The 267,224-nt window shown below is 43.6% G+C and overlaps 20 protein-coding genes and 3 long non-coding RNA genes across 71 annotated transcripts in view; 14 read left to right on the top strand and 9 right to left on the bottom strand.

Moving 5' to 3' along the window:
* ptprnb (protein tyrosine phosphatase receptor type Nb) overlaps nucleotides 1-14,714 on the bottom strand; it is a 23,285-nt gene extending 8,571 nt beyond the window's left edge. The window contains 9 exon segments of the mRNA XM_034613288.1: nucleotides 351-538; nucleotides 829-860; nucleotides 1,326-1,469; nucleotides 2,002-2,461; nucleotides 3,455-3,617; nucleotides 3,755-3,860; nucleotides 4,001-4,111; nucleotides 7,358-7,408; nucleotides 14,442-14,714. Coding sequence (XP_034469179.1) covers nucleotides 351-538; nucleotides 829-860; nucleotides 1,326-1,469; nucleotides 2,002-2,461; nucleotides 3,455-3,617; nucleotides 3,755-3,860; nucleotides 4,001-4,111; nucleotides 7,358-7,408; nucleotides 14,442-14,520 — 1,334 coding nt within the window. The 5' untranslated portion in view covers nucleotides 14,521-14,714.
* Nucleotides 14,715-16,760: 2,046 nt separating this feature from the next.
* Nucleotides 16,761-23,589, bottom strand: dnpep (aspartyl aminopeptidase). 2 transcript variants are annotated; one of them, XM_034613340.1, is made up of 15 exons: nucleotides 23,446-23,589; nucleotides 22,930-23,021; nucleotides 21,691-21,779; nucleotides 21,490-21,603; nucleotides 21,242-21,367; nucleotides 20,967-21,091; nucleotides 20,526-20,610; nucleotides 20,086-20,193; nucleotides 19,494-19,571; nucleotides 19,164-19,244; nucleotides 18,690-18,850; nucleotides 18,469-18,508; nucleotides 18,268-18,369; nucleotides 17,448-17,615; nucleotides 16,761-16,840 (listed from the first exon to the last, which is right to left on the bottom strand). In XM_034613340.1, the coding sequence occupies exons 2-15, from the start codon at nucleotides 23,009-23,011 to the stop codon at nucleotides 16,790-16,792; spliced, it is 1,410 nt and encodes a 469-aa protein (XP_034469231.1). In that variant the 5' UTR covers nucleotides 23,012-23,021; nucleotides 23,446-23,589; the 3' UTR covers nucleotides 16,761-16,789. The 2 variants fall into 2 exon arrangements, with proteins under 2 accessions (XP_034469231.1, XP_034469238.1); XM_034613347.1 differs by lacking the exon at nucleotides 23,446-23,589 and adding an exon at nucleotides 23,299-23,433.
* Nucleotides 23,590-25,865: 2,276 nt separating this feature from the next.
* LOC117778074 (desmin-like) lies at nucleotides 25,866-35,617 on the top strand. The gene is made up of 9 exons (XM_034613328.1): nucleotides 25,866-27,210; nucleotides 30,442-30,502; nucleotides 30,635-30,730; nucleotides 31,030-31,191; nucleotides 31,369-31,494; nucleotides 31,599-31,819; nucleotides 31,943-31,986; nucleotides 32,353-32,441; nucleotides 33,912-35,617. The coding sequence occupies exons 1-9, from the start codon at nucleotides 26,636-26,638 to the stop codon at nucleotides 33,951-33,953; spliced, it is 1,416 nt and encodes a 471-aa protein (XP_034469219.1). The 5' UTR covers nucleotides 25,866-26,635; the 3' UTR covers nucleotides 33,954-35,617.
* On the bottom strand, nucleotides 26,976-33,896 carry LOC117778119. 4 transcript variants are annotated; one of them, XR_004616739.1, is made up of 4 exons: nucleotides 33,689-33,896; nucleotides 31,578-31,799; nucleotides 30,627-30,745; nucleotides 26,976-27,091 (listed from the first exon to the last, which is right to left on the bottom strand). It is a non-coding gene; the product is annotated as an uncharacterized LOC117778119 (long non-coding RNA). The 4 variants fall into 4 exon arrangements; XR_004616731.1 differs by having other exon boundaries at nucleotides 31,578-31,796; XR_004616735.1 differs by having other exon boundaries at nucleotides 31,588-31,796.
* A 1,073-nt stretch (nucleotides 35,618-36,690) lies between the features above and the next one.
* On the bottom strand, nucleotides 36,691-51,382 carry tmem198b (transmembrane protein 198b). 2 transcript variants are annotated; one of them, XM_034613361.1, is made up of 5 exons: nucleotides 51,154-51,382; nucleotides 38,813-39,096; nucleotides 38,141-38,722; nucleotides 37,800-37,999; nucleotides 36,691-37,706 (listed from the first exon to the last, which is right to left on the bottom strand). In XM_034613361.1, the coding sequence occupies exons 2-5, from the start codon at nucleotides 38,967-38,969 to the stop codon at nucleotides 37,554-37,556; spliced, it is 1,092 nt and encodes a 363-aa protein (XP_034469252.1). In that variant the 5' UTR covers nucleotides 38,970-39,096; nucleotides 51,154-51,382; the 3' UTR covers nucleotides 36,691-37,553. The 2 variants fall into 2 exon arrangements, with proteins under 2 accessions (XP_034469252.1, XP_034469260.1); XM_034613369.1 differs by lacking the exon at nucleotides 51,154-51,382 and adding an exon at nucleotides 45,393-45,649.
* A 2,278-nt stretch (nucleotides 51,383-53,660) lies between these two features.
* si:ch211-113j14.1 (sterol 26-hydroxylase, mitochondrial) lies at nucleotides 53,661-58,516 on the bottom strand. Its single transcript, XM_034613315.1, has 9 exons — nucleotides 58,196-58,516; nucleotides 57,407-57,597; nucleotides 57,074-57,273; nucleotides 56,784-56,981; nucleotides 56,529-56,692; nucleotides 54,918-55,084; nucleotides 54,409-54,490; nucleotides 54,085-54,309; nucleotides 53,661-53,964 (listed from the first exon to the last, which is right to left on the bottom strand). The coding sequence occupies exons 1-9, from the start codon at nucleotides 58,460-58,462 to the stop codon at nucleotides 53,839-53,841; spliced, it is 1,620 nt and encodes a 539-aa protein (XP_034469206.1). The 5' UTR covers nucleotides 58,463-58,516; the 3' UTR covers nucleotides 53,661-53,838.
* Nucleotides 58,517-59,197: 681 nt separating this feature from the next.
* LOC117778116 lies at nucleotides 59,198-61,934 on the top strand. Its single transcript, XR_004616727.1, has 2 exons — nucleotides 59,198-60,964; nucleotides 61,000-61,934. It is a non-coding gene; the product is annotated as an uncharacterized LOC117778116 (long non-coding RNA).
* map3k2 (mitogen-activated protein kinase kinase kinase 2) lies at nucleotides 60,995-69,915 on the bottom strand. Its single transcript, XM_034613304.1, has 17 exons — nucleotides 69,542-69,915; nucleotides 67,682-67,754; nucleotides 67,196-67,314; nucleotides 66,880-66,920; nucleotides 66,682-66,781; nucleotides 66,480-66,593; nucleotides 65,651-65,747; nucleotides 65,320-65,450; nucleotides 65,116-65,195; nucleotides 64,786-64,850; nucleotides 64,587-64,679; nucleotides 64,262-64,501; nucleotides 64,007-64,155; nucleotides 63,725-63,856; nucleotides 63,480-63,609; nucleotides 63,202-63,379; nucleotides 60,995-62,919 (listed from the first exon to the last, which is right to left on the bottom strand). The coding sequence occupies exons 2-17, from the start codon at nucleotides 67,734-67,736 to the stop codon at nucleotides 62,700-62,702; spliced, it is 1,944 nt and encodes a 647-aa protein (XP_034469195.1). The 5' UTR covers nucleotides 67,737-67,754; nucleotides 69,542-69,915; the 3' UTR covers nucleotides 60,995-62,699.
* Nucleotides 69,916-70,877: 962 nt separating this feature from the next.
* sumo1 (small ubiquitin like modifier 1) lies at nucleotides 70,878-75,104 on the top strand. 2 transcript variants are annotated; one of them, XM_034613380.1, is made up of 5 exons: nucleotides 70,878-71,020; nucleotides 71,417-71,491; nucleotides 72,356-72,433; nucleotides 72,557-72,628; nucleotides 73,044-75,104. In XM_034613380.1, exons 1-5 carry the CDS (start codon nucleotides 71,009-71,011, stop codon nucleotides 73,110-73,112), a joined length of 306 nt encoding a protein of 101 aa, XP_034469271.1. In that variant the 5' UTR covers nucleotides 70,878-71,008; the 3' UTR covers nucleotides 73,113-75,104. The 2 variants fall into 2 exon arrangements, with proteins under 2 accessions (XP_034469271.1, XP_034469280.1); XM_034613389.1 differs by lacking the exons at nucleotides 70,878-71,020; nucleotides 71,417-71,491 and adding an exon at nucleotides 71,689-72,249 and having other exon boundaries at nucleotides 72,286-72,433; nucleotides 73,044-73,263.
* A 566-nt stretch (nucleotides 75,105-75,670) lies between these two features.
* LOC117776486 (claudin-34-like) lies at nucleotides 75,671-79,181 on the bottom strand. Its single transcript, XM_034610449.1, has 2 exons — nucleotides 79,170-79,181; nucleotides 75,671-76,806 (listed from the first exon to the last, which is right to left on the bottom strand). Exon 2 carries the CDS (start codon nucleotides 76,677-76,679, stop codon nucleotides 75,930-75,932), a length of 750 nt encoding a protein of 249 aa, XP_034466340.1. The 5' UTR covers nucleotides 76,680-76,806; nucleotides 79,170-79,181; the 3' UTR covers nucleotides 75,671-75,929.
* A 1,549-nt stretch (nucleotides 79,182-80,730) lies between these two features.
* On the top strand, nucleotides 80,731-95,498 carry als2b (alsin Rho guanine nucleotide exchange factor ALS2 b). 4 transcript variants are annotated; one of them, XM_034611620.1, is made up of 35 exons: nucleotides 80,731-80,875; nucleotides 81,229-81,322; nucleotides 81,748-81,893; nucleotides 81,990-82,960; nucleotides 83,073-83,421; nucleotides 84,872-85,046; nucleotides 85,245-85,341; nucleotides 85,457-85,534; nucleotides 85,621-85,851; nucleotides 85,962-86,133; nucleotides 86,232-86,421; nucleotides 86,515-86,580; nucleotides 86,703-86,865; nucleotides 87,266-87,397; nucleotides 87,507-87,635; nucleotides 87,774-87,797; nucleotides 89,144-89,214; nucleotides 89,581-89,647; nucleotides 89,763-89,965; nucleotides 90,147-90,212; nucleotides 90,335-90,433; nucleotides 90,568-90,732; nucleotides 90,924-91,035; nucleotides 91,278-91,355; nucleotides 91,517-91,650; nucleotides 91,752-91,916; nucleotides 92,060-92,177; nucleotides 92,257-92,414; nucleotides 92,954-93,070; nucleotides 93,165-93,341; nucleotides 93,431-93,488; nucleotides 93,671-93,732; nucleotides 94,020-94,169; nucleotides 94,270-94,366; nucleotides 94,561-95,498. In XM_034611620.1, the coding sequence occupies exons 2-35, from the start codon at nucleotides 81,303-81,305 to the stop codon at nucleotides 94,597-94,599; spliced, it is 5,079 nt and encodes a 1,692-aa protein (XP_034467511.1). In that variant the 5' UTR covers nucleotides 80,731-80,875; nucleotides 81,229-81,302; the 3' UTR covers nucleotides 94,600-95,498. The 4 variants fall into 4 exon arrangements, with proteins under 4 accessions (XP_034467511.1, XP_034467534.1, XP_034467527.1 ...); XM_034611643.1 differs by lacking the exon at nucleotides 87,774-87,797 and having other exon boundaries at nucleotides 83,073-83,376; XM_034611636.1 differs by lacking the exon at nucleotides 87,774-87,797.
* Nucleotides 95,499-98,150: 2,652 nt separating this feature from the next.
* Nucleotides 98,151-108,043, top strand: LOC117778172 (MAGUK p55 subfamily member 4-like). 3 transcript variants are annotated; one of them, XM_034613524.1, is made up of 22 exons: nucleotides 98,158-98,467; nucleotides 99,170-99,272; nucleotides 99,368-99,489; nucleotides 99,573-99,650; nucleotides 99,747-99,830; nucleotides 100,255-100,386; nucleotides 102,993-103,074; nucleotides 103,426-103,511; nucleotides 103,618-103,692; nucleotides 103,815-104,020; nucleotides 104,295-104,353; nucleotides 104,491-104,508; nucleotides 104,602-104,643; nucleotides 104,754-104,774; nucleotides 104,925-104,939; nucleotides 105,193-105,234; nucleotides 105,349-105,522; nucleotides 105,664-105,744; nucleotides 105,858-105,951; nucleotides 106,157-106,265; nucleotides 106,497-106,631; nucleotides 106,906-108,043. In XM_034613524.1, exons 2-22 carry the CDS (start codon nucleotides 99,209-99,211, stop codon nucleotides 107,095-107,097), a joined length of 1,911 nt encoding a protein of 636 aa, XP_034469415.1. In that variant the 5' UTR covers nucleotides 98,158-98,467; nucleotides 99,170-99,208; the 3' UTR covers nucleotides 107,098-108,043. The 3 variants fall into 3 exon arrangements, 2 of the variants coding, with proteins under 2 accessions (XP_034469426.1, XP_034469415.1); XR_004616752.1 differs by lacking the exons at nucleotides 103,618-103,692; nucleotides 103,815-104,020; nucleotides 104,295-104,353; ... (9 more) ...; nucleotides 106,497-106,631; nucleotides 106,906-108,043 and adding exons at nucleotides 101,222-101,633; nucleotides 101,750-102,702 and having other exon boundaries at nucleotides 98,151-98,467; nucleotides 103,426-103,476; XM_034613535.1 differs by lacking the exons at nucleotides 102,993-103,074; nucleotides 103,426-103,511; nucleotides 103,618-103,692; ... (11 more) ...; nucleotides 106,497-106,631; nucleotides 106,906-108,043 and adding exons at nucleotides 101,222-101,633; nucleotides 101,750-102,960 and having other exon boundaries at nucleotides 98,151-98,467.
* A 112-nt stretch (nucleotides 108,044-108,155) lies between these two features.
* LOC117778261 (transmembrane protein 237B-like) lies at nucleotides 108,156-113,415 on the top strand. Of its 2 annotated transcripts, none has more exons than XM_034613724.1 (14): nucleotides 108,156-108,333; nucleotides 108,519-108,551; nucleotides 110,114-110,145; nucleotides 110,264-110,277; nucleotides 110,475-110,546; nucleotides 110,682-110,810; nucleotides 110,997-111,096; nucleotides 111,478-111,635; nucleotides 111,723-111,855; nucleotides 111,935-112,126; nucleotides 112,566-112,639; nucleotides 112,761-112,848; nucleotides 112,941-113,062; nucleotides 113,146-113,414. In XM_034613724.1, exons 2-14 carry the CDS (start codon nucleotides 108,519-108,521, stop codon nucleotides 113,208-113,210), a joined length of 1,212 nt encoding a protein of 403 aa, XP_034469615.1. In that variant the 5' UTR covers nucleotides 108,156-108,333; the 3' UTR covers nucleotides 113,211-113,414. The 2 variants fall into 2 exon arrangements, with proteins under 2 accessions (XP_034469615.1, XP_034469621.1); XM_034613730.1 differs by having other exon boundaries at nucleotides 108,192-108,333; nucleotides 108,516-108,551; nucleotides 113,146-113,415.
* Nucleotides 113,416-113,702: 287 nt separating this feature from the next.
* LOC117778257 (cytochrome P450 20A1) lies at nucleotides 113,703-118,334 on the top strand. Its single transcript, XM_034613711.1, has 13 exons — nucleotides 113,703-113,899; nucleotides 114,491-114,540; nucleotides 114,690-114,856; nucleotides 114,945-115,090; nucleotides 115,176-115,343; nucleotides 115,676-115,754; nucleotides 116,273-116,385; nucleotides 116,503-116,557; nucleotides 116,660-116,780; nucleotides 116,880-116,991; nucleotides 117,303-117,367; nucleotides 117,492-117,581; nucleotides 117,729-118,334. The coding sequence occupies exons 1-13, from the start codon at nucleotides 113,828-113,830 to the stop codon at nucleotides 117,877-117,879; spliced, it is 1,389 nt and encodes a 462-aa protein (XP_034469602.1). The 5' UTR covers nucleotides 113,703-113,827; the 3' UTR covers nucleotides 117,880-118,334.
* A 977-nt stretch (nucleotides 118,335-119,311) lies between these two features.
* Nucleotides 119,312-135,676, top strand: abi2b (abl-interactor 2b). Of its 18 annotated transcripts, none has more exons than XM_034613555.1 (12): nucleotides 119,312-119,478; nucleotides 123,145-123,312; nucleotides 123,431-123,607; nucleotides 124,526-124,543; nucleotides 124,773-124,876; nucleotides 127,183-127,329; nucleotides 129,122-129,243; nucleotides 129,524-129,745; nucleotides 130,785-130,949; nucleotides 132,132-132,218; nucleotides 132,674-132,859; nucleotides 133,116-135,676. In XM_034613555.1, the coding sequence occupies exons 1-12, from the start codon at nucleotides 119,362-119,364 to the stop codon at nucleotides 133,289-133,291; spliced, it is 1,689 nt and encodes a 562-aa protein (XP_034469446.1). In that variant the 5' UTR covers nucleotides 119,312-119,361; the 3' UTR covers nucleotides 133,292-135,676. The 18 variants fall into 18 exon arrangements, with proteins under 18 accessions (XP_034469446.1, XP_034469438.1, XP_034469491.1 ...); XM_034613547.1 differs by having other exon boundaries at nucleotides 129,119-129,243; XM_034613600.1 differs by lacking the exon at nucleotides 127,183-127,329.
* Nucleotides 135,677-139,005: 3,329 nt separating this feature from the next.
* On the top strand, nucleotides 139,006-174,813 carry LOC117778144 (collagen alpha-1(XVIII) chain-like). 7 transcript variants are annotated; one of them, XM_034613510.1, is made up of 42 exons: nucleotides 139,006-139,292; nucleotides 160,556-161,097; nucleotides 161,927-162,007; nucleotides 162,091-162,150; nucleotides 162,481-162,556; nucleotides 164,911-165,053; nucleotides 165,147-165,164; nucleotides 165,255-165,461; nucleotides 165,550-165,576; nucleotides 165,673-165,735; nucleotides 165,826-165,909; nucleotides 165,994-166,044; nucleotides 166,135-166,266; nucleotides 166,420-166,473; nucleotides 166,662-166,706; nucleotides 166,814-166,876; nucleotides 167,240-167,371; nucleotides 167,625-167,690; nucleotides 167,781-167,807; nucleotides 168,024-168,122; nucleotides 168,262-168,297; nucleotides 168,449-168,535; nucleotides 168,735-168,767; nucleotides 168,890-168,925; nucleotides 169,028-169,087; nucleotides 169,541-169,618; nucleotides 169,755-169,790; nucleotides 169,882-169,935; nucleotides 170,058-170,129; nucleotides 170,241-170,306; nucleotides 170,505-170,535; nucleotides 170,765-170,818; nucleotides 170,910-170,944; nucleotides 171,060-171,185; nucleotides 171,435-171,582; nucleotides 171,678-171,742; nucleotides 172,210-172,338; nucleotides 172,426-172,458; nucleotides 172,541-172,942; nucleotides 173,025-173,222; nucleotides 173,324-173,433; nucleotides 173,514-174,813. In XM_034613510.1, the coding sequence occupies exons 1-42, from the start codon at nucleotides 139,211-139,213 to the stop codon at nucleotides 173,719-173,721; spliced, it is 4,149 nt and encodes a 1,382-aa protein (XP_034469401.1). In that variant the 5' UTR covers nucleotides 139,006-139,210; the 3' UTR covers nucleotides 173,722-174,813. The 7 variants fall into 7 exon arrangements, with proteins under 7 accessions (XP_034469401.1, XP_034469353.1, XP_034469362.1 ...); XM_034613462.1 differs by lacking the exon at nucleotides 139,006-139,292 and adding an exon at nucleotides 152,279-152,838 and having other exon boundaries at nucleotides 165,994-166,028; nucleotides 166,131-166,266; XM_034613471.1 differs by lacking the exon at nucleotides 139,006-139,292 and adding an exon at nucleotides 152,279-152,838 and having other exon boundaries at nucleotides 166,826-166,876.
* A 4,206-nt stretch (nucleotides 174,814-179,019) lies between these two features.
* LOC117773335 (NACHT, LRR and PYD domains-containing protein 12-like) lies at nucleotides 179,020-191,900 on the top strand. Of its 2 annotated transcripts, none has more exons than XM_034605158.1 (16): nucleotides 179,020-179,530; nucleotides 183,474-183,573; nucleotides 184,193-184,306; nucleotides 184,868-184,940; nucleotides 185,030-185,240; nucleotides 185,569-187,363; nucleotides 187,744-187,917; nucleotides 188,010-188,177; nucleotides 188,257-188,424; nucleotides 188,514-188,687; nucleotides 188,922-189,095; nucleotides 189,509-189,682; nucleotides 190,015-190,176; nucleotides 190,738-190,911; nucleotides 190,995-191,041; nucleotides 191,130-191,900. In XM_034605158.1, the coding sequence occupies exons 2-16, from the start codon at nucleotides 183,488-183,490 to the stop codon at nucleotides 191,657-191,659; spliced, it is 4,224 nt and encodes a 1,407-aa protein (XP_034461049.1). In that variant the 5' UTR covers nucleotides 179,020-179,530; nucleotides 183,474-183,487; the 3' UTR covers nucleotides 191,660-191,900. The 2 variants fall into 2 exon arrangements, with proteins under 2 accessions (XP_034461049.1, XP_034461057.1); XM_034605166.1 differs by lacking the exon at nucleotides 179,020-179,530 and adding an exon at nucleotides 184,411-184,521 and having other exon boundaries at nucleotides 183,546-183,573; nucleotides 184,863-184,940.
* Nucleotides 191,901-192,029: 129 nt separating this feature from the next.
* On the bottom strand, nucleotides 192,030-197,607 carry LOC117773348 (PI-PLC X domain-containing protein 1-like). 5 transcript variants are annotated; one of them, XM_034605188.1, is made up of 8 exons: nucleotides 195,718-195,946; nucleotides 195,435-195,571; nucleotides 194,587-194,712; nucleotides 194,351-194,506; nucleotides 193,786-193,898; nucleotides 193,461-193,531; nucleotides 192,786-193,064; nucleotides 192,585-192,701 (listed from the first exon to the last, which is right to left on the bottom strand). In XM_034605188.1, exons 1-7 carry the CDS (start codon nucleotides 195,833-195,835, stop codon nucleotides 192,793-192,795), a joined length of 993 nt encoding a protein of 330 aa, XP_034461079.1. In that variant the 5' UTR covers nucleotides 195,836-195,946; the 3' UTR covers nucleotides 192,585-192,701; nucleotides 192,786-192,792. The 5 variants fall into 5 exon arrangements, with proteins under 5 accessions (XP_034461105.1, XP_034461070.1, XP_034461088.1 ...); XM_034605214.1 differs by lacking the exon at nucleotides 195,718-195,946 and adding an exon at nucleotides 197,493-197,607 and having other exon boundaries at nucleotides 192,030-193,064; nucleotides 195,435-195,614; XM_034605179.1 differs by having other exon boundaries at nucleotides 192,030-193,064.
* Nucleotides 197,531-205,400, top strand: LOC117773369 (four and a half LIM domains protein 2-like). 3 transcript variants are annotated; one of them, XM_034605237.1, is made up of 6 exons: nucleotides 197,531-197,665; nucleotides 202,455-202,643; nucleotides 202,895-203,069; nucleotides 203,172-203,341; nucleotides 203,894-204,080; nucleotides 204,800-205,400. In XM_034605237.1, the coding sequence occupies exons 1-6, from the start codon at nucleotides 197,654-197,656 to the stop codon at nucleotides 204,949-204,951; spliced, it is 885 nt and encodes a 294-aa protein (XP_034461128.1). In that variant the 5' UTR covers nucleotides 197,531-197,653; the 3' UTR covers nucleotides 204,952-205,400. The 3 variants fall into 3 exon arrangements, with proteins under 3 accessions (XP_034461128.1, XP_034461136.1, XP_034461118.1); XM_034605245.1 differs by lacking the exon at nucleotides 197,531-197,665 and adding an exon at nucleotides 200,548-201,109; XM_034605227.1 differs by lacking the exon at nucleotides 197,531-197,665 and having other exon boundaries at nucleotides 202,273-202,643.
* A 1,204-nt stretch (nucleotides 205,401-206,604) lies between these two features.
* On the top strand, nucleotides 206,605-213,017 carry c2h7orf57 (chromosome 2 C7orf57 homolog). The gene is made up of 8 exons (XM_034605258.1): nucleotides 206,605-206,741; nucleotides 207,535-207,582; nucleotides 207,864-208,037; nucleotides 208,172-208,262; nucleotides 208,536-208,665; nucleotides 209,532-209,596; nucleotides 209,767-209,867; nucleotides 210,234-213,017. The coding sequence occupies exons 2-8, from the start codon at nucleotides 207,540-207,542 to the stop codon at nucleotides 210,296-210,298; spliced, it is 669 nt and encodes a 222-aa protein (XP_034461149.1). The 5' UTR covers nucleotides 206,605-206,741; nucleotides 207,535-207,539; the 3' UTR covers nucleotides 210,299-213,017.
* Nucleotides 213,018-214,881: 1,864 nt separating this feature from the next.
* On the top strand, nucleotides 214,882-245,597 carry LOC117776056 (plakophilin-4-like). Of its 6 annotated transcripts, none has more exons than XM_034609768.1 (22): nucleotides 214,882-215,105; nucleotides 216,107-216,309; nucleotides 225,761-225,873; nucleotides 226,410-226,444; nucleotides 227,048-227,149; nucleotides 229,408-229,562; nucleotides 231,357-231,828; nucleotides 236,110-236,274; nucleotides 236,805-237,006; nucleotides 237,117-237,249; nucleotides 238,855-239,068; nucleotides 240,187-240,370; nucleotides 241,661-241,778; nucleotides 242,209-242,403; nucleotides 242,519-242,692; nucleotides 242,987-243,137; nucleotides 243,792-243,984; nucleotides 244,091-244,175; nucleotides 244,347-244,464; nucleotides 244,599-244,730; nucleotides 244,829-244,902; nucleotides 245,085-245,597. In XM_034609768.1, the coding sequence occupies exons 1-22, from the start codon at nucleotides 215,024-215,026 to the stop codon at nucleotides 245,340-245,342; spliced, it is 3,558 nt and encodes a 1,185-aa protein (XP_034465659.1). In that variant the 5' UTR covers nucleotides 214,882-215,023; the 3' UTR covers nucleotides 245,343-245,597. The 6 variants fall into 6 exon arrangements, with proteins under 6 accessions (XP_034465659.1, XP_034465657.1, XP_034465688.1 ...); XM_034609766.1 differs by having other exon boundaries at nucleotides 227,048-227,155; XM_034609797.1 differs by having other exon boundaries at nucleotides 214,957-215,105; nucleotides 216,118-216,309; nucleotides 227,048-227,155.
* A 2,379-nt stretch (nucleotides 245,598-247,976) lies between these two features.
* On the top strand, nucleotides 247,977-248,428 carry LOC117776183. Its single transcript, XR_004616406.1, has 2 exons — nucleotides 247,977-248,132; nucleotides 248,169-248,428. It is a non-coding gene; the product is annotated as an uncharacterized LOC117776183 (long non-coding RNA).
* A 418-nt stretch (nucleotides 248,429-248,846) lies between these two features.
* On the bottom strand, nucleotides 248,847-262,618 carry LOC117776092 (kinesin heavy chain-like). Of its 2 annotated transcripts, none has more exons than XM_034609810.1 (26): nucleotides 261,965-262,618; nucleotides 260,236-260,323; nucleotides 259,643-259,716; nucleotides 259,082-259,186; nucleotides 258,938-258,986; nucleotides 258,790-258,845; nucleotides 258,593-258,680; nucleotides 258,235-258,359; nucleotides 258,035-258,139; nucleotides 257,782-257,930; nucleotides 255,334-255,482; nucleotides 253,409-253,587; nucleotides 253,137-253,205; nucleotides 252,854-253,060; nucleotides 252,197-252,340; nucleotides 251,883-252,080; nucleotides 251,587-251,704; nucleotides 251,342-251,412; nucleotides 250,874-250,971; nucleotides 250,490-250,591; nucleotides 250,326-250,386; nucleotides 250,154-250,225; nucleotides 249,973-250,077; nucleotides 249,490-249,700; nucleotides 249,262-249,368; nucleotides 248,847-249,126 (listed from the first exon to the last, which is right to left on the bottom strand). In XM_034609810.1, the coding sequence occupies exons 1-25, from the start codon at nucleotides 262,088-262,090 to the stop codon at nucleotides 249,286-249,288; spliced, it is 2,832 nt and encodes a 943-aa protein (XP_034465701.1). In that variant the 5' UTR covers nucleotides 262,091-262,618; the 3' UTR covers nucleotides 248,847-249,126; nucleotides 249,262-249,285. The 2 variants fall into 2 exon arrangements, with proteins under 2 accessions (XP_034465701.1, XP_034465702.1); XM_034609811.1 differs by having other exon boundaries at nucleotides 248,937-249,126; nucleotides 249,270-249,368; nucleotides 261,965-262,090.
* Nucleotides 262,619-267,224: the final 4,606 nt, after the last annotated feature.

Here is a 267,224-nt window from a genome sequence, read left to right as displayed (position 1 = left end):
CTCTTTCCTCATGTCTCCCCTATCCCCCCCTTCATTCAGCTCTTCAAACTTCTTTCCTTTTCCCTTTTCATGTCAGTCTGGGTCAGTTTCTCTCCGGAAATAGAAAGCAGCACTTTCCTTTCTTTCATTTCATTGCTCCGTTTATTTTGTTTTCCTTTTTGTCTTGTCTTATTCGTTACTTCCTATCGACCGCCTCCCCTGTTCCCCACTTGTCTGCCTTTTTTTTTATCTCGTCTTGACCTATTTTTTCTCATTTCATCATGAAAACGACAGCCACCCCCATCAGTCATTCATCCATTCATTCACAGACAGGACGTCATCATAACACATTAGAGCCACAGACACCGCACCTCTGGTTGGTGACGATGTAGCCGTACTCCTCCGCCTTGGCCGCCAGTTCCTTCTTCCCCACTTCGTCCTGGCTGGATGCCGCGGCGGGGGTCATCTCTTTCTGGGGCCCCTCTGCTTTGGGGGACTTGGCGGTGGAGGGAGGAGCCTCTGGAGCGACCATCTTTTGGCCCACTGAACCCTCTGTGATCTGAATAAAGACATGAAATTAGAAATGGAAAGTGAGTACTTGTATTATCCTTTCCTGCTTCTTTATAATTCTGTAAACGCTGTACACATTACATTCATTTGACAGTTACTAGTTGGGTGATCCAGCCTTCGACTTTATCTTATTTCCTCATTTCAGAGCCACATTCAAGATACATTAATTGATTTGTGATCAGCAATAAAGTTCTTTTAATCTGAATTCCTGCATAAGATAATTGAAAATCTCGACTTGAAGAAATTGTGATTAAAAAAAACAACATAAGTAACTCTCACCTTGCTTCCTGTACCATCGTTTCCAAATTTATCTGAATAGAAAACACAAAAACACAATATAATGAAGACAATTTGTATTCGTATATTGTAAGGTCTAAATCTGAGTATGTGAAGGGCCTTGAAAAAAATGTATGTCTTGTTTTAGCGCTATACAAATGTAACTGAATAAATTTGTAAATATACTTTTTTTAAAAGATATTATTGGGCATTTCACCTTTATTGAGTGAAAAGACATGCATGTGACAACAGGAACGCAGAGAGACAGAAACCCTGACTCTGTGGTACAATTCTCTTTAATTCTGTTATCATATTTCATTAATTTGTACATTTGAAATACATTCATTTGTACGGTTTAAATGCAGATTAGCAGAAAGATCAGTCTATGAAACCTGAGTGTAAAGAGCAGGATCCTGTGGTCTCCTCTCTGAAGCGTTAACAGCAGCAGTGAAGAGCAAACTGATGAGCGGGTGACGTTTTGTGGCTGGAGTGACACAGACCTTTGGTTTGTTTGTGAGCGTAGGAGGTGTCCAGCTGCAGCTGCTTCAGAGCGGCGGGCACGTTGTCTTTCTGCTCGGGGGACAGATCCTTCATGTCAAGGCCGTAGTGGTCGAGCAGCAGAGCCAGTCTCTGCAGAGAGTGCTCTGTAGGACACAGAAGAGAGAAAACACAGGAGATGGAGGCCTTTGCATCTACTGGTATTAGTTTAAAGGTCCAGTGTGTAGGATTTAGGTGAAAGGGATCTATTGGCGGATATTGAATATAAAAAGAATAATCCTAGTGATGTTTTCACTAGTGTGTTTCACCTAAATGTACAAATTGTTGTTTTCTTTACCCTAGAACGAGCCCTTTATATTTAAATACTTTACATTTACATCGGGTTAGGTCGTCTCTACGGGGGCCGCCATGTTTTTTACAGTAGCCCAGAATGGACAAACTAAACACCTTTTGAGTTTTTATTACAACTGAAGGTTTCCACAGGTTTTCTTTCATGTTTGGAAGGGGAGGGTGAGGTGAGGGGTATTCAGCTGCAACATGCAACTCCACCACTAGATGTGACTAAATTCTACACACTGAACCTTTAAGTGACTTTCCACTTGTCCATTTGACAGTTGTGTTTTGTGATGAACGTCTTCTCTTTCTATCACCACATCTTTATTTTCTCTGCTCTCTCACCATCCAGTCCTGACAGGGCGTTGTAGTCCTTCTGCGTCTTCTTCTCTGCCTGCTCCTGCTGCTGCTGTTTGCTGAGCTGGGACATCTGGGAAACGTAGTCTTCGCCGTAGTCCAGAGGGAAGTCTAGCTCCGGGAAGAAGGAGGACGACGAGGAGGAGGATGAGGATGAGGAGGAGATCGGAGAGGGGAAACCTGACGCTGCTGCTGCTGCTGCTGCTGCTGCCACTGCTCCCCTGTTACGGGAGAGGGACTGCACGGGAGAGGACGAAGAGGAGGAGGATGAGGAAGAGGAGGAGGAAGGGGAGGTAAGGTAAAAGGACAGCAGGTTTTGGAGAAGCTGACGGTCTTGGTCCAGGAGGTTTCCCCTGGATCTTGGGCGAGAGGCGAGGAGCGGGAAGGCTGGATTATCGTCCAGGGAGTTGAGGGAGCGTTCCTCCTCCTCTTGGTAACCATACTGCTGCTGCAACAACAAATGACAAGTGTTGGTTTTTTGGACACTGGGAGGCAGAATAAAAAAAAACTAAAAAACATCTCTGACATGTTAACATCCCGCAGTCACAGAGCGATGTGATCATCTGTGAGTGGTGTTCACCTGATGGCTCCGAAGATTATATCCTGGTTTGAGCTCCACTAGCTCCTGAGGGAAATAAACAGCCCTGTAGCTGATAAACGATCTGCTGTGTTCATCATCTGGTCTCTAACTGTGTCTGCCTCCTGTTTGCTGCTGGTTTTTTGGGTCCGTTGCTGCTGGAAACACTGTGACTCAACCATTAAATAAAACCAAAACAATCACCTCCAAAGTTTTGTAAAGCTCTGTGGTTTTGTCTCTGCAGATTTCATAGTAAATCATATTGTTGAATTGAGCTAGTTTTGTTTTCTCTATAATCCTGATACGTATCAGGAGGTGTATTTTATTCCTGATGTCATTTCCGAGTAATTTAAAGATAGAAACATGTCATTTGGGATTATTGATGGGGGGAAATCGAAAATTAATTTGCTAACTTAATTTACAAACAAGTACATATTGATTCACCGTCTATTTACAGCTAACTCTTGTCGAGATTTAAGGACAGAGGATGTCGCATCTTGTTGAGCCCCATGAGACAAATTGTAACTTGTGAATATGGGCTATGAACTTGTAGATTATCCTTCTGCACAGTGGTCCAGCAGCTGTTGCCTGTGTAGTTTAATAATTTGGATGTTCAGCCTAAATTTAACCATCGTTTATTTTTTGTCAAAATCGTAGTTCGACAAAATGTGTCAAAACATCTGGGACGCGACGCTGATATTTGCAAACATCAGCCAAGACATAACATGTAAAGATCTGATCAATTTTCACCAGATGTAAGATAATAGTAAAGTTTTGATAACGGTATCCAGCGATTAATCCTCCATCTTTAAAGAACCGGTGCAGTTTTGTACCTGTACGCTCTTTAAACCATCTTTTGCCCACCTGGTGGTAGGTGTACGGGTCCAGCAGGGGCGTCTGCATGTGCACCGAGGAGCGGGAGGGATCCAGGATCATGTAGTCCACAAACTGTTGCATCATCTCAGGGTCGGCTGGTTCCTCGGGCCCCTGAACCCTCTGCTGAGCGGAGCCCGGCAGTCTGGAGGCCCTGGGAAATAAGACAAAGGCAGTCGCCTAAAGAGCCCCTTAAATCTTACAAGCACGATTTTATGAGCTTTTTTATGTACTTTTTTATGCCCGACTCTCTAGTGGACTAACGGTGGGACACGCTGCACGTTTTCTTACTGTTTGGACACCTGCTCTGGGACTTTAGAGGAGGAGCCGATGGTGGGAACACGACTCAGCTCTCGGTTAATAATTGCCTGCGTGATGTCATCCCTCCACGTCAGACCTAAGCAGTCAGAAGGTGACAAAAAAAGCCATTCAATCAAACATTTTTACCCACGTATGTCCCCTTAAAGGAATGATTGTTCTCTTGTAACAGCGGTGAGCGGTTGGTGAAGCTTCACATCTTGCCGTAAAAGAACTCACCTTGCACCATCAGGTCTTTGAGGACTTCCTGGAGTTTGTGCAGGACTGGAACAGACACCTGGTACTGCACGGGCTCCTGGTGAGGAGCCTGGCACTGTCCGAACAAACCATCTGCACAGGAAGAGACCGACAAGCCGTGAAATGAAGAGATTTGTGGAAAAACAGTGGCAGCTGCAGTTTAAAACGATCCTTCATTGGACGAAGGTTGTGTTTGGACTGAAAATAGCACCACCAAGACATTAGTTAACTTTCAGTTTACTCCTGTGTCTCTATGCTTGCATGGTAAACAGCAGATACAGTCCAAATCTGCCCGGGACAGAGGTTGTGATATTTTATCTGGAACGAAGGTCACATCAAATATGCCGCATCACCGATTCTATTTAACTCTGTCACCTCTCGCTGGTGTCAGTTATCTCAGGTTTGAGACACCGGTCCCTGACATTTATGCCTTTACAATGCTGCTGAATGTTATTCAATCTGAGACGCTCACAGTGTTGAGCCATGACATTTGCAGCGGCAGAAAAAACTCAAGCTATAAATATCAGCCGATATTAGTTTTGAGTTCATTTAGGAAACCCGAAACTTTAACTTTAAAAGAGACATATTTTGCTCATAGTTTAAATAGATAGAAATAGAATATTAATATTCAGCTTCATTATTTAAATTTGTGTTATTGCTTGAAAAGGTTAAGAAAACACATCAACTTCCTCAGACTGTCCATTGCTACAGCTCCTCTTTTCAGCCTCTGTCTGAAATACTTGGTTTTAGCTCCTGTCTCTTTAAGGCCCGCCCCCTGTGAAGCCCAGTCTACTTTGATTGGCCAGCTCGCTCAATCTGTAGCGATTGGTCAACCACTTCCAGCACATGTAGGAGATGTCGGCCTCTACACTCACATCACCTGGCTTTGTTTGTCTCTATCAAGCTTTTAAACATAAGCTCTGAGCACCAAAGGCTTTTCAACTGCAGGTGGCGCTGTGAGGTTGAGGAGAAGGGGAGCAGGGGCGAGGCCATATTAACATATTCATGGCTCCCAGTAACTAAATGAGGTGTAGTGTTTCAGGAGCTCCCTTTAACGAGAACTTAGACCTTTTTAAATTTACAGGCCTTTAAAAAACAAACTATATAACCCACTAAAGGAAAGAATCACTGAAAAAACACCAAATGTCTCCTTTAAAATATCCGACTCAGTGTTGATCATGATTAAAAAATAATAGTCTCCTCCAGAGCCACTTAAAGGAGGGAAAAATACCAAGGAAGCAAAAAATAAACACAGAAATTCACACATACACACACACACAAACGAGAGTATGTGAACACGAAGAGGAACATAATGTATGTACTGATACCCACAAACAAGTGGACACACCACATACACAACCATGGAGGCAAACGCTCTATAATCACGAGACACACATTTACATACAATATCAAACACATCAGAAGTACACAAATGATATATATGCAGCAACAAGTACACACACAAGTACATTTCTACAAAAACACACTCATCAGCACCCAAGTGTCCACATACACACGCACAATGAAGCACAGAGTGTGTGTGTATGTGTTTGGCGGTGTGTGTATTTGTGGGCTGTGGTGAGTCATCACCTCTGTCTCCATCCAGCACTCATCAAACACACACACACACCGATACACATGCACACACACGAGGGAGACACACGGTCGTCAGGCAAGTGATGTCACTGTTGTCATAGAGACGGCCGGGGACGGGCCGTGATTGGCCGAGAGCAACTGACGGAGGGAGACCTTGTTTACGTTCCACTCTCGCACTTTTTCTCCCTGCTCTCTCGTTGTCGCTCACCCCATCCTCTCCTCCTCGCCAGTTAATCAATGCCTCTTTCTTTCCACCTTCCTGCCGGTATCGTGCATCTCACACACACACGTCACCTTCGCTCACACTTCAATACTGGAATGACGACTCTGAGGTGTGTAGTAGTTACGTGGGCTGAGTTTAAATTTCTGTGTGATCAAATAGAGTATGGATAACAGGTGTTTAAAGGCGTAAAAAATGGCTGTTTTGCCAATGGTGTCGTTTTAATAAAACCTTCTCAATATTCATCACAGATTACAAATGTCTTACTGTACAAACTAGATTTTTTTCGATGCAATATTAGACACATTAGATGTTTATTTAACAAGGTCTGTAATATATTTAATGTTATAACATTTATTTTACATAAACACTCCACAGATGGAATACAGATTAGGGATGTCTAGGGCATTTTTTTCTTTATTTCAGGCTGGAGTTATATTTATTTCTATGCATATTGAATTACATTTGCTATCTGTCAGAGATTTCACACAGATTACAGATCTTCCAGGCTACAAAATTGATTGTTTATGTATTGCAGTCCGGAATATAACCTGTTGCTCTGCCTTGAGATAATGTATATTATGATTTGGCGCTATACAAATAGAATTCTTGCATTGCAGTGCATTCACGTCCTCAGAGCATCATCAAACCGTCGCTATAAATTCCTCTTATGTTCCTGTCTTTGGAAACAGGGAACATTACATCCTCGGGGCGGACACAGACACATACAGCCATCAATAATGCAGCATGAAACACAGTCGCACACCCATTGCACGTGCACGCTCTTGCAATGACATCCTCGTCGTGTTTGAACAGGCAGGCAGGAAGTAAGGAACCCACTGAGGGATTATAGACAGCCCGTTAACGGCAGGCTGAGCCGTGACGGCTAACCAGCTCCTGCCTGTTTGATGGACAGAAGACACGTCAAGGCCTCCTGAAGCATGCTGCTGCATCTGTGGCCTGCTGGGATCGCGCGCTATTGGTGGATTTTTAAATTCTCCCCACGTTGCATTCGAGGCCCCCGTAAATATGAGCTGCTGGGGCGAGAAAGTGTCCATGTCAGCCTCCCCGAGCAAGATCAGTTTGACGTTTCAGCTCGAACTTCGGCTTCAGGAAGGTGTGAAAAGAAAGTGGCGTATAGCTTCTAGTACAAATATTAGATTTATTCATTTTCCAAAGGAAATAATCTCATCTTACTTTTTATTGCTTACTTGAGGTCATCATAGCAGAATCCATATACATTTACAGTGTCGATTAAAATGCAACATCAGACCTCTACGCTTACGTGGAAGTAATGAAAAACCCTCCAGGCGATCAGACTGGAATGGACATGGCATAGTAATTATTATCCTGTGTGAGACTGCTCCAATGAATCCACAGTATAGTCTCTCAGGAGCCATTTTGAGTCTGTGTTTTGCAGGTCCTGAAGATTCTAAAAGCGGTGTCATTGTTTTTCACTCGGTCGAAAGCTGTGGACAAAGATGTTGTGTGACGTGCGTGTGTGTGTGAGGTCAAAGACTCACCGTCGTTGCACAGCTGATCCCTGGGACAGAGCCTCTTCTCAAACAAGCAGCCTGCAGACAACAGCAAAAAACAGGAAACTGAGCTCAGACTGAGAAACACAGAATTTTTTGTGCAGCTGCAAAACTTACTTCAGGGAGTTAAATGGAGCTGAAAGGATAAAGGGTACAGATCATGGATGAATGGGTGGATTTTCTTCTTTTTTACGTCTCATAATGTTAATGGGTGTGGATCACATCACGGCTAGTGAAAAGCGAAGCCAAATCATCTTGATCGCCACCTGATGGCCGATTGCAGTACAGGTCATAAATCCCACATCCTCCATGTTAGAGGACCAAACAAAAAGTCAAACCAAATTTACTCAAAGATGGTTTCCGTCATTTAAAGTATTCACGTTTCTGATAAGTGACCTCGAAGCCATTGCTCGATCGCTACCGTGCAAACTCTGGCTCCAAATGCGCAAGAGTGATGTCTTTTTTAATTCTCTTCTGCCATAAAACATCGAACCCACACTTAAAGAAACTTTCAAAAATCCTTGCATGTTCAGTTTAATACAATGAGTTAGGGGAGGCCCCACAAGAACGCATAGCTGTGCTTGATGCCAATCTTGTGTCGCTGTCTCTGAATGGGAAAGTGTGCGTGTATGCATATGTCTGTGTGTGTTACCGTTGACCTTTTCCCAGCTCCTAATCTGTTGCGAGGCAGTAAAAAGCAACAGATGCGAGGACCGCTCGCTCCGCGCTGTGTATTTACGCCTGTTTGCTTAAGGTTTTCATTAAGGATTTATATACTCCTGTGTATTATTCACACGTCCTGCGATAATGTAAGAATATATACTCTGTCCTGCAGTATGCACGACCTATGAAAACACATTGTGCTTTCTTCCTGCAGTGATTTCACTTCCGGTATTTGTGCTGCTTCACTGTTTCTTCTCTCTGAGGCTGTTTCGATTTCATTACCTCTGACACATGTCAGTCGAAAGAACGACTCAGTCACAGACGGATAAGACGAGAAGATTTTTGTCGTCCAAAAAGCAAGAGCAACCTGCAAAAGCAAAAGTTTGAGTAGATGGGATTCTCTTCTCTACACCGGCCCTGATTGACTGAGTTTATTTATTCCCTCTACCTGAAATCTATAAAAAAAAAACAGACCGAGTATCGACTACGTGACGACACAAACAAACTGCCTGGGCAGCAGCTATCAGAGAGGGGAATCTCCATTAAACCAGAAAGCCGAGACGCGGCTAAACATAGAATGGAGAGATTCTCCATGCATCCGTCCATCGACCCCCCCCCCCCCCCCCCCCCCCCCCCGCCCAAACTCCACATGATGACTAATCTCTGCTCTGTCCTCTCTCCTGCGCCCACGCATCCCTCCCTCACTCCCTCCCTCCCTCCCCATCGTCTTATCTCTCCGTCCCCCATCCTCGCTTCTCCTCTCTCGCACTCTCTCTCTTCGACCGTCTGCTTCTCGGGGAGATCTGGATCAGCTCGTCATGCAGCCTGTCCGTCACTGTCATCAGCCGCGCCACACTCCATCACCTCTTCTAATACACGACATTACCCGCTCGTTTGTGTGTAATTGGGTCGCTAATCAGCAATGCCAGATTGATAAATGCACCGCGAATGAAAACACTCATCCTGTGGAGGAGTTAGTTCAGTCTCATATGAACCTCGTCCCACCGGGCTGTTGTGAAAAGGGATTGGGTGTCATGTGATGATGTGTGGAGTCAACAGGGCTATGTAGACGTCTGTAAACCACATTGGCCTCAGGAGGGAATCCTAGACAGCAGTGCATTCAAATTCCTTTCACTTCCTTTACTTACTGCGTGTCAGTTTCTATGAAGACGTCGGCATTGGATCAACTGACAAACGGAAAATGCTGTTTAATAGAACGCACGGACAGAGCAGCTATGAAGTCAGCCAACTGGAACAGAAGTGTCAGTTGCTCTGCAGTATATTTCTCAAGTGAACTAATATTAGCCCCGATTATCTATGTGTTGAATTGAGGAAGGTTGAATTTTATAATTTAGGACAAAAATGAATATTGCATCATTTCTTTCTTTTAAGTCTCAACTGTGCAATATTCATCTGCCTGTGCAATATAAACGGCTCATGTGCAATTCACTGTAAATTCCTCCCACACTGGAGGAGGTGTTTAAAAGCACAACCTTCACTTGGGAGCAAAAATCATAAAATAAATAATAATGTGACATTTATTGTTATAGTTATTGATAACGACAATATACGTTTCGGCCATTTTGCCCAGACTTAGTGCATCCAGATAAAGAAGTAGAATATAAAACGGTGTCGCATCACTTTTGAATAGTTGAATTTGCTAATTCACAACCACGACTTGGTCCATCAAGAAATCTAGTTGGAAAAGTGAAAACAAGTTGATTTCCATTGCAAAGATGTTAAAACAAGCTTCCTGCAAAAGCTTTATGTATAAAGCCTTGTTTAAAAAGACCAAATTGACTCTGTAAGAGGGAGATTTGTGCTGTTTAGTTGGATTTCAACTCAAGGTGCCATAGAAACAGATGTAGTAAGTAACAAACATTCTCTCCTGTTGGATTCAGTTTCACCAGAAAAAAACCAACTGACGCAATTTAAAGTCAGCCGGCGGCTTCAGTCTTTACATTTCTCTGGGGAAACTTCTCCGGCTTCTCTCCCCCTTCTCACAAACACAACTTCATTCTCCAGATAAAACCAATTAGAGCGAGTAGGCACTGTGGAAAGTCTCCGTCTGGCTCGCTGCGTCCTCCATCAGCACCATCAGCTCCATTTTGTTTTTCTGAGATGTGGTCGTGTCTGTGTAGAAAAAAAAACGGTGTTGAGTGGCGTCTATAATTACAAAGGCGGGGTTTCTGTCTCATCTTAGATTAGATCAGTCTGTCACACATCACTCGTCACAAATCTGTTCTTTTCTCTTTGCTTTTCAAATTAAAACACACGGGGAACTGTGGAGAATCGTGCACGGCTGCCCATGAGGCTCAGGAGCTGCATTTGTGTGCACTACTCAAAAAGGTGTGCAAATGTGATCCCTGCATTTATCTTATTTTGCTTCTGCCTGGGAAATTGTTCTGTATCCAGGCTGCAAAAAGTCAAAATTCAGCAGCAGGAAATCAAAAAGACCCAATTTATAACTTCAGATTCTCTTCTCAGATGAACTTTTACCCACAACACTTTAGGAACACTTACTAATATCCTGGAGCTTTTAAAAATCATGTCGTGGTTTTATTGTCCTCACGAGACCTTCTTCCGTCACATAAGGCTATTTGTTCTCTCCTCATTGACCTCCACTCAACGCCGCTCGCTGACCTCTGACAGGTTTATATCCTAAGGTGTGACATTCGGGTCATGTGCGGACACCAGAGACAGAGACACCAGAGACGATTCCCGTCACGGAAAGAAGACGAGGGACGATGACAGCGAGATGCAGCTGAAGGGTCCGAAAAAGCTTGGGTGAGTGACATTTCCCAATAAACGTGCGCGCTTCAAATTGAGTGTTTCGCACAGGACAATTCATTTGTTATCTTGTCAAGGTAAGAAGGCGAGCAACGGTGCCGCATTTAGGCCGTTATAAATAATCCTGTCTCCCGGAAATTGCATTAGGCATTAGTGTGGAAATAGGAAACGAAAGCATGACTGATGGTTTTGATTCTGCTGAGACAAGTCAACACACAAGGCAGGGAAAGACGGTGGTCTTGGATAAATATGTCAAAAGCCAACATTGAATTAAAGCTCGATACAGATCAGGTTCTTGCCTAAACTTAGGTGTTTTGAAATGAATCTACAAATTACCTATTCGTCTTTTGGGTGTGAGAATTTGTCGAGACTGTATATTAACAAAAATCAGGGGGCCTATCGTTAACATTAACAGGACGATTGAATTTACGAGTCACTAGCACAGCAAAATGAGGAATAGATTTGGAATTTGAATGCAGAAGCAGCTTCCAAAAGACTGCACAACTAAGCAATTCAAGTTTGGACAGAATATCAGTTTCATTTGCGGTTTTCTTTTTTTTCCAGACTCATGATACACTCAGAGGCCAAACTCCAGCCCGCCATCATTACCAGCAGGGTCGCCGTGCTTTCCTTTTATCGCCCATTAACTGCCTGTCAGACTGAGTTCAGAGTAGTTCTCATAATGGTGCTTCTGGCATTTGCGGCCACTGATGCCGTGAGTGTGAGCTCGCCCTCTGGTCCGCCGCCTGCCAGAGGATATTTAAGGTGGAGTGAGTCAGTCTGGATGGAACAGAACAAAACCTGCGTCTTTTCTACCTCGGTGCCGACGCTAATAATCCCTCCGGCTACAAAAACAGCAATGAATGTCTCCTACAACCTACAAGTGCAGCATGTGTATCGCAGCCTGATGGCTCTTATTCCTTGTGTGCCACTGTCTCCACAAACTATCAAACACACATCGGTGAGTCACACTATCGCTGGCAAGTACCTTCATTACCATAGCCACACACACTGTGATTTATTATTTTTATTTTATTCATGACTCACCCCTTAAATTCTCACTAACGCACCGAATGTGTCTTCATCCGCTGCTGAAAATAGTCCCCAACTTATGCACTATTAAAGATTGAAAATATATATTTGTGAGGTGTTTTTCGAAAGGTTTTTATCGTCAGTGGGAGCCAATGGGTTTGGGGCTGAGAGCCACAGAGTGAGGAAGTTATAAAGTGTTGAGGGATGGACGAAAACATGTTCAGTTTTGGTCTTTTCATTAGATTTGTTGACAGTAAAATAAAGAGCAATGGCAGCCTTGGCCTTTAACAAAGACATGGAATCAATTTTTATTCCAATAAGGGGGCGGATCCATGTAATCTTTCTCACCATATATATCACATTGCAAAATAGAGCTTTTTTCAACATTTTCAGTGATTTCTCAAGGGAAATTCGTGAATCTTGTTAAAAAAAAGGTCGGCCAATATCTATGAGTGTGTGAAATTTGGTGCAGCTTGATTGACTTGTATTGTATGCGCACGACTGAGTGACATTTTACTTTGAGATCTTATTTCTCTCAGTGCTACAGCCATGAATTCTTTACTTTTATTCACTTTTTACAGTTGACACAACTTTAATTATACAGTTGTGCTATTAGTGAGGCTGTAATGGGCCATTAACTATAATCCTTGGGCAATTTCACCATCACTGTGAATGTAATTATTGATTTTTCTCTACAAAAAGCTTTATACCCCTGTGAAAATATCAAAGCATGACACTAAAACATACCATAAAACTGTTGAGACAATCTCCATATAGACGAACATCATGAGTCTCTTTAGGAGGCATTAAAAGAACATTATCCTATGTTGGCTGTGAGAAAATTAAATCTTCAGGATTCCCTGTGGAACGTTATAATAAATAATGAATCCACGTTATTCTGCTGCAGGTGGAATCACGGCTGCTTCGCTCTCCGTGGTGCTGAAATATTCCGGCCGCTCGCTGTCCGTGGTGCTGAAACACTGCACCGTGTTAGGTACATCAAGGAAGCAGGAGGCCGTTGTAATTGCTGCGAGCAGACGACGCTGGGAGGTCAGAAATGAGTCATGACTGTGAGCATGATGTCCGCTAATGCTGCTTTAATATTCACATCCGTTAGAAAGTCGATGGAGGATTTGAAACATAAACGCTGGACAGGTTTTTAATGAGGCTTTTGGTTTTAATTTGGAGCGAACAGTGGCTCTCTACAGTTTCACGGCCAACATTATTATCATCTGCTTTGATTTGGAGTTTAGAGTGCCATATAGTTTCCATTTCAACATTCACACATAATAAACGTGTGGGATCTCAATCACCCAGATCGATATTTGATGCACAACACCCCTCAAAACACAGCTGGTTGCTAAGATTTCAAAGCAATCTTATAAATCGATCGCTGGCTTAATGGTTTAATAATGCTCTATAATATCTATAATCTCTTTCTCTGTGGTGCAGTGAAATTATATTGCGTTTTAAACCACAGACATATTACTGAGCAGGCAAAGGCACAAGGGGTCGGGAGGGCACAAAGTCTGAGTCTGAATAAATTCCCTCTGCTGAGGAAAATTGAAATAGGTTTACACTCTTAGAAGGATATTCTGGCATAGTTTTCAACACAGTAGCATTTGAGAGTAAAGGGCAAAATACCCCCTTTAGTAATTAATATTCCTATTGGAATGCAGACTTTTAACAGTGAACTTGTCTTTATTATAATATACATCCAGTTTTCTTTTCTAAGGTTTTAAGATTATTTGCAGTTACGCCCATCGTCTGCACGTGTCCCCAGGGGTTCGGTTATTATTACTTTTACTAATATCATAACACTAGTTGCACAACATATATTCTTGCAGGACCACTAGTGTTACTGTTGGGATTTTCCTGTTGTCATTACTGAGCTTCACGGTGCACTATTCTACATTTGCATCACCCCCGAGGAAGTGTTCTTGTTGACGATGATGTTGCCGTGAAATCTGAGCACATTTCTCCACCAGGCCACTGTGGGTGATGCTCGGAGGGAAATTAGTGTACAGTAAGCACTTGTAGGTTAATACAGATGATGGCTATTGGATATTGGCTTCACGCAGACACTGATGAAGACTCAGCCAAAACAAACAAAACCATCCCTCCCTCTTCTCCTCCGTTTGCTCTCCTGCTGTTTGTTGCGGACCCAACAACAACATGATTCATTCAGGCAGATACAGAAACATCCCTCTGTAAACAGTTATAAAGCAGATGCACATATAAGATGGAGGACGACAGGTGATAAATCAATTTCACTGAGATGGCACAACAACAGAAAACAACTTATAGGTGTATTGTCTAAATATTATAGGAAAATGATAAATATCATGCAGGGTGTTTTAGTGAAAGATGCATAAAGAAAAACTGTTATTTCTTTTAAATCCTTGTAAAATGTTATAAACTGTGCCATAAACTCGCAGCCAAGTGTAAAAGAACGCAGCAACAGGGAGTCTTCGCCGGGTGAGTCGTGATTTACGCACCGCCTCCCCGCGTCTGGATGCACCGAGGTGGGTTAAAAATGACAAGTGCGTCTGTCTCCATGTGTTTGGGATCATGTGGGAAGTCTTACCGTGTCGGGCGGCCGCGCACAGCCGGCAGGAGGCGGTGAGGAGGAGGCACAGAGCCGCCCAGAGCCGCGGAGACCTCATGGTACATCCAGCATCCACCGGAGCGAGAAAGAGGTGGAGGAGGAAGAGGAGGAGAAGGAGGGGAGAGCCGCCTCCACTGCGAGTGCTGCCGCTGCTCCTGCACTTTCAGCAGCTCTCCATCTCCGAGGAGAGGCGTCTTCTTCTTCTGCTGCTGCTGCTGAGGAGGAGGAGGAGGAGGAGGAGGATGCACACCACTGATGGAGTGTGGACGAGTGTGTGCGAGAGAAAGGGAGGCAGAGAGAAAGAGAGAGAGAGAGGGAGTGGTTGGTTGGGAAACGCGAGGAAGAGGAGGCGCCACACTGCAAGAAATGAAATAAAACCACAGCCCCGTTAACTAGTTAAATGACAACAGCATTGACAACCATGTGAAATATTCATTTAAACCAATGAATAATAGCTCAAATTGAACAAATGGTTGATAAATATGATGTAAATGTTGAATGCATTAGTTTTTGTATTTGTGTAATTGTTTTACAGTCTTCAAATGTACATTTGAATACTTCAGTTACTGTATACCTGACCAATAGAATGCAAAAACCTTAAATTGTTATAAATACAAAACACAACCGTGAATAATAATGGGTTAGGCAGCGTAGACACTCTCATACTGTTAGAAAATTAAATCTAAGCAGTTTGAAAACTTATTGAAGAAATGAGACTTGTTTAAACACGTTGTTACAGACTCAGAAATGTGTACAACATCTACAGTACATTGAAAACAAGCTTTGTCATTGACACACATGCATATATAAAAAACATTTATATTCATGGTGTTAGCAATGCTCCATCTGTTGCAGTTTTTAAAACTCTCACTAAGCTATTTTACAAGGTCATACCATCATTTTATTTTACTATTTTACACAGCTCTACCTATTTTAGTTATTATTCTCTTTTAACTTACTTTAAAATGTTTAACACAGATTTATCCGTTTATATTTTCTTTACCTCTTTTATTCTAGTCTTTTTTAATCTCCTTTATTCAATTTTTTTATTGTTTTGAACTTGGCTTTCTGATTTAAAAATAAATTGGTGAATAAAACATGCTTTATACATAAAACCGCCTTGCCAGAGAGCAAATGTTTCACATTGCATGTCTCTTTACACCAATATGCATTTTTCCCAATATGCACCAATAGCAACAGGTGTCCATGCTGCAGCTGGAAAAACCATTAAAACCATGATTCTTTCATTCCAAGATGGATAAGTGCCTGTTTGTGGCTTTAATGTCCCCGACTCTCATGCTCTGAGGACTTTTAGGCAGATTATGATGATGAGTAAATCGCTCAAAGGGCCTGAACTAACTGAGACAACACAAAACATCTGAAACCAAAGTGTGTTTTTAATCCTTGTGGATTTGAAGTGTGATGATAGCATTCCTCTATTTTAGTTTTTTCTCACTTACTAACAGATATGGACCTATGAGTTGGAAATAAGGCTAAACTAACCAATCAGCAACACCCACAGCCTGCAGCGAAGGAAGTGATTTGCATATTTATTAGTATTTTTTTTATATCCGTCGCTGATACACTATATGAACAGAGACGAAGGCCTTTATCACCCCATTGTGAGCCTCTGTAATCAGTTTAGAGGACTTCATTTTCATTCAGCTGCTTTCATGTTGCATACTCCTATGTTACCCGACTGCAGACATGGGGGATATTACATGAGTCAAATATTAATAATGTAAACGTGAGGAGGCAAAGGGATAGTAAATGAACACAGACACAAACCGGACAGAAAAGACTACATGACTGTGATATTGTTTTGCAGCGCAGTTGTTTTTGTCTTTATCCTCCTCGCTCGCTGCATCACGATGTGGCTCACGTGCATTCGAGGTCCGTCTCTTTCTGCCAAAAACCTGTCCTGACACTTGGCAGAGCGGCACATCTGGCTCCTCTCAGTGCTTTAATAAACCTGAGGAGGTGAAATTTAATTAGAGCAGCCGTCTCCTTGCAGGACGGAGGCTTCTACATTCCCCATCAGTTGTGTATTTGTCTTTGCTTGGTTTTGTCCGTAAAGGAAAGAAAGAACAGACAACACGAGGAAAGACACCGCAGTATTGTTTTCTTAACAACTTTATTCCATAAGAAAGATCGATAAGTGCTTTGCTTTGTAATTTTCATTTCAGAATTACAGCTAGTTGGGTTTTTGACGTGGAGGTGGATTTGCCATTTTCACCAAAAAAACAGCACCATTTTAATTTCAACATCTGTTGAAAAATGACATGTGATTACTTTTTGTCCTCATTCAATTATGATCCTCCCCGGTTCTAATCGACGACCAGTTTGCTCCTCACTCTGGGGAAATGCTGGAAGAAACCCTGCAGGGGGAAGCAGACAGGAAGTGGGGTCATTAAAAGATTTCAAAGTACAAATAATGGTAAATATGATAAATATCTGCAGAGGGTAAAAAAAAATGAGTCAGTGAGTCATAAGCTGAATATTTTATGTCTTCGGTTACACAAAGCTAAGAGACCTGAGAGAAGATGGGAGAAAAATCTCCATCTGCAGAAAAACGTGTGATGAACAAGTGTCAGGAAGCACCAGCGACTGAGAAAACGGTAGAGGGAGTAAATCTGAGTAAAATCTGCGTTGGCTGCTGTTTATGTTCATCTCATTATTTTATATTGCAATTCTAAACCCGCAGAATGGGTTAACATATGTTCTGCTTAACATCCATCATGAATCTCTGTGCTTCCGGGTCCCTGATCAATCTTAGAAGCTCACTGCGTTTGTGAGCATTTCTACCACCGCTCTCACGTTTATACTCAGGTTTCCCGAAGGAGACGTTAAAGGTGCAGTGTGCAGTTTCAAAAAGGGTTTCGTTTCCTTTCCCATGTTTCAAATCCTTGAGGTTCATTCAGCGGAATTTAAAAAAAACCACGGCTCTATTGGGCTGGTATTGGTATAAAAGGTGCGTTTGTTTACCTCAAAGAGGACGATGCTCTGCAGGACACTGGAGGTGCAGCACATCTCCCTGATGGAGTGCATGGAGAGCTGCGGACCTCCGATGTCCACCACGGGGATGCCGAGGCGGGCGGCCAGGATGGGTCCGATGGTGGTTCCACACGGGCTGTCGTTACGGACCATCACGTCCTGCAGAGGAACAGGGGGTCATATCTCAAACGGTTTGCGAAGGATAAGAAACACAGGTAGCATCTGTTCCCCCGAGTGGCCTCTAGGGGGCAACACTGTGACGATTTCTTAATGCATCACTGCTGCCGTTTTCATGTTCACGTTAGTTCTCGTCTCCATCTTAGAGGTAATTTAGAGGCTTTGATTGTAGGATTTAATGTTTGTGTCACTGAGCTTTTGTCTTGTCTCTATTTCCATCCTTTCCCTTTTGTCCCCAATGTCACCGCTTTGCTAATGAATTATCTGTATTTTCTATGATTAGATATTTTGAATTGATTACAAATTTGTGTTCTTTTCAATCAATTAAATTCCACATCTCAAAATGAATCGGTTCTATAATTATATTATATGAGTTTGTAACCCTATAAATTAAATATGATCTTCCATCATCTGTGCAGTCCCATTATTTTCTTATAATTCATGTCAGTAAGCTGCCATGGCTTTTGTCCCCGAGTCTTCATTTCACACATCGTTCTTTTCCTCTCTGTGTCGTCCTGGAGCCGTCCGACACGTTGCTAGGAGATTTGCTGTCGAGTGTCTTGAGACACACAAAGAAATGAAAAGCTGCTTGGCCTCCATCTACGAACAATGCATCGACACAAACACACGGTACCTGCAGAGGCACATCCACGCAGCTGGCGATCTCTCGAATGACGGAGGCGGTCACAGCCGTGCTGGCGTAGCGCTGATTGCTGTTAAACTTGATCACTGGGCCCTGAAAGAAAAATCATATATACTATACAATTTTTTTATATCATGTGGTCATTAAGCACAATTTCAGGATTTAAAAGCACTCATTCATAAATCTATTCACCTTGTGGAAAGCTGGTCGGTGGTTCTCTTCATGCTTCTCCCTGAGAGGAAATTGCTTTAATTAAAACCAACCAAGTGAGATTGACTGCACTCTCCCTACAGCTGATGAGACCTTATGTACAATGATGTATGGAAATTCATCTTTTCAAAAATGTTTTCGCCAAAGTACGATGTGCGATTGTGATCTGGTTTCAACAGCTCTGTTGTCATGCGGATACTGACGGGTAGTTGGGGTGCACGGCGTGTGCCATGTCCGCGCTGATCATGAAAGAGAGCGGCGCCGCCTGCTGGAAAGCGGTGAGGTTGGAGGGGGAGGAGGCGAGGCGGCTGAGGACGAGCTCCGTCAGGTTGGACTGAGCACCCTGAGCGCTCTCTGACCCCACCTACAGGGAACACACAATACGACATCGCTGAAACTAAAGTTTTGTGAAGCGCTCCCACGCTCATTATTGATTCATCTATTGATCCTTTTACTGTTTAAGCCACAAAATGCCTTAAAGTGTAAAAACACGTCTGTGAGATATTCTGCACTTTTGCCTGCTGAGTATGTGAGAAAAACCAAAGGCAACAGCTGTTTGGCAGACACTGAACACAACACGCTAAGCACCAGCTGTCACGATTCTTGTCAAATAAATTAAGCAGATCTCCCACATTGGTTCAGTTTCCCATCTTTGATAGGCCTCTGTCAGCACTCACCTCCTCGTTGTCATATAGAGTGATCATGCGGATGTTGGTCTCTTTGGACAGAGAGTCAACAGAGCAGGACTGCATCAGCCCCTGAGAGAGAAAACAGACAGAATTGCAGTGTGAAAAGAGGAGAAATATTAATAAGGTGCCACTCTGTGATTAAGTTCTTTAAAAAAAAAAAATCTGTTAAACGATGGCAAATAAACTGGAAAGTAGAAATAAATGTGTTAGAAAGCATCATAAGAGTAAAGACACTAAATATAATATTTTTTAAAAGATGCAAATATTTCTGATATCTGGCTGCAGATGATTTGTGGACGTGTGGGAGTGGAGTGTGACCTGCAGGGCGCAGTAGCAGCTGTGAAGGTTGTCCAGACGAGGAGAGTAAATGAACTCCTCGTACACGCCTCCCAGAGCCTAGACAAGAGAAAAAGAAAAGAAAACACAAAAGAACATATAAGTAGTTTGATTGGCTGAAAACATGGGACCACAACATAATTGGTAATAACGCAGTAAAATCAGCAAGTTACTTTTGTTTTGTGTTTATTTTCTGCTATTTGTGCAGCTGAACCTCTTAATTTCTCTCTATGATCATCAATGATGGTCGTATTCCACTTAGGAATAAGTAAAAAATGTGTTAAATACTTTAACTCGGTAATTTAACAGCGGACTAAAATAAAAACAGCTTTCATAGATGGTACAGCATAATAAAATGTGTTTTTTTAAATCTTTATTGCTGAAAGAAAAACAAAATACACTACTTGGCAACCAGGTTAATAAAATATTAACATATAATTTTCCTTGATTCTGTGCCAGCGTTTTAAAAAAATCATGAGTTTCTGCTGATTGCCCGAGAGCCCTGTTGCTTTAGGGTGAAAAACAGGATTATTAGAAGTGACAGGAGTCAATGGTTCACTTGCTGGAGACTCACCCCAGGCTGAGTGTCTGCCAGACAGAGCTCAAAGTCCAGGAGGGCGTCGGGCTGGACACCCAGCTCCGAGCACAGCACCTTCACCAGCACCGGGTGATGCTTCTCTGCCTGAGGAGGGACGGGGATACAACATTTTGTCTTTCATTTTCATTTGCTTCTTCCATTTATTCACTTCATATGACGATTGTTCTCGTTCATTTTCAAAAATGTGTTTATATCTTTTGAATGGGCAACTCTAAAGCTACGAACACTAAAGCAAATCTGACATAAAACACCCGTAATTTCATTTGAAATATCCTGGACTTACAAGGCCAATGTTCTTATGGGAAGACATTTAAAAAAAAGCGACAATATTCTTGGCTTGACTCCTGACAAGCGATTTAATGTTTCTCTGTATTTAAATGCCGCGATATCAGATGTGTGTGACCTGCTGGTTTTACCGTGGTGACAGCAGAGGAAGCGTCTCCAGAGGAGGCAGAACCCGTCTCCAGCTCCTCCTGGACAGCAGTGGCGATGATGGGCACACTAGGACAGAAACGCATTAAAGCACACATTATCATTTTGGCCCCAAACACCGCAGTCAAACGGAGCTATAAAACTAGTTTTACTTGAAGTGAACAAAATAACAAATAGATTCTGTGTCAAATGTGAGGAAAAACATCAGATACAACCACAATAGAGAAAACATATATTCTAAATTCATTATTTTTTGATGGAAAGATCAGTTTTCCCTTCTTAAAGCTCATTTGAAACTCAACCTCACGGTTTTAATAACCAGTTTGGTCGTCATGTTTTTATTCTTGTCATTTCCCTCATGGTTCTCAATCCATCAAATGTAATATTCTTGAATAAAGCCCCTAGTACTGTGTGTTGCTACTGACAGGTGGTTCTCTTTGTTGGGGCCAAAGGAGTCGTTGATGTCCCGCTGCAGGTGGATGGCCAGGTGAGGGATCCTGAGCAGAGGCTTGGAGACGTGGACCAGCCGGCTGACCAGCTTGTCTCCGCTCTGCAAGAGGAGGAGAGGACGAGGGGGGTGGAATCCATCAGCTCTGATCGCTAAATAACACCTAATATCTGTCGTTTCTTATAATAACGTATTAAAGGAGTCTCATACAGAAATAGTCGTAACAATAATAAAATATGATGATACTGGTACCTTGACCATGACGCGGCCGGCGACGGTCAGGTCACGGTCAAACCAGGTGTTCCAGATGCCGCCGCCGTAACACTCCACCCCGACCTGCAGGCAGCCATTCTTCGTCTTCTTAGACCTCGTCTTCACCTGAGGCAAAAGAAAAGTAGAAACTCAAATAACACCCAATTCACTCAACTGCTGAGTGCTTTCTAGGGATGTTAAAAGAAAGGTTAAAAGGCTAAAAGGCATGTGTGTGTGTGGGCTCTCACCCTGAGACAGGGGCTGTCTGTGTGGGCTCCGATCATAGAGAAGCCATTTCCTGGCAGGTAGAGTCCGCCCACAGCGAAGGCGATGAGGCTGGAGAAGTTCCTGGTCAAAAAATACTGCAGAGGCAAAAAATATTGAAGGTCAAAAATGGCTCAAACTGACCAGCTCATGACTCTTGTTGAACATGATGAACTCTGACTCACCTTGCTGGCCGGTTTGATGTCCCACTGCTCCGACTCCTTCAGCTCGATGAATCCCGCTGCCAACAAACGTCGCTTGCATTCTTCTACCACTGCAGGGAGGGAGCGGAAAAGGAAAAATAATGCTCCATCTTCCTATTGGTGACTGTTCACTACTGCACTGAAGTTGATTGGGTTTCATAAGCGTTTAGAATTTGTTTTACCAGTCTGGCTATGTGGCATTAAAAAGCTATTTAACCCTGTTGATATTTTTTCATAACTTTTCAGCTTTTCTACTGACGAGATCTGGAGCCTGCTTGAGACCATTTATAAATGACTTATGTATCAAGTCAATTTGTATTGCTCTTATTGTCTGGATGCCAAAAGGTCAGAGTGCAAGGTGAGAAGTAAGATATTATGAAACATCTGCAGAAGCTTTATCTTATCAGGAACTCAAAGACGTCTGTTGAACCGAACAGCGTCTCGACTTGGACCCTTTTTAACGCTGACGCATGCACATCTCGTCGTTTTCACATTAGCTGTAGTAGTAGTTTAGGTTTAAAAACTTTGATGTGTCACATATTCTGAGGTCTAAAGTAAATTACACTATTTACTCAAATACTGCACGAAGGTATTATTTAAACTGAACCTTTAACTTTGTATTAACTATTTCTATTATGGAAATACTTCATAACTCTACTCTGCTTTGGAGAACATAATACTTTTGACACATGACTCATACATTTCATAGTCATGGTTACGTTTTAGATTTAAATTTGATGTGTAAACACTTTCTGAAAAAATGATGTCGACATTATCATGACATTTGACACTTGAATGACACACCATGAATAAGTAATGGTACAATAATGTATTATATTATTAGGTGTCTTAGGAAAACACACTATTAACAGTAGTAATATTTTTGATACTTTAAGTACATTGTTACTAGTACCTTCATTTAAGTAAGATTTTGAATGCATGACAGTTATGAGTAATGGCGTATATATATATATATATATTTACACTGTGGAGTTTGACATCGCTACTTGTATTTAATTCAAGAATCTCAATTCTATAATGATATACGTCAACACTGGAATATTAAATTAGAGTACATAGTGTAATCGGGGGTTTTTCTGTTCAAGGAATAAAACGTACTAGTTCAAATGCATTGAAATCAGGACAAAAAATGTCATGTGAGGTTTCTTGAGAAGAATCCTGCAAAATCGAAGGCTAAATCCTCAATTTTCCGGATTTTACCATGATATGGAGACGGCCCCTTGTTGACAAACTGCAGGAACTCTTTGGCAGCGGTCTGCACGGCTTCCTTTGAGAGCTTCATGGTCCACAAACTGAGAGAAAGTCGAGAAATAAAACACAAAAAGGTGAGAAGATGATCAAGAATGAGACAGCAACACTAGCAGCTTCCGGCCACTAGTTCCAACGTCGGACACTGAGCATAATCTGAAGCTTCCTTTGCACTTTCAGAGGATACAGACACGTGTACAAATCGAGGTATTGAGAATATAATAAATATCACACAAATTGTAATATTAAAAAAACTTTTAAACTCTATTTTAAACACTTCATTGCCACCCGGGGTGTCCACATGTCTGATAAAGGAAGCACCCGTCTGTTAGCTTTGCTAGCTTCTTGCCTCTTCTTCGCTCCCGCTTCTGTGCTGGCCAGAGTCAATGCAGATCTCAGTGAGGGAGCAACACCTCCATATACCACAGCTACAATAGCAATAAAAAAATCGATTTTTATGGCACTTACCTGCAAATGTTAATAATAGTTCCAAAGTCTGACTCCGCCACAGAGCAACAAAACGGTGCGGATCAGCTGAAGGCAGCTGACACACTGTTTTTCCACAAGCACGGCCACAGGGACATCTAGCGGCCAGGAGGTGCACTACAGCATTATAATTATTTCACATGCCATTACAAAATTATTGACTTAAACAACTTTATACAATTTTCCCCTGTTACATTATAAGTTCACACGTCATTGTTCTAATGATATTTAAGGAAAGATGTAAAAAAAAAAAGGGGGGTATTTGAAATATATTCAATATTCACTGGAGGGAGCAAAAAAAATAGAATCTTAAAGCAAAAATTTGCATTTATCAATGAAGTTCACACTGTTCTCTTTCTCACTAGCTCGTGGTAGTTTACTGTCAACCCCACCTTGTCACCATTTATCATCGTATCGCTATACAGGAACTGACCTTATATAGTCCTGAGCCGCGAGGGAGGAGGGTGGGAGGAAGAAGCAGGGGGCGAAAAAGAGAGGGTGGGAGAGAACAAGGAGGAGTGTCAGGAAATGATGAAGAGGGGTTTACTTCAGCTGTCAGCTCGTGTCGTCTCCCATGCTGTTGAGGAAGCCCAGGGGGATAAACACACACACACACACACACACACACTGACACATGGATTCAGACTATTAATAGACATGACAGCAACAGGCTGCAGCGGAGGAGCAGCAGCAGTGGGAGTGTTAAAGATATTTAGATCACACTGTATTTCTCTAAAATACTCAAATCTTCATCCTGGATGTTGAGTTTGATGACCAGCTATTCTTCTTCTCTGGCCGTGTTGCGTCTTTGTCCCGGTCGCTTTGCCCCACATAGAATAAGACAGTGGACTCAGTACGTCACTCAGCTCATGGTGCAGGCCTACGTGGTCCAGAAGGTAGCAGCACGTCTGGTTTTCCATCCCCCTAAAGGGCACATGTCACTCCGCTGCTCATCAACCTCCAGTGGTCTGCCACAATCAAATTGAAGTTACTAAAACACGCGCCTGTCTGCAGCCATCTACTTGAACTCAATCATACAGGCTTACTCTCTTCTGTAGCCACTCAAAACCACAACCCAGAATATTCTCAATTTTTGGTTCCCCACTGGTGGAACGACCACGTCTACCGAACATTGTCAGAGCAGGGGCGTTACTCCGAATCTTCAAGAAGGTCTTATGAGAGCACTTCCTCTTCCAACACCTCTAACACAACTTATTACCCTCTTATTTCTGTGCACATGTGACACAGTGTGCATGGAGTCAAATCACAACCAAAATGTTACTGGGTTAAGTTTTAAGGACCAAAAAGATGCAGGACAAATGCAGGTAGGTGCAGTGATAAGTATTTAATAATACAGGCTTACTGATTCTCTGGGGCAGAAAAATCACAAGAATGGGAAAACAGAAAGACAGGAAACACAAAAGAAAGGTGAGAGACACCAGGCAGAGGTTGTGGGACTGGAGGATGGGACTGAGAATCATGACAATCATCACAACTGGGGCCAAACAGGGACATTAGGGCCGACAGTCCAAGTGCAGGACGGGGACTGAGCAGGACATCTCAGGAGGATGACCCAGAGGCAGTGCAGCCTGGCTGAGACATTCTGGAGGAGGCCTGGGTGTCTCCTGATGCTGAGGTCCGGGCTTGATGCTGGGAACAAGGGGCTTAACCTGGGACGAGTAGCTAGGAAGCAGGGGCTCAGGATCGGCAGCTGGGAGGGTCAACGTCTCTGTCCCTCCAGGTCTGAATCTGAAGGACCGTCAGCCAATGTGCAAGCAGACCTGAAAACTGTGAATCCAACGGTGGCTGTCTGGAAAACTGACTGGAGATTAACAGAGGCTGGTCCTAGACTAAGAAACAGGCTTAAAGAGGCTGGTGGTTTCCTGGATGAAGAACTGGCAATTAAAAGACTCAGACACAGACTAGAGGCTAATGATCAATTAAGCAGAAGAAAAAAAGTGTACATATTTTTTTAATCAATCAAATTTTTTACATAATTTCATTTTAAAATAAACCCAAGAATGAAGGTGACCCCACCAGTAGATGTTATCAAACCAGTGTTAAATTGTTTGTTCCCCCCTTTTTAACATATTGTCAACATATTTGACCCCAGTGTGACATCACCGGAGGGAACCCTCCCATTCACAGTGACACCTCCTAATGAGCTCATCATTAATGGCACATATTGTTTGGGAATGTGGGTTCTGTGGGAAGGAGCGTCTGCAGGCACATGCTGTCCCCTTCCATTTCTCAGGAGGGGATAGATTTCCTTTTTAAGGCAGGTTTGTCTTCGTCCCCCTCTCGGGCGCCGTCATTAACAACCTGCACTGCCTCACCATGTGAGGACGACGCAGAGAATTGAAAGCCACCGTCCTCGCTTCCACACATTGTTATGTCGTGAGATCACAAGAGGAGGGAGAAGATGATTTTTCTCATGGACGTGTGCGTACAGGGTGATATAACTAGTCCTCGGAACTCAAGGTTTAGAGAAGAGGTTTGGCATCGTCTTCAGAGATGAGTCATCAGAGTGGTTTCTGACGTTTTCACCTCTATGACTGAGGTTTGGCCAAAGTCCAGGAAAATATAAAGTTTGACTGTCACTGTCAAAGAGTTTTCATTCACTTGAACCTCTTCGTCAAGCCAAAATTCAAATAAAACAAAACCTGGTTCGGCCTTTTTTGGGTTCCACACAGATGTTGTAAGTGTGGATTTTATGACCTTTGCCAAGGAGGTTTTTTAAATTTTACTCGATTTGAGAATGGCTCATGATTAAAAACATCTGGATCCAGTTAATTTGAATGCGGTTTCATTGAGAGCCTTGACGGAGGTATGCATTCTCTTACTGCCATTCTAGTTGGGATAGGACGTAGAAAAAAACAAACATTGAATGTAATCTAGGGTATGGTAGAATTGTCCAAAAGGGAAAATGAAGAGAGTGCAACGAAAAGAGGGGGGGGAAAGGGTGCAGGAAGTATAGAGAAAAGAAAGGTGACGGATAGAAAAAGTTAGGTAATAAAAAATGAGAGAGAGAAACAAAGACCTGACAGACAAAGAGAAGGAGGAGGGGGTGAAAAGTGAGGGAGGGGGTAACTACAAATAGCTGGGGGCAGCTGCTTCTTCTTCAGTGCTCTTCTCTGCTGCAGCCCTCACCAGGCCCAACGCGTCCTCCAACATGGCCTCCTACAGTTCCTCTGCCCAAACCGCCTCCTCCTACCGCCGCACCTTCGGCCAAGGCACCTACGCCTCACCCTCCCTCAACCGCTCATTTCTGGGCCACAGCGGTGGTGCCGGGGGCCATGCCACCTCAAGGGTCTACGAGGTGACCCGGAACAAGTCGGTGCCCGCTTACCGCGTCTCCTCCAGCTACTATGGCGGGCCGGTGTCAGCATCAAGGGCCTCCATGGCACGCTCCCACGCAGGCATGGGCGAGACGCTGGACTTCAGCCTGGCCGACGCCCTTAACCAGGAGTTCCTGACCACGCGGACCAACGAGAAGGTCGAGCTGCAGCACCTGAACGACCGCTTCGCCAGCTACATCGAGAAGGTGCGCTTCCTGGAGCAGCAGAACCAGGCGCTGGCGGTGGAGGTGGAGCGCCTGCGTGGTCGCGAGCCAACGCGCATCGCCGACCTGTACGAGGAGGAGATGAGCGAGCTGAGGAGGCAGGTGGAGATGATGACCAATCAGAGGTCTCGCGTGGAGGTGGAGCGGGACAACCTGGTCGATGACCTGGACAAGCTCAAACTCAGGTGGGAGGGGCAAGTAGGGGGGTGTGTGTTTCTTTAAGAAGAGTTGTGTACTCATTTTTGTTACCAGTAGACCCCATGGGGACAGAGCTCAGTTCTAATGAGGCAAAACAAAGGCATGAATTGGTCAGGGTGAGGGTTTTGGTTAGGCTGTCAATGAATGGAAGTCAATGGATGATGCATGTGTTGCAAGGTCACCAGTGTGTGCAAGAAAGTGTGTGGATGCTGTTGTGTCAATGCAACTTCTGCAGCCATATGCATGTGTGTTTGGTCCAGGTATTACTCATGTTGTGGGGACCTAAATCTGTTTACAGAGTCACACTATGGGGACTTGTCTTCCTTATGGGGACAAAAAGGAAGTCCCCATAAGGGAAATCATGAAACTCTCAGGGGAAGACATGTTTTAAGGTTAGTTTTAGGTTTAGATGTAGGTTAGGTGTAAGTTTAGGGTAAGGGTTGGGATTGGGCAAGTTACAGTTAGAGGTTAGAGTAAGTCTCCAGTTCTCCAGTAAATCAATGCAAGTCAATGGAATGTGCGTGTGTTAAAAGGGGAGAGAACGTGAAACAGTTCAAAACAAATCCTGAACAAGCAAACCTGGAAATATCCCTCTGCATCTCTGCTGATTCACACTTACCACATGAGGGTGAAGACGTACGGAGGGGTGGGTGGATGAATGTGGTGACACACAAACGTGTGTGTAATATCATGTCTGCTCCTTGTGGGAGATGAGTGAGTCTCAGCTGGAGGTGTTGCCTCCTGTTTGTAGTGGTTACGCAAAGTATTTTAAAACCCTGATGACAGATTTCATTTTTTAAAGGAGGCATGACAGGGGTGTTTGCAGGGTTTTGTGCATTTTACAAATAAAATGCAGAAAAGGGTTGTTTTCCAGAGGGATTATTGTGGCGATTATTGATATGTAGCAGGTCTATGAACTTTAATATGAACTTCAGAGGCTGTTGGCTGATTCAGTATTCATGGGAGGGCATTGGAGGTAGACACATTTATAGTCCTTTAAACTTAAAAACTTACTTTTTAGCTTATGAAGTTCTTCTTCTACACACAGCGTGCTACTGTGGGTCCTACATTTGAGTTTGAATTGAGTTGTTATTTTCAGGAAAAAGACATAAAAATGATTCCTACATCATAAGAAAATTGTGGATGACTCATTGTTGTGCAATGCATGGGAGGTGAAATTAAACAAGCTGAGGTTTAACTCGCCCACTGTGGGTGATAAAAATAACTAGACATAATATAAACGACAGCGTTCAATTTTAATTTGAGAGAGACGCATTTAAAAAAAAAGAAAATAGATTACACTGACTTGTTTTGGAGCGTGACAGCAGAAGCAAAGAGGCGTCGGGACTGTTTTGTAATGAGCGTTTCTGAGTTTGTGAGGCAGCTGGATTTAAAATCGTGGGTAGAAAACAACTCAGGAGTTAATTAATTAAGACCATCAAAAATATACATTATCCTATATGCAACACTGCACATATATGCACATAATGAAAATGTCTGCGATGAAATGAGGAATAAGACATAAATGAATAAATGTGTTTAAAACACAATAGTGGAAAATAAGTAAGTGCATTCACTCTAGTACTGGGCTTTGCATTTATTTAAGAGATTATTGCACTGTAATATAGTTTTCCATTTATATTACATTGCATTATAATATAAATTAGATTTTTTTGTCTCTTATTGTCTTGTACTCTACTTTACAGTGAGATTTATAAAGCTGTTATAATTTCCCCCCATTTTGATTAGTTGTTACATGTTTCATGTAAATAAACTAGCAGTACTACTACTACTACTATAAATAATACACTGGTAATATACCTCTCTGCATATTTACTGAGTTTTTCTACTTGCTGCAAGTTTTTTTTCCGGCAATACTTTAACCATATGGAGGCCCTGAATCCTCTTTTCATGTTTAATTTGCAGTAACACAATTCCTATACAACATGTATGCATATATCAAGTTGAGGTGTGTTGCTCCTACAAATCTTTTTACAGGAATATTGTATGTTTTTTTAAATGTGTTGCAGGATGTGAATTCTTTAGAAATTCTGCATCTATAAATATATCAGTGTTTAATAGCTTAAATTTAGACCTGACAAGGAACTTGAATTTGAAGCAGGTCTAAGATGATGCTGAGCGAGAAACAAGGTCGGATCTGTTCAGTCCAAAGACACAAAAGTAAACGTGCGATTTGTTATCTGAAATATTACTAGTGTGTGTGTGTGTGTGTGTGTGTGTTACTGCACGAGTCTGACCAAAGTTAGACCTCATTACACTCACTCACACACACACACACACACACACACACACATGTTTACACTGTCCTCTTCTATAAAAGGAGAGGAAAGTCCTCAGACATATCTGAGGGATCTCTAATCATCTGTCTTTTCTCTTTCTCTCTCTGTGGTTTACATTTGAAAGTGTCACTTTTATAAGGATGCGGAGGGAAGACAGAGCTACTGCGATTCCAATAAAATCTAAAACATTCACTGGCAGTTCCCTCATGTGGGATTAACACAGTTTTCACTTAAATAAATAAAAAATAAAACGTAGCTGCTGCTTTATCTTCTTTTACTGCTGTCGGGATTTTGTGCAGAGGTTGTTTTATTCTCTCACGTTAAATGCAGTGGCTGCACTTCTGATTTAAAGATGCTTTTTGTGGTGTAACAAAATGAAATGAGCACTTAAGAGGATTACAATAGCATCTGGTTTTGCTTGGGAGCTTTTGTTACATGAATAAAAAGCGCTGTTGGCTTTTGTCTGTTGCATTTCTGTCCAGATGTTTTACAGGAAAATTCCAAATATATCTGAAGAAGCATTGGTAATGAACTGTAAATGGGAATCTGGACTGTAGCTACAACTGGTCACAGCGAGGTCATCTTACTAAACATGGTGGTGTTTTTCAGGATAATTCCAGTATGTTAATGACATATGTGTCAAGATGTATATTAGGATATGATTTAGGCCCCAAAAACGATTCCAAATTTAAAATATCCCGTAAAGGACAAGGTCATTTCAGAGGAATTTCCCTGAAAGAGCTGCTCCATGGAAATGGATGCTATAGGAAAATGTTTCTAAACATCTAACTTAAATAAATTATGAAAAATACATGCATCTTGGGAGGAGACGGAGGCACTTTCCCTCAGCCAGTGGTGGTGATCAGTGAATTATTGATCTAATCTTGCTCTCTCACCCGTCTCCATCACCTCCTCCAGACTCCAGGAGGAGATGCTCCAGAAAGAGGACGCAGAAAACAACCTGGCTGCTTTCAGAGCGGTGAGTCCTGAGAAGAAGTCCTAAACAAGGCTCTTCACTCTTCATTTTTTCTATCAATTCTACATGTAAAGTAGTATTTGGATTGTTCAGTGACAACTGCAAACATGACTATGATTTACCAAACCTGCGCAGGATGTGGACGCTGCCACTCTGGCTCGTCTGGATCTGGAGAGACGCATCGAGACGCTGCAGGAGGAGATCGCCTTCCTCAAGAAGATCCACGAAGAGGTTCCCTTTTATTTTCTGTCATCATTTAGAGGCACAGATTATTATTTGATGGAACTAATTAAATATGTATCAGTGACCTTGAGACGTTTGTTAGCATCTGTTGTTACATCTGACTCTGTGTGTGTGTGTGTGTGTGTGTGTGTGTGTGTGTGATAGGAAAGTGATGGCTACATGATGCCAAAGTGGAGTTGGGGGGTTGCTCGCTACCATTCTCCCAATGTAGTCACACACTCTGACCCCATAACCCCCTCTTGACCTCCCCTTCCCTCCTCTTCCTCCTCCTCCTCCTCCTCCTGCAGGAGATCCGCGAGCTGCAGACCCAGATGCAGGAAACCCAGGTCCAAATCCAGATGGACATGTCCAAACCAGACCTGACGGCGGCACTGAGGGACATCAGAGCACAGTACGAAGGCATCGCCGCCAAGAACATCTCAGAGGCCGAGGACTGGTATAAGTCCAAGGTGAGAGAGGGAGACAGATGTTTTATTGTGGTTTGCCCCAGATGTTTCAATTTCTCTTTATCGATTCAGTTTTGTGCCTGATTGCAAACCCCGTCTTTGCTTTTTGACATTGAACAACTCGGCTCTGAGCTGGGAACACTGGTCATGAACTTTGACCTTTGACCTTTGGCCCTGCAGGTGTCTGACCTGAACCAGGCGGTGAGTAAGAACAACGATGCACTGAAGACGGCCCGTCAGGAGACCATGGAGTTCAGACACCAGATCCAATCCTACACCTGTGAGATCGACTCACTCAAAGGCACCGTACGTCCCCCATCTCTCTCTCACACACACATACACACACACACACACACACATAAACACACACACACCAAGTAAAGATCGACCTCTTCTCACCACCAATCCAGAACGAGTCCCTGATGAGGCAGATGAGGGACATGGAGGAGCGTCACGAACGCGATGCCGGCGGCTTCCAGGACAACATCGCCCGGCTGGAGGCGGAGATCGCCAACATGAAGGACGAGATGGCGCGCCACCTCCGCGAGTACCAGGACCTGCTCAACATCAAGATGGCGCTGGATGTGGAGATCGCCACCTACAGGAAGCTGCTGGAAGGAGAGGAGAGCAGGTGATGCAGGTTTTTTACAGAAAATTCAAATTTTTATTGGTTGGAGAATAATTAAAAGGTGAGTCTAAAATTTACGTCACATTTTCAACATTCATGACAATGCCTGTTTTTCCATCCCCGCAGAATTGCCTTGCCTGTGCAGAGCTACTCCACCCTGAGCTTCCGAGGTACGATCCCATCCACTGTTACCTGAACGCACCACTGTCTGACCAACATTTGAATAGATAGTAAAAACATCACGAGTGCATCAGAGGTAGAATTTGATTGATGTGAAAAATGCAAATTAAAAAGAAAAAACTTTGAATACGATTATTTACATAGAGTTCAAATATAGTCTCATAACCAGGCTGCTTATAATACATCAAAATAACTTTTGCGATTTTAACTTGAGTTTTTTGATACTTATATATTAGAGGATTTCTCTGAAGTAACTTTGTGTAGTGTTCTTTTTGTAAAAAATAAGGATCTGGTAAATTTTTATATAAATAATAGAACTGATGATATTAACAATTACTTTTTTTCGGATTGTACAGAGACCAGCCCTGAACACCAGCCGCGGTCCACTGAGATGCATTCAAAGAAAACTGTTCTCATTAAGACCATCGAGACCCGAGATGGAGAGGTGGAGCATGCGCAGGCACACACACACACACACACACACACACACACACACACACACACACACACACACACACACACACACACACACACACACACGCCTCATATTGACTTGTTTTATCAATTTGTTCTGATCCTAATGAACCGATGGGTTTACATCTACATTGATCTGTACTCAGACGGGGTCACTGCCCTCCAAATCGTCACCTCTTTTCCATTTGTCCTCATTAGGTACATTTGTTTTATAGTAAAGGTTGACATTATCTCAGAAAGTGGAAGATTGAAGAGCAGTTTCTAGACATTTTCAAGCAAATTCTAACATTTGGATTGAATCATCGGCTTTTAAAACGTATCTTTAAGGACTCAGCTTAGTGACACTGCGTCCTTTTTTTTATCATTTCATCCAGGAGGCATTTTGCAAGTGAACACACCGTTGAGCCAAAGTCTCGTGCAAATATCCCCGTCCCACCCGAGTGGAAAAACACTGCACCCACAGTTCCCTGGGAAAAAACACATTCCGGGCATGTTGTGACGAGCTGAGACTGCTATTTTATCAGCAAAAAAAAATGGACACTGTTTTGCTTTGCCAACGTGCAGCTCTGCTGACTGTGCTGAATGATGGCATGCTGTTATTTTTAAATCTCACCTCTTGCAAATGAAGAAAGAAAAAACACAGAAGTTTCCATCCACATTTGAGTCCCAAACACCTTATTTTATTAGGACAAGAAACACACTGACATAAATCAACTTCATTTAATTTCTTTCTAAAAATGTGTGCCTCTTGTTCAGATAAGTGCTATCAAAAATCAGTTTTATTCTTTGTTTCTTCTTATCATTATCATTATTCAGACAAAAAATAAAGGAGGTTATGGGACTACAATAATAAATTACTAAAGATATTGGATAAAGCACAGGTATGACACATCCTCCGTAGTGAATAAGCCATATCAACAGGATCTTGACACCAAAGTCACAAATATAGTAAATTAAAAGAGACAAAATAGAGAAAAGACTACAGGGAAAAGACCAAAAGTCTAATATATATATCACATAAAATGAATAACATTAACAATCTCTAGATTCCTCTGAAGTGCGTCACTGAACTACAGCACACAACAAAACTACCTACAAACAAGTCTTTGGTTGTAAAAGATTTGTACAGTTCCTTTGAGATACACATAGTTGGTACTACATGCAACTGTAATATTATACTGTTTTTGCAGCTAGGATAAGAAAAAAAGATCCACATACCTGAAATGTTCCTGGAGCTGTTTCACCACCATCAACATTTAGTTTGAATTTGTTCCACCTGTGAGCAGCAGGCGGCTCGCCGGGTTTCTTTGTGCAAGTGAACGCACCACACACTCAAGACCTGCTCAGACTTGGCGCATAATATGGATTATAAGGGATTTGCACTTCCCAATAAATCTGCTATTAAGATTGTCACTCTGACTGCTGTGTTTCCGCCCCGCAGGTCGTCAGCGAGTCGACGCAGCACCAGAAGGACATCATGTAACCATCTGCAGAACCGAAGAAGAGTGGAAACAAAAACAAAAAAATTCCGTCCCTCACTGAGATGGACAGATGAAGATAACAAAAAAAAAAAGATGTGCAAATAAAACTATATGGAACAAGACTCTACCAAGTCATCAGAATGACATGTACTGTTGTTGTCTGAGAGTTAATTTAATATGTGAATTTAAACAGGTTGGTGGTATCATTAAGTTTATCAGGGGCTATTTATCTGTGCTTACTGGTATCGTTCAGCTGCATACATACATGTGTGGAGCTATACGGCTGCAAAGGCTGTGTGTTAACTGATACCTTTAATTTAGTAATAATCCACAATATATTAGACCTGTTGTTGACCTTGAAAGAAGAAAAACGTTCAAAGTTTGCTGCAGTAAAATCTGAAAAAAGGATTTTCACTTCATGTTTAATGTCACAGAAAATGTTTAATTTCACTGCAGACGAGTAAATCTTCTACTGCAGCATCTCAGTTTAACACCACTTTGGTCGTAAAAGTGTGCAGATAGATCGCCGTCCACTTTAAAAAAACGCAGTTAAATTCACCGATTCCTCTCTCTGCACACGATTCACCCTCTGGTTTCCTGTTTGTCAAGGTCAGAGTCACCGGTTTCGTCCAATCAGGAGCGTGATGAGAACGAGGTGGGCCGCATGTGCCTGTGTTCATCAAGGGGATGCAGGGAGGACAGATGAAAAAAAAAAAGAGGAGGAGATGGAGGAGGAGATTAAAAGATGTCTGGAGATGGAGAGATAGAAAGGGGTGGTTGTGCGAGGTAGAAAAGAGTCAGATAAAGAGAGAGAGAGAGAGAGAGTGGGTGGAGGGGGGGGGGTGGCTGTTAGCACGAGCCAGCGTCCTCTTGTGACTTTCAAGTAATATTCGCTAATAAAGAAAAGTGGATTCCTGCTACAGCCGAGTGTGTGTCCTTGTGTCAAAAGACGATTCTCACACAGCGATGGTATACAGGCCCATAGGAACACATGCTTTAATAATCATAGTCATAATAGTCAATTTAAAAAAAGCATGGCGTTACTGGCCTACAGTGATGACATTGCACGCTCCTTTACAGAAATAAATAAATCAGCAAATAAATACATCCCACTGGAAATGTCTCCATTAAATTAGACGCCTAAGAGAAGAAATAAAACTGTTGAGAATGATAAAAGGGTAAAAAAAAACATTATTAAGTGCTGTACATGTTTCACATCGATGCACATGAAGGGGTGGAGGGTGGGAGGAGCCAAAACGAAGCCACGCGCGGCGGAACGGGGGGGCCGGGATGGATCGGTTCGAGATCATGCATTTCCGACAGTCGAATAAGAATACACCGTCCATTCACCCCCCCACCCCCCCGCCATTCCCCGCACATTAGTTTGCATTTCCTTCCACAAAAAAAATAAAAGGTAAAAGGCGCTGACAAAGTATTCACATTTTTCACAAAAAAAGTTGCATCAAGAAACAAGAAAAGAAGAAAATCAATGCACGTGATGGGAGGAGTCGGTCCAAGAAAAAGTCGGTATGGCCACTAGTCCACTTTTTTTTGTTTCAGACGCTTGGAGCCTTGATTACACTGACACCTCAGCGTGGGCTGGTTTTATTAAAGGTGCGTTTAAAGTTTTGACCACGATTTAAAAATCACGCAAATCTGACAATTGCAATAAAAATGAAGAGACAAAAATGGTCACATTTTGTCGGGAAATTTTGCAAGTTCTGTTTTATCAAATGTGGATATATTCATATGGTGGCAGGTGATGGAAAGAGTGAAACACATCTACAGTTACAACAATATTGTGGAATAAAACATAATATGACCCAATTCCAATGTTTTTTTGACCTACGTTTTGTGGATCTTTTTATTACAAGTTTCTCGCAATGACGAAGAAAAATCGACTTCAATACATCTTTGAGAGTTTTGTAAGTTTGGCCCGATCCCATCCACTAACACTGATCAACCGAGGGGCGATCGAGACTCTTAGGCGTCGCTTTTGGGGAGCCGTCACGTCGTCCATCTTTATTAACAGTCTGTGATCTTAACATTACCCTTTGATTTGATTCATGACACAGAGATGGGATGATGAAGTGGCTAATAGCCCCTTTTGTTTTTGCCCACACAGACAATAAACCAATCAAATTGGATCACTGATCAGTTACACAGGGGGCGCTATCATTATGGAAAAATGTATTAAACTTACATTTCTTATTTCTGTCAAGCAAAAACATATATACCGTATATATATATATATCTATTATGATTTCAACGAAAGAGCTTGGAAACCCACGTTTGAAACTTTTACACAACGACAGATGGTGGAAAGACTAAAACTTATCTTCCATCTATTCTTATGGGATAAAAACACTACTACTAATCTCTTGGAGAGCCAAAAGTTGGCACTGCAGTGATAAAATTCAAAATGTAAACTAATCACAGAAATATGTTCTTTTCTGCACTCGAAATTCTTCATGATCTTTTTTCCGTATGTGTGAATCTCACGAGGTGTCAGTGTAAATATGGCTTTTTGTCTGTCAGCTGGAAGCAAATCCTCCTCGTATGTCCAGGCATCTGTGAAGACGGCAAGCAACAACTCCCCTTCATTATTGTCTACCCTGCTTGTTGTAACTCCGTGGCTACTACCCCCCCACCCTCTTAAAAAAATCATTCTGTGATCACATTTAATGCAAAAACAAACCATCGATGGGAGATCTGCCAGTAACCCCCCTCCTACTGATGGGTACAGTCCAAGGAGGGGCAAGGCACCCGTTTAAACAGAATCCCCCGCCTCCGGGGAGAAGTGTGACGCTTGAAGTAGTGTATCGTCCAGCACCAATGGGGATGAAGGGTTTCCCTCCTTTGAAAACGACAGGGAAGACGTCTCTTCCCATTTGAAAGAGGATTTTCTTTTAGTCCAGATGGCACAGAAAGCAAGGGCCCTTACTTCCCTTTTATAGATAATCTTCATTGGGCGTTTAAGGTGCCTACAGGCTGAGGAACGTGCTGCTTCTGCAGCATCAGCTGAAAAATGACGACAGCAGTTAAGAAACAGCACGCTGAATGAGGGCAAAGTTGTGTTTGAATCTTTCGTACGATGCCCGATGTTTGAACCTGAGGCGGGTTTGCACTCAAACTCTGATCCCTGATCTGGTTTGACTTGAGATGGTGACAGACAGGTCGGGGTCTGGTTACTGCGGGTTTCAGCTTCAACCCCTCAAGAGTGTATCCGCGGTGTGTATTTGTGTGTAAGTGCATGCATGCATTTGTGCATTTGAATCTACTGAGAGACAGCTATAAGAGGTCGGATTAAACCTCTGCACCACACTGACGGCTCCAGCAGGTATACACAAGGGGAGCGGAGCTTTAGAACCTAACATCTAATCAATAAAGAGTAAAATATGTTCACATTTGGGGGGAAATCCAGCCCTAAACATATCTTCATCCGCTTAAGAGTGAGGCTAAACCCAGATTGTATTTAGCCCAGAATATTTGCATTTAAACCTAGTGGTGGTTTGTGATTACCCCCAGGTGGGTGGTGATTTTAGAGTCATACGTCTCCCTGGTTTGTGGTGTGTTCAGGCCTCTGTGAGTTGGAGAAGTGGTCAGACCCTTAGCGAAGGTCCCGCTGCTCCACTGAGGGGTGTCGTGGAGCTGCAGTCGTAGCCCACATCCACCACAGCATGGGGTCCAATAACCAGCCGTCCCGGGAAGGGCTGCGCCTGCACCTGCCGGTCTCGGAAACTCTGGATGTAGCTCTGCAAAATGACAGTTTTGTTTAAAACTAAAAAGTGATGGAAATAAAACACGCAATTCGTCGGTCGAGACAACAAACAGAGAAAGCTCCTCACCGGCGAGAGGACGTCCGTGTCGTAGCGGCGGATGGGGTTTGGTTTGCGACGGTAGGCGGGCTCAGAGTGGACTTGCTTGGCCGGGTTTTGATGGGAGGAGGCGCCGTGCTGCTGCTTCTTCTTCTTCTTGCTGCGGTAGCGGTCGTCGCGCTGACGAATCCGCATCACCTGCATCCTCCTCTGCTGCCGGCTGATGATTACTGTGGAGGAAAGGGGAAAAGGGCGGTGAGGAGACACTAAAGGCTTTTGTCATGCTTTGCTTTACCTGTAGTGAAGAAGTAAATGGAGGCAGCCCGGAAAAACAACTAGTTTAAGAGATATGAACTACCGGTTTTCCTCACCCTTGGTATGGGAGTATCCCTCAGCGGTCACCTTCCACTGGACCATGACACCCAGCAGGGTGAGGGCAGGCCACACCCCAAGCACCACCCACGTCAGCCAACACACAGGTTTGCCAGGTGCTGCTTTTATCCGCTCGTACATGTACAACACCAGGGCGAAGAGCTCTACGAAGTAGTCCAACGCCACCGTGATCACTGCTGCACCGAACATGGCTGTTGACAGCGTGGTAAAGAGACGCTGCCACTGCAGGGTGAGCACGGCGAACAGCATGCCCAGGCCAAGCAGCACGCCAAGGGGCACCCAGACGGAACGCGGCGGGCTGTTGGACAGCTCCTCCAGGCCTACCAGGGTGGCCACGGCTACCAGCAAGCCCAGCAGCAGGCCCACCATAAAGAGGCCCACGCTGCGAACCAGCATGGTGACCAGGCCGCAGAGCGTGCCAATGCCCAGGCCGATGCCCACCGAGGCCTCCACGCTCAGCTGGGTGTCCAGCACGCGCTCCTTGTAGCAGAGCATGAAGATGACGACAGAGCCGAACATCAGGCCTGTCAGGAACATCACTGCTTTGAAGCAGCGATAGCCTGAAAGAAGAGGAGGAAACATATGACACAACATTTCTGAGGCAGGGGGTCAAACTTTCAGGAATGTTCCAGTTAAACTTTCCAACTTACCAAAGAAGCAGTAAATGATGCCGAAAAGACAGCACATTGAGCAGACAACACAGGGGACCACCTTGTAGCGGCCGGCAGTGTCCTCGCAGCCATCAAGCCGCTCGGGGCTCAGCTTCTGGTAGGGCTGGTCCAGCAGCGTATCCAGGGTGGTCGACATGGCGAGGAGGAGGAGAGGGAGGTGAGGAAGATGGAGGTAAAGAGGAGAGATGGAGGAGAAGAGGTGATCAGGTGGGAGGCGAGGGGCAGGGGAGGCTATGGAACACTGCCCAGGTGCATGGTTTTACCTGTGGATAGAAAAGAGAAGAGATGACGACAAAAGTTAGACAATTAAAGGGCCAAAATCTTATGTCATGTTCAATGTAACTGATTATTGCATGTTGATTTCCAGAAATCCAACCGAAAACTCGTAGGTTTTTACCATATGATTTGTAAAAATGCAGACCAAGTCTAATCGATTTCAATATGATGCGATAAACCATGCAAAACCACCGGCATGATCCAAAAGGATCAACATCAGCACCAGCCACAAAAAAAACCCTTTTTATCCCTTTAATAAAGTGGCTTTCAAATTTGCAGCAGTATTAAAACCTGATTTTTGCTTTGTGTCCACATACACACAAACACATGCACACAGTTTGGCTTCCCCCCGCCGGCAGTATCAGTGGATAATAATAGCTCAGATGACAGTGGGTGTTTGAGCTGGGTGGACGAGGGCAATCAGATCCGTGTGCTCTCCCTGGAAGGGGAGGACGTTGATAGCTACGATGCATGTAAAGCTTCTTTTAGACTAGTAGGATGACAACATATTTTATAATGTTAAAGTAAAAAAAAGTTATCTGATCTGTGCCAAAATTGAATGGGTTCTTTCTTGGGTCGTGGCCCACCCCTTCACAGAATTTCATGGAAATCTGTTGTGTAGTGAAAACACAACCTCCTCGATTAAAACGATGCCACGTTCGGTCAGGTACCCTCAAATATCCGGCAATTTGATTTCAAACATTTTCTTTAACCTATAAAACAAATATTAATATAAAAAGAAACCTGACTTGATTCCCAAACCTTTCCAGGATTTCCATGAGCTCTAGAAACACGGATGAGGACAGTGGAGAAAATGTAGGAGAGTTACGGCTAGTGCAATTAAAAGGGAGAAGAATTGATCATTTGCAGAACTGAAGCAGGAAAAAACGTTGTCCCCTCATTCCCACACCTCCTCCCCCTGCGGTTGCTTTTGTTCTCTCCATCTCGGGGTGAGTTCAGGCCAACTGTGGAACATTTCTGGGTCAGAGGTTCTTACGCAACTTCTGTCTGGAGTCTCCGATATTCATGAGATCCCCTGACCCTTCCTACTTTCCTTTGTCCTCCTTTTGCGTCCTAAATCCTTCCTACCTCCCTTCAGCACCTCTTCACTTTCATCACTCACTCCCCCCCCTCTCAGCCTCTAGTTAATTACCCCCCTCGAGGGTTGGGTCAGTAAGGAGTACATCAATATTTGTTTGTGTCACGCAGGAGGTTGAAACTGGTCTGAAAGAACAAGCATGTCTTTTAAAAAAGGCTGGACAGATGCAGCTGTGAGCCAGAGTCGACCCGACGTGACCTCGAGCCGGGACAAAGTCTGCTGCACTCTGACGGTGAAAGATCTACAACAAAAAGGTCGATGAAAGCGTATAAATTGGCCTTAATTACGACTAAAGCAAATGTGTGTGTGTGTGTGTGACATAGAGGTGCTGCTGCATTTGAAAGGAGCGATAATAGAAACAGTCAGGGATGAATGATAAAGCCCAAAATGTCCTTAACCCAGACACACACACACACACACACACACATTCTAAAATAGCCTGCATATAGAAACACAATCACAATCACCACACCCACACACACTCCATCAACATTTTAATCCCCATATTCATCCAAACATGTCATATTAATAATCATCTTTCTGTGGAGGATTAGTAGGTTACAACTGGGTGACCCTGTTTGTGTGCGTGCACGTGTGCGTACGCGCGAGCGTGTGTCCCGCAGAATTAAGCTGTTTCCTACTCCTGCAGATCAAAATGTGCAGTTCTTATGTTTGCAGACGGATCATCCTCTGTTAGAAAAAAAAACAAAACACACACACACACAGACAAAATAAACAAGAGAGGAGCTTCTTCCTCGGCATTCCGAATGCAGCAACAACAACAACACTCTCCTCCTGTTACCCTGCTTCCTGTCTGTTGCCATGACAACCTTGGCATACTGACAGACAGCCGGTAGTCGGGCCTGGTCCAGGACTCGGCCAATGGAAGAGGAGCTTAAACTCCCATAGCAACAGTGTAAGAGCCAATCAATGACCTTGCCTGTTCCGTGTATGAATGTATTCATATAAATGTGTTTTTTATAAAAGCAGGTTCTCCTACTATAGCAGCCCTCCTCTCAAATCTATATCAAATCACAGTGTTAATGACACACACACACAGTCATCATCATCATGACACATCAGGACAAATGCTGATCAAATTCAGGCTGATGTCTTCAGAATGTTTAATCAAAACAGTGAAGTTATGAAAATGCTAAAATTAAGAAAATCTTTTGGATAAATGGAAAATTAGTTGAGCTAAAAATGTAGTTAAAAACAAGTTTTTAAAAAGTTTGCACAAATGATCTACAGCTGCCAGTTATAATAATAATAATAATAATAACTTTATTTGTATAGCACTTATCTAAACGAGGTTACAAAGTGCTTCAGACAAAAGTCCATGGTAAAATGAAGAATCGATTGGAATAAAAGTTATTCTGGTAAGCAAGTGGTTTGCAAGTGTGCATGAGACAGATGCGGCTCGGTTACAGAAATAATAACTGATAAATCAACACGTTTCCTTGTTGATATGATAAATGTTGACTCCACAGCTTCTGGATCATTGGGAAAAGATGGCGACTGAATGCATCCGTCTCTGCTACCGTGTGGTTGGAGAAACTGATCCCTCCCAGGGGCAAAATGAAACGCCAGATTTACTCTGTGTGCATCAGATCATCTGAATTTGGTGCAAAGAGCCTCCTTGTCTCTGTGTAATAAAAGTATTTTACGTCGCAAACTTGGATCGATCCCACTCCCCTTATTGGCTCAGCGATGAAAACCTCTCCAAACAATCAGTTCCTAGTCAGGACAAAAACAAAACGGAAGGAAAAGGCAGTTTAAAAAGGGTTCAAACTGTTTGTGGCTCACTCGATAAGACCCAGACACACTGACACAGATGTGCAGCCATTTTCAGCTCTGACATCATCAGCGGCGGCGGTGACGGGAAGACAGCAAAGCTTTTTCATGAATAAAGGAAACTGTGTCTATTAATACCCAGAGTACACCGCGTGGCTGAGGAGCAACATGCTGCATCAGGTCTGACCTGCACGCTGGAGTCGAGACAACAGCTCAGCTCCTTTTTACTTCCCTAAAGTTTTCGCCATTAATTCCAACAGAGTATATCTGGCATAAAAGTAACTGCTGACTGGTTTTAAGAGCATAATAAATTCCACATTGGCACATTGAGAGAATCGTGTTACTTGGTGAAGGAGCTGACAGCAAAGTGTTTTGTCTTAAAGGATGATGTGTTCAAACGCCTGCAGGACACTGCGCCGTCCAGCACTTGTGAGGCGTTTTCAGATGCTGTGTTTTGTCACAGAAGATCCAGCAGATGACGGGAAATAAAGAGGAAGTTCCCACCGAAACTGACAAACACAAGAAAAGGACAAGACAAAGGCGTCAACTTCTGTTACATCCAATGCAAAACAACACAAAGGCCATGTCTAGATCCTCAACCATCCTACACCTCAGTGCTGATCACCTCCTGGTGGCCGGCTGCAGGCATTAACCCAGACTCCTCCATGTTAGTGGATGGGACATGGACCACATAAAAAGTCAAACAAGTCAAATACATTTTTCTTAAAATATAGTTTCTGTCAATTTAGGCAGTTCTTATCACACGGATGTACGTTCAAGTGTTTGTTTTGAATGAGTTACTTAACTACACGACAGCTAAGAGTGAGTCATGATTGGTCGAGCGTGTGTAGCGGCAGGACCTCAATACTCCACATCCAAGCGGTGTCAAAGGCAGAAGATGGCGCCACAAGAATCAGATGTATTTTGGCAGGAGGAAGCAGAGACACGTCGTCCAGCTTTATTTACAGACCATCTCATACTCAGCTTGCATGTTTTTTTTTAATTTTTTTAAAAAATTCATTCAATCATCTGCACCTCCCTTATAGGAGTAAAAAGAAGGAATTCTGTTTTTGCTGCACAACATAGGCGGGCGACATGATTCACTTTGCATCCTAATGAGGTACGATCGACAGAGACGTCTGGGTCTGATCATTTCTTCAAACATGTTGAAACGTTAAAAGAATTATTTCCTCCTTCGCTTTAACCTTGACTGTAGATTAAGACTTCATCTGAGATGTGTCACTTTCTGTCTCACTTTGAGGATCTCTCTCGTCTCATTTTTTAACACCACAGTATTTTCTGTGTAGGTTTCATAACCCTGTGACTCATGAAATCTGCTTCACGATGTGTTTATTCAACAGAATATATTTTTGTTCCAATCTCTCCTCCTCTGCTTCTGTTTCAAGCTTCTCTACAGAGACACAAAGAGCAAGAAACATATTCGCCAACTTCACAGGTTTTGTGCTGCCATACTTTCAAGTGATACACCGTTTATTTTTCAATAATTCTTCTCACAAATTGCCCGTATTTATTTATAAAGCTACAAAACATCCTTGAGCAATATGAAAAGATATTAGATTAGACACAATTTGTGCAGTGTGGTGTTTCAGTAGTGTTTGTCTGTGTCCGACACCCAGCTGTGTTAATCCCCGGAGTCGGAGGGTCAGATGGTTTTTGGCGTGGCGACTCTCTGACTGAACTCATCTGTCGTACAGCTTCAGCCAATGGGAGCATGGGACACAAACCCCAGAGACCTCATCAGCGACTGTCTGGCCAGACATATGTTTGCTATGTTCACTACTAACGTTTGGCCAACAATGTCAGAAAGAGTCTTCGCCTGGAACACTGCAACCATGATCTTTATTTCCCTGCTCAGGAAATAACACAATCAATCCGAAAAGGTTGAGAATAATTGATCGTTTCTTGTTACTTATTTTTCACTTAAGGCCTGGATGTCTGCATGCCACAGGAAGTCTAGAACTACAGGGTAACTCAATGGAGCTGCGGTTTATGATATTGAAGAAATTCCCTGAAGCCAGACTTGAAAAACTTTTCACATATGAGCACATTTGGAAAACGCAAGGAATTATATCCGTCCATGGGTCACGCTACAGGTTGCAACCGCAGGAAAACGCCAACGACGGTGAACGTAACTGCGTGTGCGAGCCAAAGTTTAGGCGATAGTCGTGTAAACGTGGAACGACGGCTCCTGGTCTGTTCCTGCCGCTTGTGTGAGGCTCAAAAGGACGCTGAATGTGAACTAGACACATTTACATTATACCTTAAATGTCCAGTAGTTTAAGACAACGATGCAAATGTCCCTGAACGAAGCTGGACAGTAGAGAACAACAGAGACTAAGCAGAACAAGGAATAATGGATTAGATGAAATTAGATGGTGGAGAGAAAAAAAGGCAGAAGGATGACAGGAAGGGATTAGAATAAAAGAATAAAAGAAGAGAGGAGGGAGGGAAGAAAGGAAGACACTCCTAACCTTTAACACCAGCCAACACTAACTCTAAATAAACTGACACTTCGATAAATAACTTGAAAAGTAAACTGACAACAGCTCAGCTCTTGTGCTCTTGGGCGAGAGGGTAAAACTGAAAAAGGGGAGATAAAAATGAAAGAGAAGGGGAAAGAAAAGAAAAGAAAAGATACCGGGTTACGCAACGGCGTCGTAATGCACTGCTCACTGCGCTTCAGCTGCTTTCCAGATCACTTTGCATTGGCAACGATTCCCCGTGATTCAAAACCATTAAATCACAGGCACAAAGCTCCGTGTGTTTACAAACAGGTGCAACATGGGGAAAAAAAAAAATGCAGGTGCACGGATGAATGAAAATAAACTCTGCTCATGTTCGTAGAATAAAGGACGGCTTCTTTAGAGTTTAAAAAGCAGGTTGTTGCTGATACCGGTTTATAACAATTTTCCTCAGGTTACATATGTGAGAGTATATTCAACTTCTGCTTTTTAAAACACTCTTAAAGTAACAATTACACCTAAAACAGATGAACACATTCAAATGAACCAGTGTGATGCCTCCAGGTGACTTGGAAACGGAATAAATCATTTATAGCCCTGTTTTGATGTTGTACAGACCTAAAACAATATATGAGAATCTTATCAGCAGATTGAACAATATGTAAAATCGTCTCACTCAAAATATGACTCATTTCATTTATGAGCACATACATAAAAGTTGGATATCCAAGTGCAAAATCACATTAATATAACTAACACACAAGCTAATTTAAATGATATTTAGAGCATTAAGTTAAATTATTTCCCAGCCCTACATCCAGAGTACTCTATCTTAAAGACTTGGTCGCAAAAGTACACTGTGATGTTAAGTCATTAAGTTCAACCACCTCCTCGCTCCATCACTGACCTGAGAAATCTGCCCGTCTGACCGAGGCAGTGGCATGTGCTCATCCGGAGCCTCTACCCTCGTTTTGCAGTGTGTGTGCGCGACCGGCGGCGGTTTAATGAGAAAATGAGCCGGAGCACATGACGCAGAGCGACAGACCTCTCTCTGTCTCTCAGCGTCATGCATGAGCCGTCCAAAGGTAACAGGCTGGTGGGCGAGCTGCCAAAAACAAGGGGGACGTTTCGCGATGAGCTCAGAGCGAGCTGCCGATGTCCTGTCGCTCGCAGCGGAAGGAGGACCAAATGTGTTGCCGGTGTACATGTCTTCTTCCGGGGGAAGAGAGAGAGAGAGGAGGGGGGGCTGCTGTCGTCAATCGCCCCTGCCGATAACCTGGCACGCCAACCGCCATCCCTCTGCACATGTCAATCAATACTGGATGGGGTTGCTGTGGAAACGGGACTGTGTGGGAAGAGGATGTGGCGGATGGCAGCAGGATCATGACATGTGCTTTGAGCGTGTGTGTGTGTGTGTGTGTGTGTGTGATGTGTCTCAGTCAGACAGAAACAAAAGGCAGGTCAGATGGGTCAGGACATGACAGGACAGAAGAGGACAGCTCTCGACAATGTTGACGTTGTGTGAGGAGTGTTAGAAAATAAAAATAAAAACAAGCATCAGTCACATATTTTTCTTTCATCCTCACCTCAAAGAAAGACTTATAGTAAATTCTACTACTAAAGATTTAAGGTTTCCCGTGCTGCAACACAATTTAGTCGTGTGATAAAAGATAATAGCAGCAAGAAATAAATGCAAATCCTTCTCCTTCTCGCTTGTTCGTTCCACAACGAGGTTGCCCCAGTTATTTTCAGAACTGAAAAAAGCCCCTGGTTTCAAAATTCAAACAACTTCCCGATCTGAATGACCATCAGATCATTATTCTTTAACACTGTAGAACAGGGACAACACTCCCAGATGAAGACTATTTGCAGCGCTCGTTGGCTCTCACCCACGAACACCGGCACGACTCTGCGAGGATTAGGCACGACCGCAGGACGCCAAGAGGCCGAGGCGTCCTCACACCTCCTCAGCCGCTCGCTGAGCAGGTTACATAAGGCTGCGAATGGGAATGGGATGCTCCACTTTTTGAAGCCACGTGTGGCTGCTGTCACTTCCTCTGATTGGGCGGAATGTGAGGAATCTGCTGATGGAGGAATCCTAGGAGGAGGAGGAGGAAGACACTGAGGCCTTTGTCTGTGTCAGACGCTGTTTTCACCCTGATCTGATGAGTCTCGGGTCCTTTTCAACCATCGTGTTTCACCCGCAGGTTCCTCTCAAGTACCATCAGACCTGCATCAGCACGTTCGCCCTCTAAGAACTAAATGCATTTGTTTGTCTGCTTTTCGGTGACGAGTCCCTCTTACATAACTGCCACCCTCTTACAATACCGTCGCCTTCTTCATCCAGCTGCTCAGTATGACTGCACATTCCCCAAACAGATCACTTTTTATCTCCCTGTCCGCAGCACCGCCGGCCTGAGGGAGCCGCTCGGGAATATCAATGAAGTCTGTTCCCAAGGAGGAGAAGCTAAACACACAGCGAGAGAAGCATCAAATCTGTGGAGCCTGACACCGAAGGCTCAACACATAAAGAAAGATGATGCTCGTGAACATGACTGCTGCACTTTCCGAGAAAGGCAGAAACCATAAGTGCCCAACAAAGAGCTGGAGAGGAAGTGCAAAGCACGGACAACCAATCCATCATCAACCTCAAACCACCAATTTACCACCAGGACTTCACTGTTATTGAAGCTCATTTAATCAGCTGTTTCAAATGTGAATGAATTATTCACGTTATTCACATATTGTGTCACAAACAAATCAGAAACAACCTTCTGCTGATGTTTGGCTCTGAAACACCAAATGAAGCCGATCAATTAAAGTTAATTACACAGACACATGATCCCATGATCCTCTCTGTTGTGCCGCTCCGGGGGTTGATGGCACTCACTCAACCCGAGAACAGAGCAACAGCTAATCACATCAGCAAATAGGATTTCTTTACCGAGCGAATAGCTGATATTTAAACGAAATGTGCGTTGAGCTGTAATACTGAGAGTCAAGATCAACAAAGCAGTGGAACATCTGATCAATGCTGATGATAAATGTTGCAATTTATGGGTATTGACGCCCGAGAGTCGAGGCCCTGGAAGGACGAGGCGAAGGTGACATTAGGTGCACTTCAGTCCAATTGTTTTTATGTACAGTTTCATTTAGCATATAATGAATTTAAATAACAATACCAAATATTGTGATGTTAATGTGACAAAGTGCAATGACACTCGAGGGCTGCGTCGGGAAACTTTAAATAATCTCCTTTCCTAACCACTATTCCTTAACAAAAAAATTATAGGTTAATTAACCAAATTATGACCTGAACAATTACATTTTCTGTCAACTGGCAAATCGGTTAATCTACAAATTATTTCAGATCTACTCTGATACCACGGACATAGACCATATTTATAAATGAAACCAATCTACTAAAACAGGTTTCAAACCTATTTTCTTTCCTGAAAAGAGCAGCAACGAGCCACAGCCTCTTCTCTGCCTCTCTGCACCTGTCAGCTCCATCAACAGGCTCTGAATCGCTGAACAAACATCTGGCCCTCAGCAGCCCGCAGGTCCCGGCTCACTGTTTGACACCGTGCAGTAATTAGCCGGAGCCGGTGAGATCTGTCATCACCGCTGGACCCTGAACGCCTCAGAGGGATCTCTGACCTGAGAGTTCCCGCAGCTTCTCACAATTCTGCCTGTGCTGCTAGGAAACGCAACACGGAAACTAAATGCAACATGAGAGTACGACCTCATGTCAAAAAACTACAGTTGCAATAAGTTGTAGTTTACTTAATGTCTTTACAGACCTTAGACTGTATATACAGATGAACGACATGACAGATTGTGGGATCGTACGTCTTTGGTTTAGACTTACAGTATATAATATGCAATATCAGGTATTGGTAAGAGTCATGTGTCACAACAAATAAGCTGTTTTGAGGTCAACGTGACCTTGACCTTTGGCCACAAAGTCAAATCAAATCATTTCATTTCATATCATCGTCATGTTCGTCACATTTTTCAAGAGTGGGACAGACAGCAGGAAACAACCAGAAAACAGAGTGCAGCACAGCATCGTTATCGCCAGCATGTAGGCAGCTCTGTCTCATACAAAGGTAATTCTGTGTAAAAGCGTGACAAACCATTCCAGAGTACCTGAAAACATATATTTTCATTTCTCCATTTCAGACGTCTGCTACAGAGAGGCTGGAAAACAAAGAGCTGAAGCTGCTGTTTATCAGATCGTGGTGAAGCTGCTGCAGACAGAGGCTAAACTCTGCCTCCTCCACGTCAGCTCAGGGTGAGGAGGGGGAGTCGGGGTGAGGGAGCATGCGAGCAGCACCGGGCCAGAGACGTTGACCCACTGGCGGATCCGAAGCGACGTGTTGTGGCATTTTCATTCCACCGGCGGGCTGCAGAGCTCGATCTGTGCCGCCTGACTGCACTGATAAGACAGCGGCCTGACACACAGCGAATGCACAAAGAGCACGCTCAGAGTCTGCAGGGGTTTTTTATAAGGCGCCGGCTCCGAGCAGAAAATTCCCCCTCGTGTCCCCTCACTGTTTCTCAGTCTGCCAAGTTCAAAACAAATCCAGGGTTGTTTTTCGTGATGAAACACCATCTTCCACTTTTCCTGTAATCTGCCTCGCATGCTCCACTTTGGCGACGTCCCGCCATTACCCAGAATGCCGCTCCGAGTGCTCTCAACAAGAGCAGGTTAGACAACAGAAGTCTCTTTTGTAAACATGGAAAAAACAACTCGCTTGAATGCACCACAAGAACAAAACCCAGTGATGTTTGAGTTCACTGACATCTGCATTTTTTCACGTTTGTTCATTGAGCACTTTATTAGGAACACTCCATTATTGATGCAAATAATGGAGTCAGCCGATCATGCGGCAGGAGCCTGGGGCATGGAAATCCTGCAGATGCTGTTCAGGAGCTTCAGTTCACGTCAAACCTCACAAAATGTGACCTCAGACTGGCACATCACCCCCACCCGGCTCCATCTTCACAGGCTTCCGCTCAAGTCATGCATGAAGTACAAAGTCCTCCTCCTCACCTATAAATCGCTTCACGTCCGGGCCCTCAGGTACCTATCTGACCTCCTCCACCCCTATAATCCATCACGGAACTTACGATCCTCGAACACGAGTGCGGGAACCTACGACAAGGTGTTCAGTGTGTATGGCAGCAACCACCCATCGCATTTCTTTATACTATAGCAGCATTAATGCATGGATGCAACCTTCCTGGTGGGGGTATGGGGGTATGCAGATTGTTTTCTTGACACACTTTAGGCCCATCAATACCAAGGGATTTCTTCCTGCAGGAAAATGGCCACCGTCACATAGTAAAAGTCTCAAACTGGTTACATGACAGGGACCTCCACAGCCGGGGTCACAAGTCAAAGACCACTTTCGAAGACCAGTTACCACAACATTCCCTCACTGCTCGCTCTTCGTATGAATAAAATAAAGATCGGATTAAACTCATCACGCTGCCACAACCCTTTGGGAGGCTCCAACCTCTAAAGCGTCTCACACATTCCCCACGCAGCGAAAATAGAAACACATTAAAAACCTCAGGGTCCACGTTCATCCAGCTGCCTTGTCAGGTCACCCAGGTTACTCGAGTTCAACCAAAAAACAGGTCCCTAATGACTTATCGATTTTACATGTTTGTAATCATGTAGACTTTAAGCACCCACAGTGCCTTGTGCAAATGACCTATTTTATCCAACAGATATTCCTAACCCCAAATTTATTCCATTTATAACCATATGACAGAGCAGAAAAAACAGCAAATCTTCAAATTTGATATGATGGAACCATTAGCATTTTTCTTTGGTTGATTCCTGTTTCTTGACTTACCGGTTGCTGGTATTGTCTAATTAATAACAGAACAACATGGCTTCCATTCCCAACTAAATGAAAGAAGTATGTTGCAAAACAGTGCACAATAAAATAATAAAATCACGATTTATGGATATTGATAATTGCTAATTCTGTGAGACTGAATAAGAAACAATTAAACACACTAGTTTAATTGTTACAGAAGATTAGTTCGCCACACAAACCAACTACTCAATTATAGTTATTTTGCCAATTTATTATTGTATTCAGGCAATCATCATGACATCATGTCCTTTGTTTTGATGCCCTTCAGTTTCTACCATTGTCCATGTTTTTAAGCTATTTAATATGAGTAAGTAAGTATTTAAAAAACCTTTTAATACCACATTTAATCAGGGTTGAATTATCCGGATAATGGCCTGTAATTGAAACTGAGCTTAACCCTGATTGGGTTTGTTTGAGACCCCTTCAGGGACCCCTGGGAGAGCTCAAACTCCACCACTGGTCTAGACATACCAGACAAACACTCGACACTCTTGTCAACATCATCCATCCATCCATCCATCCAATGCAACTGAGTGAATGATCGACCCTGATGCGGCCATCTGGGTCAGACCTCCGCCTCCATCACACGCAGCTCGCTGACCTCAATTAAAACCACAGCCCTCCTGGTTTGTTGCCTTAAATAAACCAGTTGAATTCCCATTAAAACGCACAGGTTTCACGGGGTTTGACAGCAGGTGTGTGTGTGTGTGTGTTTGCGTGAGACTGAAACAAAAGAGACGCATGCACCGTGCGCAACGGTCCACCACTCACCATCATCCCCGGCGGCTTTACGCGCCTCGTCCGCGCTCACATGATGGCAACTGCAGCCGCCTCCTGATCCACAAACACCGACCATTTTGCAGACGCGTCCTCCTTCTTCCTTCTCCCGGCCTGGGTGCTACCCCGTCGGTGTGGAGAGCTCCGTCTCTCCCCGGCTGCAGCCCGGCACAGGCAGGGCGGTGGATCCCGACCTCACTGCTCCTCCATGGATGGAGAAAGAGGCACCGAGCTATGAAACGAAAAAAAAAATCGAAATTATAAAGCAGGAATGCGTGTGTGTGCGCGCGCAAATGTGCAATAAGCTCATGCACCATCCAGGATGGAGGGATGGATGGAGGGATGGAGGAAACTGAGCCTCTCACATGAACGTGGCGCGTCCCGGTGCGTCGGGTGAGGAAGGTGGCCTCCCTCCTCTGCAAAAGATGACGCGTCCGCACTTGTTCAAGCCTGCATCACATTTACTCATCGTACTGAGAGGAGAAAAATAAAGTCAGGAGAGCCACCAGCAGCGCCTCCTGGAGGCTGAGGTTTTAAATGCACCCTCAAAAAAAAAAACCTGGGGCATTATCAATATTAATATTGGAATAATTATTAATTAAATTAGCTTTGAAATATCTTCAAAAAAAATTATAAATTCATTTTTATCCTTTCACATGAAGGCACATTTCATAATATTTTATTCTTACAGTTGTGCTACTGTTATTATAATTATAATTAAATGACGTGGTGGCTTGTAACCAAGGGTTTTGAAGGGTTCGGAATTATTTATTTTAGTCATTTTAACAGTAATTTGATGAACAATCCTGCATCTGCATTCCTACTGCCAACTTGATTGTACTTAAAAGTAAAATTACTTAATTATTTATTTATTTAAATCCATCTGGAGGGGTTAGTGACCCTAACACAACATTTGATTGTTGTGGTATGCAACATAACATGTTAATTTCACCTCAAAATTGTACGCATGTGTAGTATTTGAGTAAATGGAGTTGCATTCCCCTACATTGCAGATGTTAAGGACAAAACCTACCTCATAATAAAGTACAATAAAATAGTACTTTAAATTAAGTAAACAATCAGGCACATTGATTTGCTATAGACTGTTTATCAGTCAGTGTGCATTACATGCATCGCACCACTGTCACATAGATCTTGATATAACTGCAATAATTTGTACCAATGCTCTGGCCACAGGAAGTTGGTTTGTTTGAAGTATTGAATAATAAATAACTTCTTTGGCTCATAGGCACAGTGTCTGTTTCTGACTGTGCAGGTTCGACAAATACAAAAATCCCAGAAAATTAGAGGTAGAGCCTGATGGAGCTGGAGGAGCCACTTCATTTAAAAATTTTAAATAAAATATGTAGATTTATTAAGGTGAATGTTGTCGCTGTAGAAGACAAAAACAAACATTCACACATTTTTACTGAAGCTCACACAAACATTTTAAGGTAATTTGTGTGTTCAATTTGACATCATCGTGAATGTGTTTTGAGAAAAATGCTCAATAAACACGTTGAATCCCATCATCAACTCGATGAACATTCACGCAGATCAAAATAAACAAAAAGCTATGGCCACAAATAAAAAAACACTGCACGCGTTCCTCTTGCACAGTTGAATTACCACAACAAGACCATTTAAAATCATCTTTTATTTCCACATTGAGATTTTGTTTCTCCAGCACGGGGAGGAGGCTCAACAGTATACATTTAAATTAGTAACAACATTTCAAACAGTTAAACACATGAATAACTGAATTACATATTAATATACATATTAGAAAAAGTACTTTGGTTGTTGGCTATTCTATACAAGTATTCTTGTACTTAAGGTGCATGTTCTTGTTTGTAACTTATAGATGCAAAACCTTAAAGTTAAATCAACATTTTGTGCAACAATTCTTGAATAAAAGCAAGATGTTTGCAGCTTTCCCACAGGAAACTTAAAAAAGTGCAACAACTTTTCCCTTTATGCAATCCTCCTTCCTTTCCATGCCGTCCTGTTTCCTTCCTTCTGCATCCTGTAACTTTGTTTCATAAATCCTCCTTTCCTTGCCTCCACCATAAAAAGCTTTTCTTTGTTTAATGCTTAACCTTGTGTTAAATGTGAAATAACTTTCAACGTGGCGAATAAAAGGCTGATTCAAAAGGATACAAAAGCACAAGAAGTCCTCCTGAAAGAAATGGGTGCAAGGTTATGTAAAGGCTGCATTTCCACTTATTGTCAAACAGGGGCAGTGTTCACCCTACTGCTTCTAAACACACACACACACACACACACACACACACACACATTTTTAACAGCAAGTGTTTGTGTTTGAGTGTGTATGTGTTGTGGAGACAGCCAATGAGCCAATTTCATGAGTCTGCAGAACCACAAAGCAAAAAAGCCTTCAGGTCCTCGTCTCTCCTTCCAGAAACTCTGAGAAGGAAAGAAGGAAAACATTCAGTTACCTCCATGCAGCTGGAAAAGAAAATATATTTTGCAGTAGCTGACTCTGTAGAAAGACCTGGACTAATACAATCTATGCAGTCCGACCACGAGAGCCTAATAATTCTTCAAATATTTTGGGAAAGGGAAATGTTTCTGACAAAGTATTCAACCTTTGACCTTCGATTTGATCATACATACAGACGTTTGCAGTCAAAACACTTGATTCCAAACATTCAGGAGTCACTGACCTCCGCTCCTGGGCAGGAAGCGCAGGTTGATGGGCTTCTCGGGGACCATCAGGACTCGGGTTTTAGGGTGCACAACCGTGGCGCCTTTCTCGGGCTTGAGCTTGTAGTGCTGCATCAGCTGCAGACAGATATGTGCAACATTGGTGGATAGAAAACTCACAAGACTTAAGTGACATTTTGCTGAAAACACTTTGTGCACAGCAGTTATTATGCTTTAAGACAACAAATCGTCACAGACCCTCAACAGGGCAAAATGCATCTCCATCTCTGCCACCCTCTTCCCCAAGCACGCTCGCACCCCGACACCAAACGGGATATAGCTGTACGGTTGGTGCTTGTAGAAGCCGCGTGCCGGCCAGCCGGGCATCTGAGAGCGGAGCCAGCGCTCCGGGACGAATTGCTCGGGATTCGGAAACACTGCCTCATCGTGACAGACGGCAAAATGACACAGATGGAACTGAGTCTTTAAAGAGAGAATAACGATAGTATTAAAGACAAGATGAGTCAAATAAGCACTTAAGAGGCGTCACAGCATCGCGTCCTTTGGGTTCTGCCTCCCTACCTTCTTTGGGAACCAGTAGTCGCCCACAATCACCTCATTCTCAGTAACATAGCGTCCATTTCCAGGTACGACGGGATAAAGGCTAAAAGCACAGAACAGGTTTTTCACGTTCACAGATCAGGATGCTCAGCTGATGTAAGTAAAACAGTGATACCACGATGTAAAGTAAAAGTCCTGCCTTCAAACTCTTATCGGGTTTTGAAGTATAACTCTTTTCAGAGTATTTAGAATGATATTATCACCAATGCATTTTAACTATATAACTAATCTATATAACACTGCATCTCACACTGGTGAAAAGTATATGGACGCCTGCTTTTCATCCTGTGGTCAATGCCTTCTTGGTACCAGTGAATGAAACTCTAATACTTCAAGATACAGTGACGTTTTAGACAAAAGTGCACTTTGTATTAATGGTTTGGGGAAAGCTGCAGGCGTCCACTTACTTTTGGCCATGCAGTGTACAGACAGTTTCTACCCGAGACGGACCCACAGAGCCGACAGCTCACCGTAACGTCTCCTTTATGACGGCCCTCAGGTAGGGCATGCTTTTCAGGTCGTCCGTGGTCGGCTCCCGTTTGTTGGGACACACGGAGTTCACCTCCCCGTACAGCAGCTCCTGGGCCCTCTCGTCCCGCGCTAAGTGGTACAACGTCCAAGTCAAGGTGTTGGACGTCTGAGGTCAGGTGGGAGGAAATGAGAGGGGAGGAAGGGGAAGGAAAAAGGAGTCACACTGTGCACAAAGAATCAAAATATACACAGTTTAAGACCCATTCACAGAATGACCCTTATCTATGCTTCCAGACAGATTTTTTTGCATGTGTCCAAAAATACACCCCAAATAATATGCTGTCTAAAGAACAATTGATTTGTGAGTGGGCTGTGGGTGCACACAACTCTCCCACAATAAAATGCACAAAGGAAATACACAAATTGTGAGAGGTGGTGGCACAGCTCCAGGAAAACCTTTAGAAAAGAAAAAAAGAAAAATACATTCAGGAATAATTGGGGAAAATACCTGCTATTGCTTTGTGAAGGTTAAAAAATACACAGTTCATATGTAGCTTAGGTATGAATTTCAAAGGATAAAACATAAAAAATAAAAAAAAAGATAAAATGATAATGTTTACTTGATTATATTAAGATTTTACAAATGACAACTGTTTGTTTTTAGTTTTTCAAACTAAACGACTGAGGTCAGACGGGTTTCATAGGTTATACAAACTGGCAGAACAAAACCTACAAGTCTCAACCTCCCCTTGGAATGTAGCCAGACCGGCTTTGCAACCCCAATGTTGTACGTGTTGGTTTTTGTTGTCGATGGCAACAGGCCACTGTTCCACAGAGAGCAGCGAATTTAGAGGAATTTTACTTTTTCAGACTGTTCCCTGGACTGGACAGACATCTCATATTTCTTAAAGCCAGCAGCTACATAACAGACAGTCTGAGAGATTCTGATTTGGTTTGAATACTGGTATAGAAATGCTTGTACTGTGCCGGAATCGGGTAGGTAACATTATCAACTTCTACTCTGATCTCTATTCTTATTTACCCTGAATTACAAATTAGGTGTAATAAATCCTACCAAAGTTCCTTTATGTGATACTCAATCACTGTTAGTCTCTCTGGGTGTGTTATCTTTGGAGAGGTGGGTGAAGTGTTTGAGTCCACAACAACACTTTCGTAATTTGCTCTGCCTGGAGCCAAGTTCACGTTCGCACTAAAGCTCTGGCCCAAGGGTGTGCGAGACTGCTAAGTATCGCTGATGGCGTCACGTGCCCCTTGGACGAGAGCATAGAGGCGCAAGCTTGTGCAGTGTGTGGAGGCATTTAATGTTTTTCTTCTGGGGTTTTTTTTACGTTTGAAGAAGTGGTCACCATTTACTTCAATTGTGTTGGATTTGCCTGCAACACTGTTCACCCCTGAGACTCCAAAAGTGTTTTTTGGACTCAAACACTTCACCCACCCCCTCCCTCTGCACAGTGGTGAGTAGATAATGAGGGGATTTTCCCTTTTAGGTCAACTATCCCTTTTAAAGGTCACATTGAAACTAATAGTCCGAGAATTGCAACTGTGCCATCTGAGTGTACAGGCAGCCCCCCCCCCCCCCCCCCCCTCACCGTGTCAACTCCTCCAAGCAGCAGCTCTGTGATAGTGATGTAGATCTGGGATCTGCTCATCTTTTCACTGGACAGCAGATAACTCAGGTACAGACCGTCTGCCTGCTCACCGCTGCGCACCTGAGCCTCGATTTCAGCCATCCTCTTGTCGATTAGTTTCTGGCCTTCCATACAAACACACGAGCCAGAAGATATGTATGCAGATATTCATGCTTGAAACAAAATCCAAACTACATGCATTCTTTTACCGCCCACCTACGCTACAGAGGACGTCCCAAGCTTGAACAAAGCGTTTCCAGATGGGGAGAATGCTGCGGCTCCAGCGTGGGGTAAAAAGCACTGCATCAGACAACTTGAACATGGTGTTGACAGCGGCGATGAATCTCAGTGTGTCTTTGGGAATATCCTCCTGCAGGCAGCCCAGCCTGGTTTCAAACAGGATTGAAGAGACAGCTGTGTGGGGTAAAATTGAGGTAAAGGTTCACGAGAATCAAAAACGTCCATCTCTGCCATCAACTAACCAGTGTTACTACAGAACCTCTTACCTTCAAAGCCAAACTTGTATAGCTCAGCCGCCATGTCCGGAACCGTGGCCTGGTCCTGACTGCGACAGCGCAGCACCTCAATGCGTTGCACCATATCTCCGACCACCTGTTGGATGGTGGAGGCATACGCCGACACTTCCCCCAGCTTCAGCATTTTGGGGTTCAAATGCTTGCGGATCTGGTACCAATCTGGTCCTGGGCTAAAAAGTGAAAGAGCTGCAGATTACTAATTTAAGGTGAACCACGAAGGAGCCCTGAGGAACTCCTTCACAAATTCTTACCCTTACGATCGTTAAGTTAGTACGACTCCAAACATCGCCTGTCTCCACTCACCTCACATGCAGACCATAGTCGTGTCCTCTCAGGTCCATGTAATCCTTCCAGTGAGACATCTCAACTCGGACCGGGTAGCGACCCTCTTGCCGGATCACTTGAGCTATGAATTCCGAACTCGCCACATTGACCATTTCAAACGAACCATACTTGGAGCGCCAAATGGGCCCGTGCAGATTCTTCTGTAAAACCTTGAAAACAACACAGTGTGTCAAGTTAAACGCCTGAGTCAGACTTCTGAAGTTCAACTTTTAATTTACACGTGTTTTTGAGGTTGCCTACTAGCAGGAGATGCAGTGCTTGAAAACAATGTTATCAAAAAATATATATAATCCAATTAATAATTTGTAATATAATATGTAATATTTTACTGTTTAACAGTAGAGTCAAATTAGCATAATCTAACCCAGCCACAGAATTGACATACTGTGTAAAAGAATGCAATAATCTCATATTTTGAAATAGTGAGTAGTTTCACTCAAAGGTAAGATAAGATAATAAAAGGGAATATTACCGTGTTACAGCAGTAAAGGGGTAAAACAGTAAGACAAGAATATAATAATTATAACAAATATATTGGCTTTCAATTCTGCTGCTAAAACAAACACTTACAATACTACTACTTGCACTACACTACTATAATTGCATTTATAGGTTGTTTTGCCTATTGTTGTGTATTTTTGGGCTTTGTAAAGTTCTTCTCAAAAACACGTTTGAATATTAATTGTAAGGAATTAAATCAAAAACAAAAACTAAATCCTCTGCAGCCTGTAGCGAACTTATTCGTACCTGCATTAGGTGCATCTTTTCCGAATATCCTTTGAATAACATCCAGTACAGGTTGGTGGAGACGCTGGGCCCCGGCAGGTCATCGATGGTCTTCAGCCTCCCTGTGTCCGTCGTCTTCTGGACGTCCACGTTCCTCCTGACGGAAGAGGCTCCGGGCCGGAGCTCCGCGCCTCTGCGAGCCGCATGGAGAGTCCGGAGACACTCCATGCGGCTCTGGAGAGCTCTGGAGAGCCGCACGGACCCGACCGCAGCCGCCGGGACGTTCATGCTTACAACCGAGTGTCTAGATCTGATCTGGGAAGCTCGTCTTCACATGTTTGTTCAGACACTTTGCGATAGGGAGAACTTCCCTCTGTAGGGGGCGCCAGAGAGACGGTCCTGAATGAATGAGGGGGGCCTGTGGAGCTGAGGCCTCAACATGTGACAGTTATTCTTTTAAATCAGCCAATTTCCAAAGGGGAGAGACATTAGATCTAATTCAATTAGTTTGGATTTATTTTATAGTGTAACAGCTTTATGTTACAATTAGAAAAATCTTACACATTGCATTGTAAAAATAGCTTAAAGGTTCGGTGTGTAGGATTTAGGTGAAAGGGATCTATTAGTAGAAATTGAATATAAAATAATCCTGGTAATGTTTTCACTTGTGTGATCACCTAAATCGTACAAATTGTTGTTTTCGCTACCCTAGAATGGGCCCTTTGTATTTAAATACTTTATATACTCTCTATGGAGGCCGCCACATTTTTATACGTGGGTTTTCTCCTAGTTCTGATCTTATCGTCTATTTAAATCATTTAGTTCTTATTTGATCTTGTTCTTACACTTGCAGCTTGTAACTGTGTTTTGAAAGGTGCTATATAAATAAAGATATTATTATTACTAACATTATATTCAGGATATCAGACCTTGTCTTTGAGAATTCTGAAAACACACTTCAAACAGAGGCCCAGGCAGGCTGGGCTTTCACGGAGTAAAAATGCAACCAGCCAGATGTGAAATAAATATTTTTTTTTATTGTTTTCATCATCATAATTGTTATAATTATGAACACAGAGCTGTGGCAATACTCCAGAATTTTGCCAAAATACAGCAACCATTTAACGGCACCGCTGCGTCTCTCAGGACCCAACCATGCATAAAATCTCCCATTTAAAAAAAAGGTAAAATAAAAAATATATATTAAAAAATTATGCGTACCACTGATATACAGATCTGATATAAACAGGCGTATTGGTCACAAACCAATTAGAATTATAAACATGGCTTCTTTTACAATACACAGAGACCAAACATGTGGGATATAAGTGTACTTTTCTTAAAAAAAAAAGAAAAAGAAAAGGGTACATTTTATTTTACACCTTTGTACATTATTTTTTATTTCATTTTCAATATTATTTCAATGATCTCACCCCCCTACAGTTAGAATGCTCGAGGCATTTCGGGCGCAGTGTCCAATGAGCACAAATTGCAGTAAATGCACGTTAACAAACTCACGCTCGCACACACAAATCGCACACACACAAATCGCACTCATACATACACACACACACACACAGAGGAGTGGCAGCAGTGGCTTTAGACACTAAAGAGAGAACTACAGGTTTATCTTGGTGTTTGCAGGTGACAAATACTGATACCAAAGAGTTAATTCACTGTGGTGAACGAGGCCATCTGACGGTAAGAGGAGACATTACATTCATGTACAAGTCATCGCAAACGGAACCATTGACACGCAGACACACACGCTCACACTCGCACTCGTGTAAAAATTAAAAAAATAGTCTTTAAAATGTGCAAAAGAAAAAAAGGTCGCTGAACCGAGCTGCACGAGCAACAGCCGATGAGGAATCGTGTAAAAGCATCAGTGAATAATCGATAAGTGCATAATGGTAGTGCGTCTCCAGGTTTACCAGTGCTGGCGGCAATTAAAAATCTCCCCCTGTACCTGACAGTTTTAACTGTACGTTGCCTCAAACTCGGGCGGATTCGCAAATCTTGGAAACATGAGTTTTTCTTTTTTCTGGGGCTTTATTTTGGTACCGTTTTTGAAAATGCATATGAGTGAAAGAGGCGTCTGTTTCAGTTTCTTGGGCATGAAAAAAAAAATCAATCGGCTGGTCATAGACGCACAACTGTAGCAGAAAATGTACCACAGACCAACAAAAAGAGTATAAGCGTCTTCAGGGGAAAATCATTGAGTGTTTGCCTTCAAGACTTGATGAGCAAACACAAGCAAAAGCACCTGGTTCCTATCTGCCTTTAAAAAGGTGTTATCAGTAAAAATATGGCTCCTTAGTTATTACTAGTGGACACTGCAGGAAAACACAACATCTGCAAATGCACAGGGCCACGCTGACTCTTGTGGAAATGGACAGGAATGTCAGAATGCTTCGTGTTCTTAGGTCTCCAAAGATTTTGGAGAAATAAGCAGGTTGCAGAGTGCAAGCTGGGAGGTTAAGGAAGCTTGTCATGTTACCAGCTTCAATTTTTTTACAGGAATAAAGGAAGTCAATGATAAATCCTCTTAAACTGAGTCTTTCGGTTGCAGACAGAGCTGCCTGCAAGTTACTGGTTGTAGAAAACGGATTTAATCCCGGGGACACCGTGTGGACAGTGACTTTACAGTTTACTGGTGCATAGTTGTGTCCTTCACAACTCAGCCCGAGAGGAAACTGAGCAGGACGCACGTTGAACGGAGTGTTTGCGGTTTGGCTACAGTGAAGAGTCAACTTTGACACGTTTGATTCGGCGACAACATAAGAGCGCGTCGCTGACTGTTTTCGCACAGGAAACGCTGCGAGTGGGAATCTCTTCTATGGGAGTGCATGTTTAAGGCCCAAAAATGTAAAATACAAAACACAACACAATGACGATGCTCTGATATGGCACAGGGATGCCTTGGCTGCAGAGTGTTAAAAGGTACCGATTGCAGCAGTGGAGCGTGAAGAGACATTTTAACTGTGAATGTACCGGTTGGTGAAATGTCAAGCAGCTTGTAAGACAGCGAGAAATGTCCGCGCTTCACGTCGTACACTTAATTTCTCTTGAGAGATAAAAACCGGCAACAGCGAGACAGCGTCATGCAGCCAGACCCTCTGGCTAATCAACTGCGAGCTTCTTGCCTTGTAAAACTACATCAACACTCTTCAAATGCTCCTCGTGTTGCAGTACTAAGCAAGTGGTCTGTCGGAGCACGACCACAGATATCCCACAATAAGTACCGCTTGACTCGTGTCCATTTCAAAACTACATTTTCTCCCCCAAAAGGTCACACTTTTGGGGTTAGTTGCTTCCTTTTTTCGCAGATATGCTAGAGATGAAACTGGAAATCATTTTCAATTAATCCGACTGTTACCTTCTCGAATGATTGACTACTTGATAAGCCTAACACACTTTCCTAGAGCCCAGATTTACTTAAATAAATGTCTAGGTTGTCCAAAATTCTAATTCTGCCCTGAGTTCAACCAATGAATTCTTTGAGAAGCAGAGGAGAAAACATTTGAGGAGAATAATCTGGATACTGTTCCTGTCTTTTAACAACTGAAGCAGAAGTACCGATCCTTGTCTGAGCACAAGTTGGTTTGGGAATTTGGTTAGTTGGCAAAATAAATCCCCACTTATTACCAGGAATCTGTGACAGAAAAGGCAAAAACGGATATTACGGCTGAACTGAGATCAGCTAGATTTGTGCTAACCGTGCGAAGGCAGTTTATCCAAGGGGGCAAAAAAAACAAAAAACACAGAACTATAGCGCCTAAAAACAAATGAGATTATCCAAAATCTCCAAAAGACTCATTCCTACACTGCGTTTAAAAACAGAAAAGGCACACGGCAAAGAACGAAGACGGGGGAAAGGGTCGAGGGAAGGTAGTTTGCAGACAATAAAGCAGAGACAAAACATTTCATCTGAGAGCGCGGACCAGACCGGAAAGTGAGTGGAAACCGTTAAGGGGAGTGTTCTCCGCAATCGGGGGGGTTTTGTTTCGTCTATAGCAGCGGGCCCAGGTCAACACCATCGCTCCGGGTTTTGGCAGGAGACTACATTCTGGGGTCAGGTCAGCAACATGGGGCAGCAGAGCCTCTCGAGAGTCAGGCGCCGCCTCCTGTAGGTCCACAACACTGACACTATCCCACTCCAAAAGAGAGTTACCGTAAAAACATAAAAAAGAAGACATTTTTTTTCAAATATTTGTTTTTCATCTCTTCAGGAGGAAGTGCTCAAAGCCTCCACTTTTGACAAATTAAGGTGCAACTTGCAGAGAAAAATAAAATAAAAATTCATGTCCTCAATGGCAGTCTCATACAAACAGAGACAGGAGGATCAGGTAGGTACCACCCTCCGCCTGCGCACCCCACCTTCTTCCAGCCGGTTCTTCCTGGTCCAATGTGGTTTCAGCTTGGAGATGGAGGGAATGGGGTCAGAGGTAGGGACACCCCATCAGGTAAGGCCGTATCTGGCAGTTCGGCAGGTGGGCGGGGGATTAAAGGTTCAGGGGTTGGGTTAATGTACAAAGATGTGCCTCAATAGCTCATCAGCAGACGGGCGCTGCTTGGTCTCTACAAAGATCCGTTTGAGAAACTCCCGGCAGTGGTCCGACACGTGGGCGGGGAGAACTGGGTTTGTCGGCTGGGTGGCAATCTTAAAGATGGCGGCCATGGCCTCAAACTCTGCCCACGGGGGTCGTTGGGTCAGCATCTCCACGACGGTGCAGCCAACACTCCTGAGGGCAAAATAAGTGTTCAAATCAAGACGCAGTTCGAGATTTTCTTTTCTTAATGGGGTGAAAGGTATCTTATTTTGAGTATAACAACATATTACAGCTGGGAAAAAGTGGATTTCTTATGCAAATGTTATATTTGGCAAGGCAGTTCTGAATTTGGGTTCTGAAATCGTTTCACACAGCAAAACGCTACTATATTCATCATGGCTATTGCAAATTGTTGAGAACGGTTTTGAATAAACCTGGAAATGCATTTAAGCATCAATGTGTGTGTGGTCTCACCAGATGTCGGCCTTCCTGCCGTAGCCCTCTCCACTGATCACTTCCGGGCTCATCCAGTAGGGGGTGCCTGTCACTGACTTGATGCCTGTTCCTGACAGACAGATAGTCTGTAGCCGCCGGCTGGCACCGAAGTCTCCCAGCTTCACGTTACCCACAGAGTCACGAAGGATATTTGCTCCTGAACAAAGAGAAGTCAAACATATCAGCCTGCTTTTGTAGCTGTGGCCAGAACAACACCTCTGCCTTTAAAACCCCTCAAATAAAATAGTCCACCTCACCTTTGATGTCCCTGTGGACGATCATGTTGCTGTGCAGGTAAGAAACGCCTTCCAGGATCTGCCGGGTGTAGCGGCGTGTCACATTTTCCGTCAGTGCTCCGTACGACTTCAACTGGTCCTTAATGGAGCCCTGACAACCGCAGAAATGAAAAATGTAAGCCAGTAAATATCGTGCTTTTCTTGTTTGTGCCATTTTCTTTTAGCGTTTACACAAGTGCAATGTAAATGTGTAACTGAGCACTCACGCCAGGCATGTACTCCATGAAAATGGAGAGCGTTCGCTCCATCGTGTCTCGCAGACAGCCGTAGTACTGGACAATCCGCTCATGGCACAAGTTCTTCAGAAGCTGGATTTCACACTCCAGCGCGCTCACCTCCTATAGGAGGGAGGGAAAAAACACAATCATCTCTTCATGCCATGCTGTCGTTATTCCCCAACTACAATACCATATAAACGTATCGGGTGTTATATATGGATACAGTGTAAATTGAACCAATAATCAACACACGCGTTTCTGGATTCTTACCTTGCTGGTCTCCGGACTCTCCGGGTCAAACTGGACTTGTTTGACTGCCAATTCCCGTCCGGTATCCGCATCATAACAGAGGAAAACCCGTCCGAAGGCACCCTGACCAAGAAGCTTTCCCAGCCTCCAGTTGGTTGGAGCACGTGGAGCTGAGGGCAAATATCAGATATGCTTAAATCACATGAAAAAAAGAAATAGACGAGATCCCTTGTGCACCTCTTTGCTTTGGCAGATGAAAACAGCGTGGGGACTCACAGCGGCTGGGTGGACTGATGTCCATGACGGAGAGGGTGGGAGCGGTCGTCAGATTGGGGTTGGACTCAATGTCGCTGCCCCTCCGTGGCCTTCTGGTGGGTCCCGGGACCTCTTCCAGGTCGGGTGTGAAGACGCTGCTGCCGCTGCTGGTGCTGGGCGACTGCTCGGTTGGACTAAAGCTGACAGGCGAGCGGAAGCCGTGAACCTGTGTTCGCCGAGCCCGGGGGAAGGTCTTCCTCCCTGCCAAGCAGAGGAAGGGGTTATGAATGTTCTCTAAATAATTAAGAATCAATATCTTTTAGGGTCAAAGAGAAAACTTGCCCACCATCACTGTAGTCTTGCAGGCCAAAGGGAATGCCATATCGCCGAGGATACGTTCCCCCTTTCCCCACCTTCTCAAACACTGGGATGTCGTACTCTGCAGACAAAGAAGAGGGTGGCGATGAGGAGAAGTGACATCCAACCTACAACAACAGTCGCACTATTCTTGACTGTTCTGCAAACACACCCATGCACACATGTACCTGGATAGTCCTGGTGGTTGTCTGGGTAGCTCTGCGCTCTGGGCATCCTGGACTTTGGGTAGTCGCTGCATGAAGACACAACGACACACAAAACTCGAACCTTTAATTATTTACAGTGTGAAATTACAAACATTTTAACGTGAGTGTGATTTACTTGAGTGCATTTCAGGGCTTTATTATGTGGGAAGATATAGGTCGTGAGTATCTCCAGATATTTAATATTAAAAGACTCTGATCCTTAATTATTAAAGAGGATTTATAAACAACAGTAGTCCTGGTATCTGATTCCTTAAGTGCATTGTTCTATAATTAAAACACCGAGTTCCTGACCTGTCCAGTGGGCTGTCTAAAGAAGGACAACTCCCAGAGGCCGAGTTCTCTGGACTGCTCATGGACAGTGGGTCCAACATCTGGAGACAACAAAGAACAAGACACTTGCATCAGTCAGTACATCCTCTTCAGTGCACTGTACTTAAGAATCAGTTTAGCAGACCGACTGATGACCCGTAAGTTCAAATTTCTGAGTGGAGGTACCTGGTCCATGCTCTCAGGAATGAACTCTCCCTCGCTGTTGATGCTGGTGAAGGAGCCGTTTCTCGCCACCTGCTGGAGAGCGTCGGGAATGTATCCTGGAGGAGGAGAGCTGCGATCCGTCGAATGGGAGCCTGAGGTTGTTTGGGGGAGTGGGAACCATATTAATAAATATTTGTGCTGCATACTTGCATACTGCTTGTGTGAATCACACTGGTAGCAAACAGGAAAACTAAAAACCTGCATTTTTTGTTGGATATTTAGTTTTTGAATATATTTGAGTATGTTTATTGTCTCTTCATCTCCATTTAAAAAGAATTCTGGATAGTTTCACCTATTAACGCCAGCATACTCTTCTTGTCGACCGCCCTGATTCCTGTGTTGTCCAGCTCCTCGTGTGACGGCAAGAGGTCCATGTTAGAGGAAGAGTTCTAGCGAAACAGTGACACAAAAAAGGCTTTTAACAAAACAGAACAGGACAACAAAAACAGCTTTTACGACACTGCAAGAAGAGTCAGGGGACAACTCAAATTCTTCCCATGCCGAGACATTTTCTCATAGATCTATTTAAAAATAAAGAAGAAGGGGGGAATAGTGCAAAAAAAGGTTTTAAATGACTTGCTCTATTTACTTTATTTGTACTATTCTTTGATACACAGAAAAAATAAAGCAGCTGTGACGTTGTTAAATAAATCAAATTTGAATGGCACTAGAAAAACACTTATCTCCACCAAGGCCAAACAATCCTACACACACATGTCCAGCTCTTATGAGAGAGAAATAAAAACTCTTATAATCTGCAACAACCTGCAACAACTCATAGATCTCAATAGCATAAATATTTCCTGAAATTACTTTCCTAAAAGACAGACAAAAATGCAGAAAGATGCAGTTTTCCTGAAAAATTCTGAATCTGCACAATAACTTTGACACTTTACTAAGGCTACATATAATCTAACATCAGCTAGCTATATTTTGTAGTGGTTGATCAGACTAAAAATGCCCTTGAAAATCATTAAATTCTGCCTTGTACGGTTACTCTAGCAGAATAAAACCATTCAACCAGAAAACAAACCTTTTCTTATCACCAGTACTTCTGTGCAAGAGTAAATTGTGCCCAATAATAAAACTTGGGCTATTCCTTGGATGTGAGAGCTGCTGACCTGAGAGGACATCTGCAGCACCAGGAGGATCTTCAGGCTCTTCATGTGAACGCTGCGATCCAGCAGCTCCACGGCCTTGTCCAGGTCATCCTGAGTCGTCAGTGGAATCACCAGCTGCAAAAAGAGAGAGAAACACAAATTTGGTGTACATATCTTGTACATTTTATTCAATATCAATAATTTTAAATGTGCAGCTTTGTACCTCATTATTGGTGTAGTGAAGGTCCATCATCTGACCGAAAGCCACTTTGGCTTTAGACCTCAGGTCGTCCAGCTGGACAGGGCGAGGAAACTGCAAAATCCTACGGACAAGAAAAGATCAGGAGGTCAGAGGTCGGGAGGGCACGGCTACAGATCTCCACTGCTGATTTCAGAGACTTGAGCAACATCAAAGTCTCACCTCTTCTCCCCTTTGAACTCGAACTTCACTCTGACATCGTTCTGCCACAGACAGTTCAGCAAAAGACGACGAGCGTGTCAAGAGATGAAAACAGAGCATTACACACAGCAGGGGGACAAATTAATCCTTTCACTGATATCATATCAAGTAATTATTAAAACCCATCACCGATTACAAAATAGTGGCAATCAACGCAACTAAGATCCAGTGCACATTGGTTTCTTTACTGGTCTCTTTCATTGTATTGCTTTGCTGTTGCAACATTATACCCATTTCATATTACGATTTTTGCCCGACATTGTGCTTTTGAGGCTACCTGGTTCTTGGGCGAGGAGGCTTTGGGTTTGCCCAGGTCCGACAGGAACATGGCAGGACGGCTAGAGCGGTGCAGTTCGGCCAAGTCCTGCATGATTGAGTTCAGCGCCTCCTGCTCATCTGAGTGACGGCAAGGCGACAAACATTACTGTGAATCAACTATGTTTTGCAATGCATCAGTTGAAGTGCACAATACTTTCCACAGCTCTTTTTTTCACATTTTCAAATCCTAAAATACACTTACTATACACACTGTACACATACTTTTTATCTGTGTTTCCAGACCTGCAGTTTTAACATGTCATACCACTTGCAGAGGAGCACATCACACAAAGGTTTATTGTAATATAAAGGTGTCAAAGAGACATTGTTCAGAGAGAGAGAGAAAAAAAAAAAAAACATTCCTTTGGTTGTGAGTTTGACAAAAGACAAAATCCTGGCCTCCTGCCAGACAGTAACACAATCTTGAAAACACGCACACACATACCCATCATCATGGCACAGCGATTAACCCAGGAGGCCAGGAAAGAGGATTCTCCCATCAAAGGGATTCCTTTCTCCTGAAACAGCAAAAGAACAACATAAATCTTGACGTGCAGATGAGTGGGACACAAGTTAGAGCCTGAAGCTGCTGACGGACCCATCTGTAAACAGTGAGCGGAGCCAGAAAACCTCTCGACTGCATGGGTAAGATGTGTCTGAGGGCTGAGAACCACAATAACTGAGGATATTAATGTTTGTGTAAAAGTATAAGGCATTTCTGAATTTATTTGGGAGACAATACTTCATCGTATGGTTTGAGAATTTGTTTTGCTTAGTACTGTAAAGTGTTGCTTCTATGTTTTCTATACAAATGACATTAGACAATTAGTTCCAGCTTTATGGGGCTAGTAAACAGAGAGTGTATTGCAAAAAAGCAACGGTGTATATAAATTGGTTATTATTATTGATGCAGTCATGCACGAGCAGCGTGATGATGTAGCTGGCCACTGCAGAACAGAACAAATTTAAAACCCATAAACTGTAGGGAAATATGATTTTTAAATATATATCACATTTCAGACATGGATCTGGAAATCAAAAATGTAATATGCTAAGTAAGGAGCAATCAAAACACCCAGATGGATGTGGGGGAAAAAGTCGGGCTGCGGGTCCCTATATTCATTATTCACTAATTTGCTGATTATCTTTATGAACGATTTGTTGATCATTTGGTTGATGAAACATGAAAAAGTGCCTGTCACTACAACTTTGGATGAATGTAGCGTCTTCAAATGACATCTTGGATTGTTTGCACATTAACAGGAAATGTTGTCAGGATGAAATCTAAGAATATCGGCTATTTTTGCTTGAAATATGAAAAGAGGGAATAATCTATCGTCCAAATAGTTGCACGTTGTATTTCAATTGACCAAGTGATCCCCTTGAAACTGGAGTAAAAAGTACAATAACTTCCTCTGAGGTGAAGGGGGGCAGACAGACTACCACACACATGGATAAAGACAATCCATTCTTATGTGATGATTAAATGATCCTTAGTTGCAGCCATTAGCATAACATTGTGTGGGATATCATAAGAATTAGGCATAAATATACCCCCCAGCATTTCTCCTGCACAATCACCACCACTAGCTGTCATTGTTAAATGTTGGTTGTTGCTGTGAGGTGGTGCAGATACCATTCAACACTACTGACAGTGCGGTGGGTCTGGATATTTAAGTCTGGACGGTCAAGATGGCCTCTGCTGATGAGGACCTGATTGGATATTGCTGATCGATCACTGTCTGCAGCCGACGTCAAATCGGACTATTCCACCACGCTGGTGAGAGCAGGCTGCAACATCAACATTAGCTTAGCACTTTCCCTGTCGTGCGGCTAATGGTGCATCCTCTGCAAAACACCGTTTTGGGGCCGATCGCTGCAAAGTTGACACCAACAACACTGCCACTGTTATGGCCTGCTTTGGTAGATAATTAGCTTTAAATGAACTTGCTAGCGTTAGCTGAGCAGCCCCTGGAAGCTAAGATTGACTTAACAACTGTTGTTAGCGAATTCAGTCTTGCGTGTCACGATACAATGATGTCAACAGATGATTTTGCACGTTAGGAAATGACCCAAACACAGTCAGCTGCTAAGCTAGAGCTGAGAGAGGAAGCTAAGTGGCTAGTCGAGAGTTCCGTACACAGCTAGCTGTCAGGGCCAGGGAAGTTGACAAGCTAAGCTAATGCTAATTCGGAGCTCTCCCTCTGTCTCTCTCTCTCGCTCTCTCGCAGTGCACGGCCGCGCAGAAAGCGAGAATCAAACGCGGACACATGTCAAGTGTGGGCCGACCGGTGTGCGGCCTCACCTGGGCGCGATGCGGTCCGTGCTCACTCCCTCATCCACAGGGCCGGCGACGGGAGCCCCGGGCCCTGCGGTGAGAGATGGCTGCAGGAAGCAGAAGTTTGTCAGTCCGCTCACAACTTCACTCGAGTCCTGCTGGGCCGCGGCGACGAGGCCCGGCGGCTGTCAGGCCGAACCCCGGCGGATCTCTTCCGGCAGCAGCGCGGACGAGATGGCGGCGTGTCCGAAGCAACCCTCCCGGTGTCTGCGCCGCGATGAGAGGGCAAAGTTAACGCGCAGCTTCCATTTAGTTTTACTCCACACGCTGCTTTGACGGTAGCTTCGCTCGCTGTTTCCCCCACAATCGCGTCAAGTTGGCGGATGACACACAAAAGCCCACCGGAAGATTTTGATATTTTGCTGACAAAATAAAAGCAGGAAATGTCTTGTGGTCGTTTTTCCCCACCCGATGTAGAATTGGGGGGCTTTACGTTGACAGGTATCAACCGGAAATGATCCATTTCAGTTTGGAGCGCTTGACAGCCTCTTTGGAGGAGTCCAACAAAAACACAACTTCTGATGTGAATGAAATGTATTAATTTCCTGCATCACTCGTCAAATCCTGTCAGATAAACGTGTGAGATAGATTTTTGCATGAGCTGGTCCATAACTACAACCTTTAATAATACAATGAACGCCATCTGATTTCACTAATACTGACTAAATGCTCATTTAACACGCAGACAAACTCTAAATTCAAGTATAAAGTAAAACAACATTAGCTCAATTACCTTCGCAAAGACTGGAATAAAACAGCCCTATATTTTCAATGATTGTTTAGCTATATTCAAAAAGATATAATTAATTTGAAGAAGATTTATTGTCATTCCAAAACATGATGTAAATGAGATTGAATGAAACTAAGCACGGGGCAAGCAGCAATGAAATAGAATACTAGAAGCAGCAAATGCACACTATGAAGTAAAAACAATAAAACAATAGAATCTCAAACTCGACAAGGATAATTGCCATTCTAATAAATGTGTTCATTTAAATGATTTATAATCATATTGTCATTATGGATTCATAGATCATATTTCCTACACTTTGAAATAGTGATATTTCGACCATCCAATTGGATTTGATTTTAATTACCGTCTTTACAAGGACAAAGTATGTAGTAATAAACCAACGCTGCATCAAACCACACTAACTGTGATGCCACTTACTAAGGTGTACACATTTGCCTGCATGCAAGATTAATTAACTGCTTCATTTAAAAAAAAAATAATTTGTGAGATTTAACGTTGCTGTTGCAAATACAACTTTCTTGTCAATAGAAAGTTGCGACTCTTATTCTGAAAGGAATCCTTCTTCCGGCGTCACCTCCGGTCGATGTCGCCTTCTCACAACATCGGGCTAGAGCCGCGGCTGGGAGCTAACGTGAACGCAGTTGTAACAACACACAGGGGCGAACAGAAACAGGCAAAACATGTCAGACTCGGTGAGATGAACACTTTGAACTGTATTTTACTATTCGCCGTCCTCGTGAAATGAAAGAAATTGACGTTGTCGTGATTTTTTCGCGGCGGGCTGCCTCCTGTGCGGTGGTTTTCGAACGCGCTTAGCCGTTAGCTCCGTGTAGCTTCAGGGCCCACAGGGCTCAGCTGAACAGCTAGCATGGCTTTCTCTGTTCGCGTTCAAAGTTCCGTCCTCGGGAACAACAAGCCTCGCTCGCATGTGGAAACCCGAGATGTAAACGTGCCCGAGTCTCGGCGTGTCGGCACAATCCGCTAAAAAACCAGCCCCTGTGGGTCTGCCCCGAAGCGTGCGTGTGGCGTTTTGAATGCTTCGTGCTTTATTTGTTGTTGTTTTTTTTTTGTCTTCTTTTCTTCCCAAGGAGACAAAACCATCCAGCCAAGACGGTGGGGACAAGAAGGACGGGGAGTACATCAAGTTAAAAGTGATCGGGCAGGTGGGTAACGGTGCGGGGAGGATGGATGGGACCCGTCGAGCTCAACCTAGCGATGTGTAGCATTGGACGTTAGCTGTTGGTGCAGAGTCCCTCCATCCACAAATAACACTTGAGTAAAAAAAAACATGTTATAATCCTTTTTTTAATGAGAGAATATGTTTCCCTTTGTCATACGTGTCATGTGTTGGCTGTTGTTACTGTTGTTATAAGGGTTATACAATGTAATTACAAAATATGTATGTAGTACTATGGTAATATATGGGATAGTTGCTTACTTGTGCATTAAAAACACTAGAGGTGCATGGATAAGGAATGTCAAAGCCTCTTGAAAGTAACCAACAATAATCTGTTTGTTGTTCCATCCTCAATCAACTAAGTTTTATTTGTATAGCCCATATTCATAAATCACAATTTGTCTCATAGGGCTTTAACAAGGTGCATCGCCCTTAACCCTCAACAAGAGTAAGGAAAAACTACCCCAAAAAAAACATATTACCAGTGGGGAAAAAACGTAGAAACCTCAGAGAGAGCCACATGTGAGGGATCCCTCTCCCAGGACGGACAGAAGTGCTATAGATGTCGCGTGTAACTGAGATCAACTACAAAATAACAGTATTTACAACATTGATTAGAAGAAGCAATGCTTCAGACAATCATGCCATATAATTAGATACAGATCATTTTATTATGTGTTTCTATATTTAACCTTTTTCTTGACTACTTATATTGACCTAGCAGCACATTGCTTCCTTCTTTCTCACAGTACTGATATGTATTGGTAGTAAACAAAGAAAGCTTGGGCCTCGTTGCTTCATGCCGGCACTTCCGCCACTTCTAATCATTGTTTTCTCTCACCGCCCACAGGACAGCAGTGAAATCCACTTTAAGGTGAAAATGACGACACATTTAAAAAAGCTGAAGGAGTCTTACAGCCAGAGACAGGTACGAGGGAAGAGGGAAATCAGTGCCTGTTACCGAATGATAAAAGTTAGATCTTCTGTGTCAAACGATGTCAGAAAAGCATTGGAATTATAGATCACAAACAAGTTTGTCTGTCTCTTTCAGGGCGTCCCAGCAAGCACGCTACGGTTTCTGTTTGAAGGACAGAGAATCGCAGATAACCAAACTCCAAAAGAGGTAAAACTTGTTTCTCTTGACATGAGCATCTGATTATTGTTCAGCTGAGTAAAATGGCACATATATACAGTATCGACACACAGGCAGCAGGAGTAAATCAGTGGACAATTGGTTGTTGCAATATTTGATAATAAAACCATGATATGAACAATGAAACAATAATATAATGTCTGAATGTTTAGTTGGCTGGTATTGTCACTGATAAAAGCTGTTTTTTTTTCCCAAAGCTTGGACACTGCTAAAATTCTATTACTGTTATGCTTTAATTTGGTGGGAAATTATTAATAAAGGGTTTTTGTCATTATGAAAAATTAATACGGAGAAGAAGAACTTCAAAGAAGAGTGTCGTGAGAATCTAATTCATGTGTTGTTGATTCTGTTACTAAAAATGTCTCTCCTCTGCTGTTCCGGTCAGCTGGGGATGGAGGACGAGGACGTCATCGAGGTTTATCAAGAACAGACCGGTGGACTTTGGAATGATTAAACCCCCAGCATTTCTAAATCTTTATTTTTTTTTTTCTTCTTTTCTTTTCTTTTTTCTTCTGATTTTGTATTTTATTTTGTATGTATGTACGTATTTTTTGTTCAGTTTCAAACCATCTGGATCAAAACCGACTCTATCAGGGCTTCCATGCGTGACAGGAAGGTGAATGAACTGAGGTAAGCGGACGAGGAAAAGGACATCGGGTCTCTTATTCTGAAGTGCAGGGATGCTCGTGCTGTTGACCCGAGCAATAGCATTCAGTAGCATAGTATCTTGTTTGTGGTGTGTTTTTGTTTCCTTTATCGTGTCTTGTTGGTGGTGTCGGCAGAAGCAAGTAATCCTATCAAGGACCAGACTGCGTTTAAAGGAACAGTTCAGCCAAAAGTGATCTTCATATAGTTGTAAGACGAGTAGTGTTGTTGTCATATGATACTACACAGCAAGTGCACTTGTACAGCTGGGCTTTAACTTAAAGGAAAATAAAGTGGCCGTGATCACGTTTGCTCAGAATTAAAAAAAATCAGAAGACTCGAGGTCAAGTTTAAGTTATATGTTATACTGAGGATGAACAAATGTGATGGTGTTGGTTTGTTTGAATTTTTAGGTCCCAAACATGATTTCTTGAAATTCTAAGAGTCTCTCTCTGAAAACTTGGTGATCGTGTTCCAAATATCAGACTATCAAAGCCGCTGCTGGGGGTTTGATAGCTTGAGGGAACTGGAACAAACTGAGCAAACATCGTCACAAAAGCAATTTCTGGATTAAGTATTCCTTTATGGCTAGTTGTGGTTTTAAAAAACATCATCTTGCATTTCATTTGTACAGAGGAATTCGAAGCACCCAGTTAGATGTTAGAAGATGCGGTTATTTGTACAAAAGGCAGTCCATTCCACACGTTTACATTCAGGGCATTTAGCAGATTGAGGGTTTGTCGACACACGTGCTCATAAACAGCTGGACTCCTCATCCTCAAATCCACAACGTTTGTTATTTGCTTTTACAGCCTCTGTCTATCATGTATGAAGAACTGCACCATGGAGAAATTGTAAAATTCTGATTATAATTGACATTTGAGAATTTTTTTTAAACGACAATTGTGCTTGACTTGTATATGTTGTGTTCAGTATTAGTGTGTTTGAATGACATGCCACATGTATCTCCAGTGTCGTCTTTTTATTTATATTGGAGGGTTCCATTCTGTGAAGATATATAGAAATATATATATATATAAACCTGTTCTGGATATATCTTGCTCCCTGACATTCACAGTGTTTTAAACTCTGTTCTCCAGCAGTTTGTGCAAGAAGAAAATCTTGCCAATATTCACACAAGTCATCTACGCACAGTGAACTGCGGTGTCAGCGCTTGTTTTTAAAGTTTTTCTTTCTCTTTTTGGGATGAAACTCTGAAATCTGTGTACTGTATGAAGTTCCTCAAGAGGGTTAAGATCATCAGCAGCCCCCCAAAACTTATGTCAACTGAAATTAGCGAGAAGGGTGAATGGGGAAACAAAGATAGTGGCAAGATGGAGATGCTCAACTCCTGAAGGAGGAAATAACCACAAAAATGTCTTTCTTGTTTTTTTCTCAGTCTGGTTATTTCACTCTTCACAAACACTCAAAATGTCAGGTTAAAGATGCACCTCCGGGATTCTACAAGGAAATAATTATCCTTCCCTTGCCATCATCTCCCGGAGGTGTATGTGTGTGGCACAAAGAAAACCTGTCTTTTCAAAGTAAAACATTGCCTCAATTGGGTTTTCGCAGCCTAACAGACCTTTCGTACTCTTACCTTGTGCATCAGTGAGCAGCTCAGGTGAAGCAGACCCCACCCAAACCCTTCTTGAGTAAGGGTGGACTGTGATCTGAGCCATAGCACTGATCTCCGTGAGGTGAAGGGACCGTTCATCATTAGAGGAACATTGATACAGATGGTTTGAAATTCTGGAAATGAGCTTTTTGCTTTTTTTGAATAAAATATTTAAAGAAATAACTGCAGTGTGTCGTATGTTTTATTATTATACAATATTCGGAAGTCCTGCTTTACCTCATGTTCTAAAGTGCAATTTGTGATTGGTGACTAAACAGCGACAGGGTCAAAGTCTTCTAGACACAACAAAAGCATTAAAATGTCCATTTATGGAAGATTTATATCCCTTTGTTTTGTTTTCAGAGGCCCAAAGAAAATGAAACTCACTTTACATTAAAGACAATCATTTATTTGAGTCCAAATATGGAACAAAATCAATACAGTAAAAAAAGTTTAACTTAATAATGCAAAAAGCTTCGTAATCTGAGGAGGAAGTGAAGGACATTGACACAATAAAATCATTATTTACAGCCTAAGTTGTGATGTGCATTTGATATCGCTCACCGACTTTACTGTCATTAATATTTAATGCATCACTGAAGCTTTAAAGCAGCTTAGACAACATATAACTGCAGCGAAAGATTAATATCGTAAGAGCATCCCTGATGAATCTTTCATGGCTGTAATATTAACACATCACGGCATGTTTTCCTGGCCACATTAGGCCGGTATTTCAGTTGATGTTTTCCGCATCCAACCAAAGTGCTTTTGGTTTTTGTCACAGTTTGAGGCATCAAGTTAATTTGCAAGGCACGAGGTGAATCATTCAATTCAATCCTCCTGTGGGGCGTGAAAGAAGATGAGTCACTGGAATCAAAGAGCTGCAGTGTTGCTGAAACACAAACTCAGCTTATGGCGCAAGAGACACACAACTTGTCCATTGGAGACACAATGTAAACCACCTTTTAAACTGTGAATATCTCAATATGTGCTTCCTCTGTGGTCTGATCACAAGTGTTCGTGGGACTCAAACGCTGGATTGTTTCCCCCCCCCTGACTGTCAGACACAGGTTGTGCACGTGATGACCTGTCCACGTGCACCTGTTCTGTTAGAGATGGCTGGATCCCGCGCTGAGGCCTCGCTGGTATTTTGTACATACAGAAAATAATCCCAGAGACAATCATCAGGATTGTTCCCATCATCCCGACCCCTATGCCGCACCCCACATGCTGGGAATGCGGCGCCTGGGGCATTTTGAACTCAGGGGGGAACTTGATGGTCTGATTGGTCACCACTGAGGTCAGATTCCACACCAGAGGGATGAGAGACATCACAGCAGCCAACAAGCACAGAGCTCCAGTGGCGAAGAAGGATAAGCGCAATGGCGTGTCCTTCCCCATCCCAAAGTAGATGTTCCTCAGGGCGTAAACTCCGCCGGCGTTCCCACAAAGCCCCGCCAGCAGGGACAGCACCATGAGAACCTGACCCGCCTGAATCTCCGGTGGTGTGAAGGCCTCAGTCAGGCTGATGTACTTGCAGTGCATGACCTTGAATCCGGGCGACACCATGGTGTGGCTGTTGAAGCAGGTCCTCCAGATGCCCACCCAGGCCAGACCGGAGCTGATGAACTCCCTGTCAGACACCTGCCATACCCTCCACTGGATGAGTCCGAGTGCCACGGCCGTGAGAGTCCAGCCCACGCAGCTCAGCCAGAGGGCGCCGAGCTGGGCGTGGGCCGTGTGAGCCAGGTAGACCATGGGGCCACGACAGATCCTGAGGAAGTCCTGGTCCAAGGTGTGGTGTTGTGATCACACTTTACGCCCCTTGGTCTCTCGTACTCCAGCTCGTTCAGCCTCTTCCTCTTGTTTACGCTCTTCTCCACCTCTTTTCCTGATGCTCTTTTGTCACCAGGGAAACCTGGCAAACAATCACCGGCAGCTTCCTCTGAGAAAACAGAAACACAGACACAGATGTAACTTCTCTTCAGTGTGTCGGCACAGTCAGAAGGTGGCCGTTTTCTTATGTTTCAGTAATTTATTTATTAGTAATTTTCACTTATAAAGATTAGATTATGAACAGCTGTTTTGTATTTATGTTCTTTTGTGTATTAATACATACACACTGACATGTATTTATAGGGATAAAGTAAACTAATAAAGTCACTGTGGGAAGTTTTAGACAGAAACTTATGCCCTGCTGAAGAAAGACTGTTTCAAATTGGAAGTTCTTTACTGCATGTTAGCAAATAATATAATAATAATATAATGTAGCCTAAAATTTATCAATTTTGATTAGTAACTTAGTAGAAATAAGCAAACGAACAACTTATAATTTAGTTAGTTGGTATCATAAGATGTTTACTTCATGTCACTCACCGTCACTCCCACTGTAAAACTGAACGTATGTTATCGTTTCATCATGGGACCTTCTCCCCATAAATAGATTTGTCGGATATTCACAAATTAAAAAATATATTTATAAGCATGTGATTGTGGTGGGAAAATCAAGTCTTGTGAGCCTCATCAGGGGAAAAGGCGCCGCAGTCATGTGTGAGATTTACGATGGTGTGTGTCAGTGATGTTAATCAAATACGCTTGTTTGGCTACACACTGACCATGTTTGTTCTTCATCTTCTGTTGTTCCATTATGATGAGGAGCTGTTAAGCAGCCGCACACATGTACAACACAACATCATCCGTTGTCTCGTCTCTTGTCTTTCTGTTTGTTGGTGGAGATGTTTGTTGTGCATGTAATAGGATTGAAATGTTGCATTAATTCTACAATATGTGAACTATTGAAAGCCATGATAGCATAAAAGGAGGCTTGATCAAAACCTGAATATATGGAATCAATAATGATAAATGACGCTTTTATATCATTTTTCCACAATCCATGACTACACATTCTGAGAAAACACCCAAAAACTAATACCTGCATTAATTTCTTATCAGTTTCATCACTTGAAATATAAAAAAGTAAGTCATATCATTAACTATATCATTAATCACATACAAAGTATTTTTTTGACGTACCTGAGTGTGGCTCCTGAGTCGTCTTCAAACTCAGACGCTACGAAGCAGATGCAGTATAACACTTCCTCATGTTGCTGCTAAAAAAACCTAGATACAGTTTCCCAGAACATCTGTGAACTGTGAATGATTGACAGTATAAAGGTGGGGCGCACGGTTTATTGTTACAGGAATTGAGTCTTTCACCTCGCTTTGAACTCTTTCATATCTTGTGTGAACCATGTGCTTCATCACATTTCAATCTGCAGTTTTAACAATTCCCCCGTATGTATTTACAATTTCTTGGCTCACTTAGATCCTAAAATATATATTTTTTCCCCTTATTTTCTAGAAACATTCCTTAATTTGCAGGGTTATATTCAATTTTCCTGAAATTAAGGATTATCGTTAGAAAAAAAATGACCAAAATTGATTAGTTCTAGATGGATAAAATATTGTTTGGTATTTATTACCTGTTCTATCATTTTATAAACACAGAAATACTGCTCAAAAGATTAAATACCTTTGTCCTTTGGGCTGTGTACGGTGAACAAATACTCATATAATTGAATATTTATGTTTGTAATTTAAAAAACAAATATAGAAACACTTATTTGCACTCAATTGAAGCAGAATTTGAGTTTATTCTTGCCGTTGCATTGTAAAACAGGTAAGGAAGCCTAAGTAGGCCTCTGTCTCCACCTCGGATAGATAAGTCATGGCTCAGTAAGAAGGAGGAACGCATGATAACATCGTACAGTCTCTTGAAACCTCCTGTGAGATGTTGGACAGGGAAGTCGGTGTCACATTTCTCCCCTGAGAAGAGAAAGGAAAAAACATGATACGCAAAACAAAACTCCAACTCCAACTCACAACAGGTGCAGTAAAGGTGTAAAATGTCCCAGCATGAGGCCATAAAAGTATGTCATCACTGAGTGTCAACAACAGGAAACCAAAGGGTGTGAGTGTTCCACTGGATTATGAACGACCTGCAGTTGAAGCCAATTTCACCAATTCCAAGCAATGAAAGTGTGATGAGCGCTTGATAAATATTTAAATATCATTAGAAAAAAAGCAAATAGGCAATAAAATAAAATTCTAATTAATTAATTATGGCAATCAGATGTATTTGATTGATTTTATGGGGCAAAATTTAATTTTAAAAGCTAATTGTAGAGAGAATTGTGTATAGATCGACAGTTTTGCATCTCGATTGATTCAATTCTTTCCCACACTGACACAGATTTGTTTCTAAAGTGTTTCTATACATATCATGTTGTGTAACAGTGCAAAGTGTCCCGTTCAATTACTTGAATGTTGCATAATAGCATTATCTTGCGTATTTTTTCACCTTTGCGCTTTATCTATTCTGAGACTTCTCGGGTTCCGTCGATCTGTCACAACAACAGAGCGGTAGAAAAGACAGAGGTCCCACTTTGACGTGGTTTTGCTGTACCATATTGAGGCAGAAGGTAAGGCCTCGAGTATGGAGGACGAAAAATGGTTCCTTGAGTATAAATAAATAAATGTATAAATAAATACACACATACATAAATAAAAGAATAAATAAATAAATAAAAGGTGAAATAAATGCTGAAATAAATAAATACATTTGAAAATACATTTAAGACATTTAATTATTTATGTCCTGTTTAATCAAAACCTTTTATGTGTATGTATGTATTTATTTATGTATTTATTTATACTTAAGGAACCAAAATGTGGATGATTAACATTTTTGATATAAGTGTTAAAGTTTCTGTTTCCCCAACATACATAATCTTATCCCTCATTCAAACAACAAAAACATCATGAAAGGATACACCCAAAAAGGTTTTATAATTAGATTTTGCATATTCTTTCCATTCAGTTAAATGATCGACTGAGGAAGTGGGTGAGAGGAGGATGTTGGCTGTAAGCTGAATTCCATCATGGGTGACCCCTCTCACCCCCTATGTGACACTGTGGAGGCCCTAAGCGGCTCTTTCAGCAGCAGACTGCTCCCCCCACAGTGCAAAGAACGCTTCTGCAGGCATTCCCACAACTGTCAGACTCTACAACACCATCTGAAATATAAAATACTGCACTCTACTCATACTAATTGCTCTATTTCTAACTGAAAAAAATAACCTTTTGCACATTTGTGTCACGATGTCCTTATATTTATGTAGAAATGTTTTTACTTTATAACATTTCTATACAAACCAATACAGTGAAAGGTGTATGTTATGCACTTTTTATTACATTTTTATTCTATTGCCTTTTTTTATATATACTTTTAAAATTCTCTTGTCTTTACCTCATTCTGACCTGCCTGCTGTTGTAACAACTGAATTTCCCGAGTATGTGGCACAATAAAGTTTTAACTTATCTTATCTTATGTTATCTTATCGTATCTTTAATGCCTTTCCAGTATGTGCATATATACATATATTTAAATGTTTCTCGTTTTCTTTAGATGTTTCTCGCTTTTTTATTGATATTTTAGTTTTAATAACTGACGGCACCAGGCAGAGACAAGAGAGCTAAGAAGTGATTTGCATTGATAACTTGTTTATTTATGCATATGACAATAAAGCCATTGAACCTTTGAACCTTTTAAAAACACTATGTTAATCACATTTCTTGTTTATGTTTGACCTGAAATAAATATACATTATGACTTATAATCTCTAGTATGAATAATGAATGATGATTTTGAGTTATTATTATAGTATATTTGGAGTTAATATCAGTATTTTATGACTGGTATCGCTTTAAGGAACCACACTCGCTGGTGCGTGGCTGAGGAGTCGGACCTCCCCGCCCCGCAGACGATCTTTGCAGCTAGCAGCGCCTCTCCGTGTCAACACCAGGAGATGAGCGGCGTAACCAGCGGTCGTTAGCAGCTGCTGAAAGCCGACGGACGTGCGTGTTTCGCGGGGAGCGGAGCTAAGAACCAGCTGGTAAGGAAGAACCACCTTGAATTAGCTTGTTTCCAATACAACCGAGGGGTGACACATGTGGGTTTGAGCTAGCTCGGTTAGCTGGACGGGACTAGCTGCTGATAGCTAGCCAGGGATTAACGTTTATTTATGGCTTTTTGTAAGAGGTCGCGTGGAGTCAAGCTAATTTCTGACAAGTGTCATTCCGCGTGTCAGGTGGTTGACAAGCGGAGAAATGAAACCACAACTGCTTTTGTTCTGACTGTTTCCCTCCTGGCTGCCAGTTTATAAGCCGCAAGGGGTCTCCCCCCCCCCCTGTAACTCAAAGCCCACATGCTTTATTTGCACTGACGAGATGTGTCATTGTGTTGCAGGTCTGCATCCAGGAGTGACAGCAGCCCCTGAAGTGTGTGTGTGTGACATGCACATGGAGTGACCAGCCCCACTCATGGAAACCCAGAGGAAGAGGTCGGTCCCTGCAGAGGGAGGGAGGGGGGGGGGTTGTTTAACTCCTCTGGCTGGATGTGATCACCATGTGACACCGCCTACAGATGGACTTGTGCTCGCTTCTGCTTTCCCCCCACAGAACCTCTGTTGTTCGGAGGCAAATCTTATCAGAGAGGGAGGAAGAAGGAGGAGGGGTGGGGGGGTGTAAAACAGTGGCTCAGGCCACATCCTGAGATGCTGCAGGAAGTTTGTCAGCTTCTTTTCGGCTCTGTCAGCCGCCCACACCTCGGTGTCTTTAATCTGCATCGCCCTCACAACTGTTATGATTAGGTCTTTTTCTCGAACGGATTGTGCTAACAAGTGTTATTACTCTTCTATCCAAATCCGGACACATCTTTGTGCTCTCAGTCACTCATTATGGTTCCAAATGGTTCTGTTCCTTCCAGCTCTGGGGATGATGAGGGAGGAGAGCGAGGCCTGCTCCACACCTGGAAGGGCTACTCCTGCAGCGTCACCCCAGACAGGCTGCTTCTACCCCGGCCCGTCCTTCAGGTCGCCCTGGGCATACGACACGGAGTTCTGTTGGTGGAAGGTAAAACTATTGCAAAGAGTGGCGTCATTGTTTTCATTTCAAAACTTGAGTAATCCCTCTTTGATTTCGTTGTTGTTGTTGTTACTTCCAATTCAGGAGGACAGGTGTACAGTTTTGGGGAGCTGCCATGGAAGCAGAGTCATGTCCCCGGTGGACCCACCCAGGAATGTGCTCTCAGCGGGCAGCGTGTGGTCGCCATTGCAGCTGGCAGTTTCCACAGCGGGGCGGTGACGGAGGATGGCGGCGTCCACATGTGGGGGGACAATGGGGCAGGACAGTGTGGCCTGTCGGGCCTCAGTGCCGTCCCCAACCCGACTCCGGTGGCTCTGGTGGACTCGAACTCCAGTCCCCCGCAGACGGTGCCTGTGCTGGAGCTGGCCTGTGGGGAACAGCACACCCTGGCGCTGACGGTCCAGCGGGAGGTGTGGGCATGGGGCAGCGGTTGCCAGCTGGGCCTCAATGCTGCCACCTTTCCCGTGTGTAAGCCCCAAAAGGTTGAACACTTAGCAGGGAGGTATGTACTTCAGGTGGCCTGCGGGGCTTTACACAGCCTGGCTCTGGTGCGCTGCCTGGGATCCCAGGACGTCCAACGGCCCCCCGTGGACAAATGCAGACATTGTAACCAGCTGCTGTTCACCATGACGGACAAAGAGGACCACGTCATCATCTCTGACGGTCACTACTGCCCCCTTGGCGCGGAGCAAACTAAGGATGAGAGGAAGCTGGAGACGCCTGGCGCAGCCCACGGACTCAAGACATCTCCATCTGAGCCCGTGCTCTCCTCTCATACATCCACCTCAAATTCTGATTCCCCAGCACCTCAGACAAGTGCGGACCCCTCCTCTGACTCTGCCCCCGTCCAGGACCTGGACAAAGAGGAAACAAACTTGGCTAACGGAGTGCTGCCTTGCTCAGACTCTGACCCCAGTGCTCAGTCAGAAGGCGGCGCTGTATCAGTGGTCAAGAGTTCACTCTATCCAGACGAGCAGGCGGTCAAAGACTACCTGAAGAAACTGACAGACAGCACGCAGACAGAAGTGAAGACAGGAGGACTGCACAGTCTGCTTGTGAGTTCGCCAGTTTTACTGCATAATAATCACTGCATACATATAGATGTTGTGGTCCTTTCCGACTCTGTTCACAGAAACTCTGTCCCTGATTCTTGTGTTTCTCTTCCAGCCTTCAGCCACACTCAACAACCTAGTGGCCTCTTGCGCCTCTGCTGTGGGCGAGCGGGTCGCCTCCACCTACGAGGCCTTGTCCCTCAAAAAGATGATGAACTACCTGCCCTCTGGGGTGTCTCGGTCCGGCGGGCCCACTGGGCTTACCGGTACCGTCCCAGGAGTAGGCGACAACACCACAGAGCGTGTCCGCCAGGAGGACTCCATGCAGGGCAAGAAGAGCTCCAGCACGGGAGACATCCGCGAGGAGGAGGCAGAGAGTGTGCGGCGCCGCCTCTCGCTCCCGGGACTCCTCTCACAGGGTAGATACGCAGTTCACCTCTTATCATCCTCCTATGCCCTGCTGCGTAAGTACGCCTTGCGCGTGTGCAGGTCTATGTCAGTGTCTCTGTTCATGCTTGTGAGCACTGCAAAGTCTTTCCCTTGTGTTGCATGCTTTGTGCACAGTAGTGTCGTTGTGTGTTATATCCAGAGCAACGTCACACACATGGTTTGCGAAAGCAAAAGGAAACAAGCTAATAATGTCAATAGTCACATTCAGGATTTTTCATGGATTATACAATTTAGTTTTGCTTATAAAATTACATGGATTAAAGACTTTTTCTCATTTGTAACGTTTCAAAGCGGATCGAACTCTGGGATATTGTGCCTACATTGTGAAAACAAACTGTGCCATTGTGTCCGTGTGAATGCCATTCGTTAGTAGGTGCAGTTTGAGCCAACTTAGCTTACTTGAATGGTCGATTTTGAGCGAGGAATGCAGATCTTTCTTTGAGCCTCCATCATTGTTAATCTGGCAGCAGGATTATTCTGATGATGAAGAGTGGAGGACACGTTAGTCCGATTTAACAGAGCAGAAAAAGGGTAGAGAGATCGATGCGCCTCTGTGTGACCCCGGACAGAAATAGGCATGTGTAGATAATAATCTAACATCCTTTCTGTCATGGACGGCCTCGGATCATTTACTCTGGATTTCATTATCTGGTTTTAAAGTCCGGTTTCAAGGTTGGAAACTCGGGTCTGATAGAAATATCATGACGATGCATTTGGCCATAACTCAAAAATGAATGCGGGGAGGACATTTTATTTTCATAAAGTCAGAGGTCAGCTTCACTGTGAAATCATAATGTTCTGTCCATCCCCATAAATCCTGAAACTTGAGGAGTCGGCGGAGGCGTACAGCAGTTAGGTGGTAATTCTAGATCTGCTGAGAATCTTTTTGTATGTACTAAAAGGATTATCAACTCTAATGGGATCTTAAAATGGTTATAGATAATAAATTCAAAATACGGCACTAAAATATTATGTTATGATGAATTAATTTACTTGAAACACTCTGCTTTAACACTTTGCAGTAACATCTGCTTAGAATACATCAGTTCATTAGGTTAAGGAGCAAAAAGAAGAAGAAAACAAGTCAATTTCTCTCCTTTCTCCTTTGCATTATCGGTGTTTGCTCTGTCTGCTGCCTGCAGGCTTCTTCCTGTTGTTTGCTATGTGACAGCATGTACTTTTACACGAGCTGGCTGATGTGATCTAGTCCGAACGTCACTTCTGTGTTTGTATAACATCCATTGATTTGTGCCGGACTTTGCACCAGACATTCATTCACAAGTTTAGATACTTTGTTTTAGGCTTGTCATCAAAACATGTCCACATGTCGTCAACTCTGTCTCACCTTCTACGTTATCTGTATTTTTTTTTTGTAGTATTGGCCAATATCAGACATTATTTAAAGAGACAAGTGCAGATTTGCAAACTCAGTCTTAAGGAAAACATTTTAATTTATGCCTTCAGTGTCCCCGCGGCTGCTGAGGAAAGCCATTCGCCCCAGGATGCGCGCCGTCGCCCTCACCCCGCTGGGAGCTGCGGTCCCCGAGGCCCCGGACGTGCTGCCCACCCTGCAGACAGAAGTGTGGAGCTGGGGCCACGGCGAGCACGGACAGCTGGGACACGGGGACAACCAGGCCAGGTAGGATGCAGCGTGTTAGAAAATGCGTTACGGCTGGATGTTAAAAGCTGTTGTGGGCTTTTAAAATGTGCTGACAGGAGTGGTGTGTGTGTGTGTGTGTGTGTGTGTGTGTGTGTGTGTGTGTGTGTGTGTGTGTGTGTGTGTGTGTGTGTGTGTGTGTGTGTGTGTGTGTGTGTGTGTGTGTGTGTGTGCTTGCAGATTACAGCCACTGTGCATCAAGAGTCTGAACAGTAAGGAGGTGGTGCGGGTGGCGGCAGGCGCTGGTCATTCCCTCGCTCTGACCGCTCAGTCTCAGGTCAGTCTACGGCTTCAGTTACAGCTCCATTACATTACCTGTTGAACTGATTTCTTTTTCCCAATAACCATTAAGAGCTAGTGTATATGCCTGCATCAATGTGTTTCTCTTCCAGGTATTTTCATGGGGAAACAACAGCGCTGGTCAGCTTGGACACATGGAGTCACCCAGCACCGTCCCGCGTCTCGCAAAGGTGAGGGAACCACCACGCTCGCACACATTATGCCTCGAGGTTTGTGTTTGTTTTTTCACATCCAAACTTTTTGCCTCCTCGTCCAGCTGTCGGAGGGCATCCGGGTGTGGGATGTGAGCGCAGGGGATACACACACCCTCCTACTGGCAGACGGCGACTGCATCCAGCCCATCATTTATTACAGCGGACAGCAGGTGAAAGAGGCGGAGGAGGAGAGTGAGGCCAAGGAGCCAGGTCATCAGGAAGAAGGAGAGGAGGAGCAGGAGCGGAAGGGGGGCTACACCCCGCAGCCTGTACTGCTGCCTTTCTGCATGCATGTAAGGACAAATTCACAGATTGGGTTATTTATGTTTGCAAATTCCTTGTAATACCCACTGCTGAAATTCAACAAATGTATTTTCTTTATGCTGTTTCATGTGTTTTCCAGCTGGGTTATGTCAGCAGTGTGTTTGCTGGGGGCAAACGATGCGTGGCGCTCTCGGACAGAAACGTGATGGGCTTCATCGCCAGCCTCCACGAGCTGGCCGCAGCCGAGAGGAAGTTCTACTGCAAGCTGTGCAGCATCAAGACACAGATAATACGCCCCCTGCTGGAGCTGGGTGAGAGTGACACAAAGGGAAATATCGAGGTCCCAAAAGTTTAATCTCACTTTAACCTCAGCTGAATTTGTTCTGTTCGTGTCCCTGCCCTTCTCCAGAATCCCTGAGCTCCGCCCTTGGCCAGGTGACCTTCGGCCTCCTGCAGATTCTTGCAGGTCAGTTCAGCCTCCTGTGTCATGTGACCGGGCAGCACGCCGCCAGCCTCACGGCCAACCTGCGCCGTGGACGTGATGTCAAAAGTCTGCTCATCCTCGACCATGCCAGCATCTTCCTCGACTCCTATAATGAGTATGTCTTCGCCACTGAGATCAACACAAATAGTTTCATACAATAGATGAATATACAAAATACTAATTAGACTTCTCTCTTATCCCTGTTAAGGTACTCCAGCACCCTGGGCAGCTTCCAGGTGATGGGAGGTGTTCAGGCCCTGACCAAGCCCTCGCTGTGAGTACACAAAATCCACAAGAACAATATTTTACTTGGACATGATGAGGTGCTGCAAGATCCAGACTCTGATAGGAAACAGAACAGAACCAACAGTTAAAGAAGATCATTTTATTTTAAAGAGATTTCTTTGGGAAGAGTCCTGGGCTGCTCCAGCGGCTGTCGGAGTGCAGCGAGGAGAACCCCCCCGTGGCAGAACTCCTGTCCGCGCTCTTCTACCTCCCGACTAACCACCTTCGCGAATACGGCCGGCTGCTGCTCAAACTGGCCACCTGCTTCGAAGTGGTAAGGGAAACACACATAGCATTGATTTTTACAGAGATATTTAGTTTACAGGCTCCATAATTTCTTAATAATTAAAAAAAAAGAAACAATCAATTGGAACACATTTAACTGAACACTGTCTCCATTTTCTCTGTCATTAGTACCAGATAGGATAGGGAACTTAACAATTACATCCCTCTGTCTTTTTAGGAAATTATTAGGAAGCTTAAAACCTTTGAAACAAACTGTCACCTAATGTAATGCATCAAAAATTGTTAACAAATGCCTCTAATAGCCTTGACAAGTTTGCATTGGGAGCTTTCCTCCCTGTATAAACATTCCTTGTGGTAAAAACGGAATATGACCCTATTTGTAAAACCACATAATTTGTTTCATGGTAAATATCGTTGTGTGTTGTCAGAGCTCCAATGACTACCAGAAGCTGCAGGACAGCTGCTCCAAGTTTGAAGCGTTGGCCCTCCAGCTGAAGAGAAGAAGGAAAGACGCCGAGTACACGTTTCACTTCTGGAAGAGCTTCCCTGGCAAAATGACGGTAAACTCACTCAGAGTATGTGTTCCTCGCTTACCACCGTGAAGCATCCACATTGAGACCTCGAGGCGTCATGTGATTTTGCTGAATGGTGTCACTGTGTGTCCGTCAGGACTCTCTGAGGAAGCCTCACCGTCGGCTGATCTGCGAGAGCAGCAACAAGGCTCTGACCCTGCAGAACGCCGGGAGGTTCTCCGTCAACTGGTTCATCCTTTTCAACGACGCTGTGGTCCACGCACAGGTGAGCCCCGCACGCACCTCCTCACTTCTGTTGGCTCTGTCACTGTTTTTCTTGCTTTTTAATCAAAGCCGCCATATTTGAGGCACTCTAACCTGGTGTGTTTCAAGCGTTTGTGTGTGCTTGCCTTTGTGCTGTCAGGGCGTGGCGCCTTGTAAAAATCTTGTAAGTATGCAGTCAGAAGCAAATGTCAACACAGCGACCCCGACTCTCCCCCTGTCCCACTATTCGTCCTCGTCTCCTCCTTTGTGTGTGTGTTTGTGTGTATGTGTATGCAAGTGTGTGTGTGAAGGGCTCAGGGCTGTGTGTCATTGGATTCAGCCCTGTTGTAGGGGATTCAAATTAAAACACATGAAAAATGTACTTCAACACACACACACAAACACACACACACACACACACACACACACACACACACACACACACACACACACACACACACACACACACACACACACACACGTCCCTGTAAATACTTTGACATACACAGCCCTGTCTCTGCTTCCACGCTCTGCCTGCTCTGCTGTAGGAGACTGCATGGGAGGCTGAACTGGCTAAAACCAAGAAACAGGGCTTTTAAAAGAAACATATTTTATTCCTTTTTTTCACCACATTTCAAGCCTTGGTTCATGTGAGGTTTGACCATTCGGTTTGAAAGGATAGAATATCCGCTGTTGCTGAAATATATGTCCTTTCAAATCACAAAACAGTTTCTGGCTCATTTCTCCGAAGCAGTTTCCTTCCCCTCTCTCCCTGTTGGTCCTCCTTTTTCTCTCCGCTTTTCCTCCCTCTTTCTTCTGGTCTGCATCCCATGGTTGTCTTGCATATCTCAGTTGCCCTCTCTCTCCTGTAGTGACTGCGTGACTCCTGTCCTGATCCTCTCCTGTTCTATCAATGTTTATTTGTCATCGTCAGGGCTCTTCAAATATGTATTACTCTGATGGTTAAAAATCTAAATATCAGGTTTGTCTATTTAAATTCCTCCAGGAGCTGGTAAACCCTCTGTGTCTTGTGATGTGAACCTGTTTAACTGTATGAAAGAGATTCAGGGTGTTGGTGAATAAGAGCATGCACATAGTTTTCAGCTTCCTGAAAAATCATGTGAAACAATATACGTAATCAATGTTTTTAAACCTGGTAATTACATTTTTTACTATATTTTACTGCGTCTCTTCCCTAGAGAAACAAATTGGTTTTCCTCCCACTTAGTGTTAGAAATTATAGACTTATGTTCTGTTTAATAGTTAATTACAGTCGTGTTATTTGTGTAAGATTTGCTTCATGTAGTTATAGAGAAGGAACGTACTTCCCCTCCTCTTTCTGTTCACACACATTAATGCTTATTCACAGCGATTAAGCTTTTATGTGTGGTGTGAGAATAATGTCCCCTTCTCTCTCAACACTATCACCCTTCTTTTTACTCTCTTCTCTGGTATTCCCTCTGTCCTCCTCCCTCCTTCTCTTCCCCTTTCCATGCTTTCTTTTTTATTTATTTATCCTTCCTCCTCCAGTTCTCTACCCATCACGTCTTCCCTCTGGCCACGCTGTGGGTGGAGCCCATCCCAGAGGAGAACACTGGCACGTGAGTCGAAACTGTCCCCTTCTGTCAAAAACCTAAAACAGGCAAAAAAAATACACACTCTAAATATACGTCATACTAAATGAAACATGTAAATAATATCAGAGCAAAACAACAAGATAATAAATCCTACCACAAATATTAAAAGATCTAAAACTTCAACACATAAAATATTAGCTTTTTGACTATTAAATCACTCCTGTAGATTTTGTATTTAGCATGATACCAATGCAACTGTAATTATATACAATATATTACATTTTGAGTCAGCATTTGTTACCAGGTTAAAACCGTATGCTGTATGTGTGGGTTTTCGTGTGTGTGTGTGTGTGTGTGTGTGTGTGTGTGTGTGTGTGTGTGTGTGTGTAGATACGGTTTGAAGGTGATCACACCAGAGGAGACGTTCACCCTGCTGGCCTCCTCTGCCATGGAGAAGGTAGACCATTTTTTAATGCCACTGACTGACAAAACAGACATTCTACAATTGCATTCAGGGGGAACTCAACTGGCCTGAATTACATCTTTAAAAGTATGTGTGAATTTGCTCCCAGGCCAAGTGGCTTCGCTCCATCAACCAGACGGTGGACCAGGCGCTGAGCGGAGCCATGTACGACACGGCATCAGTCAGCCCGGGGTCGGGGCCAAAGCTGGAGCCTCCTGTCTCCAGGACGGCATCCTACACTTTTTATAAGGATGGGCGTCTGAAAGAGGCCACATACGAAGGCCGCTGGCTCGCTGGCAAACCCAACGGCAGGTAAGACACACACACACACACACACACACACACACACACACACACACACACACACACACACACACACACACACACACACACACACACACACACACACACACACACACACACACACCGACTGAGCTTTTATTGAAAATAAATAGTGATGTAAATTTTAACTGAGCTTATTAATCTGTTTCAGGGGAGTGTTAAAATGGCCTGATGGGCGAATATACACAGGGGAGTTCAAGAACGGACTGGAAGATGGGTGAGCGCTGGTCGTCGAAGCCACTCTGTTATCTCTCATCATGTGCACTCACTGTTTATGAGCCTTAATATCCGAGTTCGTGATTTTTACCAATGGCCTCTTCATGCTTCGTGCTTGTCTAGGTTTGGGGAATTTGTCGCTCCCTTCAAAACGCTCAACAAGAACGATCAGTATCAAGGTCACTGGAAAGATGGGAAGATGCACGGCCTCGGGACGTACAAGTGAGTGTGTATGACAATAGCTTTGTTCATATAGGAACAATAAGGCATGTATCTAAATACAGTGAAGAAAAATTATTGTTGGATATGCATTCAGCTTCCTAAGCTCAGAATACACACCGTCTTACTGCCTGCAGGTATGCCAGTGGTGAGGTTTACGATGGATCCTTCCAGGATGGGATGCGACACGGCCATGGCATGCTGCGCAGCGGCAAACTCAACACGTCCTCCCCCAGCGTCTTCATAGGCCAGTGGCTGCAGGACAAGAAGACCGGCTACGGAGTCTTTGACGATATCACAAAGTACGTTCACTCCATGCACCATTCTAACTTCAGCACGTGTCTGGTTTTGCACAATGTAAATATCCAATTTATTTTCCATTTATTTTCCATGAGAAGAGCTGATCTTGCACAACATACCATAAAATGCTGTGAGCTTATTTAGTTTTTCTTGATTTGTGTGTTAATGAGCTGTTGGTTTGTTTGCTTGTCAGGGGAGAGAAGTACATGGGCATGTGGCAGGACCACCTGCGGCAGGGCACCGGGGTGGTCGTCACCCAGTTTGGCCTGTACTACGAAGGAACCTTCAAAGATAATAAAATGATGGTGAGCACTTCTGTCTTTGAATTTACACATTTTAGTGTTTTATGTTATTCATACAAGAAGACATATTAATGGGGGGAAATTTATAATATTTCTGCGAAGATTTCTTATTTAAGCTGTTTTATACTCTATACTTTATACTTATACTTTACAATATACTTATACTTTACAATATTAGAAAGGCTTTTGATGGAAAAGCAGTAGAGAAAATTTTAAAAGAATGGATTGAATGTTGTCGTTTTTAGGGCGCTGGGATCCTTCTTTCAGAGGACGACACAACGTATGAGGGTGAATTCTCTGACGACTGGACCCTGAATGGGAAGGTGACTCATAAACACCACAACTCATGTTCCTTCGGATGTGTGATTCATTTTGGCGAGCTGCCTAAATGTTACACATGGCTGTTCTACCGAGAAATTATTCAATTATTAGCAGTGAAACGTATTTCAGTGTTGTTGAATGTATTGATTTGGCCATTTCCCAGGGTGTGCTGACCATGGCGAACGGTGACTACCTGGAGGGCTCCTTTGGTGGTGAATGGGGCTCCAGCCTCAAGGTGACGGGCTCCTACTTCAAACCACACCTATTCGACACCGACAAAGAAAAGACTCATGTTGTGTAAGCTCACAGTGTCTGAAATCACCAGAGTGGACATCTAATTCACCTTACTACATTCTTCATATAATGTCCTTTGTGTGTTCTTGTGTGGGATCTTGCAGGAAGCTCGGCCGTCTGTGTGTGTGCTCGGAGGACAAGTGGCAGGCGGCGTTTGTGGAGTGCTGGAGTCAGCTGGGCTGCGAGACGCCGGGGCAAGGAGAAAACGGGAAGGCGTGGGAGAATATCGCCGTGGCCCTCACCACCAACCGGTGGCAGCTCCAGGACAGGTACACGCAACATGATGCGATTTGTGAAACGCTCTCTCTGTCATTTATATGTTTTTGGATCAGTTAAACATGAAGGTTATATTTTTTTTTTGCAGTTATATTTTTTTTTATTGAAACATATTACAATTTTCCATTTGTCTCAGGCCGGAGATTCTCTCTCGGAGCCACAGTCGAACCCTGGAGAGTCTGGAGCTCATCCCGCAGCATGAAGGACCCATCACTATGGACAGATATCACACCATCCGCCTCTACCTCATCAAGGTGAATCCACCCACCTCTCCTCACTCCCACTGAAAACACGATAATTATTCAGGGTTGTTAAAATGTCTCCCACTCTCAGGCGTGCGACACCCCACTCCACCCACTGGGACGGCTGGTGGAGACCCTGGTGGCGGTCTACAGGATGACCTACGTGGGCGTGGGCGCCAACCGGCGACTCCTGCCTCAGGCTGTCAATGAAATCCAGTCTTACCTCAACCGCATCTTCCAGATTGTCAGGTACTTTACATACAATACAGCTACTGCCTGTGGGTTTGATTTATATAATATATAATATAATAAATGTGTTTTTCTTAGCTGCATTAACAGGATATGAAAGTAGAAGAAAAACTAAATTCTAATGCATCAAATTGCAAAAGCCCGGTTTTATACAATTTACACTAACCTGAGACAAAGAAGAGCAGAAAACCAAATAACGAATAATTAGTAAAACAGTTGCTGATTAATTTTCTGTGCATCATCTAATCAATTGATCAGCTGTTTGTTGAAATGAAATGAAACAGGGTAAAATATGTTTTGGGTGAGCTGATTGATTTAATATAAGGGGTCGCAAGTTAGGAAACGATCAAGTTAAGTTAATCAGTCAAGTAAATTGCTTAAAGCTTATCAGCTAATCAATAAAATGGTAACAGAGGGAAGTCAACATGTTTTGCACTTATTGACACAGGGATATAAACAACCTCATATCCAGTCTCCATCATTATTTTAGCACATATTCTTCTTGATGTATTCTTAATGGGTTCTTGAATCCTCTGCAGGTTTCTGTTCCCAGACCTGCCAGAGGAGGGCGGACAGATTCCAGAGCCGAGCACCAACCTCCAGGACAAGAAGGAGCCGGGCTCGACTGATGCCCCACTGCAGTCCCCCAAACCTGTGTAAATGAACAGTGTCTCTTTTTAAAGTTTTTTTTGTGATGCTGCAGACATCAGCTGCTCTTATTAAACTCTCCTGTGTGTCCTCTGCACTCAGCCGTGTGGTGAGCTGCTCGGCTCTGCTGCTTCCCGTCCTACTGCCTCGTCTCTACCCGCCACTCTTCACCCTCTACGCTCTCGACAAAGAGAAGGAAGACGGCGTCTACTGGGATTGCGTCCTGCGCCTCAACAAGCAGGCCGACCTCGCCCTCCTTGCCTTCCTGGGCGTCCAGCAGTACGTGCCACACTGGGAAAGAGATTAATACCCTGTTTTTCCGTCTGAATCCTCAACAAATACTTTCTCTGCTTTCTTTCCTACCTCAGAAAGTTCTGGCCTGTTTCCATTTCTGTCTCCCTGCCTGCACTGGGGGAGAAGCAGCAGGTACATTTTGATTGTTCCACAACAAAAAGCCAGGTACTTCATTTACAATCACACAATTAATTTAGGAAGTCTCAAAGAGAAGTTGGCATTCAGATCAAGCTTTATAAGTTTCTATGTCCAGCTCCTCAAATGTAAATATTTGTCGGTTTTCTAAGTATTAACTGCCCATGTGTCTCCGACAGGTTCTCTCCAGCACCAAAGACGCCTGCTTTGCTTCTGCAGTGGAAACTCTGCAGCAGATTAGGTAACACTCTTTACCAACTGTAAAACAAGTTACATATTTACACAAGCCTAAAGAGCTAATGTGGTTTTTCATCTTAAATAAACTGCACCGTGTTTGACTGACACCAGAGGAACCTGTTTATTTAGTTGTAGAAACAAAGGAACTGTGCAGATTTATTATTATAATTCCGAAGACAGCACCGTGAAATGCAGATATAGTTTCATGTTCATGTTGCACGAATAAATTGTATTAGTAGATTGACAAACACTTCACAGTTCAATTACAATTTGTTTGTTGTGTGTTTGCAGCACGACGTTCACCCCGTCTGACAAGCTGCAGGTGATCCAGCTCACCTTCGAGGAGATCACGCAGGAGGTCCAGTCACTGCTGAAGCAAGACTTCCTGTGGTCCATGGACGACCTCTTCCCCGTCTTCCTCTACGTTGTGCTGCGAGCTCGGTCAGCCCCCGACCAAATTCTATCACACACTACACATACACGTACAAATAATAATGTTTGCAGCTCGGCTATCAGATTCAGTGTTGTTTTTAATCTTCAGTATCAGGAACCTGGGGTCAGAGGTCAGCCTGATCGAAGACCTGATGGACCCCAGCGTCCAGCACGGAGAGCATGGAATCATGTTCACCACGCTCAAGGTAACGCAGACTTTCCTGTCATTTCGTATAACAGACAGCTCGTTTAGATTTAACTCTACAAAAGAAAGAGAAAGAAAAATGGATTTTGTTATTGACTACAAACAAGGATGAAAATTGAAAGAGTTCAGTTACGCTACCAGTTAATCACCTCCTGGTTTTAAAGGGATTTATGTGCTTGTACTATCCACCTACAGGCGTGTTACTACCAGATCCAGCATGAGAAGATCACTTAGCGTGGCGTTACTCCCTCTGTGATCCGCACGCTGCTGCCCCACCCCCCCGCTGCTGCCCCACCCCCCCTGCTTCGACACACACTGAGGCGATCGCAGGGCCAGGACCAACCGGGCTTTGGATTTGATGGATTTGTGCAGCGGCCAATGGGAGGCGGAGGATCATACGAACTGGTTGCAGGCAGGCTCCATCTGCTGCTGTCATGGAGACGGGGGAGACTGTCTCTGACACACACGCATACAAACACACTGCGGAGGTGTTCACCCTCTCAATGACCTTTACCAGCCTCTTATATACGGATCGTGAAGTTACACACGTGACCAGTGCCACTTTGTACCGTCCAGTGTGAAATGATGAGGCTCACATCTGAAAGACTGTGGGAGACCCTGACGTGGGTGCTGTTGGATACTACATCGTGAATAGCTTTTTCACTGGTTCATTTTTTTTTAGTTAGTGCTAATGAGACTGCTTTTTTTTTCTGCATCCTGTGAAAAACCGGACCTCATTTTCTACCTTCTCCCACATTTTCGGCTTGAAAATCAACTTTTTATGGCAGATTTATTGCTGAAACTTTGTTTTCCTGACTCATTTCAATCCCTCTCTGGACTCTTTTATGAAGAAATGGGACGGGACAAAAAGAAGAGCACGATCTCCCTAAAGCATGTGACTTTCTGAATGTGACCTGAATGTTGTTTTTTAATTTAATCCGAACCAACAGTATTCTTACAGCTCGTTCAGCGCAGTGTTTTTTTACCACTGCAGGGGAGCGTCTGCTCCTTTAGTGTTATTGGGGAAGTTAACCAGACGTGCATTTGCAAAACAAACCAGTTAGGAGTTTTAGAAGAGAGAAGACTGATGGGTTCGTTTTGAGAATGTGGTTCTTGTTAACCTTCCCACCTTCCATTGAGGGGCGACACGCCGTCGCTTCCTTGGGCTTTTCTCAACTGACACTCTGTAGAGCCGTCTATCATGGATTGGACTGGACAGCACGCCACGTTTGATACTGTACATGTACAGTTGGTGAATATACACCGACTTGACTTTAACTCTAAATGACTAATGAATACGGTTCAGAGCAGTTGGCAGCCGAGCAGCTACTCCAACTTCCCATTCCAATTAGTACGTGGGAGAAGAGCGCTGGCGGTTTTCTATGCGCCTGATCATCCCAGTGACTTGATTCTGTAGCTGCAGCACAAGCTTCAACTGGATTTATTCACTTGAAGGCACACTTGAACTTTTATGGTTTGTTTCCTACTGCAAAACCAGCTTAAGAGCTACATCTAAATACAGTGAAAAGAAATGTTCTCTCCCAGACAATCTGAACACCTCTAGTGTTGGTTTCTGAGCCCAGATCTCAGTATTATAATAATAACTAATCTTTACGGTCTTTTTACATATCGTTCCTGCTGTGTAAAAATCCAACTGCTCCAAATCCAGATCATCCTGAATTCTCCAGATAAACTTAAAGGATTGAATGTTCCTTTGCATACAAAATGTTGCAGAAATTCTCCATCTAAAAGATAAATAGTCTATTTAAATACCCAGCGGCTTTTCTGAAAAACCCCATATAGCGTGCCAAGTTTTGGAGAAGCATGTTTTACAGAACAGTGACGACATATGTCCGCGTGCTGTGAACGGCAATCATCAGTGCAAATCTTTTTATTTCGTAAAGATCAGCTCTTTCCCTACTGACCATAAGTATGAATTAGGTTTTGGATAAAGCTTTGGATCAGAAAACTGAAAATAGCCCCAAGAGTTCTTGATCTTTGAAATAATGAATACAAACGTTTATCTTTTCCTGATGCAAGTGAAGCGTCTACAGAGAGGCGGGCAGTGGGCATAATGCAAACACTGTTATTTTAGATTCAAAGCCGGTTCTCTGCCCTTGTTTCTGTTAATACTGATTGTTCTTTTTTAAAAACCATACACAGCACTAACTGTCAGACATTGTTGCTTATTTGCGTCACACATGCCAGTTTATAAAAAGGGCTTAAGAGAGGATTCAGAGGATGATCGAGCCCTTTTTTTTAATGTCATGGCTTTTGTTTTCTCAGACGGTTTAACAATAGAAAAGCCTCTGGCCCACATTTTGTGGGAATTTTGGTGAAGCTGCAGGATTTTTTTGGAAGGAAGTTAGTGCCAAATGGGTCGGATTCAAATCTAGAATTTTAATTGTGCTCCTGTGCACTATTAAATCGAAACTGATATGAGGATGATGGATTTGGTGTGGTCAAACATCACAATAAGTCCTCCAGGCACTTTGTAATGTAAGAATTTCAAGAGCTATCATCCAAAGTAAACATCTCAGAGCAGAACCATTTAAAATCAGGCCTCTCTCATTCTTTTGTGACTGAAAAACAACCGTGACAACATTCTTCTGTCATCGATTATAACCTCCTGTCACTCTCGGGACCGTACGTGCCTGACTCTCAAATCAGTGAAGCAATATTGTCTCTGTAACGGAGAAAATCTCCCCCCCTAAATAAACTATGGATGCACTGTAGTTAAAACATTTTAATTGAAATGTTGCTGCTGCCATTTAAATGGAAGGACACACAACTGACGACCCATTCAGATCGTGATATTTATTTTAACCACTGTACCGTGACTGACTCTGACATGAAGCGCTACTTTATGTTGTCAATGTAAACTGAAGATAATTGTTCATAAGCGCGATTCAAACCCCGTGACAACTGACCGCTTGATGTACTGACCTCAACCGCAACAGTTCACCATGGAAATACGAGTTTTGTGTAAAAGTAACTGTAAAGAGTTTGCTGTTATTGTTTGTTTCAGCTGGCTGACATGACGCCGAACCTGTGTGTCTTTTACATGACGTCACGTGTGTTGTACCTTTTTAAATGACAACGAAGGGCAATAAACGTATTTAATGGACATCGCGAACAAATCTGCCTTTTTTAAATTTCATTGTTTTGATCGCAGCTCCTCATATAAGAGATTTGGCTGCTTTATATTTTTGTAAAGTGAACATGCTTTAGTTTTCAATGCAAGTTCAAAGATTTTGCTGGAAATAACTGGCATGTTAATCAAAGATGGTTGTTTTTTTTTCTCTGTAGGTTAGAATAAGCCAGAGGTGGCTGGTGTTGTTGTGGCAGAGGCATCGATAGATCTTAAGACTTGAGTGAGGTGAGAATTATCCAACAACCACAAGCCCCTTAAGAGCTTTTTGTCAAGTGCAGAAGGATAATCTCAGTGTTTTGATCACAAAACGACATCTTTGTTTTTTAAGATTTCCTCGAGAATTGGATTAGCGATGTGGAGATTATTACCCCAGGCCCTGAGGAAAGATTTCCTGTCTGAGCATCATCGCTCTTCATAAACTGCTGATTTGGCAGATTAGCCGATCATTAATTATCAATTTAAGGAATTTTCCCACCTTTTTAAACTCCTGCCTCCCTTCAGAACTGAAATCATAAAGCCCTTTTCTAATTTGTTGATGAATGTGATCCTAAAGTCACCTTCATTTCCTCAGTCCGTTTCCTCCTCTCCCTGCAGCTCCTCCTGCGTGCCGCTAAAGGCTGAAAGAGTTAAGAAGATTTGGCTGCACGGTGACAGCCAGCCAGCCGGTGAGAGGGGAACTGGCTTCCGGTGGCCAGAGGGAGGCAGCTCACTTGCCCGGGATTAAGTGGGATCGGGAGAGATTACAGCCCTCCTCTCTTTCTCTCTCTCTCTCTCCCTCTCTCTCTCTCTCTCGTTCCCTTGTAGTTCGATGAAAGCGTAGTGCTCCGTCCAGTCTCCAGGGAATATTTACCCGTCGTATTTTCGGTTTCCTGCACCCATAACGGTGCTAAAACCTGCAGGAGCTGCAGGACAGAGGTTCGCAGCATCCCTGAGGACTTGGTCATACAGGTAAGAGTCGTGCACCTGCTTAATTTGAAAGAAAAAGAAGGGCTGGGAGGAAGGCCAGATGGGTCATCCTCTTCCTTAACTACAGACATTTGCCAGATGGGTGTTTACCTCATAAGTAGCTTTTTTTTAGTTCTTACTACCACTTTACTTACACTCAACTGTTTGTGTTGCATGACCAGGGATAAAAAGATGGTTAGAAAAACCTGCTTAAAGGCTTTTTGTCCCATTTTTTTTATTTGGGGGGGTCGATCACATTGCTCTACTTAATGTCAAATTTAAATAACGGCTATATGAATACTGTCACAGCACAATTATTAAACTGTTTATTAATCTGAGTTTTTGCTGCATGTCCTGCGATACTTCGTCAGCCAGAGATTACGTTGTCCACATCGCTGTATTTTCACTCAAGCTGCCGTGAAGTGTTCCATTAACCCCCGACCCCGTTCACACACGCTAATGACTGCACCTCCTGACCTCTTCCCACTAGATATGTATTTAATAAATGTACTCAACCTTGTACTTTCCTCCCCTCCCCCCCCCCCCCCCCCCCCCCCCCCCCCCCCCCCCCCCCCCCCCCCCCCCCCCCCCCCCCCCCCCCCACCCCCCCCCCCCCCCCCCCCCCTCCCACCCCCCCCCCCCCCCTCCTCCCATGTTGTGTTACCTTCTTTTTTTTTTTTCCAGGTCATTGCCAGTACTGGTAAGCTGTCAGCGGGGAAGTCGGGGTCAGAGGTCGGGAGTCCGATGACCATGAGGCAGGCGGTGGAGGCTCAGGTGTTAAACCCCCACTGTGAACTTGGAGAACACGGTCAGTGGGGCCCTTTTAGTTTATTCATGGGTTTTACTTTTCACACTCCTAAATAACAATCCCGGTGTGTGGGTCGATGCGTTTGTGTGTCGCAGGCCTGCGTCAGATCCTGACAGATGTGATCGAGGAGGTGAGGCAGTCGGTAAATCAGGACATCGATGGAGCGGAGATTCTCCACAGTTTGTTGAACGCCCCCTGGCTGCAGTCGCTGCTCAAGGTCTGGAAAATGAACTGCTGTAAATAATGTAACTTCTTTTATTATTAAATTCTTAGTGATTTATTCAGGTGATTTGTTTTCAGGTTTACGAGTGTCTTCAGAGGCACCTGAGAGATTCCCCAGCTCCGGTTCTGGACTACGCTTCAGGACTCTCACTTCAGGTTCGATTTTCTTTATTTTTTTTAACAACGCCTTTCTCACAGTCATTTTGTGGACATGTTTTTATTAAATATGCGTCATGATCCCTGTGTGTGCAGTTGCTGATCGACATCAGGGCGTTACAGGGCGGCTCTGAAGAGGCCAAAGAGCTCTACCGTCTCCTGCGGCAGCCTCACCTGCAGGTAGGAAACCGTGTCGGGGATTCTGTGCTGATTTATTTTTCAGGGAAACCAGTTGATCGTGCTGATGTGGACTTTTTTTTGGCTTTAAAACTTTAAATCGGTTACAAATACGGCAAACATTCTGTGAACTGTCAGTGACAAAGGCACAAAAACAAGAGATAGAAATATACTTGATAATATATTTTTTCTTACATTTTCTGCATAAATATTGAAATGATATTCCCTGTAGACTTCTTCTACAAATATATTTTTGAGTGAATATCATTAAAGAATGCAGATTTTCATGGGCGACAGCTTTATGCTTTAATTTACCCAGACCTCTAACGTTGACCTGATATTTACCTCAATTTCAGTAACGTACTTGTGTTGTATCTTGACAACCATTGTAGCAGTTTGTATTGTGCCCGATCTGCGTTGTGTGCAGGCTCTTCTGTCTGCTCATGATTCGGTGGCCCAGCGGGACTATGAGCCAATGCTGCCACCGATGCCCGAGGACCTGCCGGACGACGAGGAGGCCACCAGGATCGTCTGCCTGGTCAAAAACAAACAACCCTTGGTGAGCTACATGCCTAATCCCTCTGCATTACTCACTCTAAATTTAGGCATTGTTAAATCATAAAACTGCAAATTCAATGTGGTTAGTACAATTTTTTGGGAACAGCTTCTTGAGGCCCTATTTAGGCTCTAAAATAAGGCCACGCTTTGATGTGATCATTATATTTTTTTAATCCCTACTCAACAAAACAGGTTTGTTGGGTATTAGGGAAACCCATCAGATAAACCTCACCTTCTGGAGCCACATATATAAATGGCTCCAGAACATAAAGTCACACTGTCGCTGGGATAGAACATCGTTCTAATGCAAATTGTTTTCATGTAGTGTTTTCAGAGATTCCACTTATATCCCTGAATCAGGATTTTAAAAAATCTGGATTTATTCACTCCCCTGGTCACCGGCATGTTACCAAAAGTATCTGGACAGTAAATTGGACCATTGATTTTTACTGTCTGTGTAAGCAGATGCACATGGATATTTTAATATGTAGGTTTTTTTTTTTTGCCCAATATAAATCGGACAGCTGATGTATCCAACAGAGACCAGATGTTAGAATTGTATAATCTCTCATTTGTGTAATTGTCTGTTGATGCTACAGATGATTTCCAAACGTTCGAAGCTCCTGGAAGAGACGGATTTCTAAGAAAAACATTTGGTGTCAATCTCTGCGAAATACTTGATGCATGTGTCTCCCGTTAGTTACTGCTTTGTCTTTCTGGTGTTTTCTTTTTGTTGACTAACGCAGACTCAATCTCACTTTTCCTAGCAGATATTCCATAATTCCATATTCTTCAGTCCCTGTGTTGAATATTTGAGTGACTGTCTTGTCTCACAGTCTTGCAACCACCAGAGGCTTGGGCTGCCGCTGCCCAGTGCCTCCCCTCCCCGTGCAAAAAGCCCCAGAGCGGGGATGAGCAGTCACTGGGAAACCGTGAGACGCCTGGCCTGGCAAAGGCTCCACAGAGGCGGCGCGTTCGGGTTCCAGAGGCCCGCCGCCAAGAGCCAGCGCCTCGATGGCAGGGATTCATCGTGGGGTAGCGTTCGGCGAGGCAGCTTCCCTCAAACTGAAGCGCTGTGTCACCCAGTAGGGGCTCGGCCGTACACCCCACCTCAATATAAGCCAACGAGTAACTGTCGGGGGTGCTGTAGCAAACCGGTGAGCCAGTGTAGAGTTTGTTACGCCAACCTGCTCTGGGAGCCAAGTCTGAACCGCTCGGCGCCTTCGGTCTACAGCTCAGTTCTGATTGGTAAGAAAAGAAGACCCCCGTGCATTTTTTCATCATTCATCATTGCACCTTCATCTTCCATCACCTCTACTTCCTGCTTTTTCATGGATTAATCATTTCTATTTTCTCATTTGGAGACAACATCATAGAAGAGCTCGACAGCGAGAATGAGGATGAGACGGGAGAGTCTGCCGGCGCCCCATCCCCGCTTCCCACATCCCGACGTTGGACCACTTCTCCCCCATGCCTCACTGCCCCTTACTGTGCCAACATAGACGACTACCTCCCGCCAGGCTTGCCTCGTCGGCTCAGAAACCAAAGCCCTCGCATCCGCACGGCTCCCCCGAGCCCCATGCGCCCTCACCGCGTGATGGCGATGCCCCAGGTGCCTCCTGTCGAGCTCGCCAAGCAGGAGAGTCTGGATGAGCTGAGGACGTCCGTGCAGCTGGCCGCCAGCTCCATGGAGAACAGCACCAAGGACATCAAGCTCCTGGGGGAGAAGATGGCAGCCGCCACCGAACGCATGTCGGACACGGTGCAGGACAACTCGCACGCCTTAGTCCTCCTCTCTCAGGTGGTGGACCGGCTGCAGACGCTCCTCTCCGCCTCCAAGTCTGACATCAACTCCCCGAAGCATGTAGTCGCTGAGCCGGTCAGCACACCCAAGAAAAGCCCAAGTCCGAAGCCTCGAGGGCATCGCCCGTCTCTGACACACCAATCCAGATGTTCCTTCCCATCACTTCCTTCCTGCACCTCCTCCTCCAGCTCCCTCAGCAGCTCGCTCGACGCTCCCTCCACCTCCCAGGGCACCAGCGGTCTGTCTGTGTCTTGCGGCGGGTCACCTCGAACCACCGTAAAATCCAAAAATGTCCCTTTGCCTCAGAAGCAGCACACCTTTGCTGATCTCCAAACGTCCAAGCATCCGCTGATCAACGGGCAGGAGAAAGGAGGACACTCAAACAAGCGGAAGAAGAAGAAGAAGAAAAAGAAGGCGACGTGAGACGCCTAGACGAAAGTGTCCAGAAAATGGACTTCATGGGTCCTTTCGAGCTGTCTCTGCAGAGTGGCTGACTTCTAAACGTGCACAGTGGTAGTTGAAATTTTCTTGTGGTTTTCTACATCGTCTTGTATACTGTTTTTTCATTCCTTCATATTTCCATCATCTCCTTCTTCCTCATCACCAACGATGTCTGACATGTGGAGCCTTCATTTCAACGACTTCACCGCTGTTCACGTGGAGCTCTGGTTCACTTTCATTCTGAGCGTTTGGTTTTCATCCTGTCGTTGCGTCCCACAGACTCCATCAGTGTCTCTCTGTCCTGGTTTGTGTGATTCAACAGGTTTATTTTATTTCTGCATTTTCATCTTTTTCTGTTCTAGGGAGCGACTATAAAGAGGAACGAGGTCACGGGGGAGATTTTCATCGCCCGGGTGATTCACGGAGGACTGGCTGATCGAAGTGGTGAGCCGAATGTTAATTAAGAAGCTAAGATAACTTTATTTTAGTCATGACATGTTGGTGATTGTAAAAAAGCTACAAAAACCTGAACAAAATAACTTGAGCTCAATTTTCAGAGCTTTCAATTGCCCCTCGACAAAAGTAACTGGCCCTTTGACGCAATTTCACTTTATAGCATCGTCAAAGATCAGCACTTGGGTCAGCTCCAGTCAATAAAGAAAACCACGAAAAGAATCTCTGAAAGCCATATGAATATGAATATCTCTGTTTCTCACCAAAATAAAGCACTTTAGAGTCAATTACAGAAGGGGATTCATTTAAATTCAATTTGTATTTGTGTGTGTGCGCCTGCAGGTCTGCTCCATGCAGGCGACCGGATCATAGAGGTGAACGGTTTCCCCGTGGCCGGGATGGAGCCTGAGCAAGTCATCCAAGTCGTGGTAGGTCAAGTGCGTCACGGCGGCTTTTGCGTTCCACCGTGAACTACTCAAATAAAACTGCTGTGAGTCCTGCGTGTCATTTAATCAATCCATGTGGTTTCTTCAGCAAGTGAGGTCGCAGGGCACCATCATGTTCAAGGTGGTTCCCATCACAGAAAGGCCGGTCCACAACCAGACAATGGTAAATCACTGTCATCTATACCTACCTCACAGTCACACATATGAATCTATTGAAGATTTGTTATTTTAAATCAAATCATTAACATACATATCATCTCTATGAACTGTTTTGTCTGGTGCTAGCTCTACGTGCGGTCCATGGCCGACTACAGCCCCCAACAGGACCCGTCCATCCCCTGCGCCGACGCTGGTATGAGCTTCCGAAAGGGCGACGTGCTGGAGATCGTGGACCAGACCGACGCCCTCTGGTGGCAGGCCAAGAAACTTCCCAGCAACACGGACTGCGCCGGCCTCATCCCCTCCACCAACCTGCTCAGACGGTCAGAAGGGTTTGATTTTGTTTAGCCTGTCAGTTTTTAATTATCCTCTCCACTTTGGCGGAATATTTACACGATGCACGAACCCCAGAGGACATTCGCTTGTGTGTGTTTTGTTTTCTCTGCTGATCTTTAAAGGGGAAAAAAAATAGATGTCATCTTAACACAAGCAGTCGTGGATTACTGTCGCTTTAAAAAGTCAGAAATTAATAATTAGCTTTTTGGACTGTTGGTTGGACCTTTTGGAAATGGATTCATTGAAACCTGGATGTGTGTGTTGTAACAGGAAGCAGAGGGATTTCTGGTGGGCTCAGCCTTATCAGCCACATGCCTGCGTTCAGACCTGTGAGTCCGCCCACATCTTCTTTAACTCACCTCAGACTTTGAATTAACAGTCCACCACAGTTTCTGGTGTGACGCTCCCTGTACGACCTGATGTCACAGTAGAGTTTTCCTTGTGTTTTGCTCCACGCTTACTGAAGTGAGCACTGTAGACGAAGGTAAGCGGAGATTACACTTCAGGTTTGGGGCCAAAAAACGACATGTATTTCTATGTTCTCCCTCAGATATAACTTTTTACTTTCCACCCACAGAGGAAGACATGATGGCAATTGATGAGAAATGTCTCGAAGCAGGTAAAGCCTCAGCTGCCACTTGGTTTTTCATCTCACAAACTTCTTATGTGTCTTTGCTGCTTTGTGATTAACATCCTGTGCGCGTGTGTGTGTGTTTTCCTTTCTGACAGATGAGGAGGCATTTGAATCTGGTAGGTAAGTCTTTGTGGATCTAATCCGTCTTTGATTCTGAACTCGGTGTTCAAGTTACAAAGCTCTGTTACCTGTCCTTCATCTAAAGCTTTGGTTTTTTGTTTTATCTTTTCCGAATTTTCCTGCTGTCTCACGGGGGGAAATGTCAGAGGAGCTCAGAGAAGGTGAGAATAATTTTAAATATAGGGAGGACTTTAAATATAGGGGGGGAGAAAAAAACTACCAAATAAAAAGGAAATGAATAAATAAATTGACGGCCAAATAGATAAACAAATGATGAATAGTTTTTTATTGATGCTCCTACACAAAATATATATAGTTTCCTCAGTATCTTTATTTCTTCCTTTTAAATTTTTCACCATCCCTTCTTCCACTCTCCCTCCATGTCTCACTGTGCTTCTCCTCATATCCAACCAGAGGAGGATGACTTCACCAGCAACATTGAGGGGATTTACTTAAGTAAGTCTCCAAACATAAAGATGCTCATTTATACTATACATCATAATCTATCCCTTTGTGTAAGTTTCTATCAGGATCAGTACACTCATGGCTTTTATCTTCATTTGACCTCAGCGGGCTTCAGGCGCAGCATGCGTCTGTGCAGGCGGCACTTTCACAGCACCACGCAGCCGTCCTGCCACACTCGCTGTCCCAGCAGCTGCCACAGCGCCCTCAACAGCCCGTACGAGGAGGTGGTTCGCTACCAGCGCCAACCACAGGACCCACACCGCCTTATCGCCCTCTTAGGTACACCCAGCATTTTTTATTTTAGTGCATCAATAAATTAATAACATGTATAAACGTTCCAAAATGAAATGTCGATGGATCAGGGTGATGAAATGTACGATTAGGATCAAGTTGTAGATGTTTTTTTCCTGATGTTCGCAGGTCCGTCGAGTGTGGGTGTGAATGAACTTCGGAGGCGCTTGATCGAAATGAACCCCAACGTCTTCCAGGGAGCTTTAGCTTGTATGTATCCGACACTTTGATCCAGTACATTTACACTGAGATAAATACGCAAAAGAATATATATATAAAAGCACATCTCACATCCAGAGATTCTTTTTCTTTTCCTTGACCAGACACCACGAGAGCACGCAAAGCCTACGAGGAGTCGGGAAGAGAATATTTCTTCACCAGCAGAGAAGTCTTCGACAACATGGTTTATAACAACAGGTACGACGGCCTCCGCTGACATTATATTTCTGCTTCATCCTCAGATCAGAGTGTGGAAGAGACTTTGTAATGCTTGTCTGAGATTTTAGTTTGAAATAAAGGTCAAAGTTTCACATTTTGTTCCTGATTTGTGTAAGAAATATAACGATCCTGTGTCTGCACATAACACAACTCGTATTAAAATGACGGTGATGATGTCCCACAGGTTTCTGGAGTACGGCGAGTACAAAGGGAATCTGTACGGCACCAGCATCGAGTCTGTGAGGGAGGTTTTAAACCGGGGAAAGATCTGCGTCATCGACATCGAGCCCAACGTAAACCCAACATGAACTGTGGCAGGGATTCAAGTTTTAAGTTTCGGAGTCAAGGAACAAATTTGTGTTTTCCATATATGACATTATCATCATTCGTTGTCTAAATTCAAATAATTCTGTTAACAAACGGATTAAATTAGAACCATTTGAGTTTCCATCACTTTTATACCTTTTTATTAAAAACAGCTTTGATTAGAATTCATTTAATTCTAATCTATCTTCTCCATTCAGGCCATTCAGGCAGTGAGGACCCACGAACTGAAGGCCTACATCATCTATGTGAAGCCTCCGCCTCTGGAGCACCTCAGGGAGACCAGACAGGATTCGTGCATCACCACCAACTACTTTGTCAACAGACCCTTCAAAGTAAGATCACTTTTATGATTCTGTTTTTTCTTACTTCAGTTCTTTTACGTATTTCAGTTCAGATTTAAAAACTCATTAGAAAAAGTCACATATTTATATTCCAAATATCTACGTGTTTATTCAAAGAGTACATCAACGTGTGTAGTGGAGTACTACATCCTGCATTTCATCGTTTATATACTCAAGAGCACCACATCATGATATGTGTCATTTCAAACCTATTTAATTTGTATTTTTTGAACATTTTCATCTAAAATTCTCTGTCCTCCAACAGAGCGAAGACTTCCAGGAGATGGAGGAGGCCGCCCGCAAGATGGAGTCGCACTTCTGTCAGTTTTTCGACCACGTGATCGTCAACGATGAGCTGCAGGACTCCTGCGTCCAGCTGCTGACCGCGGTGAGGAAGGCTCAGGACGAGCCGCAGTGGGTCCCTGCCAGCTGGATACGGCCCACCACCGAGTCCTGAGGGAGGATGGAGGAGAAGACGAGGGGCGAAGAGAGATGTGGACCCCCCCCCCCCCCCCCCCCCCGCCCCTCGCCCTTTTTTTGTTTTGAATTATTATGGCAGCAAATTTTGGAAACCGAAAGTCTGGAATATCATCTGGAAAAGCTTAACTTTGAAATCAATTTGTTTTTGTGTCCAACACTGCATTTTCAAGGGGAGTAGGGCATGGAAAGAAAAAAATCTGAATATTTTGATCCGGGTGTTTCTGACGTGCTTGATCTGGTTCTTAAGTCGTCGTCAAATCCCCAAAGACGAGATGAAGCTGGACTCGTGCCCAAAGAAATCCCTGAAACTCTGTCAGTTTAATCAGCTTTTTGTTTGTCTTTTAAAAGTAGGAAGACAACTGTATTTAGACACGTATAATAACACTACGGTCTTGGAGTTATTACAGTGAGAGAGTGCTTAGAAAAAGGTAGATTTGTACTTTGCACGTAGCTTTTCAATTCCTTGCCCTGCTCCCCTCTGTTGTAACACAGATCTGCAAAAAAGGTTTGTCCAACTGATGTTTACAAGTAGAAATCAAAATGTAGTTGTTGTTTTTTTATCTCGTAGGATGGATACTTTACAATAATCTGAAAGAATGATCCAGGTGAGCGGACTCCCTGTGTAGATTCTGTGTGGTGGAGCCACAGAACAGGATGAAGTTCTCCACATGTCACGTCTAATCATTTCTTTATGTTTTTCTATAGCTTAGCGTTTGTCATTGCATGCCAAAAATTTACCCAAGGTTTACAAAAAAGCGAAATTAACCAAATGCTGTGTTTGGCAAACTTGCAAAAATAATACTTAGTGACCTTAAACCATGTTTTTCATAGTAAAATGCTACCAAAGTGCATGCAAAGCGATGACAATTTAAAACGTGTACCTGTTTGTGACGTTATTAAAGCAACTCTGATAGTAATTTATCACTGCATTCACTTATTTTGTCTTTTTTTTCACCTGTTCTCCCTTGACATGGGACTTTTATTGTGAAGACGCAGGAAAGGAGTGTTGTGTTCGTCTCTTAAATGAGTCCGGGTGGCAACATCGCCTCTTGCAGAATGTAAATAAAGCGAACAACGGGAGAAGTCGCTGTTTGTTCACTTTCAAACTGATGTCGTCTTTGATAAACACCAAGAAAGTGGAGTTCATTCCACTGGAGGAGCTTTGAGAGGTTCAGCTCAGAACAGTCGGATTGGAAAAACGGAAAACTCGACGGTAGCTAACGCGTTTGTTTTCCTAAATAACGGTATAAGTGGCTTTTAAGGGTTAGCATTCTCAGAGCTAGCGGTTTTGAGTTGTTTGTCTAGCTAACGGTTGTGTTCTAACTCTGTGTGTTTTTAGACATTCGCATTGTAAAGTTATGTTTACATCTCTAATATTCTGTGTTTCTACAACAGAAGATGCGGCCCAGGGAGCTTCCGCCTCTTCCACAGGTTAGTGAGTGAAGTATCCGGGTTTTAAACCCCATCACTGTGCTGTGCCATCGTCATTAATGTTATTTATTATAGTCGTTTAAAGATGCACTGTCCTCAAAAGGAACATTTGCAGAAACAGAAATACTAAAGCAGTGAATGTAACACGTGTGGAATTATAATCTGTGTTTTGTAGTTTTTAATTATGTTGATACTTGTCAGGATTAAGTTCCTTATTTAGATTTTAGGATTGTGGATTATATTCACTGTTCCGGACACGATTGGGATCAGAACATTTTTTTTGTTGGCCAATCGAATATGTAACTATGGTATTGGCTGATTCATAGATTTCCTTCAGAGGATCAGAATGTGATGTAATGATTCTCTGAACAGGAAAATGTCGTTTGGTCATTTCAACACGAACAGAGTTGCAGACCGATTTTATATAGTTTATTTATTGATGAAGTTATTTATCAAGGGAATATAAAATTCAGCAGCTTTAATTTCTTATATATGAGGATTCATTGCGTTTCTCTGTTTTGATTTCTGAGTCAAAAATAAAAGCTTTAACTCCTCGATTGTCACCAAACAAACCTAGAAGAAATAGACTAAGCTTTGTTGTCGCAGAGATTAAAACCAGATTCCACAGACGCGCACTTCCTCAAAAATAAACACACAGCCACTGCTTCAGGAGTTTGAAAAAAAAAGAAAAAGAAAAGGTTCTGACCTCTTACCCTGAGTAATCCTCCGTCGTGGCAGATGTATGAACACAGATTTAGCCGAGGATTTAACAGCCAGGATGTCACTTGTGGCTTCACTCCGCTCTTACTCGATTCTCGGGGGGAAATGGCCAGAAAGACAATGGTAAGATCTTTATTTCTGATGCCTTATCCTTAACATTTTAAAACTCTATTAAACTCCAAACCAGTTCAGGTGTTATGTAAGTGTCCAAGACTTAAATAGCCTCAAAGCGACTGGTTTTATAAGAGCAGGTGTATCGTGTTTCTATTGGTTTGTCAAAGTGAAACTCTTTCTCTGTGCCTGAGCTCACTGTTTTCAACGAGAGATCATTTGTTAATGTGTTTACGCTGCGTTTGATGGGTCCGAGTGTTTCACTAATCCAATTTCACCACCTGCAGTGTTTGATTTGTTGTTTCTCAGCACTGTCGTTAATGGTAGACGGGTAGATTTTGTACTGGATTCAGTTTATTCCTGTGTTTATCAAAGTTTTAAGAAACCGGGGCTGGAATCGACCAGAAAGAGAAGAAAATCCTTAATTTAATTCATTTTAAAAGTAGTGATATCAGTTTCCTCAAAAATAAGTTATAAAAATCTTGACATCTCATTTACAAGGGTCTTAATTAAGCTTTCTATCTCTCTGTAGGTGTTCTCGACCTGTTGTGACCTCATGTGAAATCTTCATTTCTTATTTTTTGATCAGTTAATCAGTTTGTACTAATTATTTCAGCAAAGGCCATAATTAATGGTTAGGATTAATGATGGTTGTTAGATGATGCTGGGAAAGAACCTTTAACAACAACATGAAGAAGAGAACTGACTTGTGTTTTTCCTTTTTTTTTAAGCGAGGACAGCGGTCACTCCCCCCGATGACGAGGTTCGTGAATGTGTTCCTTTCTGACTGTGACCATATAATCATCATTTTGTTTTCACTTACAGTTTTTGTACTGACCCATATTTTTGTCGTCTCTTTCTCTGTTGTGTGAAACGTGAAGTCAAGACACTGCTGGTGAGTCAGAATCTATAGAATATATCTTAATATAATAATTATAACAGCAAACATATTTAATATCTTGTATGTGCATCTTGTTGAGGCTATGTACATTCTATTAACATTCTTATTTCATTTTATATAATCATGAATCCCTCTTTATTTTTGTACTGGAGCTTTTCTAATTTGGATTCCCTTTTTTTGTTCTCACGCAGGGGAAGCGGCAGCACCGAGACAAAAGAAGAAGAGGGTGAGGAAGGAGACGAATGGAGTTGATGATGTGGACGGTACGAAACACAAAGGGTCTCCCACTGTGTCCCACAAACTGGGAAATGCCGCGAGGGAGAAATTGTTGGACCCATCAACACAACTTAACCTTTCAGAGTAAAATGTCAATACTCACGCACCGCTTCGTTTCTTAGATCAGGGGCTGGAGATGGGAGGCCTGGACAGTAGGAGGACATCTGAGGTGGGAGAGCAGCTTTCCCTGGAACCCACAAATGGAGCGCCTCCCCCGAGGAGGAGGAAGAAAAAGAAAACTGCCACTATCGGTAAAAAAATCCGACTGCGTGTACAGACGGCACACGTAGGCTTTTTCAACATGACAAGAAAACGATTTAACTGTAGAACCAACAGAAACTGAGGCAGATCTGTGCCTTGTTCAGGAGTAACTACAGTCTGACCAGCTCAGTTTGGATAGAGGAGTATATTCACATGTATTCACGCTTGTGCCGCAGTTTCAGATGTTGAAGACGACCAGGCCGACCTGGTGAACGGAGATGCAGCTGATCAGTACACAGACGGAGAAGAAGTGGTCAAAAAGACCAAAAGGAAAAAGTACGATTTCAAAGCACTACATGTTATATCTGCAAGGACTGACTGTAACAGCTATTTTCCATATCAATTCATCTTTTCTCAGTTAATCCAGGACTTGATTCGTCCAAAAAAAAGTTGGAAACATATTAAAAACAGCTGCTTTAATTTGCCAAAGTCCAAAGTGACGTCTTCATATGTCAAAATCTGTGAAAACTTATTTTTTACAATCATGTCTGTGTTGTATTTGTAATAATTGTTGAAAAATAGAACATCATAAAAAGCATTCAAATAAGAAAAGTGATCAAATACGGAATCAACAAAAAAAAGACGAGATTTAATGAAGCAACAACACGATTATGAATTATGATGTAATGGATATAGCCTTTATTGTTGTCGCTTTAGGAAGTTAAAAGTCGTTGAGTCGCAGCTTCCCGATGAGTTGGACGTAGAAGAGGATGACATCATCACCGACACCCCCCCTCCTATCTCCCAGCATTCTCTGTTCTCGGCCCCACAGGGTCAGAGCCAGCCAGTCGGGAAGGTGTTTGTCGAGAGGAACAGTGAGTAACAAAGGAAGAAGAAGAAGATGTGATCGAGGCTGTTAAATGGTGAAACACTAACTTAACCGTGTGTGCGTTCCCGTGCAGAGCGTTTCCAGGCGTCGGAGCGCTCCGACTGGAGGAAGACCAGCGACCAGATGGATAACATGACGGACTTCCAGCACATTCAGCCGCTCTGGACGACCAGAGACGTTTCTATCAGAGTGCACAAAGGCTACAGGTGAAGGAAACATGACACACATGAACGCGTGGTCCGTTCCCCCTTTTCTAAAATATCATCTCTTCTGCATCTGCTTTAGGAGGTTCGGCCTGTACTGTCACGGCTTCCTGGCGGGCTGCGCCGTGTGGAACGTTGTGGTGGTGTACATGTTGGCCGGGCAGCACCTCACCGCTCTGTCCAACCTGCTGGAGCAGTACCACAGCCTGGCGTACCCCTGCCAGTCTCTGCTCTACATGCTGCTGGCCATCAACACTGTGGCCGCCTTCGACAGGTGAGGATCAACGCTCCCTCCACTCACGCATGCACTGAAGCGTGGATATCTTCCTGAACATTCAGAGTCAGTTGCTTTGGGCATTTTTGGGAACTTTTCCTGTCAGCCCCCTTTTAAAAAAGTCCCAGTGACCCCATGTGAGAACCGAGCAGGAAAATGTGGAATATTCCCAGTGATAAAAAAGCATTAAATAAAGGAAAATCTCACTTTTGGCTGCTGCTATTACCCAGATCAAGATACCACCTAATAAAAACACAGCGTGAAAGGACACAGAATACTTTGCTCATATGCTGACATTTTAATTTCAAGTAAAAAATTATCTGATTGCAGTGTTAATGGTTGTTTATTTAAAATCTGTCCAAATGTGCATGTTTTTATCTCCGAGTATGAAGCTGAGAAAGCTCGTGTCAGTATCGTAAAAACCTTCTCTTCTTCTCAGAGTCAATCTGGCCAAAGGCTCCATGGCTCTGCGAGAGTTCATCACCCTGGATCCCGTCGCTCTCGCCTCATTCTGTGAGTCCGCCCTGTGTTTGTTTCTTCAAACTTCGATGGTTGAGTGTCAACAGGTCCCCTTTTTTTACCTGAAGTAGCTGGTGTGTGTTTGGTTTCAGTTTTATTTCTCCCTCTCGTGTAGTGGATTTCTCGGCGTTGGTCCTGTGCCTGAGCCAGCAGATGACCAGTGATCGAATCAACCTGTACCCGTCCTTCAACACAACGTTATGGTGAGATCAGTGGAACCGGGCTATGTTAGGTTGTTACCTCTCAACACGAAGCCTGGATATGAAACCTAAGGCTCTCCCTTTATCTTCTCCAGGCCACCAGGGTCCGAGCACGATATCCTCCACCCATGGGTGACAATCAACCTGGTGGTGGCGCTGTTTGTCGGCCTGGCCTGGATCTTAATAGCGTCCCAACCTGAGACCGACTACACTGAGGGTGAGAGAGAAGAATCTGTGTTTGTGTTTGGGGGTTTGCTTTAAAGCCAGATCCCTGTTTGATTTAAATGTCTTGCCCTTCAGGTTATCTCATGGCCATGGAGCTGGAGCCGCCCAAACCGGAGGACAAATCCGAAATGATCGCCTGAGGAACATGTGTACAGCTTTGTTGTCATTTTGCACATATTTTTGCACTGTGTTTTGGCATTAAACTTGTGTTGTAATGTGTTTATTAAATGTCAATATGTTATTTGTAAATACAGGGTTTTACCCAACAAATTTCACAATGTGTTTATATTTTATTTTGCTGGATTTCCCACGGTGTGACCAAAAACTCAGTCATAATAGTATTATTAGCTTTATTTGTATGACACAACTCTTAAGTTACAAAGGACTTCACAAGAGGATAAAACAATAAAAATTTGAATTAAAAAAAGAAATACAGTGAATGAGAGGATGATGAATGAATGAATTAGTAATAAAATGAATACATAGTAAATACAAATATATTATAATAATAAAACGTGTATAAAAAATGAAAACGCACACGTACACAAAAAAACGTGTGAGTGTTGCTATAGTTTCAGTATCGATGTCACCCTTTTCGCTTGCTTCTCCCTGTCCAGACCGTGTAAGTCGAGCCCGGACCCCTCCTCTAGCTGCAGTGTGTGTTGACGTGGTGACGCTAACAGAGTTTAGGTGGAAAAACATCCAGATGTTCACGAGTCAAAGTCACTAAAAACTGTTCTGCTGAACGTGAGCAGTCATGCTGGACTTCGCCATCTTCGCCGTCACGTTCGTCATCATGTTAGTCGGCGCGGTTCTCTACTTGTACCCGGTACGTCCCTGCAAGTTTCAAGTTAGCTTCTCAGCTAGTCGTTATCTCGCCAGGCTCCGCCTTAAAATGGGGAATTTAACACTGCATCTCTGCCCTGGGGAGCGGGAGCATCCCTTTCAAGCCCATTCAAGATTCACACACCAACATTGTGATCTGTTTATAAGTTCGGCTTTAGTGTAATACACCAAACAGAAAACTGCTTCAAGAAAATACAACTTTACCAAGTCAAAAGTGGGCGGAACCCAGTGTTGATCGACTCGCCAAAACGAGCTAGAAAAGTAAAAAATATAGAAATCGAACTCTATAAAGTTCGCCACTTACAAGCCGATTTTATCTTAAGGTTAAAATTAATGATCAAAGTACAAAACGTGGTGTGTTAGCATGTGTGGAAGCAAAGACGCCTTAAATCAGCATTTTATCCAATGGGATTCCATATCGTTGAATGGATGTTAGCTGGATTTGTTTATTGGCGAAGGAAATGTGTGTATTAGCCCCTGTGTAGAAAGTGCACTTATGTATACATGCTAATTTAAATCGTATAAACAATGAATTACTGTAACAGCTCAAATCTGTTTGTGACTTTATTTGCAGTCATCCAGGAAAGCATCTGGCATCCCAGGTCTTAACCCTACAGACGAAAAGTAAGTATCTATATGTCTTTGCAGCTTCTACAAACTTCAATTTAGTCAAAGGAAATGAATGTCTGGTGGCATCACACGTATTTATTCATCAAATGTGTATAACCGGCTGTTAACATCAGATTCACATCCATTGTTTTCTGCCTCGTCAGGGATGGCAACCTGCAGGACATCGTGAACAGAGGCAGTCTGCACGAGTTCCTCATGAGTCTGCATCAGGTGCACGGGTCTGTGGCGTCGTTCTGGTTCGGTGGTCGGCCGGTGGTCAGCCTGGGCTCCGTGAACCAGCTGCAGCAGCACATCAACCCCAACCACACCAGTGAGTCCACCAGCAGGGAGGAAATAAAACCACAGTCGTTGCTTTGTAAACGAAAATAACCTCGACACTTTCCTTTTGCTCCTCTCAGCCGACTCCTTTGAGACGATGCTGAAGTCGTTGCTGGGTTACCAGTCAGGGATGGGAGGCGGGGCCAGTGAGGCCATGATGAGGAAAAAGGTGTACGAGAGCGCCATCAACAACACACTGGAGAACAACTTTCCTCTCGTGCTCCAGGTTTGTCCTGCTGACGCATAGAATGGTTTAGAAGTATTGAGCATTTTTCAAAACATCCCCTCTGGGATCGTCTTGTGTTTCCCAGCTGGTGGAGGAGCTGGTCGGAAAGTGGAAGTCGTTCCCGGAGGACCAGCACACCCCACTGTGCGCCCACCTGCTGGGCCTGGCCATGAAGACGGTCACTCAGCTGGCTCTGGGCGAGCGCTTCAAAGACGACGCAGAGGTCATCTCCTTCCGCAAGAACCATGACGCGGTGAGGCAGATTGCTTTAAACATCTTAAGTCACCAAATATCACCTGTGCGTATCAAAATGTGCTCTTTTGCATTTTGCACAATCAATTTCTTGCATGTTTTAAAAGGTACTTCTTGTACTGTATTTAAAACTGGAAAGAATGGGTGACCTCATCTATATATAGTTAAATTGCTAAATTAAAGGCATCAACATCACAGTAGGTAGCAGTTCCTTGAATTTTAATATTTTCACTTCCTTGACTTTTTCTGCAGGGTGTAATCCAGGAAGTTCTGTTGAAATACATATCTTAATTAAATTTTTTCACGTCTTCTAACTCACTTCGACGCCACCAGATCTGGTCAGTAATCGGAAAAGGCTACTTGGACGGCTCCCTGGAGAAGAGCACCAGCAGAAAAGGACACTATGAGAAAGGTGAGTGAGGTTATTGAAGGATGTGTGGGAGCATGAAACTGCTGTCTGTCTTGATTTTTGAGTCTAGCAAGTCACATTTTTTGTCTTGGTCTTCGGTTTTTACCATTTTTGCCCCCTCACACCTGCTGTGTGTTGAAATGTGGGATGCTGCTCTCGTTCTTGTTGCTTTAGAGATACAGGGCTTTGCAGTGGCTCAGCCATGATCTGTGTGTAAAGCTGTGTTTCAGACCGATAGAAATAGAGTGGGAGAACAGCCATACCCAACCCATTCAGGGCTATCACCTTAATCAGTGAACCGCCACTGTTCTTGGGGACCTTTATTGATTTGCTGCCAAGGGCAGTTGTTTCAGACACTTGGCATCTGGCTGGAGTTAATCTTGGATGCCGTCTGAGGGACTGGAAGCAAAAACCCAGACTTTTTAACCTTTATCCTCAGGTGTCAGGCCTGTAATATGTTAAAGGAACTGGAGTCTAATGAGTCTAATAATGTTTTTGTTTTTTTTATATAATTTCTTCAGCTCAGTCAGAGATGGAGTCTGTGCTGCTGTCAGTGGCGAAGGAGAGAAAAGCCCAGAAGAAGCAGACAGCGTTTGTTGACGCTCTCCTTCAGTCCAGCCTCACAGAGCGACAGGTGAATACTGATGAAGTCTCCCACTCTGGTTTGAAACCTGAGCGGTAATTGACAAATCTTCACAGTTACCGCGAAGGTCTGAAAATGTACTGAAATGCCTTTTGTTGTTTGTTTCAGATCATGGAGGACTGCATGGTTTTCACTTTGGCTGGATGCGTCATCACTGCCAACTGTAAGTGACCACTGTGAAGACGGCTGGAGATGAAATCTCACCATCAAACATATTTCATGATGGATCTCCTCAGCGTCACTGTTAAATGTTGTGATTTTGCAGTGTGCATCTGGGCACTTCACTTCCTGTCCACCTCAGAGGAAGTCCAGGACAAGTTGAACCAGGAGCTGACAGAAGTTTTGGGTTCAGCTCCAATTTCTCTGGACAAGATCCCTCAGCTAAGGTAACATCTTTAAACCTGGCATAAATCTACAGCTGGATGCCTGACAGTGAAACAAACGTTCGCTGAACTCAGTCTTATTTAATTTCTGTCCTTGACCAGATACTGCCAGCAGGTCCTCAATGAGACGGTGAGGACCGCGAAGCTGACCCCGGTCGCGGCTCGGCTTCAGGAAGTCGAGGGGAAGGTTGATCAACACGTCATCCCCAAAGAGGTATCTGGTTTCCATCTGTGTGCGGCTCTTTGTCCGTCGATTTCTTCCCGGCTGTTTGTCACAGTATTACAGACAATCAGTGAAGTTTGTGTTAGGTTTGTTGTCGAGATGCCTTGAGAAAAGAACTAATAATCAGACAGGGGATAAGGAAACCGTTAAAGGCTCGTGGAATTATTAAATAACGAATAAATGTACTCCGTTTTGTATTTAAACTTTGGGAAGATAAGAAACACTAATATTATAGTGAAAAACATCATAATAACTGTATTAACTATTTTAGAAGATCATGTTTTGATTTTGTCATCTTTCAGACTTTGGTGATTTATGCTTTGGGAGTAGTCCTGCAAGATCCTGACACATGGAGCACCCCCTACAGGTTGGCTTCATATTGACGAATATTGATGGTTAAAAGGATGTAACAGCATCACAGGCAGTTTTTTCCAGGTACGAATATTTATTTGTCCAGTGTCTGATTTGGTGATGACTCTGAAATCTTTCAGGTTCGATCCAGATCGTTTTGAGGAGGATTCAGTCAGGAAGAGCTTCTCTCTGCTCGGCTTCTCGGGGAATCAAACGTGCCCAGAGCTCAGGTACAGAATCACATTAAAACACAGAGATCTCATTAGTCAAACCTGGAAGAAATCTAATAAAAGACTTTAAATGATCAGGACCAACTCCGTGGTTGGATACTTCAGGGGACGCTTTCCACAGTCAATTGTGTTTGGTGTCTCCGACAGGTTCGCCTACACTGTGGCCACCGTCCTGCTCAGCACGATGGCGCGGCAGCTGAAGCTTCAGAAGTTGAAGGGACAAGTCATGGAGGTCAGATCTGAGCTGGTGTCCACACCTAAAGACGAGACCTGGGTCACCGTCAGCAGGAGGAGCTAGAACTCGTCTTTAAACACCGCCGGTGGGCAGAGGAGCTGAAGAGTCCAATTATTATTTTACGTGACAGTAATTAATACTAAAATTAGCATCAATCTTGAGGGACTTTTCCTAATTTGAGGGATTTTTTTGCACCCAAGTTGCACCACCACTGTTTTCCTGGTTGTATTCTTTTTTCAGCCGAAGCCTGAAGCACATTATTACCTTCTCTCCCCACAGATCAACTCTGCACTTGTTGAAAGACTGTTGAAATATCAGTATTTTAAATATTCAAAAAATACACTTTATGCCACCAGATGTTTGTTTTTTATAAATCCAAGAACAACTGCCTTGAATCAGAATTTCTAATGACATGGGACGTGTTTGTCTATTTAAATGAGCCACATTGTCCTTAGACATTTCATTTCTTTTTTGTAAAGACATCTGACATAAAGTTAAATACATATGAAGATTTTGTGTTTGTGATGTATTGCATATCACCGCTTCCCTAAGTGTGCCTTAAAGAATTCAGCTTTCTAGTGGTGTCATGTTTCATTACTACATTAATATTTTTAATTCAATGACTTTAGAAAAGAGATAATAACAAGCCCATCACAATTTAGCCAAGTTTAACCACAAAAGCCAAAACCTGAATTTTTTAATTTACTATAAGACACAAAAAGCATCAAATCCTCACATTTGAAAAAGCAGGAATCGCTTGAATAGGGACCTTAACTGTTAATTGATTATTGATAGATTGTATTTATTATTTGATTAATCATTACAGCGCTATATTAAATGTTACTTATTATCTGTGAGTTATTATTTTAAATCCAGACAAGAGTCCTCCTCTGCCACATTGTTAATTGCTTGATAAAATACAAAGCTTACAATAAATCAGATTATCACATATAGTAACGTGACAGTGCAATGTATTTATAGTACATGTCCATCATGGTTGTTGCCAAGAGGTCAGAGGCCTTATGGCTGTGGGGGGGACAACTGTGAGTGGAAGTGGACTAAATCAATTTAGAACGAACTGATAAAATGCATGTTTCAAAACACAGAGACAACAAAGGGCCTGTCACGCCTGACGTTCTACTTCAGCGGTGCAAATTTCTAACAAATTTGTGGTTAACCACATTGTGTATAGCCAAATGCAATAGAGATAATCTTGGAAGTCCATCGGCCCCTGGGAGCCTCTCATGCTGTTCTGCAATAGAATAAAAGAGGAATCCCTGACAGGATGGTTTTGTTGCAAGTATTTCATAATGAGTAGAATAAGCCTGGAGCATTTTTGCAAACCACATAACTTGAGAAACATTGTTTTATCCAGTGGGGAGTTTGGTTTTTCTGCGTTCCTGTTCCCAACATGATCAGTTTTGGGAACCCCTGCTGGGGAGAGCCCCTGCAGTACCGCCCACGGCCGCGGCGGCGCCAGCGAGAGCCCCCTCCAACCACCACCAGCACCACACATACACACACTGCTCCGCTAAAGATGTGAAAATGGCGGAGCTGCAAATGCTACTGGAAGAGGAGATTCCAGCAGGACGAAGCGCGCTACTGGACAGTTTCACCAATTTGGAACGAGTCGCGGAGTACTGCGAGAGCAACTATGTCCAGGTAGGCTGTCACCTGCGCGGGGGGGGAAAACACGGTGTGTGTGGGGAGGAGGGGGGAGGGTTTCTTTAATTTTTTCACGGCGGGGCGACCACTGATGCTCGGCTAGCTGCTGCTAACGCTGCCGACGTGGTTAGCTAGCCATGGGCTAACGCAAACACACAACCTGCAGTCTGGGCGTTTTCTCCCACAGACGAACACACTGGGTGTCGTCACCCGCGTCGCGTTCACACCCGGAGGGGTCAGCTTTGCTTTTTTTTGGGCGCACAACCCACACTCCCCCCGACTCCCCCCACCCCCTCGTAATAACGGCGTGTGTGACTTGTACATCCCACGGTGGGGGGCTAGCTCTGTTAGCCTGCTAGCTGCTCGGCATCAGCCGCGGTCCAAATGACCAAACGGGGCGCCGTGAAAAATCAATTTCTGCGCGATCGGCCACCGCTGCTCCCCGCGGGCCAGCTGATCGGGCACCGGCCCCGGGGGGATGCAGGAGCAGATCCCAGGCCAGATTAATCTCCATTGAGCTCCTCCTGACAGGAGATAAACCACTGATTTATGATGTTGGGACCTTTTTAATGCTGCAGTCGCACACACACTGAAATTAAGCATCTTAACGCGTTCAAACATCCCCCCCCCCCCCCCCCCCCCCCCCCCCCAAAAAAGGCTTTTAAAGTTCCTGATTACTGTTCCTGGATTGAGCTTCAGGTTTAAAAGAAAACCGGGTGTTTTTGCATGCATGTGTCGTGAAGTGATCATCTGTACTGTCTGTGGGCATGCTGCAGGTGGGCTGCCACTTCCCCAGCCCCATTCAGATCACCCCGTGCTTTCTCTAATCACGGCCCTGCTTTGATGGATGGAAATGTGGCTCCGCGAGGTTTTGACAAAGGTGTGATGCTAAAAAACCTGACGTCCTTGATGAACAGGGCTGATCAGGTCTGACAGGTTCTCCTGAGGAGGCGGCGGCTCTTGGATGCTGGCAACTTGCTGTCTGGCAGGCTGCCCTGGATTCCTCTTCCCCCCCTGCAAGGTTTACCCAGCTGCTCTCCAATGGGTATTACCACTAATAGAATAGACAGACAGTAGTATTCATCAGAGGGTTATTTAGTGGGATACTTGATCTCTCAATTTCGAGCTGCAATTCACGCCGTTGCCCTGCCCTGTCTGCCTCCGAGTCTTTACACATTAGTCACGTAGGGATGGACACTTGTTGAACTTGGGCTTGGAGAGTGTTTTGGCCTACTGATTGTTGTTCTTTCAGTTTGTTCACACTTGTAATCCACATGCTACAGATGCTCTAAAAATGCATTAGTCAAATCAATGGACGGATAAATGGGCTTTACATTCAGCACAGTGTCGTCTGTCCTTAGACTCTTGATTTGGATAAGTAGTCTACTTAGTATTTCATTTTTTATTTTCTAATTGATAGTATAGGTCCCATATTTGACATCACATTTCCTGGAACCTTGTCTCATGTTTTCTTATTTAGCGGGTAATTAGTAGAACATTTCCTAGAAAGGCTGTTGGATGAATTATAAGTTGCTAAACTTGTTAGATACCTGTTTGTTACCTGCGGTTACGTTTTTGTCTGTGCTTGTTTGTTAAGCAAAAACTATTGGACGGATCACGGTGGAAGGATGCAGCATGGATCAGGGAAGGAGCCCATTAAATGTTGGGGCAGATCCAGGATATTTTACTTTCTTATAATTGCAAGACAGTGTTTTTAAACGTTTTCATGGATTTCTCAGAGAATTAAGTGTGAATCCTGATGAAGAAATTCAGACATATATTGAGGCTTTCATATCCAAATACAAATCTGGATCTAGTGGATTTAAATGTGGCTTCATAGTGGAAGATGCTTTTCAGCTGCGTTAATTTAACAAGTAGGCCTAGAAACCTGTAATTGGCACGAATGAGTAGCTGAGAAAGACAAAATGTTCAAATGCAGATGTCTATATCCATCAGTGTTTCCTATAAAGACAAACAACAATACACAGATCAAAAAATGTCTCCCTTCTGCTCTGCATGTAGCCAGTTTGTCCCGATCCTTGGGCAAAGCTGCACCCCCCCACACTCCTGCGTTTGCAGACTGTCCGATGATGTGTATGATTGGATGCCACTTTGCGACTCCTCAGAAGTTTTTTTTTTTCTTGCATCCCAAGCGCAGTTGGTTTCTCATTACAGGGGAATAGACATGTTACCACTGAGGATGTGGCTGCTGTGACGAGTGTGGACACCTCTGCTTGTTCGCTGTTTGGTGCTGCTTCTATTATGAGTCTGTTTAAATCTTTGTGGTAAAATCAGCACCACACAGACTGATGTTGGAAAAATGCATAGATATTCAGTTTATTAAAATGCAGGACAAGGACATGCAGCGAATCCTCACATTCGAGAAGATAAAATGTCAGACAATAGTGAAATATGTCTCCTAAATCTTAAAGTGACCTTTTATTAGACAAATAAAAGCTGTAAGTCCACACATTCTAGAAGCAACAACAAAGAAGTTGGTGTCTTTTCTGCTTGAAAAATGGCTTCGACAATAAATTAATGATCAAAATAGTTGCTTTCATTCCCAAAATTAAGTATGATATGCTGTTGCAGCCCAGCCCTGCATGCAGTGTCAGTGAGGAGCAGTTTCCCAGCAGCAACATTAGCTGATCCATCTGCACTTTGATGTTCCAGTTGATGTGCCCACGCTGTGCCCACGGCCCGACCAGCTGCCTTACAAGACTCCCTTTACTCTGGCTGCAGCCGTATTACCTGCTTCTCACTTCCTGCTCGTTAAGTTTAAAAAATATATATTGTTACCTCCGCCAAGGAGGGTATTCATCAGATATCGTTTGTCTGTCAGATGGTTGTTTAGCAGCATTCCATAGAAATTACGTTTCGTTATGGTTTCATGAATGAAAGAAGGGACCGCTGTGTGTCATGTTAACCTGTGACATCTGATCTCTCACCGTTTTTCTCTCACGCAATGATGAATTTAAATTAAGCAATTACGAATACAACTTAAAGGGCTGATACACACGCTCTTGAGCTGTGTGATGGCTTTTAATGAAATGTAAATGCTTTAAATACCCAATCAGAAACAGTTGTATTATTCAGCCGACTGTTGAAAGCACAAACTCTTTCTCTACTATCACTGTTGGTGTCACTCTTATTGCTTTGATTATAGCCCCTGATTTCACAATGGAAGGAAAGAATGTTGGCAGTGTAGATGCAGGGATTCCATTTAACTGCAGTGTTAATGGGGAGCATGTGTTTTTAATAGGCGACCTCCTCACAGTGAGGTAATCTGTCACAGGGAATGTTTAAACTCTTCTAACGTGACATTTCTCGTCTTTATTTCATTATGCAACACATGGTTGATTAATGACGAGACGGAAATAATCTACTAATATTTCAATAACTGATTTATATCAGTATTTTATATATCAACTTGTCATTTGTCTTTTGTGGGTCTGACAATAGAGGAGATTGACTGAAAGTGGTTTTTGATGACATCATCTTGGATAAAACTTCATTTTAAAATTGGTTTAATGCGAAACTGTATTTTAATGGCACAATGTGCCAGTGTGGATTGCTCCTGACAAACCGCTCCATCTCCACGAAATCCAATCCAAATATGTGCAGAAGTTCAGATGTCACTATTCTCTCTTCCCTCTCGTTCAGTCTCCAGACAAACAGAGGGCGCTGGAAGAGACTAAGAACTACACCACCCAGTCTCTGGCCAGCGTAGCCTACCTGATCAACACACTGGCCAACAATGTCCTGCAGATGCTGGACATCCAGGCCTCGCAGCTCCGCCGCATGGAGTCCTCCATCAACCACATCTCACAGGTCGGGAACTGACACACAAAGAATTCATGCAAAGACTAATGATTACTTCTTTTTTGATATTCCTGCTAAATGTCAGTGTTAATATTGCTTTGTCTGTCTCTGTACTTCATGTCCCCAGACGGTGGACATCCACAAAGAGAAAGTAGCACGGCGGGAGATCGGCATCCTCACCACCAACAAGAACACATCCCGCACACACAAGATCATCGCCCCAGCCAATCCCGAGAGGCCTGTGCGCTACATCCGCAAGTCCATCGACTACAGCCTGTTAGACGACATGGGTCATGGAGTCAAGGTGGGGAATTTCTTCCTTTTTGCCTTAGTTTCACTTGTTAGACCTAATTTATATGCACGATTCACTGCTTCTGAAACAAATGTTTATACTAGGGTGGGTAGGAAAACATAAAACTCTGAATTATGTTTGTTTTTCTACCATCCATCTTTTTAAAATGTATTTTATGTGAAGCACTGTGCAGCTTTACATCTTTAGGTGTTGAAAAATTATTCCAATGAATAATCCAAGAAGCAGAAATCAATAATACTCCATGTGACAACAACTTCATATTCAGGGTTCACATGCAGCAGCGCCTGGGAACCACTGCTGCAAGAGGACTAATGTAATTTTTTACATTTTAATGAGACCTTAAAAAACAGTCTGAAAGAATGTGTGGAATTCAGAAACCGGATTGTATTCTTGTTATGGGATTAATCTGGGCTGTTCACTGCAGAAAACCTAAAGGAAAGGACTTTCAGAGGTCAAATGATCACTCCTGGGTTTCAGTGACAAGTAATGTTAGAAGAAATCAATGACCCGGGCCTTTCACTAGGATGGGAAATGTCACCCAAGACATTCAGCTAAATATAGCTGCTGTTTTTGTTAGTCTGTCACCTGCTGCTGCTCCTGCACAGTAATGATTTTATCTAATAAAAAAGGTAAATGTGGCTGATATTTTTGGAAATCTTGTTTCACACTGTCTTTGCAAACAAAGACGAGCTTGTTCCGCTGAAGGTCTCAACGAATAAATTCCTCCAATATCATCACTGAGCCATTGTTGCCTGAATCTTACCGGCTTGGCTCTTTGTAGCACATGCATGAATAATTGTTGTTTTTCTCTCCCCCCTTTTTTCTCTCCTCCTTCACACACTAATCCTCTGCTTTCTTCTCTCCCCCCTCTTTCTGCTTGCCTAATTGTATCTTTATAATCAACCATAGTGGTTGCAAAGGTTTAAGGTAAGACTATCAAAGTAAGCGCCTCAAACGAGGGAGGTGATATGTGTTTGTTGAATTAATTTGTATTTGGTTTGGTTTGCTGTGGGAGTATTCTTTTTCTTTTGAGTTTGTTCACCGTTTAAAGAAATAGTTTGACAAGACCGATAACTGTTGTACATGTTTTTACTCGTCTTAATTATCAGATTTACTGTATAAACTAACAAACAACCTCGCACATGTCCTGCTATAGGCCAGCGCCCAGAACATGAAGGCCGGAGGAGGCGCACTCCCTCGCACCAACCCCCCCACACAGAAGCCCCCCAGCCCGCCCATGTCAGGCAAAGGGACCCTTGGGTATGTAAACTGTGCCAGCGCCTCGGTGCGAGTTCAGACGGACGTAAGGAGGCAGACCGGTGTCTGTCAGAGACTGGGTGTGTGTTTTGTGGCTTTGGTAAAGAAACCACGAGTCCTTCAGATGAGCCTGGTTGCTCCCAGTTTCATCATCTCCCCTTTACCTCTGTTTAATTAGTGTCCTCGGGGTGATTTAGAATGGACGTCAGTGGTAGTTCTCATCACAGCGGTAATCTGTGTTGTGGTTTTTCATCTGCACAGGGGAGACTGGGTTTAGAGTCTCTCTTTTTTATTTTGGAAATGCCTTCCACCAAATTTGTTCCTTCATCCCTTTGTCTCTATATGCAGGAGAGATTTTTACGTGAAACTTTCAAATGCCTACATATCGCACACACCTCGTGAAGCATAATAAAGGACTTTTTCTGACTGATAAGTTTGTGCCATTGTGGATCTTGCACTCTGCCCCAAATATGGCAAGCCACTGGTGGTATTTTTATGCACATGGTCATCACTTCTTGAATTATGAAACTGGAAGAAACAGATTTTAGAGAAGAGAAAACGCTAATAATACACTAACAAGCAAAGTCCTTCTTGTGAGAATACCAACCATTTAGCCACCATTCTGCTCTGGGCTGTTTAACCACAAAAGTAAAGTTTGGATGAAACTGTCAAGTTTGCGTTTGCAGTGTCAAATATATAAAAAAGTCATGTAATTGGGCCTGGGCTCAGCAGAATGTTGTGCACGTGGTGAGCGCTCAGATCTCCCAGTCTAAAAGCTTTTCACTGGGATTTGTCTAATGCCAGGGGCACAGGAGGAACACGATTATAAAGGTCACTGTAAATGTTCTTATGGTCTTAAAGCTGAAGGTTTTTTTTTTTTTTAATGTTACTGCTGTTCTGTGTCTTGACTGTTGGAGGTATCTCTTATCCCACAGGGACTCGGCTAGCGCAGCACATTAATGTTGTGTTGTTGTCACCCGTGGGACCTTCCTGGGCATCAAATGCAGTTTGTTCTCTGTGTATGTGGGAAACGTATGTCTGTGTGTGTGTGTGTGTGTGTTCATAATCTCCACAATTGTCTGTCTCTGAATTTGTGATTGTGTCCACCCCCTTCATATTGACCCTCCGAGGTGTGTGTGTTTGTGTGTCTGTCCCTTCAAGACGCATGCTGATCAACCACAGCTCCAGCTCTCCATGGCGCACCTTCCGCCGCAGCCTGTGGCTACGAGCGGACATCTTATTCGTGATTTTAATTTATCGTCTCTCTTTTGTTATTCAACTTCCTCTTCGTTTGTTTTTTCCAAATTTACTTTCAGTTTTGTGTCTTTTCGACCCAGCCCGCCCACTCCTGGCTGCCCCATATTCCTCATAGCAACGTTTTTGCCATAGCAACAGTGCTCAGAGATGGGTCACCCCACTGTGTCAGCTGGGAAATTAACATTCCAATGCATCTTCTCAGGCCCAGATCAATAAATATCAGGGTTCTGTTTTTCTTTTCCTCATTTTAAAAACCGAAGACGCCACCAGCATAGCGCTGCTGTCGGGTTAAAAATCACTTTCCATGTTTCTTTTTTAATGAATGTGCAAGTTTCTAGTTCAGAATATGGAGGCAGTGATTCAAAGTCATGATCAGGGACACATTGGCAGAACTAATTGGAAATATTTCAGCCAATCTGAAGCCACTTTTTCTACATTTCAGGATCACTTGAGTACAATTTTCATTGTCTTGTTGCTGTCAGTGCAAAGCACACACATTTACCTTATCCAGAAAACTGTCTTTTCTATTTCTGTTCAACAAAGGGCTCACTGTTATCTAGATTATGTGGCATATCTGCAAGCAGAGAGTTCACTGTCATCAAAACAGCTTATTTCTCTTCAAATTCAACACTACAAAAATCCGTAAAAGTCGTGTGCGTGATTGCACGATCCAAACTTTTCGTCCAGACTTTCAGTTTGTAGGTTACTAGCTCTGAGGAAGTGGATCCCATAGTGGATGGGAATTTGAAAACTCAGGAAGTGGAAGGGGAGAAGATTGCTCCATTCTTTTATTCTTCCCGACCGTGGAGACAGTGCACATCTTATGGAAGTGTGGTTTTTAGGCGATAGCAGCGTTCCGCCCTGACGTCTGCTGTTTGCCCCTCAACACATGTGGACCCCAGCCACCCCTCCCCCCCTCCCCCCGATGTTCACCACCTGACATACCCCTTTTTTAAGTTTGCACTTGTTTGTTTCTTGCTCTCCTCCTCCCCCCTCCCCTTCCCCTACACTTCTCTGTGGATGCCCCCTCCCCCCTCCTGACCCTCTCGCAGGCGCCACTCCCCCTATAGGACACTCGAGCCGGTACGTCCGCCCGTTGTCCCTAACGACTACGTCTCAAGCCCGACGCGCAACATGCCGCAGCCCCAGCAGAGCCCTGCACGCACTGCATCCGTTAATCAGAGGAACCGCACGTACAGGTACCCCCCTCCCCTGTTCCCAGCATGCCTCTCAACACTTCTTAAACAAGCCACTTTTTTCCTCCACCTACTACCCCTTTCTTCTTCTCCTCTCCCACACTTTAAAAGTGCGAGCCAGCATCTGAGCATCTTTTCCCCTCTTCTTCCTCTCTGAAGTAACTTATTATGGAAAGTGTAATCACTCCCGTCTCTTTTTTTCCACCTCAACTCACAAGTATGACCTTATTTAACAGTTCCAACTTGAAAGGAAAGCCCAGATTAACACTTGATTTGGAAACCCCTCACCTACGCGCTTGCTCAAATGAGGACGAGGTAGAGATTGCACGGCGAGACACAGGTTCCTGGAGTGATCGAAATGAAATAGGCAACATCGCCCTCACAGCCCTGTCAACCCAAGATGACTATTTCATCCAAAACAGACAAATATTCATAGATCTCCTCTCTACTGTGCCCGATCTGTTGCCCCAAAAATCTTTAACATTCCTGGTCCGGAAATAGACAAGACAACTTTCCCCGACTCTCCTCTCAGCAGTCTTTATCCGCATCACTCCATCCATAGCTCATTCTCTTCATCTCCCAGCCATGCGCTCTCCTCTGTCCAACCAAAAGTCTGCCCCATGTGTCTTGATGCTTCCTGCTTTTTATATCTTTGTCTTCGTCCTGCGTCACCTTTGTCATTTGTCGTTGGTGAGGCTTCTCGCTGCTGTGGCACATAGTCATTTCTAAAGCATAACCGCTCACGCTAACACATGAATGCTCATGAGGGTGCCACGTTATTAACCTGAGTTATTGAGAAGCCAGGGAAGGGGATGCGACACACACCTTTACGTGAACACCCATTCTAGGCTGGTAGCAACTGGAATATAAAGATGAATGACACTCATATTGTGTCAAATACAATTAATCAGCATTAATCTCACTTGGATAAATGATGTTTCCCGGCCCTGGAACTATCGCTAGTTTGCAATCTTTGACGTCACTGATTCATCAAACACAAACGTTTGACTACAGCTTTATTCGCACTGTGGCTGCCACAAATATCAGTGTTAGGATTAAGGTGTTTTTTCCAGCTTGTGCAAATGAGCTGAAAGCACCAGCAAATAAGGGGATGACAGAGCATTGCTTGAGAAAACAAAGCAATTGCATCCAAATGAACAAGGAGCAGTTTTCAGTCTCTTTCGCACCATTCAAATATCAGAGTTGGACCACAGTCTGTAAGTGAGAAACAACAAGGTCGTGGCTACTTTCTTATCATTTTATTTAATCAGTTATCTGATAAAGAAACCTAGTATTCATGGTAATAGAATTGCGAAAGCTGCAAGCAGCCAGTGCTTGTCGGATGGTCAAACTGCATCCAGAGGCCGCACCCAATTTCTTCAACCTTACAAAACCTACAGTTTGATACTCGAGCCCACTTCTCTTTCAATCTGTTTTTCATTCTGTACACAACTTATGTGTAACACTATTCATTTGCACAATTATATTGTTTACTACGACTGTAAGTAAAGTTTCTGGCCCCTTCTATTATGGCTGACTTTTACCTGCAGTTTAAAACAGCTGTAAACACACTTGCTTTTCTACATGGTTGCATGACGGGTCATAAGAACTTCTCCCCCCCGAGTATACCCGGCCTTTAAGTGAAGTACCCTGGGGTTACCTTTTAAATGTAGGCCTCAACATTTATGTGTTAAGATGAGTTGCGCAACAAAGGCAGTTTCTCCCAGAGGTCTGAATGTGCGCGTGTGCCTGAGTGTAAGTGGCCTGATTTCTTTTGCCACCCTCCCACCAGCAGTGGGAGCAGCGGAGGCAGCCACCCCAGCAGCAGTCGCAGCAGCAGCCGGGAGAACAGCGGCAGTGGCAGCGTGGGCATACCCATCGCTGTGCCGACCCCGGCCCCACCCAACGCCTTCCCAGGTAACGCCTGCTTCTACTTCCCTCTCCAAGAAGCTGACTGCATGATGATTTAGTGCTTGAAACCAACTAACTTGACTAATCTTTTTTCAATATTAAAGAGGCTATACTCTGGGTTTCAAATTGTTTTAAATTCAAATCACAATGTGTGACACCCTGGATCTACTGCAATCCTGTCTTCCCTTCTCACTCTTATCTTGACCTCCTTCACCTATCTTTTCTCTCCTTCCGGATTGTTTTTAATACCTCTTCAACTCCCTGACCTTCGGCCCCTCGGGTTCAGTCCCTGTCCCATCCAACCCCGCCAATCCCGCCAAACCTCCCTCCAACACCTCCACCTCTGCCACAACCCCTGGTCCCCCGGGGCCCTCTGCCCTAGACAGCCCCCCACAGGCCCCCAACCCACCTGTAGAGATCCCGCCTGTACCACCACCCCCTCCCCAGCTCCCCACCTCTGCGGCCCCCACTGGCACAGGCCCCGCCACTTTCGGCAACCATGCACAAGGTGAGTGTGAGAAACGGTGGGAGAAGCTCACCCGCTCCCTCTCTACATCCTCCATCCTGCCTCCCCCCTGACATGCATCCTCCCGCCTTGAGACACAGATGTGTTCATCCACTGATGTGTCATCAACCAGCATATTCAATGGTATTGTCTGACAGCTTGTAACTATCGATCAGTCATTGATCAAGTCAGGTCTTCAGTGATAAGGTTGACCAAACGCTAGTAATCGTAAACAAAATCAGGACTTAACAAATAGTATCAGTTTTATGTATGAAATAAAATGATAAATTCACATTTTAATTTCTCAAACCCAGAGCTGTTGAGTCTTTGAGTGTATGAAATTAAAGCAGATATGACGTATAATAATTTAAAAGCTATAACCACAGATAATTCCAGTCTATTATCGCAGTCTTGGAAAATCTTCAGCAGCAAGTCTCATGTTGACACCTGTTCTACCTTTTTAAGCAAACAGCTGAGAAGAGAAATTCCACTTTTTAAGGTCACTGTAGGGCACTTGAAAATATTGATCAAAACTGTCCCGAATATCAAAAAGTCTGGATCACACAGCCTGGTTTCATGTGCCGCCGCTGGATTCTCCGCTCTTCATCCTTCACAGCATCTCATCAGCTGCCTGCGTCTGTGTTGATGCCGATGTTCTGATCTATAATGCATGAGCCGTGTGGTGAGAAGCTTTCGCAGTGAATTCTTCATTTCGTTTGTATTTATTTCGCCTTTTCTTTGTAAGTTGTGTGGCTGCTGGATATTGTCATTTCCACTCAATGTGCTGTGCTACTGTTCATGGTATAATGTGGCTTCTGTGTAAAATGTAAAACACAAAACAAATGCAAAGATTTGCATATCAAATTTGAATCAAATTGTTCAAGTAGCTGCTTGAGAAATGTATCCCGAAACTAATTACCAGGTTTCTTAACTATCATTAACTAATATGCCTTTATAAGACCCACTGAAGGATTATTAAAAATCCAGCTCCCCACCCTCACTGAATGACTCTCTGCTTCCCCCTGGTGTCGTCTCTCCGCAGGTGTGGTGCAGTTCTACAGCATGAACCGCCCGGCGCAGCCTCAGCAGCAGCAGAACCCGCAGGTGGGAGGCTCCCTGCCGTACCGCCGGCCTTCGTCTGTCACCGGTCAGCCCAGCATGGCCCAGAGCCAGCTCAACGGTGGACCACACTTCGCCCAGAACCAAGGTTTGTTTAAGGGGTTCTATTAAACAATTTCCCCAAAATAACTCCAAATTAGATAGTTATTACCTTTATAACTGTCAAACAAACCTAATCATGTCCTTTGTATTGAAGCAGGAAATAATATCTACTACGTTTATTACTGCTAACAGCTGTTTAAAGTTGAACCAGACACTTAAACAATTCTTGTTGTTATCTGGGTTCCTTCAGTTCTATTCGTTTTTTTTTCCTCTTTTCATTTCAGTCTTAAATCTCATCGTCTGTTTATTTTTAAATCAGCTCTCTCGGACTCCAGCTTCTCTCCAAACTTTTAGATTTCAGAGGGAGCAGATCACCAAAGTCTTACTCTGCCGTTTTGTATCTCTTCAGAAAAAGATCCGTCTGTTTTTGTGGTCTGTCATTTTCCCACTCGATTAACTGCCTCCACTCGACTTCTGCTTTGTATCAGCTCCTTGTCTTTACAGCTCTTTGTAATGTTTTACCCCCCCATTTGTCTCTAGCACTGTCTGATTGAGTGCTACGCTTTTATTTCTATCCAAGCTCAAATGTCAATTGGCATCAGAATGATTTGTGCAGTATGTTCTTAAGAGTAATTTATGGCTTCAACTCAAGTATTTTTTTCATAACTTAACGATAAATTAATAATTTAGTCTATAAAATGTCCTGTTTTGTCCAACGTTCAGTCCAATTCAATTTACTGTCATAGAAGAATAGAAGAAAACCAGCAAGTATTCATAAAATATACAAAGCATAGCCTAGTACTCGAAAACATTTTTGAAAAATTGTGCAATTTTAGTTTGTGTGTAGTTGAATTAATTTAATGCTTAATTTATAGGTTGATCAACTCGATCGTCTTTTTAAAGAAAGTGTATGATGACATAGTTTTTGCTTCCCAAATATGAGGACTGGCTACTTTTTTCTATTGGTTATGAAAAGAGTTGTAAATTCCATCTGTACAGCCACAAATGGAAAGAATAATTAATAACTGGATGTGGGACGTCCCAGGTTTGTGCTTTGCTAAAAATCGTTGTCTACATATTGTCTGTCCTTTACATGTTTATTCTAATCTCATTTTCTTGTGTCTTTGCTGTTCTCATGTCTGTCCCACTGCGACGCACCCTCTCTGGCCCTGTCCTCCTCCATCTCCGTGTGTTGATTTTATTTTGACTTATTTGTTCTCGGTGATAGCCGGCCCGCTCGCGCCCCCTCCCCCCTCCATGCAGATCACCCCTCAACTGCCTCTGATGGGCTTTGTGGCCCGAGTTCAGGAGACTAGTAAGTGGTTTTTTAGCTCCTCGCTCCCTCTGCATGACCTCCGTTTGTTCTCGAAATCCTCTCCCCCAGCAGTTAGTGAGCATCAGTGATCCGTCCCCTCTAGGTGACCAAACCACCTAAAGCATGATATGAATAATGAGGCCTGTTGGTGTTTGTTCATGAGCATGATGATGTTTCTATATATCTGTGTCCTCTTTCATTTCTCTCAGCGATCCCAACCATCCAGTTCCTTCTTAAATTTCTCTAAATGCAAGTTGAATCAGTATGTGCACCCTTTGTACCCGTCGTATCGAACCCTTCTGAGTTTGACGTATAAAGTTTATTTTCATCCAGCATGGTCTGTTTCTGTTCCTTCCTTCAATGCATGTGAATTTCAATATGTCCTCTGTGTCCCTGTACTTCTTTCCTCTCCTCTAACTGCTTCTTCTTCTTGCCTCCCTGAAAACTACTTCTAGTCTCAGACGTGCCGCCCCCACCTCCGCCTTCCGACGAGCCGGTGTTTGAGGAGCCTACGCTTCAGTCACCGCTGCCAGATGACTACGAGGATGAAGAGGACGAAGAGGAGTCGGCGGTGGTGGAGTACAGCGACCCGTATGCCGAGGAGGACCCGCCCTGGGCCCCACGCAGCTACCTGGAGAAAGGTGTGACATCATCGCTCCCTCATGAGGCACATTTATAAAGGAAAAGTCCTCCCTGAAATACTAGACCAGACACCCTGGTGTGACTCACTCGTACCTTTCCTCAGTTGGGACATAGTGTTTTGTTTGCAAAGTTTGAAATTACAAAATAATTCTTTGTCCTTCAAGTTTAACATGTAGGAAAACGCCTGCATCTTCTTCTGTTTCGATGTCCATGTGATTATTGTTTCGTTGACGTCAAACTGCCGTTTTCCCTCAGTGGTGGCCATCTACGACTACAGCCGCGACAAAGAGGACGAGCTTTCGTTCATGGAGGGCGCCATCATCTACGTGATCAAGAAGAACGACGACGGCTGGTACGAGGGCGTGATGAACAGCACCACGGGCCTCTTCCCCGGCAACTACGTCGAGTCCATCATGCACTACGCCGACTGAACTATCCCCCGTCTGAGAGGAAGAGGAGCGGGAGGAGCTCTTGATGAGGAAGGGAAGGGGTTTAAGGTCAAAGACTGTGATCAGGTAGAGTATGATCACCTCCGTGCGCGGAGAGAAGAGAGAAGCAGGTGGGAAGACGAAGCAGTTTTTAAAGAAGTTGCAACATGACAAACTGAAGCCCTGTCATTCTCTCGACATAGTCGCCATTGTAAAACAACCACTACTCTAGATATATCCTTCCCTGACATATTTCTTTCTTTGTTTCTTTATTTGACTGAGGACTGGAACGGTGATGGATTTGTTGTATTTTGAGAGTTTTGTGTTACATTGTGAGGCCACTACATTGAATTTTTGCTTCATCTGTTAAAATGTTTTTTTGTTTAACCAAATTGCCCTTATTTTTAAGAATATTTATTGGATTTTGTAGTGGGACAAATGGTGAGCAGGTGGATGGGGCTGCTGAGAAGGATTTCTACGTTGCAGCCTCAGAGAAAGGGCTGGAGAAGAATGTGTCTGCACGTGTAGATTTTCTCCTTAACACTCCAGAGACATTTAAGAGAAAAACACACCTCTCGCTATACACTTTATATATATATATATATATATATATATAAAGTATGATGCAACAACAATATCCTCGAAGGGGAAAAGGTAGTAATTTCTGTACTTGACAAAACTTTAAGTTAGGTACCTTAGCAGGAAGCTGACATTTACTAAGATAAGCACATCAAATGTCTTAAGGTGACACACTAAGCAAGATGAAGGTGGGTCTGTGAAGACGTCTGAAGGCCAACGGAAAAAACCCCGAGAGTGCTTTAAATCCACATTCACCTTTATTTTCAAAGTTTATTTAATTATCCAAAATGTTTTGCACCATTGCAAGTCCGAGGTTTAACTCAAGGGGGCGAGTTGACTCACTACATTCTTCACTTTTGCTGGCCAGTGTGCGTTTTTTTTGGGTCCACCCCACAAGTGAGAGGAGAGCAAGAGCTCGTCAGCTGCACAATGACCTGGGTTATGAAGTCTTACTCTGCAGCTCCTGTCGAGAACAGTAGGAACATTTTAGCTCGGCCGGCGCACTAATCGTTTGCAGTGATCGTACGCACTCGACACGAAGAGTTGATTTTATTTTTTATGTTGTCAAGAGTTTTACCAAGGGGTCCAGAATCAAGTTTAGCTTGCAGAGCGGCAGACTGCATGTTTCAACAAGGGGGGAAAAAAAACCTTTTCTCGTCTGCTCTTCTGAAGATTAATGTCTTAATACTTTTAGATATGGTGTGGTTTGGTTTTTTGATATTCACCTACAACGACGACGCATTTAGGTCATATCTAAGATGCTTGTGCCATATTGAAGTGTGTGTTGCTGTTCCGAGGTTCTCACTTCATTTGCAATAAATTGGCCGGAGTGGGGTTGGATTTGTCGTTGAGATACAAAACTTTATTCTCTCCTATTTTTTCATTTTTCTCCATCCGTTTTTCCCAAGTTACTTTAAATCAAAAGCACATACATTTGTAGTAAAAAGGTGTAGAAGAAGAAATAATATAAATGTGAGATGTATTACGTCCTCAAAAAACGGGACTTATTGAATATGAAAAGAAGCCAGCTGTTGTGTTGAAATGGTTTTAACCGTCGCAAGCCCCCGATAATTCTTAACGGCGTCAGTTTAGGCATCGTCGGTCCTCCGTACTGTTTCCAATACGCTTGGATGTTGGGTGTTTGCGAGGGCTCAGTGCTTGTACTTATGTCAGAATCTTTATTTTCTATTAAAAAAAAAAAAGAAATAATAACAAGTGGGTCTGTATGTGAGTCTTGCATGCCATTGTTCTTATATGTACTGGTGTCCCAAAAAAAACCTGTGTGGCGAGATCACCCATTCTCAAAAAGACAAGCAGCCCTGCAGCTCTGACCCGGTACCGCCAGCCTCATCCAAAGAGACTGTACCACCTTACTTCACGCCCGCCTCCGAGGAGTCGTCTCTGACCCGTGGGGGGGAGGACGGAGGGGAAGGGACCCGGCTCCCTCCCCCGTCAGTAGCCGCCATTGCGTCAGTGGTGAAAAATCCTGTGTGTAAGCTGCTCGTGAATCCTGCGGACAAAGAACCCCAACAGGCGGGAGGGAGGGAGATGAATGGATGACGATAAATGTTAATGCTCAAGATCAATTGCAAAAAAGCTTGACTCTTGGTTTTTATTTTTATTTTCTAACGCTCCAAATGGAAATCCCGGGTCTGCAGGATTCACAGCCCCTGGAGTCACAGGCGTCCCTCGGGATGCGGAGTCAAACAGTCCATAATGCCATTGTGTTGCACAGTTAAAGTTGAATTGCAGAAGTATCATATTTGTAAAATTCATGAGAACAAAGACAATAAAATTATTAAGATTTACGGTGTAGTTATGTCTTGCTGCTTGTTTGTATGTATTTGCGCATTAATTATTGGGATTGCATCTTAAAATGTTCACATTTCAAAGCTTCTTTCTAACTGTTAAAGCTGCTTAATTCAAACTATATGAAATATTTAGGTTTTCAATATTGCCTCATATTTGGGGTCATATAGTTTATTTCTTAGTCTTAAAGAACTTTGGTTTCCGACTTAATTCTTTTTGATTTATAATCCTTTAAAACATAGCAACTACTACATGACCCCCTGATACTGAATTTATTCTATAAAAGACAGTTAAAGCTAAACTATCCAGGATTTTCCACAAAAACGCAAAGGTTGAATAATACAAATAAAATAAGGCAGCACAAATGTTCCACAGCAGAGCTCACACACATATTCCACATATTAAAATGTTTCTTTGATGCATAAGGATTCTGCTGCACCTCCTAGGTTAAGTTACAGTGACAATAAAAGCATATTCAAATACATCTGGTGTCCCAGTGAGCTGTTGTGTCCCATGGGTTCATTGTCACGGCATCACTCAATGCATGATCATGTAACAGCACCAGTGTGTTTCTGTATGTTTGCACTGTGCAATCACATATCTATCTATCTATCTATCTGTCTGTCTGTCTGTCTGTCTGTCTAAAAGATAATTAATGCGTTGTTGCAAGACCTCCAGAAAGTTTTGTAAGATCTTTCAAAAACTTCTCCTCTCTCTCTCTCTCCCTCTCTCTCTGTCCCCCCTCTCTTTCCCAGCCTTCTCCCCCCCCCCTTCTTCCTCTCGTCTCTCTCTCTCCTGTTATCTCACTCAGCTCCCCTCTCTGCCTCTCTCCCTCCCTTCTTCAGCTACCCTCTCTCTCTCTCTCTCTCTCTCACACACAAAAACATTGATTCATTCAACTCACATTGAAACATTTTTGCAAGATCTCACAACACTTTCCCAGGATCTCGAAATAATGTTCTTTCTGACATTTTACCCATCGAGCAAAAAGCTGGTACCTGCTTAATAATTCAAAATGAAAGAAATATGCATGAGATGTTTGGTTAAATAGCTTGAGTGGGAATAAAATGAGCCACGGCTAAGGTCGGATAATTATTTCCTTTTTGGTTTTACAATTTGATTTGAGGGAATTTAAATATGTCAAGAACTACGAGATGAGGGAGCATTGTCTGCACGAGTGCTTTATTTGGATGCTTTGCTCACTTCCACTCATGCACAGTTTCCGGAAGAATGTTTCTTTTCAAACCAGATTAATTTGGGATGTTTGGAAACTCACCTTCCTGCCGGAATACTTCCTGTCACCTGGCAGCTCCCTGTTCTCCTCTCCTTGCAGCCGAGCTAAATGGAACAGGCCTCATATTGTGTATTGAGACAAGAAAGAGGCGATATAAGTGCTACCTTCAGTATGACTCCTCCTGAGCTTTGACAGCTAAGAGCAGGAGGAGAGATGGATGGAATTTAAATTTGAAGTGTGAATGAAGAGGATTGGGGGGGGGGAAATCACAGTGAAAAGTGGGCTTACCTTTTACGTGTGCAGACAGGATTGGCACGGAAACGGGGAGCGAGATGTGTCAGAGGGATTCTTCTGTTTGGTCGTGAGGTTCAGGACTTGGGGGAGGACAAGTTCTGACAAACCCTATTACACATCACCCACGTTCCCTCTGCACATGCACTGAGCTATACTACATCAAACTTTTATTTGGGGGGGGAGGTGGGTGGTGAAATCTTCCTGAATCCAACTTGTCCTTGTCTTGATTTTCTTGTGGGTTTAGCTCTCTGACCTTTCGTCGTGTGTGCATGTGCGTGTCGTGTGTGGATAGTTATGGAGCGTCTGTCATCATGTGAAGCCTTTCTCTCCGTGAGGAATGCAGTTTCTTACCCGGCATCGCAGACAGGTGTCACACCGCAACGCCAACGTGCCTGAACAGAGGCTCAGTCAAACGCATGGGAAACTTATGATGCCCTGATGGGGATCCGACTGTTCTGGGAATAAGTTCGACTTTATGTTTCCACAAGCAGCAATCTCTCCAGGGCCTGAGGCGGAAATCAAATCAGTGAGATCTCAGTAACATATGAACGCGTATGATTTGTGTATGTGTGTGTCGTATTCAAACCATTTGTGGCCTGTGAGCTTCTTTAAGTATCATGTTTCGGATCCAAAGGCTTCATTTAGCCAATGTTCCACAAAAAAGCAAATATGTGAGGGAAGATTCCCCTTTAATCATCTCACCACACCTCAATATTTACAATTTAAAAGTGTCATATATGTCGTGTTTGTAGTAACAGTCGATCGTCTGCAGAAACGGTAATAGTACATGTTGCTCAAAGGCCCCTTGCACATTAGATATATAGGATTTTTACTTGTAATAGAGTATTTTTGCAGTGTTGTATTGGTATTTCTACTCAAATAAAACATCTGGTAACTTCTCCCACCACTTTCAATAATCAGAAATCGACAGTCAGGGCCAGAGAGTGTGTAATTGAATAGAGGCTGTCATTTCCCACATTGTCCCTTAGTGTCAAATCAGACAATTCCTGGTTTGTTTCCCTCTATGAGCCACTTTCCCTGTGAATACTACAAACTCTATTCAACATTGTGTTTTTGCTCCATTCTCATCCGTCACCGACTCCACTTTTCTCTTCCACTCTTGTCAGCTGCCACATTAGTTCTCGAGGATTCAATATAGTGGATTTAACAGCTCTCTGCAGCCTGAGGCGAAGCTTTCAGAAAGGTCAGACCTCAGACACTAATGTGAAGTATGGTCCTCGGGCCTGGAGGCTGCACTGTAAATCCACTCAGGGCTGATTTGTCAAGGCAGAAGCTTTCAAAATAAAGGTATTTTATGTGTCCAAATTGTGGTTTTACTTGATATGTTGCTGATTATCTTAATCTATAATAATAATGTATTAGTTTAATTCTGTATTAATCTCAATCTGCAAAGTAACTATTCATTTAAGAGTGTAAAAAGTATATTTGCATCCAAAATGTTGTTATATAAACTATTAAATAGAATAAAATGGAAACACTCAAGTACAAGTACAATTCACGTGTACTCTAATAATACTCCAATCACAAACTTGATTTTACTTGTACTTATATACTTGATATACAGAATATGAATCAACATTGAAAATAAGCACATCATAAAACATTCACATTGTATTTTGCAGCTTCATAATCCATGTGAATCATTGTGTAGCCACTTTATCCATTTGGAATTGGAGAAAAACACTTAATAGTGGAGCTTTTACTCTGAAAAAGGAACGCAGGAAGTTGCCGTGTGCTTCCCTTCCCACTTGACACCCGGCGCCTTTTTGCGCGGCGCCGTGCGTAAAGGTGCGCACATCCTCATCAGGTGGACACGCGGCCGGTCATCTTCTTGCAGGAGTGTGCGCGTGTGTGTGTGTGTGTGTGTGCGTGTGTGTGTCTCCTGGACATGAACACACCTCCTCTGAGCCCCTGAAAGGATTCTTACCCTCGTTTTATTTTTCTCTGTCAGAGTTTAAAAAAAAAAAAACGCGCACTTGGGGAGGATGCGTGGACGCGACAGGTGGGCGACGTGGAGCTGCATCTCCATCCTGCTGCTGGTCGCACGGACACGGGCCCAGCGGAGAGGTGAAGGATGCTGAGTCCATTCTTTTATGGCATTTTTAAAATTCCGGATATGTGTCTCCTTCAGGGAAATAATGCACAAAAAAAAAAGCTGTGAAAATGTTTGAGACTTGTTTAAAACATCATTTCTTTACCTCGGAAAACTTAACTCTGTGACTTTTAAATGTGAAACCTGACATGTTCCTTCCACTTGTGCTGCTGCTGTGGGAATAAGCAGCTGCTTATGTGCTGACACAGGATTTCCTATAGCTTGGCTTTCCAGGCTGGAATGAGGCTGCGGTGGACTTGAATGCCTGGACTTGTCTATTGGGATGATAAAAGGGCTCTACTGTACTTTGCTGCCTCTTTTGTTTGCTCTGCACAAAGTGTGTCAAAGCAGCAGGATGGAACCTGACCTCTGTGTTCGGTGGATCGTGCACTGACCTGTGGAGGGATTCGAAATAATTACCTATTTTTTTAAATTTGGCCTTTTGCTGATGCTGTGGGGCGGCAAGAGGTTCAGGTTTCTTTATTTGCTTTGTGTAGCACCGGTTTGAACATGGATGGAGACAGATGGGCCCCTGGGTGCAGACAGTGTGTAGAAGGCCCCCCCCCCACAGCCCCTGAGGGCAGGACCACCGCACAGAATAGAGACGCACACACAAAATGATGAACGGCATTTTAGTTTCCTTGTCTTTGAGTGTTTTAGATGTCCTTTGTGTTGCCGTCTCTTGAGGAAGAAACCGTGGCCATTGGGCATCTTAGTGTAGTTTTGTGTGTCTTTGTAGCCATTTTGCATTTCTGTTGTTGTTCTGCATCTCTTTGGCTGTTTTGCACATTCAATTTGTGTGTCTCTGGAGTTGTTTGGTGTCTCATCCTCATCCTTATTTGACTTTGTGACCATCTTGCATGTTTGTGGTCCTTTAGTGTCGTCTGTTTGCGTCTCTCCTCATTATGTTTCGGCCTCTTATCAGTTTTGTGTCTCTCTTTAGTCGTCTGATTGAGTTTCCAATGGGAAATATGAACCATCACGTCAAAGAGAGGCTCTTGTCCATTGTGTGGATTGTGTAGACGAGTGTGTGGTTGTGCTCATGAGTTTATATTTGCGTGTAGAATGATAAGACCACTTGCAGGCGTGGGATGTTACCTGTGCACGTGCTTGTTCCTGTGTGTGTGTGTGTGTGTAGGGTGGGGATTTGTGGTTGTCTCAGATTTTCCCTTCTTCAGGGCTTGTCGGTTCCTCCCAGAAAAACAGACGCACTTCATTGTCTAATTTTACCTGACTCTGGTTTTCCCTCCTCTGCACACACACACACACACACACACACACACACACACACACACACACACACACACACACACACACACACACACACACACACACACACACACACACAGATACACACATTCAGGCATGTCCGTACATTCATGTAGAGACACACTACTGTTTATGCAGAAATTCTCCGCCAAGCTTCACTGTAAAAATGCAGAGAAGAACTTTTTAAGACCAGACCACTTTTTCCAAGTCTTTTCTTAAATAATCCGTAAACATCCCAGAATGTTTCTTTTGAATAATCTGTAGCGACAAAAAGGGATAAAACTATCTAATAGTTCTCATTAAAAACATTCAAACGTAAGAAAAAAGTTCCAAAAAGGATATAAATGTATGTAAGGGAACATTTTTACAAAAATTTTAATCCATGATTTGCTTGGTGACCCCTCATATAGAATCTCTATAAACGTATTCATAGAACCCTAATTTAACTTGTTTCCATTTTGCATTCTTTTCACATTAATATTTAACATGAATTTTAACCCAGAAGTAGGAATGTATCATTTAGTGTCTGAAAGGTCTTCTGGGTAATGTAGGAATTCTAGAAGAGGGCGAAGCAGGATGTTGTAATGTGAATCCTCCAAATAAGGACATTGAAACTCTTCTAATTCACCGTCTCACCGAGGATCCGAGGCTGGGTTTGGTTTTTTTAACCTTCAAAGTGAATCCTCATAGTTTAAATCTCCCTTGTTTCGTTTTTTCCCCGACATTGGACAGTTATAACACCCCTCGATCAAATTAGAACAAATGGGGCAAGTCGTGCACGTGGCTGCGCCGTGCACACTCATGATGTCAGGGCATTGTCATCAGACCACGGGGGAAGGTTTCACGCTGTTTATTTCACAACGTTTTGTCCTTTATTTCAAGAACGCACAGCTGGTTCGGCGTGTCTGAGCACGACGCTGCCATCAAAACATATCTACGCTGCATTTATGCATTCGCTGGCTGATATTTTCATTTTCTGTTGACGCCTCGGGCTGTATGTGGTGAGCTTTACACAAAGTCAGCATCAAGTCGCAAAACTCACCTGCACATAAATGCATTTGATAATACAGCTGCAGGGCAGGTTAAAGACACTGGGTTGGGTTCACACTGGATTTGCCATCTTTATTAGAAAATGAATCTCTTCATCAACGCTCTTGGGATCAAAAAAGCAGATTTCACCCTCTTTATTAATCAATGCACCCAAAAAAATAAACATTTACTGGTTTCCACCTTTGCAAATGCAATTTATTTGCTGGTCTGCTCAGTTTTCCAACTTTTAAACTGGAATATCTTTGTATTTTGGAGACTTTCTTATCGAATCGACTGATTTAACTGATGATCACTAGCTGCAGCGCGACATGACACATCTAATACCAAGAACATCAAGCACAACAGTTTTCACAAGCGGGATGAAAGGGGAAATCGCTGTTCGATCGTTATCAGTTGTGTTGACGGAGAGAAGTGGATATTTATTGATGTAAAAACACAGCAGATGATTGCTGTCAGTGGCTGTGGTGTCTTTTAAAGGAGGATCACGTAGGAAATCATCGCGCTGCGGTTTCTCCCTCAGCCGAACCACTAATCACCACGTGTCGCTGCAGATAAGCCTGTGATGAGGAGTCGCTGTTTGGGTTTGGATGGAAAACACGTCTGGATCAGCCGCCGCTGTCGATCTGATAACACGACACATGAAGCTCCCTCTGCGGCAGGCAGCACGTTCTTTCATTTCTCTCAGGGATCTAAAATCCGATTTTTCTAATCGTTCATGAAGCTTCACTTATCGTTTTGTATCTTGAGTTTTTTTTATTTTATCATTTAATCTTCAATCTTCTTTTTTTACTTATGCTACTTATCCAAACTTTCCTCTTGCGTCTCATCTTGATCGTTCCTATTTCTTCTTATTTCTTGACGCATAGTTTCTTATATTGACTTCTCAGTTTATTTGATCTTATCTTGACTTTTCATATCTTGAGAAATCTTGATGTCTGTCAACTAATGAGACCTGCCTCCTCTTGATTTATCTCTCAATTTGTTCTCATCTGTATTGATCTTATTTTGAAATATATTTAATTAGTTTAACTAATATTGAATTGTCTCTACTTATTTGATCTTATCTTGACTTTTCCCAACGCGTCATATACGCCTCATCTTCATTAATCTCAAATTTTGTGGACTCATCATATCTCCTCACTCATCATGTCCTGACTTGCACTTAGTTTGCAGTTTATTAGGAACACCCAGCTGATTGTAGTCTAATACAAGGATCCTGCAATAAATCCAGATGATTATCAGGTTTCTAAGGTGACCTAAGCCAGACAGAGTATCGACTCCTCGACTCGTGCGTCACTCGTTCAGATTAAAGGTTTTTTAAATTACAAGTCTAGAGGAGGGATGAGTGGGTGAAATGAATGGGGACTGGACATTTCCGTCGCTGCCATGGGAACATCAAAGAGCTTCGGACTGGACAGGAAGTGGGCGATGGAGGTTGAGTTTGTTTGTTCTCCGCCCTGTTGTCATTACCACTCTTGTTAGGACTCCACGTTTCGTTTTCACCCATTTCAGGTTTTTGACCATGTCAAAGAAAAACCTCAATTCCTTTATTACATAATCTGATTTTTGGTTTATCTTTATTGATGATTATAAAAATGAGATTATCAGACTTTGGTTTGGGGGATTTTCAAATGGTAAAAGTTATTTAATATCTCTCTATTGTAACAACAACACAATACAATTTTAAGAAACATGGTAGAATATTATATACATATCCCAAGCTTAGGATATATGTTTATTGATGTACTGTTATTTTAAAGCAAACCAGAGGTTGAAGGATTATGCAGATGCTTAAAGTAAAAAAAGCCCAAACAAAAATACTCTATTACAAGTAATTATACTGATACTTTATTTTACTTCATATTACTATTTGGTTATTTATCCAAACTCTTTTTAAACTAGTAATAGTACATTACAAAAGTAGTCTGGATAAATAACTCAATATCAATACAAAAATACCCCTAGGCCTGTGTTTTATTGGGTGTGACTTATTCACCCTCATTCATGAAACATCCAGACGTGTTTACTCTGCAGGGAATAAGGTGTTGCATCCTCAGCTCCTCCTCATTGCCTCGGTAGCCTCGAGGACGTTTCTCCTCTTTCGCGGTTAACTCCCACTTTTATCTGTAATTACTGCTTTTATCCTGCGTAGCTCTCGAACTCGGCGGCCCTGCCTGAGCCGGGGCGCCTTCAGGTCCGATGAGACAGAAACAGACGAAACACCGAAGCTCTGCACAGCAGCAGCAGAAACGACTTTAAAAGGCCCATAAAGGAAGCTGCGGGTGCTTTCTACCTGCTGCCAGCTTTGTCAGGGTGACAGCGGAAGTGTGAGCTCCTGCCGAGGGGTGACAGGATGTTTTGAGTGCCCGTCTTCCTTCTTTTCTATGCAGCACTATCTGATGTGTTGTGTCTCTGTCACGAGGAATAAAGGCCGTGTTGTTCCAGCTGCAGAGCTTTGAGGTGGTGATAATGTTAGATAACGGCGGCGGTGGGTTTTGTCCCACCTGCTCGCCTCTTTCGCCGCTCATCCACAAATAGCATGGAAACGTCTCGCTCGGTTTCCAGCTTCTAAATGTAGGAATCAAAATCAGACTTCAGGTCCGAGCTTGGATTTGCGCCTCCTGTTACAGAAAGCTCGCAGATTCAAGTTTCAACCTATTTCATATCTCGTGAGGGATTTATTTAACACCTCTCCATTCAGTGTCTATCTAGATCATGACAACAGCTATAAACCTGCAGGAATATTTTGCTGGCTCTGCAAACTGCAGCAATGAAAACACTGTCAATCTTATTTTTCCTCCTGGTTTAAACTGTGGCTTTGGATCATTTATTTATATATATTGATCCAGACTCTGCTGCTCTTAGGAGAGAGGGATTTTAAATCAGGTCAAAAGACAAATGTTTGGATATTTGCTGTATTTTCTTTTCAAAACTGTCTTATCCCACTTTATTTTCATTTTGATATAACACTTCAGGCATGACAAAGAACCGCTTGTCAGATACAAGATACGTCTGAAGCTATAGTTTCATATAAAAGTCCATAATTATCCTCCATTGCACTTGAATGCACAAGCACAGGCCGTGACGCCAAACAGAAAAGCTTTTTGTTCGCAACTGAAAAAGTCACGAATCAGTCGATTTATTTCATTCTAGCTGACGTGAAAATGCTTTACAGTGAAACGTGTGTGTGAGCGGGCTGAGCTGCCCTCAACCCGGAGCAGGGGTGACCCTCCATTGTCATCGTTTCCATTCAGCCGACGACGTGTTTTGCGGGGAACATCCCATCGGTCTTGACGAGCACTGAGACAGTTACATGAGGAGGGAGGGTTCTTAATCATTCCCACCACGGAGGCCGAAACAAGACTCTGACACTCATATCACCCTGAGAGGGAGGGAGGGGGGGCGGCGAGATGGTTGCCAAGTCAGAGGCCACGGACCCCTGATTCACGCCGCTGTAAATCAGCCGAGAGGTGGCACGGAAGACGGAGCGCGGAGGCCGGTCCTCGCGTTGTTGTTTGTCTTGAGTTTTACTGACACGACAGATTCGCCGAGCAGAGATTGATGCCTGAACTCCACTTGTGCGTAAAGGTGTTTGTTGTGATTTGCATTCCAGGTTCGGGTCGGATTGGGGATAGCAGGGGGGGAGGGGGGGGCGCCGATGAGCGACCCCTGATCTTGAACATGTCACTGTCGGTTTTGCACACCTCAGTCATCAGGGTTAAAATCTGCAGCTTCACGCTTTATGAAGCTTGTCACCCACGCTTTACACCACTGCGATAAGTAACTACCTAAAATAACAGAAACCATCTTTGTTAAAGATAGTTTGAGGTGTAATTTTGACTTCTTAGTTTGTCCCATCTGCTAACATGGAGGAGGCAGGGTTTACACTGCAGACAGCCACAAGGGGGCAATTGAGACGCTATGGCCTCACTTTTGGAATTGAGATCCCTAAACAATAATCCAATAAAATGGAAGATAAAAATGGCCACAGGTGCAAAGAACCAAATAGAAAAAACCTGGTATTCAATTCAAAAAATGTGTAACAGATTTAAAAGCAAAAACATCTTCATCTTCTTCAGTTTAAGTCAAGCGTCACATTCATTTTTCAAAGACTCAGGCTTCCCCTTTTGGAAATCATGCCTTTATGTACGGATCACACAACCTAAATTTAACCTCAATGACAAAACCGGCTACTTGGAAGTGATTTACCACTTTTGCAATTACACACTATTTAGCAGCTGCTCCAGTGAAGCGCTGCAGGGAGGAAGTCACATTCGAGCACAGGTGTTCGGGTGTCAGGTTTTTCTGCTTGTTTCTTCTTTTCCTGGGACATTTGAAACACTCGCTGATCATGCTACCATCGATTAAACGTTAGAAAGCGGACGATCCTGAAGATATTCGCCTCCGACGTAAAAGGGGAATCTCTGTTTGAAACCTGATGTGTTGCTCAGGGACACAGTAGCTGCTCTGGATGAGCCTCTGTGGTGTTTGCTGAGGTTATGGGCAGTCCGTGCCCTCGAGTACACGATCTTCTCTGCAGGAATTTCAAGGTTTCCCGCGGCGCTGAGGCCTCACGTTACGAGGCCTCTTGCGCTCCACTCGAATGTCACGTCTCCTCAGACTCATGCTGCAAAAATGCACCTCTGACAGGTGAGATCAGCTTAAAAAGAGACAGACGTGAAGGGATAAAACGAAGGATCGAGGACGGAAATCACTCCTGAGAAGTTCATTTTCCTCTGCTCACAATTAAGGAGCAATCCCTTCGTGTCTTTCTGGAACAGAGCCTTTCATTTATTTTGGCGTTTTCTCACATTTGGAAAAAAAGGAGCCACCACATTCAATTCCACGCACTCCCATTATGTCTCATCGCTGCCACAACAAACGTTCCCATTCAGCGGGAGTCTCCGCACAAGGAGCCGACTGTCTCGCTCCCATGTTGCTCAATTCAGGCATTGACGCTCGATAAGGGGCCGACAAGAGGAGCCCCACACCCTCTTGTCTGGAAAGGCCCCGCTTCTCCGTCCGTGCCAAAAAACACCCCACTTCAACATACCGATATAAAGGAGGAGGGCGGAGGGAGGAGTGTCACGGGTGTTGATTTCTGAGGAGCTTCTGCCAAGATGCCTCACGGGAGACTTTTTCTTTCTCTCGTCCTTTTGTCTTTCTTTCTCTCCGCTTCTTGGATTTGAAGAGTATGAGTGAAGTGATTACTGGAAAGCAAAGCCATGACAGATAGGTTTCTATGAAATAAATAAAATATAAATAATAATAAACTGTGCTCTTTAATGCATATTAATACAGATTTTCAGCAGAGGCTCTTTTTTGCATATAATTCAGACTTTAGACAGCAGGTGGCAGCATTTATTCTTTTTATTCCATCTTATTTTTTGGCAGCTCCATTAAATATATAATATATTAATATTCTTATCACTCAATTGAAAGAGAATGGCCTAAGTGAGGATGATAAGACTTTTTCAAACCAACTTTCTATTTTTGTGCTTTGTTTATGAAAGACAATACCTCAAGTGCGTTGTCAGAATTGGATTTAAACAAGTCGTTTTCTGTTTTTGCAACTTTTCATATAAAATATTCACAATTTAAAAAGGATAAAAACCACGGATGCAGTTTAAGCTGATTTTTAATTAAATATTTCTCTCTTGTGTTTCCAGCTGCAGGGAAACCCTGTTAACCACAGTTCACATTGTACAACAAGGCATTTCTGCAATGAGCATGATGCGTATGGCTAGAAAAATACATGCAGCTTCCAATTTTTTATTTCCTGGTGGAGTCGTTGCAAACAGTGAGATAATAAACCTCCTTTTAGATAAATACAGTAACTAGATGTGATCCCTGCAGCCTCTGTGCGTCTGCCATCTGCTGGTTTACCCAAGTACTGTGAGTACATGAGTAGAAAACTACATTTCCAAAAGTTTGTGGACGCCATTCCACGCTCCCACCTCCCTGCTGACAGCATGTGTGTTCCCTTGCCAGTGTTTTATGGTCAAACACATACATCTTAGCATGTGAACTGCGGGGTATCCCTGTGGGAAAACTGTAACACGATACACCAGTTAAACACTGAGACGTTGGAGCTGCCCGGCCTGGGAAACCCCAGCAGGGACGCACACGTGCACGCTTGCTCAGATTGTCCTGCGACTGTACAGTTATTAGATAAAAGATGGAAAATGAGACAGTGACAGTGAGACGTACAGGTTAAATGAGGCAATTGGTGATGAATAGCTCTCAAAGCACGTCAAGTGTCTGCGTGCACGTAAATTGAACTGAACACAGTGCAAGTATATCTGCTGGTGATGGGTTTGAACTCAGGCCTCGTCCTCACTGTGTCGGAGAGAGACACCATCTCAGATGCAGAGATTTAATCACCTGCAAACAACTCAAGAGGGAAACTCTTTAAATACAAATGCTAGAGTCGTAATTTATCTGCGTTCTGTCGCCCGGCCGTCTCTGGGAAGGATCTTGTTGCCATGGCGATTGCTGATTAGTCGAGGTCGGGGGAGATTTAGTCCTTCCTCTGGTAATTTAGCACAGCTGCAACTCATACACTCCCTCCCTCTCTCTTTCTCGTCCACAAATATCCCATAATGGCGTGTGACGAAATTACATATCCTCCCTTACTGTTAGGACTCATTCACAGTTCCTCCATCCATCCTGCATGGCCGTAAGTATGTGGACACCCCTGTGCCTCGAGAAAGCTTCAAGGAAAAGTTTGTCACATTCAGATTTTTTACTATTCCTTTTAAAAGTAGCGCACGTGTTAGCTGAGAGTTCTTTTGTTCCTGGAGATAACAATTTTGAAAAAAAGGAACACAAAACATCCCGAGGGCTTCCTTCCAAAATAAAATCAACATGTTTGGGCCATGCACATTTTCCAGGGGTACTTGAAAGGCATGCTGGGAAATCCGGCACAGAGGCCGGTTGCAGGAAAAATGCAGTAAAAGTCTGATGGTATCGAAGTGTTTAAGGAGGAAATGTTTTCTTTAAGGAGACACGTTCCCGCTGGAGCTGTAACATGCAGCTGTGGTAGTATATATAATTGCATGTATATGTACATATTACTGCACCAAATGGAAAGCACCAGGTGGCCCCATGAAGTTCCATTCACTGACTCACTGGAGCGTATAGCCGCGGTGTGTTTACTTACCCTGCTCATGGCCCTGTGCAGGTCAGTGCAGCTGACAGCTGATAGTGATGAAAAGGGCTGGAAACGCAGAGGGAGGGTCTGCAGGTTGATGTGTTAACTGGTTTGTGTCGAACACGGACACGGCGTCGAGGGAGAGCGTGCACGGAGGGAAAAAGTCTTACCTGCGCTTTGAATCCAGATGTGTTTTAAAAATCAACTTTGGGAAGAAAAAAGGAGGCACGAAAAGGAAGAACCTTTGTGGCAGGATGAGCTTTGCTAAAAGACCCCCCCCCCACCCCCAAACACAATCTCTGTAATAGCTTTAACTGCAACAATACGACATATTAGCTTTTATTTTATTATTTATGACAGTCTCAGGTAGTGAGTATAACAGGATATTACTTGAGATACCATCTTCCCCTTCCTGATGCCGATTCAGATACTTGGCTGATACCAAGTACAGATCTGATACCAGTGCATTTCAAAAATATCAACTTATATAACGTATTCATTGTTGTGTGACCTCACTCAGGCTAAACCCTTTGAAAAACAAACGGAGAATGATGCCATAGAACTTCTTCTAATATCTAATTTGACTCTCAGAACCGAGGAAGAATACAATTAAATCAATCTAGGAATACACAACAATTGATTCATTTTATGGTACATGTCCCCGTTTTGCTTTTATTTGGGTGAAACTAATACTTTAAAGATGTAATATCGAATCGGTACATAGATTGGCACACTTATCTCACACAGTATCGGAGGTAGTATCGGTGTCCAAACATTTGTAATATTAATTGAGGCACTTTTTAATCTATTTGATATCTGTAGTTACTGATTGATACACAATATTCCATTAATAAACAAGTTTTTTTAATTGCACTATAAAACTTGCCTGTAATACAATGCAGATAAACCGTTACCACTCATTAATGTTCAGTTTTGGTGTTGCTATTTGATTTATGAGTGTGTTGGCTATGTTATAATTTTCTGAATGGGCATTGTTGTGGTATCCCGATGAGGTAATTGTAAGACGACCCTCCTAGGATTTCAAGTGGAGATGCACTTGATCAAATTGTGCACTGAGCTTTGACTGGGATTGGTGACCTGAGCCAAAACTCTTGATCTGACACACACACACACACACACACACACACACACACACACACACACACACACACACACACACACACACACACACACACACACACACACACTCACACACACTCTAAAGCATCCAGTCCGGTTTCCCAAGCAGAGAAGTAGCCCCTCTTTTCCCTCCGTCCCGCTCAGCGTCTGGTTGAATGCGCCTCCGGCTCACACGCTGACAGCAGGAGCGATGGCGGATGAATGCTCAACTGATCAAGATGCAGCAGTCTCCAAACCTCCACATGTCACATGCAGCGTGGGTGTGGGAGGTCTGAGCGCTGGAATGTGTAACAGCTGGATGTCCCAGCTTGGCAGATGAGGCGGGTATAGCTGGAGGATGGGGGCACTCAGGGCCGTGTTGAGGAGGAGGAGGAGAGGGGTCCCTTCTTCCCTTATCGCCCATCTGTGAGAACCCGGAGGTGGTGCATTTTCCGAGGATTTTTCGCGATGAGGCAATGGGAGAAAAGCTTAAGCTGCTGATCCAATCAGACGCGCCCTCCCTGGCGTCCCCGCTCCCTCAGCTGCTGTCTTTTATTCATACCCCTCACTCGCCGTCTCAAGTTCACTTTTTTCACACTTTTTAGTTTCGCCGTGTTTGCTTTTTCTGTCTCATCGCCGAGCTATTAATCACCGCGGGGGAACGCATGTCAGTGTAGCAGAGAGTCGGAGTCTGTGGTGATGAAGTCGAACACAACATCGCTTGTCACTGTTTTGGTTTTTCCCGCCGTTTGAAACGAGGCAATAAATCAGAGCGTCATGTCGTCATTGTTGTCACTGAACCGTTGTCTTTTTGTCTCTGCTTGCATCTGTGGGCAGGTCGTTGACCTCTGCATTATAACCTGTTGGCAGCTTCTGGTGGTTTTCAACCTTTTATTTAATGTGACCCCTTTTCTAACAAACCGTGAGTTGCTCCACAGGTACAACTGCACATTAATTCACTATAAACACGCAGCGATGAGAGAAAAACCACCTGTGGGGCCTCAACCCCCGAGACCCTGTGTAACTAGCTGCAGCTATTGATTAATCGGCAGATTATTTTACACTTTTAAATAATATTAATTGTCCGAAACGAAGTTGAGCAGCATGATTCCGATCCCGATTGACCGAGGCCCTTTTCTGTTGAGTTTGCATGTTCTCCCCCGTGTTTGCGTGGCTTTTCTCCAGGTACTTCCTCCCACAGTCTAAAGACCTGCTGAGTGAGTTTAGGTTAATTTAAAGAATCTAAATTGTTCTCATATTCTCATATTCTGAAGTCAGCTTTCCTGCAGTCAGACTTTAAATCCCTACAGATCATTAAACCTATGGGTCTGCTCGTTCCTGAACAATCAAATGTATTTTCAAGTTCTGGAGACAGCATTGCCTGCCTACGCAGTCTCATATCTGTGGTGTCTAGGGAGTGAAAGCCTTTGACCTTCGCCAAGCTCTCGCGCTTCCCAAAACACGACAGCCAGCTGCACCATGCCCCAGGAAGAGGAGAGGAGATAGTCTCCGAAAATTCCATAACAGTATAGATAATGGGTGAATGCAAGCAAGCAAGCAGGGAAACAACCTACCTACCTTCCTACCTTCCTACCTTCCTTACTTCCTTCCTTACTGTTCTGGTTGGTGGAGGCATACAAGCGCAATGCAGTAATTCTACTTTTATTTCTCATGAAACATCACATGATAGTTGGTACATGAGAGAAGAACGAGAACATAATTATAGGAAAAATCTGACAGGTTTCTGTTAGCGGTGGATTTATACTTTAAATGTCTAGCTCTTTAAAAAGTGTCTACGTCTAACGCTCATTAAATGAACATGCTGTGTCTTGTTTAATGAACCTGGTGAGTGCGGTGTGGATCTTGATTTCATGTTATGTTATTTTATTTATCTATTTAACGTTTTTTATTGTTGATCCCATTGCTATGTCTGCACAGAAACCTTTTTTGCCTTGTATCTCTGTGCATGTGACAAATTAAAAATCCTTTAAATCCTTAAACTGGATTTAAAGGATTGTGCCAGAATGTGTCATTAAAAAAACCCAACAGATCTCTTTGGCAGCTCGAGGTCACGTCTTCTAAACGTCTCGCGTTTGACAGCTTGGAATTCAGACTGATCCTAATCAGAACCTAACCTCCATATTTCTTCTGCGCGGGGTGGGTGTGTCGCCGCGGTAACAGGCTCGCATGCTTTTTCTCACATGTGGTCGAAAAGGGTCTTAGGGGAGCCACTCTGCAGCTCACACAGGGGAGGAGTGTGTGTCGGGGCAACTCTTGAGTAACCAATGACTTCCAGCAGCACCAGTATATAACAAGCCTTCCCCCACACTTCTGTCCCCCCCCCCTCCATGCATGTAAGAGCTTTTTTTATTTTATGAGAGAGTTTGCAGCAGCGTTGTTCTGAGCTGAGTTCTGGAGGGAGGGTCTGAGAGTGGGAGTTTTTATGTCGCTGCTCTCGTTCAGTGGATGCTCAGTGGCCCTTGAACGGCTCGGATTGAACTGCTGACCGGCTGGCTCACAGGTGGAGCTTATAGGGGGAAACAGTGAGAGCGCCCTGTGAGGAACACTTGGAAGGACCGTTGCAGGAGCCGGCAGCATGTGGAGGATCCAGACGTGGCTGCTTGTCTCGGCCCTCTGCGCTGGGAGCCTGGAGGCCTGGTTTTGGAACCCAAAACCAATTCCCAACACAGAAATCCCAACAGAGACGACGGCAGTGACAGGTGCCACCGTGACTCCCAGTGGCACGGAGACGATGAAGGTGGCAGTGATGGAGGAGGAGGATGACAACCTGTCCGGGGTTGGGGAAGAAATCATCAACGTGGCCACAGGAATCCCTAAGATTGTCGAGACGTGGGACGGGACCCCGACCACCACGACTACTAACGCGGGCCTTACAGAGAAGGTGGAGAGCGTGACCCTGAACATGACGGGTAATACAGACAGGCTCAGAGGGGAGAGGGCGGAGGAGGGGTCTGGGGTGGGGGCAGGGAATGGATCTGGCTCAGGATCTGGCTCAGGATCTGGCTCAGGATCAGCGTCCACAGATGATCTTGAGACAGATCCAGAATCGGTCTCGACAGGTGATAAAGTCCCGCCTCGCAATTTAACCGGTGATGTTTTAAAAGTGAACGGAACTCTCGGGGGTGCACTGGATTCAGAGCCGACCCCCGCCGATAGTCGCATCCAACCGTGTCTCCCCGTTCCCTCTGATTGGCCCGTTTGCTCGGGCAAACGGCCAAAGTTTTTCACGCTGCCCAACTTTTTCAACCACACGTCTGTGGAAGAGGTGGGGGCGGCGCTGCAGGAGTGGGCGTGGCTGGCGAGGGCAGGGTGTCACCACGGCACAGAGTGGTTCCTCTGCCTTCTGCTGGCCCCCAGGTGCCCTTCGCCGCGCGCCCCCTCGCTCCTGCCCTGCCGCAGCTTCTGCCACGTCCTGCGGGACAGCTGCTGGGCGTCCCTGAAGGACGGGCGTCTCCCGGTGGAGTGTTACCTCCTGCCTGAAAGGGCAGAGGAGCCCTCATGCGTGTCCGTTAGTAACTGGAAAGGTAACCCCGGCGGGTTAGAATGTATCAAGTGTGCTGATACATTTTGAATCCGATGTCATGTCACCTTTTTCGTCGTAGATGTTGCAGCGCTCAAGTCTGTGTGTTTGTGCAGTGTTTGTTGTGGTAACACACACGTCCAAGCATATGATTGTCACTTTGGAGATCTTTGCTCGTCACAAATGTGATTTTCGCATGTTTTTGCCATATTCAAACACCACGCTTTTGCATTTTAAATGATCAAATGGCTATTTTTTTAAACCTACCATGGCACCTCCCATTGAAAGAGTCAGAAAATCAGCCTGCAGGGACTTCAGACAGGTGACCCACACTTCATACCTGCTTTTATTGTTGTTAAAGTACTGTTATTGTTGCATATGAAGGTGCAGATTTAGAGGTGTGCACAGGTATACCATATATTTACCATGGGGTAGAGGGATTTACTATTATATCCACATATATATATCAGCATATCAGTTAGTTATTACATTAGTCGCACATGCAACTCCATAAAAGATGTAATAAATCAAAGCAATTACAAGGATAGAAACAATAAAAAGAAGACTCATAAAAGCAAATAAATGCAACATGAAAAAGAAGACTGAGATAAGATAATAGCCACAGTATAACTTTATACTTCAAGAATAGCTACATCACTAAAGCACAAGTCGAATAATTATCCAAAAATAGACATTTCTAGAAAAGGAGTAGAAGTTTTATGCAAAATGTACTGAATATGAGTTTGTTAAAAGTTAAATGGCCACATAATGTTTTCTTATTGGATTGTAATTACTGATGCACTTACAAGATGATGTTCTCTATGTCTTAAATCAAGCACGTATCGAGTCTGCACAAGCCTATGATTACAACATTAGAAAGCACAGGATGCCTGCGAGGTAGAAGCACGGTGGGCAGAAATGTTAACGATAAACAATCTGCCACTAATGGTTAAAACATGCAAAAACGCCCGGTGTGATCGTTGCAGTCGCCGTCGCTGCCGTTGTGGTGTCGCTCTTTGTGTCCGCTGCACGTCCCGAGGAGGCTCTCGTCGGCGCATGGCGCAACACCGCAAGTTCACGTCACTGTCCGCAGGATGCATGCGTTGCACGTTTTGGTGTGGTTGTCTCGTCACAGTGCAAAACCTCCTCGTTTTTTGTGTGTGTGTGTGTGTGTGTGTGTGTGTGTGTGTGTGTGATAAACGTCAGTAATGGTCAGCAATGTTACGTTACAGGTTCTTTTGAAAATAGTTGCAGAGCTTTGAAACATGTCGTGAGTTGACCAAATGCATTACTCGGTGTTCCACTCACATTTTATTACACTCTACATGTTCTCAGGGGATTTCTAGTCCATTTATATTATGAAAAGTGCTCTAACTGAATATAACGTATACAGTTTAGAAGAATTTCCCTGAGAGTAAACCCTTAAGACAGGAAATGCTCCAGGGGCCCTCGTCCAGTATGGAGGCTGAGCGTTAAACCCCCCTTTATCATGTTTTGTCCCACAGGACTATTTAATATATGTTCCAAGTTTAAACAGGAGATAGTTTTGTTGCTTCCCATGTTCCGTATGTAGGGTTCTTGTTTGGATAACCTCTTAAACTGCACTTAAAGCCAAAGATTGGAAGCCTCTTTGCTATAAAACACAGATATGTGTGAGAAATGTGTGAGAGTTTCAGCCTGCGGGAGAGACCTTCTGCTAAAGCCCAGCATGTGGTGCGGAATTATTTCTCCCTTAAATCGTTTTTCCCCCACAAGATGTATGAAACTGGCTTTTTACATTTAGTCCCCGTGCTTGTCGTCAGGCGGCTTTTCACCTTACACCTGCAAAGGAAAAGAAAAATGGAGGAATGAGATGTTTTTTCAGGGCCTTTTCTCAGGGAATCCAGGATAAATGACTTTAACTTCCATATATTGCGTTCCAGGATTCTCTTGTGATACCAGCACTCTATTCTCTTGGCTGGTCCAAGAGGATTTATGGTGGTGCAATAATCACTCTGTTCCGCTCGGAACATCCTACCCCTGCATGCCGGTCACGCATTGCTACCTCCTTGTCGTCATATTTCACCATTTCTGATCAGCCGGCGTGGAATGTTGCGTGGATTTAGAGGCGAATGGTGTCTTAGCATCTCGAGTCCTCAGGAGGGAAACAATCGGGCCATCTGTGGTGGTGAGGGAGGGCCACAGGATGGCATTTATGATCGTGGCCGTGGGTGGGAAAATGGTCCGCTCCGGAGAAAGAGCGTGGCGATTGTGCGATCAGTTTGGGAGAAAGGGCAACGGTGTCTCGCCTGGTAACAAGAGAGCCTTGTGACCGGGATGAGACAAGGCGGCTCGAGTCTCTGCCCCGGGGTCAGAGGGCACAGCCAGTCGCCTCCAACCTCCGAGACCAGTTACACTTGATGGGTGGTAATTGAGCATTTGGCCGACCATTAGAAGATGCGCAGACACAGAGAGTGGGACAAAGTGTGAGAGGGACTTTCATGACGACAGGGGAATTACCCGCTTTTTAACTCAGAGTTCCCAGACGCAGCATTTTCCAAAATATGCAGAATTTTAAGTTGCATTTTGGGCCAAGTTTATATCATTAAAATCCCCCTGAGTATTTTCCATTCGCCTTGTGATGAGTTGGTTGCAGCTCCTGCAGTAAATCCTCCAATTCTGCACAAAAGGTCACTTCACTATAGCCATTGTGAGTGGTTATAAATTCACTAATGTGAGAATAGCGGCCAAATGTCTTCTGTGGTTGTAAATATCCTCAGCTCGAGCTTGGAGACCACACATTAAGTGTAGCTTCTGAAGTACTTACTGTATATAGAGTTGACTATTTAAAATTAAGCATTAAAATGTAAAATATCCCCATGTTGCATATCTGCTGATGTCTCAGCCTCCATTTCTGCCCTGTGGCCAAGAAACCCAGGCTATTTCAAAATGTGGATCCTCCAGCAAAAAGGTTGGTGCGAAAGAAAAAGACAAAAAGAAAAAAACGTTGATCCACCCATCAGTCAACTTTAATTGGCTCTCAGCTCTCGTCTCGTTCAAACGGGGATTAAGGTCTGACTGTGTGGCAGCTGCATCACCTCTCAGACGTGTGAAGTCCAGTTGTTTCGGTCCCAGGAGGACAAAGCTACAGCTGGGGGGGGGGGGGGTTAGTTCATGGATCAAGCCACCAGCCTAATTATCAGTGGGCTTCTCCTGATGCTGGAAAAAATTCTCCTGTCCCCTAAAGACACTTGGGATTTAGAGGCTAAACATCTTTTCTTTACATGATTTAAGGTAAAGCAGCCGACTGTCTGCACTGTATAAATACCTCGGATTTCTTCTCAGTGTATCATTACACAGTCTAATTAGTTTGTTATTGCAGCGCTCACTTTTCCTAACAAGGACTGCAGCTTTCAGGGTGAGGTAACTCGAGCTCCGTTTGAGGCATACTTTGATTATGGTGTAACGTTCTTAAACAGTTTGCATGCAACAAAATAAAGTTAGTATTTGTTGCCCACCACAAAAGAACACTGACATGCATTTTCTTCTGATTTTGTGCACAAGGACAATTCAGGCCAACCAGAAGACGAAAGTTATTCTAACTGCATCAAGTTACGTTTCTTTAATTGCACCATAACAAAACCAATACTGCAGCCGCATAGATAGCGACAGCAATCTGATATCTAGCTGCTCCTGTTTATAAAGATGGATGACACGTCTCCACTTCCTCCCGCTGTCCAGAAATGAAGCCAAAATATCCCAGGTACGAATGCCGCCATCTTGCTGCAATCTCGGCATTTGGAGCAAGAGTTTGCAGCATTTGTCGGATGGAATTCTATATAAAACCACATGTGCCTATTTAGTGTAGCTTTACACACAAGGATCTTCCAGCATGATACACTACACAATAATATTATTATTATTAATGATTCTTTGAGTTTGATTTAACCCAATAAGGCTGTGTTCACATTTGCTGTCATAAATTATGGTCTAGTGACCTTGTGGTTTTTAGGCCTCATTATTTTTAGCTCATCCTCCAATAAAATTGTATTTCTTATCCCTTTGGGAGTCGCCCTACCCCCCTAAACCTCTTGGAGGCGTCCATTTGTTCCCCCATGACATTTCAGCCTGTTTTAACTGGCATTTTGACTCTCTCTCTCTTTGTGCTTCATCCCATCAGAGTCCCTCATGGTCCTTCTTTCCCATGGACATCTGACAAGCGTTTCCTTCCTGCCTCCATCTGTCCGTGCCTCTCCTCACTGGCAGCATCTCCTTTTTCCTTTTTTCCTCACACAGTAAAACAGGCTGTGAATTTCTCCAGGTTTTCATGTTGGAAAATACACACAGGAACAGAATACATGAGGTCATGTTTCAAAAATTATTTTACATGCCGCTGGTGTCAGGGCTGTGAAACATTGCTGCGTGTTCCATGCAGTTCCACGCAGTTGTTTCTGTTAGCATGGAGACACTGAGTCAGAGCGGAGACAGGAGCAGGGCAGGAAGCCATGAGCAGACATCTGGGTTGATGCGATGATGCTCTCGCAGGCGAAGTTCCCACGTTTGGTTTTCATACCAGCTTCCATCTGTTCTCTGGAGAACAAGAAGCAGCTGATCACAGATCAGATCGGACATGAGCTTTTAATGGAAAGCGTTAGTGGTCATTTGTGCGTTGGGACCTAAAGCTTGTGACAGAAAGAGATTGCAGCGCTGATAAAGAAATTAGAAAAGTGTGTGTAATTGTTGTGTAAAGTTTTATCGTGAAGTGGAATTTCCCTTCTTGTCATTCATCATTTGAAATATTTAGCCCTACATACATAATCCAACCCACCTGATCTGTGCAGCAGCTGCAGCGGCTGTGTCAGTGTGAGCTTAACCAATAGCAGGTGCCCTCAGTGGGAACTCGGCCACCCGGCTCGCACTCCAATTGGCCAAAATCCCACAGGACGCAGCCGCGCAGGTTGAGACAACATAACGCGCACCCTATCGTGCAGCAGGGACTGTGTGTGTGTGTGTGTGTGTGTGTGTGAACATGTGTTTCGGATTACTCCCTAACAGCGTCGGATTGGCGAGTGCAGATGTGCAGTCGGTTATGTCACAGAACTATCGGCCCGTGACAGTAGTGTGACCTTCCTCTCAGCAGGTAGAAGATGAGCAGCACACTCCAAACTCCTTAAGCAGAATTAGAAATTTGACAAGACGCACTTAAAGCCAAAAAACATGATGCTGGGTGACCTTTGAGATTAAGACCTGGATGCCAGCTGCTCTGTTCTGAGGATTTACTGCATGTGATAAACTAATAAGTGAGAAAAGGAAATCCGCTATTTTCTCCCACAGCGTCTTCCAGTGTGTTATGCAACCAGCGTTCCCTTTGAGAATGACTTGTTTAACTATATTAAGTCCTTATTTTATTTTATAAAGATTTCTGCATTATTTTTTAAAGAAACTCAAGGAAATTAAATCTCTCATTGTATGCACCAAAATGATGGGATGTGATATGGGTCCTTCCCTAACCCCATACATTTTTTTTGCCTTCCTTGTTGAGAGGCTGATCAGACCTGACCAACAACTTGAAAACCAGTGAACATGAAGATAATATAGTATATTAGTTAGTTAGTCATTATAAACACATAGAACTGTAAATCAGTCACAGTGGGCTTGTTTAGTCTGAGCGAGAACATTTTTCCTAAACTAATGATCACATGGATCAAAATCTCCTCAGTGTTTTACCTTCACACTTGACTGTTACAATATTGAAACGACCACTGTGCAGCCACCATTAGGAATGATGAATGGTGTTATTGTTTTGCTCTGAAGGCGTCTCTGGTAGTTTTCACTCCTTAACCGTCTGTGACACTTTAACAAGCCGCGTTCGACGCTTTCTCATCGTTTTTGTTTTTGGGAAACGCAGGGGAACCCCCACCATCGCCGACCTCTGTGACCCCTTAATGCACAGATTGTAAGTTTTGGTCGGCTCCTCTCATGAATCTGCGATGACAGGCCGCCCTCAGGAGATCGCTGAGTCAAAGCGTCAGACCATTTCTCCCTTGCGATGGAGATGTGTGAGAAAATAATGGTAGCTCTCAGGGATGCCGACTCTTTGGGGTATTTTAGTCGATGGGAACTGAAATGTCAGCAGATTTTCCATTAATTTGAGTCCAGCTTTAGTCAGTTAGAGTGTAGAGGTTTAATTTAAAGTTCACCCAAAAGGAAACAAACAACAGATTTTCTTACTTAACTCTAGTGATGGATGTGGTCTTGCAGGAAACCAAAGTTTTTATTTTGATCATTTGGGAGAAAGGCAACTTCAGTTATCCGGTTTTGATGATGTCTCCAACCACATAGGGCAAAGGTTTTCCAAATGGACACTAAAAAAGAGTGTTAAATGGCATCTGGGGGAGGAGAGGGACTGTAAGGCCCTTGCACTCCACAGTGATCACTGACTGAATCCGCGGTCAGCTATTTGACATTGTTTCACCTCTCATGGTTCAGCGAGTGTAGCCAGTCACTCGTTTAAGTCAGATTCCTACTGTGCAGCAAGTATAGCGTCCTCTTAACGAGCATCTATGCACACTAAAGTGTATTTTATTTTGAAACTTTCCAAAGGTTCTTTAGTCAAAAGAAAAACCACATCTAAAAACACACAACACCTCCTGGAGATGTACCATGAATTCATACTGGACATGTTTTCATGGACCCTGATATTATTATCATTAAGACAATAATCAATACAGTATGTTCTGATAGCCCGAATAAGGTCAAGTTTCTACCTTAGTCATATTATGTCGACATGTATACGTCTTAATCGTAATTCAGCGATGGTGTCAAAATGTTTTACTTTCCAAAGAACTTGTGATTTGCTGATCATTTCTGTGCTTCAAACTGCCTCTGTCCTCACAACTCATGTTGCCTTCAAGTGCACCTCATCGAGTCATAAATTCAACATCTTATGCAGACGTCACAGGACTTTTCGCAATTCATGTTATGAAAAAATGTTGTAGAAAACAGTATCCAGCACTGTTTTTCAGTCGTATGCAGTTAATTCATATGTTTACTGCTGCACTTGAAGGCAGGTCTGTCAGATTTCTCTTTTAAAAGTATGTCCTCAAAGTGTTTTTTTCCTCTTGCAGAGGAGAGTGGTGTCTCCTTGCTCCAGCTGATAGGAGACCCTCCACCCAGTGAGATCGCCAGGGTCTACGGGCCGAGAGGGGAGACCGCCTATGCCTTCTCCGCCGCGACGGTGTCGGGCCAGCCGGCTCTGGCCCACGTCCCCAACCCATTCTACCGCCACTTCTCCCTCCTTTTCCACATCAAGCCAACCACTCCCGCCGCCTCCGTCCTCTTCTCCATCATCGACGGGCCCCAGAAGCTCATGTACGTTGGCGTCAAGCTCAGCGCCGTGAAGTCCGGCCGCCAGAGGGTGCAGTTCTTCTACACCGAGCCCGACTCGGAGGCTTCGTACGAGGCGGCCGCCTTCGACGTCCCCAGCATGGTGGACACCTGGAGTCGCTTCTCGCTGTCCGTCTTCGAGGAGCAGGTGACCTTCTACCATGGCTGCGACTCGGAGCAACGGGTGGTGAGGTTTGAGCGTTCCCCGGACCCCATGGAGTTTGACAATGGGGCGGGGATCTTCGTGGGTCAGGCGGGAGGAGCCGACACTGACAAATTCCAGGTAAAGAAACTGTAAATGTAACAGGACTATAATAATAAAGTCCTAGTACATTGATCTAACTATATTTACCAGTAATCGATTATCAGCTGATCCAAATACTTACAGATTTATTTGGAGGAGCCTTTAAAATGGGACAGGACTTGAGACTTTATGATGCATTTTGGTCTCAAACCTATTTTCCTGACAAATAACTATAATTCACGTCCGTCTTCTCACCATAAACTCCGGGGCACCGGCAGAGGAAATGCTCGAGTGCTGAAGAGATGTTTACTCATCGCATTTCTCACCGAAATTAATCAAAAGCAGCAACGTGCCCTCGTCCGAATGTCTCCCACGGGACCTGGCGAAGTCAGAATAATACACTGTGTGCTAAAAACACAGGTGTGTGTGTGTGTGAGTGTGTGTGTGAGTCTGACCTCTTTAATATCTCCCTGTGGCACCTCATGGCAGGTTCGCGTTGGGGTCACTGGCAACAGGAAGTTAGCCCTCCTCTTCCCCGTAAATGTATTACTTGACCTTTATCACCTTTGACCTCTGACTTTTAGCTTAGACCCAGGTGACCACATGTGACGCTCACAGGGCTTTTGAAGTGAAGGAATTCATATAATTCATGTTAAAGATTTGAATGTTCTATGTTCGGTTGCACAAATTGGTCTCTGTGTTAAAATATATTCACCGGTGGAGCATCCTTAATCCCACCAGGCCTCAAAACTGTCTGTATCATGTTTTAAATAGGAAGCCACACGCATGCCTGATTGCAAGTCAATAGTTTTGTCATCACGGTGAAATAAAATGCATTTTCTGTGTGTGTGTCTGTGTTTGCGTTTAGGGGGAGATCGCTGACCTGAAAGTAGTTGGAAACCCTCAGGCTGCCGAGCGCTTGTGTGACGACGAGGACGACACTGACGTGGTGAGTATTTGCGTTTTTTTAATATTTTCATCAAAGGTTCTGAAATATTCAGATTTACACCTTTTTTTTCCTTTCTCTGTCAGGCCTCTGGGGATTATGGCAGTGGCGATGGCGAGAGGAGACAAACGGGACACGGTGTCAGGGTCAGTGCGTCTTTTCACTGTACACAGAGGTCATTCAAACTATAAGATAAACCTATGACATGACCCTTTCCACACGTTTGATGGAGACATAGTCCGTGACTCACACAGTCTGGGTCTGTAAATGAACGGCCCTTACAGAAGCATTTGGAATTGGTCCAGTAGATCGTCTCCGCCTCGACGCGGCTGCAGTCGCTAATGGAGATATTTGTTTTCTGCTTCATTCCACTGATTTTACCCCTGAAACTGAGTTTACTTATTATTATAAATCCTCCTGACCCTCTGGAAAGTTTAGATTCAGCTGTTATAAACTATGTTCTGATCTGTTTCCAGACAACCACTGCACCTTCCCGTCCGGTACCTGAGCCGCCACTGATATCCTCAAAAGGAACCCGACTGAAGGAATCAGGTAAAAGACGTCTACATTATAAACACTAGAATCTGTTAAAAGGGCAAAATCTTCAGCGTGCGCTTGCCAAGTCGCTGGTCACAGTAAACACGCTGCAGAAATGTGTAATGGAAGTTTTTAATCACACGGCAGCCGCTGCCAAAGAAACGTCATGTGTTATTGTCTCTGCTTTCATCCAGAAACATGTGCATTAGGCTTCTTGTCTGGACCTGAGTGTTGTGGGGGGTTGGCCGCAGGGTTTGTGTGTTTAACAGGAGTCCAACAGGAGCATCTTTAGCTCCCTCAGGTGGAAGATTAAAGAGCCTTGTTGGTTGGAAGCTAGGATTTGAGCAAATCAAATAAGCAGATTTAGACATTGTGGGACATGTATCAGGTTGCTTCTTCCATCACGCCCTTCCAAAAAAATGAACAAGCCTCTACATTCCCCCCCGTGTGCAAGCCGACACTTGCAGCCGCCGAGCAGAGCAGGTAACGGTGTGTTTGTGTTGACTTTAGACGTCAGGTATCAGCAGCCGGCCGTGGACCACAGCCGGTCTGGATCAACAGGCCCAAGAGGTGGGTCTCCGGGGGGCAAGAGGGTCGTGATAACGGCCGGAAGGAATGCAAGATTAAGATTATGTCCAACGCGTGGCCATCCTATCAGAGGATAGAATGAGCGTGTTGAGCTTTACGCATGTTGGTGGAGGTTGTCCTGCAAGAAGATTCAATGCAACCTACGTGGAGTAGCTTGAATGTCTTGGTCCCTGCAGGGAAAACAAAAAGCTTCAGTTTCCTTGTGTGGCATTTGGGTTGTGGTCGTCATGTGAACTCGGTTGCTGAAACACAAACACCGACATGATAATGGGTTTACACCGGGCTCTGCTTTGTTTCCTAATCTTGAAGTCATGGCTTCAAGATAATTTCTGCATCAAAATCATCAGTTTTGTGCTTTTATGATGCATATTCATAAATTATGATGCTTTTAATGACATTACCACAGCTATGGTCTCTCCCAGGTTTAGAAATTAAGATTATTCAAATTGAAAAACTTTACTGGTACATTCTTTAATTTGTGGAGAACAAAATCTTCAATCCATTGAGGGCTGGATTCAAAACCAAAATCAACCACAGTTTTTGCGACCCTCCAAAGATATGCCTCCCTATACCATCACACACAGAGTGGAGGTTAGGACCTCACCGATGTGTGAAGTTATCGGTCCAATTGCTCTAAATATATAAATACTGCCGTGATGAATGCACTGGCACTGATAGAGGAGTGTGTGAATGGAAGGATGAGGAGTATACGAGCGATCTCAAAGATTTTTTTGTCCCATGATGATGATTAATGAGTTGATATAGATTCTATAGATCTGTGATCTTGGATCCTTGTGCCGAACCGAACCATCCCAGTACAAACACTGTATAATATTTACCTTTCTATGTAGTGCCTCTTTTTAAAATCATTTAAAATATATAATTCTGTTAAATTTCATAGATTGGGGACATCAAAGCTGAATTTAATAATCCTGCAGTTTTGGATGATTAAAATACGTACAGGAGATAAATTCCCTCACAATCCTACGCACTGTTTTATAAACGATGCCCTGGACACAAGCAGGACACAAAACTAGAGAAGGAGAGATTCATTGTCTGTAGCCACCACAGGTAAAACCAAGGTGGTCTTGCACCTGTCGTCACTTTCATTTGCACCAAAGCAGGTGAAATTGATTCTCAATCACTTGTGCTTCCTAAATGGACAGATTGAAATCCCTGAAGTTTAACTGACGATTTAAGTGTTTTTGAGCAATCGCTTCCAAGATTAAACATAAGAAAAGAAAAGAAATCACAGAGAGGAACATTGTACAATTTAAATAATTTTAAAAGGGCAAACTTCCCACAACTAGTATGGACACATGGAGAGGAACTGGACCAAGGAACAGAGGAGAATTATGAACGAGGCTTTATCGCCCTCTGCAGGACATATTGCTACACTGCTTCTACTGAGATTAGTAGCTCATTAGAGTCACTTTGGATCAAATGAGAAAACCTCAGTTTAATGTAAGATATAAGATAACAACTTATGTTTCATATTTTCAATAGACATTGTGTGATTTATTGAGTTTGACAGAATTATCATAAGGAAGCTCATATAAAATGTCAAACACAGCAGGTATGCACAGCGTGTGATAACTAACATTCCAATACTTAAATTAATTACTTGAAATGTTTCCTCGTGCATGTGCAAATGGAGCTGCTCATTATCCTGTGCGGTGCATTAAAGCTTGGCCCGGCGTATAAAATAACCCCAGCATGTAATAAGTGATACTTGTTTCTGACTCATTTCTCAACTCATTTTCATGCAACACGTCCTTCAGGTCCCAGTGGTGGTCAAGGTGAGAAAGGTGACAGAGGAGAGAAAGGCTCTACGGGGGACAGAGGCCCCTCGGGGCCGAAGGGAGATTCGGGGTCCAGCTCTGGCTCTGGTGTCTCCTCTCAGGGTGGAGGAGGAGGACAGAAGGTAAAAGACAACTTCTGATGTTTTCAGCTACATCACCTGACCTACTCGGATAAGTAATGAAATTATTGATTTGTCTTTTTCTGTGTATTTCAGGGGGACAAAGGTTCAAAGGTAAGTTCATAATTTTTCAATCCCAGAACTAAAAAGGAGTTCTAACTTCACCAGCTAACAGTTGATTTATCTGTTTTCCGTCCCCACCAGGGCAGTTCTGGCTTCGGATACCCCGGCAATAAAGGAGAACGTGGGGCTCAGGGGCCTGCCGGGCCCGCTGGTCCTGCCGGACCTGCGGCTGAGGTGGTCCGACTCGGGGACGGCTCTGTTGTGCAGCAGATGGCCGGACCCGCCGGACCTCCGGGGCGGCCAGGGTCGGATGGAGCCGCAGGAACTCCAGGAACCGATGGGGAGAATGTGAGTATTTTGGTTGGGGTGTAGTATAACTGTTGACTTTTATTTTTTTGGGATGCACGTCTTTCACTGACTGTTCATGGTATTTCAGGGTGATCCAGGAGAGGATGGAAAAGCCGTAAGTTTCTTTTTTTAATTTAACACTTTGAAATATTGCTGTTTCTAAAAAAAAAACCTAATCCGTCATATGTCCTTATTATGCTCCTGTTTCCAGGGTCCTGCTGGGCCACGAGGTTTCCCAGGAAATCCAGGAACATCTGGTGCCAGCGGCCAAAAGGTGTCGTAGAGAATGGATTAAGACGAAATGTTAAATTATATCACAAGTTTTAATTTGGTGCGATAACGTGTGGCCTCTGAATCTCTGCAGGGTGACCTTGGAGAGGGTCAGCCAGGACCCAGAGGGTCCCCAGGTCCACCAGGGCCCCCTGGACCTGGCACTGGTGATCGCCCAGTACGTCCACACTTCCTTTACTTCCAGCGTTTATGTTCTCAAGACTTATTTCTGACTTTAATTTGCTAATTCGTGTTTTAACAGACGTTTGTTGACATGGAGGGTTCAGGATTCCCAGACTTGGACAAATTCAGGGTATGTTGATTGTCATTAAAAATCAATAAGGTTTCACCTCTTAAAGTTGAGACTTTACACAACATTATAATTTTGTGATTTGTAACCCAGGGTGCCCGTGGTCCTCCCGGTCTTCCTGGCCCTCCCGGGATCCCTGGTACTTCAATAGGACTGGGATCCAATGGTCCTGTAGCCTTCGGACCCCCGGGACCACCGGGACAAGATGGAGTCCCTGGTCTGCCCGTGAGTAGTTTGACTTTGTCTGTCTGTGACTCCATATGGTGTGATTCATTTTAACTTTTTCTAATCTCATTAGTAAATAGATAGTAAATTTAAAAAGGTTAAAAATCAACAGATTAATAAGATAATTACATGGAATTGTGTCTGCTGTTTTAGGGCCCCTCCGGTCGTCCTGGTACTCCTGGTCAGCCTGGACTCAGAGGAGAGAAGGTGAGAATGAGCAGATTGAGGTAAACTGTTGAATGATTCTCCCAGATTACGACTTAAGAATGCAGAGGAGGGTTTTATGAAAAGCCGCGAATAATACATTTAATCCCAATCCATGTAATTGTCGTTGAGATGTTTTAAGGGAGCTAACGAGTCTAAGAAGAGTGTGTATTTCTTTTGTTTCGCTCCAGGGTGACTGTGAACGGCTCGGTCTTTCAGGAGCAGCTGGTGAAAAGGTGAGTCAAGGCTTTTTTTTTAATCCGTCAAACTCAAACGCGTGACTTGTCTTTAAAAAAACATGAAGGACAAACTCTCTCCTTCATTGTTTCTTGCTTTCCTCCAGCAAGACACACAGGACTCCAACTTTTTCACAGGCCTCTTCTCTTACTTTAATCCATCCCCTACGGTGTGTAATGGGTCGCAGGTACTGGGGGGGGGTGTCTCTCTGCTTTGGTGATTCCCTTTACTTTTTTCTATCTGTTTCCATTTCCCCCAACTCAACATGTTTCACATAATTAAAGTTGTGTTTCACTAACCTTACAACGGCCTGACGACCAAGACTTACTCTCCCTAGTTTAGTGAAATATTCTGCTGCTTCCTTCCACTTTTCAAACTCTCACTGTATCTCATAAAGCTTCAACTCTGGTTTTCCAGCTCTGTTTGTGTCTCTTGCATCCCTCCGTTTTTCTCACTGATTATTCTTATTCTTCTTATTCTGCAGTTATTTTCACTATTGCAAAACATATACACGTTTAATTTTTTTCGTCAGGGTTCTACGGGCGATCCAGGACACACTGGTGTACCAGGGCAGTCTGGGCTTGCAGGGCTTCCAGGTCCCATGGGACCAGTTGGACCTGCAGGGCCTCCCGGGCCACCGGGCCCATCTTACCATGTCGGTCATGTGAGTATAGGTCTGGCTTTTAACATGTATGAATATATAAGTCAAATACAGTAAATGCAGAGTCCCCTGAAGATGTAGCTTTTGACAACTACAGGAAGTGAACCCAAAATATCTTGAATATTCAAACGGACTTTAAAACAATAGTTGCAAAGCCCATCATTGTTTGGTAAAGATTCACAAAACCTAGAATCTGGCCAATAACAAAGAACTCCTATAGGAATCATCTTCCTTGTTTCAAATCTCCTCCTTACAGAGTGACAACAACGGATACGAGATGACCGATGGCTTACCTGGACTCGCAGGCCCACCCGGACCACAGGTACGCATCTACCGCACACACATGACATGTCCTGTCCTTCTCGTCACTGTACACGAAGTGTCTCACATTTTCCTGTGTCATGTCTTCCAGGGTCCAACTGGTATTGCAGGTCTCCCCGTAAGTACAACAAAGAGTGTGTATGGTTTTGTGTTGCAGTTGTTGGTCTCACAGTCTCAGAAATTAGTAAAACGCTTTCTCAACAAAGCATAAAACTGCTAGAAATCCAAGAAAAGTTTGCCAGAAAGCCTAATACAAATGTTATAATCCTTCGAAGTGTTATAAGTATAATAGTGTGGTGATGTAATTATTAATGTTTTTGCTGGTAATATCTAGGGTAAGCCAGGTTTTCCCGGCAGCCACGGAGACAAAGGAGCAGAAGGAGGACGAGGACCACCTGGGATGCCAGGCAGGGACGGATTCAAAGGGCAGTCGGTATGTTGCTGGATAAACTGTGTTGTGTTCCTTAAATTGCTTAGTATACACATTTATATAATACGTAAATAATACACTAGATTTTATTTTTGTATTTGTCTGTTGTCTTGGCATTAAAGTTGGCATGTTTGATTTCCAGGGTGAAAAGGGAGAACGAGGATGGAAAGGCGAGATTGTGAGTTTAAATGTTTTTTTTTCTTAAATATACAATTTCACTGACACTCAAAGCAGAAAAAATTGTCCTTAACCTTGACCAAGGTGAACTTTATCCACGTAGCCACGCTGCCTCTAATGCTAAAACCTTTGTGTCTTTGTTTGTGTCACAGGGTCTGCCGGGACGCGACGGTGGACCACCCGGAGCTCCAGGGCCTCCCGGGCCTCCAGGACAGGTCGTCTCCCAGCCAACAAGCGATGTGAGTCCCGGCTCGAGATCAGAGCGAGATGCGCTGATCCTGTAAATAACTGTAATACTGTAAAACACATGCGTTTGACAGCTCGTCACGTTAACTGCTCGATCACGTAATCACTCCTCGATTGACTCATATTCACTAATCACTGCCTGCTTTGTTTGTTCCCCTCCACACTAACTGACCTAACTTTGTCTTGCTGTAGTATAACGACCTATTTTGGGACGAAGGGTGGCAGGTGAGTGGACACACCCTTTGTTCCCTTTAACCAATTTCACTACAAACCTTACTAAACTAAAAGTCTAACATTTGAAAGGAATATTTGACCTTTTTAATACCTTATCATTCTCTCTCCTGTAGGGAGGAGCTGGTACTCCAGGTCGAGCAGGATTCCCGGTATTTGTCGCTGTCGTCATCACACAGTTGAACATGGACACATCCTGTGAATGCACAGAAATGGGACTTAAATAATGTTATTATATTATGCGTCTGTTTCAGGGGCCCGTGGGACCAAAAGGAGATAAAGGAGATTCAGGTCCTCCAGGATATGCACCTCAGGTAGAATAATCCACATTATAATCAGTTCATGTTTCATTTTACACAAACATTCATATTGAATGTATTTTTTTCATACACGGCAAAGATATATTTGAATAGATCTTATTTTATTCATCTTTGATAATTAGTACGTATATTTTAAAATAGTTAAATGAATCTAATTTACCTTTTTAAGGATGTCTGGAAACTAGAAACTAGCTACAATTCATGAATGCTGTAATTTTGATTTGGTTTTAAAAGCAATCCACATTTCTTACTTTGAATGTTTTCTTAAAATTCCTGTAGTCACAACCAAAACATATAGATATGTTATTATTATTATTACCATCTAAAATTATTGAATTCATGGTTTTCAGATATATGATTCCTCACTTTCTGAGGGCATTTTTTTTCCAGCGGGTGACACAGCGAAGCAGTGGTGGTAAACTTTTTCTGTTCAAATGTTTTGTTCAGGGACAGAAAGGCGAGCCTGGCATCATCATGGGGCCCGATGGGACACCAATGTACCTGGGTGGCCTGGGAGGACAGCAGGTAAAGACCTCATGTGCTTTAATGACGGACCAGATAAACCTCCCGTCAGGATGCACACCCCATTTTCTGCATTATTCATACAGGACAGTTTTATTGAGTGTAGCCTGAAGATGTCAAGTTTGTATTGTCTTCACAGGGTGAGATGGGACCCCCTGGCCCTGTGGGACCTGCAGTGCGTACCCTATTCTTACGTTTTGCTACATAACCCTAACAGAATCACATCAGTATGATAACAACCACATGATTACTGTGTTTTTCTTCAGGGCTCATATGGTTCTGAGGGCCAGAAGGGAGAGATTGGGCTTCCAGGACGACCGGTACGTAAACATTTTCATATCAAGTATATTTAAGATGGTATTATCAAGCCCATGTTACAAGTTGAGGTCTTTAAAAGTGAAACTACACCACTTGAATGTGCGGTGTGTGTGTTTGACTGTAGGGGCGGCCTGGGCTAAATGGCTTCAAAGGCGAGAGGGGAGATTCAGGCAGTGGATCTGGATATGGACACCCTGTGAGTATCACTTATTTTGGCTTATTATCCCATTCAAGCCTAAATTCTGTCATCTCTTATCGTCCGTCCATCAATGCACACGCATAGTAATCAATAAATGTTGTGTCCCAGGGTCCTCCAGGTGTACCAGGCCCTCCTGGACCTCCCGGACCTCCAGCTCCCATCGACAGACTCGGAGTGAGTGGAGACATGAAATATTCACCTCAGTGTTTCAACTGTTTTGTGTCCTGTTAGATTAGCAGGGGGGGACAAGGTATTTGTTGTTAGTTGTTTTTATTGGGTGGAAAATGACATTGGTAGATTTACAAATGACTTCAATCTTATTATAAAGTTACTTACCGTTTCTCTTTGTTTGTCTTTGTCGTTTCCTCTCAGGGACACGTGGATTACTCCAGACACTACCCAGGTGAGATCAGGTCATGTTGTGGATGCCACGTGTGAAAATCACTTTCTTTCCGACAATTGGAGGACGAGAAAGATTATCACTATGCTAAGCTAACAAGCTGCTGACTCCAGCGTCAGATACGAGGGCGATATTAAACTCCTCAACCAGAAAGCAAGGTCAGGTAATTCAAAGGCTGTACTAAAATTACTAAAGTACTAAAATTATTTCTGCTGTTCACCTTCATTTATAGCTGTTAAAGGAGAGAAAGGAGATCCTGGACCAGAAGGGTTTCTTCAAATTCCAGGTATTTCCACGATTTTATCCATGTGCATAATTATTAGGAAATTATACTTTCCGCTTTTAGGTAGTTTAAAAGCATTTTGTTTCTGATCCAGGTCTCGGGTCCAACTACGACATTTACGCTTTAAAGGTAAATTTAGCAACCTTATAGACTCTCCCACATGATCTCGATTGTTTGGATCATAGATTATGGTTTAAACAGTTGCGTAGTAAGATTTTTGTCTGTGTGACGTTGATGTGTGCAGAATGAGTTGAAAGGAGACAGGGGCAATGATGGCTACAAAGGAGAGAAAGGAGAACCAGGAGGAGGACATTATGACCCCCGCTATGGAGCCGGTGGACACGGCAGCCAAGGAGCTCCTGGACCTCAAGTACGGTCATCAGACACATGATGCAATAATCTACACATCGACAGTACAGAGCTAACATTATTAGATATAATAGACAGTTGTGTCACTATTATTTCTGTGGAGCACTAAACAACCAAATTTGGCTCCTGACGTGGAACGATTTAATTTCACACGTGATATTAAATTCCATGTATTGAATAGCTACGACCTAAATTGTGTTATTCTACATGTAACGTAGTGTGAAATCTGACTCTGTTCATGTCCCATCAGGGCCCTCAAGGTGACTCCATCGTTGGCCCACCAGGCCCTGAGGGTCCATCGGGTCCACCAGGAAGAGGCTACGATGGGCATCCCGGACAGCCAGGGCCCCCTGGACCCCCAGGACCTTCTCTATCTGAAACCCACAGGGGCACACAGAGTGAGTTCTGATCATAAACACTCCCAAATATACTCCAGATTAAGATAAAGTGTTGAGTCTCATTCATGCACATGTGACTGTGTCTTTAATGACAGCGATCAATATTCCTGGGCCACCGGGACCACCTGGAGTGCCTGGACTACCTGGACACACGTCTGGGGTGAGGAAATCTCCGACGCAGTCAAATGTTGCTGCTTTACTTCCTTGTTATTGATTATGAAATACAAACAAATTCCATGGCTCCATGAAGAATCTGTGCCAAAGTCTGAAAGCACGTCTGCTGGACTGAATGACGTATGAGTGCCCGTCCAGTTGAATAATTACCATTGCTTTAAGTAATTACCAATTAATAATTAACCTGAAGAAATGGATGACTTATTAAAAAAGATCAATGACGCAAAGGAAAAACACTATAGAAAATTTAATAGATAATAATAGAGTTAATCTAAAATTGTGAAATACAGTTTTTAACAGCAAGAACACATTTTAAAGGGTTCATCAAAGTCTATTGTATAGAAATCTATTTAATAGTAGCTACAAAATACATGGATGAGTTGTACAAATATCAGCCAAGGCCAAAAGACACAATCAACTTACTCAACTTACTCTGGGTTTATGTGTTTGCAGGTGACGGTGTTGAGGTCTTATGACACCATGACAGCCACTGCTCGAAGACAACCCGAGGGCTCGCTGGTTTACGTTTTGGACCAAACAGATCTCTACTTACGGGTCCGCGATGGAGTTCGACAAGTCCAGGTAAACATTTATCTCAATCATGAACATAAATCAGCCAGAATGACACAAAAACAGTTAATTAATTTTGGGTTCTCCTTTATTTTTCAGCTCGGGGGCTATATTCCTTTGCCCAGAGAGGATGTGAGTGTAATTTTTTCCTTTTTTCCCTCCTCTAGAACATAGGACTGTGTGTTTTAATTGATATCATGCACGTTGTTTCCAGGGTAATGAGGTTGCAGCGGTGGAGCCCCCACCCGTCGTCCCCTACTCCCCGGATCACCATTCCAACACTGACTCCCATAGCCACGCTGACAGACAGCCACAGCCTGACGTGACGCACACAGACCCTCGATACGCGCCAAACCCTGACCCCAGATACACAACCCGCCCTGATCCACGGTATCAGCCAGATCCGCGGTATCAGCCAGATCCCCGGTATCAGCCAGATCCCCGGTACCCGGTGCCGGCAGATCCAAGGTTTCCAAGTTACACAGACCGACAAGGCCAACCGGATGGTAGATATTCTGTCAACACGGCCCATGAGCGCTACCCCGTCACACCTCAGCGAAGACCTCATCTTCCTGTGGCCGAGACCCCAGCCCACCATCACACTTCAGGTCCAGGGGTAAGAGAGGCTACTTTTAAACAGTCACACTCACGTCCAAAGCATCTAAAGAATTTTACAATGTTACCGGGCATTTCCACAGCTCCACCTGATCGCCCTGAACAGCCCCCAGACCGGCTCCATGAGGGGGATCCGCGGAGCAGACCTCATGTGCTTCACCCAGGCTCAGGCCATCGGGATGAAGGGAACTTTCCGGGCCTTCCTGTCCGCCAGGCTCCAGGATCTCCACAGTATCGTCCGCAGGGCCGACAGGGACCGCATGCCAATAGTGAACCTGAAGGTACACGTTCAATTATTCATTCCAGCAAAAGCAAGACAAAAGAGAATACACGATTAATTGTCAGCGGGTGCTTGAGCTGGCTGTTGTCTCATCTTTCTCAGGATGAGGTTCTGTTTGACAACTGGGACGGCATCTTCAATGATGGCCGAATGAAGGATAACGTGGCGATCTACTCCTTCGATGGCAAGGATGTTCTCAGCGACAACACATGGTGAGTGAAACAAAAGAAACATCCAGTGAATGACTTTAAAACGAGATTATAAACTAACGAAAAATCCTGCGTTATCCCAGGCCTGAGAAGATGATGTGGCACGGGTCGACCAGCACCGGTCTGCAGCACGCCGACGGCTTCTGCGAGACGTGGCGTGTGGGCGACCGGGCTTTGAACGGCATGGCGTCGTCGCTGCAGGGCGGCAATCTGCTCCAGCCGAGCTCCAGCAGCTGCTCCAGCTCCTACGTGGTGCTGTGCATCGAGAACAGCTACATCTCTAAGAGATAAACACACACATACACACACACACACACACACACATGCATATATAAACACAAATACACACAACACTGGACAAAGGGAAATCCCAAAGCGGTCAGCCAGGCTTTTGTCCACACTTTTATCTACAGTATGTGGTGCTTTGTAAATAATTTTATTTTGTTCTAATAAATAATTAGTTTCTGTTTGTTAGCCCTTCTTATACGGTGCTATACAGGATTATCCCTATGTTGAACCAAAGTTGAGCTCAGGAGACACAGTCACTCACCCTGTGGAAGTCTGAACCCTAAAAGCCGACCGTGTGTTGCCCGTGCTTTGGCGTTTGTGACTCGTTGGCTCATACGCTGATATAAATATTGAAATTACTTAGCTCGGTGCAAACAAAGCTTCGTCCAAAACCACTTTTCTTTTTTGGAAATAACGTCCTGGTTACTCTTGATAATGAGCAGAACACACGCACTGATAAATGTTGTCTTTATAAGGACCATTACTTTGGTAGAAAGTAGCTCCTGAACTAATGACAGCGTGAAGCACATTCTGGATTCCCCCAGTTTGAGCCTCTTATGTATGACTTTTAAAATATTAGTCAAAGAGCTAAGCATCAGATTTTCTATAGATATAATAGTCATTTTAAATAATTAAACAAAGACTACAATAGACAGAATCTCTACAGAACTTTGTTTGACACCTGTAAATAGTTCATAAATTACAATAATTTCTGAATTAATAGATTAAAAATAAGTTATGATGATATTTGGGCATTCCAATTTCGTCTCTGTGTTTTTCTTAAAAACCTTTTTATACGTTGTGACTGTGACATGATGCAAATACATGAGAGGCAGTTATATCTCAGAGAGGGACACACCACTGTGATAACTTGTAGAAATGATGTCTTAACTACCATAAAAGAACTGTGGAATAAGAAATACAAATAGACTCCTCATGTTTCCTTGTTGTTCCTGCAGTGATATGATAATTTACAGCTAAATACCCCAAATAACAGTGGTAAAACTCATTTAAACAAGGCTTCCTGTGTCTTGAATACCACATTTACTACTATATACAGTATTTTCCAGTGCTGCTGTCATCAACACATTTCATCCTCCACGAGCGGGCTACACATTGTACATGAAATCAATGTTTTTTCTCCTTTCCACTGACGTTATCTGTAACCAATAGCACTCGAGTAATCACCTTTGTCACTTTGCTTCTGTCTTACATGGGAAGGTGTGTCCACATGGTCTTTTTTAGCAATAACAAAAGGGATATTTATTTTTTACAAACTGTGCCTTTTTCTTTCTATCTCAGCTATAACGTGTGATGTGAACACTTTCCCCGAGAATAACAACATTTCCAAATATATCCAGCACAAAGATGTTTAAATGTGTGTCTTAATCCTGAGGTTACAGTTTCCCACTGATATAAAGTTTGTATGCACACAAAAAAATAAATAATGCATGTACAGATATGTGGAAAAGATTCAGCCATAAATGTTTTGTGCGCTTGTTGCTTCTCAGTTGTTTTGCTTCAGGCACTGCAGCCAGCGTAGTGGAGTCTCTTCTGGAGACTTGAATGAAATGTCGTGTACTAACAGAGCCATAACAAACTCAGTGTATCAACTCCTGCAGGTTGCACTCTGTCGACTTTTTATTACATGAGCGACGTTTTCTGAAATGCTGCATCTCGGCGATAAATAAATCTGTGTGGAAACTGTGACTCGCCTTCTGGCCTAGCATTTTTTTTTATCTAAACATAACAGGTAACATAGATTATTCTTTTTAAAGAATTGTGACCAAGATAGGCACTTATTGGGGCATTTTCTAGACAAAGAGAAACATGTCTGTGGTATTTCTCCCCTGCGGTTTCTTGTCATGTTCAATAATAGACATATATCTGTGACCTGGAAGCTGAAGGATAATGATTAGATTCACAGGACATCAAACCTTTCATTTATCTTTATGACTCAAATTATAACATATCTGAGGGGTCACAAGGTGAATAAAGACATAAAACAAATTTTCCTTTTTAAATACTTGATAACTTTACCTCTTTAGGACTCTGAAAGGTGTAAAATTCCTCTGTGGACACAAAATGTCATTTCTGCTGTAAAACTTTTCAATGTCTGATTTTGACAAGCCGACACAGGAAAGAAAATCTGAAAAACTGCGCTTCAAATTCGACTTAATTCTTATGTAGGAAGTAAAAGTAAGCGACTCCTTTTTTGGCCTGAGCTGAAATGTGCTTTAACCTCCTCACCTGACAGGGAAATATTTCCATCGTGTAATGACTCAACATTACACACAACAAGATAAAGAAGTAATCTCCTTAGATGGGATTTTCCATTTGAAGTTCATTTAGCTTTTATTGCATGCTGTAGATAAAAACTGACACAAGAGGCTCTCAATTAGGTCATAAACTCATATTACTCACTGCAATTAACTGTGGCTGATAATCAGTCAGGTGACAGATCGTGTGGCAGAACTTATTAGCACATTTTTAATATTGTTTGTGGACTTATTTGTCACATACACAAATCGATTTAAGTGCAGTAGTCTGAAAGATTTAGATTGTCTGAGGAGTGTGTTACGTTTATTGTGTCCTCATGTGAGTGATGCATTCGTCTCCTTATCTGGAACGCATGGCATTGTGTCAGAGAGCAGCCGCTTCGCTTTTACTGATGACATGTGACTCAAAACCAGAATAACCAGTGGCCTCATCACTGCTTGATGCAAAGGGGTCGATCACGTTCTGTGCTTATGTAGGATGACTTAACAATTCAAAATATATGATGTAATGTAACTCCTATTTTTACATTATATATAGATATTTATTTTGTATAATTATGTGTTTTTAAATTATAGATTACTATTGTGTTAATATAAAGTATATCGTATGAGATTATCTGATTTAATTTAATATTACATATTATGATGTTTTATTCTTTTGTCGTATTTAATTATGCTCCAGCTATATGAAATATATTAACATGATATAAAGGCCGTAAACGGGACATAAAATTACCCTGACGCCAGTTTGTATTGTTGAATTATCTATTGATGGTTCCAGTTGACATTTGGGGAAATTATGTGCTCAAGAAGTGGAAGTTGCACTCAATCCAAGAGTGTGCGTGTCACGTCTTTGTGCGAGTGATGACATCAAGAAGGAGCGTGCTTCTTGACGCAGATCGTGGCTCTCACTTCTCCACCTCTGGATCTCCTGAGAGATTTTTCATCTTTTATTTTCCTGCCCTGCTCTCTGACAACTGTTAGGATTTTAATAATATAATTAGACACTATAGCCCCGAAAAGGATCGATTTTACGCGCACCATGTTTGTACCTTAACAGAAAGAATTAATGTGTGTGTGTCTGTGAAGATGGCAATGAAACTGAACTCTAAACAAATGCAGTATGTTAGACAGGGGTGGGGGCAGGGGCAGTTTGGGCTGAATATGTGGGAGAATGTGTGGCCTTCACATCGTGACTTTTAGTAGCCGTCTCTGGCTGGTTTTAATCTTGAAGTTGGTTAGTGTGTGTGTGTGTGCGTCACATCACAGTTCAGTCTCACACCTGTCTGATAATACCTGTTGTGGAGACTGTACATCTGTGGCATACAATACACTGAACTTGTTCTCATACCTAACTTACTATATTACAGCCTAAACTCCATTAGCTTTATTCAAACATCACACATACATGAATGCACTGTTTTCATAAGAAACTGTGACCGACCCTTAGAAAGAATTCAAGCAGCTGCCACTAGGGTCTGAGGGACAGATAGGAAAGGCGTTGTTTTGTCTGGAAAATGCACATGCTTAGACACACAGAACATACAGCCGATAACGCAAAGGTGTCTCACTCCAATGAACAGCAACACCGTATCTGCAACACTACTGAAGACCCACAAGGCTTCAGCTGAAGGCCTGTCTGTAAAACATGAAACCAAACACTGTCAGAATGTGAAGATTTTCCCAGCTACTGTCCTCATCATTCGCAGTCTCCAGGGCCAAGAGGATGGGACCACGCCTGCGCACCAGCAAGGGAGAGCCAAGGTCTGAACCATGGTGACTCCCCCTCGTTATTGACCAATGAAGTTATACCTACTATTATAAGTACTGTACCCGTCGTCCGTTCGGGGCGACTCTTGACTACCCCGTGCTACTGACTTAGCCGAGGCTGTGTATTGAGTGCCCATAGCTATGTGCACATAGCTATGCTGTACCTTTTCATTGCTTCTAAATAAATACTTTTTGAACCAAACCAAGACCGACTCTTCTCATACCTCGGGATAAAAGAACACGACATAACCCCTATATTGTCATTGGACGCCCGTTTCCATGGCTGTGTCTGTCTGTTCCTTAGGGTAGAGAGTCTTGAATTGCAACATGTCTGCTGTGAATTGTTGTGTTAGGGATTTGATGCAAATATCCTAAGGAATACAATTTCTTGTCCTTAATAGTATTTCATTGATCAGCCTATGGAGTTTATGTTGATAATTTCACTTGTATTCACCATGATTTCTTGCAGTTTTTTATTCTAAATATGTTTAACACCTTTGAACAAACAGCATCATTCAACAAAATCCATCAGAAATACCTTCATGTAATATTAAAAATGGAATTACTGCAATTTTATATGCTTTTAGAATGTTTTTTTTATATTTTTGTGGCTAGTGAAACCTTTCTCATGTGGCTGTGCAAGAGGAATCATTAAATTAGGGAAGTACTGGTTCTAAATCCAAAATGCAAATCTGAAAAACCAAAAAACCCGATTAAGGATATGATGCCTAGATGTCAAAATATCTTATCTAAGTCACAATAACTTACATACATGGAAACATAGAAATCTGCATCTGGTATAAATCCCATCTCATTTAATGTAGTTTAGTTCGGCAAGTAAAATGGATCAAGGGACATTTTTATTTCATTTCCTGACAGGACCCTAGAGGAAAAAGGTCAGGGGTCACTGAAATGATGAGGGGCCAAATCCTCTGGGGACAAACACAGATAAGGGAGATGGAATGAAAGGGGAGAGTTTCTCAGTGTGAGGGGTGCTGGGTTACTAAATATAGTTTCTTATTTGAATCATTTTCAGGAATTAATGTCACATTGTAGAAAAGAAGCAGGTTTTCTCATTCACCGATGTACACCTGCCCCTAATATTTCCTAAATCTGGGATCTATATATACAATATTTGATTTATACTCAATTCCATGCTGCAGATTGCCTTTTCATAACACTCATTCATTTCTCCTCTTCCTTTTCGCTTCAGTTATTTCGTCACATTCTGTGGTCATGTGTCCCTTTTCCACTTGTCAAAGTGAAACTAAGTTTTTCTACTGACTCACACCTCCTCCTTTGCACTGTGGGTATTTATTTGCCCTCAGTTGTGCTTTCGTGCAGAGCTCCCTCTTAAATTGACTCACAAATCTCACTTCAAACACAAGGATTATTATCAATGCATTTATTTGTGACACGCGTATGTCATTGAAAGGCAATGAAACGCCATTCTGCCTGGACACCACCTTGGAAGACGCCTGCAGCCTGAACTCGGGGCAAAGAAACTCTCTCTCTCTCTTTCTTCCTTCCCTCCTTCAATTGCCATTGTCAGTCTGCAGCAGAAGTTGAGACACCTGGGTGTGTCCCTGGAAGGTGCCAAGTGTTTGTGAGTCTGTGAGGATCAGTGATGTGTTGCACAGGAGGACTCAACCTGAACCTGCCTGCGTCTCTCTCCTCTGTTTGACTCCTTTGTGGCTGAATTCTCAGGGGAAAGTTAGTTGGTGGTTAATTTCCCTGCTGTTGACTGTCCCCCCCTGACCAAGGTACAGTAACCAACGTTTTCTCTTCTTCTTATTGTGTGTGTTAGCGGTCATTCCTGACTAGGGTTCTTTGGGGGTTGTCTGAATTATTTTTTAATCATTTATATGTTAAATTAATAATAATACTAAAGTCTATCCTGCATTCCAAACAGCTGAGTATAAGTGGCCTAGGGTGTTAATAAATAATGTTTGTGCTCTGCCAAAGTACAGTATGATAACATGTTACGTTAAAAGCAAGTTTGAAAAAAAAAAAAAAAAAGATGTAGAACGAATAGAACAAGTGAAGCATAGAAAATACAAACAGAATGAATGTGTAGTTCAGGTGTTTTGCTTTTTCTTGCATATTTGCATGGAAAGAGAAATGTGTGTCCGTTTCTGAGCCTCGTTCTCTGCTGTGTGGTGGAAAACACATCAACACGCATCCTTGCATGTAAAGCTATCTCTCTCTCTCTGTGTGTGTGTGTGTGTGTGTGTGTGTGTGTGTGTGTGTGTGTGTGTGTGTAGCATACCCTTACAGAACTCTCTAATGTACTTTGTCTTTTCTCCACACATATGAACACATTCAGTTGTACATTTTCACGGTTTTATTGAATCAAGAAATAATAAAACAGATATTAAATACAATGCTAAAATATTGACATTGACAAAGAAATAAAGAAGTACTCATATAATTATGTCCATGTGGAGCTCATGGCATTTTAGTGCAGCAGCTGAAGCAGCTAGAGAAGGCCTTTTTGAAAAACGTCCTGACACGTCTTGATGCCGACTTTGTTCTGCTCTCAGCCACGACCTCTGAACACCACAAATAAATGTTGGGTTAGTTCGACTGAAACAATAATCACCAGGAGTCTCCTCTTCATCCTCCAGTTTAGATGACATATCGATTCCTGGAGGAGAAGGATGCACCTCCTCGGAGGGTCAGTAAGTCAGGCTGCTGAGGTACAGTTTGCTGCACAGGTGCTGCTGTGACCTCTTCATCCTCAAGGTCCATAGATCTTGTCTTTGGAGGAGAAGGATACACCTCCTCGGAGGTCAGGCTGCTGAGGTACAGTCGGCTGCACAGGTGCTGCTGTGACCTCTTCATCCTCAAGGTCCAAAGATGTCGTCTTTGGAGGAGAAGGATGCACCTCCTCGGAGGTCAGGGGGTCAGGCTGCTGGGGTACGTAGGGCTCCTCCATGGTGACAGTCATGTGTGGGCCGTCACCATGCTGATCCACAGCGAGGAAAGGGTGCTTGAGCACTTGAGCAGGTGTGATCCTCTCATTCTTGTTGACTTTCAACATCTTTTTCAAGAGGTCAATGAAGTGCTCCACCTCCTCCTCGTCCTCAGCTATGAGGCCTTGATACATGATCTGGAATGACAAAGCTCTGAATATGTCTAATGACCAGATTAAATGATGCAAATGCAGTCAAAGAATAAGACTCTTGAGGAGCCTGTTGAAGACATTCTTGTATTAATATGACATTACAAATATTGACTTACCTTCTCAAGGGCACATGAAGAGTTGAAGCACTTCCTGTCGCTGTAGTGGAGCCCAGTCTGAGCATGAATCTCTTCTGAAGTCTACAAAAAGACAGAGTTTAGGTTAAATCATGGATGGATGGATGGATGGATAGAATGATCGATGGATGCATACCTTCAGTCTCCATGTCCCACAGATATTGAAATACCGCATGCTGCGTGGTCCAGCGTCCAGTTGGTACGTGGGCGGTTCACCCAACATGTTCACAATGTTTTTCATCTGGAAACGCACATATGATCTGATTTAGGAGCCGATCTCTTACTTGCAAAAACATTCTATTGAGAATAAATCCAGGACGCTGCAACTATTTGCATCTGTAAGGAAGATACTTACGATGTCGTACTCGTGTTTCCCAGGTAACAGGGGGCGGCCCAGAGCCATCTCTGCCACAGTCAATCCTACAGACCACATGTCAATAGGCTGCCTGTGAAGGAGACCCAACATGACCTCTGGAGCCCTGATGGAGACAAAATAAACAACATTAAACTTCATGTATGAAAAGAAAATGACTAGTGACACAAAGCTGCAGCATCTCTGCCACATGTTGTCTTCTCTGCGACTGCTGTGTGCCTTACCTGTATAACAGACTCTGTCCCCCTGAGCCTGGATGTATGTCGGGGCCTTGGCGAGCAAGTCCAAAGTCAATCAACTTCACTTGTAGCGGTTTCTGCCACTTATCCAGCACCAGGATGTTCCCCGGTTTGATATCGCTGTGGACAATATCCAGGTCTTCCAGGCAGAGCAGTGCAGTTGCCAGCTGAAGAAACACAATTAATTATTATAGTTTGTTGTGAAGACAAAGGACATAGTATTTGTTTCCCATCAGATTTGAAATTGACACTGATGTGATGTGAAATGACACTTCCACATCTGGGAATAGAAAGAGAAAATCCAACAAACCTGCTGCAGAACAGGCCGGATCTCAGAGATGGTCATAAACTGGACAGCCTTCAAGTATTCATCCAGAGTCATTTCCAGAACCTCAAAGTTGAGACATGTGAGGTCATCGTGGACAAATGGCCCGTTCCATTGGATGATGTGGCTTCGATCTGCATCCAGAGTTTCTAATTTCTGGAGGATTTCAATCTGTGGAAGAAATGAAACATTATATTTCTTCTGTTTGCTCTCACCTAAAACATTGAGGAAGCTTTGAGAAATAACAAAATATTTCTACATGCAAATTCTTGCTTCAGTTTTGATAAGGCATCAGTTTGTACCGCACCTCTTTCCGCCCAACCTCCTGGAAATCGCCTGTGGTCATCTTGATGGCCACGTTTCCGTCAGTCTTAGTGTCCACACACTCCACGACCTGTCCGAACCCTCCCTCGCCGAGAAACTGCCCCACCCTGTCGCGGGAGGCCAGCAGGGTTCTCTTGGGTGTCAGGAGCTCGTCTGTGGAGGACGAGATGAGATGGACACAACATGAATATATGATACATATATGATACATAGCAAAATACACATCCGTTAAAAACTTCCACTCTATACCATATAATTAGTTTGTTTCATCAATAAAAATAAACTTTAGAATATAGGACAAGATGGTAAATATCCCTTGTACGTTTGAAGGTCTTCTGCACAATTTAAGTTACCAACTACCAGCTGCTAACACATGCTAACACCTGATGTTAACCATATAAAGTTGGCATTCTCTGTGTTTCTTAGATGCTAATTACTCAACTTACCTGACATATCGCTAAAGAAGCTGGACATCTTGGATCCAAAGTCCACAGTAATGTTGAAACACAACTGGAACAGAAGAAGAAAGTTGTCTAGAAGGTTTCAGTACACAGGCAACGACAGAAAGTTTCTGCGCGTGGTCTCAGCAAATTGAGTGGCAAAACTGATGTTCTTTCATCTGTGACTCTCATATATATATATATATACCTTTATGTCAAAGTTCTAGAATGTTTCCTTTGATCTAACCCACACTTCAAAGTCAAATGGTTGAGAGAGAGAGAGAGAGAGAGAGAGAGAGAGAGAGAGAGAGAGAGAGAGAGAGAGAGAATTATTATTTTCTTTATTGCATTTAATGTATTATGAATTTTACAATGCAGTTATTTTTGGATCAGAATGCATCTTTAAAACAATAATAAATAAATAAATGTTATTCAATTCTTTGGTACGACCGCTGTTGTTAATCAAAATGTATTGAAAATGTAATATGCCCCTTGTGCACCATCTAGTGGAGTCACCCAGACTATCTAAATGCCATAAAATAATCTAAATATGTTTAAAAAGCAATGAGTTTTCACAGCAGCAGTCTAATTAAAATGCACAATGTGTAATTATAGTACTGAGAGTAAATCCTGCACCATTACCGTTATTGGCTGCTGCTGGGTTTTCCATGTTACTTTTGCCCCCAAAACACATGTGACCAAAGTGAACATCTAACACAGTGGTTTTTTGTTATTTCTGTAAAGGTTTAAGCTTCATTATGGACCAGCCTGAAGGCGTCGATGGGGGAACCCTCCCCTCTAGAACCTCTCCATGTGGGGGACATGACCAGACCAAAACTCAGAGGTGAGGAGCCCCAACATACACATCACAGATAGCACACGGATGTGGGCCACTTCAGGCAATGATGGGGCCCTTCTGACCTTCTTGTGGCGCGGACTAATATGAGCCTAAAGGGGCCCATGCACTTGTAAAATAGCAAATGTGATCCAAATATCCCAAAACAAATGTGGTGCTCTAAACTAAGTGTAATCTGGATGTGAACCCGGACTGGCCCATTTGGTAAATGGTGAATATGACCCAAATAGCACCCCAAAAAAATATGGGTCAGCTTTGGGCCACAATTTTGCTGTGTGGGATATAGCTGTAAATGTTTTTTTTTTTTGTTGTAGTATTTCACATTACGATCACATCCTCATTCTGAGTGTTTTTGCAGAAGTATTCATCATGACTCGTGCATTTTTATGGGTTTTTTTAATATGACAAAACACCTCTATTAATATAATTTCTTTCCCCTTTTTCATTGAAAGCTTCAAGGGGAAGTCCAGAAAATATGAAAATCATCAGCTTTTTAAAAACCAACCTCTTTTCCACCTCAGGACCGATATTTGGCTACCCCTCATACCCCTCTTCTTTGTGGTCACATGATTATTAAGTGTAAAAAAACCTCTGTGTTGTGTTGAAGCTCAGGGAAGCAGAGGAAGCGAGCGGCCTCCCCCATCCCCAGCTGTGTGTCCATGAAGAGCAGCGAGTCGATGAAGCTACCTCTTACTTTTAAAAGACAGTCTTCTGAGACCGAGTAAGACAACGCACTGTGGTAGCACTCTTCACCTGAGAATGTGTGGTTCATCATCTTTATAGTGAAGAGTAAATGTGTGTGTGTGTGTCTGTGTTACATTAAAGACCAGATCATCCGCAGCAGAGAGCAGAGTCTCCTGCTGAGCCCAACTATGTGTCCATGAGGAGCAACATGTCAATGGAGATACCTCTTGTTTTTCAAATACACTCTCCTGAGTAAGTCTCTATCAACAAAGCAGAGAACAATACATGCATCATTAATAACAACTGCCCAGTTTATTTTGAAGCACTGATTTAACCCCTTGTTCTTCTCTTATATTGATCTCGGAAATTGATCCACCCTTAAACATGAAGATTATATATATATCTGTGAAAAACTTGAATATAATCAGTCTTCTAAAATACAAAATGAGGGAAAACCAGTGGCAATAGTGATTTATAGACATATTTGCCGGAAGAATAAATAATTCCTTGATCAAAAGTTGGGGATTGAGGTGGGTAAAGTGTTGAACAAGTGGTAACCAGTATGAAAATCATATTGTGTATGTGTTGTCCTCTCCAGACTACAACATAAGAAAGTTTGCAATGGTCAGTGTGACCTGGAACATCAAGCAGGCTTGGACTCCTTATTTATGGTGTGTACAAAACACATTTAGATTCTTCTCTTATTGCTCTCCATTATACTTTCTATTGACACATTGGTTTGTGTATCATTGTTTCCCAGCGGCTCGAGAACAACATTGCTGTATTTATGAAGAACGAGCTGAAGAGGATGCAGAAGATTTTAACATCGGGGTGTCCGGATGACGGGGTGGTGACGTGCGGGGAGGAGGGAGACGAGGATATGAGGAGCGGCAGAGAGGCGTGTCGGAAAATCGCGCTGCTCTTCCTGAGGAGGATGAAGCAGGAGGGGCTGGCTGAGTCTCTGCACAGAAGTAAGACCGTCGATCAGGGCAAGGGCAAATGAACGTGGTTAAAACTTCAAATCTCTTTAGAGCAATAAAGAGACTGTAACATTTCCCCAAGTTAATACATGAAACCTAAATCTTATTTTCATCTTTGTGTTTCATTGTTCGATCTTTTAATTTGGATCAATCTCTCCTGTTTTTATAATTGAAGTGGACAGAAATGTGCATTGATTCACATTTCTCTTTAGCTGATTTCCTTGAAATGCAACTTGACTGCTCTTTGTGTAATTTCTTTTACGTGCAGTTGATGTTTAATGTACCAGCACTTCCTCTTGTTTTTTCTCTGCTTGTGCAGATTTTCCTGCCATGTGCCAGACTAAACTCAAGTCCAGTTTAAAGCAGAAGTACCAGTGCTTGTTTGAGGGGAATGATAAAACGGAGAAGCCCACCCTTCTGAACGAGATCTACACAGAGCTCCACATCACGGAGGGAGGCACCGGCGAGGTCAACGACGAACACGAGGTCAGACAGATAGAAATGGCCTCCAGGAAACACGCGAGACCCGAGACGACGATCAGATGCGAGGAGATCTTCCAAACGTTGCCAGGAAAAGCTCAGCCGTGCAGGACGGTGATGACCAAGGGAGTCGCCGGTATCGGGAAAACCGTCTTGACACAGAAGTTCACTCTGGACTGGGCAGAAGGCAAAACCAATCAGGACATTCAGTTCATGTTTCCCTTCACCTTCCGAGAGCTGAATTTGCTAAAAGGTCAAAAGTACAGCTTGGTGAAACTCGTTCACCGTTTCTTTGGTGAGACTAAAGACGCCGGAGTCTGCAGCTTTGACAGATTCCAGGTCGTGTTCATCTTCGACGGACTGGACGAGTGTCGATTGCCTCTGGATTTCGCCAACGCCGAGATCCTGACTGATGTCACAGAGTCCACCTCAGTGGACGTCTTGCTGACAAACCTCATCAGGGGGGAGCTGCTTCCTTCCGCTCGTCTGTGGATAACCACGCGACCTGCCGCAGCCAATCAGATCCCTCCTGAGTGCGTTGACATGGTGACAGAGGTGAGAGGGTTCACGGACCCACAGAAGGAGGAGTACTTCAGGAGGCGATTCAGGGATGAGGAGCAGGCCAGCGCGACCATCTCCCACATCAAGACGTCACGGAGCCTCCACATCATGTGCCACATCCCCGTCTTCTGCTGGATCACCGCTACAGTCCTGGAGGACGTGCTGAGAACCAGCGAGGGGAAAGAGCTGCCCAAGACCCTGACGGAGATGTACATCCACTTCCTGGTGGTCCAAGCCAACCTGTGGAGCTTCAAGTATGGCGTAGGAGCCGGTGCAGATCCCCACTGGAATCCAGGGAGCAGGGAGATGGTTTTGACTCTGGGGAAACTGGCTTTTGAGCAGCTACAGAAAGGAAACCTGATTTTCTACGAATCAGATTTGATGGAGTGCGGCATCGACATCACAGCGGCCTCCGTGTACTCAGGATTGTTCACGCAGATCTTCAAAGAGGAGAGGGGGCTCTCTGAGGACACGGTGTACTGTTTTGTACATCTGAGCATTCAGGAGTTTCTCGCCGCTCTTTACGTCTTCCTCACTTTCATTAACTCTGGCGTCAATCCGCTGTCTCAAACGAAAACCTGGTGGTCTAAGCTGTTAAAGGACAAATCCAAACTGTCATATCTCTTCCAAATCGCCGTAGATGAGGCCTTACAGAGTCCAAATGGCCACCTGGATTTGTTCCTCCGCTTCCTCCTGGGCCTTTCACTGCAGACAAATCAGATTCTCCTCGGGGGGCTGATGACACAGACGGCATACAGCCCGCGCTCCAATCAGGAAACAGTCGAGTACATCAAGAGCACCATCAGGAGGAATCTCTCCCCAGAGAGGAGCATCAATCTGTTCCACTGCCTGAACGAGCTGAACGACCGCTCCCTGGTGGAGGAGATCCAGCAGTACGTGAATTCGGGCGCCCTCGCCACCGCCGACCTCTCTCCGGCTCAGTGGTCCGCTCTGGTCTTCATCCTGCTGTCGTCAGCGGAGGAGATCGACGTGTTTGACCTGAGGGAGTACTCGGCCTCAGAGGAGGGTCTCCTGAGGCTGCTGCCCGTGGTCAAAGCCTCCAACAAGTCTCTGTAAGTGCACAGAAAATCATTCGACGCGTTTAATACATGAATGTGTAAATCCTGGATTCTTCTCGGCTGAGATTGATGGGGAATTAATGGGACGTTTTGCAGGTACTTGGGCTTAAACCACAGTATTGCACAAAATAAAAGGTTTAATGGTGGCACCAGGTGAAGTCAGGGTAGCACTAAAGTTACTGGAAAATTAATGCATTTACGAAATTTAATGGCATAGCTCTTGAGGCGTTTGACCCCAATTCTAAAATATTGATGTGCCGGTGGACTGAAATGATTCAAGTCCAAATTGATGCAGGAGATGCTGACTGCAAAATGATAATCAACATTTCTCCTTTGTGCAGATTAGCAGATCTTTTTTGTTTTTTGTTCCTCAGGCTGAGTGGCTGTAACCTGTCAGAGAAAAGCGGCGAAGGTCTGGCGTCAGTTCTCAGCTCCCACTCTTCCAATCTGAGGGAGCTCGATCTGACCAACAACGACCTGAAGGACTCGGGGGTGAAGCTCCTCTCTGCCGGACTGGAGGATCCACGGTGTCGGCTGAAAAAGCTGAGGTTGGAGTTTTATGCATTGACTCGATTAAATAATGGCGTAAGGCAGTCCAATCTTCTTCTACTGACCTCTGACGTAACGTTCATTTCACCAGGTTGAACCAGAACAACCTCACTGAGATTTGCTGTCAGGGGTTTTCATCTGTGCTCAGCTCCTCTTCTCTCCGAGACCTCGACTTGAGCTACAACGACCTGCAGGACTCGGGAGTGAAGCTGCTTTCTGCTGCACTGCAGAATCCGCACTGTGCACTGGAAACACTCAGGTCGGGAGGAATCAAGTATTGTGGCAACAGTGACATTTAAATGTATTTATACAGAACTGACTGTGAAATTGGGTTTCAGGCTGATTGGCTGTAAGCTGTCAGAGAAAAGCTGTGAGTCTCTGACTTCAGGTCTCAGCTCCTGGACCCTGAGAGAGCTGGACCTGAGTAACAATGACCTGCAGGATTCAGGAGCGACGCTCTTGTCCACCGCGCTGCAGAGTCAGCTTCGTGGTCTGGAAACTCTGAGGTTAGATTATCGCACGTGCATGTGGGTGACAAATGGCAAAACTCTAGAATAACTTCATGCATAAAGAAAACGTCTCCTCATTTCATCAGGTTGATTCAAACTGGACTCACAGAAAAATGCTGTCCGGAGTTCTCGTCAGTTTTCAGCTCCGAGTCGTCCAGTCTGAGGAACCTGGACCTGAGTAACAACCACCTGCAGGATTCAGGAGTGGAACTGCTTTCTGTGGGACTGGCGAGTCCACACTGTGCCCTCCAAACTCTCAGGTTAGATTCAGTTTATAAGATTTTGGTGTTAATCTTGGAGTTTTTTTGTATGATATTATTTAAACTCATATTTTGTCCTTTAATCTAACACTTGATAATATTATGTTTCTTAAATCCTATTAAAAAAGATATTAGTTATAGAAATGATTTGACATTTTGGGGGGATGGGCTTTCTTTGTTTTTGTTCTTTTTACTGAGATCATGAAGCTAAATGTTTCCCGTCTCATTTGTCAGATTAAATCAAACCAACCTCACGGAGGGATGCTGCCGCCACATGTCATCAGCCCTCAGCTCCCAGTCGTCCAGTCTGAAGGAGCTGGACGTCGGTAACAACCTCCTGCAGGACTCAGGAGTGGAGGTGCTGTCTGCAGGACTGCAGAGTCCATGCTGCTCGCTGACAAGTCTCAGGTCAGAGTTTTACCTTTTCACAAAGAGCCCTTCAAACTTTTGGCAGATTTCGGCCCATTAATGAAGTGTTTGCTCTCTTGGTCCGTCTCAATCTGGGCATCCACACACATGTATTCTCCGTACATTATAATTTATTGTAGCCATTTTTTAATAGAATAATCATGTTTTTCACCATCGCATTTGAGTTTCCTTCATCGCTCCTGACTCTTATCCAAACTACAATTTCGGGGGAAATATAAAGAAAAAGGGAAATTGTATCTACTTCTTATTTGCTTCTGCGGGTCGCACTTTCTGCAATCATTTGCTCTCGCTTCCTCTTGGCTCAATTTGCTGCAACTTTCATCTTCAAAATCCAGTCAGATTGAAGTTCATTTCAGTTTAAATAAGGGAGTTGACTGGTTGAAATCCCTCAGGCTCAGTGGCTGTAGCTTGTCAGGGAGGAGCTGCGAAGCTCTGGCCTCAGTGCTCGGCTCCCGCTCTTCTATTCTGAAAGAGCTGGACCTTCACAACAACCACCTGCAGGACTCTGGAGTTAAACTGTTGTCTGCTGGACTGAAGAATCCAGGATGTGCACTGGAAACTCTCAGGTGAGATCTCAATCCAACGCCACTTGTCAACTGAACGTTTCTACTCTGCTTGTTTGTTTTAAACTTGTGCAGAAATTGCTATACAACACTTCCTTTAATTACTGTTGCAGGGTGTAGAGGTTATGCATTACATGTGTAAAATGAGATTTCTCTTAGCGGATAATTAAAATTGTATGTTAAATAAAAGAAGTTTTCCTGTGCTTTTACTTTTATCTGCAACATGAAAGTTGTTATGATGCTTTAAATATCACGTTACTGGAGTGTTCATTTGTTTTTGTTTTCACTGACCCTAAAAATGCAAAAATATAAATGTAAATGTTTACATTTTTTAGGTTGAATCAAACAAGTCTCACAGCAAAATGCTGTCAGGACGTGTCATCAGTTCTAATCAGTCTGAGAGATCTGGACCTCAGCAACAACGACCTTCAGGACGCAGGAGTCAAAGTGCTCTGCGCTGCACTGAGGAGGGAACACTGCCGACTGGAAACGTTCAGGTGAGCGACACTCAGTCCTGTCATTTATACCTGTGCTTGTCCTCATATTGCAAATCGTTCACCAGCAAGGACCGCGCCTCCACAATATGTCTTTTTAGAGTGGAAATTGATATATTTGATAAGGTGAGGTGAAGATGTAACTGGGGGGATGCACTGGTGACCTGTCATTCTGTCTTCCTTCATCCCTACCCACATCCCTTCATCCTCCATCTTTCATCCCTACCCACATCCCTTCATCCTCCATCTTTCATCCCTACTCACAATCATTCATCCTCCTTCCCTCATCCCTACTCTCATCCCTGTATCCTCCCGCCTTCATCCCTACTCTCATCCCTTCATCCTCCCTCCCTCATCCCTACTCTCATCCCTTCATCCTCCTTCCCTCATCCCTACCTACATCACTTCATCCTCTCTTCCGTCCTTCCCTACTTAGAGGTGTGGTTGAGGCGTGGCCCTGCTCCTAGGCTAACTAGGTTAACTTCATATATTTTGTGACTGAGGACTACCGAGCCCTGCAGCTGCAGCCACACATCACACACGTGTTGCTTTGTATTCGTGCAGGTTGTCTGGCTGCTTGATCACAGAGGACGGCTGCACTTCTTTGGCGTCGGCTCTGAGGTCCAACCCGTCCCAGCTGAGAGAGCTGGACCTGAGCTACAACCATCTGGGAGAGTCGGGAGTGAAGCTGCTCTCTGCTCCACAGGAGGGTCGAGGGTGCAGGCTGGACACTCTCAGGTATTGTGGGAAAAATTCTTTATGTTAAATGTTTATAAAAGTTAATTGTGAGTATGGTGATCTGACTTGATTTTTTCTTCCAGTGTGGATCATGGTGGTGTTCAGTGCTTGAAATCCGGTCTGCATAAGTGTAAGTGTAATATTTAATCCATTAATGTGGCATACATCATATAAAACCTGCAGATTTGCTTCTACATTTGTTTATTTCTCACTATCAGATGTCTGTGAGCTCACGCTGGACCCAAACACAGCACACAAAAATGTCCACCTGGCTGAGAACAACAGAAAAGTGATGCTGGGGATAGAGAAGAAGCCGTATCTCGATCACCCGGACAGATTCGACTGGTGCTACCAGCTGCTGTGCACGGCCGGACTGGCCGGTCGCTGTTACTGGGAGGTCGACTGGGAGGCAGGCGTTGACATCGGAGTGACTTACAAAGGACTCAGGCGGAGAGGAGCCCGTGACGGCAGCAGGCTCGGGTGGAACGAGAAGTCGTGGAGTTTGGAGTTGACTGATAAAGGTTCCTACGCCTGGCACAATAACATAAGGACGCCGCTTCTCGCTTATAGCCCGGCGGGTTCTAACAGAGTCGGAGTGTTTCTGGACTGGCCCGCTGGAGCGTTGTCCTTCTACAGCGTCACATCAGACTCACTCATCCACCTGTACACGTTCTACTGCGCGTTCACTGAGCCGCTCTACCCTGGATTTGGCTTCTTGTCATTGGAGTCATCAGTGTCCTTGTGTTAGAAAATGTAATAATTTCCTCAAATAGCCTCCATTTACCTTGATTATTTTATATATATATATATATATTATTAGAGTTTTTAAGAAGAGTTTATTAATCCTGAAGTGTTAAAATATTAATTAAACACAGCAAAGCTTTTTGTAGCAGCAGACAGTGATCACATTACTTTTACATATGCACTTTTGTATTGATGGCTGTTTTTATTGTCTTCATTTTGTATTTATTATTATTATTATTATTATTATTATTATTATTATTATTATTATTATTATTGACTGGCCCTTGGGGACTTTAAAGCTTTTCTCACTTTACTGAAGCCACTGATTCATTATTCAAACACTGAGCGTCAAAGAAAGAAATCCGGGATCACTATATATTTAAAAGTATTTATTTGCATAGTGCATGAAAGTGTATATTCCAAACCTATTAATTAAAATACAATACAACAATAGCTTTCTATTAGAAATAGAAAACATAAAAAAAGTATGCTCAATATTTAAGTGCACAAGGAAAACAACAATACTGTTTAATATAGTAAATACTTTTATAAACGCATTCTCACAAATATAATAATACAAATTATACATCATAATACTACACCATAATACTACACATTATCATTATATATATATATTATGTATATATTCAAATGTTATATTTGTGAGCATATGTTTTTGACGTATTTGTTAACAGCTTCTCCTGTGGAACAATATAATAAATGACATTACAGCCGGTTATAATAAAAAGTATATAACTGGTGCATATAAGGAAAAACTTAAAATGTGCTTATTGCTGTTGCAGATGTTAAAAAAAATTATTGTGTGTAAACTGCTGAACATTATTGCATAGTGGGAAGTACAGTGGCACCAGAAAATCTGAATATGGCCATTTTAAATATAGGAGTCATATCCTGTCAAATCCAATGGCACATATTCACATGATCTGACATATTTGGTGCTGTACACTACAGTGTGCTGTCTTACAGCAGTTTCAGTTAATTCCATTGAAATTTGTATTAATGTTTAACTTGATCAAGACGCTCCAGTGTAAACAGGATGAGATTCACGAGTATGACTCACGGGGCATTTTTGTATGTGTGTAAACAAGGCAAAAGGAGATTTTTGTACGTTGGAGCTCAGACACAGCCAGTGGCGTCTCCTTGTGTCCTGCAGACGGGATGCAGCTTGTAGTTCAGGCCGATCACGAGCGAGCAGAACTGACTGACGTCCACAAAGTCGCAGCAGACGATGTTGACCCCGCCGTCCTCGGGCCCCGGCCGCTGCTCGCTCGCCCAGCTCAGCAGCAACGTGAGGCCCTTCATCGTCATCTTCCTCATGGTCTGGAGGGGATGGAGGAGGACGTACGGGGCGTCTTCGGTCAGGTTCAGGCCGCTGACGTAAAAACCAGCTGGAACACAAAAACGGTTACAGATAGAATCAGTGAAGGATGAGGAAGACAATTTACACAAGGCGATTGAACATAAAACCACATGTTAAGTAAGATGTCTGTTTGGAGAGTAAAATTTGTCCCATTTGTAATAGTACTGCACTATAATGCCATTTTTTATATTTGAAGTCCAATAATCTTCAGTCAAAAATATTATATTTATTAACATTCATAACTATAGAGATGAATGTAATAAATATAAAGATTTTATTTATAAATGAAAGAAATATGATGCATCACTATGGATTACATGTTAATGCATCAAGATTATTCATCACATAATATAGCTATGACAGGTTTTCAATACTTTCCCTTAAATCAAACTTTGAAAGGAGGACTTTTTATTTGTATTTTCACCTGGTCGTCTTCTGCGCTTCTGGTCCTCGAGGAAAGCGATCACCTTCTTCGGGTCTGGGCTGTCTGCATACCTGGAGACAGAGTGCCATCATGAGGCCAGTCAGGTTAACGTTTATTGATCACATTTTAAATCAATCTTCAAGGAAATTTGGGAGATGGGGTTTGTGTGGTGATAAATAAATGGGATAATCCCGGAGCTTGGAAAATGCTGCAGCTAAGCTTGTGTGATAATATTGCGCTGATGCTTGATTCTGATGCATGACAATAAAAACACGGTGTGAAATGCAGGCAGTGTCGAATAAGAACATTTAGAAACTCAAGTTACCGGTAAGGTATTTCAGCCCACAGCTCAGGGTGCTGAAGCACCACCTGCTGGTTTCCATAGGAAAGGATGACCTGCTGCCCTCTGGACCAACAGGAGCGCAGAGTGGGGGTCTCCTGCACATATAGACACATCGAATTAAAGTTAAATTAAATTCACTAAAGAGGATTAATTGTTGGTACATTTAATTCTGTCCAAAAGCAGCAGTTCAAAGAATTGTGGGAGAGACAGTCAGCTAAGAATAACGATCAATCTCTCTGAGCCTTGTAATCGAGTTACTTTCACTATTTTAGCTTTCGGTTCCATTCTAATTAGTTTAAATCCGTCTTCTAACCAACTCACTTTTATCAATTACCCAATAAGTCAATTTAAATGCCAATCAAAAGTTCCCAAAGCCCAAAGTGGACTCTTTAAGTCTGTTAAAGGGTCGACAATCCAAAACATAATTATAACAAACAATACTGAGAAAAACAGCAAATTCTCACATCTGACAAGCAACAGACGTATTTTGATACGTGACTTGAATTATTAATCTATTATTAAAAGTAGTCTCTGTGAATCAACTGACCTTTGAGGAGCAGAGTTTATCTCCAAACAGCGTGATGATGTTCTCCACCAGACGGGCGTGATCTTCGTCCGTCAGCGAATCGAAATGCGAGCAGGAGACGATCACGACCTCTTTGGGATGAGCGTCCAGCCAGGCAGCCAGTTCGTCCAGAGCCTCCTGCAAACAAACTGATATCCTTATTACAGTGAATGCAGTTTCTTCCCCTCTGATTACTGCGTTCAGTGTGGTTCGCGTACCTTGACGGCCATCAGCGTGTAGAGGCCGTGGGCGAAGAACAGTGCGCGGCCTCCCGCTGGCTTCCTGGCGATCCGCAGGTCCAAGAACCGAATACCGAGGTCACACTGATCGCTGAGGACCGACTGCTACACTCACATACAGCGAGAGAGCGAGTGACAGTAAAAACCAAAAGGGGGAAATAATGTATAGTTTATCCACAAAAACTAACTTTGAATAATTGCAAGTGTCTGTAATTCCCGTGCCACCAATACCTTGCTCAACAGCAATGGCAGAATAACTCCAAATCCTAGATCCTTGTAGTTGAACAACTTTAATATCGTTAGAACTGAAAAGTAAATTAAGAGTTTGACATGTATGTAAGTATGTGTTTTAGTTTTATCCATAAATATTACGGGATAGAACAGGCGTGAGTGCACTCTTTAGAAAAATGAGATAAAAATATGAATGCAGAATGAGTTGCTTTGCATTCAGTAAATGTTATATCACCTTTTTCACACGTTAAAGTGTTAAGATGAGAGATTGTACTTCCTGATTACTCTGATCATTTATGTTTTTATTCCTCTAGTAAATATTTGTGACCCCTAAGAGTAATGAGAGTGTAGTATGTTGCGAATAGATGATCATGATAAGGTATTGCAGTCAGAAACATAATAAATAGAGCATTTTGTAATGGAAAACAATTGTGGCATGCATACAGTCTCATTTATATTTTTGCCTGCATGCATCCACCAGTTTTCTGTGCTCGGTGTGCAGCTGCGCCACCACTGGCCCCTGGCACCACGTGTGTGTGTGTATGTGTGTGTGTGTGTGTGTGTGTGTGTGTGTGTGTGTGCGTGTGCTCTTTAACCTGTGTGGTGGCCCAGCGGAACACACAGGGTCGAGTCCAGCAGGGAAACAGCCTGTCGACCACTCTGAGGAGGCAGGACTCTGACCTCAGCACGGGAGAGGACACATCCAGGCAGAAGGACATGCTGTCATGGCTCCCTGGGGGGGGGGGGACAGCCAGGTTACTTTTGGCCAGGTAGTTGGTAGCAGTTTAAAGGTGAATATATAATCTGTGGGTTCACCAATCAGGGTTATTTGTGCTAAATATCCCGGTTTACCCACTTCCACCCTGGTGTTGGCTTTACCTGGTAGGGCCAGGTTCCACAGCGGGACGTCCAGCAGCTCCCCGGGGAGACGGGACATCCAGTCCGGGTTCCCTCCGAGCTGCTGCCGCTGCTCCTCCTCCATGCTCCTTCTTATCATCTCATCGCGGAGCTCGAACAGGCTCCTTCTCTCTCTGTTGTGCAGGAGAAACTCAGGGTTTGTTTACAAAGACTTCCGGGTACGAAGCGTCGATGACAACAACTTTTCCGGGTTTTTCAAAATTAAAATCGGATAAAGAAAAAATGTTTCGCTTTCAAAATAAAAGCCACATTCACATAGCAATAACCCAGTTAGAGGTTTTGTTTTGCTCCGGTTCACTCTGTAATAATTAAATACAGTAAGTTTTAGTTTTATTTCGTCATAAACAACGTGCGCATAATATACTATTCACAAAAAAAGAAGAAAATCCACAATTTCAATCCAAAATGCTGAAGTTGCTACTCACTTTGACCCCTGGAGGGCGATGTTCAGCCAATTTAATCAATATATATACATATAATATTCATATTGATTTAAAATTAAACTTACAAGCAGCTCACAATTACATTCACACTTTTATCAACACAATATTAAAACAACTTTAATAATGAAATTAGTACCATGTTGATAATATCAGTATTTATGTTATTTATGTTAGCCACAGTTTGTGCAGTTACAATTTTAAATCGCTGCTATCTTCAGTGGAAAGAGCATGTGATATTTACACCGTTTATTTAGGGTGGCTTCAGTCAGTTCACTGTAAAAATCCAATAAGACAATGAGCAAAATACTTACTGATAAGGAAGGAAGGCAGGAAACAAAAATTCCTAATCATGTTAGAATTTCCTGGAAGTGTTTTTATCCTCCACTGTCGCCTGTTACATGAATGTCGTTAACTTTTGTAACTTCTGTGACCCAAAACTTGAAAAATTTCAAATCCGATATTCACAAACATTTTCTCAGGAAACTTTGAGTAGTAATTCTTGGGAAACCCTAATCCTGAATACTTTCTATCTCATGACATTTGCTATTTTATAATCATGCATTTTAACCCACTAGAGTTGTATCCTTGAGTCTGTAGCTGCCTTAGTTCACTTGGGTCTTTGGTCTTATATTATTTGCTAGATATAAATATATAATCATAAAAAAACTGCACTTCTTTTCCATTGTTCTATCTATATCTCTGCAAATCATTGAATCCTTGTTGTGCATTTCATAGTGTTTTTAACATCATATATTATTTTAGTCAATTCAAAATCCAAATCATATTTTCATAGGACATTCAGGGCTCTATTTGAATTATATAAGTGCAATAGGCTTAAAGGAATAAGTAGAAACACAATACAGTTTATAACACAATCTATAATAATATACTGCACTGAAATACACTGTAATAAACACAAATACAAATACAATGAATCATGAAATTGAGTGTGTACATGTGTATGATTGTATATTTGTATAAGGTAAGTGTGATACAACATATTAGGCCGAGGCTCTTTGACCTCCTTCCTCCACATGATCCCCATTACTGCAGTCGCACTATTAGATTATCCCCGTGCGTTGCTGTGGAAAGTATTAGACTCCGAAAACGCTAAAAATAAGAAAGGAAAAGAGCTGCTTTGCTTTCTGAACAAGTGTTTGATTCAATCCGACATGATGCAGCAGAAAATTGAATTCTCAATTAACCACATCAAACTGTCTGTCGTCAGGATTTTCCTTCTTTTTCGGACGTGTACGCGTCGGCCACAGGACATGTCGACACTCATTGGAGTCACCCATGGACGGATTATTCCAGTTAAATGTTTCAGCAGGAGAAATAAAAGGCTAAGGACAAACGTGTGACTGCTGTTTAGCACTTGTCATGCTGCTGTTACTCTGAACCGCGGAGGACAGATTTCTTGCCGCTCAAATTCTAGCGCTCTCTAGCTGCAGCTGATGAAACTTATGGTAGTAAACACGAATCAATCATAAACATCCCGACAGTTTATCACATGCACGCTGCCGAGCTGAAATTCAAATCAAATCATTTCAAGTCTAATCCAGTCGTTTTGTTTTTGTTGTTGGTCTTTTTAAACATTTCTCAGTCACGGGATGTCTGAGTAGATTTAAGCATCATGGCCGCCCCCTCGCTGCGTCGGCTTCAAAATCCATTCCTCCTCCTCCTCCTCCTCCTCCTCCTCCTCCTCCTCCTCCGTGCCTGTCCTGTTTCCCCTCAAGAAATGCCAATCATTTTGGGTAAAATGAAAATATAAAATAAACAACCTCAGTCACAATTCTGCTTTCCAATCATCTTGTGACCTTTAGAATTACAGAATCTTGTGACTGCCCCCCCGGAGGTCCCGACTCCCGGGCGGAAACCGCTTCTTTTAAATACACACTCAGTATTAACTTAAAGGGAGGCTACAAGGTTCAATATAAGACGATTTTCAAAGCGGGGGAAAAGTTGCTCCTTACTCCTTCTGTGTGTGTTGTGATCCAAGCGTCTCTTACTGCGATGCCGAAGCGAGTTCCGGTGCTCGCCTGACATCTAGTGTCACAGAATATCATACAAATGACCTTTAAACTACAGTCTACCTGCTCTGTAAGTGATTTGGGTACCAGACAAATGCAGAGAGGGGACGTGGCCAGTCATCAAATCATAAGGAGGAGGAATGAACAGGGGATGATCATCCGTCCAGACAAATCCCTCGTGTTTAATATTAATCGATATGGACCAGCTCAACTTTCGGTCTCTCACTTGTTCCGGTGTGTGTGCTTCTGTTCTTGATTAAGGAGGTTAAGCGAGTTCACAGATTTATTTAGTTCGATATCTCCTTGTCAAGACTCATGTGATTTTATAGTTTATTTGAGGTGAGGGATTCGGACACCTTCAGCTTCCTCATCGTCACTGTCACTCAGCAGGAGGTCTTTTACCATTTACAGTACATTCCTAATGTCGTCTGCTGTCGGGGAATATTTCCATTCCCAAACAATCAGGATTTTTTTATTGATCCTGTTTTTTCGTATTCTTTAACTCTCATATCTTATCTCTACCAATATTTATTGGACATAGTACAGGTACTTGGTAGTACATGAATATTAGGGCAATATGACGACAGTATACAGTCAATTTAAACAGTTTGACTTTGTGCCATATATATGATACCTCAGTATTTATCCCTTTTGAAATATATATAGAGCGGAGCGCTGTCGACAATGAGCCAGACTGATTTCTGGATTTGGTTGGATTCATATTTAATATAATTTTTTATGTGATTCCTGCTTAGAATTAGCTAAAAAGAGAAACTTCTTTGTTTCAATTTTATTGATTTTCCTGAAATTTGACTATATCACCATATATCTTAGCCCCGGGGAATAAAAACACATATGTTAAGACATATAATCACCCACTTCTAGTTAAGATAGCTCATTCCCAGTCCTTCTAGTAGAGCAACCTGCTGCATATGAAATACAAAAGGAAGTACATAAATAATGATGGTAATAATAATAACTAAGATAAATCCATTTAAGAATATGTTATCTTCTTGGGAGCTTGTCACCACACATGTATGTTATGATGTACATATGTGTGTGTGAAACATGTTTGCCCACACTGTAAGCGGTTGTTGCGCGGCTGTCGACATCACAGTGAACCGGTGCTGTCACTGTCTAGAGGAATGTAAGAAGCGTCCTTTTAATTTTATTTTTAGGTCGCTCCTTTAATAGTGTTAGGGGGTTAATAGGTTTCTTTCAATGACTAATAAACCAATGAACAAGAACGAAATAAACTCTGTGGTATTAGCAGTCGTATTGTTGGAGCTGTGGGTCGATTATTTATCCGAACTGTTTTTTGAGCCGTCAGCCAAGTGGACTCATCGTCATCCTTCTTTCATGTCAGAGCCGGGCAGAAGCTCAGACTTGGTTCACATGAGCAACGCAGATCCAGCACATTGGAACCATTCACACCAGGTCGGGATTCTTCTCAGGTCGTCTCCATTCGATTAAGTGTTATTCTGTTTTAGTTTTTTTATCTCCGTCTCCTTTTAACTGAAATGTACACGTCCTCAAACTGTTATTTATTCTTGTTTTCCAGGATTAGCCGTTTGAAAAGAGCATCTCCATGTGACACAAATTGGGATAATGAGATAACAGGGTTGAGTACTAGAAAGCCTTCGGGAAAGCCACACCCCTCTGTTCTGTTTGGATGACAGAACAAGTTTCCATCCACACATTGATCCCAGTCTGCATTAGATTACACACAGGACACAATAAACATGGATAACACGTCGCTAAGATCTTTTCTGGGCAGGCACCACAGTATTTAGTTGAACTGTTGCACCTTCATACTCACACCCGGACCACTGAGGTCAACCCAACCTGATGCTTCTGCATGTCCCGAGGTCTCGGTTCAAAAATAGAGGTGGACGAGGCTGAATCTAATCTCAGATGTTTAAATCGCTGCTAAACACCGACTTTTTCTAACTGACTTTCAAGTCACGTTACATTTGAGACCTTGTTTTCATCTGCTTTTGTGCGAAATTTTGTTAAATAGTTATGATTTAGTTTTATTCTCAGATTTATTTCTTAGTATTAATGTATGGATGGATTTTCATTTTATCAAAAAGTCACAACACATGAAAATACAGATACACGCTGCCACACATCAGTGGTGATGGAACTACTACTTTTTGGAGTTGTGACTTTTTGCAGCTCGTGTGTCGTCAAATTGATGAGAAAAAAAGGGGATGAGACTTTGCACATGTTTTTTCTATTTGCACAAAATGTTGAAAAGTTACTGGGTAGCCAAAATCAGGATGATCCCTCATGTGGAGGAAGTATACACTTTACAGATTAATTGAGACAACAAATCCTGCAGAAATCCCTTTGCTTCTGAGCTGGGATACAAAGTGTAACACAGCGGTGCACTGCCACGTGTTGGGCGTGGTCAGGGAGTGGTGTTACACCTGTAACCACACCCAACGCATTTCACTGCAAATCTTTGAAAGGGCCAAAGTGGTTGGACGGTGATCTATGACTTATTCTTTTTTATCGAACTCTGTTCACGCAAAACCCTCGACACATAAAACAATGCTTCTCTTGTGTAAGTCCAAATGAGGTATGCACCGTATGCTCCACATGTGATCTCCCTTTTCCTCTGAGCTGTGTGTTGTATGTTGATGTCCGTCCTCATGAGTGAGGGCATGTTCGAGAGTCCAAGGGATGCTGAGCTTTGTAGCTGGGATATATAGCCGTCTGAATATAAAGTGACCTGCCCACTCCAGTCACACCACTGCCTCCAGCTTCCTGCCCCAGCGCGGGTCACATTCTGCTCTAATTTTATAAAGCACATGAGCGACAGCGCTCGACAGACACCTTTTGGTCTCAGGCTGCGAACAGGCTGCTACGCTGCAGGTAACGTTGGTTTTACTACCTTGTCCTTATTCTGTTTTGCTTTCTGGACATATGCAATTCATCTTTTATGTCTTTGTGTCTGATCGTTTCAGAGGTCTGATTTTATTCCTGTAAAACATCTGCATTGTGATGTTTAGGTTTAGAGGATTTTTTTTAGAGCTTCTTGTGCAGGTTTTGGATTGATTGGCCTTTATCTTCTAGAACGAGAAATGTTGTGATTTCAAAGAATGTCAATTTAAGGGATTGAGTTATACGAGCCCTATAGGGATGATGCAGGGTTAAAGGGGTAAATGATTGACAGAGGTGTACAGATGTTGGAGAGAGGGATAAGAAGGGTTTCTTACGATAGGTGTACGAATGGGCACATGTATTCTGTAGGAATTTATACAAGTTTTCATAGAATTATAGAGACAGAGGATTCAGAGGTGTCAAATCCATTCATTCATTTATTCATTCTAGAAATATTTGTGCTTCTCAGTTTTATTCACAAAATACCTGCTTACTTTCTACAGAGATTCTCACAATGACTTAACAGCCAATGTCCAGTCAATAGCAGCTTGAGAAGCATTTATCAATCGAATCAGACTTTATTCATGTGGTGCCTGAAGTGCAATGATGCAACACAATTTGCTTAAAAATACAGGTGCAATACAGCAATAGAGTGCAATGTGCAATGAGCAATAAAATGAAATAACATACCTGAGTGATCCATTGGGAGCAGACATTAAAAAACGTGTCTGATTCAAGGGAAAGAGGAAAGACTTGATGTCTTTACATTTGTTGAAACCGGGTGGCTCTCTTCCAAGACTTGATTTTCAGAGGTTGAATGAAATATCAAACAGGCAACTTTTATTTTATCTCATATTCCCAAAGAACCTTATCTATACTGATAGTGTTTGACCCACTGGAAATTAAAGATATTACAATTTGTTCTACGCTTTTTCAGCACTTTACTTGCTGCTTTCCTTCTCTTCCATTCATCCCTCCTTCTTCTTGCTCTTTCTCAGAGCTCTTTCTTCTTTGAGCCAGTAAATCAGATTTAAAAGTCACATCATGCACATTAATATTTAAGTTGAAGGTATTGTTGTATGGTACTCAATTCAATTTCCAGGGTATCTCAGACGGGTTTAATTCTGTACCTCGTACATCATTGCGGTGTCAATTTATCAGACCATGTGATCCGCTGTAGTAATTTCTTAAGAAATAATATAATAAGTCATCTCTCCAATTCCAGAAATGCCATCCGAGTTTTAAAATGTCATGAGATGATTGATCTTGTGCATATTTTAAGGAATGTTTCAGTGGAATTATTTTAATGTCATTGTTTATTTTTTCTGTGAGACAGGCCAGAGGAGTCAGAGAGGAGATTTTGGTCAACATGGCTGAACGCTGCGACTGCACAGAGTGCAAGGAATCCTTATACGGCCAGAAATACATCCTGAAGGAGGAGGACCCGTACTGCATCAAGTGCTACGAGGCACTTTTCTCCCACAACTGTGAAGGGTGCCAGACGCTCATTGGCTGCACCAGCAAGGTAATATTTGTTAAATTTCCTTTGCACCTTTCTCTTTCATTTCAATTGTTATGTTAATCTGAACGGAAAAGATATGGAGTCACATTAGTCACGCATAGAGTCATCTTCAGGTCAAAATTTCACTTTGTCCAATATGCAATTCAAGTGAAATGAGATTTTGATATAAAGATGGACGACATGCAGTTGCACTCAACAGTCCTCCTTTCGTTTACAACCAAACCAAGCATTCTCTCCTCCCATTGGCCCTCCAGGATCTGTCATACAAGGAGCGCCACTGGCACAGCGAATGCTTCCTCTGCGTCACGTGCAGCCGACCTCTGGTGGACCGGCCCTTCGCCTCCAAGGATGACATGCTGATGTGCACCGACTGCTACAGCAACAAGTACTCTGCCAAGTGCAACATGTGCCTGAACACCATCATGCCAGGTGAGGAGAGAAACAGAGCAAAGAGGGAACTGCAAGGTTAGGTTGGGTAAACATGGTGAGAATCATTTGATAATGTGAGAACCATCTTCCTCCACTCACCAGGCTCTAAAAAGATGGAGCACAAGGGCAACAGTTGGCACGAGACCTGCTTCTCCTGCAACCGCTGCCAGCAGCCCATCGGCACCAGGAGCTTCGTCCAGAAGGACGCCAGCAACTACTGCATGCCCTGCTACGAGAAGCTGTTCGCTCTGCAGTGCGTCCACTGCAAGAAGGTACAGCGACGGCTCACTGTGATTTACACTCTCACCACTCACATGAAGCTCTGGCTGCATTTATGTCTCGCAACCAACTCCAGAAGGACAGAGAAATTAAAAGTCACGGATACATGCATTGGAGCTCTGCATCTTTAAAGGAGCTGCACTATAACAGCAATAATCTTTGTTAAATCCACATTTAGAGCTTCCAGATTACATAGAGGAATTATTGTTTGAATTATGGTTTATTTTACATCTGTTATGTGGATATGTGCTTTCATAACAGATATAAACTGTGCTATCTTATAACAGTGAAGAGAAATATACGAAAGGTCCAGTCACCAGCTTGATGATTATCATGGTCTTCATCAGGGGATAGAATTTGTTAAGTTGTCAGTTGCTTGAACAGAAACAGATCTCCCTCCCTTTTAAAAAATGTTTTAGTCGTTTTCAGCTCTTGTATTTTAAACAGTGCTTTCTTTTTGCTCTATATTGTTTTTAATGCCACTGAACAGCCCCTTGAATCTACCTCTGTGTATGAAAAGTGCCTATCATGTCTCTAACTTCCAGCCCATCACCACTGGAGGGGTGAACTACCACGACCAGCCGTGGCATAAGGAGTGCTTCGTCTGCATCGGCTGCAAGGAGCAGCTGGCCGGCAAGCGCTTCACCTCCCGGGACGACTTCACCTACTGCCTTGACTGCTTCTGCAACCTGTTTGCCAAGAAATGTGCCTACTGCACCACCCCCATCAGCGGTAAAGTCTCACCTGCGGTTGTGTCCCATGTGGCACCCTGTCTCTTTATTATACTATCTCTTATCGATTCAGTCATTTAGAGGCATGTAATTCTGAGCAGGTGTAACTGCTGCATGGATCAAGGTTTAGACAAGATCATAATGCACAACTTAACCATTAGGACTTTTTTTGTATTGCCACTTCGTAAATCGTATACTTTCCAGGAAACACTAATTTGAATTGCCCCTCTCTGCCTAAATCTGGACTTTGAACGGCATTAACCTTGAGGTAACGCAGTCCACACTCCAAATTCCCAGGTTCAACATCATTACTGACTAGTTTGCTAGACTTACTGACGCTCCTGCAGAGTCACAGATAGTACAGTTATACAAATGTTTCCTGAGGCCGTGTACAGGGCCAATCAGGACTAAACTGAAACCTGTGTGAACCCGAGCAGAGACTGCAATGTAATTGTAGGAATGAGGGAAATAACAGCGCTGTGTAACTGCTGCATGCTTTAAGTCATCTGACACTAATGATAAGCAAAATGTTTTCAGGTGAGTTGCCATTGAAACAGGATAAAATGAGTTAAAAGTGCACGTAGAGAAGTGCAGATTAATGACACTGCACCGTCCTGGGGTCACATGCTTCCCTCTGCATCCTGTGTATCCAATCAGCATCAATTACAGGATTATTGCATTACAGAGATCATGAGACGCGTCTCTCCGCTTTTGTCGCAGGCCTCGGCGGGAGCAAGTACATCTCGTTCGAGCAGCGCCAGTGGCACATCAAATGCTTCAACTGCAAAAAGTGCAGCGTGTCCCTGGTGGGCCGGGGTTTCCTGACGTGCAAAGACGACGTCCTGTGCCCCGACTGCGGCAAAGACTTCTGAGTGAACTCCGGAGCTGGAGGAGCCAATCAGAGAGCATTAGTACTATTCTCCTAACCCGATCTTTGTTGCCTTATCTTGCATCATTTAGTGGTTTCTCACACATTAACCAGTTCCCGCTGCTGAGTGTGTTTTTCTGCATGCGCTGATGATCCTGTGTTTTATATTAATCAGCTGAAGCCTTCATTCCAAAATGCAGTTTTTCCTGTTTTATTAGTTTCTTCAAATCTTTAAATTGTATATCCTCATTTGGAATGAACGTTTATAAGTGGCATAAAAACAGCCAATATTGATAGATATTAAGATCTTAATAAAAGCTCCTAAAGTTGTTTTAATTGATGGCACTGTGGTATCAATTTCTCTTAACAAAGTCGACTACTAATCCAGTTTCTTCTAATTACATACGTTCTCTATGATAGAATCTAATCTGTTAGGCACAATAAAGATTTTTTGATTTGATGAACGCCCTCTCTCGCTCGATGATTTGATTTGTTGCTGAAACAGAAGCCTTCTCTTGCGCCGGAGATAATGAGGACATTGTGCATGTATGTATCATAACTGTGAACACTCTCTAGTAATAACACAAAACTTTCAAAAGTCCACTGTGTCACTCTCATAAAAAGAGACCGTTAAGTAAATGGCTCAATTGATTGGTAATAAGTATTTTATCAGTGCTTTCTAGGCCAGTTGTAAGGCTTCAATAACAACTTGTTTTGGGTTGTCAAGCTGCAAGCTTTTTTATTATAATGCGGTTGCATGGTGGTATAAATATGACAGAAGGCCTAAAGGGTCATGGGGTTTTCTCACTGATTAAAAAGCCACCAAGTCTGCAGTTAAACGTGTCCCCAAAAGAGGGATTGTATCAATTATTCTGCAGTTTAAATGTTTAATAAGATTAAGTTGCTCTTAATAATGGCCTATAAGTTATTTATAAATCTTGAATAAATTATTTATTATCTTTTAATAAAGCCATAGGACACAAGTCAAAGACAGTGCTCACCTTCGAGCATTGGCACATTTTCTTTCAAATCTACTGAAGCAGTAAAAAATATATATAAATGACAAATTATTCTTGAATAAAGACCCAGACCACTAGTATCTGTTGCTGTTTCAAGCAGCAACATTAATGATAACTTATCATTCACAAATAAAGATTTAATATAAAGAAATAAAGACTCAGACCACTTGGTTTCATGCACGAATAAAGATTTAATATGAAGAAATAAAGACCCAGACCAATAACTTCATTATTAACATTATTAATATTGCTGCTGGAAACAGCATCAATTCTTTATAGCTGCCTGTCCATCTTGGATACTGTCCACCGACAACTAATATTAATATTCAGCTCCATCCAGTCAATGGCTGTAATCGGGAAAGTGTACTTTGAGTATTACAGTAGAAGTATTACAAGTAAATATAAAACATTTGGCCCTGAAAAGAAGTAATACTCAGTAAAATAGCTCATATTATATAATAGTTTGGTACCAATGGGCAAAGATCGTCTCTTGTTTCAGTAACTGGAGGAATAATACAAAGAGCTCCCACTCTGCCCAATTTCAAGATATGACCTCCCTCCTATAGTGGAGATTAAAAAACACAAAATCAAAATTTCGTCTGTTAGGAGTCATCGCTGTTCGGAGACGATCTTTGGTTAGCGTACCGGATGTGGGCAGCAGGTGCCACCGGAAGTGTGCTCGTCCATCCCTGCCTGCAGAGAAAAAGAAGCTAGCGGCTCTGAATCGCCACAAAACCCATTGATTCATCGCAGCAAAAGAGAAACCACTGATAATGTAAGACGTGTTTCTTGTGTTTTCACTCTTGAATCTTCGCCTGTCTACCTTGGAATTGGCGTCGTCGCGGTGCAGAACGAGGGCATCGCCTGAAAGCCACTGCGGCAGCTACATAGGCGGCTAGCTAGGTTAGCATGGCTTTGTTAGCCACCTTGCTAAGCAGAACTACACCGTTGAGAAGACGAGAGGAAGATGCTCGTGGGGTGTTTCTTTCCAACAGCGTGTGTTCGTATTAATATATCGACATTATGTTTATAGACAAACTATAATTTAACACTTTCACCGTTTTTTAAATGCTCCCTCTGCAAAGATGTGCAAAAAAAAAATCTGGGTGATGTCTGCAAGTGGTCTGCTAATATATTGAGTTTCTGTCACTCGTGCATCTGCAGGATTTAGTTTTATCTGCCTTGGATTATTTTATTTATTTATTTGCAGCATCTTTACTGCAGCTCTGTCGATGGGAGATCGCAGACAGGCCGCTGGGTTTGGCCAAGGCCAGACTCCGTTAGGGGGAAAAGGGATGATCTAAGGTGTGGGATCTTCTGTACAGCAAAGGATCCCCCCCCCGCCCCACCCCGAATAGTTTATTCTCTTCACTTCTCTGTCATCTCTGGTGGAAAAAGAAATTCTCTAAAAAATAGTTTATTTCTTTTCTGCAACATGTGGTATTTTCTAGATTTATTTAATTTGAAAGAAATGTATAAAAACGCTCGACACGATCTTGATTAGTGTTTTTTAAATGTGTTTGACAACATAGCTATTGTTTAATAGTTGGATTATTTTGTGTCCACAGCTGAAATGAGCACCGCCCTGCCCAACCACAGAAAGACCAAGCCTGGAGGTAAGTCCTCTCTTTTTAAGGTTATTTAGAGACGGCATGTAAAGTATGTCAACAATGTCATTAAACAATTCAACCCTACACATATTCTAATGCATTTAAACCTTTTTGTGGCTCCATCGCCTGTGATGCACTTGTAAAAAAAACTGTAAAACTACGACATTTCTTATAGAAAAACATCCGAACCATAAAGTACATGCTGTGTACTGTGGCTTTGAACCATTATTTTGCTTACAAATGAAGGGTAAGCAAAGCAAGCAGATGTAATTCTTATTTCTTTGCAGGCATAAAGCCCAGTGCTGTAACCAACAGCGCGTCTGGGCCGACCTCCCAGATTCCCGGACTGTCCCAGAGTGCTGACGAAAGCACTCCGGCGGAGAGGACCAGCGGACGCCGAGTTGGGATATTTGCGTCCGACTCGGAGTACGTCAAGCTTGCAAAGCAGGGAGGACACAAAGGTAAAGGATACTTAATACTCTAAATTTGTACATTTCTATTATTACCTTGTGCGTTGGCTTTTATAGTTTCTTAAATGTTCATAATTGCAGTGTTTGTATACATCTTTTTAATATTGTTTCCCCCCCCCCTGCAGGGCTGTTGAGTCATGATGTTGATTCTGAGGAGGTTGATCCGGTGAAAGCCTACAATCCAGCCAGCTGGTTTGGAGACAATGAGACAAAGAAGTAAGAAGACACTGAAATAAGCAAATGATGAGGATGTGTCGTCTCATGTTCAGACGATGGGTTTGTGCCGTAGAATGAGAGCTTAAGTGTTTGTTCAATAGAAACTAGTCATCAAGGAGAAGACATGAAATTGATTGTCTGACGATCTTTCTTTTCTCATGAGCCAGCTGGAGTTGTAAAAAATGCCTCTTGATGCAGCGTAGAGCACTTTAAGACGTTTCCCACCGAAGCAGTAAATTCACATCGTATGTCACCGTGGTTTTGTGCTTACAGTGGAAGCAAAGCAACGTCTCCCGACAGCCAGATGAAGGGGGGCAGCCTGCCTCTGGCTGCACCGTTTGGCACTGATAACAGTTCGTCCTGGGAAAGAGAGGCTGATAGCTTTTCCAATGATAAAGATAAGGTGAATGGACCAAAGTAGTCACCCCCCCAACATGGCCGCCATGCCAATATCCTCCATCTTTTATTAATTTAGTTTTTACCATCACCTCTCCTTTTATTTTCACATTATTTTGCTCCATCGCCGCATTTGCATTTTCGTTAAATTTCATTTGGGTTCAATGCTCTGCTGGTGCTGTGGCTGTCTGGTAATTTTGGGTTAATATTGATTTAACTTTCAGGTAAGTGATGCTTTGAAAGGACCTGATAAAACAAGGCATTTATTTAAGGCCCTATAATACAATCTTCTTATTTTACTTCATATTAATGTTTCTAAAGTTTCTCTTTTATAAAAAAAAAGGTTAATTCCCTTAATATTTTTAATATATCTTGCAGAGGAAGCTTCTCCAAGAAGCAGTAGCAGGTCGAATGTCGATTTTGCAAACCATGATTGCAAATCTAGTGCAGTATAAGAACGTTTACATGAGAAAATAATATATGAAAAGCACCAATATTTGCCTTTTCAAGAAAATAAAACCTGGATACAGCATATTTATCAAATCTTTAAGGGTAAAATACATGATGTAAATAATTTGTTGATGTTGGTGCTTGAGAGCAAAGTGAGAGAATATGAATTTATGTTGTTTGTTGTTGCTGTTTTGGTTTAAACAGTTTCTTCACTCATCTTCATTGCATGACTCATTTCCCCTGAAGTTGTCCTCATCATCTCATCATCCGCTGTATCACTTCGATATTGTTTTTATTTAACCTAAATATTTGACAGTAGAGTGACTCAGTCTTGCTGTGATTCTGCAGCGTAAAGGTCCGAATTGTCCTCATGTGAATTTGTTGTTTAACGATAAGAGTTTTGTTAACGCTCTCATCCTGCAGATGTCTCCTGATGATGCTGCCGATCAGTTGGAGGATCTGTCCTTAGGCGGCAGTCACAAGAGAACGTGAGTAAATCTCTTATTGTCCGTCTTTGAACAATATTAAACATCCAAATGTGATTTACATTTATTTTTGGGTCATTTGTTCACCTAAGGGCAAAGTAAAAAACCTCGGACACACGTATACAGTTTGAGTGAAGTCACAGTGACGGTGCTGTCTCCTGTCGCCCATTCAGGTGTTATGATAAGAGGGCTCCGCCAGTCAGCATGACCAAGCTGCTGAGTCATGGTTATGTGGAGGAGAAGGATAAGTCTCCCAATGACGACGATGCCTCAAGTACGACACTGTTTGTTTACTGGTTCAAGAGAAGAGATGATGTGTTCGCCAATCCTGTTGTGCAAATTGAAGTCACACACATGAGAAATACCTGAAAAAAATTTAAAATAAATTGTTAATACACAGATTTATCTTCTTTGAACATTTTAAAAGCCACCAATCAAACATATTTAACACCATTTTGCCTCTTGAGGCTAAAAATCTACTTGAATATCTCTCATGTTAATAAGAAACACAAGAAATGACTCCAATGTGCACAAGTTGGTTGTTTGATCATAGAAAAAAAACATTATTTAAAACATTTTAAATATTGAATTTATTTTTGCTTCAAATGTTGATTTGTGCGTTTTTGTTTTCGCTTTCTAGGTGTGACCTCAGAACAGACCAGCACCATCGTGACGGAGGACGTGGACGTGGACGATCTGGAGTAGTGTGCACAGGTCCTCACCTTGAGGGAGAAGGGGGGTGTCGTCCTAACACTGGTTCATGGTGTCGCAAATCCACGAACACGCCACTCCGCCCGTCACGGGATTCACTCACATTAATTGTACATCCACTGACTCTTAGGTTTTGTACTCATGTTTATGCAAAAGGTACCGTCCTATATGTTTTGCTTTAATTTATAAAAAAGGAACTCACACAGGTTTCGTTGAGTAGACGTGTCGGTGCTCGCAGTATATTTTTCCGTTCAGTGTTGTCGTTTCTCGGTTTGAAAGACGAGTTGTGCACAGGGCAGGAAACTAACATTTTGGTTTTGTTATTTTACCAGCTAGTTAAATTTAAAGAGACAGCCTCACCCGCTTAATTCTAGACTCTCGTGCGTTTCGCCGGTGGCTGTTGTTAGTTTCCCTCCCTGGTTGTATGAAGTTCGAGTTAGTGAATTTTTATGAAGTGTTTGTGCTAATGAATTGTGGTGCCAGTGACGTGAAACATATTTTGTTTTGATCAAGGGCTCCTGCTTTATGAAGGAATGTCCGCGGTATGCGTGTTTTTTCGGCTGCGGCGGTGGATATGATCATTCGTTGAGACCGCAACCCCCGCAGCCATGACCACATGCCAAAGGGCGTACTGATGGCGAAAGCTGCCGCGGTTTGTGTGGTTGAAAAAGGTCCAAACATGATTTTTCGGTTGCTGCTCTGCAGAAGGTTGCTCTTCTCTTCTTTTCCCAAAAAATCTTGTTTTTTTTTTTTTATTGTGAAACGTGCAGTAGCATAATCTTTTTGTGCAAGCTGCGTTTTTGTGAATCATTCTTGTCCCCCCCTCCCCCCAAAAACAAGTGCATTCAAAAAATCTGGAAAAAAAGGAACAAATTGCTCGAAAAACTCAAGTGACGTTTGCCAGTTCCAATAAGAAAAACCAGCAGGTGCTGCAAATTCAATTCTCTCATCAGTGCCTATAAATTAGGAAGCTCATCAGTAAGTCAATAACTGTGCCAACCGCTGGATGCTGGTCCAGATATGTCAGACGCCTGCTAACGATAGAACTAGATTTGTTGCGTTCTGCATGTTTAAAACGTCGCAGTTTTCCGCAGCCTCGCGCAACAAGGGATAAAGCATTCTGGGAAGTTGTCGGAAAGAAACCGCCTTCTGCAGGCCCACGACCCAAAAATCAATCCCAGTGTAATTCCCTGTGAAGATAGAGGAGGTTTTTGAAAAAGTGAGTTCTGAACATGCCAACCAAGCAGTTTTTTCCCTGCTCACATGCAGTGTTTTGACCTAGTAGACACCAGTAGGAGAAGTTAGTTAATGCACAGCCTGGTCCCAGCAAACCCTCCATCTCATGACTGTTTATCTGCCTGATAAACATTTTATTCTGTTCAGATTAGGGAGTTTAATTTAAGCTGCATCATATTCTGCATATATAAACAAAAACAAGCACGGGTAAATCTGAGCACTGCAGCAGCTGCGTGGGTACGACTCCAGCCCGGACTGTTCGCTGCATGTCATCTTCAGTCTCTTGTTTCCTGCTTTTCCACTGTCACTTACCATAATAAAGGCAAAAACGCCAGAAAAAAAACAAAAGAAACTTCACAACCAAACTTTGCAGCAGTGAAAAATACATTTCCTGGTGTTTGAGTGGTCACAAACAATATGACAATAGAGTTTGTGGTTTGATTCGTGCCATAGTCCTCACACTTTTCCCTTATTTCCTGTCTGTCTCTGTCCTATCAACTTTCAATGAAAATGCAAACATACGCCAAGCTAAATGGGTGCATTAAATTACTAAATAAAAGCCAAATTCAAGAAAAAGGCCTTAAATTAACATATCTTTTTAAAAAAACACTTAAGATTAATGGTGTCTCACTAATATAAGCCAGTTTAAAACAAAAGCAACTCAAGTGATCACATTATCAATCACATATATTCTCAGAGGAGGAATAAACTATCAGGTTGATGCCACTTTTACAATATCCTCTATTTTAAGTCGAGAAATAGATCCTGGGACATATGGACTGAACACGGAATTAGCATCAGTCTTATATGTTTAGGATATATAAAAATACTTTACGAATAGTAAGAAATTAACTGATATAGAAACAAAAATAAATTCTACCGAGAATTTAAATGACACATAAACCAATGCAGACGACAAGGATGCATGAACAATCGTTAACGGCAGGTTTATTTGTGTTTATTGCCAAGATAAATGCAAAAAGGAAATGGCAAATAATAGGATGTTCAGTATCTGCAGGTCTTAAAAAGCCCTGAATTTACTTTGCTTCAGAGCACATTTAAAAAGAGTCTTAAATGTTTTCCCGTTGTCTACTGACGGCTGTCGTTGTAGTCGTTTAAATCTTGTTTCTGGCTGCCACGAGATGTTTTATATCTTATTTTTTGTGAAGCACCATCACAACTTGCAGCCAACACTCACTACTGCTGCTACAGTAGCGAGGAGGCTCATCTCCTCAAGGGCACGCGCCAGTTTTTTGACAAAACTTGAATAATTTAATCGTTTCAAATGGTTGTTCCATTTTTAGGTTCGGTTTCCTTGAATACGATCAACTACAGCACGAGGAATTGTATTTATACTCTGCTGAAAACGGTGCAATATAAAGGTACTGATAATCATTCCCCCCTGGTTCTTCATACTTTGCGCTGTATGACTGAAAAATACGTATTAAATTCAGTTTAATGTGCTTCTGAAAACTTCTTAAAAAGTATTAAATGAGTTGAACCCTACCGAAACCTCTGGTGTTAGAGATGTGGCTTTTGAAACACTTTGACCTTTTGTGTTACTGAAAAATTAATAGTGGTCAAAGCGGTCAAGTAAATCTAACCCCCAAACTTTGAAGTTTAATGTGGAGCCCTGCTCTATTGCAGAGTTGGCCTCAGTGTCTCCAACTCCTCCTCGGCTGCTTGCTTATGCGATTGCACTTTGATTGACAGTTTGGCCTTGAGTCCTCTAACAGTTCTTTTTGAAAAGTAGCTCCGAAAACCAACGCGCGACACTAAAACTCCTAATCCTGCCGGGACGTTTGTCTGGTGAATGAAACGCTCTTAAATTGAAAAGGACGGGGGATGTATTTGGGTCTAAGATTTTAAGCTCCGAAGTTTGTCCCGATAAATCCAAACCCATTCACCGGCCGCGTCTCGAAACGATGCAGCAGTAACACACACTCGTTGGAAACGGCTTTAGTTGATGTGTCATGTTCAGCACAACAGTGTTTGTCACTTTTCTCCGCACAATATATTTAAGCAGCGATGCATAATTCATGTGTATTATCTGTAGTATTAAAAGAAAGTGTTCTAAAACTATAGACGCTTTACTGTGCTTAGTGACACTTTATATTATTTAGCAGTACAAGGAATGGAAAATGTATCATCTTTGGTTATTGTTTGCTTCTAAGAAGAATACGTACAGTATTTATGTTTTAAAACGTAATCCTCCTCCTCCCTGTGAGTTGGTGCCGTTATCAGTTTATAAACCAGTAGTGGGAACCTTTTATCGGCTTAACTTTGCAAAGTCCTCCCCTGAAGTCACATTACTCTTTTACCTGCAAGTGTTAAAACTCTCCTCTACCAGAGAGAGAAGATTGTGTTCGTAGTGAGAAAACAAATCCACCAGATGCACCTCAATGTAAGACCAAGCTCAATTTGATGACTGCACAAAGACTCTATATTATCATTTGAATAAATGGGCATGTGCATGTAAATGTGTCCTGTTTTTTCTACAACATGAAGGAACGTGTTACTCAGTCGTAGAGGAAATTGTACTTTCTAGATTGAAGTTACTTTATTTAAATTCTGGGAAATTGCTCATCAACAGTTTAACTCTGAGTTGAGGCACATCATCATATTTACCTAAAGAACTACCCTGTTTTCTTCAGGAAAACTAAGTTAACAGTGAATTAAATCAAAAAATCAGATCAGGGCTTCAAATGTACTCGCAAGTGAACAGAAATTAACAGTTAAAGCAATTACAGAATTCCCATAAAGGGGCAGTTCACTCAAATTAGTACGTTAAAAATGTCTCATACCTAAATTGTTTTTTCAAATGTTTCGTGCAAATCCTGAAAAAAACTGTTTATAATGATTCAAATAAAATAAGTTTATCGTCCACTGAAAAAGTTGCAGATTAATGTTTTGTATCGATGGAGTAATCAATGAAGCAACTAATCATTTTGTTATAATTATGAATTGGTGTCAAATTTCTGATTATTAATGTATTTCAAAACTTGGACATAGTTTTTGGCCTAAAAAGCCTGTAACTATATAAAAAATTAAAATCTCTATCTCAACTTTTATGTCCAAAATGACAAACTTTAAACAACTTTAAAAATAAATATATTCCAATTGTTCACTCCACATTATGTTAGCTGGTATGTTGACCTAGTATCTCATCATTTTGGCTCAATATCCTTAGCTTCTTTCTAATAATTCCAAACTTAAAGAAAAAATCTTGGCACAATTGCGCATGCATGCGTTTGACACCATTTCCACCGAAGTGGATGTGCCACCTAAACTCTGCCGTCACATCTCCTATCGGGAAGCCCAGAAGGATCAGTCGGGCTCTTTAGCAGTGTAGATCACGCGCACGCGCAGGCACTCACGCACGGCCGCCGTTGCAGGCTGCATCCTCCCTCTCCAGCAGCAGCTCCTGTGCGCGCGGAGCTGCGTCTCCTCCTGCAGCCACCGCGTGCAACGGTGCATCGGCGGATGATCGATTCCTGTATCGTGGGGGGGAGGAGAGAGAAAAATAACAATCCACAGCCGCATGGTGACGTCACGCCGCTGAAAGGTAATCGTGGCTGGGCGTGTTGGTTGATGGGAGGGAGGGGAGGGGAGGGGAGATGTGGTCGGGTGCCGCGCGGACGCCAGGGGTAGATGGGTGCATTGAACCCCCCTCCTCCTCCACACGCACACGAGGAAAATAAACACTCGGGTGTGATATAGGCTGCTGCGCGAGGTGTGCGTGGACGTGCACGCGGCTGTTTCGGCTGTTTGTTTTTGTTGATTCGTCGCGTGGGGAGTGTAGCGGCTGTCACGGCAGCCCGCGGGCGGAGGATGGATGCGTAACGGGACGGATCGAGCCAGCTGTGGCCTGCTTCCGACGGCAACATCTGGCCGGTGAGTCGCGGGCGGCTCGCTTTTTTTTTCTCGCGCGGGAGGCTTCGGTTCGAGTCCCGCTCTCCAGCCCCGTGAGTCGCTGTGACCTCGTCCTTGGCTGCCGGACGGCGGCTGAGTGATCGATGTGCGCGTTTGACTGACTGACAGGCTGCTGCGTGTGACATGTGATGGAGGCTCATATGAGGCTGTGGATGTGATGGAGAGAATGAACGTGACATGCTGGGCAATGCATTCAGTGCGGGGTGCATGCAAACCTGCAAATGCAATGCATGAGCTATTACTGTTACTACTGTTTGTGCCATTGCATGCATCACTGGGGGGTTAAACCCCCACTTGATAGCCTCAGGAGATTAAATATATGCATGTATATAGATATATATATATAAAGCACAATAATCTTATCATTGAGCCTCCTTATGAATCCCTATAGAAATCAATACTACAGGTGCACGTGAGTCTCCTTATAGGAATATTCTAGTGCTATAGGAAGGTCACAGGGGTGTAAGAGAGCTTTAAAAACAATCTCACCCAGTTTAAGGTCAAAGTGAATCCCTGCTGGATTATCATAGTGGGTGAAACACAGTATGGTCACAACATGGTAAACACTCAAAGCTCCCAGTGATTCTCTGTGCATTGTTTCTCCTCCTTGTCCACATCCTGACCCGCTTGTAGTCCTTCTGCAGGGTCAGAGAGGGCGCCTCTGCAGCCAGCCGGCCCCTGACTGTCGCGGGGGGGAAGAGGTGGAGGAGATGGAGGAGGGGGACGTGGAGGGGGAAGGGCCCATGGCGGTCAGAGAGGGGCCGGGCGACCACAGCCTCCTGCCGGACACCAGCAGCACGACCACCACCAACCTCCTGGCGTCTGTCAAAGAGCAGGTAAGGAGGCACCTCTCCTGGTCTCACTCTCCTCTGATCTGTGCTGCTGATTCCGCGGCTGCGCTCTTTACCTTTCCCCCGAATCAAGGATCTTATCTTGTGCAGGATGTAATCCACGTGTCCTGCTCTCCCTGAGACCCCACTGCACACCAACACCCGTCTAATTTACGAGGCTACATTCCCAAGGGCGGGTGGGGAAGGTTGCGAATGACAGATAAAAAAAAATGCAGGGCTGCATTTGTAAAACGTGCTTTGTAACAAACTGCATGTTGTTAATATTTACGGTATTTAAACTTTGAATGATTACAAAGCAATCAGCCATCATGAGACAAAGGGCCCCTGGACTCTGGTGCGAGGCCCCCTCATGTCTCTGTAGTGTCTCTGTCGTCCTCCCTGTCATCATTCTGTGGTCATTTTCAGCCTCGATGCGCCTGTTTGGCATCTCTTTGTAGTCATTTTTAGATCGAAGCCTGTGACTCACCCAAATTTACCGAGCAAATCCGAGTATTATCTCCAGATGAGACCAAAAAATGCGACGGGTCTCCGGGCTGAACCGGCGGAGGCGCCCATAATTGTGGACACGGTGGATTTGCAGAGAGACGACTTGCAGCAGATCACATGAGGTCACCAGATGATTTTTTTTTTATCATCCCTGCGTGAATTGGAGCTTTATATGAACCGACAGCGCCGTTATCAAAGTGTGACTTAGTTCTTGTTTATCACACATTCCAGTTGCAGTTTTCGTCTTCTGGTTCTGATTAAACCGAAGCATCCCCCCCAAAAAATGTTCTCTGTAGATTCGGTCTTCTACAGTAACACGCTGTAAAGTTTAATTAATGCCTCAGAAACACTGACACATCGGATTGGAGCGTGGAACATTGATATGAACTAACAGCCAGAGATGTTTTCTGCCACTAACTTTTTTGGGTATTGAGGCTAGAGACACTCGCAGCCTCCGTCGCTGTTATTTTTATGTTTCTGCTTTTCTCTGAGTCAGTCTGTTCCCCCTGTTCTCAATAATGCCTGGACAGTGGCCATGTTCTCAACTTAGTCCCCCGGTGTGTGCCTCTAAATCAGGTGCACGGCTATTTAAAGAAAGAAGGCTCTGACTCTTTAAATCTGCAATTGCTTTTCTGCAAACGGACAAAAAATGTGGCTTTTTCTGACGTCTCCTCTGGCGTGAAACTAAGGGAAGGGTCGTTTCAGCTTCCTTGATTTCTGCTGTGGTTCTCGCTGAACACAGCGGGAGCAGCTCTGTCACCCCTCGATCGCACCTCGCTGCCTCAGAGTCTCTCTCTCTCTGCAGCTGGAAACGTTTCTCATTTCACCTGAATGCATGACTGACGCATCGGTTTCCTGCAGATGCAGTGTGCTGCAGAGCAGGAGTTGCAGTTGCTGGATGTATTTGTTGTTTTGTGGTCTGCTTTCCCCCTCGTGATGGAAACACACAGAGCTGTACAGCGTTCATGCAGAAGCTGATTATTTCAACGTCTGTATGTTTTTCCCATCAATCCTTATTGCTAGGAGCTCCTTGCACGTAGTTTTCCATGTTTGATCTGCATGTTTTCAGGCGAGCTGATAGAACAGCTGTAGATTTGGTGGAGTGTCCCATGCATTTCACATTTTGTCGAGGTCCCAGTTAGGGTTGTCAGTCCACCCAGGGGCGTTGCAAAAGTGGAGGCAAAGCAGGGAAGTGCCGGAGGCCCCCAAGCTGGAAGGGGGCCGATTACATTTGTCAGCAACAGCAGTCTATTGGGAACCCCCTTAAATTCTATAAAGACTTACAGATGGTTCGGGTGGTTTGATGTAAAACTTTTCTTCTTTACTATTATTTATGTGTATGCATTGCATTTGGAGATTGGAATGATGTGGTTTGGCATCATGTGTTTCCTTTGTGTGGTTGGGGGTCGTTCGGTTGGATGTACAGTCTTACCCCTGGTCCTTTTTTCCCTGGGGCCCCGAAAGTCCCCTGAAAGTCCACCTGGATCTTACGAATAAAGAAAGTGTGGTGATCATTTTTTCCTCCATCTTCAGGGGCGTACAGTTAACAGCTGACATAGTACCCACCTACACGAAGCACGACTGCGTTCTAAACTTGGACGTCGACGAGAAAGCCAACATTTAATCATGTAGCTTGCTTCCAGAAAATGTAATCAAGTTGCTTTACCTTTCTCTGCGTTGGAATGCAGGTGGCCACGCTGCTCAGGCGTCGAATCTACCGCCTGCAGTTCCTCCTCAGAAATGTCAAATTAGACATGCTAAATGGAGCGCATCAGTTATTGCCTTCCATTGTGTTCAGGCCCCTGATGCTTTTTCCGCTTTGCTCTCATTTAGCCCATTAAACGCGGAGAGTGATAGACGCGAGCGGGGAAAGACCAGAGCAAGCCGGAAACCCAAAACCTACCCGGTGTCGGTGCCCAGTTCAATTCTGTCACTTCCTGAGCAAACATGGTGAGATTGATCAGATGTTGAGACAACAGCCTGGCAGCGGCACTGCTCCAAAATGAAAGATGAGACGTGTGTTGCTGCTCTCTGCATCGTTCTGTGAAATCAAGACAGGAATGTGTGTCTGATCAGAGGTTCACAGGTCTGTCCTCTTTTACTACACCAAACATTTGGGTTAACACTGATATTTATCCTTCAACTGATGGTCACATTTTTCTTCCAGTTTGGACTAAAGCCCATTTGACATCCAAGAAATAGATTTTGAGAAAATGTTGGTAAAAATACCAAGGAGGATTTTAAGTGCAACTCCCCACAGGAAGGAACCAGTTAGTTTAGTGTAGCTCAAAGGTGATTGCTTGGATTTAGAACATACAGGAGGGAACCTGTAGGGAGTTACTGCTCCAAACCAAGAAATAGTCTTGCACATGTATTTCCAACCATTCAGTATGGATGGACATACGCAGAGCAGGGAAATGTACCAAAACACCAAAATGAGCACAAAAGCATGAACTTAATAAAACAGTGTACAACACACACACATCAGCTTGTTGCAGCTGTTCATGGAAGCCACACATTTTTTATGTCGCATGAAATATTTAGACCCAAGACACAAACTCTGGCCGCTGCGTTTTTTAAGAGCACATTAGGGAAACTTGATCAGATCTCGCAGCAGGGTAAGGGTTATACCGACTCGTGATTATGACCAATCACGAGTCGGGTCTCAGCTGTCAATCAAGACGTTTCACCCCGTTTTTACAGCATCAAGTAAGTAGTTAAAACCAAAACGTATAAGAGACAGGAACACGTACGTCAGTGTGATAAGAGTGACCAAAAATGACAGAAACCATCTTTGAGAAAAACATTATCTGATGTATATTTAACTTTTTAGTTTGATTAATGTCCCATATAATATCCTGGAGGAGGCAGGGTGCCACCAGGGGGCGATCGAGACACTTTGGCTCATGTTGTCCATCTTCATATACAGTCTAATATACCAGTTTTTTTTATACTGTTTAAAAAAAGCTAAGCAACTCTATCTTTCGTTATTTATAATTACATTTTTTTGGGGAGCTTCTATCAAAATGTGATGAGGCCTTATTAGGCTTCTGGTGGTGTCTGTGCAGGCCAGGTCCCAGTCTTAAGAGCAGAGTCCCGCTGTGTGGATGTGACGCATGGCGCTCCGGAAAAAGAACATGCATGCTCAGCAAAGCTCTCCCCAGGATGGAGGGAGAAAACAAAAAGCTCAATAGAACGACAACAACCCGGGCCACGTCAGCGCTCTGCACGCTGATTGATTTTGACAATCAGGGCCAGAAACAGCACACGCGTCGTCAAAGCAAATTCACAGAGCGGCCGATCTCCATGTGGATGATTGACAGTCCTGTGCGGCCTGCTGTTTCCTGCAGAAGGATCGACTTAGATGAGGCGCCAGGTCACAATCTGAATCTGAGGGGTTAAACCAGCTCCTTCAATCCAGTTACGTCACCGCCTGGCTCTGCCCCTGATGACATCCGAGCCTCTAAACTGTTGCTGTCTGACATCTGAATTCCGAATGCCTGTTCTGTCATATTTCCGGAAAGGCAGAGCGTCTGTTGTTTTGCGGTCTGCCTTGTTGACTCCAGATCTCGGATGCCCGAGGTTGCCTGTCAGCGTTCTGCTGCAGAGTCACCGTAGTGGAGGAGGAGGAGGAGGCTAATTTCACTTGATCCGCACTGTGTAAATGAAAGGGGAGCATCCACCCTGGGATACTGTTTCCGATCCCGTCAGAGTGTGATGCTCCTCGCATTTCCAGGAGTTATTTACTCTCCCAGTGAACCCGCGTTGCCTCCGCCTGCCTCATCTAGTTAATGACTTCCACTGTCTCCCCAAATGCCTTTTGACAGCCCTCGGAAAACGAGCACTACTTGTTGCTTTTTCCATAAAGGTGGGCGTTCGGGTGTATAAAGAGACCGAAAGTGTTTTAATCCATCTGTGGGTTATGTGAGTAGGTGGAGAGAGCAAGAGAGAGATGGAAAAACAAAAGCTGGATGTGCGGCATTGTGATCTTTCAAGGCGAAATGTGGGTGTATCAGGAGCTCCTATCCGCTCTTCTCCCTCTGATGATTGCTCAGCATGTGATTGTTGATCTCTGGCGCAAAATGGAGGCCTAGAGAGAAGCAGAAGACGATCACACTTCAGTGAAAAAGTTCCTTCTGTTTCAAAGATGTCGCTTACATCAGTGTGTGTCCCGTTAAGATGTTCTAGCGAGAGCTGCAGCCTGTCGCAGCAGCAGAAGTAGGTTGAACATTTCACGGATCTCACAGATGCGGCCTGGATAAAGTGGATAAACGTCCTGGGCTAAGATTAGACACAGTGCGGCGGAATAAGATGCAGAGGTCTGTGGATGGTGTCACTCGATAAGATACAGAAGAAACACTTTGTGACGGCGCACAATAAGCCGCGGCGAATCGTCCGGTGGCCCCCGGCTGGTAGGAGACATCGCCAGGCTTGGCTTCGCATTGGCCTGGCAGGGCTAGGCGTGTTATCCAGACATCACGAGGTGACGGGCGCAGGGCAACGCTCCGCTTGTCCCCCAGAGGCGTGCCGTAACGTGGCGAGGTTGGAACAAGGAGCGCTGTGTGCTCCCGTCCTGTCTCCCTGCTGCTCTGAAGTGATGTAGGCAGATGCAGCAGCAGAGCGGGGCACAGTCAGCAGGCGGTGACGCCGTGAGAGTGTGTGTGCAGCACGTTTTGAAGGCCGTGCTGTTTGAGCGGCACACTGCTGGGTCCCCTGACACTCGTCAGCGTGTCAATAAAACATCTGAAACTGTCACTTTATGCTCCGGGGGGGAGGTCTCGTTCATTTCCCAAGGTTTTTACCTCACATCCTCCTGTGTGATTATAATTGTTCTGTTGTTCACCGATCTCGCTTTTTATCACCTTGGAAACCCAGTCACTGATTGCAGTGAATAGGTTTTTTGTCTCGCTTGGAGGTCTATTGGAGCGTATTGTGATATTTTTGTAATGCACTTGCTGTCTTTCAATAAATGTTCCTGTGTGAGCACCAACCTGAAGCTGCAGCTTGTAGGGCTGCAGCAGTACGATTCATTTGATCAACTTTGATCAACCAGTTAACGCTTGTTTAGTTCACCCAGATATTGGGTTCAATCATCTTCCACTTATCCGGGCTCGGGTCACGGATGGAGCCGACCCAGTAGGGCATTCCTGATGCCACTCGTAGAACGTAGAAAAACAGTGGTTTGATTATTTGACATAATAGCTGTGACTATGTACAATTTGTAATCTTGAAATAATGTCGCAGCCTTTTCCTGCAGTCGCACAATTCATTTAACATTTTGCCATACTTTCATGCAGCTGCCTCGGGGCCATATCAGCCCTAAAAGTGGACAAACATCTCTCCAATTAACTGGGAATAATTGCCGCAGAAAAACCAACACTAATTAACACGGCCGAATTAGCTCTGCGTAGCCGGGCTCCTTGTGGGAATCATTAAAGTTTCATGCGGTCTAAACTAAAGCGACGTTGTATGGACGCTCCTGTGTTTGTGTGTGTCTGGCAAACCTCTCAAGGTGTTTTCAGAGGCGGACTCGTGGCGTCTGAAACCAGGCCAGTTCACTTTACTTCGGCGTCTGCCTCCCACGTCTTCACTCTATAGCGAACGAGATGCGAGCAAACAACCGACATGATGGGACCATTAACTAAATCACTGTGCACCATCTGACTAAAGAGACTGCCAAGGCTCCATGCATCACATGGCCAGAGCTGACCCAAATACAACAGGGCTTTTGTCAAGAGACGTAAACAGATGAAAATCTGCCAGCGTGGATTTAAGTATCTTTTGTAGTTTTTAAGGGATTATGCTTTGAAGGACGTTTACTCTACTGTACTAGAAAAATGATGGTGTGGACAGGGTGGTAGGTCGGCAGGCAATTCATGTGATGATATCCCACATTTAAATGTATTCAGTTGTTAAATGGATTCATCATGATGATTTCAATATCTGCAGTAGTTCACTGTCATTAGTTTAAATGACAAAAAGGGTGTAGTGTGTTCGGTTTTGAGCGGAAAACTATTCTCGCGAGGGAGTTTTTCTCACCTCCCTCCCGGTTGGAGACTGCCAGAGATCCAGAGGCCAGACACCCTACAGTCTCCGGCCTCTCCCCAGGTCGGACACTGCTTGGCCTTACAGGAGCTTGACCCCTTGCGCATACTGCCCCAATCACGTGCACGGGCCTGGTTTATGTGTGTTTACGTGCTCGTTGTTTTCAGACTAATTAAACCCCATATGGAGGTGGACTGTGTGCCACGGTTGGCGCCGGAGCTCTTTCAGGTTGCGGCGCTGCTCTGGGACTTCGTTTAAACGTGTTTTTTTGTCATGTAAACCTGACGATCTGGAGAGAGAGAGTGAGAGGGAAGATGAAAGTGACAGCTGCAGTGATCCACCAGAATGTGAACTAAACTGAACAGATGTGCCTGCAGACACATTTGTGTGATTTTCAGAGTTCAGCACAGATTTTGAACTAAAAAAAAGAAACAAAAAAGAAAGGTTTCTCTGTGGAGCGTTTCGAACATGAACCACTCCCAGCTGCCACACTGTGGTGGGGCCGCTCCTGCAGGAGTAATGCTTGTATTACTACAGAGGGACATGATCAGGGATACCTTAAATACATATATAATAAATAACAATACATACAAAACAGTGAGGATGAGGAGGAACTACAAATGCGTGCACAGTGTTATTTTTGATAGTGGAAAATATTCCCCGAAAACAAAGTGATCCAAACGTACAACTAGCAATCCGTTTCTTTTATTGACTCAAACTACAGGAATGAGAGAGATATTAAATCTTCAGAAACGATAAACAAGGCAGTTAACTGTGTCCCAGTCAACACAGTGACCTTATCAGAACCCTTCACTTTGACATTTCCTGAATCACTGCACGACAACGTTTCCTGGGAAGCTGCGCGTCTTCCAGCCAGGTGCTTTCTTTTTCTTTTTTTTTCATATCACGTTATTTGCAGACAGCTAATTCTCCAGCGGACCTCCATGATGACACCAGCTGTGGTTTTCTGGAAGATTTATGAAGCAGCTGGCGAGCCTCGGTGTTATGTAACAGAATACAAATGAGAGGGTGCCAAAACTACCATCCGTCCAGGCGCACTCTGCAAAAAAAATCGGTTTCACTTCCACACTCTTGAAGGAATTGGATCCTCATCAGCTCCGTGGGCTTAAATAAGAGGCATGTTTTTACTACTGTGGTGTTTAGGTTGTCAGAATTGACACAAGTGGGCTCTGATGGTTCAATTCTATTGATATTTTGAGACAGATATCACATTGTTGCTAGAAATGTACAACCAACGAAAGCGTTGAAAAGGGAATCTTGTTAAAGCTTCGTTATCGTGAATACACTGGGTTTGCAGGGGGAAACGAGAGGGTCATTTAGCCCATTTAGTCGTGATTCACTTAAATCATGTACAGAGCTGACGAGCAGCATCTGATTCCCATTAACCTGCAGTGCACATACTCATGCACAGCTTGTTCTGTAGGTGGTACAGACTGAGAAAGAGAGCACAGGGACAGAAAATCAGGCAGACCTAAAAATGTTGCCTCTCTATTTTAACGATCTTAATTGCGGCAAAAGTTTTAAGTCGGACCTGTAACATTTGTGCTGTCATCCCCATAAGGCCCCAAAGCTTCTGCAGGGGCCTTCAGTTTCTCTGAACGATCCCCCACAATCCATCACACCATCCTCTCACTCCCCTGAATTTGTATACCGACCCTGCCACTCCCAAAAAAAACACTGAAGCCGCGGAATGACTAAGAGCGAGTCGAGAAAGATTACGAGAGAGGCAACATGATGAAAACCTCGGAGCGGTGACGTTGTAAAATAGTTCACTCCGCTGTGATTAATGCACTGCGATGATGCTTAAAATAAAACAAGCGATGGCGTCCCTGTGCGAGGGAGAGAGGACGCAAGTGATGAACGATTGGACAAACGATCGGTGTTTTTCAGACAAAGTGCTGTTGGATTAACTGTAAACTCACAGAGTCGAGACGGATGCGGCTGAACTGGATGAATCTTTAAAAAAGCAAGAAATGACGTGTCGAGTTCTCAAGAAAACCCAGAGCATAGAACAATCACTAAATCATTTTAGAATCACTTACAAGAGCAGCAGGACAGGTGTAATTTGCACAAAACTAATTCAGGCCACTTTTGGTTGACAAATCGGGGCCAAAACAACTTTGCTATGTAGGTATCTTGCAATTATAACCATGTGACGTGACATAGGAGCAGCAGCAGCAGCGGCGGCGGCGGCTGCAACATCGGGGACGTATAGCTCAATCGCTGCCACCACCATGCGAGGGACTGATAAGGGGATTAAATTATGGCAAATATGAGAACAGCAGACCCACTGCAGACTCGACTCGGAGCTTTCTGCTTTTTACGTCTCAAGATTTGACCCAGAAAATCCCGGAAGAGGAGAAAAACCGAGCCAACAGGGAGGCCGTGCATTGCTTACGCACCTGGATTGTTTTAGGTATTGGACATTTTAAAGGGTTTGGTCTCACTTATGTGAAAACACCGACTCAGGATTCATTACTTCTAATGGTTGTTTTAATGCTAAGAGTGAAAGGAACTTGCAGTTTGCTTATGATCTTGCCCCGAAATCGCGATTGAACCATTAGCTGCTCAATCATCGGAGCTTTGCACTGGTATTCTTCAGCTGTGTGTAATTACATTATCTGAGCTAAAGTCCATTAAGAGGTTGTGGACACAGTTTTAGTGTTTTTAAATCTCATATCCACTTTAACAGGTTTAAAAAAGGCTGCTGTCCCTCAGCGAGCTCTCAGCCGGTGAGAAATCAGTCAAGTCATGCCGGCTGAATACAAAATGGGTTTTACATTTAATTCTAACTGGCATCAAATAGGTCTTTAAAAGGAGGCTTAAATTGCCGTGTCATGGCGGATGTCGGGTTATAATCACCGCCGTAAATGTCTTGCCGTAGGAGCTGCAGTTTGAGCGGCTGACTCGGGAGCTGGAGGAGGAGCGGCAGATCGTGGCCAGCCAGCTGGAGAGGTGCATGCTGGGAGCTGAGTCGCCAGCGGGAGACAGCAGCAGGTAGGTTTCTCGCACTGAACCACAACAGATCGCATCTTATTGGTTTTTGTATTTTAATTAATAAATGCACATAATTTTTTCTAACTCCGCCTGGATTACGCAAAAACTACTCAACTGATATCCAGGAAATTTTGTAGAAGGGTGAGCCATGAACCAACAAAGATCCCAATAAATTTTGGTGGTGATCCAGATTCAGGATATTTTTTTATAGGGCTTTTTTCAACGTTTTCTTTGATTTCTCACAGAATAATTAATGAATCTTGATGAGAACAATCATGCATCATTAAGGGGGTGATATGTATGAGTGTGTGCAATTTGATAAGTTAACTAAAAGTCATTAAAACTAAATTAACAGGAGCTGCAACATTGCTTTGCTTGTGCACTGAAAGTAAAGGGAATCTTTGATAAAAATATGGACATATGTATATGCACAGTCTTCTTTCTTCTACTTGTTCTTATTGAATATAAAGTATTGGTCTGTGACTCTGATTTTGATTTACGTCTCTCTCTCTGCCCTCGCATCTCTCCTCCTGAAGCTCATCGGAGAAGTCGTTTGCATGGAGGTCTGCAGGTACGATTTCTTCCTTTCATGTTTTATTCTAAGCTAAAATCGAACAAGTAAGCTGAAGGATCGGTGCCACAGGTCTCAAAAGAAAAAAAGCATGATATGAAGTGTTTCCTTCTACTGTAATTAAAGGAAAATACCTGTTAAGCTACGTAGAGTTTTATACACCACAGTTTGAGATGAGATAAAATCCATAACACTTCTAGAAAACTTTTCTCCCCATTTAATCCTCCAAAGGGCTGAGAGTTGCCGGGAATGCAGCGCAGAGCGGTCAAGCAAAACAAAACTGTGTCTCCACCAGTTCATCTGGGCTTTGAATTTACTGTTCTGTCACCGACTCCTCTCCTCCATTTCCTCGCCCATACCTCACTGTCAGTGTTCCAATAAAACAGATGAACAGCGATAAGATGCTGCAATTTTCCGTGTCAAAGAATTGATATACTTCACTTCTAAGATTAAGAGGATCCTGTCTGCAGAGGAGATGCTGCTCAGTTGTTTTCATGCAGACGTTTTTATCAACAGTTTATCAGGGGATGTGGTGTCACTTTTTCATGTACATTCACCTAAATGTTGCTGAATGCTTTTAACTATACCACGGACACTTGGCAGGTGGAGAGTCGCAGGGCGGAGCCATGGAGGCGTCTGGACGCCACCTGGAGGCGGAGGAGGGACTCTATCTGCCCGAGCAGGACCGCAACTCCCTGCATGACAGTGAGGGTCTGTTAAATGTACACTACCTGAACAAAATCACTACTATCAGAAAAAAAAGAGGAATTCTGTGATTTTAGCTGATGTGGTTGGAAACATCATTTTCCTTGTTTGTAGAAAAGGCTGCATGCTTCTTAGATTGTTTTGTCATTGCAGTTGCTAACTTTTCTTAATTATTAACGGCATTTATTTAAAATAATTCTAGAGATTAGGTCGAAATTACATTCTTACTTACTTTGTTAATTGTCTAATAGACACAAGCTACACAGTAGAGGTCAGAACATGAGTCACGAGACTTGTAATCATAAGATAGTTTGTCTCCAAAGCTCCTGCCTACCTGGCCTCCGATCTTTACTGTGTCTCAATAACATTTAATACCTTTTAGTTCATAAAAGATTGCACGCTCACTTGTTATTTATTAAGAATTGAACACTTAATGTCAGTTAATCTGCCACATCAGGACTGTTTGGGTGTGGTTTAAAGCGTCCTGGCGACATAAACAACTCTTTATTTGTCTTTGACAATCTGCGAAAGCGTTTTATGAGCTCTTGTCTTGTAAACACTCCCCACTCCTGGCAAGAAACCACATTCGGTGACAGAGAAAACATATAAAAAGCACAGACAACACCCATGGTTTGTGAGTTTTCTTGAACGCGAACAACAAATCCCATGAAGCGGCCAAAACCAATAACGTTTTAGCCTCTCTCTCTCTCTCTCTCTTTCTACAATTTACAACTTTTCCATCCTGCATCAAAAAGATCGGAATCTTTAAAAGCTGATCACAAATATCCAAACAGCTGAGAACTGTCATTTTTGGCAAACAGGAAGATTTTGTGCCTTTGCTGGGGGGACTATTTTCAGCAGGGGATTAATCCACATTTGGTGCTCTAGTGAGCATTTGGGGCAGCAGGACGGTGTGTGTGTGTGGGAGTTGAAATAAACTAGTGTGTGTGTTTGCGTGGGGATGAAGTTAGATGTCACCCACTGGGTCACTGGTGTGTGTCAGGACAACAATGGAGATTCATGTAGCAGAGATAAGTTGCAATTTACAGGTTTTTATCAATATTTTATTGTTAATGTTAATGTTTTGGTCTTTTAATAGGATTTGCTGACAATATAATTAATATAGAATAAGGGAACTGTGTTTATAGAGCTTTTATTTTTTATTATTGAACTCTAAAAGCGCTTTACAGTACAAAGTACAGTCACCCATTCACACACACATACATATGGCCACTGTCTTTCCATTAACACCATTCATGCACGCTTTATTTAGGGCCGACTTTGACTCAGGAGGTAGAGATGGTTGCCCATTCACAGGGAGGTTGTTGGTTTGATTCCCGGGCTCCTCTAGTCTGCGTGTGTCTAATGTGTTAAAGTGGAAGAAATCCATATCAAATCCCAAAAGGTCCCACACTATGTAATGAGATCTGATTTATCCAATAGATTATATATATAAGTCAAAACATGGCGGCATTTTGGCAACAACAACATCTCCCGATTCAGATCAGCTGGTCTGTCTCCTCTCTGCTGTCTGATTGGAACTCTCTTGTTCCGCCTGTATTCCCACCTGGGAGCTCTGCGGTACAACCACCAGCCTGTCGCTGTTGGACATTAGGCATCTTCACTGGAGCGGTTGACATTTGGGTCCATCAAGCTTCCTCAAAGTTTGTGTTAAAACCACGGGCCCGCAGAGCGAAGCGCGGCCACCGCTGCTGCTGCTTCTGTGAATTCAGTTTCTCATCTTCTTGGATCTTTCTTGGACCGTACTACAGAAACCGATTTTCAAATAGATTTTGCTTTGCAAAGACTTTAAAAAAAAGGGCAACATTTCATCGTCATTAGTGAACATGTAATTCCTGAGGAGCTGTTTGAAATGTTAAAAACAAATTTTGCCTTTGGTCTTATTTATATTCCTTGTTGTTTGAGTGGTCGGAGGGATGGTGTAAAAATATCCCGCACATGTTTCCCCCTCCTTATCCTACAGGAGAAAGTAGGCCAGCCTTATTGAAGCAGATTCAGGAGCAGCATGAAGGCTTAATGCAGATAGATCCATGCCCGTGTATTGATATGCATATTGCCTTTTAACAAGTTGAAAGGCAAGTACAGATAATATGCAAATCAGGAAACCGCAGTGACTGATGGCGGTTGCGCTGATCGGTTTGATCGCACATCCCACTGCTCCACTGGGTGGGAACGATGAAGTGAATGTAAATACGCAGGAGTTTCCTCACCCGCTTTTATCTTTTGTTTCCTCTCAGACTCGGGAGGTCACTCGGCCCAGATGACCACGTACTCGGACAGCGGGTACCAGGACAGCAGCGTCAGTTACTACAGCAACCAGAACGTGGTGCGTTCGGAGCCCCGGGCCTCGATATCGAGAAGCCCAAGGGCGGAGGGCCAAGCCTCCGGGCAGGTAGGGTCACACCACGAGTCATTATCTCCATCTAGGAAGTTATGTTTTCACCCCCTGTCCATTTGTGTGCTGGACTGATGGTTGGTTGTCAGCACGATTATGCAAAAACCCAAGGAAACAGATTTCTCATGACATTTTATGGAGAAAGAACCCATTCAATTTTGAGGTGGATGCTCACTTTCCTTAACAGTGCAAGATTTTAGTTTCTTATTTCCCAGATAATAATTTGTGGATCTTGAAAAAGGGGGAATATTTAGGGGAGGACATGCAGATCAGGGTGAGATTAATTGGAGACTCTAAATTGTAGGTTAAAGGTTGGCCCTGTGATATGTGGATGACCTGTCCAGGGTGCACCCTGCTTCGCGTCCAACGTCTGCTGGTCTTGCCTCCAGCTGACACCCCCCCCCCACCCTGAGACCCTCACAGGATAAGATCACATATAGTGATTGAAAGCTCCAGCGCAGCAACGTCACTGGACCTTGTGATGAGACTGTTTTCGAGGAATCACATTTTTACTGTTTTGACTATTTGTCAGCACGTTGTCGCCTGAAATATCTTTTTCCTTTCCGCCCTGAACAATAATAATCTTCATCCCTCGAGTAATGACGAGGAGCATCATCGAAAGGCGCACAATCAAATCCAGTCTTACCTTTAAATCGCTCCGACTCAAACTCTATCAGCTAATAATTACACGCTGCCTGCGCGACAGTAGAAGCAGGAGTGACAGATAATGGTGAGCCCCATTTGAATTTCCTCTTGATTTATTCCAAACCCAGCAGCCTCGCTGGATGGGTTTACATGTCTCGGCTCTTAATTTCCCTCTGCGGCGTTCCAGGCGTGGATGGATTAAGGCGCCACATATCAGCCTCCAGTTGGCTGAGCCTGGAATTGAGGGGCATTTTACATTTGGTAATGGGGAGGAAAAAGTAAATGTTTGTCCCCATAAATATGAAATGTTCTGTCAAATCGTCCCCCTGAAATGTGATATATTTACGACGCAGCTGCGGCCTAATGAATTTAGACATTTATTCAAAGGCACGTTCAGTTACTCAGACAGACGATAAGGATAATGACGCCCTCCATCAGACGTGATGAAGCACCCTGCCTCAGTCTTCTTACTGGTAATTGGCAGGTATATTTGCAAATGGAAGCCGCACGGTGAGCACACGCTAATGTTTTTAGGTATTGAAGTGATTAATTGTCAATACCATTGTGAATATTACACCGGGAATCACGTGGATGCTAATTACAAACAAGTTAAATGTCATTTAATAATGACAGTGGAGATTTAATTTAATTTCACAAAGTTTGGAGCAGTAGGTGCTTGGCTGTCGTGATTAATGAGTGTTCACTTCTTCTGTATGATTCCTTTTATTCTGTACATTGCTTGTTTTTATAGGTAACGATAGATGTTCTGATAAATAGTCCTGATCTATTGATATGTAGAGGATTGTGATACATTTACATTAAGGTATTTTCCTTAAATTGTTTCGCGCTTATTCTTCAATTCGTTTTTAAGCTCTAAATTCTCATTTATCATTGACTTTAGTTTTGTGTAGTGTGCCTACTCATGAGTGTCGGCCTCCATGCATTTTCCTCGACATTAAACACATGCTTAATAGCGTACATGATTTAATTTCAATGGTATTTGCACAAGCACAACGACCTGTGGAAATAAAAAGGGCATTTTACGAAGCTTTAATAAAAACAGATGCCTCATTAACATACAATTGGTGTTATTTGTCACGTTTACAGTCTCTGGAAGCTGTAATCTTTCTCCCCTCTTCTCTGCAGGCGTCCAGCCGGGTGCTGCGGAGGATGGCCTCCCTCCCCTCCAGGAGCCAGTCTCCTGGCGGTGGCACCGCCGGCACTGTGTCGCCCTCCCGCATCTCCCTGCGCACATCCCAAGGCAGCACCTACGACTCGCCCATCCTCTCCGAGCCCAAACCTCTGGCCGCCGTGTTCGCCGGCACCCCCATGCCGCCCTCCTGCCCTTCGCCGACCTCACCGACCGGCGGCACACAGGCCCTGGGTGTTGGGGGAGTAGGCGCCTTAGGAGGAAGAGGCAATGGCGGCCGCCTGGGCTCCACCCTCTCTCTGGTGGAGGGGAGGGTTTTGACGGGTTCCCCGCTGCGTTCGGGGATGATGGCGGTGCCGCAGCACTACGGCTCCACACTGCCCAGACAGAGCCAGCCGCTGGCCTACGGAGCTGACCCATACGGCCTGTACCAGAGGAGCGCACTGCCCCGCCCCGACAGCCTCATAGGTCAGTCTGACATTTACATATCCTGCTGTTTGTTGGTGTGGTCCACATTAGACATCAATCCACTCAAACTCCAATCCTCTCGCTCTTGTTTGAAATGGATCGGATTTCCCAGATGTTTCTGTATTTTCCTGCACATGTAAAACATCGTGTCGGTATTTAGCACGCGTCTATAATTAATGAGTCGACATCCAGATCCATCAGCGGCGCTTCCCAAACCTTTTGGGCTTGGAAGCCCTCCAGTGAAAACTGCCCTTGCCAACCCTCATCTCAAGTGTCACACATTTTCACCTCTAAACTGTCTCGTTTGATCAAGTGTCCCGGGCCTCGAGATGCTAAACTGTACAACAGCTCACAAAGAGGCCAAGATTATGCATAGTTTTTAAAATATTACATTCAGATTTTTGTAGAACGCTTCACAACACATTCAGTTCAATGGCAAAAAATTTGAGTGTGTGCAACAATGTGTTCTCAGCAAAATCTTGTAAATAAACAAAGCCATGCTCTGCAGCCTCGACGCCACCTCTGTAGATTTAATAACCTTTCCTTTGTTGGGGGGGGGAGTTGACTGAGCGCCCCTGGTTTAATATTGCGGCGCACAACGTTTTTTGACTGTGCAGGAACTCAGCGCAGCTCCCTGTATCTCCGGGGAAGCAGCGGGAATCATTAAATAAAGCCGCGTGTTGAACAAAATGACTTTCATACAACTGCAAGCTCAGCACAGATTTTATCTTGTAGGGAGTTGATTTCATGGAGGGTTTTTTTTTTTTGTGCACAGGCAGATAATGCCGCCTGTTTTGATGGAATTGTATATTGATGCATGCCGGTGTGGAAGAACAAGGATTCTAATCTTTCTCTTGTACCAGGTAGATGTTTTGAGCTCAGGCTTAACGTGAACTTTTCAGTGCCGGGTGTGATTGATGTGCGGCAGCGTAGAGGAAAACAAATCAGAGAGAGAGAGACAGAAATCTACAGTATGAATGAGCACGATACCAGTGGATCACAGTTGTTAAGTGCTTCCACTACATTTTTCTCTTGTTTCCTGTGGAGAAAAATGTCATGCAGCTGCATCATGAGTCCACACTTGGTTGCACATCGGCAATTCATTATTTACACACAAGCAAACATGTAGCGACGTCTTTTTAATAGGCTCCGACATGCCAAGTAGCTCATTTCACATTAAACATCTTTTAAAAGCACTAATCGCCTAATAAAACGTTAATAATACGATTTAATAGCTATAATCAGATATAAGAGCATGTCATGTATTCTCACCAAGTCTAATTCATCCTATGAATTAAGCTTGTGTCATATTATATTAAATACATTTTCTGTTTATTCATACACCAGCATCCAGACAATGCCATCCATACCAATGTTTATACGTTCATTGTAAGGCTAATTAGGGCATTTTATAATAAAGCGTTGCTGGTAATATAACATGCATGAATTGTATAGTAGAGACAATAATGGTACAGATGATAAACCAAACAATTATTCAAAGAACTGATTAAATTATAGGAAGATAAACCCATAGTAAAATAATTATTCATTGCAGCCCTAGACCACAACAGCAGCAGCAGCAGCAGCTCTGCACTTTTAAAACCTAAACTGCACTAAGCATCAACCAATAAGCAGGGGTGGGTTAGAGATTGCAAGTTTATCCTTCAGGGCTGCAGCTAATCTTATTTTCCCTATTGATTAATCTGACTTGTTCGTGTTTTGATGAATATTCGTTAATTAATTCTGTGATTAATGATACTTTAAGTAGTGAAAAATGGCTGCTGTGAGTTCCCAGAGCTTCACATGTTTTGTGTTTATCTCTAAAGATATTCAATGGACTGAATGATGGAAAACAGAGAAAAGCAATAAATATATCTTCATATATTTGAAATAGTTTCCTGAGCAACAGCTATAAAAATATATGCAGTGCATACAATAAATTAAATGATATCACCATTTGAACCAACTGCAAAAATATAACAACATAAATCAAACCAAAGAATATGTGGCACTCTAGTTATTAATGATTTAAAATTTAGAATCCTTTTTTTTGTGAGTCTACCCTCAAAAATAGGTTTTATTTGGTTTGTGGTTTAATCTAAACTATCTGTCGATCCATTTATCATCCAGGACCATTTAGGCTTCGTTGATTGGTTGAGGCTGACTAACTTGAGAAGGGATTCTTCCTGTGCTGCTGTTCAGTGACACTGACATCAGGGTCTCGCTGGTGTCAGAACATTTGACCTTTAACATCGGAAACATACGAACACTTAAGAAAAACAAACCCTCTGCAGCTCGTCCTGTTTTATTAACCCATCATCGACCATCATCGTGATCTACACGCTGCTGTGCGGCAGGTGGAGGATTTACTGTGGTATAGGAGTGGTGCTGATGCTGCGGCGACGCAGATTTATCCCTCCGTCCCGCCCCCTGTCACTTCACTAAGCCGCTCCCACTGACCCATATAGGGTTGTTTCCATCACAAAGCCCCCGGGGGGAGCATCAGCATGTGATTATCAGCTGACGGCAACTGAAAATCTTTATAATGCCGCGATCAGAGCTTGGCTGCTTTAGTCTATTTCCATATGATGCGTGTCCACGTGTGCTTTTCCCTGCAAACTGTGTGCGCATCAGGAGCAGAGGGACGTTTGTGTGCATGTTTATGTCTGTGTGTGTGTGTGTGTATTGAGGAGGCCGACGCAGTGAACTGAGCGAAATGCCTCCTATACAGCCGAGTCCCTTTCATCCCGCTGTGCTGCTAAGTGGCCTAACACGTCGCTTTAAGTCCTTATTCCCAGTTATCTGCAGATCTGACATAATCCCAGATTACATGCGGGAGATAAGCGATAGATGGATATATACGAGATTAGGCTATTACTGATCAGCAACACTCGTAGCTTAGGTAGTGAAACCTGGTGAGCAGCCAAAACAAAAAACGTAAGCTGCAAGAGGATCTCGCTTCTTTTTTTTTTTTCATAAATTTGATTTAAAAAAATTGCAACGTCACCACCAGGTTGAGGTTTTGATTTCAAATAATAGTAACAGTGCAGGGATTTGCTACATATTATGACAGCTGTAAAACTCTAAATACCAGATGTGTACGGGGCCATTGACCAAATATGAACTGTCCAGAATGAAAAGAGAGAAATGTGACATTAACAACTGAGTCTTTCTGCTTGTCATGGTTACACATTATTCTTATCATCGCTAGGTGAGGCTGTGAAAAACAAGATCGTGGCCAACACCACATGTCCTAACGCCGACTCATCCCAGCTGCTGTTGTGCTGGTGAGAAGCACGACGGCCGCAGCCACTCGCCATCTTACCCGTGCGCACGCCGCCGCTGTCGTCAGCGACTCGAACGAACAGAGCTGAGGGTTTTTCCGTCCTCCAATCTCACAGCAGATCAGTTCAAAGAGCTCTCTAATTATAAAGAGGCTCGAGGGCACGAGGGGGGCAGCCGCAGCGGATCTGAAGCGCACAATATGCACAGAGCGCTGGTGATGACAGAGCCGTTTCCTGCTGCAGCTCTTCTGCTGATTTACATATTTTTCTTTTTTAATGAACACGAACAAAGCTGGACAGTCTCTCATCGCCACAAACGCTCCTTTGGAAGGAGACACGAAGGTGCACAGTCCTGTTGTATGTGGACCTCTGTGTATCTCTGCTGCAGTGACACAAACCAAAATTGTGACCATTCAGTTTGATAATTTTACACATTCTACTCATATTCATGTTCACAATTTGAATTACTGTTATTACGTGAAAAGGTTTCCAATGCTGTAATGTTCAGAAAACACTTTCCTCGAATTGTCCATTGCTGCAGCTCCTCTTTTCAGCCTCTGTCTGAAACACTTGGTTTTAGCTCCTGTCTCTTTAAATCCCAGTCTGCTACAATCTGCAAAGCGATTGGAAACACAGAAAAATTTGCTGTAGTTTTGGATCAAACTCTTTAAACTGGTTGTTATTTAACACCATTGCATTGCATTACAACTGCACCAAGCCTAATAATCCTGCCAACACTGTGGTTGTACCTTTAAATTCTCGTAGATGCCAGTGCCGTTTTGTTTTTAAGATCAATCCCACTTAAACGCCTGCTCTTTTTAAAAAAATGCTGTAATTTGGAGAGAATACTTTTCAACAATGACGTTGCCATACTTAAATCAAAATCAGTAACAGTTTAAAAATATAAATATCCACTTTCCTGCGTAACTAATTTATCGGCTCCGCTCGTCATTTTGTCGCCGTCTAAATATTTTGTCACGCTTGTTTGTACCTTCAGGGCTCCACAGCTCATACGCCGGCCACGTGGGGCAGATTGACCCAGAGCTGAGGGCGGCGCTGTCTCCAGACTGCCACATGACGCCCGTCTTCGACGAGCGATCCTTCCACAGCCCTCTGTACCATAGCCCCACCCACGACCCCCAGGGCTCCCTCTACAGGACAGGCACAGGTATTGCGGTCACACAGGTTCTTCCCAACAAGCGACGGAACAAGACTGTTTAGCTGCTTTAGTATCGTCACGCAGGGTTCTTCAGTCTCCTCAGGTGGAGAAGCTGTCCTCTCTTTCACATCCGCTTAGAAGATTATCTCTCCAAAAATCTGTGGTGGAAAAATGGAAATCACAGTTTACAGCGACAGCAAACTGTTGTTATTACCGCTCCCCGAGGTCAGAACTTAATTAGGCTGAAACCTTTCATGTATTCTGCCGCTTCTTAATTGAAGCCTTTGCAGAGTAATTTCAAGCTGAAAGCTCGGTGGGGTTTGATAGTGGAGGATCTGAGGAATCATTTTGGTTTCGTTTAAGACGAGACGTTAAAACAGTTTTGTATCGCAGATTTCAAACCATCTTCTGCTCATTTAATCACTTACGGTATATAACGTGGTAGGATTTTCCCTTTTTGTTTGACCTTGGCTGTGTCTTGATCTGCATTCCCTCCAGCCCTGACGCTGCTTTTCCTGATTCCTTTCCCTCAGGCATGGGGACACTCCCTCGGACCACAAGCCATTGCGGCACGCTGCCATACCAAAGAAGCAGCTACGGGCTGAGCACTGCAGCTCTGTACGTCGACTCCTACCGGGCGTCCGGCGAGCCCGGCTACTCGCAGCGGCACTCGGGTCTGATGGACCGGGTTGCTACACGCACCCCGTCCATCGAGAGCATACATAAGGACCCTAGGTATGCACATAAACACACAGGCAACGTCCACACTAATACGATGTCATTTTAATACACCGATTTAATGTTGAATCTCCATCGTGCACACTTTCCTCTTTGCCTCCGATCAGGGAGTTTGCCTGGCGTGACCCCGAGCTGCCAGAGGTCATCCACATGCTGCAGCATCACTTCCCCTCCGTCCAGGCCAACGCCGCCGCCTACCTGCAGCATCTGTGTTACGGGGACAACAGGGTCAAGGTGGAGGTAAGGTGACCGGACACACGGGCGGCTCGCTGGGTAGAAATAACAAGACAGACGTCACAGACATGACTCAGGCCTCTGGTGCAGGAAAGGGCTTCCTCACTCAAAGGTTTCACTCCTGATCAAGCACAGTTTACCTATCATCCTTAACATATATCATTAAAATATAATAATGCACTACAAATTTAAATATATATATTTTGTCTTTCTTGTCCTTATTTTCTCAACAAAATGTTATGATTAATTAATATATATACGAACATATAAACCAAATAAAGGCAATTTAATGTACAGCTTTGATCAAAAAATATCTAAAATGGCCCCAAAACAATTACATTTAACTATATTTTTGATAAATTGATTGTGTTGCTCACTAACTCTCCAGCAGGTGTCCCCTTTTGTGTCTGTGTACATTATCTAACAAGTTTACATGCTTTGCTTTGAAATTGCCTTTTTTTTGTTCTCGATCTTTACTGCCGAACTTGAAGCCGAAGCGCCATCTGCTCCAACAAAACTTAAAGTAACGCCGGTGCCAAATGTGCTGAAGCTCTGACGCGGCAAAAGGCTGCGTGCTCTCTCCTTGCTCGGCTTCCTCTCCAATAAATAACTCCCAACACAATGGTGCAGCGCCACACCACAGCCATTTTTGGTGCCATTTGGTTTGTCTGGTGATGAGCTTTTAATTAGCCTTTCGGAGTGGCCTGGACCCGCGCCTGCTCATTTAGCCAGAGGCGAAGGTTCCCGGTGATGGTTTGAAGACAGAATGAGAGGCAGACTGGGAGCGTCTGCTGCTCTCCTGAGACCAGTTTGTTTATCGAGATGACACAGGAACGTTTTTGAACATGTCACAGTGACGCTCTGCATGTTTCACTCCAGGTTTCGTAAACAAAATATTCCAGGAAAAACGTCATCGCCACATGAATCTTTTCTTTTTTCCTCTCAAAACTGACTGGAAGCTTTGTCAGTTTGCTATAATAGTTTGTGTTGGAGATTTAAATTGAAATTTTGAGACCCTCAACTGCTTGCTACCCATAATCACCTGAAATAAACCAAAGGATAAAACTGAGTCATTCAATAAAACAGCTGCATCTATTCTACACATGTGTTCATTTTTAAAAAGAGCTTCTCATCGTGAGTGTGAAGCTGTTCTGAAGGTGACCTCCTGTGGATCTGTCAAAACATGATTTGTGACAGTGACGCATCCCTTTGAATTTGAAAGACATAAATCCAAAAGTGACTCTGGCTGCAAAATGCATTTTCCGTTCCCCCCCCCCCCGTTTCTTTCGCATGATTACATTTCGTTTCTGTGATCTGGAATTGGAGGAGGGGAAGCGCTCTGCTCAGTGTCTAAACGTGTCCCGCGACGTCTGGCTGCAGCAATTTGAGGCAAGATGGTGATGAAAATTGGCCACAGCTTCGATTTGCACAGAATAAAAACTGCAAAATGAATGGACTAATCTTTCTGGACTAATGAGGGTAGACAGCAGACTCTAAAGTTTACTAGACCACGGCCACCAGTGACGTCACAGTGTACCGACACATTCTCAGGTGCTGCTAACTTGTCTAGCGAGTTTGTAACTTCCTCTTTCATTGGTCCCTGGTCCGCAGGTGTCTCACCTGGGCGGCATCCAGCACCTGGTCGACCTGCTCGACAACAAGGCGGCGGAGGTTCAGAAGAGCGCCTGCGGGGCCCTGAGGAACCTGGTTTACAGCAAGGCCACCGACAACAACAAGGTGGCGCTGAGGAACTGCGGCGGCGTGCCCGCGCTGCTGCGACTCCTCCGGAAGACCACCGACAACGAAGTTCGCGAGCTGGTCACTGGTACGTCAAGTCAGGTTATGGTTTTCTCCCAAACCAAGATGAATACATTTCCTACCACTTTAAACACCTTTACACCTTTAATAAATCCTGAATAAAAAAATGGTGGTTGTATATCACATACCCCGCCCCCTTCCAAATAAGCCAATCCCTGCACATGCTTATAAGAAGCATTTAAGAGAAAGTGTTTTAAACCTTATTCTGGGGCAAGATCACCAAACTTTTTAAGCTGTTTTTTTTATCAGATTAAATCAGATTTAACACACGTGCAATTTCTATTTGAGTGAATGTAGTCCTGGCTCTATCCCCATTTCTTCAGACGGGATCCTGGTTTTGTTTGCCTGAAATCTCTGCCCGAAGGCGTAACCATGGCTGCCAAGAGGCGAGACGTGTCTTAAAGGCCTGAATTTGTGTTTTTAAATAATACAAATGTGGGGAAAGTTTGCATCTGTACATTTGTATCTCAATAGGTAGTTATAGACGATCATAAAATACGTGGAGGCTACTTTTCTTCTTTATTCCCCGAGGGGTAAATTCAGGTGAAAGCTGCACGCGTGTCGACACAAACAGATTCTGAATGCAAAATGCAACGCGATGCATTGTGAGTGGGCGTTTGCCTGCTAGCGAGGTTTGTTGTCTGGCCGGCCGGGCGACTGTTGACTGGCTGGCAGTGTATGAATCTGAGTGTCGGCTGTTCTGTGGGAGGTGAGAGCGGCGGCGGCTTAAACAGTCGGCGCGCGGACTTGACAGAACAGTCCTCGGGACAGATGCTAAGATAAAGTGCTTTGGAAACAGGATGCTGCCGACTGTGTCTGCAGCCACACATACTGTTTAATACCAGGAGATGAAGCTGCTAGATGGCGCAGATATCGAGAAAAACACAGGAGAGGCCTCATACGGTTTTTAAACTTTTCTGCCATCCTGCCAGTGTGGTAGAAACTGGTCTCTCACGCGGTCACGGTCCCTGTGTGAGTGCTCGTAACATCAGACTCGTGAAAGAACTCCAATAAATAAAAAAACTGTGGAACTGAATATTATTTCTGCATTAAATCTGATTTTTACTATACGACAAACAGTTTTGGATGGAATTCCATATTTGAAAATCCTCCCCTCCCCCGCAGGTGTCCTGTGGAACCTCTCCTCGTGCGACGCGGTGAAGATGACCATCATCCGCGACGCCCTGAGCACGCTGACCAACACGGTCGTCATCCCCCACTCGGGCTGGAGCAGCGTCTCGCACCGCGAAGACCACAAGGTCAAGTTCCAGTCGTCCCTGCTGCTGCGAAACACCACCGGCTGCCTGAGGTGAGGAGTCGAGCACAGATTTCTAAGAGTTTAGAACAAATTATAAATTCTGCCATTCGTCTTGTTATTTATCAAAGTAAATAAGGAGCTTTAATGAGCATGTTTTTAAGTCAGATCTGTCCCAATCCACATGAATCCCTTCTCGTTTCCTCATGAGAATACATTTAACAAAGTGTTCTGCCTCCTGAGCCTGTTGCGTCACCAGGCGTGGCATTAGCTCATTAAATCGATTTTCAGTTTTTGAAATGCAAGGGCAACTTTTGAATTTAGTAGTCGTTGGCACTCCTGTTTTCCTTTCTGCTCTCCGTCTTGGTGATTCTGTAAACCCACAGCACATAACCACGCTCGCACAATCCGTCTCCATAATGGAGATTTTATGCAGGCGGGAAGTCTTCAGTGTGCATCTGATCACAGAGGCAAATACCAGCAAAGGGATATCTGTGCAGCTCACAAAAAACAACTGACCTGACCAAAGCATCACACCCCCGACCAATCACGAGTCAGTCTCTGCTCTCAATCATGAGGTTCTATAGCATCATTAAATGACAGAAAGTAATATTTCACATGTGGTTTGACTTTTTAGTCCCATTATTTAACATGGAGGAGGCAGGGTTTAGGACCTATACTGCAGCCAGCCACCAGGTGGAGATTGAGGCCCTTTTGCCAAAGTAACCGGAGGAATAGAATTTTGGATTCATTGGTCCGGCAGCAGCAAATTCTCACATTGAAGAAGCCAGGTTTGATTTTCTCACGGAAACACATAGAGTCAAGTAGCAGAGATGCGACATTGCAGCCATATAAATGCCAAGAGGAGCTTGAAAGCAGCGACTAGTGAGTGAATTTGACAGCCGTGCTTTGCAGCCGTGGGCTCTGATTGGCCCACGGCTCGGCTAAATCAAATTACTTAAACCTGCTGAGTGGAGACTCCCCAGTTCAATTGTGCTTGAGAGGAACGGGTGTCGTCACAAAGTCGTAATCATCATCTATTTCCTCTAAGTGACTCTAAACAACGCTCCTGCACACGGGAGCATCCGGCGTTTCTCTGCACTCCCACTGAAGGAGGCTGTAGATTGATGGTATAGAAATGCATTGTGGGAGCGCGGTGCTGTTGTGCAGTCGTCTCATGTCAGCTCTCCATTAGCAGCGGCTGAGGGTTCCTATTGGAGGATGGGCTCAATCCTTTACTGTATCCAGGCAGGTTTTCAGCCGCCCTGTGGGGGAATCCACGCACTGCACCTCATATCTCAATCTGTATGTGTGTGTGTGTGTCTGCGTGTGCGTGTGTGTAAGGAACCTGAGCTCAGCAGGGGAGGAGGCGAGGAGTCAGCTGCGTTGCTGCGAAGGTCTGGTCGACTCCCTGCTCCACGTCCTCAAAGCCTGCGTCAACACCTCCGACTACGACAGCAAGGTGCTGCAAAAACACACACACCCCCCCCCACACACACACTGACAGTTTATTACCTGGATACTTTACCTGAACCTAAATCCAACTCAGAATGTGAACCATGTCATGAAAACACAATTTGATCATATTTCAAGATACTGTTAATGTGCTTGCTACTCTCACCATTACTACATTTCTAGTACTGGAACTATTATAACCAAGTAACTACTAAATAAGTAACTATGACCAGTACAGATTACATTTGAAAAAGTAATTTGATTATAGTTGCATCATCAATGATTGCATGATTATAATTAATATTTCCAGGTAATCACTAAATACATAACTATAACCAGCTCAGTCCTATTTATTACAGTGATTTTATTTCCCTCCTTCTAGCGCCACCTTCAGGCTCACTCTTCCTTGTACTGATTGCTTTGTTGTGTCTCCTCAGATTGTGGAGAACAGCATCTGCACCCTGAGGAACCTCTCGTACCGGCTGGAGGTGGAGATGCCCTCCTCTCGTCTCCTCAGCAACCAGGAGCTCGACACCCTCCTGGGCTTCGCCTTTCCGGGCAAAGAGCTGGACTACCTCTGCTGGGGCAAGAGGAGGCGCGGCAGGAAGCGCAGCGGCTGGCCCGACGACAAGGTACAAACAGGAGGGTGGGGTTTTCCAAGAGGTGTTTCAGCACCTGGAGAACCTTTGAATTTATGGAGGAGGAGATGTTCCGGGTCTTGATTGGAAGTGTTTGTTGGCTGTGCAGTGGGACGACGGGGGGCCGATCCCAGGCTTCTCCCAGCCTCTGAGAGGAGCCGAGCTGCTGTGGCACCCGATGGTGGTGAAGCCGTACCTCAACCTGCTGGCCGAAAGCTCCAACCCCGCCACGCTGGAGGGGGCCGCCGGGTCACTGCAAAACCTCTCTGCCGGAAACTGGAAGGTAAAGCTGCCAGATTGAGGCCAGGAGTATGTTATAGATATAAGTGAATAAAGGGATTTCAACCCTTGGCTTCAAATCTTTTAGATAATTTTTTAATGGTAAATTATCATGATTGCATTCCGTCAAGTTAAAAGAAATTAACAAATTAGACTCAAAACCTCAAAAACTCAAGTGACAAGCTTAATCCTGAGCGGTGCATGATACATGACTTAAAACCATCAAGGGAAGCAGCAAGAAAAACGAAAACACAGAAATCTATAGTGTGAAATAACCAAAGAATCTGTGTGTGTGCAGTTTTCGGCGTACATCCGAGCGGCGGTGCGTAAGGAGAAAGGTCTGCCCATCCTGGTGGAGCTGCTGAGGATGGACAACGACCGGGTCGTCTGCTCCGTGGCCACAGCCCTCCGCAACATGGCGCTGGACAGCCGCAACAAGGAGCTCATAGGTCCAATCACACGCTGAAACACACATGCACCCACACACACACACACACACACACACCCCCAGTCAACAGATTGATACCAGCTCGGCTGAGAAGCTGCGAAAAGACCATTTTCACACTTCAGTGGGGAACATCAACAGCTCATTGGATATAGGATTTCATATCAGAGGCCAGAATGACACGACGTCCATTCATATCAAGCAGGCTCAGGTTTGACAGAGTGAGAACACGTCGCCCCCTTGTGGACTAGAGTCAGAGAGAAATCATGAAGAAGCTTCCACATAAAACCAACAACAACTTGTCATTTATTAAAGTGCCTGATATTCACATTTTTATCATAACAGTACAATATTGTTTTGGTTTGCTCTCACAGTGAAAAAGGGCTCGACTTCAACCTGCCCATTAGCAAACAGCAGACAGACCCAGTTAGAGAGCAGCTGGTGAACATAATGGAGCATTTAGCAGCTAAGGAGGCAGATATTTCCCCCAGGAGTTGGTAGAGACCAAAAACAGGGCTTAGAAATTGGTAAAATATTTGACTGAATGTACTCGACACCACTCCAAATGAATGCTAATGTTTCTAGATAACCGAGCCAGACTTTAAATATTCCCGTCAGTCCAAATCAAGAGTTTATTTTGCCATGTCTCCCACTGCAGGAAAGTATGCCATGCGCGATCTGGTGAACCGGCTGCCCGGCAGCAGCCCATCGGTGCTGTCGGACGACACGGTGGCGTCGGTGTGCTGCACGCTGCACGAGGTCACCAGCCGCAACATGGAGAACGCCAAAGCTTTAGCGGACAGCGGCGGCATTGAGAGGCTGGTGGACATCAGCAAAGGGCGAGGGAAAGGGTAAGAAACAGCAGACGAACGTCGAACTTTAAACTTGAATTACTTTTGATTTAAAAACTTTAACCCTCATGGAATCATTATTCTGTGATGTTATATTTCTTCGCAGGTACTCGATGAAGGTTGTGAAGGCAGCGGCTCAGGTGTTGAACACACTGTGGCAGTACAGGGAGCTGCGGAACCTCTACAAGCAGGTCAGAACCAGCACAAAAATTCAACAGGAAACAAAAGCTGTAATATGTAACAACATAATTCACATATATGGTCGACCGACACTTAAACAATAAAAGACACACATGTAACCACAGACAGAATGTTAAACTCACAATCTTATTTTTGACTGGGCCGATGTAAACTCTGTGCAGGACGGATGGAACTACACCCACTTCGTCACTCCCGTCTCCACCCTGGAGCGAGACCGCTACCGCTCCCAGCCGACCCTGCCCACCAGCCCTCTGCAGATGTCTCCTGTTATCCAATCAGGTGAGAGTGGTCAAACCCGACGGTCCCAGATCTTCCTTTGCGAACAATTTGGAAAAACCAATGAGAAGCGAACGCACACACCTACAAGTAATGTTTTTATGAGAAAAATATGCTTTTGTGTTTTTTTTTCTCAGGTGGTAGTGCAACATCTTCTCCAGCGATGCTCGGGATACGAGGACACAGTTCAAACTATCAGAGGGCGCAGTCATCTATGCAACTCGACACCTATTACGGAGACAACAGTTTACACAAACAGCAGTACACAGGTTTGCATTAATTAGCCTTTACTGATGGCGTCCCTCAGGGATCTACGTATGGCTCCACTGGTGTTTTTGTCTTACGTTTTTCTCCCATCTGTGCTCAGGGTCTGAGAAGAAAACGCCGTATTTCATCGGGACATATTCTTCCCAGTCAGGGGAGGATTTGAGAAGATCCCAGGTCAGAACTTTCTTCATACGTTTAGCCACATTGTTTACAGAAAAAGAATCGACAATCTTTTCAATCATTAGTTTTAAGTCACATTTTATGCAAACATGGCTCTAGCTTCTTAAATGTCAGCATTTGCAGTAACATAATCATTATTGCCTGGTCAATAATTTACCTCTTTGTTCGTGTCCCAGCACCCAGAGCCATTCTACGATGAGCCCGACAGGAAGAACTACAACAGCTACAGAATGTACCTGTCGTCCCCACAAGACTTTGGAGAGGAGCAGTACGACGACGAGCCGGTCCACCTGACCCCGTCCTCCCCCGACGGCTACGCCAGCCAGTCCCTCCGGTTCAAAGCCAACACCAACTACGTGGACTTCTACTCCACCACGCGGAGGCCTTCAAACAAGGCCAACAAGTTCACGGGCTCCCCTGACTCCTGGGTGTAGATCCAAAAGCGCGTACATCGAGCTTTGTCGTTACGGTCGTCTGTTTCTGTGGGTGTTTGTGTGTGTGGGGGTGTGCACACGGGTGCTGTATGGTTGTGTGAAAGGTGGAGGATGCATGTGAACGTGTGTGCGTCTGTGTTGCAACTGTACTGAATGACCAGGGCGGTGTTTGCCATGTGCAGCTTTTGATTAAGTTGCGACATGTGCGCAATCATGCAGATAAATTCAAACTGTCAATTTATTTTTGATAGAATAGATCAGGGGTCAGCAACCTAAGGCGATGGCACGCGGCGCCATAATCACTGGCACACAGGCTATTTCTTATTAAAGAAATGTTCAAAGGTTTTACCGTCACGCAGCCTGTATTATTTAGCTTGATTGATGTTAACACCTCCCAGCCACTAGGTGCCAGTAATGCGCCATAGGCTGGGTGCCAATCGCCATTAAATAATAAGAAGAAGAAGCCTCAAGTTTCACAGATCAGGCAGACGAGGGAGAATCGATCAAACGTGGTGTCCAGGTATGAGAAGCCAACTCTCTCAAAGTCTTTGCCACTGCCAACAACTTATTATTGCAATCATAAAGAGATAAACATGTTTCTTTAAAGTGTTGTTCTATATATAGCCAATATGGATGGAATAAAATGACATGTCTGTTGGAAATATTAATGTGGTTCAATAATAAAACTTAATATCAAAATGTGTTGATATGGCACACTAATTAACAAGAACATTTTCACATTGGCACTTATTGTCAGGTTGCCGACCCCTGGATTAGATGATTAAAATGATAAAGACATTTCAAAACTGAACAAATATTTAAAGTTTACTTAAACAATCACTCATTTTTTTCCTTTTCTGGAATAAAATACGTGAAATCTAGATGAAAACTTGACTAAATTGAAGATTGGATTGTTGCCCATGATAGTGGTGCTGCAGACCGCCTCCTGTTGAGTGCAGGTCGTTCACAACTCCTCCCCATGTCACTCTAACGTCTGTCACATGACCCCCAGGTGGGCGACCAAACCCAATGTGACCCCTCACCGACACTCGGCTGTGAACGAGCCCTCAGAGGTTTCCAACGTGGGAATAAAGGAGTTTTTCAAAAGAGAGGTGAGGAACTGAAGTAAGTGCAGTTGCCCTTTGACTTAAAACCAAATCTCCAAAACATATTTATATATTTGCAACATTGGGTGGACAAGGTTGGATCAAATTCAACATTTTGAGCTTTTATCTGCATCATTGTGGATTTTGCAGAGACGGACGTAGTCAAAAGATGCTTTTTTGAGAAAACCCCGGCCCTGACCATGTTGTTTACCAGAGTGTTTGTTACCGTCAACTGATTTCATTTTTCTCTGCAGTAAAAGTGTGCAGTGTGTTGGCTTTATAACATAAACATCGTCCGCCAGCATCATGTTGAATGCAAGAGGAAAAAGAAGTTATCCCAGCTCCTCAGCTTGGATAACTTCTGTAAAAAAAAATGTGACACCTGGGCCAAATAATATTTACCAGTGAGTAAGAACACAGGATGAAATTCTTAACTCTAAAAATGACTTTTAAATATTATTTGACCCAGGTTTGGAGAAGAGAAACTCGTTAATGATAAGTATCCTCACTCTCGGGGAACCTTTCAAGACTCAGAGAACCGAGGTTACGCCCTGTAACCCGTCGCTTTTCTGTAATGTTGGCCAAAAGTGCAGTATATCATAAAGTATGTGAAATATGTGACAAGAACATGTGAAAATCTATTTGTACAGATACAATGGTTTAACCGTCCTGTTACATTGTTGTATTCAATATGTAGAACTTTATATGTGATAGTGTGGAGAAGATTTTTCTATTATTTATTGATTCTTTTTATTGATTTACTCGTGACCTGACCAAAATACCCCATCTGTGTGTTCTGTCCAAAAACTGAAGATGACGATGATGTGCAATGTTACAGAGGGAGATGTATGTATAGGGATTAAAGATTATATCATGACGATATCTGAAAGCCTGTAATCTCATTTAAAAAAAACACAAAATGAAAGTTAAATAGATACATCTTTATTAGCATCTGTAGGTATATTCAGATATGATGCCACAGCCAAAAGAAATGAAGGGAACTGAAAAACAAAACAATGTGCAAACTCAAAATGTACATCACGATGAGGTAAACGCATCTCGTATACAAACCGCCCGTTCACCCTCCCTGAGCATGCCTTTCAACACGAGCTCTACTCCATGCAGTAACATTCACTTGTTCAACGTGGACAGGGCGGATGCGGCTGCCCCGACAACCACCCTCCAATGATTAGACATCGAATGAGGAGGGAGATAATCTGGCTCAGAGTCGTGATGTTAAAAGCAATTATACCGACGCTCTGTCGCCTTGAGAGCCGTCCGGTGTGTCGGCGCTAATGTACATTCAAAAAAACATGCTCAGCCGGCAGCACAACGGAAAGCAGCGCAAACCAATCTTTGACTAGAGGGTAAAGGGCTCTCGTTGATAACAATCTTTTGCTTTTAGGAAGGTGCAGGGGGCATTTATATGTAAGTATATTTAACCACGTTGATTCTTAAATAATTCTGAACAATGGTCAACCCACTGAAGTCTGTTAGTCAGGTGGTCCAGGTGTTTCCAAAGGCACAAGGTGTGGCAGAGTGAAAAACAGACTTTTCAGCCAATCAGAGGGCAGGGATTTCAAGATAGGGGGGGGCCTTTAATTTGTCTGCTTTAGTTTTTTTTAACTAAATTGGGTTTTAAGTCCTCTGACTTGCTGATCAGGAACTTTCCAGTTTCATAAATGTTAATATAGGACTTAAATTAGAGATTTAAGGAAAGTTTAAATAGGCCTTCTCCTACTGTCCAAGTCCGAGGAACATCTGATTGGCTGGTCAGTGTCCCTGCAGGGCTACAGAACAATGCAAGCAGGCAACATCTTATAATTTAAAATGATATACAATTTTATAACTTCAAAATCCTGAAACGCAAATAGACGATAAAATGACACTAAACAAATCCGTTAAATTAAATCTTTACACTTTCTTACAACATGATTCAATGTTGTGTCGTCAGGGGACAGAAGCTAATGTAATTTTGGACTTTCAAAAAAAAGACTTTAGCAATATTCGAGGGTCATGAGATTTTATACAAACAGCACAGATTATGAAAATACGTTCTAAAGCTCGATGGCGGGTTTTTTGGACGATTGTCAAAAAGGACACGGCTCAAGATATTTGTACAGAAATCCAACAGAGTATTTTGAGGGGGGGGGACACATTACGAGCTGTGCGTCAATAAGCGTGTTAACTGCATAAAGTAAGTGAATTTCATTTCTGCCTTAACTTAACGATGAGATACTCTCAAAGACCACCCCCCCCATCTTTTTAAGAAAGCAAATAAGCATATTTCCCAAAATGTCAAAAGTATTCTTTTAAATGAGTGAATGCTGGTTTAGGATTAAATGAATAATCTAGAGGTTGGTCTGTTCCACTTGGCTCTTCAAGCTTCGGAAGCAAGTTGCAGTCGTAAGTGAAAAAAACAGAGACGCAACAAGTCACCTGCTAAACTTCTAATTCATGTCGTAATCCTTCATAGAGAAACTCAGGGCCTCGTTTATAAACGTTACACGTTGTTCTGTTGCGTAAAGTCAGAAATGAGGCCTGAAGCAAATGAAATCGGTGTGTTTTTCAAACGACAAACTGTTGTGATGATCTCCCGCTGGTGCTCCCACTGTAAGGGGCAGGGCTTGTGGCTCCAGGTGGACTGGTCGGCATGCGTGGAGTCGTTTGTGGTCCGTCTGCAGGAAGGAACCAAGATGACATCAGAAAGATGCAAAAACAACAGTCTGCTTTTATATATCATGATTTTTTTATTATTTGCTTTATGTAACAAAAGGTTTTTAACGACATTTGAAATGACAAAGCGTACTCACAGGGTTAAACTTGCTGTTGTGGTTTTAGTGGGTGTAGATGCCTCCGGTCTTGATGCAGCTGCTGATGGGGGATGACAGTGGATGGTGGCCTGGACGGATGGGCTTTGCTGAAACACAAAGAGCGAACGATTATTCATATTCAAATTATTGTTTTTTTGTCTCCTAACTTATTTTTGTTTGCGGGGGTGAGAGTAAACCGCGAGAAGCATCCACATCATATTCTCTCACCGATCTGCGCAGAGTAGCCCCTCCTGTTCTTGGCCCGCACAGCCTCTTTGATGCGGTCCACCTCCTGCTGGTAGCGCTTGCGGTCCCTCATGGCGTTCTCCTTGGCGTCCTTCAGTGCATTCTCCAGGGCTTTGACTCGCTCGGCTGTGGCACGGAGACGCTTCTCCAGTTTGGGCAGTTCACAGCGAAGGTCCGCGTTGTCTCGGACCAGCTGGTGTAAAACAAAAATTACATTTACACATATTAGTATGTGTAATGGAAAATGTTACCATTATACCACACTAAATATTATCTCTGCTTATGCATACTCTGTCAGTCAGTCATTCAGTCAGTGAGTCTCAGTCAGTGAGTGAGTCTCAGTCAGTCAGTCAGTGAGTCTCAGTCAGTCAGTCTGTGAGTGTGAGTGAGTGAGTCAGACTGAGTCCGTCCCTCCGTCCGTCCGTCCGTCCGTCCGTCCGTCCCATCACATGTTAGTTACTTCACCTGCTTGTGAACCTTGGTGAGCTGCTCCAAGTTATTCTCCAGGAAGGAAATCTTCTGTTTCTGGGCACCGTTGCCGAGTCCCTCCTCACAATCCAGCTCCGCACTCTAAAATATAAAAATATTGAGGTTTAACTGGCATTTTCACAAAAACGACACTGAGCAGCAGAGGATGGTCTAGTACCTTTTTAACCCGTGTGGTGAGTTCCTGAATGAACATTTTGCGGAGGTTGTGGAGAGTCTGCAACTCTTTGGCCTGAGAGAATAGAGAAAAAGCAACATTACATGACCGTACGTTACTGTGCGGCCATTCTTGGGTCGGGAATTCAACTGGCAACCAAAGCTTTCAGACTCACCACAGTCTCCTCCAGCCCCTTCAAGTCCTCTTTGGCCTCTTCCCTCTGTTCATTCAGCAGACTGGACAGAAACCACACACACGTTATCCCAACACTTGCATAACATCTTAAGCTACATAAGCTCTGCACCCTTCAATGAATTGCATGGGTAAACTGGTACTTACATCAGTTTCTGCAGCTTGGCGTCCTTCTCCTGCTCTTCAGCCTTCACTTTGTCGTAGTCTGACATGAGTCTCTCCTGCTCCAGTAAAAGACCCTGGTTCAGACTGAGGGAAAGAGAAATCCCAGTAAATCAAATGCTGTTGTCCTCACCTCATTTTGACCTCAAACTAAAAACTGCAACTAGTGATTACTCAAGTATCTCAGATGTTGTAAGTGCTGCTATCACCAGTTTAGTGTGTGTGTGTGTGTGTGTGTGTGTGTGTGTGTGTGTGTGTGTGTGTGTGTGTGTGTGTGTGTGTGTGTGTGTGTGTGTGTGTGTGTGTGTGTGTGTGTGTGTGTGTGTGTGTGTGTGTGTGTGTGTGTGTGTGTGTGTGTGGATTCCCTACTCGGTCAGCTCATCCAGCATCCTCTGCTTGTCTCGGAGGCGGCTGAGCAGCTTCTGATGAGCCTCCCTGTGGTTTTCCAGCTGCTCCTCCAGTGTTTTCTGGAGGACGGAGTCAAAAGGACACATTAGTGACACAGGGCTGGTCCTGTACAGGACAGACCAGCTTTTCTACGCACTTGAAACCATTATTCCTCTGAAGGATATTAGTTTAAATCAAACATGACATACATTTGACATACAACTTTTTGTTGTATATTACATTAATAATTTTACTGTCCAACACGTGAATTGTTTACCCACTGCAGGAGGGGCCCTTCTAGGTTACATACATACTAATTTCATTGTTGCCAGTTTTGGATCAAACAAGACTAAGAAGGAAGTATTACACTAGCAGCCTATCTTAAGCTTGTGATGTATAAGTTCTGGGGCCGGCTCTGAAATGAAACGTAACTTGACTGTAGCAGTTCACCTTGATCTCCTCGCCTCCATCCAGTCGGCCGATGTCCTCCTTCTCCAGCCCCGTCATCTCGTGTCTTTTCTCTGAGAAACAATGGAGACGACAAATTACTTTCAGTTTTTAGTCCTAGAGGATGTGGTTTTACCTGACGGAGGATGTGTGGAATGATGCGGGTCACTTGAAACACTCGTACCATTAGCTTGAATGATATGCGCACAAAAAGAGGTTTGTTTAGAAGGGATTTGTCGTGCACTGACCCTGAGCCTGCAGTTTGGTCAGGTCCTCGGTCAGAGCATCCTGACTCTCCTCCAGCTGTCTCTTCTTCTGCTCCATGTTCTGCATGTAGTCAGTCAGAGACCTGATCTTGGCCTGGTGCTGGACACAATGTGAAACCATGGATGGTCATAATTCAATCGTGTTTTAAAGACATTTAACAGGACATTGTTCAACATTTATTGGTAAAAATGTCCATGCCGCTCTAAACCAGATAAATAAATGACCCCCGGATGCTACAGGACACGCCACAGGATAGCCGTCAGGTGACCACGGTTACCTGGGAGATGAGCAGCTGACAGGATGACAGCTCCTTCTCATTGGCCTGGATCTTGCGGTGGGCGTCTGCCTGAGCGCTCTCCAGCTGTTTGCTGCGGTTGACCAGCGACTTGACCTCGGACTTCATCTTGCTGATGTAGAGGCGAGCGACCGTGAACTCCTCCTCCACCGCCGAGCCATTCCCGTTCGTCTCTGAGGACTGGGGGGGGGGGGGGGTACAGAGGGGAGGTTGGGGCGTCAGACTGGGGGAATGATGTGTGAGTGTATGTGTTTATACAGTGTGTGTGTGTGTGTGTGCGCGCTCACCCCGGCGGCCTTGGCGTCGCTGGTGCCAATGATGGCGCCGATGTCACTGAGGTCCCGCAGCAGCAGGTTGAGGACCTCGGCGGCTCTCTTCCTCTGAAGGCCGTTCAGCTCCTGCAACTGACCCAGCTCCCTCTGCACCGCCGACAACAGCACCTGTTGACAACACACACACACACACACACACACACACACACACACACACAAGAAGTAAACAGGAGGGTTTATCTTCCATTTTTGCAAAGATTCTAGGTATAAATTACCTTATTAAAATAATCATTTAACAATATTCTATTTATAATCTTTCCCATCATACACATCAAATTACATCTTTAAAGAAACATGCTTTAAATACTAGTTCACAACACATACTATTTAAGTGAGATATTATAAAGGGTCTACCAACAGCCTTTCTGGAATTAAAGTTATAATTATCACAGAAGTTATTATAACAAGATTGGAACACTGCTTTACAGCTTTTTGCAGGAGGAACGAGTTATTCCAAAACTTAACCAAAAAGAGAATTTCTGGCAATCGCTGGGATGTGAAAAGATACTTTATTTCAGCCACGTCAGACCCTGGGAAATAATTGTGCTCATACTTGTTGCACCATCTTATCAAGATCAGATTAAACACTGTAAAAAATATATATAAATATGTACAACCCACCGTCTTCTGCTGCAGCTCCTCGGCCAGCAGCATGTTGGTCTGATCCCGCTCCTCCACCTCCTGGCTCTTCTGGTCGTAGTTGACGGCCAGCTCCTCCAGGGCCTGCAGCACCTCCTTCACCTCCTCCTTGGCCAGCTCGTTCTCCGCCTGCAGCCGGCACAGCTCCTCCTGGATCTTCTCGTAGTCTCGCCGCGTCGATGCCAGCAGCTGGGAGGATGTGGGGTGTCGGTAAGTACAAGGAAAAAAAGGCGTCCACACCGACACAGAGACGTATTTTACCCACCTCTTCCTGATCCAGCATCTGTTCCTTGAGTTTCTCAGACAGCTGACTGTGTTGGTTGATCTCATCATCCTGTAGAAACAAGAGTAAAATAAGTCAGGCTTTCAAAACCTATATCCAGACGTTAACATCTATTTAACAAGTTTAAATAATGTTCTCCTCCGTGTTTGATGGGGATTTCAGAGAAGGGAAAAGGGCACTGACCAAAAACATGACAGACACTTGACCAGGCAATATGTGTGGAGGAGCCACGTCAGCCTCTCCCTCGGCCTCACCTTGTCGTCCAGCTGCTTGTACAGGTTGCTGATGTCCTCCTCGAACTTGCTGCGCTCCTCGCCACAGACGGCGACGCCTCCTCCGGCCGGCGGCAGGTTGTCGATGACGGGGGTGTTGTCGCACTCGATGCTCTTCTGATCTTTGGCGCTCAGCTGCTCCTCCTCCGGGACGTTCTCCCCTGTAATGTGCACTCGTGTGTTAGATCATTTACGAGTAAACATGCTGATCTAACAACTTGAACTAAACAGAAATGCAAACTTGTTATATAATTCAGATTTTATAGGGATTTATTCCAGCAGATTTGTTATACAAGAAAAATAAAAGCCAAAAATTCTAGATGCTTGAAACTTTAATAAGACAAAATGTCATTCGTGGGAAAACGTCTCTTTCAGCCGCTTTCATCAGGCTAAGCTGGATGGAGCTTTGAAAACGTCCTCCTCCCACGTCCCCCTCCCACGTCCCCCTCCCACGTCCCCTCTGAAGTAAGATTAGAGGCTGGTCTGCGTTTGACTGTTACTAAAACTTGCCGAAGTCAACGATGCAACATTTCATGTGAACAGTAAAACCAGGTGGGAGTCTCTGAAAACATGAACCTTTAAACCCCTGGCCTTTAGGCTGATGGGACTTCGGTTGCCTGGAGGTGGCGCTATGTGATATATCAAACTTCAATCATATTCTTTCTCAGCAGAAATGAAAATCTGCACATTTTATGGACTAGTCCCCAAACCACTGTGGCTTCTGCTGGGACGATGTTTTTCACCTCTAAAATCATAATCCTAATTTTTTTTTTTGCCTGAATAATAATAATTAATCCAAAATATCTTGGCAGTACACTGAATCAAATATACTGCACACATGTGTTTACAGTAAAATCATGTCATCTTGTGATTACGTGATGTAAACCAGAGCTAAGTGTGTCCACAGCCTTTTGGCAGCACTGTGATCCCAGCAGACAAATAACTGCTGTCTCAATAATTATTGACTTCTTAATTGAGCTTTTTCTTCAACACTGACGAAAGCCAACAGCAGAGGAGACGACGGAGGAGAGGACAGACGGAGGAGGTGAAGTGCTGCTCTGTGTAAAAGGCTCGGCACGGAGCCGGCAGCTGAGTCACGGCACAAGCACCGCATCAGCATAGTGTGTGTGTGTGTGTGCAAAGAGTGTGGGCTGATTTGTTGCTAAGGTGGGGGAGTGTTATCAGCACCCGCTTGGGAATTGAGAAAAAAAAAAATCAACAATGACCAGATTGAGAAAGAGGGAGAGTAGAGAGACGCTGACGCAAAGAGGAGAAGGGAAAGCGAGTGAGAGAGGAGGGGTGGGCGGAGGCGGGGTTTCAGTGGTTACCATGCAACAGTGATGGAGAAAAGGCGGAGGGATGCTGTGAAGCAGACACTGCAGTCTCAGAAACAGACAAACAGAATGAAAACAGACAGTACAATGATGAACGATTGTGTTTATATATCATCTAAGCATATATAAGGTACAATTAGGAATTTGTATCCTCATCTGTTATCAGCATAAACATAGATTCTATAAAAGGATGGACAACTTCCTCCCACCATCCAGAAATTAAGGCATTAAGGCAATCATCCAAACTGATGAAGTCATTTGGAGTCTGGGCAGTAGAAAAATTAGCACTTGAACATGCATCAGTGTGATGGGAGCTACCTGCAGTTAAATGGCAGAAACAGTCTTTGAGAAAAATGGATTTGATATATATTTCGATGTTTGGGCCATCTCCCATCTGCTAATAGGGATGAGGCAGGGTTTATGACCTATGCTGCAGCCAGGAGGGAGCAAGGGAGCAGTGAACGGGTTGATGAGTATGTTATGGTCCATCTCTATCTCAATCGGGATCCCAGAAACCTCGAGGATTTACAACCTCTGGAAGACAATTATTTACTTTGAGTTTTTTTTCCTCACCGTTCCTCCAGCGGTTGAGTTCGGCCTCCAGCCTCTGGATGACGCTCTTCAGGCCCTTGTTCTTGTCCTTCTCCTTCTCGTATTTCTTCTTCCACTCCTCGGCCGTCAGCTCCAGGTTCACCGACACCGTGTTCTTGATGGTCTTGGCTCTAAACAGTCGCAGACGGAGCAGAGTGAGGTCGGTTTGGACGCTGACAGATTGTTTCTGCCCCATCTCTACCTTTATCATTTTCTTTAGTACATGGAGTGACTTCCTATTACCAGCCTCTTATCACATTTGAACGGAGCTGAGGCCGAATCACAAACGAAAATCATATTAATATATGAAAATATGGGTTTGATTTGAGGTTAACTTCAAGTGAAGACCAAGATCGAGTTTAAGGCTTTTTCCCAAGAGCACAAACGGAATTTATAGTTTGAAGAGGTTTTAAAGATATTTTTCCTTAATATTAAATCAATTTGGCAGCATTTAAAAAGTGATCTGGTTTTAAGTCAAGCTAAGTAGAAAGTCTTTGCATTCACGAATCCCTCTGGAGCATCTCATCTTGTTTTTACCTCCGCCAAGGAGATATATATTTTCACCCCTGTCCATTATGGTTGTTGTTGTTTTTAAGCAGGAATATGGAAAAACTACTTTACAGATTACCACGGAACTTGGAGGACTGATACAGTGTGTATGAGGGTAAAGGATTTTAAATCTTAAACATTGTGCAACAAGGCATTTTCAGAGACTTTCACCATTTTCACAGAAAATAATTCATGAGAAAAATGGATAGATGTGCAATTTGTGCAGCTTGATTGAATTTAAGGAGAATATTGAGCCTTGATGGAAGTATGGGCTCTACTGAGGGCCATTCTAGTTTAGTATGTTAAAAGGAATTCATTTTATGAGCTTCATTTGTCAGTAGAATCTACCGGAACACCCACGTGCTTTTCTCGTCTTCTTACTGCTAAACTACCGCATGATTCAAACATCCTCAGCGAGCTGTTGCCGCAGATAGTCCAATTTGAAAGGATGCAAACTGTGAGAGGCTGCCATGTTGTTATCTGCCAGAGGAGCCTTTCCACATCTTCCCCCTCTGATGAGGAAAAAATCTCATTTGAGCCTGAAACACTTCATTTCCTGGGCACAGAGGGCAGATGGCTGCACAGCACTGGCCCATCAGCCGCGTCCCATCGCTGCTGCTAACGCTCGATTACATAAGCACTTTGAACTCGGACACTGTCGCGATTGAGTGAGAGCAGTTCAGTTTTAACACCGAGTTTCATTAGGCAGGACGAAGACGTAAGATGTTCCGTAAAAATGTTATCCGTCACTTTTAAAGAGCTCCATCATAGTATCTATTTGACTTAGTGAAATGAAATTGTTGAGTGTTTGTGCGTGTGAAGCAAACCCAGTGAGATAAGAGACGAGGGAGAATACAGAGCGGGAACCAGAGACCACAGAGACCAACAAACAAACAAGGTGTGGTGGGTTTCTCCGTAGCGATCTATAAATAGGAAGAAACCCGGATGCACAGTGTGAAACTCAGAGCCATCTGGCTGCTAGTGTTCAGCACTGACGTCAGCCATTGCCCTAATTTGTCTCACTTTTAATTTGCTTCCAATAACAAAAACTATTAGTATCAGAGGTGGTTGCATCGTTCTCTATATTTAGACTGAAATGAGGAGTCTCAATTGTTGAAGTCTCTTATAAGACAATATATCTTTTGGGATATTGGATTGTAAAAAGTTTGGACTTTCTTATATTCAAAGAGCAGATGATTTAATGTTCGCGACATCAGATATTCTTTTAGAGAACGGCTGTAACGTGTTTTAACTGTTAACAATGAATCTTTAAAAGGGTTTGTTTTAGTCCAAATGAATTTAAAAGAAGTTGAATGTGTTTTCATTAGTTCATAGCGTTTCCTGAAATCGTTATTGCACATATCGCTGCAATCAATGCAAGAAAATAACCCGTGTGAAAGTCTGTGACTGAAGGACATGATACACAGATGTGGGTGTTTCTTATTGTTGTATTTCATCTTTCAATTCTCTGAGGAGAACAATGTTTGGTGATGAGGACGGATTAATTACACCTCAGAGAAACAGGATGAAGCCGAGAGCCATAGATGCATTTATATGTGTATGTGTTGCATTGTGCATTTAGTGCTTGTTTATCAGCCAACACACACAATGAGCAGTTTTAGTACGTGTGTTGGCAATTTCGAAAATTCCTAACTTTGTTTTTCATACTCAAAACATAGAATTTTGTCTGAAATTGAAAAGTGGAAGTAAAAACAAATAATCCTAATAATTCTCTGATATTATCAGACTCACATATTTAAGTAGAAAGCGGCTAAAGCGCCTGAGGGGCAGTGAGAAACTGTCACTCATGTATGGACATCGTCTACTTTCTCCCGTTGATAGGTCAGTACTTAGGAGCTGAAAGATTAATGTGACAGGTACCTCTGTCCAAACATGAGCGTGGACTTGGTCTCGGATTCGTTGTAGACGGACGGCGAGCAGCAGATGATGATGGTGGTGCGGCAGTTTCCTCCCAGCGAGTCCTGCAGGATCCGGGTCATCTTGCTGTCCCTGTACGGCACGTGGGTTTTCTGGAGAGAAAGGAAGAAAAAAAGAAACGCATCTCTGTGTCACGACGAGGCGACGCCACACTGACGCTCGTGGAAGTTAGAGACGGAATTGCGATCGACTTAACTGTTCCCTCGGCCAGAGCTGAGATGACGTTCCCCAGCGCCGACAGAGATTTGTTGATGTTCTTGGCCTCGTCCAGCACCGCTCCCTCAGCTCCCGTCTTACTCACCTGTTCAAACAATCAACTCACAGCGTTATCAACTTGTCAGTTCATTAAACACACCCTGAAACCAAACATTAATTCCATTTGTTTTCTGGTTTGACCTTCTCGCTGCCGGCCAGGTCGACCAGGTAGAGCTTCCCCGACAGCTTCTTCTCCGTCTCGATGTTCTCCTGCTTGATGTTGATGAGGAAGATGCTGTGGCTGCGGGAGCTGTGCTCATTCATGTCTGCAAAATAAGGAAATCCTTTTAAAGTGGCAAAACCTCGAAGCCATGAATGTCTGTAGGAAATATTACGATTCTCTGTCCAGCAGCTGTTGAGATGTGTCAGTCTGGAGTGACCCAACAACATACAAAAGGACCAAGAGAGCAACATCTCCATTTACCGAGCTACAGGTGCCAGTGTCGGTGGAAATGGAGACAAAGACATTAAGATGAAATACGGGTGCAGGGATACGTACTGGTGACCGCCACGTGCCGATTGTCTTTGCCCTCGTCGATAACATCCATCACCTCCTCTGGACTGGACACAAAACGTTCAGTACAACCCTGAGAGAGGAAGATCATCTTTGTTATATGGAATATTATTATTACAGATATTACAGTATTAACTGATATTTGGATAATTAATCAAATTTTGTATGTGCTGTTCACCAACCTTGACATAGGGCACTCTGTTTTTGTCTTCATGCACCGAGAGGTTCGTCTTCGACACTTAAAATGAAGCAGAAATCACACGTCTCTTGTTGCAAAATGGCTTTTAACAAGCAAAATAGCAACATGTGTATCGATCGTTGCACACTTACCATCCAGCAGGTCTCTAATCTTGTCCATGTAGATTTCAAAATAAGAGACCTGCACAGAGAAATTGGGAAAATTGGAAAATTGTCCATATAAAAAAACTAAAACTATTAAATAACTATAAACTATAAGTTCTTTTTTTTCTTTACCTTGATGTGAAACTCAAGGTTCTCGTCCATGGAGTAGATGTGGTCAAAGATGTCATGGGCGATGCGAGGGATGATTCCCATCAGCTGGGGGTCATGCAGTTTGCCCTGAACACAGCGGCGGATATCGTACGAGGATATTAAACATTTACAAAAAACTAAGAAGCCAGGATAATTAAAAAGAGCCTTTGGTGGATTAGAACTGGAGTAATTTGCTGGAGTCAGTTTATGCCTTTTCTACTTCAAATCTGTGAATGTCCCTTCAAAGCAAACCCTATGAACCTGGACATCAGGGTGGGTCTCCGCTATCTGGCTTTTCATTCCTCGAACCTCAACATCTGTAAGAGCTTGAGTGGATTTAGCGTTTTGCACTAAGTCTGTTACACAATGACTGCCGTGCTCTAATCCTCCGAACTGGAGATGGGAGCTCATAATAAAGGTCAGTGGCCGTCTTCACACAAAGACTCAGACTCCGGGTCCGATCGATTGGTAGACTTCTTGTAAGATCTTGCTCCAGATATTTCGGACGCTGTGGTTTTGTAGTTGACTGAGCGAGTCTCTCACCTCCATCGTGTGTGTCTTCCCAGACGACGTCTGCCCGTAGGCGAAGATGGTCCCGTTGTAACCGCCCAGCACATCTGGAATCATATTGAATTCAATTATAAATATGGCAATGCCTAAAGTTAACTACAATAACACACAGTACTGTGGGTTTCTGTGGTAGTAAACCTTTTGTTTTGCAACGGAATATTCAATATTAATATACAAATGTTACTACTGCAACAATTTTTGTATTACTTTCAGACATTGTTATTGCTATTAACTTCCCCCTATTTACTTACTTTATTACGTGTGTTAAACTACCAGGCTCCAATTTCTCTTACTGATACATCTGCTACAATTAGCAAGAAGTAAAATTCATTTCTAGGCTCAATAAGATAGCAATAGGTAATGATAACAGGGAAGTACTGCAGTGTGTAGACTACAGTTGTATAGAAAGTATGCTCTGTCTCCATTATGTAAAGTGAGAATGAAAAACAAAAGATGGAGGACAGATTAAGTCTGTGTGCAGAGAGACAATAGATTAACGTTACATAAGAGCAATGTTTTCTTACAATCAGTTTGCCTGCAGCAGGTTTAAAACCTTCATGTCGTACCTTTCACGATCTGTTTGGCACACTGGTCGTACACTTGCCCCTGCGACGTGTTCGGAGGCAGCACGCGGTCGAACACGTACGGCTTGGCCTGTTGTCAAACCAGCACAGGACACATTAGAACAACAGGGATACGACAACAAACAGCAAGAATTGTTATCTTCATAAAAAGGCAGTAAAAAAAGTGGCAGCATGTAGATCAGTCAATATTCATCAAGTCCAAAACACAAAGGAATTGTTTCCGTCACGCTGATGCATCAAATCAGGAATTCTGAGCTGGAAAAGCTCCAGTAACTTCCAGGATGCTTCAGTGTGATCATCCATCACCCCCTCCTGCCCTTGTCCAGCTAGGAACTCTTCTTGGCGGGGGGGGGGGGGGGGGGGGGTAAAAGCCTCGTCGCAGTGAAAAGCAGCTGTCAGCACTTGGCAGCAGCAGTACTCTGACTCTAAAACTGAAGCAGGGAAACCATTGCCACAGGGTCAGAGCTGCTGGGTAATGTGTTTTAGTGCAGTTTGATTGATGGCACGAGGTGGTGACGCGCACTTAGTCATGGTGGGACGGGGGGGGGGGGGGAGCAGGGGCTGCTAATTGGCGAGGGGGAGGGTAAAAATAAAATACAACATTGACTCTTTTTTTGTGCAGATAAATACAAATGCAGGGCTTCAGAGGAGTAATGTTCTGGTGCAAAATGTGAAGGCCTAAACCATATATTATGTAGCGCTTGTGTCGTTTCTTCCCTAAGTTCCTGCATCAGCACTTTTTTTAAAGATGGTGACTCAGCGTGAGTACAACCTTTGACCCCCCCCCCTCCCCTCCAAACGATTACACCCTTCAACCACAAACATGTCCCTCTGCAGGCGGGGGGGCGTTATGACAGGGGAGGCAAAGCAGGTGACTGCAGCCACAACAATTTTGCGAGAACGCCCTTAAATGCTATGACCAGGCACCAAAGCCGGAAACAAAGTCCCATGTCATTATGCTTGCTGCCAAAAGCTTACTGATTTGGTTCGTAATGGTTTGGTCTGGTACGATGTAGGGGCCCCACTTCCCTTTTGCCTGGGGGCCCCCAAAGAGCCTTGACACACTCCTGTCTCTCCAGATACATTTTAATATGAAAGGTTAAAGACACAACTGCTATTAGAGGCTGTTTTCTCTTCTCCTCTTCATACTGTAGAAGTATTTTCTAGAAATTCCTGTTTCTAACGTAACTAAATTAGATTTAGATGACACGTAAACACATTACAGTCGTGTCACGTTGGTTTGGTTTTGTTACCGTTTGTCTCTGAGGCGTTTTAACGCGTTAAAATGTGTGAAATGAAGATTGTCTGATTCTTTTTGCATAAATATATTGATGAAATCTTGAATTATAACTAACAGGCTGTCTATCATTTATCAGAACCTGGTTAGAAACATGTTTTGCAATGGGTCATGATGCTGTTTTAAGAAGAAGAAGCCTACAGGGGCGGATACAAGTTTTAGATGACACTATTCTGCATAATATTCTTGCATCAAACACTACACCTCTGCAATATTATATGAAATCATTTATATAACATCATCAGAATCTTGTGACATCTGTAGTATTGGATGCTTATTGCGCACTTGGCATCTCCAGCCTGTCTGCAGGGCTCCAGGAGACTTTCCTCTGAAACACTGCAGTGTTTGTGTTGTGCCCCTCTCTCACACACACACACACACTCCATCACAACAACAGGGAGCAGACGGACTCACCGTTATCACCACGGTGTCGTCCTCTTTGAATTTGGGGATGTATTTGTCCCCTCTGTTGATTTCGGCCTCGTTCAGGGGCCTGAAGCGACACATCACTCTCACCCCGCACTCTGCTGCATTCACCATGGCTGCTGCTGCTGCTGCTGCTGCTGCGGACCCTTTATCCGGATGATGCGAGGAACCAACGAGAGGCTGGAAAACCCGGTGGAGGATTCGGTGTGTGGTGGTCAAAGGGAGGCTCGGGGACCTCAAGTGGGGCCTCGGGTCCTGAGTTCGGTTTCCCCTGCAACAGAGACTCAGAGCATCACTCGCAGACAAAGCGGAGGTCAAACGCGTGGTTTTCTGTTTTCCCTAAGTTGAGCAACCTCCACTGCGCAACGCGTCCTTCATCCAAGCCGGACACCTCGGCTGCGCCATGTCCAGAACCGGATCCACCGCAGCGCTGCGTCCCCGCGTCGGTGCACAGGCCTCAGGGTGCAGGGGTGACACCGACACGCCGTGCAGACAGCGGGCTGGCGTGTGTCTGTTGTTGGCGGAGGGGGTGAACGCGGGGGTCGGTGCCGGGTGTGCAGGGGGAGAGACCGGAGAGGACGCGCACAGACAACCGCATCGTCCGGGACTGGCAACGGAGGCGCGCTCCCGGCAGGATGACGCGGCGCGCTGCCGTGCCCTGCATCAGCAGCACAGTCACTGAGATGCTCGTGTGCACGCGCTTTGGTTTAGTTTTATTTAGCAGATTGAAAATCACGAGTTATTATCTCTCAGCAATAAAATGCATTAAGAGGTAGATACCACTGTCCAAAATGTTATTTAAATTTTTTAAATTATAATACAACAAAAAAAATGTATGGTCCTATATCCCATTCACCACAGAACACCAGTGTGTGTATAACCTACATGTTCATATCAATATTTGAATAATTGATAACAAAAAGCCACCTCAGTGAGTGAGTGTTAACTTGCAACTGAATCCCACCATGACGTCCAATTCTGGAGCTTTTGATCGCGTCGCATGATCTTCATCCTTAAACAGATGAAAAGGCAAAAAAAGTCCTTAAAGTGCATTAACAAAAATATATATATATACAGCTCTGGAAAAAATTAAGAGACCACTTAAAAATGATCAGTTTCTCTGATTTTGCTATTTATTGGGAGTAAAATGATTTTTTTTGTTTTATTCTATGAACTACTGACAATATTTCTCCCAAATTTCAAATAACGATATTGTCATTTAGAGCATTTATTTGCAGAAAATGACAACAGGTCAAAACAACAAGAATGATGCAGTGTTTTCAGATCTTGAATAATGCAAAGAAAACAAGTTCATATTCATTTTTAAACAACACAATACTAATGTTTTAACTAAGGAAGAGTTCAAAAATCCAAGCAGCTCGGCTTTGTTTGATGGCTTGTGACCATCCATCTTCCTCTTGATCACATTCCAGAGGTTTTCAATGGGATTCAGGTCTGGAGACTGGGCTGGCCATGACAGGGTCCTGATCAGGTGCGAGACACTGTGGCTTGTAGGCCTCTCCAGGTCTCCGTCTAACCATTAGATGACCAGGTGTTGGGCAAAGCTGAAAACTGGACTCATCAGAGAAGATGACCTTACTCCAGTCCTCCATGGTCCAATCCTTATGGTCTTTTGCAAACCTCAGCCTGACTCTTCTTTGCTTCTCATTGATGAAGGGCTTTTTTCTAGCTTTGCACGACCTCAGCCCTGCCCCTAGGAGCCTGTTTCTAACCGTCCTCGCCGTGCACTTCACCCCAGCTGCCGTCTGCCATTCTTTTTGGAGGTCACTTGATGTCATCCTACGGTTGTTGAGTGACTTTCGAATGAGTTGGCGGTCATCCCGGTGAGTGGACAGTCGTTTTTCGTCCTCTGCCGGTCTGTAGCTTTGTTGTCCCTAATGTCTGCTGCTTGGCCTTGTTCTTATGAACCGCCCTCTTTGAAATTTTAAGGATGGAAGCAACCTGACCCCCACTGTATCCCTCTGCCAGTAAAACCAGAATTGAACCCGTCTTTTGGCATGGTCAATAGTCACTTTATTATATATATATATATTAATATATAGGATTTTACAGTCAAGCATTTGTATTTGTATGACAGCAAGTGTGCTACAATTCAACCTAAATTACATGATTATACTTTACCTTATAATCCTAGGTAGAGGATACGAAATCAATCATTCATTAGCCCACATTAAATGTGTGCTCTCCTATTTGCCCACTAGAGGGCAGTGTTCAACAAGAAATACTCCCTTTAAATGCATCACTGACACTCTGAGCTTGATTCATGATTCATCACATTTTAAACTCGATAAAAGTTAATAATCTGGAAACACCCCGGAAACAGGAGATTTGAAAACACGTGACACCAGATCATTCAAGTAAGAGTGACCATGTTTTTAATATCTTTAAACATCTGTGCAACATTGTTCAAAATGTTACATCACTGCATGACCTGTAATGTTTCACAATATTTACCAAAAAAAAGTCCAAACAATCTCAAAATAATGGACTCTGACAAACTATCCCTAGCCCACATTAATGCAAAAATAAAAATAAACTTCAAGTCTATTTTCTGTAAAGTATATATTAGTGAGAAAATATATACTTAATTACAAGTTGAAAAAATAATACAAAATACAAGATGGCAGCACCCGTATCCGAGGTAGCTTAATTTAAAGATATAATACGTAAGAGTTATTCATTCAAATGTCTAAACATAACAAGACCTGTGTTTTTTATTTTGTTGACTTGTGTACTTACATATCCAAAATGATTCCAACAATGTTCAGAGAAATCCCCAATTTTATTCAAGGTGCTTTAGTTACTGTTTTGATTAAAGGGACCCCTGGTGGCCAACATTTTATATTGCATATTTAATGGGAGGAAGTGGAGAGGCATCTTTATTATTATTGTTGGGGTGTGTCACTTTTCTTCCCAGTAACTGCAGGATAAGTGATGAAAGAATTCAATTGACTGCAGTGATTTGTAATTTCCACCCCTGAGGGACCGAACGACAGTTGGAACCATCTGTCGTCGGACAAGATCTACATTATTTATTGGAGTTTTTTTGTGCACACAAACATAAAAGTCTACAAAAGTGCAATTATTTCAAACAATCTTTCCAAAAGCCCTTGAGCATCAGATTTTAGTGTCGCACCGATCTCGCAAACAGTTGGGGGTTTTTTTCTCTCCCAGAAGAACCAGAGGGGCTGATGGGAAATGTGGCTATGGACTATGATATCTAAAAATTAAACACGACTCTTAAGGCCAATGGTGCTTCAGGATCCTGTTTGTACACAAGAGAGGCTGTAAAGCTGTCAGCCTCACTCTGCTTCAACCTCTGTGTGTGTGTGTGTGTGTGTGTGTGTGTGTGTGTGTGTGTGTGTGTGTGTGTTATGGCATGGCCTTTTTACCCAACATGAACCCACTATTATTCAATGAAAAATTAACTGACTGATAGATAGATAGATAGATTGGTGCTGGGGACGGAGGGATGGATGGACAGATGAACAGATGGGTGGGTAGACGGATGGGCGGGTGGATGGATAGATAGATAGGTGGGTGGGGGGACGGAGGGACAGATGGACAGATGGGTGGGTGTGTGGTCAGACCCAAGGACAGGCGGATGGATAGATACATAGATAGATAGATAGATAGATAGATAGCAGCCATGTTGTGTCCTTGTTTCACTTGATGAACTGGGCATCAATTAATGCTCATCTGCTACACACACACACACACACACATGACTAGCATCACTCGCCCTTTAAGAAGGCACATTGTGTTCAGGAGAGAGAGTCAGAGCCTGGAATTAGAGGCAACCAAATTACAGTCTGCGTGCGTGCTTGCACTTAAACCGAACATGCAGCTCGATACCAGCAGCACAACATCTGTTTCCCCCCCCGTTCAGGAAGGTGCAAATATCGATGAGAGGAAACTTGAATGATGCAGGGGGGGGGGGGGTGGCGTTGAAGGTGGAATCCAAGGAACGAGAACAGCAAGAAATTAAGGTTGGATGCAGATGGAGATAAGTCATTTCAGTGGATGCACTTGGTTTGTGAGAGGCTGGATGCATTTTAAAGCGCCACACCAGGAAGGATCTGTCAGTCAAACAGTGTGGGTGGGATGGGGGACATGTTTATGCAAGTCATTGGGGGAAAGGCACGGACAATGAAACACAAATAGAGGTCATCCTCGATAGTTGTTCAGTCCCCGACTCCTTCTTTTCATTCCAAACTAATTAGAAAAGTCAATGATTTCTGTGCAGCAAATAGAGCTTTTGAAGTTGAGCCTCCGAGCTCATGGAATTCAAAGGCTTTCACAGTCTTATTTGGTCCCGAACACACAACATAAGGTCGGAGCACTCAGTAGTTTTCAGGATAAAATGTGAATTTAGATCTTAATATTCAAATGAAATGACAGTTTACTTCCCAGAGTTCATTATGCCTTAAATGGTTCTTTAAAGTCCCACTTATACAGCAAAAGAAATGCAAACATTTGTGACCACAGAATGATTTCATGATACACTTGAACTTTTGTAGTCTGAATAAAATCAAAAATTAAGAAATTAAGCACCTTTTAAATAGAGTTGTACACAAAATTTTATGGGCCCCCCGAAGAGTCAAGGAGATACTTTTTAGAGGATTACTTTTGCAATACCTCATAATACTTTTGCAATACCTCATAATACTTTTGCAATACCTCATAATACTTTTGCAATAACTCATAATACTTTTGCGCTACCTCATAATACTATTTTTCTAATATTCAGGGAGGCATTTTCTCAAACAAGCTCAAACATGTTTTGGTTGTTGGTGAAAAACTTCTTGGTTTATTGGTTGAGAGGAATTCGGACTTCATCATGACCACTAACTGTTCTCCAAACGTTATCTAAGGCTCGATTGTCCTACGCTTCCTTAATTAAACAGTATCAAGTATTGAAAACAAAATTAAGATCCGATTGAATTTCGCTCCCAGGTCTTATTCTCAGCTTTTAAAGTGGAGCTTGTGTGAAAATGTCACAGACTATTAGCTGAAATAATTTAAAAAAAATCGGTGCTGGGCCTTGTGGAGGGGCTGTGGGCCGGAATCAAAGAAGCATCTGTGATGGGTGGAGCCTAAATCAGATAACCCAATGACTTTCCTGCCCCCCCCCCCTCTCACCCCTGCCAGGTTCCTACATAAGATGATCACTGAGGTTTAATAGCATGAAGCCATAGCTAGATCAGATACCGTGTTGGCAGGAGCC

This window comes from Hippoglossus hippoglossus, chromosome 2 (genome assembly GCF_009819705.1).
Source record: "Hippoglossus hippoglossus isolate fHipHip1 chromosome 2, fHipHip1.pri, whole genome shotgun sequence".
Lineage (NCBI taxonomy): Eukaryota > Metazoa > Chordata > Actinopteri > Pleuronectiformes > Pleuronectidae > Hippoglossus > Hippoglossus hippoglossus.
This window is presented reverse-complemented; position numbering and strand designations above follow the sequence as displayed.

What these genes read in the sequence shown, in the direction of transcription:
- dnpep (XM_034613340.1), bottom strand. Translation starts at nt 23,011, where the DNA reads ATGAAGCTCTCAAAGGAAGCCGTGCAGACCGCTGCCAAAGAGTTCCTG. An exon ending in CAGACAGCCCCTGTCTCAGG is followed by an intron (nt 21,368 to 21,489) that starts GTGAGAGCCCAC and finishes CTTTTGCCTCAG; the next exon opens with GTGAAGACGAGGTCTAAGAA. An exon ending in AGAGCATCGTCCTCTTTGAG is followed by an intron (nt 16,841 to 17,447) that starts GTAAACAAACGC and finishes TTCCCCCTGCAG; the next exon opens with GGTTTCTTCCAGCATTTCCC.
- LOC117778074 (XM_034613328.1), top strand. Translation starts at nt 26,636, where the DNA reads ATGGCCTCCTACAGTTCCTCTGCCCAAACCGCCTCCTCCTACCGCCGC. An exon ending in AGGACTGGTATAAGTCCAAG is followed by an intron (nt 31,192 to 31,368) that starts GTGAGAGAGGGA and finishes TTGGCCCTGCAG; the next exon opens with GTGTCTGACCTGAACCAGGC. An exon ending in TCGACTCACTCAAAGGCACC is followed by an intron (nt 31,495 to 31,598) that starts GTACGTCCCCCA and finishes CCACCAATCCAG; the next exon opens with AACGAGTCCCTGATGAGGCA.
- tmem198b (XM_034613361.1), bottom strand. Translation starts at nt 38,969, where the DNA reads ATGTCGACCACCCTGGATACGCTGCTGGACCAGCCCTACCAGAAGCTG. An exon ending in CATCATTTACTGCTTCTTTG is followed by an intron (nt 38,723 to 38,812) that starts GTAAGTTGGAAA and finishes CTCTTCTTTCAG; the next exon opens with GCTATCGCTGCTTCAAAGCA. An exon ending in ACACGGACGTCCTCTCGCCG is followed by an intron (nt 37,707 to 37,799) that starts GTGAGGAGCTTT and finishes GTCATTTTGCAG; the next exon opens with AGCTACATCCAGAGTTTCCG.
- si:ch211-113j14.1 (XM_034613315.1), bottom strand. Translation starts at nt 58,462, where the DNA reads ATGAACGTCCCGGCGGCTGCGGTCGGGTCCGTGCGGCTCTCCAGAGCT. An exon ending in ATACAAGTTTGGCTTTGAAG is followed by an intron (nt 56,982 to 57,073) that starts GTAAGAGGTTCT and finishes TACCCCACACAG; the next exon opens with CTGTCTCTTCAATCCTGTTT. An exon ending in TGCTTGGAGGAGTTGACACG is followed by an intron (nt 55,085 to 56,528) that starts GTGAGGGGGGGG and finishes ACCTGACCTCAG; the next exon opens with ACGTCCAACACCTTGACTTG.
- map3k2 (XM_034613304.1), bottom strand. Translation starts at nt 67,736, where the DNA reads ATGGGAGAATCCTCTTTCCTGGCCTCCTGGGTTAATCGCTGTGCCATG. An exon ending in TCGCTGTGCCATGATGATGG is followed by an intron (nt 67,315 to 67,681) that starts GTATGTGTGTGC and finishes GCCGTCACTCAG; the next exon opens with ATGAGCAGGAGGCGCTGAAC. An exon ending in CCTGCAAGACTACAGTGATG is followed by an intron (nt 64,502 to 64,586) that starts GTGGGCAAGTTT and finishes TCTGCTTGGCAG; the next exon opens with GGAGGAAGACCTTCCCCCGG.
- sumo1 (XM_034613380.1), top strand. An exon ending in AGTTAAAAGTGATCGGGCAG is followed by an intron (nt 71,492 to 72,355) that starts GTGGGTAACGGT and finishes CACCGCCCACAG; the next exon opens with GACAGCAGTGAAATCCACTT. An exon ending in ATAACCAAACTCCAAAAGAG is followed by an intron (nt 72,629 to 73,043) that starts GTAAAACTTGTT and finishes TGTTCCGGTCAG; the next exon opens with CTGGGGATGGAGGACGAGGA.
- LOC117776486 (XM_034610449.1), bottom strand. Translation starts at nt 76,679, where the DNA reads ATGGTCTACCTGGCTCACACGGCCCACGCCCAGCTCGGCGCCCTCTGG.
- als2b (XM_034611620.1), top strand. Translation starts at nt 81,303, where the DNA reads ATGGAAACCCAGAGGAAGAG. An exon ending in CCGTCCCGCGTCTCGCAAAG is followed by an intron (nt 85,535 to 85,620) that starts GTGAGGGAACCA and finishes CTCCTCGTCCAG; the next exon opens with CTGTCGGAGGGCATCCGGGT. An exon ending in GCTGGCAAACCCAACGGCAG is followed by an intron (nt 89,966 to 90,146) that starts GTAAGACACACA and finishes AATCTGTTTCAG; the next exon opens with GGGAGTGTTAAAATGGCCTG.
- LOC117778172 (XM_034613524.1), top strand. Translation starts at nt 99,209, where the DNA reads ATGACCATGAGGCAGGCGGTGGAGGCTCAGGTGTTAAACCCCCACTGT. An exon ending in TCAAAAACAAACAACCCTTG is followed by an intron (nt 100,387 to 102,992) that starts GTGAGCTACATG and finishes TTTCTGTTCTAG; the next exon opens with GGAGCGACTATAAAGAGGAA. An exon ending in TCATCGACATCGAGCCCAAC is followed by an intron (nt 106,266 to 106,496) that starts GTAAACCCAACA and finishes TTCTCCATTCAG; the next exon opens with GCCATTCAGGCAGTGAGGAC.
- LOC117778261 (XM_034613730.1), top strand. Translation starts at nt 108,519, where the DNA reads ATGCGGCCCAGGGAGCTTCCGCCTCTTCCACAG. An exon ending in AGAGTGCACAAAGGCTACAG is followed by an intron (nt 111,856 to 111,934) that starts GTGAAGGAAACA and finishes CATCTGCTTTAG; the next exon opens with GAGGTTCGGCCTGTACTGTC. An exon ending in CGTCGCTCTCGCCTCATTCT is followed by an intron (nt 112,640 to 112,760) that starts GTGAGTCCGCCC and finishes CCTCTCGTGTAG; the next exon opens with TGGATTTCTCGGCGTTGGTC.
- LOC117778257 (XM_034613711.1), top strand. Translation starts at nt 113,828, where the DNA reads ATGCTGGACTTCGCCATCTTCGCCGTCACGTTCGTCATCATGTTAGTC. An exon ending in TCCGCAAGAACCATGACGCG is followed by an intron (nt 115,344 to 115,675) that starts GTGAGGCAGATT and finishes CGACGCCACCAG; the next exon opens with ATCTGGTCAGTAATCGGAAA. An exon ending in CAAACGTGCCCAGAGCTCAG is followed by an intron (nt 117,582 to 117,728) that starts GTACAGAATCAC and finishes TGTCTCCGACAG; the next exon opens with GTTCGCCTACACTGTGGCCA.
- abi2b (XM_034613547.1), top strand. Translation starts at nt 119,362, where the DNA reads ATGGCGGAGCTGCAAATGCTACTGGAAGAGGAGATTCCAGCAGGACGA. An exon ending in TCAGGCAAAGGGACCCTTGG is followed by an intron (nt 124,877 to 127,182) that starts GTATGTAAACTG and finishes ACCCTCTCGCAG; the next exon opens with GCGCCACTCCCCCTATAGGA. An exon ending in CCCACCCAACGCCTTCCCAG is followed by an intron (nt 129,244 to 129,523) that starts GTAACGCCTGCT and finishes CCTCGGGTTCAG; the next exon opens with TCCCTGTCCCATCCAACCCC.
- LOC117778144 (XM_034613454.1), top strand. Translation starts at nt 152,505, where the DNA reads ATGTGGAGGATCCAGACGTGGCTGCTTGTCTCGGCCCTCTGCGCTGGG. An exon ending in CATCTTACCATGTCGGTCAT is followed by an intron (nt 167,372 to 167,624) that starts GTGAGTATAGGT and finishes TCCTCCTTACAG; the next exon opens with AGTGACAACAACGGATACGA. An exon ending in AACCCACAGGGGCACACAGA is followed by an intron (nt 171,583 to 171,677) that starts GTGAGTTCTGAT and finishes CTTTAATGACAG; the next exon opens with CGATCAATATTCCTGGGCCA.
- LOC117773335 (XM_034605158.1), top strand. Translation starts at nt 183,488, where the DNA reads ATGGACCAGCCTGAAGGCGTCGATGGGGGAACCCTCCCCTCTAGAACC. An exon ending in GCTTGGACTCCTTATTTATG is followed by an intron (nt 184,941 to 185,029) that starts GTGTGTACAAAA and finishes ATTGTTTCCCAG; the next exon opens with CGGCTCGAGAACAACATTGC. An exon ending in GAAATCCGGTCTGCATAAGT is followed by an intron (nt 191,042 to 191,129) that starts GTAAGTGTAATA and finishes TCTCACTATCAG; the next exon opens with ATGTCTGTGAGCTCACGCTG.
- LOC117773348 (XM_034605179.1), bottom strand. Translation starts at nt 195,835, where the DNA reads ATGATAAGAAGGAGCATGGAGGAGGAGCAGCGGCAGCAGCTCGGAGGG. An exon ending in ACACGCTGATGGCCGTCAAG is followed by an intron (nt 194,507 to 194,586) that starts GTACGCGAACCA and finishes GTTTGTTTGCAG; the next exon opens with GAGGCTCTGGACGAACTGGC. An exon ending in ATAAACTCTGCTCCTCAAAG is followed by an intron (nt 193,899 to 194,350) that starts GTCAGTTGATTC and finishes CTATATGTGCAG; the next exon opens with GAGACCCCCACTCTGCGCTC.
- LOC117773369 (XM_034605227.1), top strand. Translation starts at nt 202,425, where the DNA reads ATGTCATTGTTTATTTTTTCTGTGAGACAGGCCAGAGGAGTCAGAGAG. An exon ending in TCATTGGCTGCACCAGCAAG is followed by an intron (nt 202,644 to 202,894) that starts GTAATATTTGTT and finishes TTGGCCCTCCAG; the next exon opens with GATCTGTCATACAAGGAGCG. An exon ending in CTGCACCACCCCCATCAGCG is followed by an intron (nt 204,081 to 204,799) that starts GTAAAGTCTCAC and finishes CTTTTGTCGCAG; the next exon opens with GCCTCGGCGGGAGCAAGTAC.
- c2h7orf57 (XM_034605258.1), top strand. Translation starts at nt 207,540, where the DNA reads ATGAGCACCGCCCTGCCCAACCACAGAAAGACCAAGCCTGGAG. An exon ending in CAGAAAGACCAAGCCTGGAG is followed by an intron (nt 207,583 to 207,863) that starts GTAAGTCCTCTC and finishes ATTTCTTTGCAG; the next exon opens with GCATAAAGCCCAGTGCTGTA. An exon ending in CAATGACGACGATGCCTCAA is followed by an intron (nt 209,868 to 210,233) that starts GTACGACACTGT and finishes TTCGCTTTCTAG; the next exon opens with GTGTGACCTCAGAACAGACC.
- LOC117776056 (XM_034609766.1), top strand. Translation starts at nt 215,024, where the DNA reads ATGATCGATTCCTGTATCGTGGGGGGGAGGAGAGAGAAAAATAACAAT. An exon ending in GGGCTCCCTCTACAGGACAG is followed by an intron (nt 236,275 to 236,804) that starts GCACAGGTATTG and finishes CCTTTCCCTCAG; the next exon opens with GCATGGGGACACTCCCTCGG. An exon ending in GTCTCCTGTTATCCAATCAG is followed by an intron (nt 244,465 to 244,598) that starts GTGAGAGTGGTC and finishes TTTTTTTCTCAG; the next exon opens with GTGGTAGTGCAACATCTTCT.
- LOC117776092 (XM_034609810.1), bottom strand. Translation starts at nt 262,090, where the DNA reads ATGGTGAATGCAGCAGAGTGCGGGGTGAGAGTGATGTGTCGCTTCAGG. An exon ending in ACAGAGTGCCCTATGTCAAG is followed by an intron (nt 258,681 to 258,789) that starts GTTGGTGAACAG and finishes TTCCTCTCTCAG; the next exon opens with GGTTGTACTGAACGTTTTGT. An exon ending in GACCAAACTGCAGGCTCAGG is followed by an intron (nt 251,413 to 251,586) that starts GTCAGTGCACGA and finishes ATTGTTTCTCAG; the next exon opens with AGAAAAGACACGAGATGACG.